Raw genomic sequence first — 256,305 nt, 5'->3', positions numbered from 1 at the left:
TAGCCACTCTGCCTCCTCTTTCTGTTCTTCTCCATGCTTACTTTGTTAGTTTGTTTGCCCTTCCCCCAGCTCACAGGTGTGTCCCATTTATCACTTTCCCCACCTTCCCTTCCTGGCAAGGTTGAAAAGGGCTAATCCGTACTTCTTCTTTTCACCCTGTCGACTGCAGCCGTCCACACAGGCCGTGTGACGGGTAACATTTTATTAAGGTTTACACACACAACTGTGGCCCAAAGCGTGTTATAGGCTTTGGGTCTATTTTCTTCAGTTTTTTTAATTGTGTAGTTGTCTCTGAGCACTGCCAAAATGCAGGTGACCTTCACTCAATACTGTGCCTGGATGCACCTTGTATTGAAGCTGATGCTGCTGTATGCTTCTGACATGTTGCTTTAAATGCAGGTACCAAGCTTCAGCACTCTTAGTTTTAACTAAATAAACTTAACTTTAACCTGCTACATATCTACATTCTACATGCTTGGACTGCAGGCCGTTCTCCACTTATAACTAAATAATAAGGAATACCATGTATCCTAATATGTCTTTAATACCACAGTGGATCCAGGACTGAGATATTTAACTTGGTACGTCAAAATCACAACATATCATCTCAGAAGCCATATAATATATCAGTTCGCTTAAATGAAAATGACTTTCTGGGGGTTGATTCACACATTACAAGATATAGAATATATTCTTTCGGTTGCCCACTTGGGTAGAGAATGCTTTATTGGAGGTTAAATCGGATTTCTTTGACTATATTCATTCATTCAGGTGATCCATTTGGGGTTTTTTTAAGCTTTTTTATCTCCGCCAAGGGTTAGCCTGGGTGGATGATGTTTTTGGTTGTGTGCATGTGTGTATCTTACTGTCATATTAAATATTTTTTGTCACTCCTGTCTCTCATGTCTTTTCTGATTCCAACAAAACAAGATGGCAGTGGCTAAATTGCCAAACTCGTGGCATCAAAACAGTAGAACTCGTGGCATCGTAACCCTAACCCTAACTTAATATGTGTCATCACGGTGACGTCCACTACTTTTATACAGCCTATGGTAATTTGTGTTGACTATTTAATTAGTCTTCAATTTGTTCACCTGAACAGTTCCTTGTGGTGCAGACCAATTATTGATGTAACTAGTTCTCAAGTACACATGTGAGTGTTGAGTGTCTTTTTCTTTGTCTTTTAAAAGTTAGTTTTAAATAATTAAAATATGTAAATAAAATAAAAAATAATACCCCCATGACCATACATTTGGAGTTTTATGTGGAATTAATCCACATATACGGTTTTATTCAGTATATGCAGAATAAAAAACCCTGTTGCTATTAATCATAGTAGTAGTAGTAGTAGTAGTAGTAGTAGGTCACTGATAATGGTCTAAGCATGTAGTCCTGTCTTACAAATAAGTAAAAGAAGCAACAAAAATGATGGAGTATTCAGTTATTCATCTAACAAAGACAACCTGCAAAACAACGGAACATATTTCTTTTCATTTGTTGTACTAAAATGATGTTTGTGTTAAAGCTGCGGAAAAAGAAAGTAAGTGGACAAAGAGTGTGTAATTATGTAAATTTGTTCAGTGAGAAAATGTATTTTGTGTTACGTTATGATCAATGACACTTCAGCCTCATCACAGAAAAGCTTTCAGAGTCAGTATATTTTCATAGCAATCTTGTGGTCGTCAGTGGAGAACTCTCTATACATTGGAAGAGTCTGGTGCCTATTGAAGACCCTGTGCTCTCCTTGTGTTTGGATGCTGGTGGTTTCAAGCAGGATGTCCTCATATTGTTGCAAGTAAGTTTGTGTAACTCCACCACTAAGACTTTCAGTGGATCACAGGAACCTATCTTTGTGATCAAACTATATCTGTAGAAGCAGCAGTTCAGGGATTTTCCACAACAAAATGTGTTTAATAACACAGCTTGTGGGTAATGTTGCGCTGCGGTTAGAAAATCTGAACAAAGTTTTAGGGTTAATAAGACAATAGATTCAAAGTACTATCACTGCTGCTGACATTTTGTATTGCCTTTTTGTTGATGTTCACAAATTCATTGAATGCTTCAACTAGAATAATTCACTCAGTAGAAAGCAGAACTCCGCCAAGTGTGTCTGCAAGTCGCCGCAACAGATACACTCTCACTTTAACTCATGCAGCTGTCTTCACAGGATCTGTGCATGTTGAGAGTAGTCAGAAGTCAGTAGTCAATGACGTTATAAACCATCAATAAAATATATTTTCAAAAAGTGTTACTCACCCCGACCACCAGAGGTCCTTGTGCATACAGTCAAAAATGAGCATAAAAAATATTAGGCTAATGGGTCCAGCAGTATGAAAGATTAGCCATGGACCGACAGAGAGATACGCACATGCATGAACATGACCGAATACATAATCTCCACAAACGAACAGTAGCTTTGTCAAAGGTGCCTTTATTGAGAAAATTGTAGTACAGTTAAACAACAAAATACTGTCTCATTTTTTATTTATTTTTATGATATCGTAACTGAATGATATATCCTGAGTAAATCTCTGCATTTAAGACTTCAACAGCTTTTACTGATATAAACCAGGAGACAAAAAGTTACAAAGAACACGAGAATCGCAGTTCTAATGATGGAGAGCCAGACTAAGGTTCTCATCTGTGCCCTTTGGTCTTCACCATCACCTTTGACAAGCAGCTTGCTTCCATTACCAAACATCACCTCCACACAGGAGGCCACAGCACAGTAGTAGGTTCCAGCATCTGAGGAGCTCAGGTTCTTCTTCTGCCAATGGTAGACGCAGCTCTGAGAAGGAGATCCTGGTGGTGTGGAGACATGTTTACACTGATCCCCGCGTGTGTGAAGGACACCTTGGCCAGATCCGTGTCGGAACCAGTAAACACTGTGTTCTCCATCACAGGTCCCAGAGTGTGCGGTACATTTGAAAGTCACAGTTCCTCCTGGCTGGATGGTCTCAGATACTGGCCACTGGACTATTTCTTCAAGGCTGGCTCCTACAATCCAGAGAAAATAAGGCTTTATTTGTATTGGATCTTTGGAGACATAAAGTGTTTGTAGGGTGTTTCATTTTTCTTGAAAAAAAATAGTTTACTATGAAAAATTCGCTTTTTTAGATTCATTTTCTGTGAAAATATATGAAAACCAATCACTCTAATAAACAGCATACTTCAGTTTTACAAGTGTTAATTGTAAAGTTCACATGACTATAAAAATCAAGTTTTTTATAATCTATGGTGCATATTTACTTTTTTTTAAACACTATAAGCAATTCAATATGGACAATTTTGCAAATACATAAGGTGATTAAAAAAAACTCAAGTCAAATGATTTGTTACCTCTGCATTTCATCTAAAGTCAAAGCCAATGAAAAATAATAACAAGATACCTTTGACGCTTAGAAAGATCCCCTCTCCAAATTCTGCCGTGTTGGAGTGAGTGCTTCCACAGAAGTATGTGGCTGAATCTGATAAATGGACGTCAGAGATGTTTAAATGATTCATCCCTTCCTTCCTTTGCACAGAGAAACGAGGGTTCTTCTCCAACCAGGGGAAGACTTTGGATGGGTTATCATACTTGTAAAAATTAGACAGGAGCTCAGGTTTGCCTCCTAAGGTTTGTCGATACCAGGAGAAGTGCATTGCCACTTGGGTATTGTAGAAACAATGTAAAGTCACATTGTCCCCAACATTGGTGGATATAATCCCAGTATCCTGTTTCACTGCGGCCGACTGGATCCCTGCCGACAGGTGACCTAGCTCAAAAAGAGACAATGTTATAGAAGCATAAGCTCACATTTCATTTTTTGGCCTTATTAGACACGCATACACTGAAAATATTGTATATGAAGAGACTTACATACTCCACAGATGATCATATACAGGTGCATGTCAGAGGTCTCAAGAACGAAAAGGTTTGATCGAAAGAGCAGACACCAGCTCAGAAATGGGGTTACGTTTGATTGGTTGCTAAGAGGGTCAAACTGTGTGACACTTAAAAACATCCGTTTTGCTGTCAGTGGAAATTAACTAACATTAGCATTGCAAAACATTTCAAATGCAGTTTATTCTAAACTTCTCTTCAACGCAGGTTTACAGTTTACAGAAAGTGAGATTAGAAATTATAACTTCTTCTGAAGCCACACTGGATTATATTGTAAATAAATAAGTTTATGCAATTTTGTATATTTTTAAATGTTTTTTTACAAAATCATTTGGTTCTACTGCTATATTTGATTTTGAGCCAGACACCATGGTGAGCACAAAGGAACTTCCCTCCTTCAGCAGAGGAATGTGAAAACAACCACAGACAGACAGACAGACAGACAGACAGACAGACAGACAGACAGACAGACAGACAGACAGACAGACAGACAGACAGACAGACAGACAGACAGACGTGTGCAAAGTGAAGCTCAAACATCTTACTGAGGTTACAATAACCAAAATGGAGCTCAGAGTGTTTATTGCAATGGTAAAGAAAGAGCAGGCCATGGTAGCTAGAGACCTGTAGTGCCACCTCGAGGGGACAAGTTGAATTTATGTGTTGAGGACAAGTCAACTGTTTACATAAGAAGAGGGAGAATGGCAGTGTGCACATGAGCAGTGGCTCCTCTGATCTGATAAAAGCAGCTGTGGGTACCTAACGTGCTGTCTGTAGCTGTTTGTTCTACACACATGGTCAACACCTCCATCGGCCACTTCTTACGCCGTGTAGGATCCACTCATTATACTATGTATTATCTTTTCAAAATAAACTTCTAATATAAGTTTAATAAATGTTTAAATTTACATGGTTAGGTTTAAGCAATAAAATGATGGTTGTCACGTAACTTACATGTGTGGCGTTAGTTAAGTGTGTAAGTAACGTAACAAAGTAGCATTGACACAAAAGGGTTTACATTGAAGCAGCCTCAGTAGGTACTGATATTGAATTATTCTGGGCAGGAAATATTTGATTCTCTATGTTATCAAGAGACCCATCTTTGTTTTTTTTTACCTGCATATTGGTGGTATTGATTTAGATGTTTTAATGTTTCATAGCTGAGGAGTAAAGCTTTAGGTTTCCATGCAAAACCAAAGAGAAGCTGCAGGCCTGCATGTGAGAGAGAGCTGGAGCCAAATGTTGTGTATGCTGCCACCAGATAGACTAAGGAGGCAACTGGAACTGATGCTTTGTCATATTATTCTGCTGGTGTGTTTTGTGTGGTTATTTGGTGGAAGGAGCCACTGGCAAGAAATACCTTATGAATCATTATTCTGTATTTATTCGCTTACGTTTCTTTGCTATTTGTCTTATTTGTGGAAGAGCAAAAAAGAGCGTTGTTAATGCCTGATGGAGGAGGAGTTAGAAATGTCATTGACTTCATTTGTGGAGGGAGGGACATATACATCACTTGTTTGACAGGAAGAAACAGCCAGTGTGGTTTGATACCACTGAGGTCATAATCCTCAGAAGTCACAGCTCTGTGGACACCATGAGAGGAAGCTGAGAAAACTGGCCAACTTGTATAAATAAAATGAAACAAGCTGCAGCATTTAGACTTTTATGAGAAATAGTGGAGGAAGAAAGATAATAATAAAATTAACCAGCTTTACATGCACAAAATAATCTGGTTTCTGCCATTATTCCTAAAGAAAATATATTCCTACTAAAGTGTTTTTCATGGCTAAAGAAAAATTAAAAGTCCACTTATACCCGAGTTTAAAATTCACCCATGCATACTCTGATTGACTTCCAGAAATGTAGGCTTTTCTGTCAGGCATGCATCTCTACCTCCACCCTGCAAACTGTTGGCTAGTTGGTTTGTGTACAACGCACAAAGCTAGCCTGGCGTAAACAAAAATTGTTTGCGCAATTGAGGAAGATCCTTGAATTCTGTTGTTTCAATCCAGCTTTTTTAATGTAATACCTCAAAATGTGCAAAGACATACAGGAATGGAAACATGGATTTGTCTGTATGAGTCAAAAATAAAATCTGCACCACAGGAAGAGTTCAGCAGTGACCACAAACATCAAAATAATACATTTCCACACAGACAATAATAACGTTCCTATAAAACATTATAGCCTCTTCTGACATTGGGAAATCACTTCACATATAATCAATTTACACAAACGCATTCAACCACTTTACCTTCACTCACACTACGTCAGCATCTGCATTCAAAACTGAATGAAGAGGCCTGATGCAACGGCTCCATTTTTGCCAGAGTACTCTGCTCTCAATATTGAATGTGCTCAGCCACAACAGAGTCGACAGTCTTGCTAGAAGCTCCTTGAGGCTGCACTTAGGCACAGCGTTGCTTTGAGCCAGGTACATCAGCATGCTAACCTGATGACACAGTGTCAATGTCCGGGGTTATACAATTTCATTGCATCATTTCATGGCAATCCATCCAACAGCTGCTGAGCCATTGGACTTCATCCACTGGGGACCATGAGAATAACAATTCTTTTAATAGTTGTTGAGATATTTCAGTCTGGACCAAAGTGCTGGGCCGATTGACCGACAGAACAATCTCCATTTCACAGTTAAAAAAAACACCATTCATTAAAAATTGTCAACAACAATTCCATCCCCTTGTCTTTTGTGAAACTTAAGGAGTTATTTATGCTGCCAGCAGATAGACTCAGGAAGACTCTGTAACTGTAGAGCTTATGCTTTATCATGTTAATCTACTTCCTGTAGTTATGGTCAGTTTGCAACTTCCTCCTTGTGTGTCTTTCTGTCTTGCTCTCTGCAAAAAGTCTCTGTCTTGATAAAATCAAACTTACTCATATGGAGAATGATTAACAAATCATCACTTCACAGGAAGAGACTCCATTGTGTGTGGTCTGAGCACAACTAACACAAATGTTAGGAGGTCAAAGCTTTGTAGCAAAGTATAAAAAGAAAAAACCTGCAAACTGACCTGAATGTTTTTAAATAAATCAGCCTCTGCATTGGTACAGATGGGAAATGAGTCAAAAACAACAAAAGTCACGGGCCTTAGTCATCAAATGACTTGCTGTTTTCAAAGATCATCAATACAAAAAGTTGTCATCACTTCCCTAGTGCCCATTTTACAAGCCATGTTGTACAGTATAGTTTGTGGTAAAGGTTGTGTAGCCTGCATTAGACTTAAGCTTAAAAGGATAGGTGCTGGTCATGTCATTACTTTCAGTCTAAAACTAGGCTTCCATACTGATTTATAGCCAGCGACCACAGCAATAGAAATGCTGTCTGCTGAAGAAGTGAGGCCTCAACAGCCACTGCATAAATGTCTGCTACAGTAGATATGCAGTGTTAACAGCGTAGGGAATCTAATTTAGTAAAAAAATACAATTGAAGTCACTGTATTATTTTCTTTTAAATGTGGCACACTGTATTTTTCTCTATTTGACTGTATGCTGACTTTTAAAGATCTCAACTCTATTGTTAACTGATAAAGTGGATGTGCATATGAAAAATACAAAGCGGAAGCTTTCTGCTCTGGCTGTGTTTTCATGCACATGTGGGAACCAACAAGTGTTGTGCCTCCTCCCCCCTGTCATTTTCCACTGTGGTGAACACTTTGTGTATCAGCAAAAGCAACAGGAAGACTGGCCTTCAGCTCTCTGCAATAAAACCACAAGCTAACAAACGCTTTAATAACTTGTCTAAAAATGTGAACAAACTATTAGAGTCCGGCAGCATCTTAATCTCTTCTCAAACTGTCCCTCTTTGCCAACGACACTGACCGATTTCCTCACACTCATTTGGCTCTTTCACCCATAAGCATCAGCATCTTGCAGCAAAGGTGCCTTGAGCAGCCTCATACTTGCACGGCCAGATGACAGTATCGTCCCCATTTAGCTGAAACACCTACAAGTGTACTGCACAGCTCAACAGAGACTAAATCTGAGTTTTATTGGGGTGCATTTTGTTTTCGGTCTCCACTTTAATGAATTAATAAAAATGTTGAGAGCAGTGTGTGACTACTTTGTAGTGATGTTGATTTGTTTTCTCTTGAGCCCCTGGTGATCCAGCAGTTGTAAAGGGTTAACTGGACGTCAGTCAAAGACACAACGTACACTTTGATGGCCTTGAAATGACTGCGTACCATTCTCCCATTCGCATGAGGGCTTCTCCCCTTCCATTTGGTGATTCCCAAACAGCTGAGTCTTTCTCAACAGGAACAGCTTTGTCTGGAAGACAGTGATACAGCAAGACAAACAGCAAATCAAAACATCAGCAAATCAAAACGACAGCAAACAAGGAGAAGTTAACAAAAATGTGATCAATTTTAAAGGTGATAAAGGGCAAATTAGGAAAAAAGTAATGACTATAAGCATGTTCCGAATAAATTCCTGGTTCTCTCGACAATTAATGATACTGTTACGAGTTCCCCTTCCTGATTTTTTGAAGCTTGACACTCAGTATTAAAATTAAGATCTATTTTAATTTAATCTGCATTCAGTGTAGAGTTTGGTCCACAACCTATGACGTTGCTCAAAAAATGGGTTTGCCTTTTCAAGGAAATATATAGCAAAAGGCACAATTTCTAAATAAACGTGTGACTTTCTTTAAACAATACTACTGGGTGGCATTCTGAATCACTAGCAAAAGCTGATTGCTCAATACATTGTCTCTATACAATTGCATTATGTTCCCTTGTGTTTAGGGCCATGGTGTAATTGATGGACTACAACAAAAAATGGCCGGTCCATAGAACAACAATAGAATACAACAATTTGGAATGCAGACTATTATATACTAACACATCACAATGCACCAAGTTCATTCATCCATGGCCAAATAAGCAGGGTACTTTAAACAATGTCATGGTTGCTGTAGCATCGCAAGAACCATCCATGAATGTTCCTATTAAATATCAGCATCCAAACACAGCATTTATAGAGAGCATCCACTACTAAAGCATGACGTGTGGCCACTATAGAATACTTGACAAATCCCAGCGACAACATGTGGCAGCTACTTTCAGGGCCTCAGGTGGATGTGCTTCCAATATATCATCTGGCTGACTACAGCACATACGTGTTCCCTTCAGAGGGAAACAATATCATCCATCTAAACACTGCCAGGCATTAACATGTTAACTTAGTTCTTGGTCGTTTCTTCCTCAATACATCTTTGTTAACCATGGTATTTTATGTACTTTGGTGTGAAGATATTCATGATGTCATGACATTCTGTGAAAGATAATTTTATCTCGTACTCTTGAGGCGGAGCGTTTGCATCAACACTATTTTCCTGGAAGCATTAATGTGGTCAGTTTGAGAAGCAGGATGGGAAACTAAAAACACGCCCCACCTCTTAACGTTGAAAGCAGACTTACTGAAGCACAGTTCAGTTGTGGACATTGCTGAGCTTCAGTCACACGCACCATGAAGAACTTTACCTTGATAACAGCTTTAAGTCTCTGCAGCTTCAGTGAGTACAACCGCATTCATGTCATTGGTAACTTTAACCCACCAGAATTTAAAACTATTTACATGTATTTAAAAGTTTATTTGAAGCAACTTTTCATGTTCCTTTTGTTTAAATGAGTGAAAATCTTCTGTTGTCTCTATCAGTTTCAGGCTTGATGTCGGTCTCAGTGTCAGAGTTTAAAACTGTGGAGGTCCAGGCTGGTGGAGAAGTCACACTGCAGTCTGCCAAAATGTCCAATTATGATTCTGTGATTTTCTGGTTCAGACTGGTGAACAGATCCAAGGCCAGCTGCATCTCTGTCATGATCAACTCTGGTCAAAATGTGTCATACTATGAGGGATTTCGAAATGAAAAATTTGAAATGAGAACCAACATCACCACTGTCTCTCTCAAAATCCAAAAAGTGGATTTATCTGACTCTGGAATATATTTCTGTGTATTTTACCAAAGTGGGCGTCCTCAGTTCAGTGTGATACATTTAAATGTTAAAGGTAAGGTCATTCTAAAGTCTTTAGCTTATTTTGTAGACGTTGTTCAGTTAAGTCTTTTTCTGCTTGCATTGCAACATATTTAATAATAAGTGAATATGTTGATGTTGTTGATAATGAGAATTTTCATGTATGCAACAAAATAAAAATGTTGATGTAAATCTGACAAGTTAAGGACTGATCTCTTCATTCCATTAAAAGGCAGCGGTGAACCAAATGATGACGGGGACAACAAGTGTAAAAGTAAGTTTCCCCTAAAGAGTTCTATCATTGTGCAGATTATCAAGTGTTTAAAGGTAAAACAGTTTAGTTAAATTCAGTTTGACTAAACTGTTTTACTTTAAAAGTTTATTTAAAGTAAATGTGCATGTTCCTTTTGTTTAATTGAGAGAAAATCTTCTGTTGTCTCTATCCGTTTCTGGCTTGATGTCTGTCTCAGTGTCAGAGTGTCAGACTGTGGAGGTCCAGGCTGGTGGAAAAGTCACACTGCAGTCTGCCAACATGTCCCATTATGATTCTACAACATTCTGGTTCAGACTGGTGAACACATCCAAGGCCAGCTGCATCTCTGTCATGTCCGACTCTGGTAAAGAAGCTTCATACTGTGAGGGATTTCCAAATGGAATTTTTGAAATGAGAACCAACATCACCACTCTCGCTCTCAAAATCCAAAAAGTGAATTCATCTGACTCTGGAATATATTTCTGTGGATTTTACCAAAGTGGGAGTCCTCAGTTCAGTGTGATACATTTAAATGTTGAAGGTAAGGTCATTCTAAAGTCTTTAGCTTCTTTTGGTTAAGTCTTTTTCTGCTTATATTGCAAAATATTTTATGTATTATATTTGATTATATGTTAATAATTATAGGATAATTTGGAATATCATGCATGCCATTTTTTACGTAAATCTGCCAAGTGAAGGACTGATCTCTTCATTCCATAAAAAGGCAGCAGTGAGCCAAATGATGACGGGGACAACAAGTGTCAAAGTAAGTTTCCCCTGAAGAGTTCTATCATTGTGCAGATTATCAAGTGTTTAAAGGTGAAGCAGTTTAGTTAAATTAAGTTTGGCTCATTTTCATTTGAAGCAGGTCTCACTCCTTTTAAGGGAAAATAGAGTCTAACTGAATGATCTTTCTTGTTGAAGCGTCTGACGGAATGACACATCTGTCGACTGTGATCCTGGCCGGTCTGACTGTTTTCCTTGTAATGGTCATCATCGGTCTGGCTGTCAGGAACAGGAAGCTTCAGACAGGTACTCTTTGTTAGGTTTTGTCGTAACTAGAAATTCACTTTAAGTTGTGTCATTACGCTGAAAAAAATTCTAAACTCCCCGTTTACCAAAGACAATGAACTGAGCAGATGTTTTGTTTCTGTCTCTTAGCTAATGAAGAAGAACAGAATCCAGAGCAGAGAGAGGTGAATATAATACTTTTTTATATATATTTTTTATATGTTTCAAATTAACCTGATTGAAAAACACCTGGGACTATATAGTATTGGCCAATATTAACTTATGAACAAATGTAGTTTTCAGCTGTGAAATGTCCTCATACATATCATTGTCACAATCTTTTAAAGAACAAATTTAATGGAGTCTTGGCAACAGCTTTTGTTAATCATATCTTTTTCTAAATTAATATTGTCCAAATATCAAAATGGGTATAGGCCTCAAAAATCCAGTATCTGTGATATATATTGTGGAAATTAAAATCTTGTGAAGTCACCATATTAAGACACATTAAATCCTCTGCTCACAGAACCCGGGCCCTGATGATCTGAGCTACGCAGCAGTGACTTTTCAACAAAACGCAAGAAGAAGAGCGCCGGAGCCAAATGTGATTTATGCTGCTACCAGATAAGACTCAGGAGGAGCTGGAACTGATGCTGGATCACATTAACATGCTTCAGAGCTTTTGTATGGCTTGTTGGTGAGAGGAATAACAACTCTCGCCAAAAGATTTGATTTTGCAATAAAGAGCTGGTGTTCATCCATTTGCAGAAGCATCTCTTTTTATGTTTGGTGTTACGATGTCATGTTACGACAATACCAAAACTAAATTAATAACTTGTTTCTTGTAATAACTAAGTAAATTAATCTGGAGTTTTGCCTACATCCTCTAACGCCAGCAAACTAGCTGTGATCACTAGCTGACTTTAATCTGTCTAAAAGACAGAAATTCTGCAATACGTTGACGTGGAAACAGAATATTTAAATTGTGATGTCACTGTTGCATATTTGATTTAAAAATATACATTCATTTTTAAAGATTGTTTTTTGTATGCATTTATGAATATACATATTGTTGTTGCAGTTTGCATTGTTGTGACAAACAGCACTGACTGTATCTGTGTCTTTACACTTCTGAGCGACTCACACCCTATTTCTTCTTCACATACTCAAGTATCAGCATGTATCAAACTTGTGAAAAGACGCCTGAAGCAGTGTGACATTCTCACATCCTCATATGGAACCATCCTCTCTACAGGCTACATGTTTAAGACACGACAGATCTAAATATGAAGCCCACTTTTTCACACATTCTCTTGTGAAAGAGATTCATAGTGTTAAACTCACATAAAGGTGACATAAATAAATGTTTAAAGAAAGAAAAAAAAGAGCTAATGAGAGTTCAGACCCTGCCAAATTTCTGAAGTGGGAGTGAATGTCGGACCGTCAGATTCAGACCGTTACAGAAATGAAGAGACAGTGATCCAACCAATCCGACGTCGGAAAGGTGTTTCACAACACAACAAATCACAACAGACTGCATGCATCTCAACCATTTTCTTGAGGGTTTTTTAATATCTAAAAACAGACTGTATATTAGAAGTGGACATAGTCACAGTGAAGTCAAAGGCCCAATCCCAATCTCCCGACTTGAGGACTCTCTTGCAGACATTTTGAGCCATTTATGGACACTTTCTATAAATTCACATTTCTGCAGACTATGCCTAACGGAATTACCCACAATTCAAAGCAATGTAACATTAAACACGGGGTTACCAGTGAAAGCCGTAAACTGTTAAACAGAGAGGACAGCACATTGGTGTTCAGTCAGTTTACACTGTAATATTAAGGATTAAAGATGGAACTTAAAAAACACATGAAAGAAGAAGAATGCAAACAGAGACTATATTACCCAACTTTATTGATCAAACTTTAAATTTCATTATTGAAGCTGTTTTGACAAAAAAGTGGAAATATATTATTTGACAATTACCTCTCATCTCATAAGGGAAAAGCATGGAAGACGTTCAAATAAAATCAGGGATTAAAAAATATTAAATAAATACCCACAACTGTATATAACATTTTCTGACGTTGTCGTGGTATTGTGACATGTTGCAGCAAACTGCTGTCCCATTCATATTTACGCTATGTCCAGCTCTTGCAGCTTCTCACACTCAACCATGCAAACATCCCTGAGGGTTCAGGGTTTAAGGAGGGTTTTGGAGCCAGAAGTGACACGAGAGGGTGGAGCTAAGTACAACACACTGAATAAGACATTTTTTGGCAACCAAAATGTTACAATTAACTTTCCTGAACTGAAAACACACTGAGAAAGGGACAACTCCCAGACCGGAAACAGCCGTGGTAGAGACCTGTCAATCACAAGGTAGCCACGCGCTAAAGCATACCCTGCTTCCTCACCTATAGGCCCTTACAGCAGCCATGTTGACATGTCATGACAGAGTAAACACAGGTGTAACTGATCAAATTAATTATGGTCCTGTTCTATTCAGCGTGTCCCAGCATGCACCATACCAGGCCCTGGCCCACCTAAAGCAGGGCCATAATTAATGTTCTTCATTACACCTGTGTTTACTCTGCAATGACATGTCAAAATGGCTGCTGTAAAAAGGCCCTGTTTTACTCTGAATTAGATCATAATTTTACAAAATGAACATCAAGCTGTATTGAACAAGACTTGAAACTAATGACTGAGACCATAAACTCATGTTTACAATGTTTACTGAGGGAATAAATCAAGTGAGAAATAGAGTTATTTCATCATTGACTTCTATACAATCAGACCTATTTCTGCATCAGAGGGGTCGCTCCATGATGGTCATCAGAAAGAAAGAAAGTTTAAGGATCATCTGTATTTTGAAGTGGAGGTTGCAGCCTTGTTAAAAACTTCCAAAATTGTTACAAACTAAAATGCTGAGAGTAAAAAAAGCATTTAAAAGCCCATTAAGTAATAACTTCTTCCCTCTCTTAAACACTACATCTAACAGAAAGAACAGAGAGACGTTCATTACTTACTTTTCTTGTAGACACACAATGGACCGCACATCAACAACATCAGCTGGCTGAAGTCCAGAAAGCCAAAGTATCCATCGTTACTTCTCTCTGCAGGCACAGGGTGCAGCAGCCTACCTTTCCTAACACTCTCTTAATCAACAATAATTAGAGCTGCACCTTGTGGCGTCACCTTAGCTGCACATGATTGGTGGAACAAGAGACAATCAGTAAAACAACCAATCAGAGCCTCAGAACACAGAACAGTCCTGACTCCCCATTCAGTGGCCTTTTTTACAATCACAGTGAATGTATTTGTTTTTAAGTCACTTGTGATGGACCCCATTGAAGACAGACTGGTGCTGAACCTGAACGCACCACGCTGTAACACAGATCCTGATGAAGCCTTGAGCCTTTCACTTCCTCTTAGCGTTAAGTTTAAGGCAGCATCTTTGTATCAGATTAATCTCTAGTGGAAATACGATGACTGAAATATAAATGTAGGTTGTCTGGTGTTTTATCTCAACCTGAGAGCACAAGTTTGTGTAAAAAGCAGCAGAAGGCCGGAATCAGACATCAAGCTGGAGACACATGTTGTGTGTGCTGACAACAGATGTGACAAACAGCTCAGAGTAGAACTGATGCTTTATCATAACTATTCAACATTATGTTTTTGTTATTATAAGAATAGGATCACATATGTAATGTAGAAAAGGTAATATTGTGAATTAAAAATATAATGTATTTAAAAATGATTATTTACTTTTTGATTGACTCTTATGTTTTTCAATGACTGTATTGTTTTTGTCCTCTACTGTTCATCACAGTTACACTGTGAAAGGAAATCAATCCGATCATCTTTTACAACTGCCTTTCATAAAATAACTTTCTTAATGTAAATCCACATGAACCTGAACCACCTCAGGTGGTTAAAGGCCCCTGCAGGTACAATGTTGTACCACATACTGTAAGTATATGTATAGTATATGTATAGTATAGTATAGTGTAGTATAGTGTAGTATAGTATAGTATATGATCATTCATATATCATTCCCCCAAACTTCTAACATTGCTGCTCAGTAATGATCATACGGTAGCCTGTATTAACAGAATATAGGAATCCAGTAGCATGAATTCATTTGAGGTGACCACATTGTTTCCAACTTACTCCCTAACTTCTTGGTTCCTTGAACCTACATGTCTGTATCAGTATTAACTCGACTGATACACAGTCAGCAATAATTAATATGAACTCAAGCTGGAAGAATCATGCTGAGGGACGTGATCTAAAGCCTTCGCCATTTTATTAATATCAGCATGTAATAGTATCGATAAGATAAGATAAGATAATCCTTTATTAGTCCTGCAGCGGGGAAATTTACAGGATTACAGCAGCATAGAGGATAGTGCAAACAAGAGACCAAAAAAACAAGATCAAAGTAAGTATTATAAATAAGCAAATGAGCAATAAAAAATAAAAAATAAAAAATACTACTAGATACTAAACAGTAATAACAGTAAAACCTTTGAGTCGAATGGAAATCGAAAACACACCAAATCTAAATTTGCAGAATATTTAATGTATATAAAGTGTCATACGTTGTCAGATTTTTTTTATTATTTAAGTAAATGTAAAGACATATTTTGAAATAAAAAAAAATTCATTGAACTTTTCAGTCGATAAACACTATACATACTGAACGTACAGTTTACATTAACATACTGTTTTCTATGTGACAAATTAAATACTTTAAAGCTTTTTGAAATATTATTTCTCATTCGGCCTGAACGGTCTGTCTCCTTCTTGATTTCTGAGCAGATGCAAAGAATTGCTGACAGCTTCCTGTGTGAGTGAGGAGCTTCCCAAACCCACCAGCACAGAAGAAGCAGATGGAGACAAACAACGTCCTCTGTGCTGGTGGGGACGGGACGCTCCTCGTCCACTCGGCTGGTGGGTGGGGCGGATGGTGTCGGGGTGGAGGGCCAGGGAGGGCCACTGGGTCTCGGACTCTCTGGGGTGCTGAGATGGTTCAGCGGTCTGCTGTGGGTCTGGGTCTTCCTGGGATGATAGGTTGGGATGTCCACTCTCAGCTGCTGAGATGAATACTTTGAACTCAACTATACAACCTTTACATTGTTGTGTTGAATCTGACCTTCAATGATGGAATCTTATTACTAATACTTCTGTAGTCCTAGAGAGGGATTACTTACTTAGCCCTCTGAAAGAAAGCCGTCCGCCGCTCTCCATCTGGTCATGTAGTCCTCCATCCCTCTCATCTGGTCCGGAGTAAACACATCTACTTTGTTGCTAAGGAGATCCTGGATGTTGAGTCTTCCTTGTTGCTTCTTGTGAGGAGGTTGGTGCAGTGTGTATAGTCCTGAAGGTCCGTTACAGCCATCGATACCTAATTTAAAGAGACTTGGAGACTTGTCTTAATGTTAGTAATTATTACTTCACCTCTGTCTGGTACACCTACCTACACCTAACTATGAAAAAAGATAGAGAGTGAGTTAAATGAACAATCTTTGAATTACTGTTCAGTGAGACTTTCAGAAGACTTGTGTTAATCGTGTCATTAAGTGCTGACTTACCTTTGTCTGTCGTAGATATCTAGACTTTATAAAGAAAAACACACAACAGAACAACAACCATTCATAATAAACTTACCTCTGGTATCTGCATCTAGCATCATCAACTGTTATTCAAAAGGCAAATCAATAAAAAAGAGATATCTAAAAGCTCTGCTTCAAGATGCTACCTATTGCCAACCTCGCCAGATGCGAGGGAAGCTGTCTGGGGCTTTATCAGTCCTGCCAGACGTAAAGGTTTTACAATCCTACAGCAAACAGGCTGTCGGTCTCAATCCGAGTCGCTGCCTTCATTCCACTGCCAGTATCTTCTGAATGTGGGGAAGCCAGGACCTGAAGTGGAGGGTGGTGACCATCTGTAGTCCTCTTCTCTGGTCCTCTTCGTGGAGGATCCGAGGCCTGAAGTGGAGGGCGCTGCGTCCTCTTGGTGGTCCTCACAGTTCCTCTGCCTCTTCAGACTTACCTGCACTGTGCAGTCCTCTTCCCTGCTCTTCTTGGTGGAGGAGCTAAAGCCGGAGGTTGAGGGTGCAGACTCTTCTGAACTTGGATGAACAGGAGGCGGAGCTTCTTCAGGACGTTCCACACCAAAAGGGAGGGAGAGAGGATGGCCAGCGGGAAAGAGAGAGGGAGTCATCACTCAACGCAGCGACTGCCAGAAACTCAGAGGAGGGAACCGCTGGGTGAGAGCGGAGCGAGGTCTGATGCCATCTTCATCGTCTTCAAAGTCCTCTTCTTCCTCCTCTTCCTCCTCTTCCTCCTCTTCCACCTCGTTATCGTAGAACATGGAGTCGTACCCGGAGTCTTCCCTCTCCCAGTCGGAAAAGACCTCTTCATCCTCTTCATCCTCTTCATCGTCATCCAACAGGTCCTCCTCCTCATCAGAGAAGAGCAGGGGAATCAACTCACCTGCACCTCCACCCACAACGCCAAACCTGACCTGACCTTCACCCACAACATCAACAATCTCAACCTCACCTTCCTCTTCCTCATCAGAAGAGATGTAGATCGGGAGATTACCTTCATCGATGTTGAGGATCCTGATAACTTCAGGGAGGCCATCTTGTGCAGGACGTTCCATGATGTAGTTCACACCAGCTGAGGGGGAAAAATTAAAACCGTGAGGATTTCTAAAGACATTGAATATTTCTGGATTACATTAAAGTTTAAATAAGAAAAAACAAGAGTTTACCGATAAACTAACTATGACTGCACTACAGGAGTCACAAAGTCACCAACACACAAGAGGCTGTGCCTTTTAACATTTTAACAATTATATCAAACATAGTGCAGTTCGGCCTGTTAGTTTGAACAGATGAGGGAATGAGAATCAATTAATGCTGCCTTCATGTGACGATTAATGATCAATGTTAATATTATCAATTTGTTAATGTTGAAAAAACGTTTTCACAAAGATGGACATTTTGAGGATATATATTATAAGTTCATTTAAATATGTAGGTAAAGAATTTGACTCAAACTGTAGAATACTTTTTCTTTTATAGTAACTAACCCTGATTGTAAATATAAACTGTTCTCTGGTTAATTATTTAGTTACTTTAGTAACATTAAACATGTAACAAAACAACGATAACAATAACAATAATTATATTAATAATAATATTATATTATACGTCCGGAACAACAGTGAAGGGTTCATAATAAAAAAGCCTTTTATATTAAGTTGCACATGAAGAGCGTTTCATAATTTTTGGATGAGGAGAGGCGAGCGCTCCGGCATTTACGCACTGCTCTTTTGGGTCAATGCACATACTGTTTAGTTCTCGTGAGCTCTGGTCAAAGATATTTATTCTGCACTAAACAATTGTAAGGAGTTCAGTGTTGAGTGTTGTGTGAACAAAAGAGCAATGGTTTGATAGAAACATCGTGAACATATTTAATATGCATTGCACTACGTGCGTTATGATGCACAGTCAAACATGGCTACATTAACTCAACTTGAACAGAGTAACCCCTTTAGTTTTTAACTAATTATTCTTCCAGTTTATGAGTTGCATATCACAGCGCGTGGAGGAGATGGTGTTACGCTGGACACAGCACGTGCAAATTCAGTCCTGTACAGTTACTTTACATATCACTCTCCTTAAACTCGAAAACAAAATACAACGTAGCAGCGAGCAAAGTGCATTTCAATGTTAAATGATAAATAAATAGTTCATGTAATATTCCAAAATAAAAGGAAAGGATGTTGGAACAATAAGCCAACTTTCAACAATCAAAACAAACCAGCTCAGGTTGGCATCGTGCCCTGGTTTGATTTCACCTATACGTCATGATGTTCGCCCCTAATCTTTCCATTTGGTTTCCATGGTGCACAACTTAAGCATATATTTAGCATTTTATGAAATATGGCCCAGGCGCCATCTTTTTTCACAAATTTCAATGTTAAATTTGGAAGATTTGATGCCTTCAAACCAAAATAACAGTGTTTTCAAAGCTCTACACTACTTGTTATTACATTCCACAGATGTCCCGCCATATTTAAGACATTATGTCCCTCAAATAATCAGTGTCTCTTTGCCCCAAATCTGTTTTTCCAGCAGGCCCAATAACTTAGTGTGAACTGTTCACCTTTAAACTCAAAAAGTTTCGCTGATTTCTAACCTGAGAACACTTTTAAGGATTTTAGGGGATGAAGCAAAAAGAAAAATGCTAAATGAAATCAAAAAGTTTTCTTACCTGCACGGTTATCGTCCAGCTCACAGCCCACTTCTCTCAGCAGGTGCTTCTCCTCGACAGTCAGATGACTCAGGGCCTTTTTCAGGCTCTTTTGTTGCCCAAGATAGTAGTGATCCAGAAGTTTTGTTCTCCAACAAGATACATATGCAGTAGATTTTGTCAAGCAGTTAAAAACTCAGTTTGGATTTGCAAGAGGTTTTCAGCTCGTGTTCAAGTCCAAGTGCAAAGTGAATGATCAGAATGTTCTGCAGGCTCACAGGTGACCTCAGTCGGGTCATCGTTCTGTTTCCATGGCGTTTACTGACGCGCGTGCGTGTGTGTTATTCAGCGAGACATGGAGAGAAATATTAATAATTTTCTCATATTTGTCATGTTATACTAGTATTCATATCTTAATTTTCAGTGATTTGTTGACATTCAGTACAGTTACAACGAGTTGTAAACATTACACAATCATTTATCATACACCAATTGAGCGAGAGAGACACACAGAGAGAGACAGACAGAGACAGAGAGAGGGAGAGAGAGAGAGAGAGAGAGATTAAGTAAACCATCAGACATTATCAATGATTCTGTGTTTCCATGTTGATGTGTAGATGAGTCTCCATGAACTTTACCTGATGCCTCCTGAATGATAAAACTGTAGAGCATCCTTGATCCAGGGAGCCTCGATCACTCTGTCAGTCAGTAGATAACAAAGGCTAAACACATCAAATCATGCAGTTGTCTCATGGGTACATGTGTTGTTAGAGGTGTCATGTGTTTAATAATAGTACATAACTATTGGACACAAAGAGCCAAACTGGATGGTAAATTGAAAAAAACGTTGATAACATGTGATGTCAATTCTATTTATGATCCCCTGTAATTAATCACACAGCAGGATCAGGCTTATGGTGTGCTTCAGTAATGTTGACCGAAGTAGTGCAAACCATTATAAACCACTCTTATTGGATTTGTTGGTGAACTCCATCACCACCAACATAATGGGTTTAAAAACTCATTTTTGTTTTATTTTTTTTCCCAAAACACTGATGCTGTCACAACTCATTAAAAGCAGAATGGGACCCAAACATAAACAAAGCAGGCAGACAGGTTCAGTATAGGGGCTTAATAAAAGTATGTATCCATAGGCTTACTGGGAGGTACAGAAATCCTGAGGGAGGAAAGCATCAAAACTTGGAAGCCAGTCCATACAGACAAACAAATAAAAAAAGAAAAAGAAAAGAAAGCACAGGGACATGAGATGATAAGCTCACAGTAATCAGAACGAACTCAGAGAGTTTGTGGAAAAAGAGACGGTCATAAACTGCAGGTCTGATGAGATAAAAGTGGGAACAGGTGTGTAACTGGGAGGGGATGTCATGTGACCAGGACTGGCAGCGGGTGTCTGAGGCCATCTAGTGGAGGTTCTGATGATGGCAGGTCTGGGGAGTGAGAGGAGAGTTCATGGTCTGGGAAGTGAGCAGGGACTGGAGACAGGGACAGAGAGCCAGGACGGGCGAAACCACCAACCCACTAGAAAGTCTCTGACCTCCCTCTAACTTCTCACATAGTTTAGGTGATATGTCCTCTTACACCATAAACTGAAGGATCTTGGGGTTAGGACACTGACTATACTACACTCTGTGTTGCCAGCGTTACCAGAGCAACTCTAACAGGTGTGTGTGTGACAGAGAGCTGCTGCTAAATGTTGAGCAGACTGCCACCAGAGAGACTCAGGACACAACTGGATCTGCAAGTCAGAGTGGAAGTGACACTTCTTCTGTATGATCATCAGCAAGATGTACTTTAAGTATAAAAGTTTTCATTGTCAAGAAGAATGCCCCACTAGTGTTAAATCATTAATTAAGAGAGTGACGTTGACGTATCATATGTAGTCCATAACAATACATCATATTTCATAATCTAGTTGTCAGCATGTCAGAGAAGTCTCATCCACAGGAGGACAGTGACTTCAGCCACAAAACACAAAGAATAATAATTAAAGCAGTAATACTTTTTCTCTATATCTCATGTCTGTTTTTGGCGACCGTCATATTGTAACATTTAAAGTGACTTTATAAAATTCAGCAAGAATGAGGATGGTTTTTCTCTCCGTCAACTTTGTCTGAATCATTGTCGGCCCTTTAAATGTCATTAATATATGTCGGCTGGAGCCAGACTGGCAGCCATTGGACGTCATGTTAGCAGCACCATGATGATCATCATCATCAGCTCAGTGATCCACTGGTGTGAGGATGTACAGATATGTAACAGCAACACACATCTTCACAGAGAAACAGCTGTTTTATTAGAAACTTAAAGCTACAGCGAGGAACTTTCATTTTGTGTTGATTTTGACAGTCCCTGTGGACGTAGGTGGTGGTGTTGTGTTTCATGCCGGTAGCAGATTTAATAAATAATAATTAGTTAATATCAGGATATGTAACGATTATAAATAATTCAATTATGATTCATAAACTCAAGAGTTAGTATAAAATCATAATGGTGATCAGCTCACGCCATAAGCCACCATTATTTTAACTGACAAATTTGACAAAGGATTTTATTTGGACGCCGCCCAATAAGGAAAAAAAGGAAAGAATTATCAAGTTCTTTATAACTGAAATATTTATTAGACAAACTACATAACTAAACTACTAAACATAAAATACATGTATAAATGATAAATTAAACAAAATAAAGGGAAAGAAGGGTGAAGACCATCCTTCAGCGTCAACAAGTCCACTTGTTACTTTATCTTCTTGTGAAAGGGGGTGCAGTTTTACAAAACACCCCAATCTTAACAAATATTTTGATTACTTCATTTAACCCTACTTTACCGAATTAATACTGGCTACTTACGTAGTCTATTTAATTCTTCCATATTTGAACTCGGTGCTATCTCAGCTGCAGAATGATACCAAATAGTTTGATATAAATCACTGAATAAAACCTGATCAGTTAAAGACAAACTGAATTAAACAATTACACAACATAGATAGACATTGTTATCAAGACACAGACAGATCTATGTAGATATACATGTATGTGTACCTACGTAAATGATTCTAAATTAATGGATGACATTAGTCTCAACATTTCAGCATGTCCTCTGACACAGCGTTGGCTATCAAGGAAATGAACTATACAGAACCTTTATAAACTCAGATGTTTTAATATACAGGGACTTACTAAGACTAGGTCTAGCATATTAAGGAAAGGTTTCTTTAAGTTGTTTATCAACAATTGGATGCATCGCTCTGTCCTAATGAATGTGGATTCTCATAAAACCCAGAAGGGTGGGGTCATAAAACATCTTATCTTAAGTTTGTCCAGGCACAGGGTAAATTCTGAGTCCAACCACTTTAGTTCCCCCTTATGGGTCATGAGAGCAGTTCTTGAAAATAATGTATTAGTTATACTTGTGTCATAGACATTTAAGTTTATAATGTCTTGGTGGATGTGTTATATATATATGTCAAAGCATCACAGACATCAGCAACATGTTATTCTCATCTTCTCTGTTCTGAGAAATACTGTATGCCTTAAGGCCTTTACACAGCCAGGCGTGAGTAATAAACAATTCTCAAATTCTCACAGTCCGAAAGCACAGAAAAAAAAAGATTGTTCCAAAAAAATATTACTTTGCTTTTTAAAGTTTCACTTCACAACCACAAAAACAACATTTCTACAAAAGAAAGTGCAGTGCAATCTTTCCCACAAAAAGCCAAGTCTTTACTTGTTTTTGTTCATGATGCAACAAACTCAGTGATGTATGAATCTTTGTGTAGTCTCCCTTGTGGTTTGCTGTCAACAGATGAGATCTGAGCTCTGTGAAGGGCCGGACATATGCATATCTACAAACCTATGCTCTCTTAGATTTTGTGTCTGTGTGGTTATAGGCAGGATGTCTTCACATTGTAACTTAGTTTTTCTTTCTTTCAACAATTTTTATTATTATTTTCCATTAAGAATGCTGAAAATCTGTAAAAATGTATCTAAGTAGAAAACAAACAGTCTAGTACCCATTTATATTCACATTGTATGAATAGCAGAATGCAGTGACTGTGCACAGCATAAAAAAACAAGATTAAAGAAATTACAAACAAAATAAATAAGGAAAAAAAGCTTTGAACCTTAGTTGTTGATTCCGACAACTAAAAATAAAGCCTGTGTGTTTATACCCTTGAAAAGCATGAGGATGTATTGGTTCACAATGCTTCTGTTTAGGTAACAATGAAGCCTGGCTACCTTCTTGGCTTATGTTTCACATACTATTTGAACAGTTGGCCTCTGCCAGCATCTTTAAGCATCTTCATGGTCCGTACATCCTAAACACCTTCTTATAAGGCTTGACTAGGACTGATGAACTTATGCTATGTAAATGTTTTAGTAGGTTTTTCCCCGCCAAGTTCTGCCCAAATCTTCAAACCAGAGCTCTCTTTCCACAGGTAGCAGATGTGTCTTGGTAGACACTCACAATCAATGTCATTGATGACAGTTATTACTGGATTGTTTTAAAAGGGCCACGATGTGTTCACCAATATGTGATCAACTTGGCTAGCTTTCTGGGTGGATGGATGGGTCAACACAATGTTGGAATTGTACACGGGAAATCGCTTTGTGTTTCCTTCTGACAGTCAACGCTCTTTGAAAGCATGTCTGCAACAGTTTCCTAACCTTGGTTATAATTGTAACCATGACAACAAAGGTCATTTTAACTCAAACTACGATATTTCCTTAACCTTAACAAATAACTTTGTTTAACACACTGAAGTTGTCACACTGCTAATACTGTGGGTGTGTCCGAGCAGAAAACGCCTTCATTTGTCGTTTTAAAAAGCCGGCCCCCTTCACTGTGTACCTACGTATTCCCACCATGACACCTCTGGTTGGTAGAGGACGAACAAGGAGTTGGCCTCGGCTTGATGAATAAAGCTTTACATTGAGACTGCTTAACCTACACCCCATTCTTCTTATCTCTGTCAGTGCAGCAGCTGTGGTTGTCAGCAGGATGTCGACAAGGTTACACTGTCACATAGATGCTCCTTTAGCCAAAGACCACTAAATATCCAAATTTACTTTAATAATTAGTTAAGTTAAGTTAGTTCATTTTTTTAAAGGTAAATAATCAGACCTAAATATGTCTGTATCAGATAATGTTGATTTTTTTTGCCTAATTAAACTCCACTGTAAGTCAATACTAGTACATATTTTTCCCTAAATGTATATATAATACCAAGATACAGAACCATCGTTTCTACATATACATCTCTCACCATTTTCATTTTTTCATGAACCAAACTTGACTCTATACATGGAAGTGAACTTGTGATCAGGTTTCCTAAGTAGGACGTACAGTGCTGTGTCACAACAGGTTGGCCAATCAAACACAGTCTTGTCTCTGAAGAGTGGAGAAAGTATCAAGATTCTCTTCATTCAACCCAAGAATTTGACCACGATGACATCTCCAAGGCTTTCCTCCTATGTGACATGGTTGTTCTTGTGGAAAATGGGTGAGTTTTGTTTTTCCGTCTCTATTTTTTCCATGTTTTTTAAGTAACTCTTAATAGAAATGCTTAACTTTTTTATATATCATGTAATGATTATGCTGACTTGCTTCAGATTTAATCAATTGTGTATTTGCTTTGTCTCTCATTTCACTTCAGCTCATGCGACTGATCAGAAATTTTCCTCATTGGTGCATCAAGACAGAGGTTTTGTTGGCTAATGTTGGAGACACAATGACTTTGCGGTGTTTCTATAATAATGATGACCCAGCATGGCTTTACTGGTATAAGCAACCGCTGGGACAGAACCTAAATCTGATCTCCACCGTCTATGCGTGTGATAAAACACACGTTTTTTATCATGAATTCCAGAACAATCCACGCTTCACACTGGATACTAAAAACAGATCAAAGCACTTGACAATTTTGGATTTGCACATTTCAGACTCAGCAATCTACTACTGCGCAATTAGCACTTAATTTATGTTTACTTTTGCCGAGGGCACTGTTCTCAGTGTACAGGGTTCAGGTTTTAAAGTCCCGGCTTTGGTCCACCAGTCAGCATCTGAGACCATCCAGCCAGGAGGCTCTGTGACTCTGAACTGTACAGTTCACACTGGGACCTGTGATGAACAACTCAATGTTAACTGGTTCAAAGACTCTGAAGAATCTCATCCAGGACTCATTTACACCCATGGAGGCAGGAATGATCAGTGTGAGAGGAAACCCAACACAAAATGACAGAAAATGTTTTATTGGAGGTTAATTAGGATATTCTGACTATATTCATTCATTCAGGAGATCCATTTGTTTATTTTTTAAGCTTTTTTATCTCCGCCAAGCGTTAGCCTGGGGGGGATCATGTATATGGTTGTGTGTATGTGTGTATCTTACTGTCAGCCTAATATTTTTTGTCTCTCATGTCTTTTCTGATTCCAAAAAAAGTTGGCAGCACCAGCAGCATGAACTTCTGGCATCAAAACCGTAGTCCACCACCAATATGTCTCATCACTGTGACTACGTCCACTACTTTTATACAGCCTATGGTAATTTGTGTTGACTTTATATTTAGTCTTTAATTTCTTCACCTGAACAGTTCTTTGTGGTGCAGACCAATTATTGATGTAACTAGTTCTCAAGTCCACATGTGAGTGTTGAGTGTCTTTTTCTTTGTCTTTTAAAAATTACATTTTTAAATAATTAAAATATGCAAATAAAGAAATAAACAATACCCCCAGACCATACATTTGCAGTTTATATGGAAATAATCCACATACAGTGGGTACAGAAAGTATTCAGACCGCTTTAAATTTTTCACCGTTTGTTTCATTGCAGCCATTTGCTAAAATCGAAAAAGTTTCGCATTAATGTACACTCAGCAACCCATCTTGACAGTAAAAAACAGAAATGTAGAAATTTTTGCAAATTTATTAAAAAAGAAAAACTGAAATATCACATGGTCATAAGTATTCAGACCCTTTGCTCAGTATTGAGTAGAAGCACCCTTTTGAGCTAGTACAGCCATGAGTCTTCTTGGGAATGATGCAACAAGTGTCTCACACCTGGATTTGGGGATCCTCTGCCATTCTTCCTTGCAGATCCTCTCCAGTTCTGTCAGGTTGGATGGTGAACGTTGGTGGACAGCCATTTTCAGGTCTCTCCAGAGATGCTCAATTGGGTTTAGGTCAGGGCTCTGGCTGGGCCAGTCAAGAATGGTCACAGACTTGTTCCGAAGCCACTCCTTTGTTATTTTAGCTGTGTGCTTCGGGTCATTGTCTTGTTGGAAGGTGAACCTTCGGCCCAGTCTGAGGTCCTGAGCACTCTGGAGGAGGTTTTCTTCCAGGATATCTCTGTACTTGGCCGCATTCATCTTTCCTTCAATTGCAACCAGTCGTCCTGTCCCTGCAGCTGAAAAACACCCCCATAGCATGATGCTGCCACCACCATGTTTCACTGTTGGGATTGTATTGGGCAGGTGATGAGCAGTGCCTGGTTTTCTCCACACATACCGCTTAGAATTAACGCCAAAAAGTTCAATCTTGGTCTCATCAGACCAGAGAATCTTATTTCTCATAGTTTGGGAGTCCTCCATGTGTTTTTTGGCAAACTCTATGCAGGCTTTCATATGTCTTGCACTGAGGAGAGGCTTCCGTCGGGCCACTCTGCCATAAAGCCCCGACTGGTGGAGGGCTGCAGTGATAGTTGACTTTGTGGAACTTTCTCCCATCTCCCTACTGCATCTCTGGAGCTCAGCCACAGTGATCTTTGGGTTCTTCTTTACCTCTCTCACCAAGGCTCTTCTCCCACGATTGCTCAGTTTGGCTGGACGGCCAGGTCTAGGAAGAGTTCTGGTCATCCCATACTTCTTCCATTTAAGGATTATGGAGGCCACTGTGCTCTTAGGAACCTTGAGTGCTGCAGAAATTCTTTTGTAACCTTGGCCAGATCTGTGCCTTGCCACAATTCTGTCTCTGAGCTCCTTGGGCAGTTCCTTCGACCTCTGATTCTCATTTGTTCTGACATGCACTGTGAGCTGTAAGGTCTTATATAGACAGGTGGGTGCCTTTCCTAATCAAGTCTAATCAGTTTAATTAAACACAGCTGGACTCCAATGAAGGAGTAGAACCATCTCAAGGAGGATCAGAAGAAATGGACAGCATGTGAGTTAAATATGAGTGTCACAGCAAAGGGTTCTGAATACTTATGACCATGTGATATTTCAGTTTTTCTTTTTTAATAGATTTGCAAAAATTTCTACATTTCTGTTTTTTTCTGTCAAGATGGGTTGCTGAGTGTACATTAATGCGAAAAAAAAATTTAGCAAATGGTTGCAATGAAACAAAGAGTGAAAAATTTAAAGGGGTCTGAATACTTTCCGTACCCACTGTATAGGGTTTTATTCAGTATATGCAGAATAAAAAACCCTGTTGCTATTAATCATAGTAGTAGTACTAGTAGTAGTAGGTCAATGAAAATGGTCTAAGCATGTAGTCCTGTCTTACAAATAAGTAAAAGAAGAAACAAAAATGAACAAGCTGGAGTATTCAGTTATTCATCTAACAAAGACAACCTGCAATACAACGGAACATATTTCTTTTCATTTGTTTTACTAAAATTATGTTTGTGTTAAAGCCACGGAAAAAAAAAGTAAGTGGACAAAGAGTGTGTAATTATGTAAATTTGCTAAGTGAGAAAAAAATTCAGCATATTTTTTGTGTTATGTTATGATCAATGACACTTCAGCCTCATCACAGAAAAGCTTTCAGAGTCAGTATCTTTTCATAGCAATCTTGTGGTCGTCAGTGGAGAACTCTCTATACATTGGAAGAGTCTGGTGCCTATTGAAGACCCTGTGCTCTCCTTGTGTTTGGATGCTGGTGGTTTCAAACAGGATGTCCTCAAAAGGGTGACTCACCCCGACCACGAGAGGTCCTTGCGCATACAGTCATAAATAAGCATAAAAAATATTTGGCTAATGGGTCCAGCAGTATGAAAGATTAGCCATGGACAGACAGAGAGATACGCACATGCACGAACATGACCGAATACATAATCTCCACAAACGAACAGTAGCTTTGTCAAAGTTACTTTTATTGAGAAAATTGTAATACAGTTAAACAACAACAAAAAAATAGTGAGAGTATAACTGTTACAAAGATCCTGCGTTGAATATTTTGAGTAAATCTCTGCATTTAAGACTTCACCAACTCTTACTAATATAAACCAGGAGACAAAAAGTTACAAAGAACACGAGAATTGCAGTTCTAATGATGGAGAGCCAGACTAAGGTTCTCATCTGTGCCATTTGGTCTTCACCATCACCTTTGACGAGCAGCTTGCTTCCATTACCAAACAGCACCTCCCCACAGGAGGCCACAGCACAGTAGTAGGTTCCAGCATCTGAGGAGCTCAGGTTCTTCTTCTGCCAATGGTAGACGCAACTCTGAGAAGGAGATCCTGGTGGTGTGGAGACGTGTTTACACTGATCCCTGAGTGTGTGAAGGACACCTTGGCCAGATCCGTGTCGGAACCAGTAAGCACTGTGTTCTCCATCACAGGTCCCAGAGTGTACGGTACATTTGAAAGCCACAGTGCCTCCTGGCTTGATGGTCTCAGATACTGGCCACTGGACTATTTCTTTGAGGCTGGCTCCTACAATCCACACAAAATAAGGCTTTATTTGTATTGGATCTTTGGAGACAGAGTGTTTGTAGGGCGTTTCATTTTTCTTAAAAAAAATAGTTTTCTATGAAAAATTTGCTTTTTAAATTAATTTTCTGTGAAAATATATGAAAACCAATCACTCTAATGAACAGCATACTTCAGTTTTACAAGTGTTAATTGGAAAGTTCACATGACTATAAAAATCAAGTGTTTTATAATCTATGATGCATATTTACATTTTTAAACACTATAAGCAATTCAATACGGACAATTTTGCAAATACATAAGGTGATTAAAAAAAACTCAAGTCAAATGATTTGTTACCTCTGCATTTCATCTAAAGTCAAAGCCAATGAAAATAAAATAACATCAAGATACCTTTGATGCTTAGAAAGATCCCCTCTCCAAATTCTGCCGTGTTGGAGTGAGTGCTTCCACAGAAGTATGTGGCTGAATCTGATAAATGGACGTCAGAGATGTTTAAATGATTCATCCCTTCCTTCCTTTGCACAGAGAAACGAGGGTTCTTCTCCAACCCGGGGAAGACTTTGGATGGGTTATCATACTTGTAAAAATTAGACAGGAGCTCAGGTCCGCCTCCTAAGGTTTGTCGATACCAGGAGAAGTGCATTGCCACTTGGGTATTGTAGAAACAATGTAAAGTCACATTGTCCCCAACATTGGCAGATATAACCCCAGTATCCTGTTTCACTGCGGCCGACTGGATCCCTGCCGACAGGTGACCTAGCTCAAAAAGAGACAAGGTTATAGAAGCATAAGCTCACATTTCATTTTTGGCCTTATTAGACACTCATACACTGAAAATATTGTATATGAAAAGACTTACATACTCCACAGATGATCATATACAGGTGCATGTCAGAGGTCTCAAGAACGAAAAGGTTTCATCGAAAGAGCAGACACCAGCTTAGAAATGGGGTTACGTTTGATTGGTTGCTAAGAGGGTCAAACTGTGTGACACTTAAAAACATCCGTCTTGGTGTCAGTGGAAATGAACTAACATATTAGGATTGCAAAACATTTCAAATGCAGTTTATTCTAAACTTCTCTTCAACGCAGGTTTACAGTTTACAGAAAGTGAGATTAGAAATTATAACTTCTTCTGGAGCCACACTGGATTATATTGTAAATAATATAGTAATATAGTCAAAATAGTTTATACAATTTTGTATATTTTTAAATGTTTTTTCCAAAAATCATTTAGTTCTACTGCTATATTTGATTTTGAGCCACGCACACACGAGCACACACACATACATACATACTTTCATACATACATATGTGTGCAAAGTGAAGCTCAAACATCTTACTGAGGTTACAATAACCAAAACGGAGCTCAGTGTTTATTGCAATGGTAAAGAAAGAGCAGGCCATGGTAGCTAGAGACCTGTAGTGCCACCTCGAGGGGACAAGTTGAATTTATGTGTTGAGGAAAAGTCAACTGTTTACATAAGAAGAGGGAGAATGGCAGTGTGCACATGAGCAGTGGCTCCTCTGATCTGATAAAAGCAGCTGTGGGTACCTAACGTGCTGTCTGTAGCTGTTTGTTCTACACGTGTGGTCAACACCTCCCTCGGCCACTTCTTAAATTTGACAAACACAAGCAATATGCTACATCTCTAGCTCCATCAAGCTGACCCTTGGTGCAACACATTCTCACTCCCAGCTCGTCATATACTGACTTGGTCAGTGGGGCTACACTTCAAACTATGACGCTCTAGGTATCCCTTTAGTGTCAGTTTTTGATGCGTCAGGGACGCCATGTAAGATTCCACTCATTATATATAGTCTAAACTTCTAATATAGGTTTCATCAATTTTCAAGTTTACATGGTTAGGTTTAGGCAACAAAATTATGGTTGTCAAGTGACTTACATGTGTGGCGTTAGTTTATGGCAATCCATCCAACAGCTGCTGAGCCATTGGACTTCATCCACTGGGGACCATGAGAATAACAATTATTTTAATAGTTGTTGAGATATATCAGTCTGGACCAAAGTGCTGGGCCGATTGACCATTTATTAAAAATTGTCGTCAACAATTCCATCCAAGTTTGTGAAATTTAAGGAGTTATTTATGCTGCCAGCAGATAGACTCAAGACTGTAACTGTCGAGCTGATGCTTTATCATGTTAATCTGCTTCCTGTAGTTATGGTCAGTTTGCAACTTCCTCCTTGTGTGTCTTTCTGTCTTGCTCTCTGCAAAAAGTCTCTGTCTTGATAAAATTAAACTTACTCATATGGAGAATGATTAACAAATCATCACTTCACAGGAAGAGACTCCATTGTGTGTGGTCTGAGCACAACTAACACAAATGTTAGGAGGTCAAAGCTTTGTAGCAAAGTATAAAAAGAGAAAACTGCAAACTGACCTGAATGTTTTAAAATAAAATCAGCCTCTGCATTGGTACAGACTGGAAATGAGTCAAAAACAACAAAAGTCACGGGCCTTAGTCATCAAATGACTTGCTGTTTTCAAAGATCATCAATACAAAAAGTTGTCATCACTTCCCTAGTGCCCATTTTACAAGCCATGTTGTACAGTATAGTGTTTGTGGTAAAGGTTGTGTAGCCTGCATTAGACTTAAGCTTAAAAGGATAGGTGCTGGTCATGTCATTACTTTCAGTCTAAAACTAGGCTTCCATACTGATTCATATCCAGCGACCACAGCAATAGAAATGCTGTCTGCTGAAGAAGTGAGGCCTCAACAGCCACTGCATACATTTCTGCTACAGTAGATATGCAGTGTTAACAGCGTAGGGAATCTAATTTAGTAAAAAATTACAATTGAAGTCACTGTATTATTTTCTTTTAAATGTGGCACACTGTACTTTTCTCTATTTGACTGTTTGCTGACTTTTAAAGATCTCGACTATTGTTAACTGACAAAGTGGATGTGCATATGAAAAATACAAAGTGGAAGCTTTCTGACCTGGCTGTGTTTTCATGCACATGTGGGAACCAACAAGTGTTGTGCCTCCTCCCCCTGTCATTTTCCACTGCGGTGAACACTTTGTGTAGCAGCAAAAGCCACAGGAAGACTGGCCTTCAGCTCTCTGCAATAAAACCACAAGCTAACAAACGCTTTAATAACTTCTCTAAAAATGTGAACAGACTATTAGTGACAGGCAGCAACCTAACCCAAAATTTGCAGACGACACTGACAAATTTCCTCACACTCATTTGGCTCTTTCACCCATAAGCATCAGCATCTTGCAGCAAAGGTGCCATCAGCAGCCTGAGTTTTATTGGGATGCACTTTTTGGTCTGACTCCACTTTAATGAATTAATAAAAATGTTGAGAGCAGTATGTCACTACTTTGTAGTGATGTTGATTTGTTTTCTCTTGAGCCCCTGGTGATCCAGCATGTGTAAAGGGTTAAATGGACGTTATTTAAAACACAACTTACACTTTGAGGGCCTTGAAATGACTGTGTACCATTCTCCCATTCGCATGGGGGCTTCTCCCCTTCCATTTGGTGATTCCCAAACAGCTGAGTCTTTCTCAACAGAAACAGCTTTGTTTGGAAGACGGTGATACAGCAAGATTTTTTGAGTATGCATGACAACAAACAGCGTCATCAGCAAATCAAAACGACAACAAACAAGGAGAAGTTAACAAAAATGTGATCAATTTAAAAGGTGATCCAGGGCAAATTAGGATTAAAAGTATGTCTCTATAAGCCTGTTCCGAATAAATTCCTGGTTCTCTCTACAATTTATGATACTGTGACTAGTTCCCTTTCCTGCTTTTTTTAATGCTTGACACTCAGTATTAAAATGAAGATCTATTTTAATTTAAACTGTGTTCAGTGTGGGCTGCACGGTGGTGTAGTGGTTAGCACTGTCACCTCACAGCAAGAGGGTCCTGGGTTCAATTCCTGGGCTTGACAACCTTCTGTGTGGAGTTTGCATGTTCTCCCCGTGTCAGCGTGGGTTCTCTCCGGGTTCTCCGGCTTCCTCCCACAGTCCAAAGACATGCAGGTTAGGTTAATTGAAGACTCTAAATTGCCCGTAAGTGTGAATGTGAGCGTGAGTGGTTGTCTGTCTCTATATGTCAGCCCTGTGATAGACTGGCGACCTGTCCAGGGTGTACCCTGCCTTCGCCCATTGACAGCTGGGATCGGCTCCAGCACCCCCGCGACCCTTAACTGGATAAGCGGTTACGGAAGATGGATGGATGGATGTGTTCAGTGTAAAGTTTGGTCCACAACCTATGACGTTCCTCCTTGATAAACTCTTGGTTCTTGGTTGTAACCCAGTAGCAACTGGTATCGGTTTGGGTCAATCCGCCTACAATTTCACCAACGAACTACCAAGCAGACAGGTGAAAAACACTGTCGTATCTTTCATGCGACAGTGCTGTTGAAGTGATGAGGAAGGATGCTCCGCGGACACTGTTCTTGCTGGTATAATAAAGTTTATTACAAACAAGCAACACATGTCATGACGGACGTCTATAGCGCCCGGAGGTCTCGAGTCGAATCTGTGAGTCCCTACCTTTCGGGCTCTTACACCTCCTTATATAGGGTACATGTTATTCACATTTGGGCTGAGGTCAAGACCTTGTATGGGGCTCCAACATTCTACACCTTTGACCTTCAGCCCCTGGTATCCTGCACATCTGCTTCTTATATAGGACAAAAACACTGGGGCCTTTGTTGTATCGTGCAAGACCTGAAAATATACCACAACACCTCAGGGTCAATTGTCATATTGCTGCTTGTGCTGAATTTAGTGCTGCCACTAAAACAGAGTGCTATTTGTGATTGGTATGGTAGGTTAATGTGAATGGCAAGATGATCATAGAAAAACCTGCCTTCCTCTTAAACCCTCCCTCCATGAGCTCAGCGATTTATTTTTTGGGGGATTTTTTTTAGCTCCATTGCAGTAAGACAATCATACGCACAATGATGAGCTTCACTATCATAACAGCTTCACTTCTCTGCAGCCTCAGTAAGAATTGGCATTGAATAGTTATCTTACAGGATACCTTGTGCTGAGTTTAATACTGAATGTAGCTGCTACCACAGTTGTTTAGGGGCATTTTTATCAGCTGAGAACAAAATCTCTCTGCTTTTTGTCCCAGGCTGGATCTCGATCTCAATCTCTGGGCTCTGTTTTTGTGGATTTAAACAGATACACAGTAATTGTCAGTGCGACATTTTTGAAGGTTCAAGGTAAGAATGTTGTTAAATGGTGTATAGCTACTAAGACAAAAGGAAACGTATGTATCTTGTCAAAATAAGATAAATAAAGTGAATAATATTACCATCATCATTTATAAAGGCAGAGGTGAATCCCATGACAACATGAAGGGCAGGCTAAGACATTCTCCCTGCCTCTTTCTCAGGTCACACACATTGGCAAAGGGCATTTTGCGACTAAACAAGTTACAGTATACCATATATCGTTGAAAAACATCCACATACATATTAGTCACCAATCATCATTGCATGTCAGTATATGACAAAAATACCAAAACAAGAAATTACTCATTTCATTTAATCTTTTATAGTTAATTTCTAGTTTTCTAGTTTATTTAGAATAAGCATATCATTTTGTAATAGAATGCTACTGACTATGTGATCCCAAAAATGGGTTTGCCTTTTCAAGGAAATATATAGCAAAAGGCACAATTTCTTAATGAACGTGTGACTTTCTTTAAACAATACTACTGGGTGGCATTCTGAATCACTAGCAAAAGCTGATTGCTCAATACATTGTCTCTATACAATTGCATTATGTTCCCTTGTCTTTAGGGCCATGGTGTAATTGATGGACTACAACAAGTAATGACCTGTCCATAGAACAACAATAGAATACAACAATTTGGAATGCAGACTATTATATACTAACACATCACAATGCACCAAGTTCATCCATCCATGGCCAAATAAGCAGGGTACTTTAAACAGTGTCATGGTTGCTGTAGCATCGCAAGAACCATCCATGAATGTTCCTATTAAATATCAGCATCCAAACACAGCATTTATAGAGAGCAGCATCCATAAGCATGACATGTGGCCACTATAGAATACTTGCCAAATCCCAGCGACAACATGTGGCAGCTACTTTCAGGGCCTCAGGTGGATGTGCTTCCAATATATCATCTGGCTGACTACAGCACAAACGTGTTCCCTTCAGAGGGAAACAATATCATCCATCTAAACACTGCCAGGCATTAACATGTTAATTTACTTCTTGGTCGTTATTTCCTCAAAAAGTGTCAAGATACTCTGAAGCAATACGTTTTCTGACATATGACAGATATCTGATAAGGTTGTGGTAATCATTTTGTTCCTCAATACATCTTTGTAAACCATGGTATGTTGTGTACTTTGGTGTGAATATATATATGATGTCAAGACATTCTGTGAAAGATAACTATCTCGTACTCTTGAAGCGGAGCGGTTGCATCAACACTATTTTCCTGGAAGCATTAATGAAAAAAAACACGCCCCACCTCTTAACGTTGAAAGCAGACTTACTAAAGCACAGTTCAGTTGTGGACATCGCTGAGCTTCAGTCACACGCACCATGAAGAACTTTACCTTGATAACAGCTTTAAGTCTCTGCAGCTTCAGTGAGTACAACCGCATTCATGTCGTTGGTAACTTTAACCCACCAGAATTTAAAACTATTACATGTATTTAAAAGTTTATGTAAAGCAACTTTTCATGTTCGTTTTGTTTAAATGAGTGAAAATCTTCTGTTGTCTCTATCAGTTTCAGGCTTGATGTCTGTCTCAGTGTCAGAGTTTCAGACTGTGGAGGTCCAGGCTGGTGAAGAAGTCACACTGCAGTCTGCCAACATGTCCAATTATGATTCTGTGATTTTCTGGTTCAGACTGGTGAACAGATCCAAGGCCAGCTGCATCTCTGTCATGATCAACTCTGGTCAAAATGTGTCATACTATGAGGGATTTGAAAATGGAGAATTTGAAATGAGAACCAACATCACCACTGTCTCTCTCAAAATCCAAAAAGTGAATTCATCTGACTCTGGAATATATCTCTGTGGATTTTACCAAAGTGGGCGTCCTCAGTTCAGTGTGATACATTTAAATGTTAAAGGTAAGGTCATTCTAAAGTCTTTAGCTTATTTTGTAGACGTTGTTTGGTTAAGTCTTTTTCTGCTTGCATTGCAACATATTTAATAATAAGTGAATATGTTGATGTTGTTGATAATAATGAGAATTTTCATGTATGCAACAAAATAAAAATGTTGATGTAAATCTGACAAGTTAAGGACTGATCTCTTCATTCCATTAAAAGGCAGCGGTGAACCAAATGATGACGGGGACAACAAGTGTAAAAGTAAGTTTCCCCTAAAGAGTTCTATCATTGTGCAGATTATCAAGTGTTTAAAGGTAAAGCAGTTTAGTTAAATTCAGTTTGGCTAAACTGTTTTACTTTAAAAGTTTATTTAAAGTAAATGTGCATGTTTCTTTTGTTTAATTGAGAGAAAATCTTCTGTTGTCTCTATCCGTTTCTGGCTTGATGTCTGTCTCAGTGTCAGAGTGTCAGACTGTGGAGGTCCAGGCTGGTGGAGAAGTCACACTGCAGTCTGCCAACATGTCCCAATATGATTCTACAACATTCTGGTTCAGACTGGTGAACACATCCAAGGCCAGCTGCATCTCTGTCATGTCCGACTCTGGTAAAGCAGCTTCATACTGTGAGGGAATTCCAAATGGAAGATTTGAAATGAGAACCAACATCACCACTCTCTCTCTCAAAATCCAAAGAGTGGATTTATCTGACTCTGGAATATATTTCTGTGGATTTTACGAAAGTGGGCATCTTCAGTTCAGTGTGATACATTTAAATGTTAAAGGTAAGGTCATTCTAAAGTCTTTAGCTTCTTTTGGTTAAGTCTTTTTCTGCTTATATTGCAAAATATTTTATGTATTATATTTGATTATATGTTAATAATTATAGGATAATTTGGAATATCATGCATGCCATTTTTTACGTAAATCTGCCAAGTTAAGGACTGATCTCTTCATTCCATTAAAAGGCAGATGTGGGCCAAATGATGACGGGGACAACAAGTGTCAAAGTAAGTTTCCCCTAAAGAGTTCTATCATTGTGCAGATTATCAAGTGTTTAAAGGTAAAGCAGTTTAGTTAAATTCAGTTTGGCCCATTTTCATTTGAAGCAGGTCTCAATCCTTTTGAGGGAAAATAGAGTCTAACTGAATGATCTTTCTTCTTGAAGCGTCTGACGGAATGACAAATCTGTCGACTGTGATCCTGGCCGGTCTGACTGTTTTCCTTGTAATGGTCATCATCGGTCTGGTTGTCAGGAACAGGAAGCTTCAGACAGGTACTCTTTGTTAGGTTTTGTCGTAACTAGAAATTCACTTTAAGTTGTGTCATTACACTGAAAAAATTCTAAACTCCCCGTTCACCAAAGACAATGAACTGAGCAGATGTTTTGTTTGTGTCTCTTAGCTAATGAAGAAGAACAGAATCCAGAGCAGAGAGAGGTGAATATAACACTTTTTTATATATATTTTTTATATGTTTCAAATTAACCTGATTGAAAAACACCTGGGACTATATAGTATTGGCCAATATTAACTTATGAACAAATGTAGTTTTCAGCTGTGAAATGTCCTCATACATATCATTGTCATAATCTTTTAAAGAACAAATTTAACGGAGTCTTGGCAACAGCTTTTGTTAATCATATCTTTTTCTAAATTAATATTGTCCAAATATGAAAATGGGTATAGGCCTCAAAAATCCAGTATCTGTGATATCCATCCATCCATCTTCCGTAACCGCTTAAGGGTCGCGGGGGTGCTGGAGCCGATCTCAGCTGTCAATGGGCGAAGGCAGGGTTCACCTGGACAGGTCGCCAGCCTATCACAGGGCTATCTGTGATATATATTGTGGAAATTAAAATCATGTGAAGTCACCATATTAAGACACATTAAATCCTCTGCTCACAGAACCCGGGCTCTGATGACCTGAGCTACGCAGCAGTGACTTTTCAACCAAACGCAAGAAGAAGAGCGCCGGAGCCAAATGTGATTTATGCTGCTACCAGATAAGACTCAGGAGGAGCTGGAACTGATGCTGTATCACATTAACATGCTTCAGAGCTTTTGTATGGCTTGTTGGTGAGAGGAATAACAACTCTCGCCAAAATATTTGATTTTGCAATAAAGAGCTGGTGTTCATCCATTTGCAGAAGCATCTCTTTATATGTTTGGTGTTACGATGTCATGTTACGACAATACCAAAACTAAATTAAAGTTCCTTGTAATAACTAAGTAAATTAATCTGGAGTTTTGCCTACATCCTCTAACGCCAGCAGACTAGCTGTGATCACTAGCTGACTTTCATCTGTCTAAAAGACAGAAATTCTGCAATACGTTGACGTGGAAACAGAATATTTAAATTGTGATGTCACTGTTGCATATTTGATTTAAAAATATACATTCATTTTTAAAGATTGTTTTTTGTATGCATTTATCAATATACATATTGTTGTTGCAGTTTGCATTGTTGGGACAAACAGCACTGACTGTATCTGTGTCTTGACACTTCTGAGCGACTCACACCCTATTTCTTCTTCCCATACTCAAGTATCAGCATTTATCAAACTTGTGAAAAGACGCCTGAAGCAGTGTGACATTCTCACATCCTCATATGAAACCATCCTCTCTACAGGCTACATGTTTAAGACACGACAGATCTAAATATGGAGCCCACTTTTTCACACATTCTCTTGTGAAAGAGATCCATAGTGTTGCACTCACATAAAAGTGACATAAATAAATGTTTAAAGAAAGAAAAAAAGAGCTAATGAGAGTTCAGACCCTGCCAACTTTCTCACCTCCACACAGCTCACAGTCACTGCAGGAAGTGGGAGTGAATGTCGGACCGTCAGATTCAGACCGTTACAGAAATGAACAGACAGTGATCCAACCAATCCGACGTCGGAAAGGTGTTTCACAACACAACAAATCACAACAGACCGCATGTATCTCAACCATTTTCTTGAGGGTTTTTCGATATCTAAAAACATAGACTGTATATTAGAAGGGGACATAGTCACCATGAAGTTAAAGGCCTATTCCCAATCTCCACACTTCAGGACTCTCTTGCAGACATTTTGAGCCATTTATGGACACTTTCTATAAATCCACATTTCTGCACACTTTATTGATCAAACTTTTCATTTCATTATCGAAGCTGTTTTGACAAAAAAGTGGAAATATATTCTTAGACAATTATCTCTCATCTCATCAGAGAAAAGCATGGAAGACGTTCAAATAAAATGAGGGATTCAAAAATATAAAATAAATTCCCACAATTGTACGTAACATTTTCTGACGTTGTTGTGGTATTGTGACATGTTGCAGAAAAGTGCTGTCCCATTCATATTTACGCTATTTCCAGCCCTCGCAGCCTCAGACACACCATTTAACAGGCAACGTGATTTAGGTCCCTGAGGGTTCAGGGTTTAAGGAGGGTTTTGGAGCCAGAAGTGACATGAGAGGGTGGAGCTAAGTACAACTAAATGCTGAATAAGACGTTTTTAGGCAACCAAAATGTTACAATTAACTTTCCTGAACTGAAAACACACTGAGAAAGGGACAACTCCCAGACCGGAAAGAGCCGTGGTAGAGACCTGTCAATCACAAGGTAGCCACGTGCTAAAGCATACCCTGCTTCCTCATCTATAGGCCCTTACAGCAGCCATGGTGACATGTCATAGCGGAGTAAACACAGGTGTAACTGATCAAATTAATTATGGTCCTGTTCTATTCAGCCTGTCCCAGCATGCACCATACCAGGCCCTGGCCCATCTAAAGCAGGGCCATAATTAATGTTATTCATTACACCTGTGTTTACTCTGCAATGACATGTCAAAATGGCTGCTGTAAAAAGGGCCTGTTTTACTCTGAATTAGATCATAATTTACTAAATGAACATCAAGCTGTATTGAAGAAGACTTGAAACTAGAGACCATACACTCATGTTTACAATGTTTACTAAGGGGATAAATCAAGAGAGAAGTAGAGTTATTTTCTCATTGACTTCTTTACAATCAGACCTTTTTTTTTTTTGCATCAGAGGGGTCGCTCCATGATGGTCATCAGAAAGAAAGAAAGGTTAAGGATCATCTGCATTTCGAAGTGGAGGTTGCAGCCTTGTTAAGAACTTCCAAAATTGTTAAACAAAAATGCTGAGAGTTGTTCTATTGTTTATCGGTACAATGATAAACCGTATTGGATGCATATAAACACACGACCACCAGGTCTGCCGTCACTTGGGCTACTGCCCGTTTATTATGTCCCCCCCCCCACAACCGACAACATCACATCGGTTCCTACCTGATATACCAGGGCATATCACTACATCCCCCTTTCCAGGTAAAAGTGCTGTCTTCACAGGGTGCATGAATAACCCTATCAGAAAGCTATGAAATTATATCCTGACATTAAATCTCAAACAATGCTTCTCTAAACAGCATGTACACATGTCAAATACACATCTGTAAAAACATTCAAGTATAACAGTAACAGCTCTTTCTTTTTATTTCTCAGTCCTTTAGTGTGTAAGGGAAGGGGTAGACCCAACCCTTTAAACTGAGTGAGGGGATTATTCTGCCCCAAAATTCACTCAGCTTCAGTGTTCACCTCACATAGTCCTTTAAGTATGCTGGAGTCTAGCAGGGTAACGACTCACACACACCGGAGTCTGTTGACTGGAGTCATGCTGAACTTCAGGTGTGACAGGTGTACTCTGCGTCCGGAGCGGAGTTTTCCAGAAATGTTTCAGGAACATTTGTGGGTGTTTCAGGTGCCACAGAGGTCGATGAGAGGTGGAATCTGTTCCTCCGCAGGGTACCTCTGGGCGTCTCAATGATGTAGGATCTTGGTGTGTTTGCAGAAGAGACAACAGTTCCTCTCTGATGCATATCTCTGACCCACACGTGATCCCCAGGTTGCAGGTGTGGCATGTCATGTGCTTTATGTCTTCTGTTGTAGTTTCGCTGCCGTTTTTGTCTGTAACTTTCCTCTTCAGGCTCTCCATGTCCGCACAGGCTGGGTTGAGCAGGGATGAGATGACAGGAATGGTCGTTCGGATCCTCCTGCCCATGAGTAGCTCAGCGGGACTATGGCCACTAGCCAAAGGGGCAGCACGGTAGGCCATGAGGGCTAGATAAGGATCACTGGACTTCTTGAGAAGGCTTTTGATTGTCCTTATAGCCCGCTCTGCCTCCCCGTTGCTCTGCGGGAAGTGTGGACTGGATGTCACATGGCTAAAACTCCAAGCATGTGCAAACTGTCTGAAGGACTCAGATGCAAACTGTTCATTATCCGAGCGAACTACTTCCCGGATCCCATGACATGCAAATATAGACTTGAAGTGCTCAATCACAGCTTCTGATGATGTGGATGTTAATTTGGCTATTTCAAAGAATCTTGAAAAATAGTCCACAACAACTAAGTACTGTTTGGTTTCCACCTGAAACAGGTCTGCTCCTACAGTAGACCATGGCCTAGATGGGAACTCAGTAGGCATCATAGTCTCTCTGAGGTTTGTTCTTTCGCGGGCACATGAGTCACATTTTTGGATCATTGTTGCCAGCTCTCTGCTGAGTCCTGGCCACCATACTGACTGTTTGGCTCTTTCCCTGCACTTAGTTATGCCGAGATGACCTTCGTGCAGCTTGGTCAGTATGTCTGCTCTTAGTGATGGTGGAATCACTAGTCTGCAGCCAAAGAGTAATAACCCATCTTGGACTGTGAGCTCACCTGAGAATGGCAGATAGGGCTGGAACACTCTTCCAATGGAAAACCTTCTGCACAGTACTGTTTAAGCTGCCGCAGTATGTCATCGTTGTCCAGGTGCGTGCGGATTTCTCTGAGTCTCGCCTATGTTGCTGGCAGGTTTAATATAACAGAGTCGGCATACAGGTTGATTTCCTCCTCCTGAAGGCCCGCTGTTGTGGTGCTTACTGGTGCTCTAGACAACACATCTGCAGTTGCGATCTCTTTGCCAGCCACATGAGAGATGGTGTATGAAAATCTCATGAGTCTCATACGTAGTCGTTGTATACGTGGTGGAAGTTCATCCAGGTTCTCAGCAAACTCAGCAAACCTCTCACAGGCCCATGTGGAGGCCAACGCCTCTTTCTCAATCTGGGCGTATCTGTTCTGTGCAGCTGAGGGCTCTTGAAGCATACGCCACTGGCTCTGGCGGCAAGGCGGGAACAGGAGCAGGGGGACGCTGCGACCCAACGGGAACAGGAGCAGGGGGACGCTGCGACCCAGCGGGAACAGGAGCAGGGGGACACTGCGACCCAGCGGGAACAGCAGCAGGGGGACACTGCGACCCAGCGGGTCAGTCAGGTGCGGGGAACAAGGCAGGGGACGGGACCCAGGGAAGGCTGCTGCCCAGCCGGGACTGGAGTCGGCCGGAGCGCCAAGGGACGGGCGGTGCAGGAGTGCCGACGGGTCAGTCGGTGCAGGAGTCAGTCAGAGCGGCGACAGGTCAGGAGGTGCAGGTGTCAACCGGAGCACCGGGATCAGGAGGTGCAGGGAGTCGCTGAGTGCCGCAGCCAGGAGGTGCAGGAGTCGGCCGGAGCGCCGACGGTCAAGAGTCGGCGGTACGGAGAGCCGACGGTTCTGGAGGTACAGGAGTCGGCAGGAAAGCCGACGGGTCAGTAGGTGAAGGAGTCGGCATGAAAGCCGAGGTTCAGTAGGTGAAGGAGTCGGCATGAAAGCCGACGGGTCAGGAGGTGAAGGAGTTAGCAGGAAAGCCGATGGGTCAGGAGTCGGCAGGAACACCAACGGGTCAGGGGTCGGCAGGAACGTTGACGGGTCAGGAGTCGCCGGATCGCCGATGGGTCAGGAGTCGGCCGGGGCGGAGTCCGGCCAGGGCGCCGAGGTGTCGGCCGGGCGCCGACCGGAGCGGCCGGCCGGAATGCCGACTGGTCAGGAGTCGGCCGGAGAGCCGACGGTTCTGGAGGGGCGCCGATGGGTCAGGAGTCAGGGTCAGGAGTCGGCAGGAAAGCCGACGGGTCAGGAGTCGGCCGGGACGCCGAAGGTGAAGGAGTCGGCATGGGAAGGAGCCGATGGTTCAGGAGTCGGCCGGAACGCCGACGGGACAGGAGCCGGCCGGAAAGCCGACGGGTCAGGAGTCTGCTGGAAGGAGGGACAGGAGTCTGCAGGAAAGCCGACGGGTCAGGAGTCGGCAGGAACACAGGAGTCAACGGGTCAGGAGTCGGCCGGAACGGCGACGGTTCAGGAGTCGGCCGGAACGCCGAACGGGTCAGGAGTCAGCAGGAACGCCGACGGGACAGGAATCGGCCGGAACGCCGAAGAGGTCAGGAGTCGGCCAGAATGTCTGTTGATTGTAGAGATCCCTGAGAAAGGTTATTGGAGTTTCCTTGGGGGTTGATAGGTAAGAAGAAAGAGGGGGTGAGGAATGTTTCAGGGGATCAAATGGAGGAGTCTCCATTTAAAGGTTATACAGGCTCGTCCAGCCTCGCAGTGACATAAATATCTTGAGGATTTTTTTATATCTAAAAACTAAAGACATTGTCAGAGAGGCAGGAGATGGACCCAAATGCAGACATAACAGGAGGAATTAAACAGGATTTTAATAAACAAAAGTCCAAAACAAAACTTACATGGGGGTGATGACAAAAGCAATAACAGAACGTCCAACGGAAAAAAAAAACGAGAAACAGGAACCAGGAATATCCAGGGGAACATAGCCGGGACAAGGCAGGAACAAGGCAGGAACACAGCATACATAACAGATGAACCAACAACTGGCAAACAAAAGACAGGACTATAAATACACAAGAAACTAATCAGACAACAAGACACTGGTAGGTACACATGAGGGCAGGCTGAAAGCTAATAGGTGGGAGAAACACAAGGGAATAGAACAAGGCTGACAAGACTAATACATTACAGGTGTCTACAATAGGGGACAATTTCAAACTTGGGAAAACATACAAGGGCAGGAAGTGAAATAAACACAAGACACAAGAGGCAGGAAACATACTAAAATAAAACCAAGACCATGAAACATATCGTTTAATAGAAGTGGACATAGTCACCATGTCACGGACTCAAGGACTTTGAGCCGCGCTCCCAAAAAGTCTGTGAGGGTTAAGGGCTGTCCCACTGTCAAATTGTCGAGAGTTTGAGGACTCTCTTGCAGACATTTTGAGCCATTTATGGACACTTTCTATAAATCCACATTTCTGCAGACTATGCCTAACGGAATTACCCACAATTCAAAGCAATACGACATTAAACACGACGTTACCAGTGAAAGCTGTAGCATTAAAAACTGTTAAACAAAGAGGACGGCACATTGGTGTTCAGCCTGGCATATTAAATTTACACTGTTAAATTAAGGATTAAAGATGGAACATAAAGACCTAGGAAAGCAGAAGAATGCAAGCAGAGACTATATTACCCAACTTCATTGATCAAACTTTTGATATTATTATTGAAGATGTTTTGACAAAAACGTGGAAATATATTCTTTGACAATTACCTCTCATCGCATAAGGGAAAAGCATGGAAGACGTTCAGATCAAATCAGGGATTAAAAATATTAAATAAATACCCACAATTGTACATAACATTTTCTGACGTTGTTGTGGTATTGTAACTTTAAGACATGAACATTTTTTTTTAATTCAGCTGTCATGGTTACCAACAGCTTAAGCAGAACAAACGATGTGACCAGCATTTATGGTAAACCACTCAATGCTCAGTTGATAACAGAGATAATATGACGTTTCTCCCTTATACGTATATCGTGACAATGATGAGCTCCAAATACAGACACTAACATGTATCTTTCATTCATCAGATGTCTTAGAAGTCTGAAGGTCTTTATGTTCACGCCTCCTCAAGTTGAAAGCAGCCTTACTGGAGAACAGTTCAGTTGTGGACATTGCTGAGCTTCAGTCACACGCACCATGAAGAACTTTACCTTGATAACAGCTTTAAGTCTCTGCAGCTTCAGTGAGTACAACCGCATTTATGACGTTGGTAACTTTAACCCACCTGGATTGAAACTATTTAGATTAATTTAAAGTAATTTATAGGAAATGTTCATGTTCCTTCTAATTGATTGAGTATAAATCTGTCGTTGTCTCTGTTCTCTGTTTCAGGCTGGATCTCTGTCTCAGGTTTTGACTTTGAGACTGTGGAGGTCCAGGCTGGTGGAGAAGTCGAACTGCAGTGCTCCAACTTTTCAAGTTCTCTTAGTCAGATAATCTGGTTCAGAGTGGTCAAGAGACACCCAACCCGCCAGATCGCCTACATCTACGAGCCTTTTGAGCCGACTAAATTCCCTGATGGATTTAAAAATGGAAAATTTGAAGTGAGATCCAACCTCTGTTCTGTTTTTCTCAACATCAAACAAGTGAATTCATCTGACTCCGGTCTGTATTTCTGTGGATACTACATCAGCAGAAACCCTGTTATTGTTGATTCAACATATTTAGAGGTTCAAGGTAAGACTGTTGTTAAGTTTGGTCTTTTTATTGATTGATGTGGTCTTTAAAGGAAAACTATCAACTTCACACTTCATTTTGGTGAAATAATGATGTGGGCTTAAGTTTAAGACTTAAGATTCATTAAATAGTTTAATTTTAAATTCTTTCTTCTTCATATAAAAAAATCTTGTCCATTTTAATTAATTAGATCTCAAGCACTTAAGGTTGAGTTAAATGTTCAGAGTGTAATTTTACAGTTTTTCTTATAGAAGCGTTTGATGGAATGACAAAGCTGCCGACTCTGATCCTGTCCGGTCTGACTGTTCTCCTTGTTATGGTCATCATGTGTCTGGCTGTTAAAGTCAAAAAGCTTCAGAAAAGTATAATTGTTCTTAACTTTAATGTATTTTCCTTTTTTTCAAAACTTCCTATTTCACAAAATGCATCAACAGCAATATTTTTGAACAGCTTCAGACAACTGACCAACAGATTGTTTCTGTCATTTAGCTCATGGTGAAGAACACAATCCACAACGGACAAAGGTGAGGCTTATTACGTTTCATTCTAAGATGTTTTTGTAAATCAACAGCTGCTAAAGTCACTTCAAATTATTTGTCAGATCATGATGCTGTTTTTTTCCTCACAACCTCTAATTCACAGAACCAGGACTCAGAGGAACTCCACTACGCAGCAGTGGCTTTTCAGCCAAAAACTAAACGAAACCAGCGGCCTGCATCAGAGAATGAAGCGGAGACAAATACTATTTATTCAGCAACCAGATAGACTCAGGAAGCACCTGGAACTGATGTTTTATTATTGAACCATCATCATACTGTCAACATTACTAAGACCTTAAAAGTCTTTAACTTTGTGTCAGAGATTCTTGTACAATATTCTCATTCATGCTGATTATTAATACTCATACACTTCTTTATTCGTTCCTTAAGTCTAGATTCTCCTATGGTGAGAGTTTGGTAGGAGTTAGATAGAGGTCTGCCAAAGTTAAGTTTAGCTATCATCTCAACCAGAAAAAATCCAGCTAAATAAGATATCATATTTCAAACGGGAACACATCATGTATTTGCCAGGAAGAGATAGCGCAGTGTGGTTTGAGCATCGTGAAGATAGAATCACACAAGACGCAGTGGACAGTGGTTTAGTGACATCAAGCAGCCAAAGATCAGCGTCTGCATATGTACTCACACACAGTACGTGACCATAATAATGGTGTCGGTATGAGAAGTTTGTATTTGGGTCATGAGAAACCTCTCAACCTCTGACCACAGTGAGAAGATGCTGCTCAGCCTCAAATGCAACCATTCACACTTCTCAATGGAAGCGACGGCCACACTATACTTCTAACTGTGTAATGCTCCGTAGAGCCCACTGCTGGCATTGATGCTCATTTTCATGTCCATGTTTCATCGTTGACTCTCAGTTTGGCACAGGGTCCCTTTTATTCAAGACAAACGCTTCGTCCTTGCTGTATGTAAGCATCCTGCCTTCATGAGCCACCAGCAGACGGTTATCTGTACCAGAATGTAAAGCTTGGTTTGCATAGCTCGGCTCTCCTGATTGGTGAAATGTTGCAACAGTGGCAAATGTTTTAGCATTTATATTAGCCCTGATCATGATACATGTTGGAATAGGTTGGGGAAATGAGGTGTAGCATTACGGTCGTTGGTTCAGTTGTTGAAATAAATAAACTTCAGGCAGGTATTTGACGAGTTTTGACTTGTTTTTTATTTCGTTTTGCCATTCCTATAAAGTCAGTGTGCTAAACAATTCCAAAATGTCCTGTTTACCAAAATGCATTACGAGTAAGAATAATGTAATAATTGTTGTCAATTAACTCTCTGTCGGATTAAGACGGATGATGGACTACCTGATTAAAAGTTATTTAGTTTCTCTTTTCATTTTTTTAAGGGGGGACAAAAATATAATTTTTCATGCTCATTTTTTAGATTTTGGGCTTCCATTACATGTCTTTTTTCAGACTGGTGGAAAGAAAATAGACAAAACACACATTATAGTTTTTATTTTACTGCTTTGTTTATACGTGTCTGTAGATTTCTCCTAAATTCCCCTGAAGTTAGCATTAGATAATCCATCATTTTAATTTTTAAACATACATTTTAAGAAAACTTTGAACACAGCAAATAATTGTCTTAATGTAAGAAATCAACAGGGGAAATGTTATGGTGATATTTATTAGTTAAATACATATATAAAATACAAAATCAGTTTTTTCATTTTCTTATATATTCCACAATCATTCCTTTCTATATTCTGAAGGTGTTTGCAGAGTTTTTTATTTGTCATAAATTATTCAGAGTCTGATTTAAAGGTCATTTTGTTGCTACATATATGGCAAAAAATAATTGTTTTTCCACTGTGTTGTATTTTCTGATATCCGAAGTTCTCTCTGTAAAAACCTTTGACTCTTATATGTCAACAAATGAAACTAGAATGTAGAACCTGGCTTTATGTTCATATATCTGTTTTGGAAGTTAATGTGAATCAGCACATATTTCATAAAATAATCCATAATTTGCATATCTTTTAACCCTATTCCCATAGGGTGTCTCCCGCTTAATTGTTGGAATTTCAGAATGTGTTTCAATCCATTCAAGTCCTGCATGAGCTCATTTCTTTTGAGTTTTCTCTCAGATTCAGACAGCTCACGGTGGAACTGAGGAATTGTAACGTTATGATGCTTTGTGTGGAAAGCTGGCACGAGTTAGTCTCTTCCCTTCTAAACTGTCTTCCTTTTTTTCTCTCTTACTTATTGTTGAGGTCAAACAGGAGAACAACAGAATATGATTGATGTTTGATGGGGTAAAGACATTCCACTGTCCAGGTGGTCTTATAGTGAGAGTTTGGATGGAGGGCTGCAGCAGTGGAGGAGTGTGACGGGGAACACAGCTGATATAGAGGTCATGCATCAGCATAGGGGTCATGCATAAGTACTGATGCTCTGCTTGTTTCTTTCATTGTCGTGATAAACCACATTATCAGTGACAGTTGCATTTAGAGTTTCAATCACAGGAAGACCGGTGTTATGTTGAAGTCTGTACCCTTATAGAACAGTGTCCCCCTCAAGGTTAGGGTTAGAGATAAGAGCTGGTTCAGGTTTAGGTTTAAGGGAAATACTTAACAAGGAAACAGTGTTCAACACAACGCTGGCCTTCAATTCTTCTTGTGGTTCATCATAACCAACAAAATGAAGACCTATTGATCTTTTGAGTAATATTCTCCAAATACATTCTTTAATAATGTAATCATTTTAAAACACCCTAACCCAATAAATGGAAGTATTTCTCTGGACTACACCCATCTTGGACAAACCTTCATCAGAACTCTACAAACTTCATGTAATCCAGTTTGTAGGGTGCTGGATAATCTCATGTGGTAAATGAATTAAGCAAACATGAATGCTCTGATCAAACTAGAATACATTTCTGTGATCATGTTCACTGAACCTGTATATTAAGAATAAAACCTTTTAAATGTAGACAAATCTCCACCCAGTCACAACACTATATTCATATAATTACAAAAAATAAATATATATTTATATAAAAGGCCAGCCTTCTGAAATAACAAAATGGTTTTGTAGAAAACATCTTTAGTAGGTTGCCCAAATGCCAGTAACAGCATGGTAACGCATACTCAAACGTCACCTGTAGAAAGTTTAGTGGCTCTTCCTTGTGCATCTATTTCAGAGTGGATAAGTGTCTCATACGTCTGTCTGAGTATTATGGGCCTGGGCTAGAACTAGGAAATCCTAACTTAGCATTTTTTAAAAAAAAGTTTATCTTAACTGTGAGATTCACCCTCTAGATCTACTGTGACCCTGCTTTCAAGTTAATATATCTATACTGAAATAACATTGTGAAAACAAACTCATGCAAAAAGTTTCTGGTCCAAATATTTAAATGTTTGGGTAAGACAAAAGAACACCTTTCTAGAAGGAAATCAGTCAGGAAAAGCAGTCACTAGATGCTCATTTGGAAAACACTACTTAGTTGTATTGGCAGTACATTAGTGGACAGGGACACTGTGTAGTGTTTGAAATAGTTTATTTCTACAGGTCAACGTCCAATACAGCAATACAATGCAAGGTACGGTATTATTTGTCAGCCATTGATTTTTTTTGTGAAAAATCAGTTTGTATAGTAATTTCATTGTATTAATGACTTCATGTTTTACAACAGCTTATAAATGTGTTTCTGCAAGACAGTTTAGAATTAACTTCTGCTTGTCTTTCATGTCTGTTGAGTCAAACCAAGCTTCTTTAATGGTCAAATTTGTAAAAAACAGTCTTCAAAGCCTCCTGGGTTCTAACACCGTAGTCTGCGTTCCACTTGCTGGCAATGCCTAAAAATGGACTATGTATGTAACTTGTGTGTTTTTCCAACAACCACTGGCTATAAAGAGACGTACAGCTGAGTGGATAGTTGTGTGTATCAACTATTAGCATTTACCTAGAAAAGTTAAATGTGAGCATGTGCTGTCTGTTGTACCTTCTGCTTCAGTCGTCCTTAAAGCCCACGACTTACCTGTTCACTGTGAAGGTCTCTCAGCCTTTGATGTCATCTCACCCCCGATTCAAGATAAACTAGTCCCAGTTATGCAATCTCACAAAAGGGGGAGTTAAGAAGGTATGCTGGGTCTAAAGACCAGGAGAGATATTTCTCAAATCAGCGGAACGATTTCATCAAGTTTGTTTTGCGTGATATCACAAATAAACGTATAATTTAATATAGGCAATTTTCCTTTCGAAGATTTTAGAGTGTTCGAACCAATGCAAGCGGTTACACTGATGAGGTATTTTAGCGCTGGGCATGAGTTTGGGTAAATCTGTGAACAACATTACTGCACATCCGTTTATTAAAAACAAGTTCGACAATGGACAGGTACATGTGAACGCTTTCCGGTAACTGTCCTATTAACAGTTACTTTCTACATTTGTCAAACCCATACGTCTTAGCAGTTAAATTTTTTTTTTTTTTTTTTTTTTAGCAATGGCGGTTTGGTTTTTCGATGGGAAAGCGTAACATAATGGAACCAACGTGCAGATTAGATTTAACACCAAACATGATTTAGTTCAGTTAAATCTACAGTCACAAATATCGCCAGGACTGCTGCTGAAATGATCAGCTTTCTAAGGTCACACACAACATAACACTAATTTTTCAAAACGTAAATGTACAAAATAAAAAACCGCCTAATTCAGACGTCAAGCATAAAAAAATACTATAGCACAATGACAAACTAAAACAATCAGGGGGGGGTAAACGAGTAAAAACTGTCCCAAATTAATAAAAACAAAAAACAGACGTGGACGTCGGCAAATCGGTTCCTCCTGTGAGCATCGCAGGGAAACGCAACGCGCTCAGCCACAGACAGGGAGAGGATAGTGTCACGTGCATCAGGAGGCGGCGAGCGGCGACGCAGTTGACGACGATCCTGAAAAAAGAGCAAATGACACAAATGACCGGTCTGTCTCTGTTGATACAAAGCACGTTGTTCCATCTAAATTATTTGCATGTGGAGTTCTGCATCGAGTCCCATTCAGTCTGAGATCCCAGACCGAACACTTGTATTTGTCGGATTTGTCGCACATTTAAATTTTAATGTTGTTTTAAAAGCTTAGCTGAATTCCAGGTGAGTGCACAGATGTGCATTGCCAACGCATTTATAACTTGTTGAATATAACTTCGTACGCATGCTTTTTCAAACCTCGTGTTCCCCCAGAAACAGCTGGAGCGTGCAAGACAAGTGACAAGCTGCCTCTGCCTTTACAGGGACGAATGGCTTCAGAGAAGATATGAACACCAGTCTATCTCAGACCTATTCTCACCTTCACATGCCCGGGCCTTAATAAGCGTAGCGTGCAGGTGGTGGCGGAGGCAGCCGTTCTGCGTAGGGGTCCCTGGCGCGTGGAACTCCGTATGCCGGGACCCGGGATACCGGAGAGAGTCGGGAGCGCTCGTAGGAGTAGCCATTATTTGCGGGGGGCATTGGAGCACTGGGCGCCCTCCTTAGGGGACTGCGATCTCGGGCGTAGTACGAGGACGGAGGTGGTGGGAGGGGACGACGCTCATAAGGGTCAAGCGACGAGGGCATAAGACGGTCTCGGACAACGGCTGACGGGGAGGGGGAGGAGGAGGGGCGCCAGCACGTTGGTCCTCGTAGGCGGCCATACCATACGGACGGGCTCTGTACTTCTCATAGTAATCTACCACGCCGTATCTGTCCCTCTCACCCTCGTAGGGACGTTCAGGGTAAACTGCTCGTCTAGGGGGAGGGGGTGGCAGAGGAGGGGCGGGGTAACCTGGGGGTATATGGCTGAGGCGGCCTCTCATGTAGCTGGGTGGGGGGGCTCATGCCTCTCTCCTGGGTAGCGTGGGGGCCAATAGCCACCCCTGTCTGGGGGAGGAGGGGGTAGTCATCCCGTTCATCGTGTCTGGGGCGGCTCTTAGAAATCTGCACATGGATGCGTTTGCCTAAATACAAAAACAAAAAAAAATACAGATAAATAAAAATTTGGTTTAATAAGTTACATAAACACAGTTTTACTTATTTTACTTCATGACCCTTTACCTTGAAATTCAGTATTGTCCAGTCCCTTGATGGCATCCATGGCCTCTTCAGAGTTGGACATGTGTACAAAAGCAAAATTCTTGACTACAGCACACTCAGTGACTGAGCCGTACTCTTCAAAGAGAGCCCGGAGCTCGTCATCAGCGCCCTTTTCTACGTTAGCTACATGCAGTTTGACTGAGCCCTGGTTCTTCCCGTGGCTGGCCTCCACATTGATAGGTGTGCCGTGAAGCTTGTAAAGGTGCAAATTCTTGATGGCTTTGGTGGCGGCCTTGCGGTCATCCATGTGGATGAAGGCGTAGTTCTTGATGATGGCACATTCTGTGACTGTGCCGTACTCAGTAAAGAGTGCCTTGATTTCATCTTGGTCTGCCTCTCGGGGCAGGTTTCCCACGAAAATCTTAACCATCGTTTAAAATCTGTTTCAGAGCAAATGAGAGAAAATTGAATATGTGAGGATGGGGAGAGAAAAAACAAACATCTACTTAAAAAGTAACGCTGAACATTCATATATATATATATATAGTTAGCTCTATACCTTAACACTTTTCTCTGATTCAATAGACCCGACTGTGAATCTAACGGGCCTGTTCAAAATGGCGGACGTCAGTTTAACTAACGATGCAGGTAACGAGCCTTAAATTGCTGATTTGTAAACAATTTATCTAACGTTAATATATTTTGATATCAAAACGTGTTTGCTATTTTTATTAATATAATGCTAACGTGTGGAATGCCAAGACTAAACAAAATCCCTGGTCTCGGTTAAGCAAATGTTCTCGTGCTAGCTGTTAGCCTCACAGTCAAGCCACGCTATCACACAAAGCACCGCTGTCCATACGAGCATAAACGTGTAGTGGTGAGCGGAACAACAACTATTCGAAGGTGAGTATATGTTACGAGATTTGTTTATTGCAGTGAATTGTATATATTAATACACAGACGTCTGCATTTAGGTTTACCTTTATATCGGGCGGCCCTCGACAAAGAATTCAAACTGTTTTCGAGAGCTTTCCTTCTACCGAGTCGACTTCCGCTTTCCGATGTCCTACCTGATCCCTATAAGGAAGGACCCGCCCCTCTCGGCCTCTGATTCGCTAGGAATCGTTCCCTTCGTCGGTTGGATTGTGTGGGTTTAATTTCGAGGAATGTGATTGGTTAGGTTCAGGGTAAATATATCAGGATAGACCAATCGTGGGGCAGAGGGGGCGGGAGATTCCTTCTTCTTCGTCTGTATCATCGAATATATGCGGATCACAACAAACCCATAACAACAGCGCCACCCACTGTCGTTTATGGATATTTTCAACGAAAGTACACAAACCTTGTTTTACGTCAAGGATAACATGCTTTGGATTTTAAAAACAAAGAATCTACCCTGTGATTAATGAATGACTATATGTCACATATATGTCTCCCTAATTCTCTATGCATCAGAAAGTTCAAAATGAGCCAACAAAACATGTTATATGTTGTCTTATTGTCCGAATTACGAAAACAAATTAATAATTCACTCTGTCTCGTTCTTTTTACTACTTCAGTTAGTTACATGGCACTAAAATAATGGAAGTTAGTAATAACTTCCGCGAATCAACCGCCCTGTGTTAATATGAAACACTGGTTTTATAGCAGAGCTTATGGTTTCCCGCTATGGTTGGTAATGTTGTAATGTTTTTTTCTTAAGATCTAGGTCGCAGAACAAAGGTCGACCGTGCATATGAACAGAAACTTCAGTGTCTTCCTTTCTCTTTTAAGTTGCAACATCGGGGAATTTTCTGTTGTAATGCTACGTTCAAGTACTGATCAGAAAATTATATGTTAGAGAACAGCAAAGTAAACTCAAAAAATGAACATTTTAAACTCCAGAGAATTATGAAATATGCCTAAATTCCCAGAAGTCAAGGCGGCATCTGCATAGTAGCTTACTCTTCTACTCCGAACAGCCTGAACTTCAATGTAATCAGTTTACAATGATATAAAACAGAGAAATAAGCTAATCCTCTTTTTTTTAAAGTGTGAAATACTTAGTTGTTGGTATTTAGCTTCATAAAAGAGGATTCATGTATAATCAAAGGAATCTTAGTTAATTGTCTGTTAATCAGTTAGCTGATTGATCGTATGTCTGCCCTAAAGTGTAGCTAATGGCCTATGGAGTAAATTGTTAAAACGTTTCATTGTTTAAAATTATTTGTGAATTAAGCTGGTGGTTCACATAACTTGCTGTTGCATGTTAGTGTTTCAGTGGCAAACTTCCTACTAGAGTGACGAAATGGCTATACATCCTTATTTTCTCTCCAAGTGTTGGACAGAACTTCCATCCTCTCACCTTTTTATAGCCCAACTACACAACTGCATTTCCTCTCCAACAATTTTCAACAATGATTTTTTCCCTGAATCGCACTTGAAAGCAGCATTGGGCTGAGTCTTGTGAGAGTGACGAAACTGAGAAGAGAAGACAGCAGCTTGAAAACAAAGAGCAGTAAGGGAAAGTCTCTCTCAGCTCCAGCACCGTTAGTTAGTCTCCTCTGAGTTACACGCTGTATATCTTATACTGCATATCTTATCTAGCTTCTCTGTGGACGGAGGCAGAGCATCTTCAAAATTAAAGTACAACCTCAACATTCAGGTAAGACACATGCATCTAACAGCAGCAGTTAGTGTGTTACTTTACTTTAGTTTTGACTGGTCGGATACATCATCTCACTGGATTCCTAATAAATTCTTCTTTTGCCTCAGCAGGCTTTCGTCACTGAAGGTCAATAGGTCAATCCGTCCTCCACTGATTTCATCAGGAGCTTTTTCTTTCACGATGAACGTGTCCCAGACGATGGAGACAGAGGAGGAGTTCCTAACTTGCCTCTACATCAAGCTTTACCACCCTCTCCAGAGTTGTAAGGGCCTTTACGGGCTGCTTCCTCTGGGGACCAAGATCAAACACTCAGGGGATGACCCTCTCAGGCTGGGACGTGACGCCCAGGCCTGCACCTTCGCCCTGGTCGACGTCCGGGTGTCCCGCAAACAGCTGGCCCTCCACGCCTACCGCACACCGCAGAGCCCAGACATGCTGTTCACCATCCAGAACTTGAGCCAGAAGGGGCGGCTGGCAGTGAACAGCTCCGCGCTGGGCTACCTGGAGAGGATGGACCTCCCAGACAAGGCCCTGATCCGGTTCGGGGAGTATGAGATGCTGATCATCCGTGAATCCGGCGAGGCCAAGGGGAGCTTCGAGGTGGAGTTTGAGGTGCTGACAGTGCCTCCGTCCAGAGAGACATGCACCAGTGTGCCCAGTATGACACCCGTCATGGAGACTGGCTCACGTGTGATTAACAGTTTCCCAGGAGAACTCAAGAGTTGGCCAACTTGGCCCTCTTGAGACTGATGAGACCGTCATGTGTCATTCATGATGTTGCGACTTTTTACTTTGCCATTGGCTTGAACTGAAGGGGATACAAAGTACTGTGTGGTTGTTCCTTTAGAGTTACAGCAGGCTTGGATAAATCCCTCTTTGTAAAGTGAAATCATAGTATTATTTAGCATTAAATATATTGTATATATATTTCTCCATGTCTATTGATCATAAAGCTGTGATCTTTATATATATCAGCTAGTTTTGAAAGTGTAAATGCTGTGACTTCTTAAAGCTGTTCATTTCTACATTATCTATTTGAGCACAATAAATTGTATTTTTTTTAAAAAATACTGTTTATCAGCCCAATATTTGACATCATGAGAAGTTAGCTTCTTTCCACAACTTATTTCAGAGCAGGCTGTGTAGACATGTTTATAGGACTCAGCACGACATGATACAGAGATGTGTGGGGAGTGTTAGTTTTCGGGAAGACCTGTTTGCTATCTTTTTAATCGTCTTAGAACAAAGTCCAGTCTTCCTGGAAAATCCTTTATCGCCTTGTATAAAATTTACAAGCAGGGCAACAATGGAAGCAGAGGAGCGTGGTTATTGTAGTTGATACGTGATGACTCCAAACACCACCCATGATTTACCCGAAACTCGAGTCCAGCAAGAAGGAAGGAAGCTTAAAAGAAGAAGCCTCATTTGAACTCAAATAACTTAAGTGAGCAATCACAATTTCACAAAAAATAAAGGGACACAGAAAATGACACTGCTCATTATTGCGCAGATCTGGGAGGACTTTATTTCAGTTTCACTTTGAGTTATTTATAAACTGCTTTGTCGTGTTTTAACTGTAATATATCCTTCCATGGCAGGTTCCTCTCCAGGATGGAAGATATCCAATTTGATCAAATTTGACATTTTCAAGTGATTTATCATAAGATTTTGCAAAGCCCGATTATGATAAAAACACTTTGTTAGCACAATGTAACAAAATTAAAAAACAAAATTGATTTCTTTCTGTCCCGCACACTCGCCTTAAGACCCGTGGTGACTGAGCTTTTGAGTAGTTCCAACGCTATGGAATGCTCTTCCTGCACACCTACGGCTTGCTGATTCTGCATGTAAATTGATGGCCCTTGTATGGCCACCTTGTGTTAATTATTTTTTATTCTTGTCTGAAATGCCGCTCCTGTTAAGCACTTTGTGACATATGTCTGTGAAAAGTTCTATATCAATACATTTTTTCCTTACTTTACTTACTTACAATGTAACAAAATTAAGACTGATTTTGAATATCACTTTGTCAGTATATCCAATACCTGAACATTGAGGGAAAGTCAGAGGTTTATCATGATTTTATACTGAATAATACAATGTAAAATTGTATATCTTTAAAAACTTTTTAAATGAAGACAATTCATAAGAAAAGGTTTACAAAAGTCAGGTGCTCCAAACATTTGGATGCAATTGGCTTTATACAGTAACCCAAAGTACATTTGTATGACAGATTTGTAGGATCATAAATAGTTTATAGACATGAATACAAAGATAATAGCAAAATAAAAGTATTTCCTGTAAAAAGTCCATGCAATGAATTCAAGTAAACTAATATGGCTTAGCCATATCTGAATTTCATTGGTTCGGTAGAGAGGGTTGGTTAGAGGACCCCTGTCAGTTTGAGATGTTTCAGGTCATTAAGAATCAATCCACATTGTGACCTGTAGGACTGATCTGAACTCATTGCTCTCTATCAAACCCATTATTTTGGTGTCATCAACTGCAAAGAAAGAATATGAGCCAGTTCAGGTTTTCAGAGGACTGGACATTCCCTCCAGATCCCCGACCGATACACCAAACGTTCACTGAGGACACATCCGCTTCCTGTTAAAAAAAAAGAAGACACCTTCACTTAGAGCTCATAGAAATGACAAGTCTGTTATGGACTTCAGAGTGAACTCGTACTGCTTTACCTCTAACTACAGGGACATCTGATCCCACTTTTTTCCCCAACTGGTAACGTTCAGAGAATTCATCCCCAGACTCGTTGCAGCTGGCAGAGCAGAGACAGGCCTGTAGACAGAGACAGAGTAAGCCGTCCCACTCATCACATATCCTCCATCTTATTTCTTCATTACATCATACCTAGGATTATTTATAAACAATGTAAAACTAAAGAATACATTTTACTTTTTTTCCTGTGCTGGAGGATTTTAAAATGTCATGGTTTCCTGATTTTGAAAATAAAAGTTAAGTTGTATGGAACACTGCAGTCAGTATGAATGCATAAACACAAGAGGGAGGCAGGAGACAGTTTATCGCATTAGTAAGTGGTGTTTAGCAATAAAAAGTTTAAATGACGCCTACCTCAGTTCTACTGGATGCTGCACATCTTCCAAGGAGGACTTACCATGAGCTGCCATCTCCTGCATTGAGTCTAACAACCTACAAAGAGCACAAATACTAAGAATACCAAGACTGCATGCAATTTGTGGTATAAATATATAGTTGAGAATAATGACAATAACACAAAGTGTGACCAACATGTAGTGTGAACTCAATGACAAATAAATGAAAGATCCAAATCAAGACTTGAGAACAATTGTCGCAAGACGACAGAAACATGAGCCGTCGCAAAGCTTAGTTGATTTTTGTTTTACTTCTAAGAAAACCACTGATTGGCTTGACACACGGTAGGCAACGGTTGAGAGACGCAGCTCCATGTGACCCGGGGACGACGCGCTGCAGCAGATGGACGCGATGTGGAAACGTCGCGGATAGAGCTCTATGAGGGTCACAGAGGGGACGTCAGAATCAAAATCTACTTTTAATGACTCGAGAAATAGAGATGAATTTGACCGTCGTCACGTCGGGTATCAGCCGCTCTGAAATGTGTTTTTTTTCCCCCCTCACTTTGCATCACAAGCTCGGGTGCTCAGGTGAACGTGAATCATTACCAGATTTTAGTGGAAAGCAGTTTGGGTTTGCAAACAAAGATCTAACGTCTCACGTGTTTTCCTGCATTTTCACAGGGCTGACAAAACATCACCCACCATGTGTCAAGAGGAGAACTCTGAAGGGTGTGAAGAATGAAGCTGAAGCGCGTTAGGAGTTCAACGCCTGGGTATTACTAAGTACAACTGATCTGATGAATGGCGGCTGCCTGCAGAGTCAGACTAAAAAGGCCTACCCCAACAAGGAATAATTTGACAGTTAAAACGGAGATTTTGGTTTGATTTTTTTTTATTAAAAAGCCTTCAAATGAAAAGCAACTTGTAAAGTAAATAAAATCATACATAATGGTGCTATAGATTCTATTTTCGCAAGAAAAGAGAACACAAAGTTTAAAAAGAACAAAACCACACTGGAACTTTTGTCATGCTTCTACACTGACTTATTTATAACTTTTTTTTGATTTTGTGATCAACCTCGGTCCGAGCACAATAATTTTGTTTACAAAGACTAAATCTTTTTTAATTAAAATGACTTCCCTTGTTATGAAATAATGTCACAGTTTCCCAGAGGTCATATCATTTTAGAAAAGTTGAAGAGCAGAGGGATTTTGGCCATTAACAGTACTGCGTCTCACTGAAATACACTAAGTACCTAAGCCAGAATCCTATTCTGCAAAACACTTGAAGGATTTGAACAGTAAAACAAGCAGAGGAACAGAAGAAGCATGAACAGCTCAGAAGAGTACGTGAACTGTAGACATGGAATCATATTTGTTAAAGTATGGGGCTGTCTGCAATACAGTATCTTCCAGTAAGTCTCAGGCGAACGCAACGCAATCCGCCATAGACGAGGGGGATGTAAAGCGCCACGTACATCAGCAGACGACGACGATCTTGTCATATTCTAAACCTGGAAAGAGAGCACACCACACATGTCAAGGAGGGTATTTTAGTCAGGATTCGCGCAAGACTCATCTTTGATGTTAAAGCAACAATAAATTAGGATTCTATCAGCAATGTTAAGTTGTTGTATATTGATCTCTTGGCTGGACTAGATCTGCAGCAATTTAGAGCTCTGGATGAAGGGGATGGTTTTAAACGTGATTCTATTTCAACTTACAAATTTAGCTCATCGAATTAATTTAGGTACATATTTAGATATGTCATTGTGCCTACTTCAAGTCGTGTTCTCACCTTGAATTACACTCTTGTGTGCCTAATAGCTTGCATATCGAGGTGGTGGTGGTGGTGGCGGCGCCCCCCCTGAGAAGGGGTCCCTGGGGCGGGGAGCTGCATACATCTGGGATGCATACATTGGAGCCCTGGACAGCGGGGAGAGCCTGGATCGCTCGTAGGGGTACCCATTACCAGCTGACATAGAAGGCGGAGGGGGGGCTCGTCTGATGGGGCTCCGGTCCCTGGCCATGTAGGAGGGCGGAGCAGGGGGGTGTCGATCGTATGGGCTAGGGGCCCCCATTCCGAGACGTTCCCTAACCAGTGCCGAGGGAGGAGGCGGAGGAGGGGGGTTGATACTGGAGCGCCTGTCATCGTAGCCCCCCGTGCTGTAAGGACGGGCTCTGTATTTCTCATAGTAATCGACCATCCCGTAGGCGTCTCGCTCACCGTAGCCACGGTCGGGATATGGTGCTCGTCTCGGGGGAGGGGGTGGTGGAGGCAGCGGCGGAGGAGCGTAAGCGGACATGCGCTCTCTGTAGGGAGGCTCGGGCCTCTCCCCTGGGAAGCGAGGAGGATAATAGCCTCCTCTGCTTGGCGGAGGCGGATAGTCCTCCTCCTCATCAGGTGCCCCTCTGGGTCTGCTCTTTGATACCTGGACATGTATTCGCTTTCCTGAGAGAGAGAAAAAAAACAACAACAATGTCCCTCAAAACTAAAAAGGCAGAATAAGAACAGTATGGACACCCCAAAAAACATCCAATTCTTTCATGCATGGACTATATCAAATGAACCTACCTTGAAAGTCTGTGTTATCCAGACCCTTTATGGCATCCATGGCCTCGTCAGAATTGGCCATGTGGACGAAGGCAAAGTTCTTGACAATGGCGCACTCTTTGACTGTGCCGTACTCTTCAAACAGCTCACGGAGCTCATCATCGAAGCCCTTTTCTACATTGGCTATGTGGAGCTTCACAGGGCCCTGGTTCTTCCCTCTGCTGGGCTCCACATTGATGGGTCTGCCATCCAGCTTGAAGAGATGGAGCTCACGGATGGCTTTGGTGGCTGACTTTCGGTCGTCCATATGGACAAAAGCATAGTTTTTGTACTTGGCACATTCTGTCACTGTGCCATATGGGGTAAACAGAGCTTCAACGTCCTCCTTTCCAGTGTCCTGAGACAGGTTCCCAATGAAAATCTTGACCATGGTTGCTCCAGTGTACTTCTCTAAAAGGAATAAACAGTATGAGCCAACACAGGCAACCAAGTAGCAGGAAAAAGAGACCAGTGAGAGAGCGAATGGGGAATCCATAACGTCATGATCAGGAAATAGACAGCTTGTAATAGAGACGACTGAGGGCTAAGGGCGACCCGGGTAAAACCATAAACTATAATAACCTCTGTCCTTATCAAATTTGTACCTTCGTCATAGAAGATTAACTGCTTTAATTATAGCAAACTTTCAAAAAAAAAAAAAAAAAAAAAAAGCTTTGAAGAAGTTACCGTGTTTACACTTCCTGGTCAGAAAGCTGCTAGCCAGGCTCGTTTCATTGAATGGTTTCTAATAGCAAGCTAGCAGCCATTAGCTTAGTTAGCCATTTTGTCTCTGGTGACTGTAACCAAATACAATTCTGTTCCGCCATTGATACTGTATGCAGATACTGTTAAAGATATGTGAAACCACAGTGGTAATGAAGGAAAAAGCAACGAATAGAGGGAGGCGTAAATGCGAAACTACTCACATCTTGCTCCTGCTCGTTTCCACAACGAAGTCGAAACTCTCCAGGATACGATTCAGTGGATTACGAGCAGGCAATAAACGCACAACTAGGGCTCTGATTGGTGGATTGACGTGTCTCTCAAAGCGTACGGACTGTGATTGGGTAAAGATATGAAGGGGTGTTTTTTGCGGAAAAGGCGTTTTATCATGGCGGCTTGCTCGAAAAGTTTGCTTTCAACTTTTTCAAACTTTAACTTTGATAACTACGAATGTGCACACGTTATTTTTTCTCTTTCCTCAATTTTTCTTGTTGTTATTCTGTCACACTACATGTTAATTTTTTACTGTGATTGACGCTTTATACTTATTTATATACGTTACACATGTTTGTCACATGTGTAACGTAACATCTACTGCATGTAGATAAATGTAAATATCTAAGATGAGCGAGCACTGAACCATCATGAAGTTATACATTCGAGAATGAATGACAACTTACCTTGTAAACTATATAATGAATAAAAAAACTCATGGTGGAAGGAAATGAATGACAAGTCTAATTTGAAGTCTGTGTATGTAAATGCGGGGTTTTTTGTTGAGTAGGTGTTGTGTAAATCCAGACTCCACCCTGTTTTATCAACATCTCAACTAGTAGTGAGTGAATGGCTCTTCATTAAAATGCAAAGCTGCATAAATCCTGAGGGGGCAGAACCCATCTTAATTCATTGCTCCTATCAAAATATTGTTTAGCCTGTTGTGTGACTTTAAATACCTTTATGGACTGGAGGATGCACAAGAGAATCAGTTCAAACTGAAATTAAAACACATAGAAAAGACAAAATGTCCTGCCAGTCACCATGCTCCGCACCTGAGTTCATCTGGACAGAAAAGAACAATCTTAATTTGGATGTCCCTGTTTGGTCCAAAAACTTACCAGAGAAGGAAAAGCTCATCTGAACTGGCATAGAAACAATGTAAACTGTGGCAAAACATAGTGATGGTGAAAATAATCTAGGTTGTAATGATCTATCTTTCAAGTTAGGTTTTTTGCAGCTTAATGCACTTTCATGAATGCCCTCTGTCACAACATACACTAGAACTATAGTATATTACTGCTCTACTGAACTCCAATAGGATGCTATTAAAACACAGCTGACTAAAAATACTATTTACCCAAAATCAAACAGTTATATTTAACATATACACATTCAATATAAACTGACAAAATAAATTTAGTAAGATGGTAAATTACAAACACAGTAAAATCAAAAACAGTGAAGATATATTTGAAAAATTCAGCAAACAAGACCGACATTGATTATGTATTGACAGTCAGTGAATTCTAGGAAGTTGATCGTTGCATCTTCTTAAACAGCATTTGCTGTCCGGGGCCTTTTGGAGGAAAAAGGCCTCTGGGATTTGTCACTTCTAATGAGGCTTTTCTGATTAATCCCAAAAGCAAAATTAAAAAATATTCCTTAAGGATGCGACATCCCTTTGTGAGTCCAAGCAAACAAGTTCACAACAAGTTGCTTACCATGCTGCCATAAAGCTGTGACTTGTGAAGCATCCAGCTGACAGTTGCTTTACATTGGCTTTTAGTGTCTCAACCATGCAGCCCTGGAGCTTCAGTGCTCACAGTCCTCTTACTGGGCTCCCTCACTGCTGCTCTTCTCATATTGTGTTCTAGTGTCACACTCCTGATCACATATGTTAAGAGAGTTCCTATTTTCATTTTTGATTGGAAAGAAGTCAATGTTTGAACTCCAGCATTGAAGTTTTTTTCATTCATCAACATTTTGTAAAAAATAAAGTAAAAGAAGGCAAAAATACTACCGACAGATACTGCATGTGCTTCTGATCGTCATTTACAGGATTGTACATTTACTTAAGAGTGAAAGATTTAGCACATCCATTGTCTCTGGATCCAGAAACAGTACAACCGTGATAATGTCTACAACAGCTGGACTTCACTCATGCTTCCATAAAATAAGGATGCTTAAAATAGCTTGAGACGCATGTAACACCAGAGAATAGATTAATGATTGCAGTATACTACTTACTAGTGAGTCTGTCAACTGCAAAAAAGTTTAAATTAACTTTATCTCTCGCTGCCGTGTCAGATTTTGGGCCTATATTAAAGAGAACAAACTATTCAGAAAAGATGTATACCAAACAATGAAAAGTCCTTTATTGCCATCAGAACATGAGTGAGAAAACCAGAGACAAAATCTGACAAGAGTGAGCAGTCGGCTGTACAACCAGCATACACACACACACACACACACACACACACACACACACACACACACACACACACACACAGCAGTCTGTCAACAGGACGCGAGGGGTACAGATACACAAGGATATACAGTACTCACACAATGAGGTATAAAGGTAAACACAAACACACCAGATAGGGGCTTCCTCCTCCACTCACACACATGCAACTGAACCAAGGTACAAATACTCAAGTGCTCGTTCATTCTTTAATAAAAACACAACATACAGGCGAGCAGAAATGTTCGACAGCAGCATCTGGGTCATCTCAACCACACTCCCATTCATCTGTCTCTCGAAACCTTTGGTCATGTGGACGCTTGCTTGTCATGCACAATGTTGCCCTCGTAAATGTAATACTTTGTGAGACTCCGACAACTTGTGAGCGAAGGAATGGGTGCCTTCCTGACTCGTATCCACATATAAAAACATGGGCGTTCTGGGCAGATGGGGGGGGGGCGAAGTGTTTTTGAAGTCACAAATAGTTCTCTTCAAGGTAGAGATTCTACGTTAGTTGGACATTCAATGTGTACATTAGCAGCAATTCTAGTGAATGAAACAATGGCTTTGTAAGTCAGATTAATAACACCCTTTCCTCATGCTCAGGACAGGCACCACCTACTACTCGTTAACTAAATGCCATGCACGTTAGAAAAATAGACTGCAAACTCACAAGACATAGAAATCAAAGTTCGTCTCCAGAGAAGAGGTTGATTTCACTTCAATTTTTTATTTCATGTTTTTCTAAGATGTGGAAATAGCAACAAAAGAAACTTGAGAGCGGTAACCAAGACAACAGTAACAACATGAGCAGAGAGCCACTGAGGTTTCCACTTCCTCTCGTACTCCCATTTGCCAACCCAAACCGTCAGGTACAAGGCCGACACCTCGCTCGTTTTGTTCGGTTTTTCCTGTTGCCGTCTTCTATACTTTGCGCCATGCGGGCGACCACGTCGACTTACACGCACCTGGTGTGTATGTATGTATCCTGCAAGTGTGGGCCTGTGTGTCTCGTGGCTCTCATGTCATTTGAAGCTGTCCCAATCCCTACAGTCCGCAGTGTCCAGGCCCTCCCCCGTCCCAGAAAGTTGGTCGCCCTCGTGTGCATCTGGAGCTGTGTGCTGCAGTGGTTTATCAAGACACTAGTGTGGCTGGAAGCTAGCACCGCCGCCCCCTCCGACACAGAGAAAGAGGCACGGTATAGTTCTCTTTAAGTCTACATCTATAGTTCAAGTCTGCCGACGGTCTGGTCTCAGCCTGTCCTGTTCTACAAGGCTGTATGGGAGCCACCCTGGACCCTCAAAAGACCTAAAACAGGTAGGAGGAGGACGACACCCCTCAGGCCTGTCGATAAGTAGAGATGCCTCACCGTGTGACCCGCCCAGGGCTGCCTTACGTTTTGTTACCTCACCCCTCCCAGTTTTGTTCTGTGGTTGCCAAATGTCTCAACTGTGCACACACAAACACACACATACGCGCCCACGTACGTAGGTGCACGCACGCACGCACTGACCCCTACGCCGTTAATTCTACTCGGAATGAGGACAAGCGCCTTGAATTTCGTGTTTGGCACCGGACTTGTTTTTGCCTCACGTTGGCTAGCCACTCCCTCCTTTCTGTATCCTCTATTCATTCATTTTACTCCTCACTCCCTCACAGGTCTGTTCTCTTCTCTTCTCAGAACCCCCCCCCCCCCCCCAAAAAAAAAAAAAAAAACCTCACCCTTTTTTCTTCCTCTTGGGAAACAAAAACAAACTTAAATGGAAAAACTCAAGTTTTTTTTTTATTATTATTTTTTTCAAATTCAAGGCACAATGTCTATCAGTATCCCAATCTGTCTGTCTCCACTCCCAGGTTCAGTGTGCGAACATCGCGTCACATAAGCTATTGGACTGTCTGCTTGTACGCCGCTCCCTACAGCTTACATCTCTCTAGTCTGCACTTTAACACTGTTAAGAGACGCGTCTGTTTTGGTTGAGAGAGCGACCGCCAAGTCCAAACCAGTGATAAACAATGAACGGAATTAACAAAACGAAAAATACACAAATAAAGACAACCGTTTCAAAAACAAACAAACAAAAAAAAAAAGTCTCATCCTGTTTCTCGTATTTCAGTATTTTTAAAAATCAAGTCATATCCACCAGCTCTTTTTTGGCAAGCTAGTTGTTTTTTTTAAATAAGCACTAAGTACTGATAGATAGGATAGCATACACCGTTAACGTGTGTTTTTAAGTAGATGCGTTTGTCGTTTTTTTGTACTTTTTCACTCTCATAGTATGAATTCAGGTATTTTGTCAGGTATTTTTCACTCATCTGTTTAAGGTTTAAGTTAATGCAAGCAGGGACAGAGTTTGCCATGGAGTCTTGCTCTAGACTTGGGTTCGCGAGGGGCAGGGCCGTCTCTTTACGAGACCCCGTTGACCAAGGTCAGGGTCTCGCTGGCCGAGGTCATGCCTTTGCTGGGGGAACCCTTTGAGGGCGTTATCTCATCCTTAGTGGCGCTGGTCCCGTTTTCCTGAGAGGGGGAAATAGGTAGGAAAAGGTGAGAATCTGTTTATGTCACTAAAACTGCGGCTGAATCCAATGTGTGTGTTCCGGTGTGTGTTCCTGCCTCTACCTTAGGCTCAGGGCCAGCGTGGTTTTCCTTCTGTGGCAGGTTCTGTCTGCTCTGGGAGTCAGCACGGGATATGTAGTCAGCAACACTCACTGGAAACATTGAGAGCTGTTAGCTAGAACAATTGCTGGGGGCGAGCTACACATGAACATATGTACACATGTACCTGGTAATGCTTTAAGAAAGGCTGTCAGCAACTCTGTAGCAATAAAGCCATCCAATAGAGATAATTGATGATTACATTGATACAGAGCATCCTGTTCTTTCTCAAGAGGAAATGTTAACTAGTAAAATCTGGTGACTCACCACTTTCAACTGGCTGTCTGTCACGGCTGGCTGAACCTCCCTCTGGGCGGTTGCCACGATTACGACGGCGGCGGCTTCTGTTGCGGCGCTGAGGTCGCGCCTCATCATCTAACAGTCAAATTAAAATAAGGGGTTACTGTCTCTGGTAAAGTCTCACTTCAAAATTTCTGCTTTCATCAACAAGCGTTCTGGTTGTAATTGCATGGAATTATGATGTGCATTTCTGTTTCAACAAATGATAATGCAACAGAGATGAAAGTACAACACTGAGGTTCTTCTCACCCAGTCCATTCTCGCTGGGGCCGGCCTGGCCGTCAGACTCCGTGGCAGCGTCCATCACGCTGGGCTCCTGGTCGTTGCGGCGACGTCGGGAGCGTCTGCGGCGGTCTCCTCCTGTGCCTTCACTGATGTCTGTCTCAGCCAGCTCTCCCTCACCCTCCAGCAGAGAGTATGGGTTACTGTCCGGGTCCCTCAGCACTGGATAGGACACAGAACATTTGTATTGCAACCAAACTTCTCTCATTTGTATTTATTTACTTTAGATTTAACACAAAGACCAAGTCTGATCAAAAGAAATATATTGTGAATCTCTTGCAGCCGCTTTTTACTGGCTTTTTCTTTTTTAACTTTTAACCAATGCACAACTTATCTCCCTCTGACTCTCAGGTAGAATCTCATAAAGTAAGAGAAACACACCTCATATATAAAAGGAACCTGCCAGCAGCTTCTTGGAAAAACTTCCAGATCTGTTTAGTAGCACCATACTCAGGTCATATCATATCACATCCTAAGTGGACAAAAGGTGAAATGTAAGGCCCTTATGTGTTGGTAATTTGAACACGGGCTTTTCCTACCTGAGCTTATGGAGTTGGAAGGCTTGGACCCCGGCCCTCCACGGCCTCGTCCTGAGTTATTGCCTCGGCCCCTGCCGCCCCGTCGGGAGCCTCTCTCATCCCCGCCAATGCCACGGGGCCGCTGCTCTCGCTCGCTAATGTCCTCCGACTCAGAAGCATTGGACAGTTCAGAGTTTGTGCCTGGATCAAGCAGAGACGGGGAATGTAAAAACAAACAAGAGCATATGACTTTTTACCTGACCAACTTGTCTTCCATTCTATATATAAACCCTTAAATATGTCTTCTTCATTCTCACCATATCCAGAGTACTGGCTGTTGGAGGGCCTACGCCCTCTGCCGCGGCCTCCATAGGTGCGAGAATTGTGAAGTGAGTTGCTGCTCTCATCTGTCAAATAGCCTTTCTCCCGTTCAACACCCGGGCCCCCGGTTCGACCAGGAGGTGCGCGGTACCCAACCCCGATCTGACGGAGCTGCTCGTCAATCTGGAGACGCTCTAGGCGCAGCTGCTCCACTTCCTACAGGACAGGGACGATGAGACAAATGGAGATGGTGTGAACTTCCTGGCCTGTTCATCAGCACATTGTTCATTAAAACGTTTCAACAAAATGCCCATTCCTCCCTGCATCTTGTTCTACTGTACACCTTAAAGCCCGCATGTTATTAAACACAAATGGTTGGGAAATAACTTTACAGTGATGAATAAATCAAAACTAAGCAAAATAAAAAGTTTCAAAGTGAGTCAACCAATCTCATGTATGATATATTGCAACATTAAGTCAAACATAAGATTCCTGAGCCACCTTGCATGACAAGGTAACCTGAGCCAGTTCCAGTTTGTCAAAATAATGCAGCTTGCCAAAAGTTTTGTATAGTGCTTCCATCATATGCAGCTCATCTGAACAACATCCATTATCAGGTGTAACTTCAAACACTGGACGTGTGCTGCTATTTAAATCGGGTGAGCCACATGTGTAAGAAACATGGACATAAAAAGGATTGCAACAACTTAATGCAATCAAGGATCATTTTAATATTAAAAGCAAGAATTTTTATAATGTTATTATAATCTACACAAAGTCAATTGCAGTATTACAGCAATGTAACAGATGTTATTGCTGACCTTTTACTTGGTTGACTGATTTATTGAGCTGGGACCAAGCCATGGTCTTAAAATCATCTGCTGTGGGCCTGGGCTGGCTTTGTGCTCGTTATTACGCCACTTTGCCACTAAGTGGCAGTAATGCTTCTAGTTCAGTGTTCCCAACAGATAAGACTGTGGGCAAATTCAACCCCCCAAAAACCCTGACCATAACCATCTCGACAAAACAACTAGAAATTTCTGACGGAGTAAAAGTATTGGTTTGTAGTGATCAAGGTTAGGAAAGGAAGTGTCTTATTGGTAGAAAACACCTGAAGTGTTTCTGGATGTGTCTTGAATGAAACAATGGAGGTGAAATCACAGTGTAAAGATGGACATTGTCCCCTCACGTTTTCATCTCTTTGGACAGAGACCAGATCTATAATACATGGATTAGCCCAATAGGTTGCTAAGATTTGCCTCAAGAACCATGGAAATGGGAAAAAACAGTTGACATGGCAAACTGATAATGAAGAGTGACCATTACACTTTGAATAGTCATTCACACAATTCTCCAGCTACTTGATTTAATGTTGCTGGGGTAAAGTTACAGCCAGGATAGTTAAAGGTGTCAGTTTATCATGTTTGCCGTCACTGACATGACATCTTTTAAAAGTATTAAAAAAATAAATTCCAGCACAGCCACATATGCCAACTTTATTGATGAGGGGTCTTGGCTTTGGCCTCTAATGGCAGCAGTGCAATGACAGCAGTTTCTATGGAGGTTTAGTGCTGGGTATTTTGGAGGAGGGGGGCTCACTTCACAGTGTGACAGCTGCCTCCACCAACGACAGCTGAGCCTCAAGGGAGGAGTGAAGGAAGTGAGGCAGGGCAGGGGGTCCGGGGTTATTTTGGAAGCTGAGGGTCCAGATAGCTGGTAATCTAAACTCATGTGTACCCTTCACGCCATCCCAGAGAGAGTGGCTATTTATAAAAGCACATGAGGTAAGGGCAAAACGAGGCGCTCTCAGCAGCTTTCCTCATGTGGTGGTGGGCAAGGGGGGAAACAGGTGAGTGACCAATATGAAATGACCCTACCCAAACGCCCACAGCACCCTGTCCTCACCGACCACATGTCACATAAAGGACATGTGCTTCTAAGAAACATGTTTCATCAACTAAGTGTCCAGATATTCTGAGCAAAAACACATTTCTGGATTTAAAAGTCTGCAATGTACAGAAGACAAATGCTGTAAATGTGCAGTTCTTTTTTTAAATCAGAAGTTTTTTGATTGACAGGAACAGAGAAAAAGGCTAGTGCCGCCATCTATTGGTGAACGTGGAGGATTTACTAACCTGGAGGTAGGACACATGGTACTCCAACAGAGCCTGAGCATTGCTGATATTCTCTTTAGTTCCCACAAACACGAAGGGAACCAGACCCTGGTAAAACACACAGAGTGGGGGATGAAGACTTGAGTTTCTCATTAATAAACAGATACACATCACTTTAAATGCCAAGGCCCATTATTGGGGAGAAAACATTGAGTAGGAAAAAAACAAGGAAATAACATTTTAAGTGGTGAATTACAAACCATTTCTGGAATGATTGGTATGCTTTAACATCACAGGAAGCAGACTCAACAGAAACGTATCAACCCATCAGAGACAACAGACAGCTGAGTGCCCACACAGCCACCATAACTGACATATGCTGTGCAGTGGGCTGTGTGTATTGAAAGCAATGAAAACATAAGTGCTAGTGACAAAACAAGAGAGACAAAGCAGCAGAATGGAACAGCAGACAGCACATGGGACTTCTACACTCTGCTGCAGTTAATAAGCATTGCTCTTGAGAGAGCGGGGGGGTATAGGGGACTGTGAGATCAGCCGCATGGTCCATTCACCTCTTTGCTGCTGGCAGTGTCGTCCCTGCCTGCCCCCTGCCTGCCTGCCTCATCCCGGGGAAGCTTTTTGTCGTTGTCTCCCTCAATCCGCACACGGACCACGCCTGACTTGTCCACAATCTCCTGAATGACTTTGCCACTCTTGCCGATGACTTTGCCTGTGAAAAGAGAGAAAGAAGAAGAAAAAGAAATGTCAGGATAATATGATAGTGCATATCTGTAGTGATATGGTGTGTGTCGAGTGGGACAAATTGAGCTCCCTCAGGAATGTAGCTCACTCACCTACAAGGTTCCTGGGTACCTGAAAGTAGTCTTCTTTGAATTCTAGAAACTCTCTAGCCTGCTTTACTGCCTCTGGGCTCTGTAACACAACACAACCATTAGACAACATTACACTACAGTATATCTACCCAAACATACGGACAAGAAACTGACACACACAAGCTCATTAAGCGGCGTACCTCTCCGTAGATCCTGAATGTGCAGCTCTCCTCCTCCAGTTCGATCGCTGTGACTCCGGCTACCTTCCTTGCTTGCTGGATGTTGGCACCATGGGAGCCAATGGCTAGGCCCATCAGGTCCTCTCTGACTTTTACCTCCTCTTGGTATGCTGATGCTAACTGCTTACTTGTCTGGGAGGGGAAACACATAGGTGGTTGATGTACAATTGTGTAAACCAACACAAAATGATCGGCTAATATTTCAATGACAAACATCCACGTATACAGGCAAAATGAAGTGTATTTGACATGACGGTTGCATTAAAAAAAAAAAGAAAAAAAAAAAGAAAAGAGTAGGTTTACCTCCAAATGTTTGGTGGCTTCTTCGTTGCGGGACATTAGCATAAGCTTGGTACGGATGCTGCGGAAATGCATGTCGCTCAGAAGAGATGCACGCTTTACTGTGGTTTCATTTGTAGACTGAAGACGACAAAAAAGGGGGTCAAGTTTAAATTCTTCAACAATTGTTTAATCAGTGTTTGTGAATACGAGTTCATTAGAGGTGTATTAAATAAGCACAGACTGTCAAAAATGTGGTATCAGAATTTTAACAATGCATTTATTTTGTCTAAAAAAATAGGAGAGGCAGGAAGAGGAGAACAAATATGTGACTTGAGCTTGATTTAAAATCTACATCCAACAGTGAGTATAAACAGAAAATCCTTTTCAGATAGAGCTGAAGTGTGTATTCTGACTACTAACCAGCACAATGAGTTCGTGTGTTTGGGCACTGTAGAAGATGCAGTTGGCTCCGATTGCTTTCCTGAACTCTTTGTGAATGTTGTCATTTTCACAGCTGTCGATAAAAAACAATCCACAGGAGAGTCAGCCTCGTTATTGAGCCTGGTCCAATGCTGACGTTAATTCAAATAAATTTATCTTCAGGGTGTAAACTTGACACTCACATGTCCCTCAGGTCTTCTGGGACAGGGATGGGGATCTTGTGGAAGGAGTTTCGGGAGGCCGGGCTGTTGGGGTTGAGGGGCCTGATGCGCTCCGCTGTGACAATCTCGTTGTATGTGGCGTCGCATGCCGCGTATTCAATCACATAGAACTGAAAACGGCACACAAGAGATAGAGATTTTTAATAATGTAGCCAGAAATGTCAAGACACATGAACGTTGGACAGCCCAGATAACCAACGTGAATTGGGGGAAAAAAACAAAAAAACACTCGCCAAGATATATAGAGAGAGCAGCACTGCTGTCTTCGATCCATATAAAAACTCTGAATCAGCTGTCAAGTTAATGAATCATGGACATCTGCTCCCAAATAAAAGATTCCTTGATGAAATTCTACTTCACCCTCAAAAATACATTAATTCTATAGCTTCATTCATCTATTAAATAACACTACACTCGTTTCCAGTTTCTTTTTTTTGGGAGAAAACAAGATGAAACAAAGAAGGTGTACCGGAGTGAGATGCAGAGAAAAAATGCAGAGAAAGAAAAAAGGGGAACCCGGAGAGAGTGAGGCAGTGAGATGAACATTGCTCACTCCATGCTCAAAAGGACAGAATTAAAGCCATCAGTCAATGCTAGACATTCCTGCATGCCCTTATCAGACTGCTCCAAATAACAGCACTACACCAGCAGCAACTCCCCCTGGCACCGTAGCACTACAACGCTGTCCTTGCCATATCCCACTGACCCACTATTCAACCTGCAGCTCTGGCTGGTGGTGACTAAGAATCGGTTACGGTTCTTGGTTATTAGAAACATCAAAAAAATACGTCAACTGTGCCTGCTAGACCCAGCCGGTTGCAAATCCATTTCGTCACGAGAAGTCGGTGTGAAGAAAAAGCACAGGGTGTATGGGAAATATTATTTGAAGGCACAATGTCAGACCTCATCAGGGCACACTGGCTCTTTAAGCTCATTACCCTACAGTTACTACAGTCCTGTATTCACTCTCCATACAGCAGTACTCATAGCTCAATAAAAAGTTACTGGCAAAAGAACAAAAACACTGATGGTAAAGTATAAATAATAGCCACGTATTAAATATTGAGTAACAGAGGAAGCTAGCCTAGCTGGATCTTATCACTGACAATATTAATATAAGTCATTTTCAGTTAAATAGCTCCAGGACTTTTTAAGCCCCAGGAACTAAAACTCAGGAACTAACAATTCCTTCAGTGCATTGGTGTTTCCACCGCATTCAAGGCACTGTGAAGATTAGGCAAATTAGACCGCATTAAAAAACCAACGACTGCTCTGCAAACATGTTGTTCTTTGTAATGGGCTGTTGTGTGACTACAGTACGTTGTTTGAATTAATGGAGACATACAGAGGTGGAAAGGGGATTTGAAAACACCATTACGGACAAAACCCATGTCTCCGAAGTAGAGTGTACAGTTTCAGTTTGTTTCCATTTCTCTTAACCCCCTTTTTAAAATCTATTTTTTTAAATGGTTATGTTTCTTGGGTCATGGAACCACTTACCTCTCCCTTCATCATACGGACTCGGGCCAGCCACCAGCCACATGGCTCCTGTTCGTTGGCCCTCGAGTAAACCTGTAAGGAGATACATGGTGAATGATTTAAAAAAAAAAAAAAAAAAAAAAAAAAAACTACATGGATGTCCTGGGAAAGTCAGTTGAAAGCCAATACGAGCCAATAATGATCCTTCTGGTGAGGTGCAAAGACACCGAGGCCTTGAGTCATGAGGTTAGTGAAAACTCAGGTGGATGAGCTGAGTCAGCCTTACCTCCACCTCCTCTCCTTCACCAATATCCTTGTTGTATTCAGCTGGAGGAGGCAACCGGACGTCGCTGAAGGGCAACTGTCTCTCTGGCTGCCAGCTACAGCAAGACGACACAGAGAAAAACAAAAACACTTGTCAGCTAATCAACAACCCCTGGTAACAAAACGTAATACTGCTAGCAGCCTAGCTCAAGCTCCTTTCACCTTGATGCCATATTGGGATTGTAATGACATGGGTGTTTTACCCACTCACTGCTGTGCATAACATGAACAGAAGTAATGAAAATAAAAATGTAACCGTGTTATTAAAAACTGTTTCTGGACATTAAGTGACTATGTTCATTGTATCATGAACTTTACATTATATAAGAACTTGAAAATAGCTCATAATAGGCTACTCCGACAACTCCATGTGCTCAGAGAAAGTAAAAGGAGAAAGGGGGAGGAGGGGAATCATCCCAAAAACGACACAGGCCACCATACTGCCTCCCCTCCCACCACGCATACCTTGGGTCACTATTTTTAGGGGCCCCCTGCTCTACAAGCTGAGATAAAGAGGGACCAGGGGGATGGGTGGGTTGGGAACGGGACAGTAGGTGGGGCTATGAGTACATGCTATCAGGATGGCAAGGGCAGGGGGGATCAGAGCAGGAGGTAAAAAAAAAAGAAGAAAAAAAGGTTAGAGATGTGTAGGGACAGCTGCATGCCAAGCACAGGTGCTGAAGAGGGCAACTTTGAATGCGTGGGTGAAGCCTGGAGCAGTCATCGTAACTCAATTAGTCCCGTTCAAGCTTCATTTCCCCATGTATTGACTATTTTTATAAAGCAGACGTACATGAGAGGTTAACAGAAAGAGGAAAACTTACTTGTTTTCAAAAACAATCGTGAGCGAGTCTTCGTGGACATCTTTGATGTAGCCCTAAGACAAAAGCAGAGACACAGAATGTTATTCCCATGGAGGCTCAAGACAGACAGCGATGAGGGGTGGGGCTGTGAGCGTTTGATTTTGCATGTAAACAACAAAGACAGCTGACTTGTAAGCCATGCTAGACCGATACTGTGACTGTTGCTGAAAAAGAGCATCTGAGGCCTTTTTGGAAGCAAAGACATTTCAGCACAGACAATTCTCTGGCTGTGAATTCTGTTTTGGATAAAGTGACGATGAACACTGACTCCTCCTGACAGCACAGGCAGCATGGAAATTTCTCTCACACACACAGTATTAAAATGCATGAGCTTTATCTTTGTGCTCAAAGTGGAAATACTGTAGTTTTTCAAGAGGCATGTTCATGAGGGTATTCACTCAGCCTAGCCTATTTGGACATACTATGTGACAGCTACTACTAGAGAGATAACTTTTACATGTTACTTGTCCATCATGAGGACCAACCACAAATCTGTCACAGCATGCCCTAAACTTTGACCGACAACCCCCCACCACCAAGCAACGACAAGACGGGAGGAAAGTGGTGGGTGTGGCATGTCTCTCAGTGTGACACTACCTTATATGGGACAGAGCAGTCGGGCGGTATCTCGAAAGCATGTGTGGCTGTGGGAGTGGGGGTGTGGATTCACCTGCTGGGAAGGTGCTGCCTTTGCACTGCAAGAGCTGGCTAGGGTTTCAGCCTGGATCATGGGGGAAAGTGTGTGTAGTCACATTGGGATTTTTTACACCCTTCAAGCACTTCACTCGTGACCACAACTCTGATTATGAATGGACACCGATTGCTGCCCTGAAATGGTCCCAGTTAATTCTCAAAACATTCCTCTGTAAGAAACGGTTCTTGAGGAGAAGCCAGCAATGACAACAGGTCTGACTGAAAAAAGGGCTTATCCTCCAATTTCCAGAGGTGACATTAGGAGACAGCTGAATGTGCATATTATGTCAGGTTGAGTATATCTTTGACCAAATACTACCAGGTCAAAGGGCAGGCAAGCCCTCTTTCTAACGTGACATGACAGTTGGAAAGGAGGGGGCAGAGAGGGGTCCCAGGAAGCTTCGTAATGATGTCCCCTCATCCTCAGGCCAGCAGCCACATGCAGGTCCACGTGGTGAGAAAGACCTTTCGGAGCAGAGGAGGCAGGTTTGCAACCTTCCTTTTCCACAAAAAAAAAAAAAAAAAAAAAAAAAAAAAAAGCCATTCTATTGTCCTGCGTATGATAAATTGTAAATAAATGTGCAAAACCTGAGATCTTTATTGATGCGAGATACCCAGCCCAAAAACAGTTAACTTAAAGGGACTTGCAATAACAGTACCCAAAAAATGTTTGCAACCTAATTTAGGCTTTTATCAGCCTGCCGGTCACGTGCTTGCTGCTGCAATAGATTCGGACTTCAGGGTATACAAGACAAAGTGCCAGTTTCCTTACAGGTGCTGTATTGCCCTGACAGGTTCATAAATATGATCCTTATCCATGGTTCAAAAGAAGAAAAAAAACAGATTCACACTGACGCCAAGGTGAATGAGGTGCCTTTTATCCCCATGTGTCAATCACAACAGGAAAAGGGCAACTAAGATTTGAATCGACTCTCTCCCATCAAAGAAAAATATATTTTTTTAATGGAATATGACGTGTAGAATGTCACTAACACAGTTAAGTCTCCAACTCATTGACATCAAAAAAATGAGAGCTGTGAGATAATGGAGGTAATAGAGGAGTGGGAGAGTTCATTCATGCCAGAGCCAAACTGTCACCCTGTAAAACAGAACGACAGGTGAAGCACCATGAGGGGAGTAAATATAGGCTCTCTAAACCACCATGTGGTCACTGGACCATCTGAACAGCCAAAGACAGAACAAGAGCACACGGAGAAATAAAAGTGTTAAAACTTAGAGCATTAAAATAAGGTTTGTCACAAAAGTTAAGACTAGAAACCAGGGAGAGGATAAATGGGGTTTACAAATCAAATCAAATCCCAAATTATATGAGAACCTGCAATGTTCCCCAAGTTCCCCAAAATCCATATGACTAACAAAAAAGTTGACACTTAAGGTGACTTTTAATAAAAATGAAAGGATAAAACTAAAGTTGCAGTCGCCGCATTGCCATCTTAATGTGATGTTTGAAAATATGCTGTGACAATAAAGACTTGAAGTCAAGTGTGATATGAAACTATAATTTCTTTTGAAAATGAGGCAGAATTGAAAGAGAAACTGAGACTCCAGTTCTTCTGGCAGAGCAATAAACATAAGATCCAAGATTCAGTTTTGTAGCTGGAACGTGGGTTAAGGGACAAAACAGATACGAGGTGGCCTATGTGAGCTTTAATATAGCATCTCTTCATACTTGTAAGCAGGAATTGCACAACTGCTGTCTGATTAGCAGCTCGCTTCATTTTTAAATGCTTGGATATCAAATTTCAAGACAAAGCAACATGCTATAAGAAATGCTGCATGCCATGTCAAAACCACAGGAATGTGGCAGCTATGTTATGGCCTCTATGCATATTGACATTTGTTAAAAACAACCAAACATAGGCCATACATGGTGATGTCAAGTGCACTAGCTTCACGGCTAGCTGGAGCTAGCTACCCAACCCACAATGGCCAACGTTAAGGGAACGCACAACCATCCCTGATTCTCAAACCTGGACACAAGCTCGCATCAGTCCACTAGTTCGTGTTTAGCATGGACCGGGCTCAGTGAGGCCAAAGCGGACAGATCTTCCTGAAACTAAACTTTCAACTGGGACAACTAGAAACTAGGAGTGTAACCAGGTTACCTTGTAGAAGGCCCCATTCGAGCCGCGAACTTCCACGGCCAGCCCGTCCATACTTGTCGGTAGTTCCCCACAGCTGAGCTTGTCTGTAGCCGTTACGACTCCCGGCGAGTCCGGTAACGTTACGACCCCCAGCTTGGCCGGCCCTTCGCCGCTCTCCGGCCGCTTGTGGATTTCCAGTGTTTCGGGTGGTGGGAGAGGGGCAGAGGTGAAGGGTTGGGGAGATGGGTGTGATGGTGCCAACTAATGCAACGCAGACGCTGTCTCCAGCAGCAGCGGGGTAGAGGGCTCCGGGGTCTGGGCTTGTCTGGAAGTGGGATTTGGTGCTCGGGACCTGAAAGGCACCGCCACGAGCGATGGGGAAGTCTCGACGTACGCGAGGAGGAGAAGAAGGCTAATGATGCTACGGCAGGAGGATGCTAGCTGATGGATAATTAGCTGGGAGGCTAGCTATCAACACCTTGATCCCGTCAGTTTTCAGGGATGCTAGCTGGCTAGCATTTGATAGCCTGGTTGCGTTTGTTGATTGTGCGTGTGGCGCAGTCGTTGCGTTGAATAATTTCACAGAAGTCGTCACCGGGGGTCGGTTCTTCAGTCCGTGGTGCAATTTTTCATTGGCGTTTCTTTCCCAAATAGCGTTTGAGCTGCACAGCCGCCCGGCAACTCCTACTCCAACTACCCGTCCCTACAAACACACGCCGATAGAGTGAATCAGAGTGGGACTGAATGACCTCGAACATCCCACCCCTCCACGGCAGAAACACGCCCCTTAGGGAACCCAGGGTCGTGATTGGTCAAAGAGCTCATCAATCAACACTAGCTCTCATTGATTGGCTTAGAAAATAAAGGCTGGGCCATAAACGTGGCCAATCAAATCGAGAGAGTTGCATCCTAACACAATGTATTGGTTTTACTCCTTGTCAATCACATTTTTATTCAAATTGACTGGCTCCCATATCTAATTTTGCCCACTCATTGATGAGTGAGGACCACCAGCCATTGTGTAAACAGCGTTACAGCGAAGTTACTACACATATAATGATCACATCATATGCTCGAAAAAAACATTTTCAGACTGCGAAAGGCAAAAAAAATGTTTCTTTTGCTTATATATCTTTATTTGATATATATTTACACCTATGTTTTCAGAGTGTACATAACAGTCATGTCTTCTTTATCTGTATCTTTGTTGCCCCTGTCCCTAGTTGTTATTTTCTATTTTTATATTTTTTTTAATTCCTTGTATGTGCACGACTCAAAAGTAGTAAAGTGAAGCATGAAACTGTGTGGGCAATGTTAGATAAAATAGGGTTCCAAAACACCAGGAATGCGGCACCAAGAAGACCAGATATGGACAAGGACCTTTGCAAGGAAACAGCTGAGAGAAGCACACAGGAGAGGCCAGAGGTCATGGGGGAAAGCCACACTGGACAGGAATAATCCCAATTTGGGAACCCCAGATTCAATATGGATGGAACAGAATGTGATGATGACCTGCTCAATTCTTTTATTTTATTTATAACCAGTCTTAAAAAACAGCTGGTAAAATTTGGCATAACAAAGGCTTAGAATAAGTCTTTGGACGAAGCAGCAGGAGACCCAATCAATGACCAGTCGCATCATGTAATCTCTTCGATTTCAACTTTCAAGTACTGATAATAATAAGTCATTATACGATTATTGAAATTATGAGTCCCAGTCATCCCCCTACCTCACCAACCCACTGGTTAGCTCCAAACATTTTCAGTTATTCTTCTACTGCCAACACCAACAGCAACAATTGGCCCTGCTGTTGGCAGCTGATGGCCAGAGCCAAGGGCAAGAAAAGATCAGCTCTAAAATGTTATTTAGGACAAGGAGAATCATAAACAGCATCAAAACATGATAGTAGACACCAAAAGACTGAAGGGTGGGATTCAGGGAACCTTTTATCACAAATGTTAGCCCACTTTACTGATGTCCCTAAAAATATACTACATCAAAAGCATTTTTTTGTAAATTCTTCAGTTTTATATTATTTTGGAGGAGTAATAAACTATCAGGACTCAGATGTGGTTGTTTGTTTGGATTAATACTCATTGTACTGAATTTACATAATCTGGATTTGAACAGCAGAGTGAGTTTTCACTATCAGAACTACCCGATCCCAGAAGTGGCATAAATCAAGAAATATAATTGTGATAATTAATTAAATGAATTCTCACCTTGAATAATATGTTAGAGATATGGCAGGTGTAACAGTTGTGCAGGAGTATCCTGCATGGTTGAGATGACGCCCTCACCAAACTGAACCAAAAGAGTTTAGATAACGGATCCAAAGGGAGAGAGCCAGGGAGCTGAACAATGCCAAAGGTTCAACACACCCTGGGAATTATCTTTACCTGAACTGCTGTGACATATAATAATATAATGCTTAACATATGATGTTGATTGACTGATTTTGACATGAAACTTTACTCTGAAGATGCAGTCTGATGATGACCTAGTATTTTGCCGAATGTAATGCCGAGTTTTGGTATTTTTTTGGAGAAAACTGCTAACCTAAAATGCATGGAATCGTTTTTTATTTAAATTCAATACAGACAACATGCCTATTTTATTACCAATAGTTACAAAGAAGAGTATATCGTTGTTAAACAGTACTTTTCCTTCAAAATCATTGAAATATAATTTTCGCTTCGCAGTGCGCGCTCCCGCGACTGGCATGCCGTTCTCGCATAGGGCAGAACTCGGTTGTATTGACCACGTGGCTCATTAAGCCAATAGGAACCCATCCTTCAAGCGCGCGCAACTTGATTCAGGAAGTACGCATTTAATGTTGCGTTTACAAGTTAGCGAAAACATTCTTCAGATATCCAAAAACCGATAAGTTGCTTTGTTAATAAAGACAGAGTTCAGCTGAAAATGTCCGCTGGTCCTGAGTCTACACATTTATCATCGCTTGGGAGGGGTGACGGCTTGCATCAACAGGGTAGGACAAATGTTTAGTTGCTAACTTAATTTAACGTCAGCTAATACTCTTAACTTACTCTGATAAAATGCAGATTTTGAGGCTTGTAACCTTATATTACAAGAATTAAGATCGTACTTCCATTTTGCTTATTCATACCCGAAAACCAAAATAATACGTGTTTCTAAATCTTTAAATATAAAAGTAGTTTGCATATACTGAGATGTCAGTGATTTGGTCTGTCCATTGATAACACGTTTGCTGTGTTTGTTGTCCTCCCACCCAGTTCTCGCCTCCTTCCCACTGTGTGACATTACAGAGGAGGATCTGACCCAGAACCCCCAGTTCTGTAAACTCCTGGCCACCCTGTCACAACATGTGGACCGAAATGGACTCACGGTCCCACTGAAAACAGAGCTGGAAAAGGTATCAGAAGAGACTGGAACAACACAACTCCAACAATGTTACCTTCCACATTTACTAACATACAAGCTTATTGCTTTGCAAGACGAATGTAAGACATGATGCAATTCAAACTAAACTTAAGACAGACCTAACAACTTGATGTTTACCACTTCATGAAGATAAGGTTTTCATATTCAAATACACATTAAGTAGTCTTTGACTTACCAACCTCCACTGGTAACCAGAAATAATTGCAATCACAGAGATGGAACTTGTTTCCTCCTGCTCTGGTCTGAGTGTGTTAGCTTTTGTGTATGTGTGAGCACTTACAGATGCTTTATTCCAGGCTGAGCAGAAGCTGCAGAGCCAGAGGCGTCACTGGCTGCGCTCCGAGAGCCTCCACAAAGGGCTGCAGGAGATGATCCAGGACCACTGTATCAGGAAGCACCACACCACGGTGCCCCCCGACCAGACCATGGTACATTTCATATACTTGTTTCCACAATGAGCTGTCAATTACTCATGGGCAACATATTTCTGGTCATTAAAGCTACCATGTAATATTATACTTTAAAAGCTGAACATTTGTGACAAAAGATCTCTCACTTTGTGTCTGTGTGTGTAGTTCTATGAGACAATGGAGAAGTGTCTGCTGGTGGCGCAGTGTGTCAGACAGCTGGATCCCAGTAGCACTACCAAACAGGACCAGCCCAATCTTCTGGGTCTGAACCCCCAACTGATTCTGGAGCTCATGCCATCGGAGAAGGTGAGTCTGCAAAACACAGAATATACACCTTCATACTTAAAGGATATCAGAGAGAGAGAGAGATACTTCAGTAACGAATGTAGCTTGTTTACCAACTATGCTGTATTTATCGTCACCAGAATGTTCAAAGAATGAAACAGGGTCTTCCCAGAGAGCTGGAGAAACATCTGAAGAAAAAGTGTCTGAGCCTGCTCTCTTACTATCAACCTGAATGGGGTACAGTATCTAGATAGTATCTGCTCAGTAAATATGCTCACTCTCACTACATGTACTTTTTATATCAATTTATTGTCCTGCATTGGAATTCTAGAGAATGAGAGTGAGGGTCTGAAGAACAGCAAGTTGTCCCATCTGTCAGCCCAGCTGGACAAAGAGAAGAAAAGAGCAGAGAGTCTGAAGGAGACCTGCCGGGAAAACACCGTTCTCCTGCAAAGACAGACTCAACTCTACCTCTCTGTAAGGGCATTCTCAAGTGCATGTACTAAACTGACACAAGCTAATACCTTTCTTCCGTCTTGTGGCAGTTTATCACATATATATGCATATTTGTTTTGCAGGTTCACTTGTAAAGCAAAATGTCTCAAGAAAAAAATATTTTAAAAGCCATTGAATATGCTGTGTTATGTATAATATTAAAATATTTTCCTCTCAGTTTTTTTTCTTTTTCTACTTGACTTGTGTCCAGGAAGTGATTAAGTGTATTCAGCTTCTCCAGTCTCTAATCTTGGACCACAGGCTGAGGATCCAGACAGATCTGGACCGGAAGAAGTTAGACTACTTTGAGGGAAAATGTGAATTAGTCTTGCAGAAGATCAAGTAAGGAGATTTCAATTATTTGCATGCTTCTCTATATTTTGATATCACATTTTATTTACCGGTGCCTTTATCTAGAAAGACATACTAAAGCATGTTTTTCTCTTCTTCCTTCATAGGACTGAGATGGTGGAGATTCAGCTGGACACATACACAGTGGACTCAATATCTGCTCATAGAAAAATAAGGCAAGAGGCCATCATTCATATAACTCCACTTTGTCAAAGGCAACACACTGATTGAAGTTGAGGGACCCCATACTGTTCCTCACTAGTGTTCATCGTAAAAATGGCCTTGAATTTGTACTGTAACTTCCTGATATCAAGAATGCCAAAAAGTTATTATAGAAACTACATTCTGGCTGATACTTCTCTGAAAACCTGACAGTCTGTTGTCGTTGTGTCTAAATTTCAGAGAGAAGCTGGAGTCTGAGCTGAAGGCCTCTCAGGTGGAGAAGCAGTCTGTTGAGTTGAAACTGGCCTCCTTTGAGATCTTGGGCAAGGAGTTTGAAGCCTTGGCTGAGGAATACTGCAGACTACGGCAGGAGATAGAAATGAATAACTGGGCTCTGAAGGAGTTCACCCAGTGCAAGGACAAGTGAAGTTCATATATGATTGCTGGGACAACAGCCAGCCGTTCCCTTTTCATAGTGGAGCATTGCTCACAATGACATGATGGCTTTTGGACACTTGACACACAAACTGTATGAACGTTTGACCTACAGGAACTATGTAGCATGTACAGTCGTGAGTGGGCTAACTCCCATTACAGCCCCTTATTTAAGAATAAATTCAGTTTTCTTAAAACGTCACCATGGTAATCAGCGTTTCTGCTGTCTTTGTCTCTACCACAACCCATTTGGAGTTCAAGAAATGTAGAATTTATTACTCTTTTAATAAGATTCAGCTTTACACTAAGCACTGGCTATCATCAATATGACTGCGTAACTACTTTTGAAGAAGTGAGAATCACTATAGATAGATAGATAGATAGATAGATAATTCAAAGTACCAATGCCCTACAATTGACGTCCTAGTCTGCAGCAGTAATGCACCTATTGGCTTCGATCTAACTGCCTGAACTTAAAGTGTTGAGATCTATATTGTAAAATTTTAATCTGCATTGAACACCTTACCTCAGGTATCAATACATAGTCAAAAGTGTCAAAAGTTTGATGATCATTCCTGTATATGTTGTGGTATAAACCTGGAAATAATCTACAAAAATGCATCAGCATGAGCCTGAATATGAGTATTGTCCTATTTTCATATAACTTGATTCTCTGAGCTGATATCTGTTCTCACTGACAAAAATGTACAAGACAGGGCCGAACATGTGGGCAGCATCCTCTCAGATATGACGGGAGTCATGCAACACTCATCTTATCCTTTTTTTTTTTCTTCTTGTGTCTTGGCCCACATTATATAGCCTAATTTGAATAAGTGTTACTTTGCTGCTATTACTTTGTCCATTATAAAACAATGCCATAAAGATGATATTTATAGTAGATTAGCACAGCCATTTGTCCTGTCCATGTTGCCTTCACTGTTCTGTCGACGTCTGGCAGTTTCCGTGTTTTCACAAAAATGCCTTCAGGGAGGAAATTAGTTACAATTTTAGAAAAAAAACTCGCAATTAAACTGCTGCCTTAAAGAAATTTTGTTGAGAAGAATAGCTGAAATAAATGCACAGGATAGTACCATTTTGCCGCAGTTTTCATCTTATTCCACAAGATGGCAGTATTCATTCATTGTTGACAGAGGTCATGTCATATTTCCTACAAGACATGAACTCTTAGCATACGTCCTTATTGCTTTTCTATCCATTGTCTTTATACAATATACAACTATCCAAAACCAAAATACACAGAATGAAGCACCTGAGCCACAGTTAAAAATGTTTTATTAACCCCCCTTATATTCTGCACAAGTAATTCTAGTTCAAACTTTCAAATTAGCTGACTTCCTTCACATGACACAACAGAAGTTTCTTAATTTGTTCCCTTATTTTGTCATGTTTATTTTGACTTTCTCACAGCTATCAGAAATTAAACTTATCTATGATCACAATACGTGCTTGTTTTTAATTGTATTTATCCATACAGTAAGCCTATGTATGAGGAATTGTGTTTTAACATTTCAATTTTAGTCTTAACTCTGTCATGTTAACGCCCACTCCGTTATATTCTCTACATTGCCTCTCTTTGGTTATGTCTGCCCCTCTGAGGAGAAGCGGAAGTAGGTGCGAGTGAAGCATCTCGCTCCGTTCGACCATCTCTGCTCTCCTCTCATCAGCAGCAGCAGCAGCAGCAGCCGCCCCGCCTCACGACGAGAACCGCTGGCTGGTCCACCTCCCGACCGACTCAACCCACATCTGTGCTGTCACACAACCGGTATCGCGGCATGCTCGTATTCACACCGGGACATACGAGGTGGATTTTAACCAACGGCGCGCAATGTCTGAAGTGCGAAAATTCACAAAGAGGTTAAGCAAACCCGGGACGGCCGCGGAAGTCAGACAGAGCGTGTCGGAGGCTGTGAAGAGCTCCGTGGACCTTGTGGTGAGCGGAGCTTTTTTTTTTCTGTCCAGATTTCATTCGCTGCAGCCTAAACGTAAACCTATAGCTAACGTTACGTCTCTTGAGTGCACTGTGACCGTGTCTCAGCGGTACTGGCACAGTACTACATTCTCTGCAAAGGACAGGTCATTACAGAGCGATCAAATACCGCGAGTTCGACTCCCATATGTGGACTCGGCTTTCTGAATTGCCGGCTTTCTGAATAGTATGACATTGTCCACAGGAACACATGTTTTCTCAGTCATGTGCGGCTCCTTTTGTGTGCTGGCGGATGAGGAGCAGTGCCAGTAGGACAGCTGCAGCATGGCTTCCCTGTTTTTGCTGCTGGAAATGGCCACATTGTACAAAAAGAAGGCAGTCCATGCATGTTCTTATAATTGATGCCTATTGCTAATGACATTTGTGCAATATATATATATATTTTTAATGCCTCGTTTTTTTCCCCTCCCATTTGAATCAATAGCAGTGCTGGTGGCTGATATAGTGCCTTGGAACAGACTGCAATAATGAGGGATTAGGCGCAGTGGTTTGAGATGAATAGCTCCAAGGATCCTGCTGATACAGCATGTGTGTGTTTGCATGCATGCCCGTGTGTATGTGTGTGAAAACTTACTTTCATGGCGTGACATTCGTCTTGAGACTTCCACTGATGTCAGTGCAGATTCACTTATTTTTGTTTTATCTGAACACATCTGGTAACACCTCCACTTTTCTCATTGTGTGACACTGACACACATGAACCTAAAATAAGGCAGTGGAGCTGGATACGTTTGTATGTTCCCTTTCGATTAGGCTGTAGTCTTATGATGATCATCTTGAGGATTGTGACACAAAGAGGTCACAAGTGTAATAACCATGTGATATGGTTTTGATTCCTGCAACAGAGGTGGTGTGTGTGTGTGTGTGAGTGTCTTGTTTCTGTTTGTTGCCACCTGTGATGTTTGTGCTCTGATGTGTGTTTTCTTAGTAGCAGGTTTTGGCTGCACGTTTTATGGAATAAACAGTTGGCTTGGTAACTGAGAACAAACATTGTTTTGTGTGTGTGTGTATGTGAGGATTCCCTCAGGCATGCTGTGACTGTGCTTCCTGTGTGACTGTGTTTGAGTGTTCATTCTGAACATCTGTATAAAGTCAGTCATACTTCCTGTCTTCCTGGTTTTACGTTTCCAAGCAGAGAGTCAAATAAAACTTTATAGAAGGAGACGGCAGGTTGAGCACAGGACTAAAGGTGAAAATGTGGAGTGACATTACAGTACAGTCATTTTAGCAGACGCTTTTATCCAAAGCAACTTACAATCAGTAGTATATTACATATCATTCACCCATTCACACACTGATGACAGGCTACCATGCAAGGTGCCACCATCAGACTCTAACTAACATTCATGCAACATCCAGTCCACACCGATGGCAAGCCTTCGGGAGCAACTTGGGGTTAAGTGTCTTGCCCAAGGACACATCGACTGCCGAAGCTGGGTATCGAACCACCGACCCTCTGATTGGAGAACTACCTTGCTCTCCACTACGCCACAGCCGCTCATGCCGTGACATTTTGGCTAGTCAAACACAGGAGTGACTGATAACCTCTCCTCTTAATTGCTGCCTTGCGTTGCAGTGATTCCTGGACAGGGCCATTGGTAATGTCTTAAATTCCACATGAGCTTTAACTTCTCAGATAAGTTTAAATATCTGCTGGAAAAAGGTTTCTGATTTATTTGGTAAAAACAAGAGTGCTCTGATGCCAACTGGACTATCAACTATGGAGTCTTATTGCTTCCAATTCTAGTGGGGAAATGACACATTTGGGAACCATTTTAGAGGAATGCACTGTTGCCATATAGGGTGTAGAGGACACAGAAACAACATCTTCCTTATGAATGTACACTGGACTACACGCAGTCTGGCAAGTCTGTGGTCGGTAGAAATGTCACACTATGTGGATTAATAAAGTCTCCTTGACATTTGTCTCTGCTATACAAGCCTCACTGTCACATCACTATGCAAGTAAACCGCATATACCAATCTATGTGGGTATAGAGAAATATCCAAAATATCCACAGTTTTTCTTGTTTTTATGAAAAAAGTTTTGGGGGGTATTTCATTGGACAGCAACACACTTCTAGTCAGTTGTGTACTTGTAACCACATCATATTAATGTGAAGTTAAACCAGTGAATTACAAACTTAATAGAAAAAAACACTGTAATTTGTTGCTGTACATGTGTTGGATTACTAAAACTTAATCCAAATAATTAGCTTTAACTCCGGTTTTAAAAATCCCTTATTTATCCATACGTTCAATGTGAGTGCAACAAGAAGATTGGAGCACTTAGTGGGGTCAGCTGTGGGACAGTGGAGCTGCTTCACACTGTGTGGGACTTCCGTGTGTCTCTCTCTGTGTGTGTGTGTGTGTGTGTGTGTGTGTGTGTGTGTGTGTGTGTGTGTGTGTGTGTGTGTGTGTGTGTGTGTGTGTGTGTGTGTGTGTGTGTGTGTGTGTGTGTGTGTGTGTGTGTGTGTGTGTGTGTGTGTGTGTGTGTGTGCGTGCGCTCATCCGTTATGTTTAAGTGTAAACTTCCTTGGCCAACGTGATAAAATCCACCTGGTCACGTTGGATTCGTGGCTCCCTTCCATCTGCTCAACTGTAACGGGACAGCAGGCATCTGGAAATGCACCATTACTTGCCACCATCATCATCATCATCATCATTGTTTTCGTCCCCTGGAGGCATCACTGGGAGTCATGCTTTGCACTCAGTGATTGGTGTGAGAGTGTCCTCCGGCCTGGTTGATGCTTGCGTCACGCAGTTACACCCAAATGTTAGGCCATGTCCTTTCATGTTTTAGCATCTCTCCTGTTACTCAATCAGTGAGAGTGTTGCTTCACAGCTGCCTGTTGTGATTCTTCAGCTTCTTTCCTCTTCTATGAAAGCAGAACTCTCTCCTTCTCTCTCTCTTTCCTTCTGTCTTTGCCTGCCTCCCCTCCCTCTCTCTCTGTAACATGATCAGCGTTGCAGTGGAGCCACTGTGCGCTGATGGTTGCCTCTGACTTATAGCGCTTGCGGTTCAGCTTGTTGCACATGACAGGAAGCAGAGCGGCCGCTTCGGGTGCAGGGCCGGCACAGTCACGTGTAATGCTTTCAACAGTCTCACAGGGTTTGTGTTTTACTGCTGCTCAGGTTGCTGGTTGTCTATTCAGTGGTTGGCCTCGATGTAAAAACATAAAAGTAAAGCTATGTAATGTAGAGAGGATTCTGCAGATACTAAATTTCGCTTTTCCAAAGTTTCATTGGGGTTGGGAAGTTTTTAGGTTAGTGGTTCAAAAAAGAAAAAGCTAATGGCAGGTTTCATGCAGACAACAGAGAAAGTTGGGGTCTGGTGGAAAAATCTGCAGAGAACACGTACTTGTAACCAGCTTATTTCACGAGCCAAATTATTGGTTAGAGAACATCTAAAGGGAGGACTTTTCTTTCCTTTTAGATACAAGGATATTCAAGGGGGGGTTAACCCCTTTAAAGCCTTACTGAACTCTACTGTATAGCCAAACGGTGTTCAAAACCACAGAGCTTTATTTTCCAAATTCTAGTGGAGATCCAAAGTTTCCAAAGATACCAAACATGCCCGGATCAAGTCTCAGGAAGTGTGGAGTCTTGGATTGGAAGATTTGACTCAGTGTAAACATCATATAGCTTCACTGAGGTGTTGGAACGAACTGATCCACAACATGTAAAACTGTCATATGGTGTGGAATTCAATTGTTTTTCCAACTTTTAATGCTGCTTAAAGCCTTTGAATTAAACCCAGGCAAACTCAGCTCCTACATTTGGAAGCGTCCTTGAGGGAGACACCGAACCCCAAGTTGCTTCCCGGGTGCTTCACAGCAACCCACTGCTCCTAATGATTAGGTTTAATGCAGAGGTTTAATTTCATGTTTGTACCTGTATGCAAACAAGTTGTTTAAGTTTTCGTTTGTTTTTAAATCTAATAAAACATATTTAAAAGTATGTGTTTTTTGTTTTTTTTGGTTTAAATTTTAAGTTAAGTTGTAGTGAGAGTGGAATAGAAAATATGTGGTCAGGGCCTTTAAGTGGTAAAAATGGGGGAACACCGTGTAAGTGTGCATGTTATCCAGATGAACTGAATAATATGCACAGCAAAGCACATTCACATGCCCAGTGATAGTTTTAGAGGGAAGGTAGTAGGAAATCTAAGCAGTAGGAAAAAAAAAAAGCAGCAGCCAAGCTACAGCATTTACTTTATTGCTGGCTCTCTCTCAATCTGCCCACTCCTACAGTGGTACAGAAAAAAAGCTCTGCATCTCAGCTGCACGGCTCTTAAATGGAAATATGACAAGGTGGAACATGACTCAACAATCCCCCTCCACTGTCTGGGTTTTTAGAGTCCCTCTCCCCACTGCCATGCCTGAATGGCCTGCAGCTCCTCTGCCTGGTGTCGCTCAGCAGAGGCTTATTGCCTAAGCTATTCATCACCACCGCCGCTGCTTAGCTCGAGCTTAAAGGGGAACTTACTTGGAATTAATTCAGAATCTTTCCAAGTGGTTTAGGTTTGTACTTGTGATCACATCCTGACCTAGTTGTTGAATGCTAGGTTTAAGCTTGTAGGCCCCTTTAAGACATAAAGCAGAGATGCTGATTTCATATCTTCCACTTCTCTATGAAACTCAAAACAGGAAGTTATGATGTTAAGCTATGGCATGTGATATATTTCTTGTTTTTCGTTATTATATATGCCTCTCTCAAGCACACACACTGTATCTGACCGCTCATAACTGTCAAGTCAAATATCATAATTTGTCCATTCCACTGTTGCTTTGTCTCACCCTTCTTGCTCCCTTCTGTCTTTGACTTTGTCTTCTCTTTTGCCTTTTTTTCCCCCCCACCCACCCACAACTCTGAGCAACTGTTTCCCCCCACACCGTGACACTCCTCTGAACTTGTGTGGTTGTTTGCCTGATTTCTTGTGGCTCGGCTTTTGCGCGGGCGATGAAAGGTTCTGGGGGTGAGCCCTTGTTAACTTCTTTCAAATAACAAGGTCATGTGAAGCTCGCCAGAGCCACAGTAAAGGAATGGAGGCAATGATCTGAGCATGAGACCAGAAATAAATAGTTTGTTTTCTTGAAGTCACGCGTATTTGTGTTCTGTCCGTCTTCCCCCCTCTCAGGAGCAGCCACAGATTATTGAACCGCTGGACTATGAAGCTGTGGTGTTTCAGAGAAAGGCCCAGATCCACAGTGACCCCCACCGAGACCTGCTGCTCTGCCCCGTGGACGATGTCTCGGTGAGTCCTCTCTTCTCTGTCCATTTCCCGCTGCGTCCTCTGGTTGTCTTCCTCCCCAGGATGAAATCATAACTCAGGATGCCTGGGCTTAGATCAGCAGCTTTTTTTCTTGTAAAACTGTCTGAGTCAAACGGGAACAAAGAGTTGTAAATAATCCTTTCTAACAAAAGGTTTCCCATCATCAATCACTTTTCATCCCCAACACACCTGGCTCAATTATTTACGAGTCAAACTCACTCCAGCCAGGTACCTCTGCTCTGTACTTACTGATTGCAACATGTGCTTTTGTTTAGAGGCACGGCTCACTCTGTGTCTAGTTTTTTTGTTCTTCTGTTTCTTTGTATCTGCGCCTCCTGCCTCCTCTCATTCACTTTCTCTTTGCCTGTTGTTTGTGGTTCCCTTGCTGTGTTACTTCTTGATGGGAAGATAAAAAAAAAAAGAACTGTCACTATAACGCTGTTTGTTTTTGCCCCGATGCGTCTCACTGTGTGTGCGTTCAGGAGTCCCAGATCTCACGGCAGAGGAGGACCGTCGTTCCCTCGGTGCCTCAGAACGCTGAGCGGGAGGCCCTGAGTCTGTTTGCCAAAGAGGTACTTAAACCCAGCTGTCCCATGTGGATGACTATGCTACCCCTGGTGTCAAACGGCATATTTGTTCCAGTTTCTGAAAATGAAAAAAATGGAGCTTTTGGTGCAAAAACAATGCCGGGATTCATAGCTGACATTAAATCTTCTAAGTAATATGACTTTTATTCCTTTTAGTAATTACAGTCTGCTCAATAAAAAGCAGACATAATATGCAAAGAGTACAAATAAAAAATCTAAACAAACATAAAGGATGATTTCTTGAAGACTTCAAACAAGCTTTCGTGACATCCAGCCTAAAGTGGTCACTCGAAGCTCATAAAGAAACGCAGAATGCTCAGACCAGTAGTAAACACACGCTGTACGGATGATATATTGTATTAGCAATGAAAAACAGACTCCTCTGGCATGATGTGTGGATAAACTTTGCTGCTCTGCCAGGCTCTGAATCTGTGTTCCTCGGCCAGCCCTCATGACTGTGATATGGCATAGGGATCCTGAAAACAGACTCAGAATCTGATGAACAAAGATCCTTTCAGCTGACTTAATCTAGAATTTCTGCGTGCAGTTTCACACTGAATAAAAAAATCAGTTCTCCTGCTGCTTTGCAGACTTCTTTTGAGTTGATGAATGTTATGGAGCTGGAATTGTAGGAAAGTGCTCGGTTAGACCCCTTTGCTGTTATAGCATGCTTGTCATATTTGAGTGGATCTGCTGCCCCTAATCCAGCTCTCTGCGTTCATCTGTTTGGCAGTGCATCAAGATGTACAACACTGACTGGCACGTAATCAACTACAAGTATGAGGCTTACTCCGGGGACTTCCGCATGTTGCCGAGGTAAGGAAGATATGAAGGGAGAAAAACATTTCAGGGCAACAACAACATCAAAGTTCTTTGCTGCCAAATCTGTAACATGTACAAGAGATTTACTCCGCTGGCTCATGTGGGTCTGCCGGGTGACATCATGCAACAAATCGTTTCTGCATATTACTGCAGCTCTGATGCTTCAGCAGAGTGGAGCCAATACTGCATACAAAATTAAATAACTGCACAGAGTTCACCCAGATTTTTCCTCTACAACACAACAGGTGCAGCCCAGATGTTTTGAAGTCATAGTTAAATGGTGATAAAGCTGCCTAAGGACATGATTTTTATCACTGCAACCTGCACTTGAACCATAAATTGAAGTGACAGACACATGTGCTTACAACATTTTCCAAATTCCCTCATTACATTACAGTCATTTAGCAGACGCTTTTATCCAAAGCGACTTACAATAAGTGTATTCAACATAGGTATTCAAGAGAACTACTAGTCACCAGAAGTCATAAGTGCATCTCCTTTCTTAAACAAGCATCTAAGAGCATAAACCAGAGCAAAAGTGCAGAAGCAAACTAATACGAATACAATAAGTGCTAAGCGGAAGGCTCAGGGTAGTACTTCATGAAGAGGTGAGTTTTCAGCCTGCCCCTAAAGATGGGCAGCGACTCTGCTGTCCTGACGTCGGTGGGGAGTTCATTCCACCACTGAGGGGCCAGGACAGAGAAAAGCTGTGACCGGGTGGATCGGCCGCAGGGACCTCTGAGTGACGGGGCAACCAATCGCCCCGAGGCAGCAGAGCGAAGTGGTCGGGCGGGGGTGTAGGGCTTGACCATGGCCTGGAGATAGGAAGGAGCTGTTCCTTTCACTGCCCTGTAGGCTAGCACCAGAATCTTAAACTGGATGCGAGCTCTTACAGGCAGCCAGTGTAGAGAACGGAGAAGGGAAGTTGTGTGGGAGAACTTGGGGCGATTGAACACCAGACGAGCTGCAGCTTTCTGGACAAGCTCCAGAGGTCTGATGGCCCGATGACGCCGGGGCTCCGGCAAGTAGTGAGTTGCAGTAGTCCAGGCGGGAGATGACCAGAGCCTGGATGAGCACCTGCGCCGTCTCGTCAGTGAGGAAGGGGCGAATCCTCCCTCAAAATTCAAGAGAAAAAAACAAACGATAATACAATAACAGACAAGATGGGGCAAGATTTACTGGCAAACACAGGACATACAAAGCAAGCAGAGTACAGACGTAGCAAGATCAGATCACCTGTGGTGAGGCAGATCTCACCACAGGGGAATTACAGTACAGAGGGGGCTGATTTATTGAAGACACTCACTGTTTTTTTTTCAAAAGCAAAGGCCTGAAGACAGACAAGCTGCCAGCTCATGTGTTCGAGATCGATGAAGACGCAAAAGACGAGGTGAGTAGTGGGTTCTGAGCGCCGTTAGATCTCGGACATTGATCACTGTAGCGGTGATGAGTGGTCTGCTATTGAATCACTGCCTTTATGGACAGATTACACCGATGCATACATGCACAGCTTTTAGTGATGTGCTATAAACCCTGTTTTGAAATTAAAATGATCCCTTTAATCTTTTTAAATCACGGAGATGTGACACAAATTTGGCTGCGTATTCTAAAGGTATGAGCAGCCATTCCCAGCAGTGTGGCCCCTTGGAGACTGAGTGCCAGGCAGTGAGACCAGTAGCTTTATTTGTCCTATAAATAGCCCTCATCGATCCCCCTCCTCCCTCTACCCTCGGGCCGGATGTGGATAATCTTAGATGGAGAACGGGTTTAATAGAAGGAAAATAAATGTTGCTGCCAGCCAGGATGGGGAGGGCAGGGGGGAGATGGCTCTATTACATCTCGACACAGGCCATTCTTCTGTCACAGTATCTCTGCATTCTGCTTTCTGGCTGTGATGTCTTGGCAGGCTAGTAGCAAGACGATTTAAGTACAAAAAGAGAAGACACACATGCACATGATACACTTAAGATATGCTTCTCTGTGTCTTTTATACAACCTTTTATATCCATCCAGGGGCCACAACATTAAATCAGTATGAATGCAGTCTGGAACATTAGGCATCAGGGGACAATGCTAAGTACACCACCGTTGTTGGTATGAGTTAGGGTGCGGCATGAATGCATGGTGGTCTGATGGCAGTATGGACTTAAGCAAGCTGTGGGAGGAAAACAGCCAGCCAATTAGATTACAGGACAAAGCTGGGGAGAAAGACGGAGTGGTGATGCTTGGTTGAAGGACAAAACGCCACTTCAGTGTGATTAAGCTCATCACAGACGGGCACACACACAAACACACCTTAACCTCAACCCTCTTCACTCAATGTCATGATGTATGTGTGTGAAAGTTAATTAACCCCCTTGTAATGTGAATTCCTTTAAGTGACCGGATGCATTACTCCGGGGAATGTGTGTGTGTTTGTATATGAGCGAGACCGTTCCCTTGTGATGGATGTTTGTGTTTTCTCTGGTGCTGATGAACAGTCCCATGATAGTTATGAGAGGGAAAGGCTGCAGGGACAGGACTGAGGCTGAGTTATGATCCTTTATGGGAAACCAAAGAAATTCTCCTGATGAATAGATTTGGCTGGACAATGTGATTAGAAATTGATATTTTTTTCACTGACTGAAATATGTTATAATGATTGCTGGGATTAGTGAATATCTCTCACTACCAGGTTTTATACACAAATCATTAGGCTGCTGAGACAGTATACTGTCTATAAGCACAGTGACTATTGTTGTTCTTAAAGGGATAGTGTTTTTTATGAGGTACTTATCTACAGTCAGTGTACTACCTGCAGTAGATGGAGTTTGAAGAAACAGACAGGAGTACAAGCACGGGAGCAAAGCAATGTACTGCTGTCCCCCGTCCCCGGGACAGCAGCAAAACTTATTTCAGACACTAAAAAAAATCATTATCAGTTTAAGTGTACGCTATATTTAGAATGATTTCACCTCTTTACGTTGCTGTCAGATAGTCATTTCTGTCAAGGAACTAAAGAGTTATCTTTGCTCTCTTTACAGCTACCAGACTCCATTGACAAAAACCTAACTTTACCTTGCAGAACACTGAAGTTTCTGGTCTACCACTGCCTTTAACGGTTTAGTTTGTGCTATCTTGTGGCTTTGGTGTATTAAATGGTTAGTTCAGATTCACCAAACACAAACACACTTACCGAACGAGGCAGCAGCAGACCAGCAACTCCACCACCGTGTACTTAAGCTAGTACACTGACTATGGATAAGTACCTCACACAAGTCCACTTAAAACAATCTCTTTAATATGTATGAACCCTAAACCCAAATTAACCTGCAGGGAAAAGTCTGTCTAGATGGATTTCCAGTGTTTGTGTTTATCTCTGTCAGGACACATCATCGCTGTGCTCCCAGAGGGGAGGCATCATGAAGCAGGGCTGGCTTCAGAAAGCCAACATCAATAGCAGCCTGTCTGTCTCCATGAGGGTGAGTCAACACCAGACGTCCTGTCTGTTATTCATACAACACAACAGCAACAAATAAAACTACAACAGCAAAACGTAGGGTTCACCACAGAGACATGGCAACTCTTCAGTCTACTTTGTGGCTTATACACTTATATAAAACCGCACATTTCTCTGTCATCTTCTGCATTATTCCATACCATCATATTGTAGTATATTTTATAATCAAGATTTGTTCCATCGACTACACCAATGGTTTTTAATCATGTTAGCAGAGCAATTTAAATGTCGGCAAAAACAGATGAAACCACAGTTAATGCTGCGTTTCTCTGTTATAAGCTGTTTAGAATCTGACCTGCTCTCTACTGCTGTGAATTGCAGGTGTTCAAAAGGAGGTTCTTCTACTTGTCTCAGCTCCCCGACGGCTCCTACATCCTCAACTCCTACAAGGATGAGAAGAACTGCAAGGACACCAAAGGATCCATCTACCTGGACTCCTGTATAGATGTTGTTCAGGTATAAAGGGCTGAAAAAAATACAGACAAACATAAAATGCACACACAACAACAATCCTTTTTTTCAGTTTGACAAGCTCTTAAAGGGATAGTCAGATTTTTTGTGTGATGTATGAGGTTTATATACATATTCAGGAGTACCAAAGTAATGTACTGCTGTGGACGAGGAAGCTTTGTATTTTTTTATGTAAAAAAAAAAATACAAAGTATACGTTTAAGTTTGTGTCATATATAGAATAAGTACATTGCTTTGATCCAGTGCAGGAACTCCTGTTTGTTTCTCTAAACAGGGGGCGAGCTGACAACCATCTTCAACCCAAATTAAAAAAATCGGAACTATCCCTTTAAGATTTGCTGCTTGTTTAATTGAACGCCTCTTGGTCTCTCTTCATCTGTGCCGGCTGTGAGTTTTCAGTTTTTGGCACAAGCTCTCATCCTCGTGAAAGTCAGTGTGTTTCCTTGTCTCGTAACTCTCAAGGGGCTTTTAGTCGCTTTGATTGGATGGATTTACTGCATTCCAATGACTTGGGCAGAAAAGTCCTGTTCCATCAGATTATAAAGGGCTGCTGCTGTTGGCTCATGGCACAGGCTGGTACCTCATTCAGGTCTGCACTGACCAGAGAGGCTGCTATGAAGCTTTCTGCTTGATGAACACACTCAGAAGTTGATGAATGGGAAGAGTGAGGAGACTCATTCTGGCTAGTGAAGCTTGTGGAGCTGTGTTTTTTGGTCAGAAAAAAAATACAATAATTGTATAAATGCTTTTTAACCTTCAGGGAAAATCCTGTAGCGTTTCCCAAACTATAGCACTCCTCCAATTATCAGAATTTCGTATGTTCTTTTTTTTCAATTGTAAGTGTTTGAAAAAGAAGGTGAAACCAAAAAACAAAAAGCAAATATTTCCTCCCCCCTCAGAGCCCTAAAATGCGCCGCAATGGTTTCGAGCTGAAGATGCAAGACCGCTACAGCCACTTCCTGGCTGCAGACAGCGAAGCAGAGATGGAGGAGTGGGTGATCACGCTGAAACAGGCTCTGCAGAGCACCACCGAGGCCAGCCAGGACAGGAGGAATGGTGGAGAGACACTGGACTGCTCCCTGGGTGAGTTATACTGTACATTCATCTGAAAACTAACACAGTCTACATGTATATAATAGTCCAGTTCATGTTTCAGCCAACCTATTATTTACAGCTTATTAGAAAGTTGCTCTATTGTTATGGTCCAGTTAGCTATGATAATAATAATAGCATGTTTGCACATAACCTCTGAGCCTGTTTTAGTGGTAGCCAGGGTTAAAGTAATTCCTCTCCCTGGCAGTGGAGGGAATCCAAAACTCCCCTAAGAGTAAGAAGTCTGATCCTTCTGTTATGACATTTTAATGGCTTCCATATTACAATGATACATTGGCAATAAATAGGTTTAATAGTACACATAGTATCTACCAGTAGAGAGATAAAAGCTTCCTCATCAGTTAAAATTCTCAAATATATTCAGCCTTGTAGGTACAAGTTAATCAAAACTTTCAGCTGTTTTTTTTCTCACTCTTTAGTTTCTCTTCCAAACTCTCTTGTGTGTGTTTTTTTGGGGGGGACAGTTTATGGTGAATTGTGGAACTAGCTGCTTGTCCTGAGCTCTGGAAGAATACCAGCAGCTTTATGCAGTTTGCCTTTGTCTTTCCAGCATCCACTGGCCCTTTTTTCTTACATAATAATATACTCTCTCCACAGAATGTTTGAGTGAAACCCAATAGGCCTAGCTTGGTCAGAAATCCTGATGAAGGACCTGGAGGCCGTCCAGGACGATGGAGGGCCTCTCTGGGTTCACTCAGTCCATCATGTGTCAGCTGGGAGTCAGCAGAATAGGGAATAGCCTCGTTTTAATTTGGCCAGTAGAATGTAACACACAAGTTTGTCCATCTGGGAAACACAACTTGCAGACAGCCTCATAGGAAGCCATTAGGGGAACAATGTGTCAGCATTGTACTATTTGTAGTCAGACTGAGTCTCTGTACATTCTGATGTCTCATCATTACTCATGTGTAATCAATGTCCCATTCAATCAGATGACGACACTACCAGCCAAGGTAAAGGAGAGAGCCTGCTGGAGAGCCTGGGGAGGAGCTTACAGCCTGAACTTATGAAGGTATGAACAAAGGATGGATGGATGGTTTATGAATTAATTCAGACAGAGGGGCTGAGTTAGTGAGATACAGATATACAGAAACATGTAAGGTAATCACACTTCAATCTCATCACTTTTTTAGGGCTGTACAGAATAGTTCCAAACTTCAGAGCTTCATTCATAACGTGGACATTCAAAATGTAAATCAACATTTGAATGCTTAAATCCGGCTCTGCACAGTGCCAGGTTTGTTGGATGGTCATCAAATCCAGTGTCTCCTTTAATGACAGCAAGAGAAGACAGATCTAATCCCAAACATGAGTCTGAGTTTTATACCAGACCACATTTACAATCTCTTGTTCATAAATGTCTTCATGATGGAAGAGCTGTAGCAGAGCAGCTCTTTTGTTGGCCTCTCTGTGTTTGAGTCCGTTTTCTAAGCCTGAGAGCAGCAGCGTGTATTCTACAGAGAGCATGCGGTTTTAATGTCTACAAACCCAGATCTACACACAGACAACAAAGCCCTCTGTTTCTCTGTGCTGCCGTTTCACTGCTGTTTGCTCTGGGCCACTCCAGCGCAGCTTTTCCCTCTCCACGCACAAGATCACTGGAGTCTGTCTGCAGGCTGGTCGCAGAGAGAACAGGAAGAAAGGGGGAGGAGAAGCTGGGGAAGGAGATGGATTAGGGCTCTTACCGTGACCTGAGGGGTTTGATATGGTTGTCTCCATTAGATGCCCTTCTTATCCTTTTGTCTGGGTCTGTTGATGCTCGTCTTCTGTCTCACTCTGTGTCTGTATTTCTGTTGGTTTACCAGCAGAGACAACAATATTGGGCCCAAATAATGAGAACAACAAAAATTGGCAAATAATAATAAGAAACTTGGCCCTGTATTTCTACAATCCTGCCAACAATGTGTTATATAAAGCACCAGCCAACATTAATACCGAATACAAAATAATTTAGTCATTCTATTTTTATTTTACGTCCATTCTTCCTCTCTGTGTGTCTGCAGTATGCCAGGGAGACCGACCAGCTCAATAAGATCAACAGGAATGAAAGCAGACAAAAGCTTTTCTCTCTGGATCCTGAGACACAGGTATACAAGACGCTCCTTTTAACACCTGCTTATCCTATGATTGATTTGTTTCACTATGGATTCAGACTATTTGATCTCTCCTCCCCTTTCCACCATGTTTCCTTCGCCCTTGTCCTCCTCCTTCTCTCTTCTCAACTGGATCAATCTTTCTCCTCTTGATGTTTTCTCTCCTGCCTTCATGCTTCCCTCCTCTCCCCTTCTCCTGTCCGATATCCAGAGGCTGGACTTCTCAGGCATCGAGCCAGACGTGAAGCCATTTGAGGAGCGTTTTGGTCGTCGCATCGTGGTCAGCTGCCACGACCTGACCTTCAGCCTCCAGGGCTGCGTTAGTGAGAAGGGAGACGGCGTCCTCACCAATGTATGTTGTCGCCTTACTTCCACATGAAAGATTCATTTAATATTCTGCTAATATGATTCTGCTAATACCTGGCTCTACTAGTTTCTATGTTTTGCCATGTACTACTACCACTTATAAACTTTAAAAGGATATTTTAGTTTGAATATTTTGAGGTAGGGTTGTATGAGGTACTTATCCATACAGACAGACAGGAGTACCAGCATTTAGAATACTTCTAATTTAAAAAATCCAAACTATCCATTTAACCTAGAACTTTTTATAGTCAAGTAGATGACCATAAGACCTTATGATCATAGAATAATTTAAAACATCATTAGAATTTATAGATAAATTGAATAAATATATAAATAAATAGGCACGCTAAGCCTTAAAATACCTTATTGCTTAGAAATAAAAAGAATGTGAAAATACAGATCTTGTGATTTTGTCTGTATGCACTTGAGCCTTACTAATTCCTACACACAAACATCCTTTTCGTGCTACACGACGCTCACCCTCTGCAGTGCTGCCCCAGAAAGCAGACCTTCATAATTCATGTTGGCCTGTCTGGAAGCAATGGCATAAACCAAAATACAACACAACTACATATTGTTGTAATACATTGAGTTAATAGTACAATCAGTTTGCATCAAGCAATTCCACTCACTGATGTTGCTACATTGTTTCCCCTTTTTGTTCTTCTGAACCTGAGCCACCTTACATTTTCTTGCTCCAAATAAACTTAGGAATGATGCAAAAAGTCAGTCTGATGAGTGGTGAAAATGTCTTTAATGTGTTTTTTACGTGAAGAGCTCCTGGCAGCATGAGACAGCAGTTTAGAGAGTGTGTGAGCACCAGCTTTTATCAGAGGGGCTCCCTGTAGTCATAAAACATTGAGTTGCTTGCTGGTGCATTAGAGAGGCTGTTAGGAGAATAGAACTGACTCATATTTGTGGTTTGGAAGCAGCGCGCTCTCTCTTTCCCTCCCCCTATCCCTTCCCTCCATTCCTTCCACAGCCTCTGATAGGGTTAATGTTTAGTGGCTGGAGTTGTGCAGGAACCATCTATCCTGTTATAAGTGCACAGTCATTTAAAAGTGTGTGGGTGGCACCACTAAACGTTGCCTCCAACATTTCTCCAAACTAGGGATGAACTAATATTTGTTTTAAGAGTCCGATATATAGAAATGCAATGTTTTTATCAGGATTATATGATATTAATCCTCACATATTTTCTGTCACATGTTACATACACATTAGTGCATGTAATATAACCCATACTGAAACAGGTCAATGCATCCAAATATTAGGTAATGGATGAAGTTAGCGTGAAATGTGATGTACAGTAAATGAATCCAGGGATATAATAGAGGAAAATCCCTTAACCCTCTCTGTGCTGGACCCCAGGTGGAACCGTTCTTCATCAGCCTCGCCCTCTTCGACGTCTCCAAGAGCTGTAAGATCTCGGCCGACTTCCACGTTGACCTCAACCCCCCCTGCGTCAGGGAGATGCTGACTGACGCCTCGGGCCAGCTCTCTCCTTCATCCGATTCTGAGGGCGGAGGTGGAGGAGGAGGAGGAGGAGGAGTCAGTGAGGGTGGAGGGGGAGGTGGAGTCATGGTGAACGGAGACTCAGCGAAAGGGAACGGCCTGCCGATTCTCCAGAGGGTGTCGGAGGCTCTGCTGCGCTTCCCCACACAGGTAGAAACTTGGCTGTGATTACAGAGCTGAATGATTGAGGAAATGACTCACTGATAGTGAGCGGCCAGTCAGAAGTCACTGTTGTGTCAGTCATACAGATCAAAGTGTGAATAACGCAATGTGCCGTCCCTTTTGTGAAACATATTTTGACATTAGTGTCTTTTAAAAAAGTTAGATTGTTTATCAGTGTTTTATATCTAGCATAAAACTTTCAAATAAGAATATAGCAAATACAAATACACCAAGAGTCAAACTGGTTATTATATTAAAAGATTATAAAGTGATGTAAAACATCATGGTAATTTTGCATATAGAATTTTTTTCAATAACAACCTCGAAGATCTCAGTTCAGTTTCCTTTAGCGGCTCTTATCTGCCACAGGCTCCGCCTCAGTTGTGTTACCTCATTCGGCAATAGATAGTGACATTTATTTAAATGAAAATCTTCAGGATTATTACTTGAAGGCGAGCTACTTAATGTTATCTGTGGTCTAAAATTTTGACTAAAGACAACATTAAGTAGCTCGCCTTCAAGTAATAATAATTAGACTCTATTCTCTGTCTTGATAAAAATCAAAGTTGCTCATATGGAGAATGATTAACAAATCATCACTTCACAGGAAGAGACTCCATTGTGTGTGGTCTGAGCACAACTAACACAAATGTTAGGAGGTCAAAGCTTTGTAGCAAAGTATAAAAAGAGAAAACTGCAAACTGACCTGCATGTTTTTAAATAAAATCAGCCTCTGCATTGGTACAGACTGGAAATGAGTCAAAAACAACAAAAGTCACGGGCCTTAGTCATCTACTGACTTGCTTTTTTCAAAGATCATCAATACAAAAAGTTGTCATCACTTCCCTAGTGCCCATTTTACAAGCCATGTTGTACAGTATAGTTTGTGGTAAAGGTTGTGTAGCCTGCATTAGACTTAAGCTTAAAAGGATAGGTGCTGGTCATGTCATTACTTTCAGTCTCAAACTAGGCTTCCATACTGATTTATATCCAGCGACCACAACAATAGAAATGCTGTCTGCTGAAGAAGTAAGGCCTCCATTATAATACCAGAGAAGTTTCCTGTGTTTTATTTCTTGGATTGGTTCGTAGAATTACAAACCAAAGTCGCATGGACTCGCATGAGCTTTATTTCCGACTTTTCTTAATGTTCACTCCTTCTGTGTTGTTCTGGTCGAGCTGCTGAATAAGATGTTTATGACTTTGTTTTTGAAGCTATTAATCTCAGTTTTGTTTCTTGTGGTTTGTTCAGATTGTGTTCTTACTTATGACAAACCTCTCTGAAAGTTGCTTCAGAAACAGTGACTTAAACAACAACACCTAGCAAGAATACCCTTCCACATAAGAAAGGCAGCTGATGGTACTTTATAATATAAAAGTATATGAATTTAATACCTCTTTGTCCATCCAAAGACACCGATAAACTGACAACCTGAGACACCAGAGAAAACCTCGATGTACTGTGGTTCCAAGGGTTATATCTACAGGAACCCCTTCTGTGTGGTGTGTCCTTAGAAGACCTTTCAGTACCTCTTCTGAAACAGAAACACACTAAGGATTAACAAACTGAATTATCACCAGTGGAACATTATTCACACCCTACATTTTCTAAGCCAGGTCAGGTTGTGATTGAAGGCTGTCCTCAGTCTTGCCTTGCTTTGAAAAAGTCCTCACACAGCTCAGTGAGGGGACAGACTGCTGGATCTCTGTTACAGCGCTCAGCGTTCTCATGCTGACTGCAGCTGGCCTGAGTGGGACAAGAGATTCATGACCGTTTGACGGATTCCCTGTCCCCCTCTTGCGTCCTGACACTGTGATGATGGGGCTCTTCATCCAAATATACGATGACAGTGTTTTTCATAGTGACTTCTACCTTTAACGTGCTGTGCTTTAATTTTTCAATGCTGTTGTAGCATTTCCAGATGGTGAGTGTGTCTCCAGACGGCGCTTGGTTCATGTCCAGCCTGTAAAAACGTTCAAAGGATCCAAAGGGGCCTCAGTTTAGCTCATTCAGCTAACACTTTCCAGTGATTTCAGAATTCCTTAGGTCTGCCAGTTTTATATCAGCCCAGTGCTTGATGTAAGTTTTATGTTGCGTCACTTTCTCTTTGCTGTATTTTTAGTCGAGAGAGTGTTTTGTAAATGATAATGGCCATGAGTGAGTGTTACTCTTGGCTCAGGCTAACTCCTGCAGGTGCTGTGAGACCAGCACGCACACACACACACACACACACACACACACACACACACACACACACACACACACACACACACACACACACACACACACACACACACACACAGTCTGTTCATCACCTCTCAGCAAGACTTGTGCCTGTTGTAAATTAGCAGCAGCTAGCTTATAAAACGTACTGAGATACTCACTTTCTATTTCGGTGATAAGAGACGTCACTGGGCTGTCACGGCAACAACATGAAAAGACAAACAACACGGAGGTGAGAAGATGAACAGGGGAGAGTCAAACAAGTATTTAGAGCAGAAACTGTATCTGTTTTGCTCTTTTCTTATTTCATATATTTTATTGAGCATAGAATGATTACAGTATATTGTTGTGTCAGTGCTCATTTCCATTGATATGAAATTATAGAATTATATTCATCTATATATTCACTGATACAAAACAGATGATATAAAAGATCTGACAATTTTGAACAATATCAAGAATAAGAAAATTAAAAAGAGAAAGGAAACATTTTTAAAATAAAGAAAACATTTTTGAATTAAATAAAGACAAAGATTAAATACATGTATATATACTGTGACCAATCTAAGAAGGTAACTGGAAACACTGATTTCTACCTTTGTTCCCCCCTTAGTCTTCTTTATCTTCCTAAACCTCTCCTGTCTCTCTGTCCCCCACCCTCCTCTCACTCAGAAACAGTATTTGTAACAGAGACTGAAGCAGACAGCAACAGGCCAGACACAGCTGGAAAGCTGCAGACACAAAATATAAAGTCTAACTTATGGACGTAATGTTACATTCTGCCATCTGTGAAAGTACCACACCAGCAGAACATACACATACAAACACATGCATACAAACGGAGCGGCCTCCACCTCTGTGATTAGTGTGCTGTTATAGCTCAGCAGACCACAGTTTAATTTAGGTGCATTGGGTGTGGTCCAAGGAAAGAGCCTCCACCTCTTACGTCTCTGCTCTACATCAGCAGCTCTGGGGACCCACAGCCTCCGTTCCAGTTCATTACGTTATTCACAAATCAAATGCATTTGTCTAAGTGCAAATGTTGGGGAGTTTCTCCCAGCTACAAACTGGGTCGGTTGTTGAGCTGTGACACTCTTCGCGAGCTATTCTAGGAAGTATGATGTTGAATTTAGGAGCTCTGTTTCCTCCTCACATTGTGCAAAAAGTGCAGCAACAAATGAGAGAAAGATTGAAACTAGAAGCAGCTGCGTGTGGTTGTGTTAAAACCATGATGATCAGTGATTGAGGCTGGGTGGACAGGGTTATGGCTTAGAGCGTAACCAGGAAGTGTGTCTGTCTGAGCGGCACCCTGCTACTCTCCCTCCAAGATGTGTATTATTGATGTGCAGTTTGTGATGTCTACATCTATTTTGATTTAAAGCTGCATTAGCCGCTCACATGGTGCAATGGCTCCCTCGGTAGTGTCGCTCAGTTTTATGCTGAAACTTTTATGATTTCCAAAATGACTTCCTGCTGATTCTGTCTAGATTTTTTTGTTCCTGTTCCCAGAAGCCTCGGTGGAGGTTATATAAGCATAATCACACTTATATGAGCTCATGTCATAATATGAGCAGCATGGTTTTGTTTGAACCTGGAGATTGTTTGTGTGAACTGACACTGCAAGCTTAAAGACGGCCACATCTCAGCAGACCAGAAATAGATATGAGCCCAATGTGGTTTTCCTGTGGAACCGGCAGCCACTTCCCCTGCACTTGTAGAGAAGCAGTGGATGGATTTACGACTGAAAAGTCATTTTCTGTTTGAATTGCTGATGATGATTGCCTGTCTGCTGATACAAGCACAGATTGCGTTGTGCATTATGTCATGGAGTCCCTGCCCTAATTAGCCTCCTCACTCCATTTCTCCCTCTCTCTCCTCCAGGGTATCTTTTCTGTGACCAACCCCCATGCAGATATCTTCCTGGTGGCCCGCGTGGAGAAGGTGTTGCAGAACGGCATCACGCACTGTGCCGAGCCGTACATCAAGACCTCGGACATCAACAAGGTCCACTGCCCCCCAAAGTTTTTCACCTATTTAAAATCATACACAAGACGAAAGCGAACCTAGCTTTCCAGTTCACCACTGTGTCTTTGCCTTTTCTGCTCCGTTTTGACTTTGCGTCCTCTGTTTGTCTTCTCATTGTGTCTCTGCAGACGGCTCAGAAGGTGCTCAAAGCTGCCAAGCAGACATGCCAACGCTTGGGCCAGTACAGGATGCCGTTTGCCTGGGCTGCCAAGTAAGACCGGATTAAGCCACGAGTCCAAATATTACACAGTGATAAATCTGCTTGGATTCATCTTTGGAACGGCCTAATACAAAAGCATAAAAGACATCATAAATTAGATAATGCATTGGATTCTTAAACCTTAAGGTCCATTCATTTGTTATGTAAATACGCTGTATAATGGGTTTTCAGGCAGGTGTTCAAAGACGCCCAGGGCAGCCTGGACATGGACGGGAAGTTTTCTCCTCTCTACCGCCAGGACAGCAGCAAAGTCTCCACTGATGACATCATCAAGCTGCTGGCTGACATCAGGAAGTGAGTCATCACCACTCTTCTGCTATTTTAGCCAGCGCTTAGGTGCTATACCTTGCACATTTATACCTTCTTAAGTCTGTTTCAAATGGCATTGCTCTGCTTTAGAATACAAATTTGGAGGTCATCCTGTAAATAAATAACACATTGTAAATGTAGAAAGCTCCTTTAGGTCAGACTTAACTGCGTCTTGTTCTTGCTTTGAATCTCTTTTTCCTCGCCAGACCTGAAAAGAGCAAGCTTCAGACCATCCCAGGACAGCTGAATGTCACCATTGAGTGTGTCCCACCTGACTTCTCAAGTATGTTGTCACTTCTAAACGCTCCCCTTATCCTAACATTTGTCTAGTCGAGTGCCGGACTTAAAACACCAGCAGCACTGCACAATGTACGGTAGACCCTTAAAAAACTAAAATATCTCCATTGAAACACATTTAAACCACAATCTTTGATCCCACAGGCTTTTCCACCAGATTGAGCCTTTTCTTTGTTTGCGTTTTGGGGCCTATACATACTATTTTTCTGGTTTCCCGCACAACAACTACAAATTCATCAAAATTAATGTTATTTCTATTTCATAGCAACTCATCTATCTATTTAAGGAAGGGGGCACTTTTGTCTTTTTGTTTTTTGTCTAACATAGCACAAAAAAAGAAATGTTGTTACTTATCATTGACAAATCCCAGACTAAGAAAACAACCTAGCATTAAGAAAATAATTTAATTTATGTTTTGGCAACAAATAAACAAACGAGTAAAGAGTTAAAATTCAGTGAATGAATATGTGGTAGTTATGATCATGACTGAAGTTGGTTGCAGTTTGGGCATTTGCAGTGTACTTTACTCTACTTAATGTCACAATTATAAGCAATGGCATTGAGTTTAATGTTGCCCTGAGAAACGGTAACACAGTGATGGAGGTTTTGTCCCCCAACTCGTTCACTCTCTCTCCACCAGATACGGTGACTTCCTCTTACGTTCCCGTCAAGCCCTTCGAGGACGGCTGTGAGCGTGTGTCGGTGGAGGTGGAGGAGTTTCTCCCGGACGAGGCCAAGTACAACTACCCCTTCACCACCTACAAGAACCAGCTCTACATCCGCCCCCTGCAGCTCAAATACGACAACCAGAAGACCTTCACCAAGGTGTGTGACTCAGAATGAAGCTGGATAAAAAGTTAATATTAATGATGAAAATCTCTCAGCAACCATTGTTTTCTGTGTAATTAATGCTCTACATTCACTCTCACTGATTATTTGCTCTGCTATGTGCATTGACTGACTGATGTCATGTTACCTCCACACCAGGCGAGAAACATTGCAGTCTGCATCCAGTTCAGAGATTCAGATGAAGAAGGGGCACCCCCTTTAAAGGTGAGTTGTATGAACTGTATTTATTGTAATATGTAGTGATACTCACACTTGACTTTGTGATGTAGGAATTTATTCAAAGGTTTATTGCTTGAAGTTGTATCTAATCTCCTAATCTGATACAGCTTTAGGGTCACGAAGGCTGATCTGAGTTTTTGAGCATACAGTTGAATTATTTTTAAAGAAAAGGTGTAATATTTCACCTTTTTATGAGATTTAAGAATTTTGAAATGAAATTCAACTCTTTGCATTATGTCATGTTGATGTTTTTCTTGAAATCCGATTATCTTCTTTAAGGAATAATAATACTGCATCGTATATATAGGGATCTATGGAAGCTTTAAGCATTTACTTGAGAAAAACAATATTATGTTTCTCTGAATTTAAGAGATACCTCAAAACTGTGTTAGAAGCTCTCTCCCATGGATTGTCATCCAAGTCGATTTTAAATAAATACATTAATTGATAAATATGCATTTTGAGGTATCCTGTTAAATTGCAAAAAAAAGCAGAATCATTTTTTCACCATGAAAACTTTCTGAAGAATTCATGATAATAATCAAATTAATTTTCTCAAGTGAATGCATTACGCTTCCGTAGGGATCTGTCACATGTCAGACAACTTGTCAAAGAAACTGAAAATGAAAGCTGTGACATTCTTCATTCAATCGACTGCATCACACAGTGTAATGGATTTATGTGATAAAAGTATTAAAGACTGTCAGGAAGAGGGAGGCGTGTCTCATATAAGTTTATGATATTCTTTTCAAAAAACATCCTCAGGGCAATATACATGCACAAATAGCAGAACATATAAAATCAGAAAATACAGTCCAGATAAAGTTTAGACTGAACAAAGGATGATTATGCAAAAGATAGATGAATAACATATAAAATCAGAAAATACAGTCCAGATAAAGTTTAGACTGAACAAAGGATGATTATGCAAAAGATAGATGAATAGATAGATGGTTGGGGAGGATGAAAACACAATCTATTTTCATCAGACAGGCAGGAGCCTCGTGCAAAGGTCATGATCATTTGCAGAATGTCCTACGTGAGATTTGATCGATAGCACCGGCCTGAAACACAATTTGTTTTATTCCTTTCACAAAGTGGGAGTCAGAGAGCAGCTGAGAGGCCATAATAGGAGAGAGGAAACGCTTACAGAAGCTGGTTATTATAGCTGGCAGGAGAAGATAATGAATGGTCACTCTTTTTTCTCCCTCCTCTTCCTCTCCATGTCTCTCTGGCCACACATGTCAAATATTTGTGGGTGGAAACAGTCATCAAAGCACCGTGGATTGTTTCTCTTTTCACTTTTCCAGAAAATCCATTTTGACTTCTACAGTCAAAACATTTGCACTTGATGTCCATGATTGAGTCGTTCCAGACGGGCAGATCAGCACCCAGTCATGCGTGTCATACCTCAGATACTGTTCAGTCTGGTCTCAAACAATGGCTGAAGTTCAGCGAGGACGTACAATGAGCGGGAGCCAGCAGCACACCTCTCAGGAGATTTTAATCAGAGGCTCTGGGTTTTACATCTGACTGGGAGGAAATTATTTTGGAGCTTTGTGGAGCAGGAACGTGGAAGTTCAAGAAGATTGGGGTTCCCCAGAGGCGGTGAAATATTAATATACTGCTGCCTCTAAACTGTCATAAATAGTCACCTGTTGACCAATCATAATCTTGGGTTTGATTCATTTGTTGGCCTTCCTGAAGCTCTATCAGTGCAGCCTGTTAGAAAATGTTTGTGTTTTGGTCCTGGTTGGTACAGTACATGTATGAACAGGACAGCTTTTTCGACGGGTAAGATCCGAGGCACCCTCATCCTGACTCTCATAATCAGGTCTCCCATCAGCCCCCTGAACTTTCTGCTGCTGTAAGGGGCCCCTGAATGTGTTCCATCCACCGCGCGCCGCTTGCAGCCCTACAGTACCTTGTGACTGCAACAACAGATCTTTGCAGAAATCTGTGTAATCCTGCGCCCCCCTCCCTCCCTCACTCCTTCCTCCTTCACCTCCAACTTCTTCCCATACCGAGCTGAGAATTCAAACCATGTCCTCTCTCTCTGAGCCTCTCCCATCCTCCCCGCTCCAATCAGTCTCAATATGAATCTGTTGGCTCCAGAACTCTATCCTTCCTCTGGCCAGGACTGCTCATTATTGTTCATTAGAGATGACTACTACTGTTAGGATCCTCATTACCGTATCAAAACCAGCCATCAGAACAGGTCTGGGGTTCTTTCTTCCCTTCTGTCGCCCCTCGTTAGAAATATCCTGACCCGCTCAAGCATGACCTGGACACACAGGTTTATATTTCTCACAGAACTTTTCCTGCAGCAGCTGCTGCTCTGATACAAAACAGAGCTTTTGGTTGTGCAATGTCCTTCACCGAGAGTTTGAGGGTGCATTCAAAAATAAAATGTAAAAAAAAATCCCATATTTCCATCTGCTAATGGCTCTAGTTGCCATTTGGAGAGGAAAATTTATATTTATGTGATCACATGTGGAGTCAAAGCGCTGTTATTGTTCTGTTGGTTGGTTTTCTGTCATCATCAAGCAGGGCGCTGTCGCTTCATTAAAATCAGGTAAACAATGCTTTGAAAGACCAGAAAATGTGTATAGTTTCTCTTGTCTACTCAGAGGCCATGCTTTTGATAATTTCAGGTTCTCTCCTCTGGTTTCTCAGCTCTTTGTTTAATCTGTTGTCACTTCAAACATGCATACAATGAGGGGCTCGCACGCTCCCCCCATCTTTTCTCCAAATATTGTCAGTAATCACAGATTTCTGAGCACTAACAACGCCATGTGGCCACAGTTTGAAGACTGATTTGTCAATGCTTGCCTTCCAGTGCATCTACGGCAAGCCAGGAGACTCACTCTTCACCAGCAGCGCCTACGCCGCCGTCCTGCACCACAACCAGAGCCCGGAGTTCTACGACGAGGTGAGAGCATTTCCTCATTACCCTGACCGGCTCAAATGCAATATCATATTGGGTACATTGAGCAGAAAACTTATAACAGAAACAGACATAATCATTCATCAGGTTATCATTACTAAATTAGATATAAAGAGGAAATAAGAAGTGGAAAAAAGAAACGCAAGCATGAAGAATCTCTAGAACCAGATTATGTTTTCAGAAGCAGTCGCTGTGCTCAGTCAAATTCCTTAGTCAGCACTGAGATAATCCCATAAATCAGTCTCAGGGTAGAGCTGTGATCTCACACTAGACTGGTCAAACAGTCACAGACCCCTCTACACACATGAAGCCATGAGCTCAGCGATGGAGGTACGGTCAGGGTACCATTAGAGAGGTGGAGCAGAGGGGGTCTATATGGTCCCGATATCAAACTGATTAGGATCTTAAGAGTCCCGCATGCATACACTGAGGCAAGCTCACTGGGATTTACCTCCACATGCTTGAGCCTCCAGTCAAATCATGCAGAATTTCTGCTTAAACAGGACAACAGTGATCTTTTTCTTTTCACATGTTTAGCCTTGATCTTTTTATCCTCCAAAGTCTCTTTAAATAGGCTCACAAGCGCTATATTAAATGGATTATTGTTATTTGTATAACTATAGTCAGGACGCAGATGGCCTTAAAGGCTGTCACTATCTCATGGCGGTCTCTGACTTTCCAAAGAGAGACAATTTAACGCACAAACTGAATCATTCATACTCCTGTCATATTATGTTTAGTGAAGAGTCATAATATTCAAGACATTCTCAAGCAGATTGTTGCTTACTAGATGTGTATTAGTGGAAAATGCATGTGTCACTTCCTGTGAGAAAATTTCAAAGAGCAGGACATACATTTCCTTGCTGGTGTTGCCTCCTGGTGGATATGGTGTTTTTTGTTTTTTTTCAGGGATTCATAAATACTGTATCACATGTGTGCAATATGATTATAGTCGGTAAAAATAAATAAATAAATAATGGAGCGATTAAAATGGGGGTAGGCTAAAAATTCAAGAAAAAACTTCATGATTAAAGTCATAAATTTAAGAGAATAACTTCTGATATTCTCTGAGATTAACATGGTTAACTTACATTTAATGCTGTGGTGTGGTGAGGTTGATCCAAATCTTGCAAAGTGAAGAGATGTGGTTTCTTGACAATAAAAAATACAGTTTCTCAGATTTGTTTTAACTCAAATCTCAGGAATCTGAGTGTAAGTATTACCCCCCTCCCCTGGCTTTGTAATTTTTTTTACCTACGGTGGCCCTAATACGCCGTCGTACCTGTCAGCGTCGTACCTGTCAGCGGCGTTTGACACGGTGAACCACCAGATCCTCCTCTCCACCCTCGAGGGGATGGGCGTCTCAGGCTCTGCACTCTCCCTGTTTGCATCCTACCTGACAGGTCGATCCTACCAGGTGACATGGAGGGGGGCCGTGTCGGAACCACGCATGCTGACTACGGGGGTTCCACAAGGTTCAGTTCTGGGCCCCCTTCTCTTCTCGCTCTACACAACATCCCTGGGTTCTGTTATTCGCTCGCATGACTTCTCTTACCATTGTTATGCCGATGACACCCAGCTGGTCTTGTCATTTCCTCCCGGTGACACCCAAGTGGAGGCACGCATTGCTGCGTGCTTGGCTGACATCTCGAAGTGGATGGCGACACACCACCTGAAGCTCAACCTGGACAAAACCGAGCTACTGTTCCTCCCGGGGAAGGGTTGCCCGCACCGAGACCTGTCCATCACCATTGATGATGCCGTGGTGACGCCAACTCGGACTGTGAGGAATCTGGGTGTGACCCTGGACGACCAACTGTCGTTCTCAGCAAACATTGCATCGGTCACACGCTCCTGCAGATTCCTCCTCTACAACATCAGGAGGATTCGCCCCTTCCTCACTGACGAGACGGCGTAGGTGCTCATCCAGGCTCTTGTCATCTCCCGCCTGGACTACTGCAACTCACTACTTGCCGGAGCCCCGGCGTCGGCCATCAGACCTCTGGAGCTTGTCCAGAAAGCTGCAGCACGTCTGGTGTTCAATCGCCCCAAGTTCTCCCACACAACTTCCCTTCTCCGTTCTCTACACTGGCTCCCTGTAAGAGCTCGCATCCAGTTTAAGACTCTGGTGCTAGCCTACAGGGCAGTGAAAGGAACAGCTCCTTCCTATCTCCAGGCCATGGTCAAGCCCTACACCCTCGCCCGACCACTTCGCTCTGCTGCCTCGGGCGATTGGTTGCCCCGTCGCTCAGAGGTCCCTGCGGCCGATCGACCCGGTCACAGCTTTTTTCTGTCCTGGCCCCACAGTGGTGGAATGAACTCCCCACTGACGTCAGGACAGCAGAGTCGCTGCCCATCTTTTGGCGCAGACTGAAAACTCACCTCTTCATGAAGTACTACCCTGAGCCTTCCTCGTAGCACTTATTGCATTCGTATTAGTTTGTTGCACTTATTGTATTCGTATCAGTTCGTTGCGCTTATTGTATTCGTATTAGTTTATTGCACTTATCCTATTCGTATTAGTTTGTAGCACTTATTGTATTCGTATTAGTCTGTTGCAATTATTGTTTTCGTAGTAATTTGCCTCTGCACTATACTTTTGCTCTGGTTTATGCTTTTAGATGCTTGTTTAAGAAAGGAGATGCACTTTTGACTTCTGGTGACTAGTAGTTCTCTTGAATACCTATGTTGAATACACTTCCTGTAAGTCGCTTTGGATAAAAGCGTCTGCTAAATGACTGTAATGTAATGTAATGTACATGTGTCCTCTGGGTGTTAGTGGTAAAATGCACTACAGTTTACTATGAAAATGAACAACAACAAAATAAACATTGTCAAAGTATGAGTGTATGAGTGTGAAAATATAAGGATACAGTTTTCTAAAGATCAAGGCACTGTATATGGAACATAAGTGAAAATGTTTTTTTATTCCGAGGTAGAGTGAAGTCAGAAGAAACTATCATAACTGTATTAAATGTATTATTTGTATCAGTATGTTCCTATTGTGACGTCTGTAAAAGGAATGAAATATTGCTGATTTATTAAACTTTAAAAAGTGTGCTGTCCCACTGTGTCCAGGTAAAGATTGAGCTGCCGGTCCACGTTCATGAGAAACACCACATCCTCTTCACCTTCTACCATATCAGCTGTGAGTCCAGTAGCAAAGCCAGCAGCAAGAGGCGAGAGGGAGTAGAGTCACTGGGTGAGCATGCTGGGAAATTGTCTCTCTTACTTAGATTACAATATGTTTGGCTGTGCTATGTTATGTTATGTATCCTGATGAATGAGGCACAGTAAGCCTAACACTGCTGCTTTCCTGTGTTCCAGTGGGTTACTCTTGGATGCCTTTGCTAAAAGATGGGAGGATGCAGTCGGTGGAGATCCAGCTGCCTGTAGCAGCCACCTTGCCTGCTGGATACCTGTGTCAGGACACCAGGAAGGTACCGTCCTTTTCCCTTAAACCAGGACTCAAGTTACCACACTAATGTTCAATAATCAAAATACTTTCCTGAAGAAAAAAAAAGCCCCTAAATGCTTTTTGTGTGTACCTCAACAGTCCCAGCCAGATATCAAGTGGGTGGAAAATGCCAAGACACTGTTCAAAGTGAGGAGCCACGTGGCATCAACAATATATGCTCAGGTACAACACTTCAATCTTCAATCCTTCTTTGAATACCCACATATATATACAGCATGCATTAATATAGTTCAGGTCATATGAGTTACTTATCCGTAGTCGGTTTATTACATACAATAGATGGCGGTTGGCACACCCCAAGTTTGGAGAAACAGACAGGAGTACCAGCTCAGCAGCACAGTAATGTACTGCTGTGGACGGGGACAGAGGCAAAACATATGTAGGACACCTTCAAAAGGACAGCACCAGTTTAAGTGTTAACTATTTTAACTGGACTCCTTTGACAAAGTCATTAATTTTACATTGCAGAACACAGGAGTTAATGCTGCCTCGATCGGTTAGATAGTTTTTGATATTTTGTGACTTTGGTGAATCCAAACTAACCCTTTAAAACCCCAAAGTCAAACAAAAACGATTTTAGCAGTGGTAGACCAGCAAGCTCCGTGTTCTGGGAGTACAAATTATTGTTTTCAGCAGTACATTGCTTTGCTCCTATGCTGGTACTCCCGTCGGTTTCTCCAAACTCCTTCTACTACAGGTAATACACGAACTAGGGGGTTTACAATCTCAATTCAAAAAATCCAAACTATGCCTTTAAGGTAGCTGGAATAAAGACAGTATGTGAGGATGACGGTTATATTGTGCTGTTACCCCCACAGGACCTGCATCTACACAAATTCTTCCAACACTGCCAGCTGATGAGGACAACATCGGAGGGCAACCCAGCAGAACTTATCAAATACCTGAAGGTGAGTTAACACAATCAGTCATTTTAGAGCAGGGGTCGGATTACAGGCTCAATAAAAGATTTCATCTTCAGATAACGAAGTGGTTGAGCTTTCCTTACTTTACTTTTGTTTCTAGATGAAATAAACGTGATCAATGTGAGATTTGAATCTAAGTTACGATTCAAGCCATAAAAATCTAAATACTTGGTTGCTATGATAAACAGATGATATTTCTATAAATGTAAAAATAAAAGTAGGTAGTAGACCCCCCCCCCCCCCAGCCCTCAACATGACCCTCCCCTACTTCAAAGCCACTCACTCTCATCTTTCAGTTCAATCACTGAAACGGACCTCTCCTCCATAGTCTCCAGCATGAAGACCTCCACCTGTGCCCTTGACCCCCTCCCCTCTTCTTTAGTCAAGGCCTGCCTCCCCTCACTCTCCCCTCTCATCACCAACATCATCAACTCCTCACTGTCCTCTGGTCTCGTACCCCCCCCACTCAAGCTCGCTGCTGTCACCCCCGTACTGAAAAAACCTGGTCTTGACCCCGACATCCCCAACAACTACTGGCCCATCTCCAACCTCCCCTACCTGTCCAAAGTCCTTGAGAGAGCTGTTGCATCACAACTCAAGTCCCACCTCAATCTCCATAATCTCTACGAACCCTTCCAATCCGGCTTCCGTTCAAAACACAGCACAGAAACCGCCCTACTGAAAATCACAAATGACATACTTCTCTCTGCTGACTCTGGCTTCCTCACCATCCTCATCCTCCTTGACCTCAGCGCCGCCTTCGACACCATCAACCACTCCATCCTCCTCTCACGTCTCCAGCACTCCCTTGGTATAACTGGCACTGCCCTCTCCTGGTTCACCTCATATCTCTCAGACCGACATCAATTCATTGCCATAAACAACTGTAAATCCTCCACCTCCCCAGTCACCCACGGTGTCCCCCAAGGTTCCGTGCTTGGTCCCCTCCTCTTCATCATTTACATCCTTCCCCTTGGACAAATCATCCGTCGTCATGGTCTCCATTTCCACTGCTACGCTGACGACACCCAACTCTACTTCTCCTCCAAGACCATCACCTCAGTCACCCACTCCACTCTCACCACCTGTCTCACTGATATAAAATCATGGATGCAACAGAACTTTCTCAAACTCAACTGCAATAAATCTGAAATACTCATCATCGGCCCTAACTCCCTCACCCGCTCAGCCCAGACCTTCTCTCTCAACATTGATGGCTCCATCGTCACCCCCTCCACCCAGGTCCGCAACCTCGGAATCATCCTCGACCCCACCCTCTCTTTCCTACCCCACGCCAACCACATCACCAAAACTGCCTTCTTTCACCTCAGGAACATTGCACGCCTCCGGCCCTCCCTGTCCTCTGCCACCACCGACATTCTCATCCATGCCCTCATAACCTCCAGACTCCACTACTGCAACAGCATCCTCTATGGCTCTCCCAACAAAATCCTCAATAAACTCCAATATGTTCAGAACTCTGCCGCTCGACTGCTCACCTCCACCCGCCGCTATGAACACATCACCCCGGTCCTACGCAACCTCCACTGGCTCCCGGTCAAATACAGGATAGACTTTAAAATATTACTCACCACCTACAAAGCCCTAAACAACCTGGCCCCTCCCTACCTTTCAGACCTCCTCCCCCTCCACTCCCCAACCCGTTGCCTCAGGTCCGCCGGCGCAAACACTCTGAAGACCATCAGGACGAAGCGCCGGACCTGGGGTGACAGGGCCTTCTCAGTTGCTGCACCCTCCCTCTGGAACGCCCTCCCCATCCACATCCGTCAGGCTCCCACCCTATCATCATTCAAACAAGCCCTCAAAACCCACCTCTTCAAACTCGCCTTCACCTGCTAACCCCTGCTCCCTTTCCCTCCCTACCCTCCACTACATGACTCATTCCGCACAGCTTCTCCAGTTTTCTTTTTTACTAAAATGTTCTGTTTGTTTGTTTTGTTTGCTCCTTTGTGTTCTTTTTTGTTTTGTTTGTCTTCGCCCTATGTAAAGCGTCTTTGAGTACCTAGAAAAGCGCTATATAAAATTAAAGTATTATTATTAGAAGAAAAATGAATAAAACTGCTAGACATATGCCACCATATCTTGGTGTAAACATTTGTATACAGTCATAGAGGCTATTTCACAGTCTGGGTTCTATAACTTAATAGAATTTCCTCCAGTGCCTTGGACACTGAAGAGAGGTGATGTCTAATAATGAGAGAATCCACTGGGAAATCTTATTTATAGGGAGGCTTCCACCTTAATTCGCACAACTCTACAAGTCGTTTGTAGCATCAATTAATGAATCATACAGGTTTTTCTCACATGTAGACTTAATATACTCTCTTTGTTTGAGGATCAAGTCCCTCACATATTTTACCTCTAGTTTAACTTGAGTCTTGGCTAAAAAGCAAACTGCTCTTACTCAGCGTCACACACCTTAATGATCATACTAAGGTCCTGGTTCCTCCAAACCTTCATCAGATCTGTTCTTACTGCCTGAGGTGACCAGAGTTTTTTTTTTCGGAAAACCTTCGTGAAGACCCCAACTAGCAGAATCAGTATCTTCTGTAAACGTTTTGACATCGTCGCTTATTGAAATCCATGACTCTTCTGTATATCTATTGCTCCCTTCCTTCAGTGCCTGCATGCGATGGAGACTCATGTAATCATCAACTTCCTGCCAACGGTGCTGATGCAGCTGTTTGGGGTGCTCACATCAGCAACCAAAGAAACTCATGAGATTGCTGTCAACTCTCTCCGGTCAGTTGCTCACCTTCGTGATGTGTGGCTGCAGTTTGTGCTATTTGAAACTGATGATAGACGCTCACAGTGTAACACTGCCCTGCCTCTGTTCCTTCAGTGTGATCATACATATAGTCTCCAGATGTCACGAGGAGGGCCTGGAACAATACCTGCGCTCTTTTGTTAAGGTAACCCACCAACACAACCACTTCTACAGGGGTAATACAATTCTAAAGATTTCCATTATGATATATGTTTTTTCTCCTTTTTCTTAGTATGTGTTTGTGACCAACAACCCTGCGTCAGGAAACTCAGCAACCACCCATGAAAAGCTGGCCACAGCTGTTACAGCCACCCTCAAGCAAACTGCCGATTTCAACACCAGCAACAAACTGCTCAAGGTGTGTGCTCTGCTATTGTGGTGGTGCAGATCAGTTGTAGTACCACTACTGAACAGCAGGTGGCATACCTGCCTTTACAAGGGCTCCCCATGTCCTCTAGACAGAAAGTTAAGACATCCTGAAGCATGTAGCTGCTTGTCCTGTAAGGTCTTCTTTGTGATATTTATTCAATCATATTTTCCTAGTCATTGCTTGGAAGGCTTAGCAGCATATTGGGAAATACCCATAGTATTTACACCCCATTCCGCTTGTATCCCTTTTTTAGTACTCCTGGTTCTTCTTTGAAACCATTGCCAAATCCATGGCCCACTACCTGCAAGAGGGCAACCGCATCAAGGTTGGTAATGAGTGATTTCTTCTTCGTTTAGACAACTAAGTTGAGCAGCTCAGACTTCACATTGCGTGTGTTTAACAGTGCAGGTATTTGCTTGAGACACTACCCCAAAGTTCTATATCTGGCACAACCTCACAAGCTAACTCATACCATGTGATGTCACAGACCACGTCAACACATTTAAACTAGCCTCACACCCACTCAAAGAAAGCACAGGAGGCTCAAAGTGAATGACTGAGCCGTGTGTGTAGTCCAGATGATTCTGGGCTGTAATCAGCAAAGCCAGATGTTCAGCAGTAAGCAAAGTGAGTGCTGAAGCTGTTGAGAAGAAATTAAACTGAAATCTGTTGAGAGAAAAAGGATACCCCTAAGTTTATCGACACACTGCTCATCTGTCTTCATACTGTTCCTGCCTGTTTGTCATTTTGACTCCTTGATGCCCTTTAAAGCAAGCAATCTGCTGTTAAATGTTTGTCCCCGACCGTCTCATCAGATGCCGCGGGCCCAGCGCTTCCCCGACAGTTTCCACCAGGCCCTCCAGTCACTGGTGCTGTCCATCATGCCACACATCACCATCCGCCACATGGAAATCCTAGAGGAAGCTCGCTGCATCAACCTGAGCCTGGCCAGTTTCATCAAGGTCTGAACCAACCTGATTTAACTCACTGAAGGCTGTTTGGTGGGGACTTGCTTACAAACAGTCATGGTGTATTCCTGCCATTATTGCACAGTTTTTATTTTTACCTCCCCTCAAGAACACGACAGCTGTGATTCCAATCTCAGTCTAAGAAATGTGTTTGTTGTGTCTGTTCCCTCTGAAGCATATATAATGTGCTAACCAGGTTTTCTCCCCCTCAGAGGTGCCTGACCGTCATGAACAGGGGCTTTGCCTTCGGCCTGGTCAACCACTACATGTGTCATTTCGGTCTCAGAGATCCCAAGGTACATGCTCAGTGTACATATACATCAGTGCATGCTGCAAATATGGGTGCTGATTTTAATATCTTTAAAATACTATCTTCTTTTATTGGAAGCCCTTTTGCATTTATTGTGTGAAAAGTGCTCTACGAATAAAGTTTACTATTATATTGTTATTATGCTGTTATGATAAGAGGACACTATTAAACTAAAAGTATTTTTTATTTTGCTGGTAAGGTACTTTGGACAACTTTACTTAGATACTGTATACATAACTGACAAACACATGCTGTTTTTCCTGCCCTAACCCGGAGGCTCATTTGACTAACAAATGAAACAAGCAGACACCTGGCAGACTTTGTTTGATAAGCGATGTCTGCAAGCTTCGAGGATTATCCCTGAACAATGACGAGAATTATATTCATACTCTGATGCCGTTGAAAGAAATTTGCATCATGTCGTGTTAGCGGCACTCACTCATGCGTGTCCTCTTTTGGCCACAGGTGCTGACCGAAATGAAATTTGATTTCCTGATGACAGTGTGTAACCACGAACACTTCATCCCTCTCAACCTGCCCATGGCTTTTGGGCGCACGAAGATGCAGCGGGTACAAGGTGAGAGAGTCAGACATCACATCCTGCCCTCCATTTGAGCGCATTATGCTTCCTACCACACATGTAAGCACTGACTGGCTCTCACATGAACCCCAAACCCCTCAACAACCTCCCTCTGACCCACATCCAACCACACTGATCCACTCTATTAACCTACCTGATTGTTTGGCCCATGCATCATACACAGGTCTATTATTGAGCAGGTGGCAAGTCACACCTGCTATACCTGCTGAACATGTTTATCCAACACTAATTGATACACACAACCGAAAGTTACAAGCAAACAACTGTGTGCTGTGGAAATGCTGCATGGATTGTTTACAGTTCCACCTCCCATTTCTTTATTTTCACCCACCCCCCTCCTCTGTTTTTTTGTGTTTTGCTTGTGGTCAGATTTTATACCGTATGCGACGGAGCTTTTTGGCCCTGTAGGTAGGTGAAGCTCACCGCACCATACTGTACATCAACGCCACCTAAGTTTACTGCTGTATGCAAACGACCTGCACCTCCTTGCTCTGACCTGCACTAATCCCGCCATCCTGTCAGCATCCCCCTTTTTTTCTCATAGGACACCCATTCACTCTCACTCACTCATTCACGCACTCACTCACTCAGCACAATGCTAACGCTAGGCTAATGCCTTCACATGCCTGAGCCTGTGTGTTGTAATGGGGAGGAGCTTGGCTGGCCGTGATACTTCTAAACATCTTCTCATGACAACTGCGGTTCTCTCTCTCTCGCTGTTTGTGACTGTTCTTTCTCTCTGCCTCTCCTTCTCTCTCGGACCGCCTGTCTGTTACCGTCATTAGAGAAGATAATTGCTGCAGATGGGAGCTCATTTCCCAGGCTGCATTGCCTGCTTTGATATGAACACAGTGCTATTATGAAACTGTTGACTGTGGGGAAACAGACAACTTCTCATTTCCAGTGGCACAATAATTTACATTATATGTTTCCCAATGTTGGCATTGAGAAATAAATGATCTTAAAAGGACAGTTCATTCCTAATTTGAAAAATACATGTTTTTCTTCTCACCTTTAGCTCTATTTATCAATCTAGATTGTTTTGCTTTAAGTTTCTACTGTTGCAATTATCGGCAAAAGAGATGCCTGCCTTCTCTTCAATATAATGGAACTGGATAACACTCGGCAAACAATCTAAAGTTGATAGATAGCAGAACGAGAGGGAAAATATATATTTTGGATTTTGGTATGAACTGTCCCTTTAATTCCTCCCTTTTTGGTGGGATGTGGAAACGTTAATGTCTGAATGAATGTGTTTTGTGGTTTTGTTGAGATTCTGTCGCATATTGCAATGTTGCACTTTGAATGATTGAAAGTCTGCCACAGTATAAAAATACGGCTTACTGAACAATACTGAGTATATTGCATGTACTGAGTAATATACAATCATAATTATTATAGAGATCTTCTGTATAGGAAGATGCAGTTAGATTTCTAACTACATCTCTTAGTTACATCTTCAACAAAAAACACATTTCACAAGACTGGTTATCAGATTTTAGAATGAGGAGATTTCCGCAGTCATGACCTCAATGTTAGCCTAACAAACGGTGTCCCAATCAACCTTATTTTATCAGCATCAGTTCAGACCATACTCATGTACTGACGCTTCCTGTCTGGCCCAACCACAGAGCAGAGTCTGGAGTTCAGCCTGACGGAAGAGTACTGCCGTAACCACTTCCTGGTGGGTCTGCTGCTGAGGGAAGTGGCTGAGGCCATGCAGCAGGGGCCCGAGGTCCGACAGCTGGCCGTGAGCACTCTCAAGAACCTTCTTATTAAACACGCCATGGATGACCGCTACACAGCATACAAGGTGAGGGAGGGAAAGCAGGTCCAGAATTTAATAACCACCTTTCTCTGAAGACAAAGAGAACAGTGATGTTTTCCATAACATAAATGTATTTAATCTACTGTATTATAGGGGGTTCAGGAAGTAACTAGCGCCCTGTGACTTTACAAGCTGGTATTAAAATACCAAACATATATTCACCGGCCTGACAACAAATATTTCCCAAAAAGTAATGTGGTAAAATACGAAAAGGTTAATCAGTGTTAAGTATGCTTTTTGGTGCTTTGTGAAACTTGGCTTCTCGAAACCCACACTCCAAGCAAAATGTGCTCTCTGCTTCGGTTTAATAAAGAAACAAATAAAACACTTACAACCAAAATCCTGCTACACGTGACAGTTGCTACATCTCCACTGGAATTTTACACACATCCAGCCAGTCCTCATTTGATATTGGGATTTTTTTTTTGTCATAAGGCCTTTAGAAAATCTAGAGATAGAACCCTATTTGAAGGGCTGGTAGTCAGTATTAGATCATTAAAGTCTGTTTTATTTCTAATGTTCAAAATTACTGGGTTCCTGGAGATGTCTTTAAAATCTGATTTGTCAAGACAATAATTGTCTTGAAAGTCCAAAATACATTTTGCACTCAATCTTGACCCAAACAACAGAAATTCCCTCATCCTGTTTGCAGCTGTTTGGTTTAAATAACAATGAATAGAAATGCTTAATATGAGACTAAATGACCTGCTAAGTCATGAGTGTGTAGATTGTTTCTGTAATTGACAGAAGTTTAAGATATTCCCCCAAAAACTATAACTAGATCCAATTCATCAGACTAGTTCAAATGTTAACGTGATTAACTAAAAGTCCAAAGGTCATGCTGTTCCGGAGCAGCATGACAAATGCTGTTCAGGAGAAGCATGACAAATGCAAACACTGGGCCTCATGCATGAGGCACTTGTAAGAACAGATTAACTCTTAAGTGGCATGTGCTAGTGATTTAGTAGAACTTGCCGCATTCACAGATTCTCTCTTTTTTTAATTTTCACTTAGGTATGAACGCAATGTTTGAGTGGTCATGCAGAGTCATGCAATTAGTGGGCTGCTTTTCAAAATTAGTTTTTCACAATAATTATGTGGACATTCTCCTGCAATTTGAATTATAATGTAATTCAAAATTGGCTATTGATGCTATTGTATACCATATACAATACCAATCTAAATGTCTCAAGCTGCAAAATGACTTAATGATGTGTGCACTTATTGAGGGTAAATTTGTCTTTGTGCATTATAAGGTCATTGAGAATGTTTCTTCACATGCAGGTTTATGCATGTCACTGTCAAGGGGAATGTCCTCCTTTGCGTGACTGACGTATTCTTTCAGCCATTTCTCTAATCAAACCATTTGTTTATTCCAGGGATATTATTACCTCAGGTGACACGGCATTTACAGCCCTCGTTTTTTAATAATCCTCTGCTGACGCTGTCAAAAAGTATAGACTTTGCTTTATGGATCTCCAAAAGCAGGAGTAAAATCTCCAAAGTTTTGTTCTTTGGTGCCATGTTCATGATTGAAAACTTCCTTACATATGGGGCAGGACACGTCGCCTTATATGGTATCATTAGGGTGTTAATTATGCAAATTCCCAATTCTCATTAAGGCACAGGTAGCATTCATCATGTTTACGCTGGTCATTTACACAGTCGTCTGAAATAGTTAGTTCGCTGATTCTGACATGACTCACTCATATGAGCCCATCGTATGAACAAAAAAATGGGACAGATTTAGGACAGGAATATGAAAATGTTCTTGCATGAGGCCCATTGTCGCCTCTCCCCACAGTGCAACCTATTTCAATCAGAACCTCAATGTTTGCACGCGAAAAGTTAATGTTTGACACAGGTCACCCTCTGTACATAGGATAGACTGATGTTTAACTGTGTGTTCATTTCCCAACAAGATATTAATGTCTGTTGTGCAAACAAGCCAGTGTTTAGAGTGCAGGATCTATTGGTAGAAGCTGGGAGCAGTTGGCTTTTGGGTAGTTTAAGGGCAGACAGCAGATATGTATTTAACTTGAACCTGCAATAGTGTTCATTAAAGGTGTAGCCATTGTGTCCGCCTCTATAACTTCACTCATCAGTATTTTATCAGTTTAATCAGAGCATTTGTTATTAAAAAAACTCATCACGTCATACTTAATGTTTCAGAATCAGCAGGCCAGGATCTGTCTGCTCTACCTGCCACTCCTTGAGCTGCTCTACCAGAACTTGAAGCAGCTGTCTGCCCAGCCACACACCTCCAGCCCGGGGCTCGGCCTCAATGTGAGTCCCCTCTGAACCCCGGATTTCTGCAGTAGGGTAACAGAGTGCTTTAGTACATGAAGAAAAATAAAAAGATTCAAGCTTAAATAGGCTCTTTATCAGGGGAAGGGGAGCCTTGATTCAAATACAGAGGAGACTCGAATCATCTGCTCATAATTTTGGTCTTGAAAAATGTAATGTAATAAAGAAGATATTTTAACAGGAGCATATGACTTCGTTGGAAGTCATTTGGGAGGATTCACAGATACAGTCTCTTGGTTTCTGTGTGTTTGCATACGGACTGTTTAGTTGTGATGCAAACTTTAAATGGTATCAGGTGTCAGAGGGTTAGAATGAAACCTGGAGCAGGTGCTCCATAACTAACGGCATACATAAAACATTTTTCTATATATTATCTATTGTGTCTTCAAAGCCACCAGATTCTATTGACAAAGGTAAGGTAAGGTAAGTTCATTTATACAGCACATTTTAGCAACAAGGCCATTCAAAGCATTGCAAAAGAGGGCAAAAGAAACACATTCATGTAAATACAATTTAAAAATTGTCATTTAAGAACCAAGACTTCTTTAATGATGAAAAAAAAAAAAAGCTAAAAGTGCTGTGCAACCCTCACTTCGTTTTAATCAGCCTTGATTTAAACAAAGTGAGGGTTTCAGCTGAAATGCAGGTTTATTTTAGTTTTTTTCATACATATAGTGCAAAAAAACTGAATGCTGCCTCTTCATGTTTAGTTTTGACTCTGGGGACAGAAAGCAGACCTGTCCAAGACCACTTGAGAGGTCTGGATGGTTCGTAGCATAGCAGAAGATCACAAATGTATGTTGGCCCTAAACCATTAAGTGCTTGATAAACCAGCAGTAGTTCCGGACTTGAGCAGCAGCAGCGCTCTGAATCAGCTGCATCTGTGTAATTCTTTCTTTTTCTTTTAGGAAGACCCTGCAAAGACACTGTTACAGTAGACGAGTCTGCTTTAAGTGGTCCTATTATGCTTCTCCACTTTCTCCCTCTTCTTTAGTGTGTTATATATATTTTTGTACATGTAAAATGTCCGTAGAGTGTAAAACCTGAAGTCCACGCCTAAAAGGAGTTACCCTCCCCCTCAGAAGCTCCTGAGCTCCTGAAACGGCTCCATTCAATTCTCTCCTTCACTTCCGTAACTTTATGCGGTCACAAGTGATGTAAAACTCCTTCCTGCTAGTTTGGCCCTCAAACAACAAAAGGAGGAAGAGTTTTTTGAAATGTGAAACGTTGAACAATCACAACAGAGCGGGCTAGCTGACCAATCAGAGCAGACTTTGCTTTCTGGAGGGAGGAGCAAGCGCTACAATGGAGCATTTCAGAGAGAGGGTGAGAAGAGGTGCTGCAGGACAGGATGAGAAAAACAAGGAGGTTTATGTAAACATGTTGTAAGTGTAATTTGAGATAAAAATATACACCCGGAAAATAGCATAATGGGGCCTTTTTAAGATAAATGCTTTTCCAAATCCTGTTGGGACATAACTCCTTTAATCCTTGAGATGTTCTTAAGGTGGTAGTAGGCTGACTTTGTTAATGTCTTAATATTGCTATTGAAATTTAGGTCTGAGTCCATGACTACACCAACATTTCTGGCTTGTGTTGTGTTTTTTATGATTGCTGACTGAAGTTGAGCGCTGACCTTTAAACGTTCCTCATTAATAATAATAGTAATAATACATTTTATTTATAGAGCGCTTTTCAGAGTACTCAAAGACGCTTTACACACACTTAAAATCAGCATTAAAAGCTACACACTAAAAACTTAAAACTCAAAAACAAACAGCATTAGCCAGACATTAAAAGCAGTTTTGAACTTGACTCATTGGCTCCAAAAACAACCACCTTAACTTTGTATTAATTACAAAAACATGAGTAACCTCTGAGAACATGGAAGTTGCTAGTCTACCGCTGCCTCCATCGGTTAGGTTTGTGGGCTACAGATACCAATCAGAGTTGGTTTGTAGGTACAACACTCACTATGGGAAAATACCTCATACAAAACCAATTCAAAAATCTGAACTATCCCATTAACAGTAACCCAGATTTCTTCCTCCATCTTGTGGTTGTCCAGGGCTCCAGAGATGACCTGATATCAACGGGGTCCACAGACAGCAGGAGAATCAGCACTGCAATTGAGAGAGACCATGGTGAGTTCAGAACCTCGCAGACACGCCCCAGCATATACGGCATCTGGTCTCTTCCTGTTTATGAATCATCCATTATCATCACCACACAGGCAACACACAAAATGTATGGTACACAGGACTCGGTCCATTAGCAGCGCTCTCTCTACATCGTTGTACTTACGCGAGGCTGGCTCATTCTGTGATGATGGAGACATTTAGGTTTGCATACTGTACCATTAACTAGTGACTTGAAGTGATGTTGTCAAGATGAAAGTAGCAACCAAGTAAATCCAAAGTGAAAAGTTTCTGTGTGGAAGGTTGAAAAGAGTTCTCCAGCAATTCGGTATGGCATTACCATTAAGTCACAAGACACGGATTGGGGATAAAGAAGATATCCTGACCTTTAGTGTCTTGTATGAGTCCTTCACACACTTCCCAAAATGCATTTCAGTAGATTATTTTCCCTGGTGATAGAGCCAGGCTATGTTCTGTGACTTCTCAGAGCTTCTTCAGCACCACAGAAGACTTTAAATCCCCCTTAATGGATGGTTTATTAAGATCTGTTTATCTGAGAGATATGTTATCCCTAGGAGGCCAATTACCCCAATTCCTCACTGAGCTTCAGAGAGTATCAGTACCTCCCCTGATTTTGCTTATACTCACTGCCAGTGAGCTTGTAAGAATTGAGTCAATGTGTTAACGTTATTGTGCTGCTTCTTTTTGGCATTAAAACTGAACTGTGTCGGCTTCAGGTCTGCCAGCTCAGAATGGCCATGTTGTGAGGAGAGAGGACTCCCGATGCTCTCTATTCATGGACTCAGGCACACCAGACAACACTGAGGTGAGAACATTTCACACCAGCAGGACCCCGGCTAAACACAAAGCCCGTCCCAGTTCATACCAGGACCCCCTGACCTGGGAGACACCATAAAACATGCTGGAGGACCCACATTAAACGGTTTATACTGAAAACACACAGGCTGATTCATGTTCTCTGGTCTGATTCCAGAGCTCAGTGTGCGCCTGCTGTTTTGTCATGCATCCAGATGTTGAGTGTAGACGGACTGGAGTGGAACATTTATCGTCTGTGTAAATACATACTTTTCAGCACACCATCTTTGGTTTATGGTTGCTGGTTATTTGACCCATCACATGACCTCACTTGTGTGTTCCAAACTCCAGATAGCTTCATGATGTAAACAGTTCGACGCAATTACTAGCTAGTCTGACAAAAAATTTTTTCAAAAAGTTTCATCTAAAATGAGTAGTACAGCAATCATTTTTATTAATATGCGTAGTAAATCTTGTGAACGGCTACAAATCTTATTTGTCATTGTCATTTTTTTTTGGGCTCTTTAACTATATAATTTCTTTAAATGAAAATTAAGAAATATTTGATGCATAGGGCAATGTGTTCTTTTAATTATGACAGTTTTTCATAAAATTTGATTAAAAAAATTGAAAAATATTTGACTTTGCCTCCAGTATTGCAATTTATCGCAATTTATTGAATTGTAACCAGGCTTGTATCATTCTTGCCAATCCACAGCCCTAGTGTAGACCATGTATGGACATGAGAATATCTACATGCATTTTTTTCTCTGCTGGAATAGTATATATATATATATATATATATATATATATATATATATATATATATATATATATATATATATATATAACATCCTTAACAATACTCTTTGTTAAAGGATAACTGGGGATATTCTACTGTATATTTTTATTGAAAATGATGGCCAGATGTTACCAATGATGGCCAGATGATGGCCAGATGTTACCAAAATGATGGCCAGATGTTACCAAATACCAAATATTTTTTTTACACCCCATGTATTTAAATGTCTCATCATTGAGTGTGTTTGTGTTGTTCCAGCTGCAGAGACGTGGCTCCACCATGAGCAGCAGCCCCGCGCCTCCCATCGGCAGACTGGGACGGTATGAGATCAAAGGCCTCCTGCTCTCCTTCCTGCACATTGTCAAGACCTTGTCAGAAGGTCAGTGATGATCTGTAACCGCACCGCCCAGTCACTCACCATACACAGGAAATGACTGCTATTTTGGGATAGAGTCTACGCAGAAGCTTGGCTCAAGCTGTCCACAGGAACTATTTATTCGAATCTGACTGCACATTGATTAATGTTTGCTAAAAAAAACCATGCATTAAAAGGGTTTGACTCTGTTCTTGTTCACAGACACTCTCATGGCCTACTGGAACAAAGTCAGCCCTCAAGACATCATGACCTTCCTCAGTTTGCTAGAGTGAGTAGTGGTCAAAAAAAACAAAACATTTCTTCACCACACAATGGCCTCTGTTGTAATGCAGTAAAGACCCGTGTTTTCTCATGACTAAAATTGTCAAAGGCAACAGTCTTTTGTTGCTGTCATGTTGTCGCCTTGGTGACTTGGAAAATGGAAAACAAAGTCAGCTATCCTGAACTGAATCATTTTTCAGCTAGTGCTAGTGACCTTGATTGGAAAAGAGTTGGCAACACTTCATAGGAGACACTGCTTTTTATTTTTTCAAGGCTTTGTGCCAAAAATTTTGCCTTCATTTTCCCGGGAGATGGCAGACAGAATTGTATAATGAAAGCCAGACTAAAAATCTAAATGCTGATGGTGTCATCTCATGTCATTGTTTAATTCATAATGATAAGTCAAAGCTATCAACTTGTCTGTTGCCCCCTTAAAAGTAACAAAAAAATTAATTGATTTACTTTTCACTTTACTTTTTTAATGGCACAAATTACACAATAGTCCATAGTCCAGACGATGTAGTCCTACCTTATAATGAGACAAAAAGTTCGGTGAATAATTTCCAGGACAGAAAAATAAAATAAAATTGAGCAAGTTGTTCCCTTTCTCCTGCTGATATTTTCTATTATTTTCCCTGACCTTGCAGGACCTGTGTGGTTCAGCTCCGTTACGTTGGGAAAAGGAACATTGGGCGGTAAGGCTGGAAAATCAGCAGCACTGTTGTGTTACCTGTCATATGAATCTGAAACCAAGCTACATTTAGTTTAGAGAAGGCATAATTCCATGTTGTTTGGTAGATTTCATAGAACTGTTGGTGTGGTTTGGTTAATCATTACATCACTCATTGTTTCTGACTAGTGATGGGTTTGGTCATCAACTCTATTATGTTATGTTCATATGATAGATAAGATAACTGTATCTCCCTCTCCATCCTCTCTATATTTCAAGCAAATAAAAGCTATCCCTCTCGTGTTTTATTCATACAGGAGTCAGGATATATGTGTGCCGAAGCTGTTCTCCTCAGACAGGAAGTCTCAGACGATGCCGGCTATGCGCTGCAACCGAGCCAGCCTCATGCAGACTAAGTTACACCAGTTCAGCACCATGGAAGCCTCCTTCACTCTCAATATAGGTGACCACACACACCAGTTGGCCTGCAAAACTTGAGGGCACACATTTTTCAGGTATCTAAAATAGGTTTTGCTGCTGCTCCCGTCCACAGCAGTACATTACCTTGCTCCAGAGCTGGTACTCCTGTGTGTTTCTCCAAACTCAATCTACTGTAGGTTGTACCCAGAAGATGGAAAGGAACCTCATACAACCCCACTCCAAAAACATGTACAATCCCTTCAATATTTACAAATGTCCTGGTTCTTTGAAAAAAAACTCAAATATATCAGTTGGTACTGTACAAATGATGTATACTGTCTCTTTGGATTAGTGGTTAATTGTATAATTCTTGCCAGGAAATGTTCTAAGACATTATTCTAAAATAACTGGACAAGTAAAAACAAAGACAAGCCTAACAGTAAGTAGTCCCCAGTAACCACACAAAAAAAGTGCAAAAACTGAAGACCTTTTGAATCAACTTATTTTGTATCTCTTTCTAGTAATCTTACAGTCAAACACACTTTGAAACGGGAGCTTTTGGGCATAGCAGCAGTTTCCCCAACCACATTTTTCTACAAGTAAACAAGTCTAATAGTTTAGCTCGAACCGACCACAATCTCAGTATTGAAACCTGGAGGACAGCCTTGTTTAAACATGATACGAAATCTGCACTTGACAGTTGGATTATGAGAACTTTAGTGAAGAGACAGCCTGACAAATTGTAAATGCAAATTTAATCTCACATAGCCAGATGTGAGCTTTAATGAGGTCTGGAGAAAATCAAGCACCAATGTTGTTAGAGACACACACACACATACATTGAGCTGTTGTTAGACCCAGAACAAACAAACTCACACCAAGTTACAGTATCATGTTTGTGCCTGAATGGAATTCAGCCAAAAGGCACTTCCTGAACACACTTGTTGTAAGACTCACATTCAATGGAGTTTTCCTTAAACCTATTAAATGTCACGACCACTTTTTGTCAAGTTAAAAGGCCTTTGTGAGCTAAATGTTACGGATAATGGATGAGGCCAACCCAGATTAATGCATCAATGCGTAAAATCCCCACTGAAACCTGATGAGAGATGTGTTTTCTATTGCACAGGTAAATGGGCAGGATCAACTGCATGTTGACCAATTCTAAAACCGAAACCACCCATGGGTCCCCAATAGTTTGTGGTATAACATGCTATTTTTTTTACCTTGCTGGACTGGACTAGTCATTTTTATGTCCCTGACAAGCTACATGCTACTGATGGCAGTTTTGGGTGACATTTTATCCCCTTTAAGAGCATATTAAACCAGTTATTGTACTTTTATCAGTGTAATCAAATCAGCAAATTAAAGACAGTGCTGATGACTAAACACAATGTGGTGATCTGCAGCCTTTTATACACAAAAGTGAGTAATGGATGTGTTCTTAATAGCAATGCGAACCCTTAGCGTACACTGTGTCATGATATTATCTTTTGTGTGTGTGTGTGTGTGTGTGTGTGTGTGTGTGTGTGTGTGTGTGTGTGTGTGTGTGTGTGTGTGTGTGTGTGTGTGTCTGTGGGGTCTGTGTGTGTTCTAGGCACAGGGCCATCAGAAGCAGAGATCCACCATCAGGCTCTGCTGGAGGGCAACATCTCCACGGAGGTCTCTCTGAGTGTCCTAGATGTCCTCTCTCTTTTCACTCAGTGTTTCAAGGTCAGTGCGCGCACACACGTTAACTTAGGTCACTTTTTGAGTTCATTTCATGGACCCTAACCATAACCACTACCCTCCTTACCCTTAAGCTTAACCACTTAATCAGCTTTTTAGATTTTAATTATTTTCAATTGCACAAGCCGTTCCCAATGAACTTGTCTTTAGTATAAGATGTGTGTTTCTGTGTGTGTCAGACCCAGCTGCTGGACAGCGACGGTCACAACCCCCTGATGAAGAAGGTGTTTGACGTTTACCTAACCTTCCTTAAAGTCGGCCAATCAGAAGCTGCCCTCAGACACGTCTTCGCCGCGCTCCGGGCTTTCATCAACAAGGTACGTCGTCACACTGCGATATTAAAATGGGCACGACTGAGATAGGCTCTGCTGAGGAAAGGATGCTGTGGTGCTTTTTGTTGTTGAGAAAAATCAGTTTCCTCCACTAAAGAACAACCAGGAGTTATGAATGTTGTCACTTCTCCATCCTAAGTGTGATTGCGGCAGTTGTTCTCTCTCATTGTACTATTTATAAGATCCAGAACATGGACTTACTGTACTGCGCTGTTTGAACCGTTGACATAAAAAGCGGATGCATGGAATAAACATTAGTTTCCTGTGTTTGTCGTTGTTGCTCTTGCCTTGTTCCCACATTCACATATATCCTTATTACTTTTATGTAAAGTATTTCCTATGTATTTTTAGATTTGTTTTTCACACAATTCATTAATGTGACATGATTTCAGACTCGTGAGGGAACATGTCGTGTAGCTTCAAAGGGAAGGGAACACCCACTTCCCTCGTACTATCCTTTGATAGCATCAGCAGTATCACTGTTGGCTGCTTGTGTGATGAATCAGAGGCGAGCAGCAGGAGAGACTCTGTTCTGGCATGTTTTTGTTTCGGTTACAGTAAGACTGGGAGACATTCAGAGTCATTATGAACGTGAACCAATATTGACTTATAGGAAAACATGCGCATTTGTTCACTAAAATACTAAAGTCCAAGGTGTACTAATTCATTAAAATTATGAATATGGCTCACAATATTTTACCCTTTTTTTATTCCTAACAAATACCATAAAAAAAATAATAAAAAAAAGTATTGTGTGTAGTAAAATACTGGTCCATTGATTTTATACCTCTGTGCCACGGAGCTTAAAAAAATCTAAATCAATGAGCCGTATCGTTGCACTGGGCTACATGTTCCTTCATTACTATGAACACACACACACACACACACACACACACACTTGAGTTTATTTGGACTCAATCCCACACACTGAAAATAGTCCCAAACAAATGCTGCTGCCCTCTCTACAATTTACAGTATCTTTCCAATCCCATCTTCTGCCTTTTAACGCACTTACTCGTTGTCCCATCAGTTCCCGTCCGTGCTGTTTAAGGGCCGCGTTACGCTGTGCGAGGCTCTGTGCTGTGAGGTGCTCAAGTGCTGCGTCTCCAAGCTGGGATCTCTGAGGGCCGAGGTGTCAGCGCTGCTCTACCTGCTGATGAGAAATAACTTTGAGTACACCAAGAGGAAGACCTTCCTACGCACGCACCTGCAGGTAGAGTGAAGTGTCGGGTGTTGAAATAGACAAAGACACAAAGGTCACATGTCATCCTCCAAACTGGTTTGACTAGTTTGTTGTGCATACATACTCAGTGAGCAATGGCCGTCTAGTCAACAGTCAACACAGTTGGTGGTCTGCAACAAGATCTCTCATGATCTCTCTTATATTGACCCATGACCTTCAACCTTTTGTCCACACACACTCCTCAGAGTACTTCAGATGGAAAATGTTAAGAGAGTGTTTAAACAGTTTATACACAGACTGCGTGCTGAGTTTCCGGCTCCACTGCTAACACAGTAGCAGATGGCCATCCAGCTTTCCATTAGCTCTCACTGGACTCTGTCAATACATACGTATACGCTGTGTTTACCCTCCTTCTATTTTCTTCTCCTCCTCGTCCACTCTGTTTCTACCTCCTCGGTCTCCTCTCTAACCATCCCCTCACTTTGCTCCTTATTCTTTTTGTCCAGATCATCATTGCTGTAAGTCAGCTGATCTCCGACGTGGCGCTGACCGGCAGCTCTCGCTTCCAGGAGTCTCTCTCCATCATCAACAACTTTGCTAATAGTGACAAGGCCATGAAGGTACAGTAGAAGTCAACAAGACGAGCGTAGGGAAAACCAGAAACTCTTACAGCTCTGAACCAAATATCTGAGAGAAACATTTAAAAAAGTCCCATAAAGGGAAAAGAATGGCTGATATGTTACAATATAAGCTTTTGCTGCGCTATCCAAGCCAAGAGGGGATTCAACCAAAAAACTGCAGGAAGCCTATCTGTGATCCAACTCTGTGTTTGTGTTTCTTCTCTATTTAGACCAGCCACTGCGGTCCCATTTGTAAAAACAGTCTCCCATTGTAAGATTAATTTTGTAGCGTGGCAATACGACTGATGTGGTTTGTTTAGACTGAAAATATGTAAATATGTTTGAGGTGGAGATGATGGATGACAGGTTCTTTTACAAAGAGCCATGTAGAGGTTCAGTGTTCTAACTGTGCAGAGGTTTGACTGATGTGGGTTTTTGTCATAATGTATCAAATGTGTGGAAACAGTATATACATCTTGGATCACAATATGAAACAACACGACCAACAATGCATATAATGAGACTTCTGCATGGGAGTTTGTTGCCCCCATGCATGCTGGGAGGCTTCCCTACACGGCCACTTCAAGTGGATGCAATCACTTGATTAGCACTGCAGTGATTTGAGTGATGATTACGGTTTCACTTCTTTCTTTGTGTTGAGCGCGCTGTGATTAAAGATAACCTCCTCTAAGACTAAAAGATCAGTTAGCCAAACTGCACTTGAAGAATTCAAATTAGCGTGAGAATGAGCTGGAAACAACATGTTAGCGCGGATTTGAAGCACAGGGCTCTGCATGTATTTTTCTAATAGATTTGGTCATGTTTTCACAAGTCTTTGTGTGTGTGTGTGTGTGTGTGTGTGTGTGTGTGTGTGTGTGTGTGTGTGTGTGTGTGTGTGTGTGTGTTTATCTGCCAACTGCATGATGCAGTCCACAGCCTTCCCCAATGAAGTAAAGAGTCTGACCAAGCGGATCCGCACAGTGCTGATGGCCACGGCCCAGATGAGGGAGCACGAGAGAGACCCAGAGATGCTGCTGGACCTCCAGTACAGCCTGGCCCGGTCCTACGCCAGCACACCCGAGCTGAGACGAACCTGGCTGGACAGCATGGCCCGAGCACACCTCAAGAACGGAGATCTCTCTGAGGTATCAGCAGGATGACTGTGGATGTTGGCTTAGTGTCATATGTTCATCTGTCCGTCTCTTTTTTATCTTGTGTTTGATACCTGTGTCCGGATATCTCTCTATGGAATTGATGCGCCCCAATAGGACCAGGTTTCTGTTATTGCTTTTAGACATATTTGCATACAATCTTACCTCCTTTCTCCATCACTTACACCAATACGTTGGTGACATGCACACTCCCATGCTCAGAGGCAACACCAAAGCAAACACCTGAAAGAGTGCATGACCTATGGTTAACTTCAGTTGTACACAGTGAGTCAGTCCACCTCAGGTTTCAAATAAGCTTTACTCAACACCCAATCACTCCTGGTGCCTCAAGAAATGTATTAAACATTAATCAGAAAAAGTCAGGTTAAGGTTTGTCATTTTGTTTTGATGACACTGTGATTAAAAAGTTCTGGTTGCTTAGAAATAAACGTTATGCTATTTCACAGTAAACAAGGGAGAGTCACATAACAAAAGAAACGTAATGCACCACTCAACTGCTACTTTACTTGAATAGGGTTGTTATAACAATGTGATGTTTTACTGAAGGAAGATTATGTTGTTCCTCTCCAGAGGAAGGTCAGAGGTCAGTGTTGACACAGAGGTTGAACCTGGGTTGTCCAGCTGTTAGCTTGAGTTGAAGTGTGTTGATTTCTTTTAACGGTTTTATACGCACAAGGCTAAGAGGACAGACAAGATCACAGCGCAGCAACTTGCAAATCTATCCTTAAGCATTAAGTTAAATTTGGTATGCTTTTATTTTATTTGTTGTTTTTATCTGTTTAACTCTATATTTTTACTATATATTTAGTTTTTATACTGTTTTTATTTTATATTCTGTTATTTTTGTTTGACATTCTTTTTTAATTTTGTTTTTATTTTCTGCATTGTTTTCATTTCTATAATTTTTTCTTCATTAAATCTATTTATTATTCTGTTTGTTTATGTTAGTTTTAATTATGTTTAATTTCGCTGATTTTATTTTATTTTTTATTTGAGTATGTTGGTTTTTTTGTACCCACTTATTTATTAGCGCCTCTACTCAAAAAGATATTTTCGCTATTACTCATTATAAGTAATGAGTTAAGCATGTCTCAGAATAGGATTAGTGATACTTAGTTTACCGTTTCTATTCATGACTGCATGAATAGAAACGTAAACTTTTTACCTGGCAGCTGTCAGGCCTTTGTATGTGTTGTTTTTGCACAGGTGATAAGCTGCCAGTATAGATACAAGGTGTGGCTACTTAGAAGTGAGTCACAGGTGAACACAATAAACCAGTCACCGTAGTGATATGAATTACATTAGATCTGCTGACTGCAACCTCACATTGGTCTCTCTCAATCTGTGGCAGGGTTTTTCCTTTCCTTTTCATATAGAGCCGCATGTGTCCACTCTTGATCTGCTATAGAAATATTCTCTAAATCTGCTGGTGTTTGTTGTTGTCTCCACAGGCAGCCATGTGCTACGTTCATGTGGCTGCACTGGTTGCAGAATACCTCTACAGGAAAAGTAAGGCCCTCCGCACATCTACTGTACACACACACACACACACACATACACAAACAATGCTTTTACCTCCAATTGTGGCTTACACTTATACTGTAAGTGAACACCAAGCAATGTGTGTCGCATTGATCAAAGTCCCAGTGGGTTGAACCATCAAGCAAAATACTGACTTGCTGAGAAAGCACCTAAGAATAATATTTGCCTATGTCAAACAGCCAACACAATGAAATTACAGTCCTTTAAGCAACAGTTCACACCCAAAAATCCATATCTTTCCTCTTGCCTATAGTGCTATTTATGAATCTAGTTTCATAGATTTTGTAGATTTTTGATTATGGAGTAAACTATCTCTTTAGTCGTCACCATGAGGACTTGACTAACATCAGTACACTGACCTAACGTTCACCAGGAAACACGCTCACTTTTTATAGAGCATTGTGGTCCTCCAGGAAGATTTGCCTGCACAGTTGATAAAAGACAGTCTGTTCACTGACTGTTGTTAGATACAGCATGCAAAAAATTCCACAGGCCGTTGCTGTCGCACCAGCAGTGACATGTAGAAAAACATTTTTTTAATCTTTGAGGAATGTCAACGGACAAAGATAATTTGTCGGGTGTACGGCAACAGTTGGTTGCCAGCTTCTCTCTCAAAAATATGTTTGGCGTCTCGACCAGAGGCTCTACTGTGTAAGATGGGATTTATTATAAGGTAGTCTCAAACTACCAAGTTATATTGTACATTTTTCTATGAGGCATGTCTCTACAAACCATTCCCCCAATAATAGGTCATTGTGACGGTATATTTTGCCATGACTAATACAGATTCCCATTTGGATTTTCATCGTTTTAGTGCCAGTTGCTGTGATGTTGCAACCTCAGAACATACATTAAATACTGTGTGTGGCAGATCATTTTCCTGAGGACATCTCTGTGAACCATTTTTTTTGCCTTGTCTTTACTGTTCATTAGAGTTGTTTCCCAGTGGCCTGGCAGCTTTTAAGAAGATTACATTGAATATTGAAGAGGAAGCTGCCATGAGGGAAGACACCGGAATGCAAGATGTCTATTACACTGAGGTGGGGGCCGTCTTAACAGGAATTGGGTTCTTGCACATGACATTGTTGAGTGACTTTGGCAATAGTTAGTCAATCCAGATTACCTCACAGACTGGCCACAACTCAACTCAGCACTTTAATGTGGCAGTGATCAAAACATATGTTCGTGGCACCGAGCTGGCCTTGAATGTCTGGTCAGATCCTGAAAGTAGAGTAAAAGAAAATTAATCAATTTTGTATCGGCACTCTAACTTGGGTATTGTTTTAAAATCATATTTCATTTATATTTAATTAGTTTGATCTGATGCTACTGTTAATGTGGATAATAACAGATCTGTTATTCCTTTTCTACCCCTTTTTAGGAAGTCCTGGTGGAACACCTTGAGGTCTGTGTGGAGGCACTGTGGAAAGCCGAACGCTATGAGCTCATAACGCACATTGCCAAACTCATCATCCCCATCTACGAGAAGCGAAATGAGTATGAGGTACCGTTGCAACATCGCCACACTCTAAAACAGATATTGTGAGGAACATAAACATGCAGCCACTGTTTCTTGCCTGTCTTTGCAAAGTGATTCATCATGTCCTCATGCTTTTGAAAGCCACGTTTCCACACCTATGTAAGGACTTTGGTTTGTAGAAAAAAATTCTTGATACAAATACGTGTGTGTAAAGTTTACCTTATTCATTTTCCACTCATTAAACTCCTGAGCTTTTTAGACTTGTTGACCTGCACTCACAGGATTGTTAGCATCTCTTTATCACAAGTAAAGTTACCTCTTACGCAACATGAAACCAGTCTGACCATTCTAACTACATTTAATGGGACTTTCTCACTCTTTGATAAGGCAACTTGGTTATTATCAAGTGCTTTAAATTCCTTGCTGCTCTTGTAAACAACATCCGGGTGGAGAAAGGTTAGAGTCACAGGGTCTTTAACCCTCCCTACACCCGCCCTGGAGGAGAGTATATAGGGCTTATAGACGTAAACTTGTCTAATGTGAACGTAGAAAATTCATTATTGTTTTTACATTTGTTGGGATGTTACATTACTGAAATGCTTGTGCGTGTCCCTGCAGGCACTGCCCAGTTGTTTCAGGAAAACAAGCAATCAGAAAATAGACCCAACTCTGATGCCATCTGTCTTATTTTTTTATCCAGAAACTAAGTCGACTGTACGACACTCTGCACAGAGCCTACAACAAGATAATGGAGGTGATACAATCAGGACGCAGGCTGCTCGGGACGTACTTCAGGGTGGCTTTTTACGGACAGGTGAGGCCGGCAAGCAGCGCCAAGTAACCTTTATTTAAAGCTCAATTGCAATATCAAGCAGAAGGTGCACCTGAAGCACACAGTGCACCTGAAGCACACAGCACTGAGCTTCAGAAAATTGGAATGTAGATCAAATAAGTGTGGGGATGAGTCCCTCTCCTTTCAGTTTTTTTAGGATTGTATCCAAAATATTAATAATTTCAAGTGTTTCACATTATATCACAGCAAAAAAAACAAAAAAAACATTTCAAGAAGTAAAAATGAACTCCCACCTTTTTGCCAGAATGCTTTAAAATACAGTGTAGAGGATACAGTCAGAAGTAGAAATGGACATTATGTGGCTCTGTTTCAATTTGTTTTGGTGGAGTCAGGCAAGAAATTCCAGTTAGGCTGTTGGAGCTGTGCAAATACAAAGCAGGATGTTCAGTATGCCTTTAATCTGTTTGTTGTTATTGTATAGGCATGTTTAGGAAATATAGGAAATATTCCATAAATATAAGTGTAGAGAGAAAAAAACTGTGATTAGAAAACATAGTTGTAAAATGCAGCTGGGTGCAACACAGTAACGCACCATGCGAAGGTTGCATTTAGAGCTTTGTGATATCACAGCAGCCAGAAGGTTCAAGACTGTGGATGTCATAAAGTTATGTAACAAATAGCTGCAATGACTTTAATCGTAAGCAGACACTTTCAGGAAATGTTGTGGCATGCAAATGTATTATGCAAGTCAACCAAAATGTGGTGAATGTGTTTCATTGCTCTTGTCTACAAGTCCTATCACGCTTACTTTTGAATGGTTTTGGCACTTTAGGTTCATTTGTATTGAAAACACAGAGGAAAAAAAACATTGTAAGACTCATTGCTGAACTAAACGTGTTGTTTTTCTTCCAGAACGCTTCAGACAGACTGTCTGTCGTTATATATTTTTGAGTGAACATGTGTGTTTTGTGCAGGGCTTCTTCGAGGAGGAGGACGGGAAGGAGTACATTTACAAAGAGCCCAAACTCACCGGCCTGTCCGAAATCTCTCAGCGTCTGCTGACACTCTACGGGGAAAAGTTTGGGCCAGAAAACGTCAAGATCATTCAGGACTCAAACAAGGTGCAGCAAATAAATGGAGGAAGGAGACGTTTGGATTAAACAGTCTGAGAGTCTGAGAATGATTGAAATGCTGTCAGACATGAAAATAAGTCAATTTGGCACTGCAGCTCCGATCTTGGGTTTATTTAGAAAATATAATTTGTCCAAAAGTAATGTTGGAAATGTTTCCTCTCCATGGAATCATCGTGAAGACTCGGTAGACAAGCTGAAAATAAATGTATTTGACTGCTTCAGTTGTGAGTCAGTGGAGGCTGATGAGGCATCATGTGTTGTAGCCCTCAATTGTTTCAAAATAGGGGAAGTTTTATTGCCATGGTGAGAGGATTTATTTTTTGGGCTTTTGCATCACATTTACATGATTACTCAACAATTCACTTCCATCAAGAGCCTTAAGTATCTCATCCTGCTCCGCCATGTAGTCCTTTGGTAACTCTATTTCATTAAAGATGATTTCTTTCACACAGGTAAACCCCAAAGACCTGGACACCAAGTTCGCCTACATCCAGGTGACCTTCGTCAAGGCTTACTTTGAGGAGAAGGAGGCACCCGAGAAGAAGACCGACTTTGAGAAGTGCCACAACATCAACCGCTTCGTGTTCGAGACGCCGTACACGCTGTCGGGCAAAAAACACGGCGGTGTGGAGGAGCAGTGCAAGAGGAGGAGTGTGCTCACAAGTACGTGGCTTCCCCCATCCATTTCCTTGCAGTTTGTTACATTGGCATGCTAGTGCTAACCAGTTTTTCCTGCCCTCTTTACCTCTTTACCTCCAGCTGTAAACACCTTCCCGTATGTGAAGAAGCGCGTGGAGGTGCTGGGGGAGAAGCAAGTGGAGCTCAAGCCGGTGGAGGTGGCCATAGATGAGATGAAGGCGCGAACGGCAGAGTTGACCAAACTCTGCTCCAGCCAGGAGGTGGACATGATCCAACTGCAGCTCAAACTGCAGGGCTGCGTCTCTGTGCAGGTAAAAGTCCCCGTCACTCAGAGACACAGCGAGGTGAAAGATAAAATATAATAGTAAAAATGATAATAACTGCTGCATGGCAAATGTACGGAAGCCCTGAGGAATTCTGGTGATCCACTTTCCTAGTCTAAATTGTTTTTTCCCCTGTGTTTATGATGAGATCAGGTGGTAAGAAAAAAAATTTAACATTTTTTTATAAAGATCATTATCCTTTGAAAAAGTATTTTTTGTCATGGCAAAACTTTTTTCCGACCTGTTGTTACGTCATAAAGAAGGTAGAGAAATCTTTTTCGATCAGACTTAGAAAACAGATCAACAGATTTTTTTTCTCCCGTCTTTCAGGTCTTCCAGGTCTTCCAGGTCTTCCGTACAAATCACCCACTTTTATTTTTTATTAGTCAAACTTGGCCAGACATGGCATCATGTGACCTCTGAGTGACATTCAAAAGCACAAATGTTAACGTGCCGATGGTAATCTGTGCACAGATCAGAGTAAAGGAATGCTTAACACTTTCGGACGTGTTTTGTTGCAGGTGAATGCAGGTCCCATGGCCTATGCCAGGGCATTCTTGGATGACAGTAAATCCAACCAGTCTGGCATCAAGAAAGTGAAAGACCTTAAGGACATTTTCAGGTGCCGTTTGTTCTTGTTGATTCTCATTTGCATTTATTCTGTGGATTACCTTGATGTTCCTTCTTTCTCATTTCTGGTGAACAAGGGAAAAGATAAGTGTTAATTTAAATTTGTTATTAAGTTTTTCCTTTTAATTTCTGATAATTGCAGGCGTTTTGTCCAGGCTTGCAGTATAGCTCTGGACATAAATGAGCGTCTTATCAAAGAGGACCAGTTTGAGTACCATGAGGGCCTGAAGGCCAACTTCAAGGACATGGTAAAGGAGCTATCTGACATCATCCACGAGCAGGTACTTAAACCTTTTCTGGGGAACTTCAGTGTACCATTACACCCCTGTAACACAAACGTTTAGTTCTGCTTTGATGTGCAGTTGGTCACAAAGGTTGCTGCAGTGGCCTGGAAGATGCAACATGACAAAATGAAAGTTCAATGAAATTAAGCCAATGTAAAAATAATTTCTCACTTAGTAGTATCTCGCCCAGCAGAAGGTTTTGATTTTATGTGTCTTGACCCAAGTACAGCAGAGGTTGATAAAATGTTGTTTCTGGGGCCCTCAGGATTAGAAAAATGACATTTAGAAAATTCAACAGCAATATAAATGTTCCTGTTGCTCTGGGTAATCATCAGACCTCACAGTAATAAAGTTATCATTGGATCTACTTATATATTTCAAAGTCACTTTAGATATCTCAAAAACTGGACACATACAACCAGAACCATTTGTATGGCTAGATACTACAAGCAGTAAGTGACGAAATCTTTGGGTTTTTTTTGTAATTTGGATGGTGTGAGCCTTTATAGGTGCTGAATTCCAAAATCAGAGCATTTTGAGGGATTGTCTCCACACAGCTCTCAACATGGCCAGACTGAGCCGGCGTAATCATCGTAGCCAATGTAACACCTTCAAGATGATGTTTAAGGTCACTTTAGTGACAATTAGCTCGTTTAAAACTATTACTGTTGCATTCCACTCATCCACGCTCCATTTAAAAAGGCATGTTAAAGGGATTCTCATCCACTGAGCCATGTGTGAAATCAGTAAGATAAGATAAGATAATCCTTTATTAGTCCCACAGCGGGAAAATTTGCAAACAATGAAAAAACGTGACAAGTCAAACTTTGAATACATACGAATCATCATTAACTCTTTGAATTCTTGTGTACATCGCCATGTTTCCTCCATCAACAACTACATACACAAAGCAAAATTGTGAAAACATTTTTGTTTCATGTATTTATTTCACTGTACCCATAATTCCTTTATTGCTCTGTGAGACATCCTAATGAATAGGTAACAGAGCAACAAGCAGTAAACTTTTATCTAGAGCCATTATCTCCACATCAACCCTGCTGGCTCCATTTCATAAAAGTAAGCCTGATTTCATAAAGACTTTGGCCTAATGTTTCTAGAAGCTTTCAGAGCCGTTAATGTAGTTGTGGCTCTCAAAAATAGAACAACTCACTGATTCTTCTTGATGATGTGACTTGGGAGTGAGTCATAATGAGTTGCGGGAGCTGTTTGACATCCTGGAATGAATAAAAAACTGATTTCCTCTTCAACATTTCCTGGAAAAATTGTTTCCATCACCACGCACTCATCTGCTCTTAAAATCTTTGTCAATAGAATTGAGCTGATTCTCCCGAGGGGAACCATGTCTGTATGTGCTGTAATATTATGCTGCAATAATTTTACAGAGAGGAACTACTTCACTGTTCCTCAATGATAATGTATACTTTGTTCTCCTCCCATCAGTAGAATGTGTTATGGCTGTGTTGCAGCAGGATTATTCCACATGCTGACACTTGATATCACTTTAGCTGCTCTGATTTTAACCAAACTAACTGGTCTGCCTCTTTCCTTCCATTGTGCTGGCCTTAAGCTTTAAGGAAAAACAGGTAATGTGTTCACGAAGTGTGTTAAAGTGACATTTGTATTTTTTGTCCTTTTTGAAACCCATTCATTCTCAATAAGCACCTTAGTAGTTCATTTCTTTCAGACAGTTTATGTTAAATGCAAATCATAATCTTAAGACATAAACAAAAAATAAAGCATCAATCAAAAATGGGGAGTCTGCAGAAATAGGTGATTCATTACTTTTTGAATGAAAAGAGAATGAATCTAGCAAATTCAGCAAGTTAAAATGCATTCAAAAAGAACAAGACATTCAGAGGATGAAAGTCCTTTTCGACAAAAAGCTCTGAGACATGATTGTGGCCGACACTGGCACCAAAAAACAATGCAAATGACAGAAGCCATAATCAAATTATGTTTACATACACAGTAGTGCCTGGAACATTTGCATGGCCCCACATGTAAAAACTACATCCTGGTGATAGATCTACTGCTACCTCACTTGTTCCAAAACAAACGAAGACGGCTGCCTTGTGTCGAGTCTAGTAGTAGTTGTCGTAGTGGCCAAATCCCTCTCCTCTGGAGCATAGAAGACGAAGAATTCTGTCTTCTGGAACTGAAAGAAACTAAATGTTCTGCATGGACCGGAGGTTAAATGTATTGATCCGTTTAAATCGGCAGCAGATTAATTGCAGGATGTTGCCGTCCCACCAAAAGTCAGCCATAAACAGAAGTTGTCTTATCAACTGCTGACAGAGGCGATAGAGAAATTATGAAAACAAGGCCGTTGAACTAGCACAAATGACTAGAATGAGAACCGATGAAACTAAAGCAACAATAAGTCGTATAAAAATAACTTCATTGCGAGACGGTCGCATTTCAGATTGTGGCCTTCATCAGACGAAGGATACAATACGATATAACTTATTGTCAGTTTATGCTGAAATTCATATTATTCAATCCTTATGTAGTTCCTTTCAAGAAATGGAGATACAAGTTACACAGATGACACTTCCCAGTCGTACAAAATACATTCAAACAGTCATGAAAAATAAACACATCACATGATATCCTCTGGATTCTCATCTCATTAAGCATCTCGCTCATTTCTGAAGGACCACTTTATAACTTATAACCATTTATTTTTATTATGTATCTTTTTAAATGTTGCCTTTGATGTGAGAAGAGGAGGAAGTGCTGACGTCACCAAGATCAAATAGTTCTCTCCTTGCTTTGTACTTTCAACCTACTGTACATAGTTTTAATAGCTGTCTCAGGTGAAAGTGCTAACTTCTTAAACAAGTGGGACAACATGAATCCAATAATAACAATGTTTAATGATTCACTTTGTAGAACTTTACATGTACTGCTGTAAACACAGTGTCCTGAAATATGATCACATTGGACGCCTGGTGCCCAGATTTATTCAGTGATTCAAACAGAACGATGATCAAAAGAATGAATTGAAGCAACATGCAAAGAAAGAATGTGTGCAAACCACCCAGACATCAGAGGAATACTTTCCAGTTCCAAAAACAAAGTGACTCGAGGGCAACATGAGTTTACATGCAGCGACTAGGACTACTTTGTGGACACGCTCATGTTTGTTGAGAGTTCATTTTAAAATATTTATTTGCATTTCATTGTACAAACAACAGTCACTCACTGTACATTCAGCTTCTGTATTATGTTGATCCATATCTCACAGTGTGAGGAGTTTTCTACACGCGTGTGTGCGTGTGCGTGCGTGCGTGTGTGTGTGTGTGTGACACCCTCTGCATTTATGCGTGAACTGTGTTTTGCTTTGACTCCAGATCTACCAGGAGGATATGATGCGCTCGCTGTTGCAAAACTCCCTCCATGTGTTTCGTGCCATCAGCGGGACGTCCACCAACCTGGGTTGACCTCTGTCCCACATGTGCACCCTCTCACCTCTCCCCTAAGGACCTGAACTGGGTGAGGGGGGGCTCCCAGCTTCACGTCCGCCCAGCTTCGCTTGCCAAAAACCAGCCCGTGGTGAGGATGCCATCAGGCCATCTTCAGTTCCTCTGCTGTACGCGCAGTACTGTGGATGGTCGGGCTGAAAGATTGAAGGAGTTGGATCATATTCAAACCACAGCAGCAGTATTTCAGAGAATGTATCACAGCAGCAACACCAACTAAATGTCATTATGTTAGGTTTAGGCTTTCTGATGAGTCATGCCAGGTTGCACTTTGTTATTTCTAACTTTGTGACAAACTGCAGGAATGACTTTTGTTTTTTCAAAGGTAGACACTGTACTAAAGCAATTATTTTTTTCTGTCCACTCCCTCTACCACGTTGCCCTTCAGATCTATGCAGAACATCACACTCTCTCCATAATTTGTTTTTACTACTCAAGTCGACTTTAAGAAGACAGCAGCATCTTCTCGTTGTCCCGCAGTGTTTCGTTTGGCCAGGTTTTTGCGTCATGCCAGCAGGCTGAGCAATATCCAGACCCAACAGCAAAGCATTGAGATACTCAGTCAAGCCAAGAAGGTTTTATAGGCAGGCCGCACATTCCAGTCAGGCTGTGATAAACAGATAAGTGACGCCTAAAGAGCAGCAGCTTAAAGTGAGCGTCAGTCCAAAGTTACTGCCCGGTTTGTTTTAATGACAAATGCCTTCTCAGTGAGTTCCACAGTTAAAGAAAGGACAGACCTCAGGGTTGCATCGGAGCTCTGTGATAAAGCTCTTAAGAAGGGTTTGCTTAGTTCAAAAGTAGCTCAATTACATTGTGAATGTAAAAAAAAAAACCTGAATCTTTCGGTGATAACAATGTCCTGTTAGAGGTAATAAATAATGTCGTACCAGAGAAGAAAAGATCATTTTTACAAATTCTGTCAGCTTTAGAACAATCAGTGAAAGGAAGTTCTCTATATAGGCTCATCATGTGAAAGCGGGACAGGCTGATCCCAGCGCTGTATGAGGAAGTGAAGAGCTCCTCACATGTGGGTTAAGATCCAGTGCCTTTGTGCTTCACCTTCTGAAAAGACTCCCCCATCTCAAGTAATAAGACCGTCATCACACGCTGGTTATTTACAGTATTTCACAAGTGCTACACTGTAATTAGCAGATAGATGAATAATATTTAAGCAAATTGTACATATTTGGTTGCCATGCTGTAAAGTGAATTCTGCATCCTTGTATGTTTGTACGTACTGTATTTATATTTGTAACATTTTGGACTTCTGTCCAATCTGTCCTAGCAGAGAGATTTTTTTTTTTTTTAGCATTTTTAATTGCATTGTGTACTGAGCTGCGGCTGCTTGTCAAACTAACTTTGTAAAGTCATTTTCCAATAAAACCTGGAGAAAAGAAACTATCGAGACTGATCAATTGGTTCTTGACCTCGGAGAGAGCAGATGATCAATCTCACCACAAGGTCCATTCAGTCCGTCATTGCTTAGACCAGTGGTTCTCAACCTTTTTTCAGTGATGTACCCCCTGTGAAATACTTTTTTAGCCATGTACCCCCTAACCAGCGCAAAGCATTTTTGGTTGAAAAAAAGATGTAATACTAAGCGCTCTGCCATCAGTGTCTGATTTATTAAACTGTCAACACTGACGATTGCATTGTTGCATTAAATTCAGTTTATGAAGTTACACTTATATTTTATTGAATATTTATTAAATAACAATTTTTAAAGGATTTTTGAATGGATGCTAATTTTAAATATATTTTTAAAAAATCTCACGTACCCCCTGGAGTGCCTTCACGTACCCCCAGGGGTACACGTACCCCCATTTGAGAACCACTGGCTTAGACCTTTCACCAAATCTTCCTCTGTACATGTTGCCAGGTTGCCATGGAATTCAATCTCAACTTTGAAGCCAACATAAACGAGGAATCCTTAAAATGCCATTTTCAATGACATCTGTACAAATCCATCTGTCTCCCGATAGCTTTTTCCCAAAACAAAAAAAAATATTTTGTCAAGGGAACCAGTGCAACGCTGACTTCCAGAGTTGCCCTTAAAAATATATGTCATCCCTGCAGCACTCTATGTATGAAAAACAGGATGCATTTTGGGTAGTGTAGGATCTAGCATTTGTGGAACTGTACGGATACTACAGGGCTAAAAGGCAGGACATCTTAGCCTCTGCTTAGTTGATTTCAACCGCTCTTCTCTTTAATCCCGTGTGAGGCCCCCCCCCCCCAACTTTATGACTAACTTTATACAAAATCACTGGAGAACCCCTTTAAGATTTTCAGGTGTTTGGAACTAAACCAAACTATGAAAAGCTGCCTCGGACCGCAATGAATGTCATCTTGTAAGACAGTGGTTCTCAAATGGGGGTACGTGTACCCCTGGGGGCAGGGGCGCCGCTAGGGATTTTGGGCCCCATGAAAAGAGTCTTTACAGGGCCCCCAACACAGCGGCAAAATTTTTTGATGCTATTTTACATACAATTATGCATTTTAATGGTATTTTTGACTATCATTACCATATTTGTGAAAGAAGAACATGACAGTTGACATGTACAGTAGGGGAAGAACTGAGCACTCTGAATACAATGGAATTCATTTTGAGTCATTTATTTGCTGCACCACTGATTCTTAAATTGGAAATAAACTCTTCCATGAAAAAATAGCAATTATAATCAGTGGAGAGAAAAAAATCTCAGCAAAAACAAAAACGCCATCAGAATACAAAATGGCCATATATGTGATTATATGTTAGTTAATAACTTAGTGTCATTATTTTTTCTGTATTATAATTTCATCATCATTAGGGGCCTCTCTGGGCCCCCCTCCATCATGGGCCCCTAGAATCCGTCTCCTTTACCCCCCCTTTTCGGCGCCCCTGCCTGGGGGTACGTGAAGGCACTCCAGGGGGTACTTGAGATTTTTAAAGAATATATTTAAAATTAGCATCCATTCAAAAATCCTTTCAAAATAGTTATTTAATAAATATTCAATAAAATATAAGTGTAAGTTCATGAACTGAATTCAATGCCACAATGCAATCGTCAGTGTTGACAGTTTAATAAATCAGACACTGATGGCACAGCGCTTAGTATTACATCTTTTTTTCAACCAAACATTCTTTGCGCTGGTTAGGGGGTACATCACTGAAAAAAGGTTGAGAACCACTGTTGTAAGAGGTATTGGTACGTGAAAACGTGCCCAGTCATTTGTACAGTGGATCAAGCTTGTCGTTCAACTTAAAAGTGTAGCAGAAAATAATACAGATCAAATATGTTTCCTAGTATGTTTCCTCTGTATGTTTCCTAGTATGTTTCCTCTGTATGTTTCCTAGTATGTTTCCTCTGTATGTTTCCTAGTATGTTTCCTCTGTATGTTTCCTAGTATGTTTCCTCTGTATGTTTCCTAGTATGTTTCCTAGTATGTTTCCTAGTATGTTTCCTCTGTATGTTTCCTAGTATGTTTCCTCTGTATGTTTCCTCTGTATGTTTCCTAGTATGTTTCCTCTGTATGTTTCCTAGTATGTTTCCTCTGTATGTTTCCTCTGTATGTTTCCTAGTATGTTTCCTCTGTATGTTTCCTAGTATGTTTCCTCTGTATGTTTCCTAGTATGTTTCCTCTGTATGTTTCCTAGTATGTTTCCTCTGTATGTTTCCTAGTATGTTTCCTCTGTATGTTTCCTAGTATGTTTCCTCTGTATGTTTCCTAGTATGTTTCCTCTGTATGTTTCCTCTGTATGTTTCCTAGTATGTTTCCTCTGTATGTTTCCTAGTATGTTTCCTCTGTATGTTTCCTAGTATGTTTCCTCTGTATGTTTCCTAGTATGTTTCCTAGTATGTTTCCTCTGTATGTTTCCTAGTATGTTTCCTCTGTATGTTTCCTAGTATGTTTCCTAGTATGTTTCCTCTGTATGTTTCCTAGTATGTTTCCTCTGGCCTCGTGTCCTCAGTTTGTACATTCTGTGCTGTGTGCTGCTGCATGAACCCATTAGCATACAGTTAATCAGCTTATTGATTCACAGACTCATTTGGAGCCTGACGACTTCCTGGAGACTCGGATGGACACTTGTGGTTTTCTGACATTTAACACTTTAGATCTGCCTTCCTTAAGAGGGCCACGCGTTTAACCCTTCACCGCTGGGTGTTGTGGGACGGTTGGACGATGACACTGCTACTGTTGGGAAGAGGTTTGGCATTCCCACTGGGTTACCGCCCACTCTCAGAGGCTCCGCCCCCTGTTCCCGGTAGACACCGCGAAGCCACACAGCGAGATAATCAAAGTGCTGGCGGACGCTCTCTCTCTCTTCCTTCCCCTTTCCCTTGGTGTTTTCCCCTCTTTTTTTTGTTCGTCATAGACTAAAGGACGTCTGTATTTTTTTGTCTATGTTGTGACATTAACTGTCACAAGATATTTTATTTTTGGACTCTGCTACGTGAGGATCAGGGAGCTGAAGCTGAGGACAACATGACTTTTACTGCGGACTTTTTGACGTTCCTGACATTTACCTCCGTCGTAATGGTGTGCCATTGCACAACAGGTAATTATCCCTCCATTACCCGGCACCTTCGTTATAATCAGACCGTATTTGAGCGCGATAAATAAGGGTTTTCGTTTACAACACAGCTGATCTCAAAGTTCAATTAGCAGGCGCACTTTAAACCCTTTGGATCTGCATTTATTGTCAACTTTTTAAAGAGCTATAAACCCTCAGACTTGTCATTCTGGATGTTTTCCCATTTTTTTCTATGCTGCTATGTTTATGATCTAACAAATAAGCCTCGGGGTTTTGGGCTACCTAGTCAGTAATAAGCGTTTGTACGTATGAATATGTAACCGTGATCAATACTTCAAAATCACGAATCAGACACACCTTTTCCGCGATGTTGAAAGATGAGGTTATTTTAAAAAAATAAAAAAGTCATACCATTACAAACACTATTTAAACGACATCTCCACACTCTCATAAAAAACTTTCTTGTTGAGCTTTAATGAAAATATAAATTCTGGTGCTCAAACACGGATTGTCGGCCTTGTTTTACAATCAGCGTTTAGCATGTTTAGATGTGATTGCGCCCCTATTTAAACATTACGGTGGCGGTGAAACCACACAAACGAAAGCTGAAGTTTGAGGTTTAAACCTATTATAGAATATATCTAACATGGGACTATTGTGACAAAACAGACAGATTTGACAAGTTTGTGAAAGTGGTTTCACAAAAGTGAACTCACATGGGATCTCTTTCGAGGATAAAAAAACAAAAACATTTGCGTTTCTTTTTTTTTGTTGGGAAATCTAGACAGTGGAGGCACCTGCAAACTTAGTTGGCGCTGGAGCTCAGACATTTCCATTAAATGAAATAACTTTCGAAGAAGTTAGTTGAAAATACCTTCAGCATATTTACTCACTTTATCACACTAATTTGAGAGAGATCAAGATACATTCACCTTTATTGTAAAAAACCTTTTCATCATTAGAAATGATAATGACTTCCTACTCTGATCCTCTCTATATCCATATGAAATAAACTCATTGTTTAAATTATTATGAGGGCGGTGTTTATGTTCCAAAACTCATTGTGTTTACATGGGATTTTATCTGGATTTTCAAAACATCATTACACTGACATTGTTTTTTTTTTTTGAATGTGGTCAAAGGAACTGACTATAATAGGAATCCATGATGGTTTTATTTAAGCTTCAAAGAGATAATTCTCATGACAGATGAAGAGCCATATTTCCTCTTGGAGACGGCTCACCAATCAAGTACCGTGCTTGTAAAATAGACGCGCAACAAAACCAAAAAATGTGCGTCAGTTTGGCCTGATTTTCGGCCCTATTAGTCTGTAGCGACTCAAGTTCAGATGAGAACGGAAGTGAATTGTAAAAAAGGAATTCATTGATTATTGGAGATATTATAAGATTATATATTTTATGATATATTATTTTAACAGTGTCATTTAATCAATCCTCAGGTGACACTGGTGGTGCAGCGCGCCGTCCTCCACCACCGACAGGTCTGTCATATGAATGGATCGACCCGTTCACTGTGAACGTGTCCTGGCAGAAGCCCAGCGGTCTGTCGGGGGGGAACGTCTCCTACCAATACAACCTGCTAGGAAACAAGGTTAAACTGGGTCTCTTGGGTTGGTTTGTTTGTTTGTTTGTTTGTTTGTTTGGCTGTTTGGCTGTGTGTGTGTGTGTGTTTTGACATTGGTTTCACATTGTGCAATTTTTTATTTTTTATTGTCTATTTATTTAATTGTTATGATTATGTATGCATTACTCTGTTCAATCATTGCTTTATTTATTTACTCACTGAGAAGAAAACAGTTTGGGCTGTTGAATGTAGATTATTACTAGGCCATAGGTTTTCTCTTTCTTCTGACACAAAAGCACTCACTTAAATACATCTTCTAAATACAGTATTATATACTCAATGGGCCTCATGCAAGACTCTCACTCAGACAGCTGCCTCAGGGTCTTTCTGCAGGTCTCTGTCAAGAATCATCCTCTGTAAAAACACCTGACAGCGTAATATCACCTGCTTTAAAGCTGTAGTATTCTCCCAACTTGTATCTCTGTGACTGCCACGTCTCCTTGAATTCTTCTCATGCTCATCATGGAGCTTTCGTAAGAGTTTTGGGATAAGACTACAAAAATGTTCTTGCACAAGGCCCATTGTCTAAATGCTAAAAAGGTAGTCACACATATAAACAAACAAACCTTGAATTACTGTGAAATCACAGTGATATATGTTGTTTAGATATGATCAACAAATGAATCAATGTTGTGCAAGCAGACCTCAATCCTCACTGGTTGGAGTGTTTCAGTATGTGGTATTATAACCGTCATTAGAGCCTGTGTTGTTTTTTTCCTCCAGAATGATCAGTGCACCCGCGGGACAAACCTTAAAGTGAACCTCCTCACTGAAGAGAGTGTCTCTGGTAGTTGGAACTATTCCATTCGTACAATTGTTGGCGGTAAATGCGATGGCAAACCAATTAGTAGCACCTTCGCTAACATCACCATTAAAACCGGGCCAAGAGGTAAGAAGCAGAAAGCTGTCAAGTGCGTCCAGGACGATGCCCTACAGTTATTTTTTTAATATGCTGCTTATGTGACGTCTTTGTTCTTGAACTCCACAGCTGAGGTAAAGGACATCAAATGTTTAATCTCCCCGAACATGAGCAAAATCAAGTGTTCCTGGACCCCAGTGAATCAGAAGTTGAAGCTCTTCTATAGGTGAGAATTACAGCAATAGGGAATAGAGGTGATCCTGTATGCCTCCAGTGCTGTGCAGTAAAGTTTTTAATGGTGTTCTGAAGGAAGAATTGTTTTAACCTGCCCCGTAAAGCTCTGTTAACACGAGGAACATCAGGGAAATCATAGAGAGCTGATGTTAGTAGGTAGGAGGTAATCTGTGGGCTTTATGAACATCTTGTGGCGACTGAAGGAATTGCAGAAGCATGTGTGTTTTCAGCAGCCAGCCTTCCCTTAATCCCAATTTCTCTGATCACCTGTCCATCATGTCATTGCAGGATTTGTGGAATATCTGAGGAACATATGAAAGATTTAAGAGAGTGCAATCTCTATTACGTCGATGCAATGAGGCGTGGCTGCTGGCTGGAAGCTGATGCCATAAAAGATATCTGCTTGCTTTTCAAGACTGACACTGGATCTAGCACCTTTAAACTTGCACCCAGTCAGTGTTACCTCCAATAGTTCATTATGCATTGTGAAAATAAATGTCACACATTTGCTATTAAAATATTTTTTCTGCAAAGTGCAAGTAAGAAAGACTTTTATATATATATATATATATATATATATATATGTTTTTCTCATTTGACACTTCCTCAGTGATAGAGCCCCCAGCGTTGAGCGTCAAAGAAGAAGGAGATAAGCTCAAACTGAGCTGGAGGCATCCAAAGTTCGGTTGCATCTGGAACTACAGTGTCTGCACCAAGAAATGCGGTTACTCTGAGGTAAGTAGTTATATTTTACTGTTTAGCCTAGAATTCGGAAGTCAAAAAGTTTCTCTACACCTGACAGAGTGCAACACTGTGCTTTTGTGTGCTTACTATTTTAGGAGTGCCAGAACTTCATTACAAAAAATGATTCTATGTTCATACCCTACGATAAAAGCTGCCGTTATGAGTTCTGGTCCAGCGTCAGGACTGACGATTATTGCCCGTCATTTTCCAGCGATCGTGGCCAAGTTGTAATTCATGGTAAGTGTCTAACCAATTATACTATCACTGATTTCTCAGTTTATTAAGTGCACTAAGACAAGATCGACATCAAGTCTGTCAATACTAAATGACCTATGGAGGTGGACATTTTTTTGCAGAGTATATTTGTCTTAGGATCCCTTGATTTGAATGCTTCAGTGCTCTACATTATTTTCTTCACCGGGTACTTTTCACTTTATTAAAAACAATGGAATAGATGTCAACTCATTCAGGATTTAAATTCCCCTTGTTCTTGTCAGAAAATTTGACAAAATAGATCCTGATGCAAAAACTGTGTGTTTGGCTGGTAAGAGTGTGTCAGATATCAGAAGGACTTTGTCCCACAGGAACAGCTAGAAAGGGAGGAAGTGAGTAACAGTATCGGTTGCCATCAGTTGTTACCCATCATAAATAACTGCACTTAAATATTGTGTTATTGTTTGGTACAGGCCATCTCTGCTTTTCCTATTCTGTTAGAGCCAGGTTTGGCATAGGTGAAAAAAGTATTCACATCCTTTATTTAACAAAAGTCCTAAAGCCACACTGTGAAAAGAAACTGTTAGTCCTGTATTCAAAGTATGTATCAGCAAAATGCACTTACAATGGAAAAGTAAAAGTATTCACAGTGCAGTAAAATGTTCCCTTTCAGTGTATTACTGTTACATGTGATGGTTCTGGATTAATATTACTGCTGCATTAACACTTAATCCTTCAATTAGTCTGAAAAAAATCAAGTGCAAAATCAGCCCATCTGGAGCTGCGTGGTTTTCACTAGACAGGAAGGGTATGAGAATCTGACACATCTAGTTAATTAAAAAGTAAGATATTTCCTCTGAGGTGTAGCGGAGTAAAGGTATCAAGTTGCATAAAATAGACATACTCAAGTACATTTAAAGTACCTTTTAATTAGTTTTCAAGTACTGTACTTGAATAAATGTACTTAGTTACATTCCACCACTAATGCTTGGAGTCTTTTCCGCACATACAAATTATTAACCGTTGCTTTTTATGAGAAAAAAAGAAGTTGACTTTGAATGTAACTATTGCCTTAACACTTTGTATTGCTTACGTGTATGCTGCAACACTTTTCCATGATTTTGCATCACTGCAGGTACTAATAAGCCTGCTGACGAGTCGCTGACCGTGGTTGCCATCGTCCTCCCGATCATCCTGTCCGTCTGCATCTTTCTGTCCTGCTACTGCTTCAGCAGGTATGTTTTGCACACAGCACGACAGGCCGACGGTACAAAGTACATTTCTTGGTGCCCAACTTTCTTTACACAAACATATCGCAATATATTTTAAGAGTAGATACCGTAAAGCTTACCTCTGTGCAATGCAATTGGAGATGTGCAATGATGAAAACATGAGATCATTGCAACACAGGAAGTTGCCTTGCACTTTTAACTGCCCTTGACTTCTTTGGAGCGCTGCACCCTAAGGCACAGGTGGGTAGTGTTTTAGGTGGAGCTGCTATAAAAAGTAAAGTGTCATAAAAGAATGTCAGTGGTGCTCCAAGTCATTTAGGGTTTTTAAATATCCCTGCAGAAATGTTTTAATAACCATGTAAATGCTCTACTTTAATTAATAATTTGCATCTGATATGGTTTTTAAATGTAAAATTCCCCCCAAAATTCTGCATTTTTGTTTTTGTTTTTTTGAGAGTAAAAAAAACACCTGCCTGTTGCCATATTCTAGATATTGCGTTGTGTTGTTAGAAACATTGTGTGCTGGTTGTGCTGATTTATGCCATTGTGTCCGTTTGCAGGCACAGCGCCATAATTTGCCCCGTCATTCCAGATCCTTCAGCGATATTCAAGGAAATGATGATGAACGGAAACAAAGAAATTACGGTATGTTTTCGGGGGGGAAACACAACAAAGAAATGTGTATGCTCTGCCCACAATCACTCATCACACTGTTCTGTTTTTCCAGCCCACAACAGGGGGACTGTACACGCCGGTGCCAGAGCCTGTTGAATCCTGCAAAGTGGACCCTGTAACAGATATCATTGTCCCGCTGAACTTGTGACATGTATGTGTACTCTGCAAAGCCTGCAGTGCAGCTTGACGGGCATTATGTGCAAATTCATCAAGGAATGTTTTTTATAAAGCCTCTTGCACGTCTGACTGGTGGTGGTGAGGAGTGACCTGAGCTGCACCTCATGTGCTGGAAACAAGGGAGCAGCTACTCTTCATCACTATTCCTGGAAACATACAAACTACCACAACAGTTTCCAGTACCGCGAGTGATTCATCTGCTATTCAGTAACTCTCTAAGCTGGTGCACATATACTGGATAAGGAAATTAACTGAATCCTTGGAGCGGCCTTCAGCCACCAGGTTGTGGACCCGGAAATACAAACAGGGCAAGAAGGTTTGCCATGCCCTGACTGCCGGTATGACTGCCGACATGGCAGCTAGACAATGGGCAGAAAGCAATAAGTGGGAAGCACATACTTCTATAATCTAGGGATCCCTAAACAGTTCATACAATAGTCAAATCTGTATTTTGAAAGTCTGGCCCATGGTGTTAAGGCTTTCCAACCTTTTTCCACAACTTGTTTTGGCAAGAGAATACAGTTGAGGCACCGGAGTACAAGTTAGATGGGTAACAACTTGACTTTCCTGTTGGTTTTGGTGTCTGCTTACTCATTGACGCACCCAAATCCAAAATACCTTATCACCGTTAGTCACACACACTCTTCTTACACTTTTCAGTCGGGTGTTTGTTGATGATTCTTGCTGCCTTCAAACAGAGAATAAAGGAAGAGAAAGTGAAACATGTTTTTGTTGCTTGGTTGTGATTGCCTGTAACTACCAAGGGAGCAGCTACTCTTCATCACTATTCCTGGAAACATACAAACTACCACAACAGTTTCCAGATAATGTTGGTGTATTTTATTGTCAGTGGGCTGGTCTGCTTCTGGATATGTTATTGTTTATCATTTCTAATAAAGTAGCCTGCAAAAATATCAACCCAAGTCCTAGTGTCCATGGCTTTATTAATGTGACTGCTTCATATTTATATCATGATACTATATAGATCTGTTTTAAACTGTGTATAATAATAATAATAATAATATTGAACAATCCATTTGGCTTCCATCCATTTTCCTTCCGCTTATCCGGGGCCGGGTCGCGGGGGCAGCAAGCTAAGGAGGGTCCTCCAGACGTCCTTCTCCCCAGCAACACTTTGCAGCTCCTCCTGGGGAACCCCGAGGCGTTCCCAGGCCAGACGAGATATATAATCTCTCCAGCGTGTTCTGGGTCTACCCCGGGGCCTCTCACCAGTTGGACGTGCCTGGAAAACCTCTAAAGGGAGGCGTCCAGGAGGCATCCTGATCAGATGCCCGAGCCACCTCAGCTGGCCCCTTTCGACGCGAAGGAGCAGCGGCTCTACTCCGAGCTCCCTCCGGATGTCTGAGCTCCTCACCCTATCTCTAAGGCTGAGCCCAGCCACCCTACGAAGGAAGCTCATTTCGGCCGCTTGTATTCGCAATCTCATTCTTTCGGTCACTACCCAAAGCTCATGACCATAGGTGAGGGTTGGAACGTAGATGGACTGGTAAATCGAGAGCTTTGCCTTTCGGCTCAGCTCCTTCTTCACCAAAACGGTCCGGTACAACGCCCGCATCACTGCTGACGCTGCACCGAACCGCCTGTCCATCTCCCGCTCCATTTTACTCGTGAATAAGAGTAAAATGGAGCGGCAAAAGAGTGCACCATGCATTTGACAGTATATCTCTTTAAACTCAGATCAAAATACAGTGAAATTGGGGGTACATTTTGTTATTTGACATATCATTTACTATATTTAATAAATAACTTTACCATGAATGTTAGATTTTTACAATACATTTTAATATAAAAAAATATATTTATTGCAAAAAATAAGTGAATGTAAAAAAGACTGTTGTCTTTATATATCTTATACAGAATGCAAACTGTAATAGCCATGCTCTTTACCAATCAGTACCTTTAAGACATTTGTCCCAAGTTAGCTTTTCCTCTAGGAGTAATGTTCCACCTTTCATAGAATGTATTACATATACAGCGGGTAAAATAAGTATTGAACACGTCACCATTTTTCTCAGTAAATATATTTCTAAAGGTGCTATTCACATGAAATGTTCACCAGATGTCAGTAACAACCCAAGTAATCCATACATACAAAGAAAACCAAACAAATAAGGTCAGAAATTAAGTTATGTGTAATAAAATGGAATGACACGGAAAAAGTATTGAACACATGAAGAAAGGGAGGTGCAAAAAGGCATGGAAAGCCAAGACACCAGCTGAAATCTATCAGTAATTAGAAAGCAATCCTGCCCCTTGTCAGTGCAAATTAATATCAGCTGGTTCAGTCCCAACTGATGGCCTATAAAAAGGTGTCTCATTACCAAGGTGTCACACAAGAAACATCTCATGATGGGAAAAAGCAAAGAGCTCTCTCAAGACCTTCGCAACCTTAGATAAGATAAGATAAGATAATCCTTTATTAGTCCCGCAGCGGGGAAATTTGCAGGCAAGAGACATAGTAGAAGAAGACAAGCTAAAAAATAAAAAATGAAAAATAAAATAAAACAGTATTATAAATAAGCAATAAAAAAAACAACAGTAACTGAAATATTATATTTACAACCTTATTGTTGCAAACATACTGATGGCATTGGTTACAGAAGGATTTCTAAACTTCTGAATGTTCCAGTGAGCACTGTTGGGGCCATAATCCGGAAGTGGAAAGAACATCATTTCACCATAAACCGGCCACGACCAGGTGCTCCTCGCAAGATTTATGACAGAGTGAAAATAATTATCAGAAGAGTTGTCCAAGAGCCAAGGACCACTTGTGGAGAGCTTCAGAAAGACCTGGAATTAGCAGGTACAATTGTTTCAAAGAAAACAATAAGTAATGCACTCAACCGCCGTGGCCTGTATGCACGCTCACCACGCAAGACTCCATTGCTGAAGAAAAAGCATGTTGAAGCTTGTTTAAAGTTTGATGCACAACATTTAGACAAGCCTGTGAAATACTGGGAGATTATAGTCTGGTCAGATGAGACCAAAATTGTTTGTGTGGAAGAATGGGCCAAAATCACACCTGAGCAATGCATGCGACTAGTGTCTCCATACAGGAGGCGTCTTGAAGCTGTCATTACCAACAAAGGCTTTTGTAGGAAGTATTAAATACATTTCAGTAAGCGTGTTCAATACTTTTTCCCTGTGTCATTCCATTTTATTACACATAACTTAATTTCTGAACTTATTTGTTTGGTTTTCTTGTATGTATGGATTACTTGGGTTGCTACTGACATCTGGTGAACATTTCATGTCAATAGCACCTTTAGAAATATATTTACTGAGATAAATGGTGATGTGTTCAATACTTATTTTACCCGCAGTATGTGTATTAAGCATTCATGATGTCAATACAATAAATCCTCAGAAGGGGTTCTATCCTCAGTGCGTCTTGAAATTGTACATGGCTTTTATTAGATAGGACAGCCCATTAGAAATAACTTTCATTACATAGTTAATACATGTTACATCTAAGGATTTAATAAGAAGAAATCCCTCATAGCTACGCAATCATTTACATAAATAATACCTTTATCAACACAATTTTGCTTAAAGATATATATATATATATATATATATATATATATATATATATATATATATACAGCACTGGAAAAAATTAAGAGACCACTCCAAATTTTTCTTAAATCAGTATCTCTCCGTGTATGGCAGCCATTCCATTCCAGTGTCTGTTGAATTCCAATACAGGCACACTTGATTCTACTTTATGAGGTACTGATTAGGTGATCACCTGAACCGAATCATATTTAATGAAGAAAAGTATAAAAACCAGTGCTGTGGTCATCACTATCCTCTTGCAGAGAGATACAGTGAGCGTCAGGTTGCTTCCATCCTTTAAATTTCAAAGACGGCGGTTTATAAGAACAAGGTCAAGCAGCAGACATTAGGGACAACAAAGCTACAGACCGGCAGAGGACGAAAACGACTCTCCACTCACCGGGATGACCGCCAACTCATTCGAATATCACTCAACAACCGTAGGATGACATCAAGTGACCTCCGAAAAGAATGGCAAACGGCAGCTGGGGTGAAGTGCAGGGCGAGGACGGTTAGAAACAGCCTCCTAGGGGCAACGAGAAGCAAAGAAGAGCCAGGCTGAGGTTTGCAAAAGACCATATGGATTGGACCATAGAGGACTGGAGTAAGGTCATCTTCTCTGATGAGTCCAATTTTCAGCTTTGCCCAACATCTGGTCGTAATGGTTAGACGGGGACCTGGAGAGGCCTACAAGCCACAGTGTCTCGCACCTACTGTGACATTTGGTGGAGGATCGGTGATGATCTGGGGGTGCTTCAGCAAGGCTGAAATCGGGCAGATTTGTCTTTGTGAAGGACGCATGAATCAAGCCAAGTACAAAGTTGTCCTGGAAGAAAACTTGCTTCTTTCTGCTCTGACAATGTTCCCCAACTCTGAGGAGTGGTTTTTCCAGCAGGACATTGCTCCATGCCACACAGCCAGGTCAGTGAAGGTGTGGATGAAGGACCACCAGATCAGGACCCTGTCATGGCCAGACCTGAATCCCATTGAAAACCTCTGGAATGTGATTAATAGGAAGATGGATGGTCACAAGCCATCAAACAAAGCCGAGCTGCTTGAATGTTTGCGCCAAGAGTGGCATAAAGTCACCCAACAGCAATGTGAAAGACTGGTGGAGAGTATGCCAAGACGCATGAAAGCATGAAAGTTATTCCACCAAATATTGATTTCTGAACTCTTCCTATGTTAAAATATTAGTATTGTGTTGTTTAAAAATGAATATGAACTTGTTTTCTTTGCATTATTCAAGATCTGAAAACACTGCATCTTTTTTGTTATTTTGACCAGTTGTCATTTTCTGCAAATAAATGCTCTAAATGACAATATTTTTATTTGAATTTTCAGAGAAATGTTGTCAGTAGTTTATAGAATAAAGCAAAAAACACATACCGATAAATAGTAAAACCAGAGAAACTGATCAATTTGAAGTGGTCTCTTAATTTTCCAGAGCTGTATATATATATATATATATATATATATATATATATATGCCTTCACAGCTGAGATCGGCTCCAGCACCCCTGCGACCCTTAACTGGATAAGCAGGTTACGGAAAATGGATGGATATATATATATATATATATATATATATATATATATATATATATATATAGTTATATAGTAGGCAACTTGGTTATGTTAAAATGATAAGTTAGTAGGAAGTAGAAAAAACAGCCATTTTTCGAAAAAATATTGTTTATAGTGCACATGAGTAGGTTTTTGGCTCATGCTTGTCTGGGCGTGCGTGCGTGCGTGCGTGCGCGCTTGCACTGATGTGCGCGCAAAAGGGGAAGCACTCCGCCCAATTCCAACCCCCCGACACTTCTCACTCCTTCCGTCAAAGAAGCTTTAAAGTTGACTCACGGACATTTACCGTCTCCAGTTGAAAGAACCGGGACAGCGGACGGCCCGTCGGTAGGAGCGGGAAAGACGACGTGTCCTCACACCGCCGGTGGAAAAATAAACCTCAGGAAAAGGGACTCCAGAAATGATGACCAGGATGTCTCCAAGTTTCCCCTTGTTCGTTATGAGCTGCCTCTTTCTAACGGCTGAATCCCACCAAGGTCAGAAAAGATTGGTTACTTTGTGTGTTTGCGTTTCATTTCGTACCGCCGACCGCTTCCGTTACCAGTTTTCCAACTTTGCCATTACATACGAAGCCGTGTTTCCCAGTCGTGACGTCACGTCTGCCTGGAATTCACTGGTGAGCAAGACAACACGTAAAACATGTAAACTTAGGAGAGAGGATGGAAACGTGTTTTAATACAGTACAACTAAATAAATGTCTTATAAAAGGCATGTATGGAAATAATACTGACAGTAATTTGTGTGTATTCTTTACTTCTGGGAAAACTGATCCGTTGAAGTTCAGGACAACTTAAAATAAACTTAAAAACAATCTTTACTGTATCAACTCAGGGACTTTCCATAATCAATGTCCTTCATGTATTCCCGGGAGAGCCTTAGCTGTTGTATTAGGTGGGGTTCACAGACCAAGAGGTGAATTAAAAGCACACTTAAATCATATGTTTTCAAATTTCTATCTTTTCTCTTTGTACACCTCAGGCTCCATCTCACCTCCACAAAATCTGTCCCTGCTGTGGATTGCTCCTTTTGAGGCACAGTTTTCCTGGGAACCACCCCCACATTCAGTGGAAAACTGCACATACACCGGGATTGTTAAAACCAATGACCATAAAGGACCAATCAGAAGTGTGAGTACGCATATATTTTTCTATTTCGCAAAATGCAATTCTATTTAATAGTTACGCTTGTTATTAAAGGTTTTATGAATGCAACCCCATAACACCCTTTAAATATTATTAGAGGATTCCCGTAGCCCCACCAGTTATAGATATTTAAATATTTAAGCAGTGCAAATATTTCCCAGAAACACAGCGGCTCTGGAGGCACAAATCACCTCAAGGCACTCCAGTAGGCATAGCCAATTACAATTTACAAGAGTCACCATTCATACACTGTTGGGCAATTTCCTCAGAAACCTGTCTGAATAATTACTTTCATTTCTAGCCTTTCCAAAGACATCCACCATGTTTAAAGGATGCCACTGGCTTTATTATTTTATATCTATGTTTTATATATGTTTACATTCTTATTAAAGCCTGTGTTTGTAATCGTATTCTGCAGAGTCATTAATAACTGTATGGAGTGAAAAGTTCAATGTTAAACTTAAAACACAAATACCTCATAATTGTGCCAGATCTTGTGTAAATGTACTTTGTCGCGTTCAACCACCGATTTCATTCTTAAAATGTATAGATAATTATCATAGACCAACTGCATGTGTTGCCCTACTATTAATGCTTGCTTGACCTATATGACTAAAATTACAATGTGCCAGAGTCCACTGTAATTGATCCAATTTTAGTCTCCTCTGCTCTCTGCACTTACATTATATAAGATTTTCACATCTGATTAACAACACAAAGGTGCTGTATCAGTGTTAGTAGTGATGGTTAGGTTGTTTCTTTGTTCTTGGTGGATCCAGCAAAATATAAGTTCACCCTGGCAGCTCATAATTTCTATGGAAGGAGGATTTCTGGAATTTTCTTTAAAAATCGACTGTGGCGTAAACCACTGCCAGACGGCTGTGAAGAACTTCACCTACCCAGGTAGCGCATTTTGCTCACCGCTGATTTGTATTAACACCTGATTTGCTCCCAAAGCTTAGATGGGACAAAGAAATGTGCTTTTTTAACAAAATATAGATTGCATTAATATCTGTGTATCCATCTGTTTATTAAGATGTGTGTCTCATTTCCTCCCAGATTTGGTGAAGAATTTGACGTGCTACATCTACGGCGCCAAAAAAAGTCACTGCTCCTGGCACCCAGCCAGCCAAGCTCCAGATCTCAGGTTCTTTTACGGGTGTGTGTTGTTGTTTTTTTACATTTTGTACTTACACAATCATTGGGAAGCAGTACTGTACATGAAACTTTCACACCGTCAGTGAGGAAGCTATATTGTAAGACTGTTACACGATATTTGGCTTCATCTGGACCATTTGGGAGTAATAAACTGTGGTTCAACTGAGGCTAAATTCTTCATGTTTTATGTCTCATCAGTCCAGGCCTCAGTTTAGGAATTGTTTGTTTACTAAGTGGCATATATTCTTCAGGACCCAGGCCATGTTTGGTAATGTCACTGTTAATCAAGAGGCCTGTCTGTAACCTCCAGCCAACAACCAGTAGCTTAACCATTTATCAGCAAATGCTAACATTTTTATATCACTATCTTGTTTGTTAAACTGCAGGTCTGAAAATATCACCAGCTATATTTTCTTCGTAATGTTCAATATGTTCAAATTCACGAGGTCAAATGAATGCATTCAATTTGAGGAAATTAAAAGATAAGCTCCTGTGGAAAGGCCAAAACCAACATTGACTGAATCCTACTAACGAGTATTGTGTGTGTGTGTGTGTGTGTGTGTGTGTGTGTGTGTGTGTGTGTGTGTGTGTGTGTGTGTGTGTGTGTGTGTGTGTGTGTGTGTCCAAAGCCTTGTCATTACGAGAACACGGCCACTAAACTCAGTCCAGCATTAAATGTGTATTATTCAGCATCAAAACATAGTCCCGAACAAAAGAACAATTTGCACCTTTCCGTGTGACGTTTGTTAGCAACCACAGGTGCTGCTGCATCACCTAGCATGTGACGAGCTCAGACGGAGTTCACCTTAAGTTTGACCCCATCGCTGCTTAGTCAAAACAAGCACAGGTTGATTCTGCTGGACTGAAGCTAAACTGGATGTGTGATGAAGATAACCTTCGCTACACACTGGTGATTCTGAGGACCGTCGCATAACAGTGCCGTACATTCATTTAACTGGTGTCAGCTTGCTCATTTTACAGTACAGCTGGTTACAACACTAGAAAATGCTGTTTGTCAGACTAATGCAACTGTAATTCATTCTTCAAAAATGTCCATTCGGCCCCTTTTATAATAAGGCACTTAGTCTCAAGGTTACTCAACTTTCTGACTTCATTTTTCCTAATAATTTACTAAAAGGTATGTCAGGTTTCAGTCCCTCATTCTGTGGTACTTGCTGTCTTTTCCCTTTACCAAATTGTGTCTTGGGACCGGCTCCTAGTTAAGAAAAGTCCCTTATCTCGGAATCTGTTGTGAACATTCTGATCCTTCCTTGACTTAACACAGACCTCATTTCAGTAGATATTGTCAGCCTTTGACTTTTGAGTCCGTTTTAAGATTTGTGTCTGATTGAGGGTGATTTTGAGCTTTCTGAAATCGGGTTTAAGCTAATATTGAGCAGCACCTTTCCATTAGGTTACCTGGATCAGGTCAGATCTTAGTGCTATCCGTGCAAGAGCTTGCGCACAGGCTTTAGTTTATTATTTTGTTTACAGGTGTATTGAACAAAAACTCCCGCACACTGGCTTCTTCACTTGCATATAAATGTATTTTAGTCACGACGTTTCGGTGCATAGACCTGCATCAGGTTTGTTTACAGGTTTATTGTCATTGATACCAGAGTAATTCTATGATAATTGAAGAAGGATATTTTCGTTATTGTTAAGGAAGCCTTTTTTCACTGTGAAGGCAGTTGTGAGATTCGTTTCTCCAAATAACTATTTCTGTATTATGTCATTGAGAGCTGGTTATCAAACTTCTCCCTGATTAGCGAAAATCTGTGGAATACAAACCACATGATTGGCAACCACGAGATGAAGCTTCTGACTGAATCAGGGCCAAGTGGACTCTTCTAAGAACTTCACCCAGGGGAGAGTGTTGTTAGCCTGACGTTCTCATCGGCTCGCGTTGGGTTGTCTCATCTCAAGCTGGCAAAACCGTGACCTAAAAAGTTGTTCATGAACCTACCTTTTCCTTAATCCCAAGATTAAACCTACAGTAGACCTCACGCTGATGATTTTCTTTATTTTTCCTGATCAACAAGACCGATTTTTGCTCCTTGTACTACAGGCGCGTGTGCAACCACCACTTCACTGCAGCTATTATATATAGACTTTTACATGTCTGCTGATAAATTCTCAACTAAACCATCGTAATGTTATACCAGAAAATGTGTTCAAATAAATAGTGCTAAAATATACTGACACTTAAACGCTTCACTACAAATAATTGGGCTTATTTTAATTTATTTCAATCATTTACTTCGTTTAGAATTTCAGGAATAGTATGCAGCATGAGAGTAAATTACTTTTTTCCCTATCTTTCCAAGGTTAGTGAATGAGACTTTCGGGCACACCGAAAAATTACCCTTAAAAGAGTGCTCATCTTTCCCAGACGGTGTCCGGAATTCTTGTGACCTGGAGGCAGACATATACCAGTCCATCTTCATCTTTTTCAATGGAACGGTGAACAACAAGGTTGCTAGGAACACCTTCAAGCCCTCGAATCATGGTATGTAGCCAGTGAAATACCACAACTAATTTAGTAAAGAGTCCTATGGAGGAAACGTTCTGATGAAATACCTCACACTTCCCCATTTTATTCTAAGAGAAGTTGCTCTCTGTCCTTTCTTGAAAGTACTAACAGTTATCAGCTTGTGTGTGTGTGTGTGTGTGTGTGTGTGTGTGTGTGTGTGTGTGTGTGTGTGTGTGTGTGTGTGTGTGTGTGTGTGTGTGTGTGTGTGTGTGTGTGTGTGTGTGTGTGTGTCCGTCTCTGTGTACAGTATGTTCTTGTGTAATGAATCCCAAACTTACAACTTTGGACAACATCCAGCCATTTTTGGGGAGAGGGACTTTTTAAAGAGACCTCAGTTGCTTTACAGTATTGTATGATGTGTATGACTGGATCGTTCTTACTATATCTCTGTAATTACTGTCTTCATGCAGTGCAACCTCCTCCCCTGAACTGGACAGTCGTTAAAAATGGGGATAAGTTCCATATTAGCTGGACCCCTCCTGATATAGGTGTTTGGAAGTTTACAATTAGATACACTGAGTGTAATGAACAAAAGGTAAGAGAGATGACTGTACGATATTTAGATGTTTGTCTCCAATGTCTTTGGATTGAAGCTGTGTCCTGCTTAGACTCATTTTCTTGTATGGGAATCCAAAGGACACAGTAATAGGTGTGCCAATTTGGACTTTAGGATGAACTGAATACCTGATTGTAGTTCTAGCATTGAGATGTTTTATTTCTATACTTACCTCTAACCCATCTACATGAATTTATGTGGTTTGATTCTCTCTTTTCACAAGGTTACTTAAAGCTACTACCAGGAACTTTCATTTTGTGTTGAAAATAGGACCCAAAAAAACATTGCTCAATGGCGTTATTAGTGGTCAAAGACTCCACAAAGAGTGGTGACCCTTAAGCAAAAACAAATCAAAAATCCAATTGACCAATATTCAGTATGGCAATGTCAGTCAATGGGTCCACCACTTTGTTCCAGACTGAAATAGCTCAACAACTATTAGATGGATTGAGACTCATGGTTCCCAGAGGATGAAGCTTCCTGACTTTGATGGACCCTTGACTAATGTCATGAATTTCGGTACACATATCCATGGTTCCCAGAGGATGAATGCTACCGACTTTTGGCCACCATGAAGTTAACATTTGTGGTTTTTCAACAAATACCTGCAAAACTAAAGACAACATCAGCCTCATCTGTAGTTTTCTATCGTCATTTGTACCCTAAAAAACTTCAATCAAGTTTTTGAATTAATACCACTTTTGCCCGTAAAATTCAAAGAAGGGGGGGAAACCATAATTCCAAAATACGTAAATTCATATAGATGGTTTTCAATGTGAGATATTTCAAAGCTTTAAATTCAGTCTCATGTAGACTGTAGTAGTTCAATTCACAATCTTTTGGCTGTAGTTTACTGTAGTTTATTCATGTTGTCAGATTAAGTATTGTGTTGAAACAATTATTCAAATCATTGAGTAGTCGCTGTAACAATTGTGCCTTCATTTTTTCACAGATCCAAGACGTTGAAAAAGGAAACAAATTTGTGTTGCCCCTGGTCCCTCACTGTCAGTACAAAATCAGTATTATGGCAAAACAAAGCGAAACCAATGGAGGAAGCACACTATTGACTGCCGAAAAGCGTTTTGGTATGGTCATTGCCTCTCAGTCTATATTCTTATCTTGTTGAAGTGCTGCGTCAGAAATGAACAGCTCGAAGCCACTATGTGCAAAATTTACTCACTTTTCTGCCGTCTACTGGTTGTTTTTAAGAATAAAACTGGCAGACAAATGTATTCTATCCCCCTTAAGATTGTTTTTTAACAGTGGGGCGGGGGTACTTTTACTCAAGTACCATTTATAAGTTTTAGGTACCTGTACTTTACTTGAGTACTTCAAATTCATGACTGGTTATATTTTACTCCATTATGTTTGGATGGGAGTATTTCACTTTTAACTTCACCACACTGGATGTAAATTGTAGCTTTAAAAACCACTGCAGCTGTTTGAGTCCCGCTCAGACGATCATAATGTTGCTGATGTTTTTGCATGCAGATGCAGACACAGATCCTAAGGCATGGCTGTATGCTGCCGTTATCATCCCATTGATGCTGGCCTGCCTGGTAGCCCTACTCTTTGTGTGTTGCAGGAAGTATGTGAGGTTTTCATCTTGTTTGCTTTTGCTCCTATTGATTTAAGTTGGTTGGCTCTGATATTTAACTATTCCTCTTCAGGAATAAGGAATATATTTTCCCCAAAATACCAGAACCTCGGGACCTCCTCAGCGATATTTCAGAAAACAACAACAAGGTGAATAAATCTGGTGTTACTCCCTGGGAAACACCCATATAGAATAGGGTAAACAAAGTAACTAATAGATTTCACCGTGAAACTCTAAGTTTTCTAAAAATGCATGTTTAAATAGGAAAATGAGGCAGTAAAAAAAAGAAAATGTTTCTCTAGTAATAAAATGTTCTGTAAATCTGACTATGAATGATATATGAACAAACCCCTCTGTAGCAACCTTCAGAATATAGATAGGAAATACATTTGAAAGTTTGGTATATGTAAGTGCTACTTATGTGGAGATTTCTGGCTCAGTGTCTGGAAAAAAAACTAATTTAGAGAAAACAGCATTTAAAAACATGTATCTTAAAATGACATACATTTTGAAGACACTACAGGTGAATGGAGTAAAAAGTTAACGAATAGGTATCACCATGAAACTTCACCAGTAGATAACTTAAATTAAGAAATGTATATTTTGTATTACAACTTTTATGAAATGTTATGTTTAAATATGCAAGTGAGGCGTTGATATAATTTTTTTTTCTTCTCTTTTCTCCTTCCTTTTCCTCAGAGCACTGTTCTTAACCTGTACATCCCAGCACAGGAAGAAGGCAACTGTAAAATCACACTTGTGGTAGATCCCCTTATCAACAAACTGGACTTCTGACAGATCATCTGCAGTTGCAACATCTAGAATCTGCAAAGTCCTCCGCATGCTTGTTTGCCAATACTGGCTCAAAAAAGACAAAACAGTTTTACAGATGAATCCAGGATATGTTATTAATAAGGACTTTTCAGTGACAGGGAGCTTCCCTATGTGATCTCACTGATATAGTTTACAGTGCTGGGTATAGACTCTTTTTAGAATAAGTTCTAAAGCCGAGACAAAGCTTTGAGTTACCTGTTTTAACCCTTTAAGTGACACCTAAGCCCTCAAGACAGTAGCTGCACATTGAAGCCTGCAGATCTGCTTATTGTCGCTGGTCTTGCTGGATCTGAGATGATTGTGGGGAACAAGTTACGCTTTACTTCTCCAGTGAATTGTTTATATTTATGGCAGCTCTGACATGTTTGTAGAGCTGACAATCACATGAAGGGAATTATATTTGCTGTCTGGAGATTGTGCACATTGCAGGATAAAGCTCCCATCTACTGTGAGTATTACCCCCATCTTTTTTTTATTTTCTTTAAATGTCTGCAACTGTAAAAATGTATGAAGCACTCGTGAAAAAATACTGATATGTCAATAATGGTGTTGTGCCCAGACTGGCTATTGCTGGGTGCTACTTTTTAATAGTTTATCATTTGTTTTATTCCATTTCCTTTCATAGTTTTTCAATAAAACAAACATAAGATATCAGGCTTTCAGACTTGCAGATTTAAAGGAGCAGTTTGACATTTTAAGAAAATACTCATTCTTGTCAAGAGTTAGATGATAAAATTGATACCACTTTAACATCTATATGCTAAATATGTAGCTGGATCTATCTTAGCTTAGCACAGAGACTGGAAACGGGGGGGGGAAACTGCTAGCTTTGATCAATCCAATGGTGAAAATCTACCTACCAGCACCTCTCAAGTTCACTTCAGGATTTAGAAACATTTTAATTGTATAATTAACTTCACATTTAACAAGTTATATCCAATTTGTGAACTGTTTTTAATTTTTTTGTTAAAGCATCATATTATGGTTTGTTAAACAGAATACACTGTGTCCTTAATGTAATTTATGAAAAATATATATAAAGTTGGTCCTAAGGCAGACCCAAATATCGCCCTGCAGAGCATATTTGGGCAAGAACACCTGGACTTTCTGATATAATCAAACCTTCAGTATCAAACCAACTAATTTAAGGCCGATCAAGTCTTTATAATTAGTGTGAATTTTAGCTAAATGTAAAGCAAAACTGACTTCTAAGAAAAGTAACACTGATGGTGATTCATTGCCCAGACAGAGAAGTTTCAGTTCTGCACAGTTTTAGAGTTGCAGTGAATTTCTTCAGTTACTGAAAAAAGCCACACGGATGTGTCGAAATTTGGTTTGAAATTGCTTAATTTTTCAGAGCTCGTAGCTTTTTTTTAAGAGCAGTTGAACAATTGCATTTCTGAAAATGACTGAGATGCTATCAAAGAGCTCCTGCCTGTTGTGTTGATGATATTGCAGATTTAGATAAGGGTGCATGTTGCTTCGTGTGATATATAGGATGAGTGGACTGGCAGACTACAATGCGAGAGTCTGTCAGGTCCAAAGTCAGTATTAGCCCTATGCATTATGGATTTTACTGAAACTGGGGAAGAGAAGTTCAGGAACTCATTGTGGTTTTCTTCTCATCTACGCTAACAAAATTCTCCACAAATCCTGCTACACGGGGCAAAACCTGACTCTACTTGGGTGTCCTTGACATGACAAATGTACAAAGACAGCGGAGATGACAAAATGAATTATGGTGTCACACTGTGGTGAAGGGCATGTGGAGGGAGGTGCATAATTGGTTATCTGATGCAATCCTGGTGTAACCCCAATAGTCTCATTCTAAAGCACTGTTGCCATACAACGCACCAACACTGGGTGGACCTGCATGTGAGAGTAAATGATAAGTCCAAGACTATGAAGTGTCAAATGGCCGTAAAATGCCCATTTCCCATAAATTAACCCCCCCCCCCCCCCCCCCCCCCGCTGTTATTGCATTGATATTTAGGAAACGCTCTGTGCATTGTTTCAGAATGGCTGGAGCACTGGCTGTGTTGTTTCGCTTTTGTTCCTAAACCTGTCAAATCACCCGACATTTAGCCGAAACAATATAACATTTGTCTGTGTTAAAACGGGGGAAACAAAGCTCCGATAGGAACCATTTTGGCTCTGTTTAGGATTTTTTAGAGACGAGCGTTAAGCTATCTTGAGTTAAACAAGAATACTGTTGTTGCAGTTTCAAAATCAAAGCCCCGAAGACCTTTTTTTTTTTTTTTTTTTTTTTTTTTTTTAAATTAAAACAAACGTTGCTGTGTTTACACGGTTCTCACTTTTTTATCTGTATACACTGCATATATCTTTGAATGCAATCTTTACTTATTTATATATTGTATTACAATGTTTACTCAAACCTCTGTTCATCCAACCGCAATCTATTAGATATTTACTTATTTTATGTACATTTATTTATTTTTTCATTGTTGCTTTCGGTAATGTAAACGCATGTTTCCAATGCCAATGAAGCCCATTTAAATTGAATTGAACTTTATTTCAAAAATGATGGTGACTTTTATTTGTTGAAACGCGAGCTCTAGACTTCCGGTTGTACGCCAGCTAACTTGATTCATCTCTGAGGGACTTCCCACCTCAGAGTGAGCAACATCGCCCTCTGGTGGTGAGTCGGGGCAGAGCCAACATGTCGGCTCAGACTGGTCCTGATGCTGCGAGGATGCAGAGAGCAACGATGTGAGAGAATATATCTATGAAAACCGTGCCAGGCCCGTATTATCCGGGCGCAGTCTCTGTGGCGCAATGGAATAGCGCGCTGGACTTCTAATCCAGAGGCTCCGGGTTCGAGTCCCGGCAGAGATGAGTCACTCTGTGTGCCACACGGCAGACCTGCGGTCATTTTTATCAGTTAGAAACGATGATGATGTTTTTGTTGCAGATTACTGTGCTGTAATAGTCGTTCCTCACTGTACAAGCAATACTTTGGCTTAGAGTTAATAGATAGCCACACTAGCTCATCATTTTCCTTCTTTCATGCAGCTACGAATCTTTTGTTCTCTTCTGGTAAATTCACACTAGCAGAGAAAAAATCTCGAGTATAGATTAATTCCATATTGAATTATGTTTGCTCATATGAGCCTGCTTGTTCTTTACTTATACCATTGTCCTACTGGGACACACATCTATTTTCGCTTTATTTGTATTATAGGCTACATTTTATTTAACCTACCTAGTGTTAAATTGAAAAATAATGCTTGATCTTCAATAATGTTTTTTAAGCTACATCTCTCCCGAATAAAGAGTTTTAACATTTTAATGGAGTAACGTGGTTAATGTGTTAAAATAATCTTGCACAGGATCTCTTGTACAAAAACCTTGACATTTGACAGTGTGTACTTTTAAGTAGCCTGTGGCCATAATCAAAATTATAATTATAGTATTACAAAAAATATGAAATCATAAAAACATTATAGACTATACATTATATTTTTCCTGAGTTATCCATGAACCATTTGTCACGCGTTCACATATGAATTATTACTATAAATCGTATTTTTATTTACAGCCCCTACAGGCATTTAACAGGCAGTAAAGATGAATATTCTCAAAATATTCTGTGATTTAAAAGGTGAATAGCTCTGGTGTGTGCGCATGCGCAGATCTTTTTTTTGGACACTTGTTCCAGTTGTGCTTGGGGCACACGCAGGGGTCGTCCTGGGTCGATGACGCAAGGGGGCGCTCCAGTACCAGCGTAAGTCACTGTCCCCTAAACTGAGACGGGAGGAGACCGGCTCACTGCTCAGACCTGTGACAGCATCAGTCTCCTGGAGGACCATCACCAAAATCTGTAGCCTACATTATGTGACAGGAATGAGGACATGGTCCTTTTATTCATTATGTGTTCGGGCAATTGCTTCACAGAGACATCACTGCCTTTTCCCACTAAATAGTACTAATATAATTCTAGGAAGGAATAGTGTCTGTGAATATCCCCACAGTACTTTTGTCCTCCTATACCTCTCTGCGTACATTTTCTCATTTTAATATTAATTTGACCTTAAAGCTCCCTGTGACATAATGATACTATGACATGCTCAGTTATGTACAGTAACAACTGACGTCAGATATTTCATATCTCTATAGATTTATCCTTTAAGTGTAACATCTGCATCATCAAATAAAAATGATACATTTATGTGGATACAGATGTGGAGGTAAGTTAAGGTATCTAGAATGACTTCATCTCCTAATGAAACACTGTGAACAACAGAAACCAAGCAGTCCCGACTACAGCAAATGTGTCAAAATGATTATGCCCCTCTAAACTGGTTTATTTGTCTTTTTTTTCATAATGTATTTTTTGCCGGTGTTGGCCTGTGCAAGATCCAGAGGGAGAGAAAAAAGGGGGCAGTGCTGTGGTGCTGCTGACGTGAGAGAGAGAGGAGAGAGAGAGAGAGAGGAGAGAGAGAGAGAGAGAGGAGGAGAGAGAGAGAGGGAGGGAGAGAGAGAGGAGGAATGCCCCGTTAATGAGAATATGACGTCAAGTCAGAGAGATTACAGTGAGCATAACACCGGAAGTGGAGCATTGTCAGATAGGGTGAACTTTTATTTTATTCTATTTGTCAGGGGATGTCAAATGTTTAATGAAGTTTCTTGTTGTTTAAAAAGACCTTGCCGGAGAACTGTTTGGTTTCTTAAATAATCTGCCCTCCCAATCCATATGTTTAAAGGTCTTAAATGAGAGTATAATGATTGGGTGTATAATTATTGTATTATTAACATTCTTTCTTTCCCACCATACTCTTAGAAGCATAAAAACCTGTTACCTGCTATGAAGAAAAGAAAAAAAATGCTCAGGCAAAAACCGTAGGTTTATTTTAAAATATTCTGTTATTATTATGTTTGAGAAGAAATAAAAATCCATATGAAAGTGCCACTCAGAAGAGGTATCACCTTGCATATGATGTCTCAAACACAAAACACACTGTGAATATGATCTACAACAAATGTATCATGTATTTATTATATGAATAATACTTTTATTGATAGTATGTTCTATATATTATTAACTGATTAGAATTTCTCAAAATTCTCTAAAAATGTATAGTGTAATCTTCTTGTTCAAGGTGGATTTTATTTTGAAGGAAATGACCGCAGGTTTCCGGTGTCACCGCTGCCAGCTTACCGCCTGAGCGTAGAGTAGAAAACGGACTGTCGCTGGAGAGCAAAGAAGAGGAGAGAGGCGAAAAAAAGCAGTGAAATGGTGTAAAACCTGAGCAAGTCCAAGCCGAGTCAGCGGACAACTGAGGAGGGACGACGCAGGAGGATTATTTTTCACAGCATAATTACTATTAAAGTCAGTAAACTCCCGCTTTTTGATGCTGTCCTCACGGAGGTTTGAGCCAATAACGGACTTATTGGTCGGCTGAACCATGCAGAGGCTGCTGCTCCTGAGTTTGGTGTTGAGTTTTCAAACTGGTAAGGCTGCATTTCTCTCTTTCTAGCGGTCGAGACACGGCGCATAATGTTTAAATGTGATTCTGTGTGAAACTACAGAGGCTTTGACACAGAAAGAGCCCTCCGCTGGTATTTCTTCAGAAGTGTGTCTTTTGCAGGGGGACATGAAAAGCACAGGCACATAACGTGATTTCATAGCATTTCCCACATGAGCCGCAGCGATGGATCACCTTAGGCGTGTGCGCGTGTTCGTGCACGTGCAGCTACGTGTGAGCGCGCTCGCGCGTGTGTCAGCGTGTCCGCACCGCAGCAATGGATCACCACACTTATTATTATTATTTTTTTTATAATAATGATCATTGTCGCGCTCCGAACACACGCGTACGGCTGTGCGCGCGTCCAACTTGAACATGACTGGTGCGTGCGTGCGTGCGTGCGCGCCCACCGGCACGAGTGACCTTTTGCATATGACCAACCCTCAGAGCCGTTGTTCAGACGGGCCGCGGAGAGGCGCGGAGGACGTGAGGGGAATGACAGTGATTGAGCAGCGCTGCTCTTCATGCCAGCAGCACTTCCACTCTGCTATCACATCTGAATGGCTTGTCAGTCAATGAGACCAACGCTACCAGCCCCTGTAGTGATCCTGTAGTGAAAGACAGCTTATATAGCTATACCCCCCCCCACCCCAACCACCAACACACACACACACACACACACACACACACCCCACTTTGATGCTCCTGTCCTCGTGTCCTACCTGTGTGCCGCCTGACACAAAGCCCATTTTCAGCCTCTCTGCTGCCTTCACAATGGCACAATGAGGCGTGTGCAGCAGCATCAGCACCCATGCATCTGCCCCCCCCCCCCCCCCTACCATACCTGTGGGGTGCCAGGTAGGCTATTGGCTTATGATAATCACAGCTGTAGCCGAGTTGCTGGGAGACAGGAGGCTGAAGGAGAAAGGAGGCTGCAGGAGGAGGAGGAGGAGGAGGATGGTTGTCATTTCTATAAGCTACCTGTTTGATCGAGGCATATCTGTGTGTCGTCGTGGACGCGCTTCCACAGAAACCCCCCCCCCCCCCACCCATTGTCTACCTTGGCTGACCGGGAGCGTGCACGGCTGGCTGGCTGCTAGCTGGCCAGTCGACCACTTCATCATCATAGGTAGGGGGCGTGTTCGGGGAAGGGAAGGTATGGAAAGGGATGATGTCACCGTGTCTGCCAGGCTTTGTATCGCTCAGCCAGGCTCGCCGTGCTCAGCATCCACCCATAGTGTGTCGTCGAGGGTTCACGCAAGCACACCGCAATCTCTATACAGTGAGGAGCAGGCTCCTTTTCATCGACCGACCAGGCGCTCCTTCGAACCCACGTATGACACAATCTGGTAAAATGTCGCCAAAGCACACAAAGCACACAAACACACAGACCCCCCCCCCCCCCCCTGCTCTGTCCATGGAGACCCCTTGCTACTGTCACATGCTGTTGCCCTGTTTGTCCGCTCATAAACCGTTCAGTACACATGACTAGCTCAGTAACACTTGCGGACGGGCATAAACAGACACACACACACACACACACACACACACATAAACACAGCGTATTTACATGTGTGACGCCATGTGCCCTATTGTCTGTTTTTGCACCGTTACAGCTTAAAGTCCATTATTTCTCCATTTTGGGCTCTCAAGCACAAAGACATCTGCTCTCAAAGGCTTTCCCGAAGACAAGATCAGCAAGGCTGCAAGTGGAGCTGCATTTCTGTTCAGTAAGATGTAAAATGGTGTAGTAAATGTACGCTCTCAAATGTTGCACCGCGCTTTTAAAAACAAAAACAAAAGAGGAGTCAACATAACCCAGAGAGATCTGAAGTTAATATCACCTCAAAAGAGATAATACTTGTCTTAGGTTTTAGGAGCTTTTTTCTTAAGAGCAACCAGACTCTTATCTTTTCATTAGACAAGTAAAACAGTATTCCATGGCCTGCAATTTGCACACTTGTAATTGCCTACTAGTGCTAATGATTGGATGGTTATTAGTCAAGCGGCTAATTAAAGCTTTGGTGAATCAGAATGTTTCTAGCTACACCACTGGTGTGATTGATTTAGTATTCCAGCCTTGTGTCTCCATACCAACCTGGTAATACGCTCACCATTAATGCAGCTGTTAAACGTTACTGCATAATCAATCATCACAAACACACGCCTTTAACTTCCTAATGAGCAAGGGAGCCTTGAGGTTGGACTTGCAGCACTGCACCTACAGCGGTACAGGCTCTCATATGCTGACTCGGACAAAGGCTCCAGTGCAGGTGTGCCATCCGTCAGCCTCTGTCCTTTTGTGTGGACGGAGGCCGCGCTGCCCGAGCCGTGCACTCCGGCCCTGAATCACACAGCCGAGCCGTGAATCATAGACCTCAGACGGATTCCTGTGTTGTGCGCAGCGGAGAAAATATTCAGCTATTGGAGGAGTCAGACACATTAGCGGGGGCTTTTACACCCGCAGAAAAAAAAAAAAAAAGGCTTGCTCAAGGGTGGTTTGATCAGCAACTCATGTTAATGTCTCAAAGTGGGCTGTAACAGTTCAAATAACAATGAAGAATTAGGAAAGCCTCATAAAGAATCCAGCACTATACTAAAACTCTCTGTTAAAACTGCTGATTTACAACATTTGATGCATTGCTGCCAGGAATTCTCTGTGACATTTTCATCTAAATAAATCCCAATTTTTTTCCACTCTCGATATCTGATTCATATACAGTGACTTTATTTTTCCATTTGCTGGGCAAAGAAATCCTCTATCACACAGCAAGTGATGTGTTTTACATATTCACAATGAATAAAATAACTGAGTCGTTAGCTTGGGCTAATCTCACTATAACCAGACCCCTGTTTCATTAAGCTCATGCAGGTCTGGAGAAATGAACACTAATGTTGGTTCCAAAAGGATGGGGGTTGTAGTGGGCTGTAATAACCACTAAAACTGCACTTGGGAGGACTGGTTCCTGCTCATTTTAATGGCTGTGAGAGATTTACCATGAGCAGTAGTAGCTGCTACTGTGGCTGATGAAGAAAAAAAGTACCACCTACAGAAACTCCAATTTGTCAACATCCTCCATTGAGGATTTCGTGGATTATCACTTATAGAATTATTTATAGCTCCAAGAACCTTTCTGAAAGCATTCTGCCATGGTTTCAAGGCTAACCAACCATTTTGTGGCGCTATAGTGAACTCTCTCCGGCTCAGAGTGTAGATGTGGAGTGACATATGTAGCGAGGCAGAAGTCTGTTTTTAATTTTGATCCCAGTGTGAGCTAGATGTGGCTCTGGAGCATCCTACCGTTAATATGGGAATTCGGGTCATGGTTTTTACGGGATCTGAATGAAGCCTATTTACCCAAAAGCCTCTCTAATTGACATCAGCCACTGAAAGCAATCACTGAACCAGTTGGAGAGCTCAGTCTGGGAATGGAGCCTGTGATGTTACAATGTACATCCACGCCTATTGTTCCCCATTGGGTTCCATTCAATCAACAAATTCTTTGCATTTCTGTTGCGGCGGCTGTTTGTCAATGTGTGACATGGGGACGGCTGCTCCCGGCTGATACGTTTGTTTAAGGGCATTCCTCTGGACACGAGTGTCCCATAATGCTTGTTGAAGTGGCACTTGGAGAAAACAAATCAGCTTGCATGCCTGCTTTCAGACGACTGAGTAAATTCCTGATAGGGCACGGGAGAATGCAGTCAGATAACTCTATCAAACTTATGGTCAGAGATAAATTAAATCAAAAACTCAGCAGCTACATGAACGTTTTTTCTTAAAGTGAAGCCCCAGGATTTAAAGGCCCCATAACCTGATTGTGTTTGACAGGCCGGGGGCATCCGAGTTATAAAAAGACCAAGGAAAAAAAATAATACATCCCCTTAAAATGTTCCTTTATGCAGAGTCCCCCGAGCAAGAGAGGAACACTTCATCACATCTGACTGAATCTATTGGCCTTGTTTTCACAAACGGCACGGCCACATTCTGCAGCGAGGACCAATTTGGGGTGATGGCGAGGGGGTGGGGCGGGTTACAGGGGGAAAAAAAAAAAAGTTGTTTGGGGGAGAAGTAGGAGAGAAGGAGGGGGACAAAGAAGGGGATAGTCTTGCGGGCAGGTGGGTGAAGCCTGATGGAGAGAGTTATTAGACTTTTTGGGGGGTTTGTTTAAAAGGTGGTGAGGTGGGGGGGGGGGAGACGGTATTGTAGTGCGGGAGGAGGGTGTGCTGGATGAAAAGAAAAGCGAGCCGGGAGAGAGGAGAGGGGGACGAGGACGGAGGAGGAGGGGGAGTGGTCGGGAGGCCAGCGGCAGAGAGAAAGGGACCATTACTCAGGCCTGACTGCTCCCTCGGTGGGGACAGGGCAGCTGCTCATTCAGACAGAATATGGTCGAGGCCGGTTCAAAGGCTACATTTGAGCTGGAATCTGGAGTGATTGAACCCACATCTGAGCTGCGGGGCCGAGCTCTCCCCCTGCCCCGTCCCCGCCGAGGTTAATTGGCATTAATCGGCATCGCTGTTAACTTTCTTTTTTGCCTCCTTGCCTTTCTCTCCTAAAAAACGAGCCCTTTTCTGCTTACCAAAGTTCATTCTTTCTCCCTCCATGTCCCCTCCTGGACTTTTTTTTCCAATTTTTTTTCAATCTTCCTCCACCTCCTCCCCCTACCATTACTTTTCCTTCTCTTTCCATCTCCCCCTTCTCTCTCTCTCTCTTTGCTCTCTAATAAGTTCCAGATGTGGTTCTTGCATTCCTCCGGTCGGTGGAGAGAGAAAGAGAAGAAGGGGAGGGGGTGGTATGAGTGGTGGGGAGGCGGTGGGGGAGGGGACAGGAGGAGAGGCACATGAATTAAAACAGGGAGCGCATGATGAGGAAGAGGAGCCCATGTACTGTAACACGTACACACACACACGAACGTGCACCTTAAAAACATGCGCACACACAAGCGAAGGAAGGGAGAATGGGTGCATTTTTGTTGTGTGTGTGTGTGTGTGAGAGATCGTGTGTTTAAGGGGATGGGGGAGGGGGGATGTCGGTCCTGTAACCTCAAAAGTTTTGGGACATTCTCCTCCTCCTCCTCCTCCTCCTCTGTCTCCCCCCCTCCCTCCTCCTCGCCCCCTCCCTCCGCAGGAATGTGGCTGACGCTGATGATGTCACTTCATTTCTCTGCTCTCCCGGTTTCTGCTCCTCTACAGGGACAGGGCCGCGAGAGGGAGGGATTCGGCTCGCTCCAATCCATCTTCCCTTTACAATAACAACATTAGGGTCAGCCGTCCAACTAAATCGGTGACCACAGTACGGCAAACGCTCGCCGTCCCCTCGCCGTGTAATAAAACAGCCTTCAGGCTAAATTGTTGCAGACTGCAAATAATGAGTGAGCCATATCTTTGCGGTAATAATAGTCAATGGCCTTGAAATCAAGTCATTAAAACCAATTTGTTCAGATGCATTATTTTGTCAAAGACTGCCATTGTCAACCTAATTCTATTCCCCTCGAGGCTTACCTTAACTCCACATTAGGCTTTACCCAGTTTACATCTTTTCATTTCAAGTTGATGGAAGATGTTCTACATGGCTGGAAATATGTGGACCATGGGCATGACTGATCTGCTGTAACAGGCTCCACTCCTCTTCTCTCCTTTGGAACCTGGCTGCATGGATTAGCTCCCATTCAGCCACAGGAGCATTAGTTAGCTCCAACACTGGTGTTGGGTGATAGGACCTGGCTCGTAGCTGGCGTTCCAGTTCATCCCAAAGCTGAATGACGTGGTTGAGGTCAGCGCTCTGTGCGGGCCAGTCAAGTTCTTCCACACCAAACTGGGGAAAACCAATTTCTTTATGGACCGAACTCTTTGTGCTTAAGGGTCATTGTCGAGTGGAAACAGGAAAGGGACAAACGCACAAAGTGTCGCCACAAAGTTGGAAGCACACTGTTGTCTAAGATATAACCGTATATTAACTCATGATCATGATATGTCATTATAGAGTATTTCAAGCTGAAAAAGTAGAAATCATTGCTTTTTTCGAAAAGATGTAAGTCCATATTTGACTCATGAGACGATGCTCTTTGTTTATTACACCATAGGTTCTCAACCTTGGGGTTGGGACCCTCAAGGGGGTTGCGTGTTAAGTGCAGGGAGTGGCCAGATGTTTGTGGAGGAAACATATTTTAGACTCGAGAAGGATTTTTGCATTATATTGAGTGCCTGGAGTACATTAAGGTGCTATCTGTTCAAACTAAAGAAAACTCGCACACACCAACCTGAATATTCTGGGGGATTGCGACTTGAAAAGGTTGAGAGCCACTGCATTAGACAAACTGAATTTTTCTAATGTTTTCCCAAGGCTTTAAAATTTAAAATTCTACAATGCTCAACCCATTTACTATCACCCTACTCTCTTATCTCTACCGGCTTTGAGTGTGTTTGCTATCATTAAAGAAGCCTCCTCTTCAAAGCCATAGAATGCAGTAGCGGCGATGTTGGCGAGTGGCTCCGTATGAATATTACTTCCTGCTAGGAGGTCAAGGCCCCAGGCTTTTATTGGATGGTTTGTGACAGATGACGTTGCAAGAAGCTACAGCACATACCAATAAAATTAGATTACACTGTATTGAATTAAAGCAGACCATGGAGGAGGTGATTTATCGATGGGACGCTGCTTGTAAAATAGTCCTGCTGCTGGATTCCATTACTGCGCCGTGGAATCGGCCGACCATCTGAAAGCTGTCACAGCTGATGCCGTGGATGTTTACGTGCTAGATCACGTGGCATTTGGAGGCAGAGTGGCTTTAGGAATGGGTCGCTGCCCAAAATCAATGGGGAACCACTGCCTTGAATCATTGATTCATTATGATATCGATTGTGCCAGTTGAATTCTGCGGCGACCCCTGCGCTACAAGCTGCCCAGCGTGCTGCTGCAGAATAGCAGCTTGAGATGTATGTATCGCCTTGTTCAAGCTTATCCAGAGGACAGCTATTGTTAGTTCTGGTCACCCTTGGTTACAGCAGAGTATTCTTTGTCAGCCGCTTGGCATGTTAGACCGCACAAAGGCTCGTGGATTATCAGCGACGGGCCAGCTTTCCAGCGCTTGAGCATATTCATGTGCCCGTAATGTGTCAGATGCCTCGTCCACGAATTATCATATTACCCACCACTGATCCTGGGGTTGCCATGCCCACCGTGTCATTGTGTCAGTGGTCCTCACTGGCTGTAGCTATGGTAACAATGTCTGTAACAGGGGTTTGGTACAAATAAAGCTCTTCAGATGTGAAAAGCGTGTATGAGAGGAGCCTCACACACACACACACACACACACACACACACACACACACACACACACACACACACTGCCTTCACAAACACACACTCATAGAAAACAAGCATGCACACCTTGACAGGAGCATGTGCGCTCTCGTGCACACGGCAGTATCAAAATGGACAGACAAAGCTCCAGCATAATTTCCCTCCCCGCCATTTCAAAATAAACTGTTTCCACAGCAACCATTTTGATAGTAATGGAGAGAAGGAACGAGAAGGAGGAGTGATGGAGGGAAAGAGAGGCAGCTTGCAGGTGGAAAGGTAGCCCAGGGAGGGAATAGGTCTCTAAGTGGAGGGAAGAAGGAGGATTGATCACTTCTAAGTAGATGCCTGCCCGACAAAGGGAAGTGAATAGGGAATGAGAAGGGGGCAAGGCCACAAAAGAGACGAAGAAAGAGAAAGGTCGCTGACTGCTAGTAAGGGGGAGGACGGCAAGGTAAGGTGACAGAGGAAGGGAGCGAGCAGGCAGACAATGCGGCAAACAAAGGAAGGAGTCTGTGTCTTTCTCTTTCTGGATCTTTCGCCCCTCTCTGCCCTGATCTTCCCTCTGCCCCGTCCCCACCTCCAGGAGTCACCTTTGTGTGTGAGTGACACGGTGTCAGTGGACTCAGTGGGACGCCTCCTTTCACTCCCTGCTCCACTACATCTACGTCTCTCGATCGTTCCTATAGGGCCATCGCCATGGCAACGGGTTATTATGGCCGTCCTGCCAGGCAGCCATGTTGTTGAGCGAAGGCACAGGTGGTAGAATTCCCACAGCCAGATGAATAGAGGGAGAAACAGAATACCCCCATGTACTGAAGTTATAGACTTCAGAACAATGATTAACAATAATGATTGAGGGTGGAACACTTTTCTCTGTTTTCTATCATAGCAAACTAAAAAAACTTTGGGCTTTGGGTTGTTAGTTGGACCAAACCAGGCTATAACCTTCGGTTCTGAAAAGTGAAGCCAATGCGGAAGTGCCTTAATATTGCATTCTTTCTGATGGCCAGCAGGGGGCGACTCCTCTGGTTTCAAAACGTAAGTCTGATTGTATCAAAGGCTATGAGAAAATGACCCTACCTCTCACATGATTGATTCCCTCAATAACCCTGGTAAACATGAGTTTATGGTCTCAATCTATAGTTTCAAGTCTTCTTTAGTACAGCATGATGTTCATTTAGTAAATTAATTACCACAGTGTTGTCCGATCTGGGAGTTGACAGTGTTTTTGTCTTACAACTTTAACCCTTTCACAGTGTGTTTTCAGTTTACGAAAGTTAATTGTCACATTTTGGTTGCCTTAAAATTTCTTATTCGGCAATCAATTGTACTTAGCTCCAGCTTCTCGTGCCACTTCTGGTTGCCAACTAAGAAGGCGATGGCCAAAATGCCTAACTCTAGGCTTCAGACTGTAGTTCACTAACCAATGAGTAACATCTCAGTAACTACATCCACTTCTTATATACAGTCTATAGACAAAACAAACGATTTGAAGATGTCATCATTTTGTAGACTGGAGGTGAATCAATAATTCAGTTGTGAAAATAATAACTGTAAAAAAAGGCCACTGCAAAATGAAGTAAAAAGGCAATTAATACAAGGTGTTTTTGATTGTAATAATGAAAAAAAAGTCTGTTAATGGAACAAGTGAAAATTCGCTTGGTAAGATTTCTTGAAATAAGTTTTAATACTTAGCCTTAAAAGAAATAAGCAGGGGAAGCTAATTTTGAGCCATTCTTTAAAAGCATTAGGCTTGTTGTTTGTCATTATAAGCCTGTAATTCTCATTAGTGGTAAGAAGTATTTTTTACTTTACAAGATATTCAAGATACATTGTCTAAAAACAAGTCCCAATGAGATACTTTGACAATATCTAGAAAAAAATATACTGTATTTACTTACTGGCATTTTTGCAGTGCATTACCTGCACGTCAAGATAAGTCACAGACTAATGCCAACGTCATGCACACAGTCATAAAAATGTATGTAGGCTACAATGCACATTCAAATCTGCAGGTCTGCTTTTTAGGAAAACAAACACTGGTGATTTGAATACGTTTTCTGAATTAAAAAGGAACTAAAAAAGGGAGAACTCCAGTAGTAAAATCTTTCTTGCACACACAGATCTGTCTGTGCACGGACTGACTGACTGACGGACTGACACCTCGATGTATGTACAGTCATATGCAGAAAACAGGGAGGGCGAAGTCAGTGCCGCATGACTCCTGTGGCTGCAACTTCGTCCTGAAACAATGATGTCATCCTCCCCGTTACACTTCACCGCTCTGTGTCTGTGGTCCTAGCCGTCTCTTTGTTCCCCTATTCCTGCATCTCATTTCCCAGCAGCCCCTCTGTAACACCAACACATCGGCCTCACGCAGCGGCGATATGGAATTAGACAGATAACAAAATCAATTTGGAGCGGATTGACTAACAGTGGAGAGAGTGGGGTTGGGGGGTGGTGAAAGAGAGAAATAATGAGAGAACAGTACGGCCGCCTGACTATTAATTGGATAGGTGGAGGGAGGATGAGGTCATTGAAAAATGTTTTTTCAGAAAAATGGGTGTACAGAGCGCTGGGGAGGATTTCATCAGACACACAGATGCACATACGCGTGCGCTCACAGACACGCTCGTACAGAAAACTTTTTTTCTGGGCAGTTACTTTCCACGTCAGCTGTTGCTATGGCGACGCAAGTCTGTGATCCAGCCGAAGCGCTGGATTGGCTGTGGAAGAGCGAGGTAGAGGAAGGCAGGGGGACTCTGTTGGAGGGGTACTGAGGGGTACGGGGAGGGCGCCAGACACAAAGATAATTACATCGATGCATAACAATCCATACAAAATGCCATTTGCTTTAATAGCATCTGATTTAATGAGACTGAATGCCATCAGTGAACCTTTCCCAGAACCCTCCACTGCATGGCATCACTTCCAACCTCGTCTCCTGTCCCGTAGACAGAGGCGAGGCAAGCCTGTGTTTAAATGCTGTAAAGCAAGCTTTGACATTCACCACCTAACAGCTGGGTGTGTGCCAAATCATGAAATGCAGGGTACAAGAGCAGAACACTTACTAAAAATAGCTGCAAACATCTTTGCATGCATATACCCTTTCAGTCATTTTCAGCAACACATTGACGGTTCATTACCTTGCTATTAAATCAGCATCGCATGGTGCGAGAGGTGCTCCTGGGCTAAATTGCTGTGGTGGTTCACACTATGGCGGCGTGTGGCCGTGCTTTTGGTGAGTCACCCAGCCAAGCTGTGCGGGCTCGCCTTTGGCTTTGTGTCGGCTTTGACAAGCCGAGGTTGGTGTCACAGTGTCTGCAGGGGTTGTTGTCCTAGGCCCCAGCTTAATCCTAATCCCTTTCCAAACTTTGACTAGGGCTGTGTTTAATCCTAGACTAAACTGAGACCCATTCCCAACAGAGATGGGGATGCTCCGCTGTGACGGTTCAGTCCGAGTCGTGGTGTAATCCATGTTCAGGAAACCGCCTCTACGTGTCGATTATATGTTTGGGGTTGTGGTTGTGTTTGTGTGTGTGTGTGTGTTGGTTAGCCCATGTGGTAAAGGGTTAGGTCATCTGCGTTGCCTGTTTTTGTTTGTATGTGTGTGTGTGTGTGTGTGTATTCATGTGCATGTGGCCATGGTCGCAGCTCCCTGTGACCGTGGTCTTTGTGTGGACAGGGTGCTCGGAGTCTCCTGGTGGTGTCTTGGGGATCAGTGACTCAAGGAAATCAGGACAAACTCTAAATTTGTCACTGCAGCATAACCCACATAATGAAAGAATACAAGCTGCCTTACACACACTCTCTTGCCTCTCCTTTGCTCTGACTGCTCTCCGCGCAAAGACTTCCTTCTTTAAACACAAACACACACACACACACACACATACACACAAGCACATACACTCATGTTGACAAGTGTTAAATGGGTAATATGGAAATCAGAAGGCGATGAGCACATGTTTAAATGAGTCAGTGTTTTCCATCCTCAGCCTTTGCATGGGTGTTTTTTCTCTGCAGATTGTGTAGCCTACACTCAGGAGTGTTCAGTTTGGATTATGTTTGTGGTTTACTGAGGCAGTTGAGGGAATACCTCCAGCTAGCATATCTGAGGTGGTGGAGGAGAGGATTTGCTTGCCCTCGGGCTATTGTCAAGGTTGCGTGGTAGTTTAAACCCAGCTAAACTCTCTTTACACCCATGTATCTCTGAGAAAAGGCTTTTCTTGCTTTTTAAAATCCTCACTTTACATTCCAGTAATTAGTGTTAGACGGATGAGTTTTGTCAGATTAGAGTGCATACGGTAAATTAAAGCAAAAAAAATTGTACTGTCTAGAATAACCTTTTGTTTAAGTCTTTTGTAATACCCTACTGATTAAACATTCTCCACCTTAATTAAATAACGGATACATCACTGCCATACGTGCTTGCTACAATGGGGACATATCTGATATTTACATACCATATTTCTCAGAAAATCTTAAAATAAGCATGTGAGATGAGCAGCATCCCTTTTGATTTGTCTGGAGGAAATGGAGCAGTACACACATCCCTAAGATGTTTTATATATTTACAGTGGATCCCATGACTACTTTTATGTGAGAGGGGTCAAACATAAAAAAGAGTATTATCATCTGACTCTGCGGTCCCTCACAGATTTATGGAGCGCTGTTTTTTAAAGCCTGCAACTGGTTTTCAGCAGCACCAGGCAGCTGTTCTCAGTGAAAAAGCTCCAACAAACCCACCATACACTTCCTCCCCATCACCAAATGGCAGAAACTCAAAGTTAGCAACTATCCAGTGAGCATATTGAAGCATTTTAACAGATAAAGCGCCAGAAAATGTCAAGAAAGAAAATATTTTTACAGCTATTTACTTTAATAAACCGAAAAATACAGCTGTGCACTTGTGAATTCAAGTTTCTGTCTTTCACCCAACTAGGACTAGCTTATTTGCCTCGTTAGCTCATCATTAAACACACTTAATTAAAACTTAACAGAATCAAATAATATTCTCCGAAACTATATTAGTTGGTCTTTATACTTTTTTGATAAAAAAACAACTCTGCTTCAGTTGAAATAAACCCTTAGTTCATCAAGTTAGATGTGAAAAGACCTTGCTGGCCTTTTTGTGCTATAAGGTAAAAAAAAAAAAAAAAAAAAAGACAACAACTGGCGATGTACTCAGCAAATCACTGAAAGCAAATATATTCGTCATATTGCCAAACCTGGTATTTTTCAAACAAGCCTTTGTAAATTAAAATGTTTTGAGGCATCACCTTGGTCTCTGAGAACTTTACTGCTGACTTTTGTTGAAGCCAGAAAATGCAGTTTTAGGCCAGCTGAATATGGGCGAGCAGCAACCAGAGTAATAGTTGAGCCCTGACTGAATTCAAACACAGCCATCTTGATAGCTTCTGAAAACTTAGTTTGAAATCTTAAGTGTTTCTCTATGATATCAAATATTCATGACAGATGAGCAACAATACAATTTCAAGTTTGGAAAAAAACAGCCTGAAAGGGATAGTTTGTCATTTTTGAAGTGGGGTTGTATGAGGTACTTATACATAGTCAGTGTTTTTCCGACAGTAGATGGAGTTTGGAGAAACAGAGAGGAATAGAAGCACTTGATCAAAGCAATGTACTGCAAAACGTATTTCAGACACGTAAAAAAAATCAATATTAGTTTAAGTGTACGCTATATTTAGAATGTTTTCACAATTTACGTTACTGTCAAACAGCCCTTTCCGACAGGGAACGAAGGTCGGTTTATCTATATGCGCTCTTTAAAGCTACCAGACTTTGAGCAGTGGTGGTTGCTGGCTGGTGAAAACACGCATTCTTGTGGTGCCTTGTGAGTGTTTACGGTAAAAGTCTTTGTGAAATATATAACATGATTTCCCCAACTTTTCAAAGCCAATTGTTGTTGCTATGTTCGCTTTGTTTATCTTATTTATCCAGTTCATTTGGGTGATCCCCAGGGAGCAAATTAAGGGCCGCTATTATTATTATTTTTGGTTCAGTGCTAAATAATTCTAGGTATGCATGCTGCAAAGCCCCATCTGCATCTGATTCCCTTTTCACTGTGTATCCTCGCACATCTCCTTTATCTTCAGAATATTAATGTGCTGCACTGTCAGAAGCCATTGTTATGATTGGTAAGGAAATCTTTTTGCATGACTGGGTTCCTTTGTATTGTAAAGCATATTTTACCTCTGCAAATCGCACCAAATCTGACATGATAGGGCGAGAGTGCATGTCTGTGTATCCCAAAGAGAGGGGAAACGTGAGAGATAGGGACCGAGGGTCATGATGGGGGAGGCGGGAGGTGGGGTGCAGGAGAGGCATATGGCAGTTGTTAAAAAATAGTGAGAGAGATGGGAACCTTCAGTAAAGCGCTGGAGGGCTCAGGGGGAGAAGTGTGAGGGAATGGGAGAGGGAGTGTACGGAAAGGGGAGGGGGGAAGTGATAAAAAAGTGGAGAGGAGAGGACAAGTGAGAAGGAGAGATGTAAAATGGTAGGAGGTGAAGAAAAGGGAGTGAGGGAAAAAAGTGAGAGAAGAGAGAGACGGGTGAACAGGGGGGATTGAGAAAGAAAGGGAGAGAGAAAGTGCTGGAGGGCTGATATTTAATGTGATAAATGAGTTGTGACAGTCCGCCTCTAACCCCCTTCCAACCAGCGACGAGGAAGAACACAGAAATAGAAAGCATTATGGGTAAAAGGACATATACAGCATTATGTATGGATATAGAAAGAAGGAGGCGTATACAGTTCACACTGTGGTGAAGGAACGGTAGAGGAAAATCAGTGCAGGCAAAAGGACATTCATAGACAGCATTATGGATGTACAAAGTGAAGGAGGCGAGTGGGGATGCATACATATGGAGGGAAAAGCAGAGAGTGGAGCAAAGCAATTTGGGTAAAGGACATACAACATTATAGAGAGAGAATAGAAGGAGAGAGGTAATGGCTGAGGAGGAGGTGGTGGTGGTGGGGGGGGGGGTTGTATGCAGCATTGGGTTCATGATCTACTGTACGAGATTCTTTGAAATAACAAGTGGGAGAGGGGAGAGAAAAATGAAAGCCAGGGACAGAACGGAGAGAGAGAGAAAAAAAAATGTCAAGCGAGATGCAAATCCTCCACGGTGACTGCCTCTCCTCTATTATGCGGGTGTCATGTCTTCAAGGGACAGCTAATTACAACTTGTCATCGCACAGCATGGAACAATAGCAGAGGGGCTTTTTTTCTCGTCCCCCCCCCCCCCCCCCCATATGAGACCGTCGGTCCGAGGGCCAGCACGGCGCTGGTCTGTCCGCTGTGGTAGTGGACTACGGACTACAGGGGGAGAGTCTAGTAGACAATGACAGCCACTGTAGTTTTGGTTGTGGAGTGGAAGCCTGTGAGATGACTCATAGGGAGGAATGAAGAAGGGAGAAACAGAAAGAGAGAGAGAGACGGGGGAGGGAGGGCCAGAGAGTTTTGAAGAAATTAAAGTCAGGAGCTAGAAGAAAAGGGGTGATAGAGAGCCTATGGCTGAAGTTGCCCGTTTGATCTCCCAGCTCTTCTCTCCTGAGTCAGCGTTAACCACCTCTTCGTTTTCTCTCTTTCTCTTTCTTCTTCTTCTCTAACTCTTTTCTGATTTCCTCTTGTTTGACACATCCGTCTTCCCGCGCCGCTCCTTACTCCGCGGCGCTCGGTTAATGGCCGCAAGCCAACGTGTGATCAAAGATGGCATTCCATTTCTGCCGGGGGAATGCAGGTTTCAATCAATTAACCATAAAAGCACAGATACAATAATATGCTATACATGCGGTTGAGGTGATTTCACAGACGCAAGTTGCAAATTTGAAAAAAGTCCCTAACTTATCCCACCCTTTCTCCCATTCCCTATCCTCTCTCTGTCTCTCCAGTGTGGACAGCGAGGTTCTCTCAGGAGCCGGCAGACCAGTCGGTGGTGCGGGGCCAGAGGGTGATCCTGTCCTGTGTTGTCTTCAACTACTCAGGCATTGTTCAGTGGACCAAAGATGGCCTGGCTCTGGGCATCGGAGAAGACCTCCGGGGTGAGACATCATACTCAGGCTCCCTTCACTCTGTTCAGCATGTGACTAAGATGCCCTTTTTTTCAAAGCTGATGCTGATACTTTTGGATTGGAGCTGCTGATGGGCAAACATTCTATTCTGCATGTCTGAAGCTGTAGAATGATTTTTGAATGTCTTGAGTTCTCTCTGGTTTTCTTTAAACTACATCAGCGGAGACGGCTCACCACGTGTTTGTTACGCCACATTTCAGAGTGCAGAGGGGCGACGTATGTCTTATGTGTGAAGTTAGTGCTAACAGAGGCATCTGTGGCAACATTAGCAGTGCAGTTCTCTGGAATTGTTCTCAAATCGAAACTCTGTGGAGGCCACCGAAGTGGCAAACGCAAAATTGATGAACTTTTAGACCAATCAAAAACTACAAATGAACAAGCAAGGCTGTTATAGCATGCATGCGAACTATACTGTCCATACCTGGGGATTTTCAACCAGGGGCATTTGTTTCCCAATTTGTACTCAGCAGTGCTTTAGCTTAAGGCTCATCAGCCTGTCTGTTAATTGTCACAATAACCATTAAACTACCAACTATGAACCACTGCACAGGGCACGCTCCCATGTCCATGCCCTTACCTAATATTTCACCTATGACAAAAATATATATTTACTACTGAATAATTTGGTAAAATATGTTTAGACTAAGCCAACTATGCTGTTTCATGTCTCACCGATGTGAAATTAGATTTTTATTAAATGCACAACCCTCCAACAGCACTTTGAATGGTACACGCTCGCCCACCGTGACATGCGTGAATGTCAACGCGATGGGGAAATGTCTGCTGACTAAATATTTTTGTAGTTACAGCTAGATTGAGCCAGCCGAGCAGCTCCATCACACCATGATGTGACAAACTGTGCATTTATTCAGGCTGTTAACTTTGGCCACCTTCTTCTGCACATATCATCCAATGTTAGATGGGAAACTCTAAGCTCCCTGCGGCACATTTTACAGATTGACACCCTTCAACTCGGTCGAGGAGCATCACATCATCACCTCTGTCACCTCAGCAGTGGGCGACATCGACTATCTAATATCTGTTATGTATATATATATATATATATATATATATGTATACCTATTTTTATTGAGAGGCCGATACATCAACTGATATGTATGTAGCCCTCATTCTATCATGCAGCTGCCCTTACTGTTCACTCCAGTTTGTCTTTGCAATTTTGTCCCCACGGATGAAATTTCCAGTTTGATTTATTAAGTCTCCCGCTTGTCTGTGTGTCAACAACAATTTAAGACACAGCTTGTGTGACTTTGACAAAAACTTGGGGGAATGATGCTTCTCATCGCTGCGTTGCAGTGTTTCTGGATTGCACTGATTAGCCCAAAGGGGACTGTGCAATTACTGGTCAAAGCAAGTGGGCACATTTTGAACTGATTGGTCCGGAGGGAGACTGCATCGTTCTTGACATGCTGTTGCCTTGTGTTTTGTTGATGTTGCTGTTGTTTTCCCGGGACTTTCTGCTTTAATATTCTGTCTGCTTATGAATAAATTCTCCTCCCCTTTCCTTTCCTTTGCTTACCACCGTTAATTTTCCTTTCCTTTCCTTTCGTTTCCTTTCTTTTTCTTCTATTCTCCTTCTCCTCTACTGTATATTATGATTTTGGCCTTTGTTATTACCCTCTCCTCTCCTCTCCTCTCCTCTCCTCTCCTCTCCTCTCTCGTCTGTCATGCTATTTCTCTGCCACATCCTCCTTAAAGCTCCCTTGGTCCTTTCTCTCCCTCTTGTTCTCCTTCTTTCTGCCACCTCTGTTGCACTGAGCTATTCTCCAATTAACTTCTCTACCATGTCTCTCTGTCTCTCTCCTCACCTTCATCTTGCTTGACAAACTCTCAGTTCATGCTCTCCACTTTCTTTCTGTCGACCTTTCTGTCCCTACTTTCTCCCCTCCTCCCCGTCCTCCTCTGTCCCTTCTCCATTCTTCACCATCCCTCCCTCCCTTTCTTCTCCCTCCCTTTCTTTGAATCATATTGTCACTGTAATGGTCCAGTGCTTCAAGCCAAAGCTTTTAAATAAAAACGTGAATGAACACTGGCCACTTGGTGCACACGTACACATACACACAGGCGTGTGTGTGTTTGTGTATGAGGCTCTGTCCCTCTGTGTGTCGTCGTCGTCCCCCCCCTTCTCTGGGCTTTTCATACGCTTTCTCGCTCTCAACATTTCACATGCAAATGCACGTATATACAAAGCGCTCACACACATGCATGCAAGGACACACAAGGTTAGGCGAGCAGCCAGCTCAGTTTGCGGGCTGCACATGGACACGACATAGCCAATTTCACATGCGATCTACGTCTGGGCAGCAAACATGAATTCTGCACCATGGACCGGAGTCGATTTGAGTCCTCTAAAACGTTGCTGTCATAATGCATTCATCTTTTCCCCCTGCTGGTGAGAGAGAGCATGGATGCCACCTAACGGTGAGAATGTACAGCAGTGACACAGCTGGGCTGGGTGGCGGATGGGGGAAGGGAGAGGAAGGACCGGAGAGACTGGTCGGCGTGTGTCTGATTGTGTGTGCGTAGTGCAATTGTGTGGATGTGTATGTTTTGACGTGCAAGTGTGTTCGTGAATGTCTATCACATCATGTGGCCATGCATCTCTCTGTCACTTTAATGTAAAAAAAAAAAAAAGAACTTTGAATAGATATAAAAAGCTACTCAAGTCAGATAAATATTATGTGTGTCCCCCATAAAAGTAATGTTGTGTTATGTTACTTAATCTGCCATGGTGTCTGTGTCCCAGCCTGGCCCAGGTACCGTGTGCTGCGCGTGCAGGAGTTGGGCCAGTACAACCTGGAGATCCTGTCAGCTGATCTGTCTGATGACTCCCTGTACGAGTGCCAGGCCCCTGATGCTGCCCTGAGGTCCAGGAGGGCCAAACTCACCGTCCTCAGTAAGTTTGTGTGCATGTGTGTCCATTGAAGCTATGTGAGATGTAGTGTGTGTTTGTAACACTCTCTTCTCCCGCTCCAGTCCCCCCAGACATCCCAGTGATCGATGGGGGTCCGGAGGTTTTGCTGAATGCGGGGGAGTCCTACAACCTGAGCTGCGTGTCTCGAGGGGCTAAACCGCCTTCTATGATCGAGTGGCTTAAAGATGGTCTGCCTGTGGATGGGGCTGCCAGTACCACTGTAAGTCTGAGACAGAGACCACATTTACACTGAGCACACATTCATGAAACATTTGTACAGTTTTTTATCTATATGTAAATGTTTGATCAATGCCTCTCTGCCCTCCATCATCAGGAGGTGCTTCCAGACAGGAAGAGGGTGACCACACGGAGCTACCTGCCCATCCAGCCTGTCGACTCCGACACTGGGAGGAACTACAGCTGTGTGGCCACCAACCTGGCTGTTCCCACCGGAAAAATCACAACTGTCACCCTGAACGTTCACCGTAAGCAATGAAATTATAAAGACTCAGAGTCTGATTCTAAATGAAGAAGTATCTTTGCATTTGCATAAACACAAGATACATTAAGTTTCCATTGAAAGAAGAATGCCATTTGATTACAATATATAGTTACACCCTGCTAATTACTACGCACATTAGTATTTTTTTTTACATTTCGTACTAATTTAAAGCAACATGGTGTCATATTTTGAAACATAAAACATCTGCCAGCCACTGAATGTTTTATAGCTATTACTAAGTAATGCATGGCAGCCATTTTGCATCAGATTGTAGCATATATTAGATGCAGTAAGGCTGCTGTTATGTGAGTCTCTCTCTCTCTTTTCCTTCCAGATCCACCGACAGTGACCTTGTCCATTGAGCCTCGCTCTGTCCTGGAGGGGGACAGAGTCACCTTCACCTGCCAGGCTCATGCCAACCCTCCTATTATGGGCTACAGGTCTGCATCTACATAGAAGCACACTGTCATTTTCACTGGTCCTTGTATGACAGAAATGGTGTATTTCTTTTCGGTTTAAAAGGTTCTATTTACAGGATTCAGAGCATTGATATAACAGCAAACAACTATTTACAATATTCAGATTTGTGGAGTAATGTCTACTTGAGCAGAGAAGGAAGTCATTCTCCCTCTGTCCCTCTGAATCTTGTATAAAGAATCTTTGATATGATTTATGTTTAAAATATCTGTGGCTTGTGTTTCTTTATTTTTAAAGGAGTGTGTAGTCTTCAATCAATATTTGTGGTTTCCATTTGTGTTGTTCCAGGGTGCGTACATGTTTTCATTGTGTATAACTTTTTAACCCCAGTTGGGCTAAAGGCGGCGTGGTGCTGCAGGGTGCCAGGGAGAGTGTGTTCACCACCAAGGCCGACCACTCCTTCTTCACCGAGCCTGTCTCCTGTCTGGTTTTCAACGCTGTGGGAAAGACCAACGTCAGCATCCTGGTGGACGTTCACTGTGAGTCACACAATACTCATCTCACCTTGTTCACTCGCTTGTGGCCCACTTCACTCGCTACAGTCTGGAGTCTGAGGGATCAAACACACCGTCTATGTGTTTATTCTTCCTCTGAGCAGCTTCTCCCCTTTAGTCCTACTGCATTATTACCCATTGCTCAACAAAGAACACCTCTCTCTGTTTCTGTGTCTACAGTCGGTCCAATTCTGTTGGTGGAGCCGCAGCCAAAAACAGTAGATGTTGACTCTGATGTCACCCTCAACTGCAAATGGGCTGGAAACCCTCCGCTCACACTCACCTGGTTCAAAAAGGGTTCCAACATGGTAAGAAGCTAAGAGCCCACGCTTTCCTCTGCTCTTGTATTCACACTATTTTTACAGTTCACTCAGAAGTATCTTCTCCTGTGTTTACAAATGCAGCCAGCCATTATGTGGCAATATCTTGTCTGTACGCCTAGATGTCTTTCTTCTTTTCTGCCCTGTGATTGCCTCTTTTTCTCATTTTCTTTTGTTTTATACTCCTTTTATAACTTAAACTCAGATTACATTTAATAAATTCAATGTCTGTAGCATATATAGATATAGATAAAGTTGTGGTTGTACGGGGTTTATGCATTGATTAGCTCTGGCTGGATTTTGTTACCTTTGGACAGAGCCAGGCCCACCCGTTTACCAGTCTGTATGCTAAGCTAAGCTAATTGTCTACTGGCTCTGGTCCCATGTTTACAGTGGAGAGTGCTTTAAGTGTCTCATTTAACTCACATCAAGGAAAAACAAATGAAAGCGTATTTCCCAAAACTTTTCCTTTATCCTCTAAGCCACCAAAACACCCTATTCTATTTATGCGTACAATTTAATTTGGGTTTTGTAAAATGACTGAATAAGTTAACAAACACTGTTTTCTTTGGAACATCTACTGTGTACACCAGCCAGAAGCTAAAGACATGGCTAATAGATGTATCATAAACTACAGTTCAGAGGGTTTTGGACGAGAGATCATAACTTAATACAAAACAGTTACAGTGCATTAGATGAAACCTGCCTCATACACCTACATCTGTGTAATCAGTCTGGTTCAGGTATCTATTTCTCTCTAGGTGGTTTCATATTTAGCCGTAATTTCCCCACAGCTAATTTTTCCAATGGATGTGGTCGCTAGGCAACTGCAAAATCTTTGTGATGGGTTAAAAGCGGATGTGCAGGTTTATATTGTGAACCAGTTAGGGTCAGAGTAGTAGAACAAATATAGTCAAATAAGGCCAGTCATGCAAATATGCAACATGATCTGTTACAATAATAAGGTATACAGGGGGAGGTACAACACATTAGCCTCTCTTCTACTTATGTCCATGTGGGCTTTTATTCTGTTTATCCCTGTGTTTAGACGATTTGTCTTGTTTATATTTGTGCTTTTTTTCACTCCCCCACAGGTTCTGAGTAACAGCAACCAGCTGTATCTGAAGTCGGTGAGCCAAGCGGATGCCGGCCAGTATGTATGTAAGGCCATCGTCCCACGGATTGGAGTAGGAGAGACTGAGGTCACACTCACCGTCAACGGTCAGAAAACATCCACACAATTTCATGTTTCACTGACTGTAGATAGAAATCATGTACTTTCTAAAAGGGCAGCTTTGCAGTAATTGAATAAAGAAATGTTGTATGTCCAAAGTGGTGGCCATTTAATAAAAACACCAGGTTTGAATATGATGTTTGCAGTTTCTTGTAATTAAGTGTAATTTATTTTATTTCTATCTTTTACATACACTCACATGTCATCTCATTTTTGACCAATACAGGTCCCCCCATCATCTCCAGTGATCCAGTCCAGTATGCAGTGAAAGGGGAGAGAGGAGAGGTGAAATGCTACATTGCCAGTACACCTCCTCCAGATAAGATTGTAAGTGAAAACATAAGAAAATGTGAAAAAACAAAACATTTCTAGCATCAAACCCACAATAAAATGTCCACATTATAGCCCAGAATCAAATATTCAGACAAAAGAAACTGACAAACAAGTAAAAGCTTGGATGACATAGAGCATAAGGTCGTACCTTTTAGTCTGACAGCGATTTGTCTTTCGCTGTTACTGTACAGTCCTGTTCCTAAATGGCTCCACTCCTGCACGGTAAATGCTTTTAGGCACTGTCCCCTTTTCTTTTTGAGTGGTGACTCACCCTTAACTCTCACAGAATTTCCCTCCATCCCATCACATAAACAAACCAACACTAACACTAAGCCGCTCCGATTTTAGCTCCTGCGTCAGAAATCAGCCCAGATGCTTTCTCCACTCGGCCGTATCACAGAGACTCAGTAGTAGTAGTTCCTCTGTGACTGATCTATCCTGACTCACAGGGCGCACTCCTAATGCAAGCGGCGGAGGTTGGGACAGAAAAAGATTTATAAAATATAAAGGAGTGGAGAGGAACAGTTGTCCCAGTAAACGCCACAGCCAGGAGATTATCCTTCTCTGGAATAAGTGGGCAGATTATGGGAACATGTGGGTTTATGCATAATTAACTTCGCCTTAGTACAGTACTTCAATGCTGAATAATACAGCTGCTTTTAGTGGCTTTAAAATTGGAGAATGTTCAAGATTCGCACCAGCTCTGTCGACCCCACCCACCTCCACTTCAGTCTGCAGAAACATACAGACTATTGCCGGTTTTAGCAAGTCACGCACAATGTGTGTTTTCATGTGAGTGGTTTAAATTGAAGTGGTCTTATTTCTGTCATTCCGTCCTCCTTATTCATGAATTGATCCATATTTGTGTTTTTTTTGTCAGTTGTTATTCTGAATCTGAAATATTGTCAAATCGTCTTCATATGAATATCTGTAAAGGCTAGAGACGTTGCTTTCTCTGAAAATTTCAAACAAAGGATAAAAAATTTAAAAAAAGACAATTTGCTTTACAGGTTTCATATATTTCATCAAATCAGAGTTATAATGGTTGATGTGATATCTAGAACAGACTGCTTATTGTCCACATATATCTGTCTAACTCAAACACTGTTTAGCTTTAAAATGAGAAAGTTTGCTCAGGCCGTAGGGCAGGGCTTGGCTTTGGCTGGGCTGTTTTCAACATGGCGGCCGGTCACAGGCTCTCTCACTTTACAGCGAAACAGTTAACTAAAATATGTTTCTAAACACTCTTGAGAAGAGAAATAGGCAATGCAGTAATGGAATCTTGATTTGATCAGCTGCGTTTCAGACTACTTGCAGAGGGATCTTGCAAATGCCATTAGGAGCACTAAGAGAAGGCAGAGGAACTTGATTTTTTCACAGATTATCAGTCTTATATACTACCGTCAGGATATAGTGACAGTTTGAGAAAATATAACAAAAGGTTGTTTTTATTAAAGTTACCAGCTGTATCTTTAAACAACAACCAATTAGCCTTGCTTAGCACAATGACTGGAACCAGGGAGAAACCCTGGCTCTGCAGAGGTTATATATAATTTGTTTTTAGTTCTATTTTTCTAAAATAATTCAAATAATGAATTTAATAACCCCTCTGCATGTGCACAGTACCCATATCAGTCTGACTTATGATGACTCATCCATCAGGGTTTGAGTAGCAACATATCGTGTCATATGATGTGTTAATGCTGTTTCTGTTGCTTTTACACCCTGACAAAAATAACTATAACTGTAGACACATTTAAAATGGCAGCTAATGTGTTCATTTGTGTATACGCATGAGTGCAACACTGCATGTATGTGACATTTACTGTGTAATTGTGCAGCAGTTGAAACAAGTGTTACTATAGCTCTGTTTGAAGTAGATTGGTTTTTCTGGTAGATGGCCTTTTATAGAAACGATTCATTGAGTGATTTAAATCAATCAAACCAAAAATATCTATTCAGTGAATAGAATTTTATCACACAACTTACTCAAAAATAAGTCAACCCTCCCAAATAGCACTAAACTCATTGTAATATCATCTAATATGGCCTCCTGTGTGTGTTTGTGTGTGTGTGCGTGCTGCAGGTGTGGGCGTGGAAGGAGAACGTGTGGGAGAAGGAGAAGGGGACGCTGCTGGAGAGGTACACGGTGGAGCAGAGCAAACCATCAGCCGAGGGCGGCGGCGTCCTCTCCACCCTCACCATCAACAACGTGATGGAGTCGGACTTCCTGTCCACCTACAACTGCACGGCCTGGAACTCTTTCGGCCCGGGCACCATGATCATCACATTGGAGGAGACCGGTGTGTTTTATGAATTCATTTCTTTTTAAGGTTTACAAGATATAGACAAGACAGCTTGTAGGGGTTCCATAAAGAAAATAGCAAAGGAGAAAACGACTGATTTTAGTTGGTAAAATATTGAAGTTACCAATGTTACAATTTATAGCAAGACATGCACAGCTTCAAATTAGTTATCACACCATTTCATTGTATAAAACTCCTAACAAAAATATCTGCTAAATGCAAAAGCAAGGACATAGTGTGAAGGCAATACCTCCATCATAGATATGCTCTGAATTTGGAATTTAGCACCGTTTAATCTAAAAAAAAAATGCATTGTTAATGTGTTTTTTACTTTATTTGTGTATCATATGTGATTTAGGTTAAAAATATCTGGATTTTGCAGCTATTGACAGACAGACATTTGCGTCCTTAACTCAATCCATCTCTCCATCCATCTCTCTTTTTCTCTCTCACCCCCTCATTTCAGAGGAAGTCCCGGTGGGGATAATAGCTGGTGGGACGGTGGTCTCTACCATCTTCCTATTCATCTTTCTGCTGGTCCTCGTTCTGATCTTCTACCGGCAGCGCAAAGGCAGTGAGTCATACTCTCCATGTGCTTCACAATAACAGTATAGACCAGATCTGCATGTACAGTAGAAGTTTTCATGTTTGTGGTTTAAATGCTTGTCATCACTGGACCAAATAACCTGCAGCAAACCAAAGAAAATCAAACCGCTACAGCTTCCACTCCACCATATGGGTGTAGTTCCCCTCTGAACTTTCTCCTCCAGCTCGTGAAAACACTCTGGCCATGATGCGTGTGTCCAGCTGTATTCAACTTTGCCATGTTTTGCTTCCAGGTCGGCGCGGGGTCACGCTGGGTAAGCCCGACATCAAGGTGGAGACGATAAACAAGGAGACCCACAGCTTAGATGAGGACTCCGGCAGCGTGTCCACGGCTTCGCGCATGGTCAAGGCCATGTACTCGGTGAGCAGCAGCGGGATATGTGTGCTTGGGCCGGACACTGTTTACACAGCCTGTAGTTGTAGAAAAAAACTCACATTAACTCAGTAACCTCTCCCTACGCCACACTGCACCTTTTGACTAAAAACAAACTGTGTTTTCCCCTGTAATCGCTCCTTTTAACTCTTTGAATTCCATTTTCTCTTTTCCTGTCATACTCTGTTGCCTCCTTCCCTCTTCCGTTTTGTTATGGCACCTTCTCTCCTCCTTTTTGTTTTTGTTTTGTTGTTTGACGGTTTAGTTTCTTCCCTCTGTGTCCTTCTCTCCTTCCAATCAGCCCTTTAAAGATGACATAGAGCTCAAGTCTGACCTCCGCAGCGACACCCTGGACACCCGCCAAGAGTATGACCTAAAGGTGAGCTCATTAAACACTCGTTTGCATTAAATCAGGAGGCAGATTGACTACAAAATCTAAACAAACTTTTGTGCTAAAACACCCCAAATTCACAAAGTGGTGGTATAATATGAGGTACAGAAATAGGTAGAAAAACACACATGTTCAACAAAAAGTCAAAATAAAAAAACGTGTACACTAAAATGATGCCAAAGTCAAAGTTAGTTCTTGTGGAGTTCATTTTGGTGCAAGGTTTCATTCTATTTATACCTTAAAGTGCTGCAAATATCCTACTCATTAATGACATGGTGACTCTGAGTGATGACTTTCATCCAATGAGGAACAGCATTTGTGTTCTGGTGGAAGTGTCTACCTGACATAAATGATAACCAGATGAACATAACAGTATTTTATAGATTTTATACTATGAATCAAGCCTCATTTATTAATATATAATCACAACTGGCAATTGATTTGATCTCATAAATCCAGGCGCATTGACATGTATTGATTTTTCCTAACAAGTGTGTTGGTGATAGTTCATTGCAACTTCACAGCTACTGCAAAATATTGGATTTGATGTTTTATACATGTTAGTGTTATACTTTTAAAAGGTTTTATTCCATAGAAAAAAAAAAATGTATTTTAAAATGTATTGTTTTACCCTCTAGAGGGTGCACATGTTCATCTGAAGCAGCCAGGAGAAGACAAAGACGAGACAGCTCCTGTCTGGGTTTTGACAGTGGACAGCACAAGTCAAAATTCAATTCAAGGTTTAATCCAAAAAGGCAGATTCAGATTAGCAACTAAATGTCAGTTAATTTTAACTGGATAACAAACTTGCTGCTTAGAATAACATATTTAAGTATTATGTGCCATGAAATATTAAAGGTATTCAATGTTTTGTACCTTGATAAACACATGAAACATCCACAGGCATTAGCATTAAGTGATTTCCATAGTTGTTGCTCATTCTTTTGACTCTCATGGTCTTATATAAAGTGACTGCTTTCTTCCATACAGTGAATAAGAGCATAACCAAAGGGGCTGCCGTTTATCCAACTGTTGTTGGCCAGAACATATGACTTATTACTTATGACTACAGTCCAGTTAAAACAATTCCGTCTCCAGTAAGAAAATCCCCTCAGCTGTCTCAAGCCTCAAGAGTATTTAGACATCTTTCTGTCCTCTAAACTAGTGACCTTTAAATGTAGTGTTATTATTGCACTCAATATCTGTGAGAATATTACAGTAGGATATTTTAGACAAACATATTTTTGAAGTGCAGTTGGCTTTTCCTTTATCGCTGGAGCTCCCAGTCTTATCTGCCCCTCACTCTCAGTCCAGCTGTGAGGCAACGATTGCTTAAAAGGTTGTCACACTAATTTTGAAGATATTTATAGACAAACAAAAACAATTAGAACTAAATGGGGGAAAAAAGATGAATGCTGTTTAGCATACTCTGCCCATCCAGCTGGCATGAATCATTTATACATTTTGACGCTGTAGGGCTGGGCTTAGGTGATACATTTATTTTTCACGCGTGAAGCTGCCAAAATGTTCTGTTGAAACCCTCCCCCTCCCCCATGAATATTTTGTGAGGGCAAACACAGCAGCCCTCTAGCTGGAGTGCTGCCTTGGATCACTTTGAAGAAACACAGACACGAATCCACCCCAGGTGATGGTTAGATCACCCTCAGACAACAGCCTCAGCCAGATTTTTTTTTTTTTTTTTTTTCTCTCTCTCTCTGCCGCCTGAAGCACCAAAGCAGTGAGACAAAGTTGTTTGGGGGTGAAGTCGGGTACATGAGAGACAACAAGGTTGCAGAATCATGTCAGAAATAATAGTAGAGCAACATGATGTGGGTGTAGTGAGCAGGGAGAGCGTCCTTCCTTCAACCAGACAATCTGGGATCAACGTGCATGTTGGCAGGGCTCCACCCTGCTGGAGAGGCCTGGAGGAAAACGTGGATGCTTAAACTCATGAAAGCTCTGGACAAAAATGATCACTTCAGAATTTTTTTTCTTGTTAATCTGATCAATAAAGGAATCCCCTGATTAGAGTATTTTTGATTCTATAAATCCAAACCATATAGAAAATATAGTTCCCCTAATCATACCTTTTCTTAATGTCCACTCTGTGCTTTTGTCCCTTGCTGTTTGTCTCTATCTGTCTTCAGGACCCCACCAATGGCTACTACAACGTGCGAGCCTCAACTCATGATGAAGGTCGCCCCGCCTCCCGCTCCACCTTGCACTATTCTGACTACCGCTCCCCTACAGGAACACCAGGGGGAGCTGCATCTATCAGCAGTAGTGCCGGAGGTTCCGGAGCAACGGCCAGCGGAGGGGCCCCTGGTCCCCCTGGCCCCCTCACCTCCCCTGGCCGCCCCCAGGCCTGCTATGACCCCCGGCCCCCTCCAGACTCTCCCACATCAGCTACGCCCAGTTCAACACCTTCACCCGCGGGGCCAGAGCCAGCAGCCCCCGCCTAACCCCGCCCCCGTTGCCAGCGACTTCCCAGGAGAATGCAGCCTCCTGGACTCCACTTCCCAGCTGGCCTACGACAACTACGGATACCCCTCGCATTACCAGACCTACCGCATGGGTTTCGCCCCGTCCAGCCTGGCCACGCTGGAGGCCTGCCCATCCTATGAGATGTACGGGGTGGGATCCGGGGTGGGACCCGGGGTGGGACCCGGAGTGGGACCTGGAGTGGGACCTGGAGTGGGACCTGGGGTGGGGGCCCTGGGGTGGGGGGCCCTGGGGTCGGCTTGGGTCCCGGTGGTCCTGCTCCCTCAGGATCAGAGACTGGACTAGGAAAGTACGGCAGCTCCACCCGCTTCTCCTACACCTCGCAACACTCTGACTACTCCCACAGCCGACACACACAGAGGATGCAGACTCATGTGTGAGACAGAGAGACGCATAACCACCTCACAGTCTTAGCAGAGCATGAGGAAGCATCTTATAAATAGCGTCACATCCAAAAACACACACAATCATAGATTTACACGCACACATTTTCACACACCAACACAAACTACAGAACTCAGAAAAACATAACACACAGACACACCCATGCACAGAGTCAGGAGTCCATGCCCATGAGACAGGGAGCGTATGAGGAAAAACGAGGAAAAAAAAGAGACGAGTGGTGAAGAAGGAGTTTTAGTGAGACAGGGAAGGGAAATTCCACACAATTTTGAATTCCCTCACTCCCGATGTGTTTGTATATCTGAGCTCTGAAAGAGCGGACGGCGAAAGTCACAATCAAGACTGGGACAGAGAGCAAGAACCAGTGAGAGGACGAGAGTACACAGATCTTTTGCTATGAACTGACTTTGTAAATGATGAGCGAGAACGTCTTAAGGCAAAGCCGACTGACTGTCAAATATGGTACACGCTGAACCAGTGGAAGTCATTTCTGGCCGCCATCTTTTTTTTATTTTATCGCTGGTTGTCTTATTCAATCATCATAGAGCACATATATATAGTATCCCAGATTGCCCTTCTGTACAGTGGTACATGCTATCACACCTGTTCCGCAGCGTGTGGGAGTGTGTTAGGGCTGGGATGGGGTTGGGAGGGTTGTCATCATTTTGCACTGCATCTACAGTATTCATGCTTAGACGTCCCTTATCTATATCTGTGTAATGTCTTCTTTTTATTTGCACACCAGACTAGAGCTTTGTATTCTATTTTTTAACATTACAGAATTATTTTTTTGTCAATGTAAAACATGTAATGTGTATGTATGGACCAAATGTTTTCACGTCAGCCCGCTTAACTCGGGTCGTCTGCCTGGGTGATTCCTCTAAGACAGAGTGACGAGTCGTGTCAATAGCAGAGCCTGAATTCAGGAAGGGTATAACAGTGCATAAAAGAAACCTAGTGCCAAGTGTTCATGTTGTTCTTCACCTTAGACCATGTATATGCAGTAGAAGCTCCTTCTATTGGTGACAGTTGCTTTACAAAGCAGGCTTGGGGCCTTGAGTCATTCCCAGACATTTTCGTAGGCTGGAGCCCTTTTTTCTCTGAGCTCCTAACTACAGACGTGCAGAGACAGAGAGAAAAACACAGATGTTGGGTTTAGAACTGAGTGGCCTTATAGGGGAACATGTCGTACATTTCCATTTTGAATCATTCCTCATCGTCTGTCTGCCAAACACGGCCGGAGGAGAATGTGTATGGAGAGGTTCATTGAAGGCTTGTCCACAATATTGACATGTAGTAATGTATGACTGCGAGTGTGTGGGTGTGCGAGTGTGAGAGAGAGATCAAGAAGGAGTGTGTGGGCATTGGCACGCACATCGATTTGTACAGTGTGTTTGTATAGATGTGTGAATGACTGCGTGTGAACGGGAAGCATACTGTAAACACGCAGCGCCCGACTCGAGTGTGTGCGCGGCTATTGTATGCATGCCCGTGTGTATACAGTATGTGTGTGCATGTCTGTGTCTTAAGTGTGCGGGTGTGTGTTCCAGTATATGTCCATATCATTTTCTCTCACAATCCTGTTACAGTACTTTTATACCTCTGGTAGGACTGTATCCTGTATTATTGTGTCTTTGAATTTAGAAAAATCCAATGTTTATCTTATTGTACTGTTCTTCGTAGCAGAGACAACTGTTCAAAAGATGTACAACGAACGTTATCAAACTCTCATTTTTTAATTTCATTATCTTCAATATTTTTTAAAAATGGTATGTAATTATTTTTCCACAGTATTACATAAATAAAAGCACTGTTTTTTATATAAAGCAGAGTTTGTCGTCTTTGGGAAGATGGGGATGAGCAACTTCACTATTTTGTGTTGGCAACACCTGTTGGCATTGGAACCCAATTTCAGGGGAAATTGACACTACATTTTAAATCAGTGTTAAATGCTTAGGCACTGCAGTATGGGTTTTAATAAAAGAATAATTTAAAATTTCATTTTTTCAACCATTAATATCTTCTGTTCTGATTACCGATGTTAGTCTTTATGACAATTTCACAGCATGGGCTCCAAATAGCAAGCAATAAAAACTGGTGAAAGGTATATGAGTGTAAGTTCTTTTACGATAAAAGTGATGATTCATTTTTTAATAAAAATCATAATAATATATATAATAATATGTGTGTTGTGCAGTCATCCTATATAAATGGAAGATGATGTTGCTTGGAACTGGAAGTTGAAGAAGCAGGTTGATAGGCAGTAATAATTGCAGAAAAGTGGAATTTATTAACAAACTTTACTGACACAGGCAAAAATGAGGAACAAAAGACTAATGAAAGCGAGGGCCTCACCTCAAGCTGCAACTTCCTTTCCCCTATTTCCAGTGAATGGCATGTGACCGCCTCAGCCACACCTTACTGGAACCTACCACCAAAAATAGGGTGAGCTAAACCTAGAGCAACCATCAAAGTCTTACAAAATTGTTAACAAAACATTAATGTATGAATAATCAGTTACTTCTAACATCCCACTTTATCTATGGGCACACATGCATACGGACGAGTGCACCAAATGTAATAGAATGTAATTTACTGCATAGCTATTTTACCTATCCTCCTACATCTCGACAGTATTCTTATCATAAAGTATTCCCGTATTTATTGTATACCTTTACATACTTACAGTACCAGTGAAAAGTTTGGACACACCTTCTCATTCAACTACTTTGAAGAATCTAAAATATAAAACATATTCTGGTTTGTTGAGCATTTGTTTGTTTACCACATAGCTCTATATGTGTTCCTTCATAGTTTGGATGCCTTCAATATTAATCTACAATGTAGAAAAAAATAAAAATATAGAAAAAACATTGAATGAGAAGATGTGTCCAAACGTTTTGCTGGTACTGTACATTATAGTCAACTTAAAACGGAATGATTAGAAAAAAAACTGCACTTTACAATATCAAAAAGTAGGTTACTTTGAATACAGGTTACTTTGAGCTGCTGCAACACCCGAATTTCCCCCATGGGGATCAATAAAAGAATATCTATCTATACATCATACCGATAGATGGCAGACACACGCGTTATACATGTAGTGCGCCTGTAAAACAACCAACGAAGAAGACACTCCTCTACGTCATACGCCAGGGCTTGTGTAGCAGCGAAGATGGCGGGCACGATGCTAAGGTCGCTTACCAAACTAGGACGTCCTTCAACAAAACTGATATTAAATAATAATAATTTGCTGAGTCCTGGCTGCACTGTCTTGCAAAGCAGGTAAGAAAACAAAAACACAAACCCAACGCTCCGTGTGGCCATTGTACTGCCAGCCGTCCTAGCTTGAGGTCCACATACATATATATGCACGCCAAAGGCAAATGTTAGCATCATGCTAAATAAGCCGACTTGGTCACTCTCTTCTATCTAATTTGAGACGCCTGCTACAATGCTTTACTTTCTTTTCTGAATGGAATACGTCTAAACAAAGCATGCATACAAGTATTATCGCAATGTCACCCTTGAAGCTTGTGTACGTTGCATGATAAATGAGCTTTCCTGCTAACTAGTGGTTACCTAAGCTTTAAGTTTACTGTTAGCCGTCGTGTGTCACTGTTTACCACACTGTTAGGCGTCTCTTATATCTTGTGTAAGGTCAAACTATAGCCTGTATTTTGCAAGAATGATAAACTATACTGATGACTTTCTGGTTAGGAGGCTGTTGATCAAACAATAGATCAACGTTAGCTGGCAATTGGTGAAGAGTAAACCGTGTCTGTGTGCCACCATTCCAGCTAAATTGAAGACCTTTAATGCAAGTTGCATAAAAGTGAAAAAACTACCAGTCACTAAAACCAGTGTAGGCGTCTCTGACATGTATTTGTTCTTGCATGTGTTGATTATGTAGCACCAAAGTCAAGGGAACCTGAACATACAGGTTTGTTATTGATGCATTCTGACACCATAAGAGGTCAGCAGATGCAAGACTTGTCAGCAAGACTTGTATACTTATGTAGCCGTGTATTGATGGTCCAATAATTAGCATTGATAAACCCATTTTGCTATACTAGCATGACCCATATCTCTACTTTCTTCCTCTTCATCCAACAGTAACTATTATCACATGTCATGTTGGCAAGCCCAGTGTAGCCCAGGTCATCACCCTTTCTAACTGACAGGCTGAACAAAATAAGACTGAAGCCTCTCTGGCAACACGCAAGAAGCCTGCAAGGATGTGATTTTTAGCATCTCTTCAATTGTCTGTTTAGGCTCAAAACTAAAGACTTTCTAACACAACTTTACCTCATATTAAGAATATTTTTTCAATGTTTTCCGCAGGCAGAAACAATGGCAGCCAGATGTGGAATGGACCGAACAGTTTTCTGGGGCAGTTATGTACCCCACTGCCATTAATGAGAAATGGACCCCACCCCCTGGAATGGTACCACCCCACACTGACACACATTTTAGGGCTACTAGTTAAAGGATTTATGTTCCTAACTACTAGTGTTTTTTAAAACCTTTTATTTAAAAAAAAAAAGTGTAAAATGTTGGGTTGCCAAAAAAGTGTGAATGCTAACAACATTCTAATATAATTATAAATAAACAACCCACCAGACCTTGTCAGGGATAGAAAGCCCAGTGTTTTTTCCTGGTGTTGAGAGTCCACCAAACTTTATTAAGATGGAGACAGGTCTTAATTATCTGATTTAATATGTGACAAAACAGTTTAGATTTAAAGAGTGCACTGGTTTGAATACTTGGGTGTTTGCTAATAGATTGGGCAGCTTATTCTCTGGGCTACAGGTTTGACAATAAGAAAATGAAGTCTACTTTGTTCTGAATGATTTGTTGGGTTTTGACCGGCATTGCCAGAATAGAACCCAAAAGAGCGTCACAAATGATTTGGCTTTGCAGTTGAATGTCCCCCCCGATGACATAAACGCATAGTTTCAATTGTTAGCTTTAAAAAGCTGCTTTTTAAGTTCTTATTTGGATTAGAAAATCATATCATGAAGCAATACACAGTTTTTTTACTATCAATGATTTAATTTGTCTTACCCTGCCCTTTGTTGTTTTGTTTTCTTCTTACAGACAAAGATCCTCCAGCAGAGAAGGATGTGTCCAACCTGACCATCAACTTTGGTCCCCAGCATCCTGCTGCTCACGGTGTGCTGCGTCTCGTCCTAGAGCTCAGCGGAGAGTCCGTCAAGAAATGTGACCCTCACATCGGCCTGCTTCACCGTGGCACTGAGAAGCTCATAGAGTACAAGACCTACCTGCAGGTACTGAGCCACTTATGTTAAGAGTATATTCTGTAACTCATATTTTGAGGAAGTGGTTTAAATACTACATGTATAAAAGGTTGTAAAATCAACCTTTTAAACATGTAGTATCTTAGCTTGGTTGCTCCTTTTGTTTCAACCAAGCTAAGAAACCACATTTTGGATGGTTTCAAAGGATTGAACAGTAAATGGCAACACAATTTATTGCCAAATCACCTTTTGTTACCTTCAACACAACAACATACTGTGGAGAATGAGCTGGATCTACTGTGAAAAAGTAGACTGCGCGAGAGCAGGGAAAAAAGACAGAATTAAACTCTTGATGTAAACAGAATAAATCAAAGATTAAAAGGACCTTTATCATGTGTCATGTGTTGCATTCTTGGAAATCCCTTACCCAGTTCCACTTCTTTTAATGCTGCAGGCTCTGCCCTACTTTGACCGTCTGGACTATGTTTCCATGATGTGTAATGAGCAGGCCTACTCTCTGGCTGTGGAGAAGCTGCTCAACATCCAAGCTCCACCCCGTGCTCAGTGGATCAGAGGTACAGTATAGGAATGGTTGGGTGTGTCTGCGGATTCTGCAAAGGCTTAATATTTTAAATCAAATGATTTAAAGAAAAAATGTTGTTTTGAGGTAGATATGGATTTCTGCAGAGCTGCTATTTTCAATATAATTCTGAATATTTAGGTGGATGCCCTTATCTATTCCCAGTGTGCAAAGTGAAATATAATTAACTGTTTTATCAAACACATAAACACTTAAAGATATTCACTTTTCCCCAAATAGAATTGTAAATCTTCACATTTAAGCAGCTAGAACCAGTGAAATGTTGAACATTGCTTAAAATTAAACTATTAACGTGACTTATTGTTTTCAAAAATATTGTTGCCACTGTTTTTGTCAACAGACTCATCAACTTTAAACGGTTGGGTGTGTTCTGTGTTGTGTTTGCAGTTCTGTACGGAGAGATGACTCGCATCCTGAACCACATCATGGCCATCACTACTCACGCCCTTGACATTGGTGCCATGACCCCCTTCTTCTGGCTGTTCGAGGAGAGAGAGAAGGTCCAAGTCATTCTGTCTTGTATTGTTATTATTAATTTGTTTACCTGGGGAAGGTGCTGTTTTCATGCCCGTTAGTCATACATAACCTTAAAGTACCTCAAAAAAAGTAATCGAGTTTTTGAAAATCATGCAACTCTATGGGAGTAAACAGAAATTTGTGAGCCCATGACTTTACTAACTAGCTCAGTGATTTACAGTTTATTTACTCATTTATTTGTTTGTTCCACAGTTACAGTGCACAGTTCCTTAGCTGTATCAGAGTTAGCTATAAGCTTCTTTCAATCTGAAGTCCAGAGCATACCGTCTCTCTTAAGACAATTATCACTAACTCTTAACTCTAAAACAGTTTCAACCCAAATTGAACATCATAACCTTCATGAAAGATGGATTTATTTTATGAATGTTTTATTAGACTACATAAGTTATAGCTAGCTATATACATTTACTTAAGCCTCAGGAAATATTAACTTAAAATTGTTCTGTTGTAAGTTGTCATTGAGCTTGCTCTGCCCCAAACATTTTCTTTACATGGCTACTTTGATACCCAGTCGGGTCAAAACGTCTTCCACAATCAGTTTGCTCTCAGACCAAAAGCCCAGTCAGATACCCTGATGGTTTAAAGAACAGAGTATCCGATATAGAGTATCCATTGAGTAGATCAACTTTGTAAATATCCACTACTTAAACCCAACTGTATGTCACTTGTTTTCTTATAGATGTTTGAGTTTTATGAGCGAGTGTCTGGAGCCAGGATGCACGCTGCATACGTCAGACCTGGTGGTGTGCATCAGGTAGGAGAGTTCAATGAATAATGCCTGTGGTTCATTTTTATGACAACATAAAAAAAATGATCTCTTTGGGACACAAATCAGATTCATCAATCGGATGTTTAAATCAGCATGATCACTGACTTTCTTACGATGTTAAATGTGTTCCAGGATTTGCCCCTTGGCCTGATGGACGACATCTATGAGTGGTGCAAGAATTTCTCCATTAGAATTGATGAAGTAGAAGAGGTGAATGACTGAAATCTCCACAAGTCCTTAACATGATAAGGATGTGTTGAAGATCTGTCGGTGAAAATTAAAATCTGTCGGTTGTCCTCTATGCAGATGTTGACCAACAATCGTATCTGGAAGAATCGTACTGTGGACATCGGGGTGGTTACTTCTGAGGAGGCCCTCAACTATGGCTTCAGGTAACCCACCAATGAAAGTGACAAGACCCCTTTCCTTCCCCTTAATGGCCTTTCATTGAAAAGTTTGCATATTTTAATCAGATTGACCAGCATTATTGTGTATAAACTGTGATATTCATCATCACTCTCCTTGCCCCTCCACCAGTGGAGTGATGCTTCGAGGATCAGGCATCAAGTGGGACTTGAGAAAGTCTCAGCCTTACGACAAGTATGACGAGGTGGAGTTTGACGTCCCCATTGGAATTAAAGGAGACTGCTACGACAGGTAAAAGATTAACAGATGGCTGTAGTTATTTTTCAGTTACATTTTCTTGCCCACTTTTTTATCTCAAGACGGGCCGGTTTCACCAAATATGTAACATGCAATCTGTCTTCTAACATTAGATAATTTCCTCGTCATCACCAAAATGATCGGCTAACCACTACTCATTTATGAGTATCAAACACATTTAGAAATTGAAGACTCATTTGAAAAGGAAGATATTTGTCAGACATTTGAATTGCAGTGGTATGTCATTGCTGTTTTTATAAAAGCTGCATTGGACCAGCATATCAAATTCTGCAGCAAGCATGCTTTACTGGAAAACCATGTGTAAATAAATCATAGTTCATACGTAGACTAAAAAGAATTACTGAGCCGGGAGCGAGCATAATATGATGTAAGTGTTACATTTACGACAAAACTCAAAAATTTCGTCTGTATAGGCCCAACTCACAGCAGTGTCTCATCAAAGTCTGGATGCTTATGATAATCTGATGATTCTGGGCTAAAATCACAAGTATCTTTCTTTTAAATCATCCACTGTAGGCATAATATTCTGCAAGCAGAGGCGTCTGTGGTGTGATGAGGTTGATCCAATCCTGCAAAGTGAAACAATCTGATCCTTGATAAAAAAAAAACATATTTTTCTCGTTACTTTGTGAATTTAAAGTTATAATATGTAGTCACATTGTTGGTTGCTGTTTGTAAACACAGCATTCAAATAAGCAGAGGGCAGGGTCTCTGCAGATACAGACATCACCTCGCACTTCTAGAGGGTCATAACTGATGATTGAGTGGGATTATTTTTGTTTCGGTCTATGTATTGTTTATAAGGAATTTGATGCTTATACCTTTAATTTCAGAGAATATTTAAAAAAAAAAACTCATAAATGTATTACTTCAATCTCAAAGAGGTTTTTTTCCTCCAAATATAACCCCCCCCTTCCCTGGCTCAGTCTTTTTTTTTTAAAAATGTATAACTACAATGGCCCTGCGTATACACTGTCATGGTGAGCTTAATGCAGTGCCTTTTTTACAGCACAGTTCACTGGCTCTAATCACAGAAGCAGTGACGTTTATCAAACAATCTGAAAAATGAATCAAAGTGAGCTGTTGGGCGAGATTTAAAAGAAATGGCCTTATCTGTTTGAAAGGACCGACACACTGTTTGGTCTGTTTTCTGTTTGTGTGATCAACTCCTCACCATGGATCTTTATAGAAAGACTACAAGCTGATCAGGCTCTGTGGCTGATTTAATGATGTACAGTATTATGGGCATCTGTAGCTTACCGCTGTATTCTGTGTGTGCGTTTGTGGTCCAGGTATCTGTGCAGAGTGGAGGAGATGAGGCAGTCCCTGAGGATCATGCTCCAGTCGCTCAACAAGATGCCAGAAGGAGAGATTAAGGTGGATGATGCCAAGGTTGCCCCACCCAAGAGGTCTGAGATGAAGGTGAGCTGAGTGGGGAAGCTTCATCCTCCCTCACAGTAGTTTTCCTCTTTTCTTTTCATTCTGTGAGATGGTTTCTTTACGCCTGCAGGCTGTTGAATCTTCAAAAAGATGTACCTTTTTTCCTTTCTGGATTTTCCCCTGTGTTTAATCACTTCTGTGTGTTAATTAAATTTCAGTGGTGTCACTAATTTGTCTTCACAATACCCACTTTACAGAATTAGGCCAGCTCTGCTGTAAAGTGCTCTTTAGCTTGGCTGCCCTCAAGGCTGGAGATCACCTCTAGTTCACCTCAGTGTTGGAATGCTCAGTGTTTCTATTTTACATTTCAGTCAAGATGCACAATATTCAACCTCCTAATAAGTGTGTGTGCGCATCATTTTCAAAACAGCTACTGAGACATAACATGTTTTATGTGCTCCTTGTCCTAGACGTCCATGGAGTCTCTGATCCACCACTTCAAACTGTACACAGAGGGCTACCAGGTCCCCCCAGGGGCCACATACACAGCTGTTGAGGCACCTAAGGTGAGACCACTCAAAAAATAGATAATATTTCTGGATAAAATTGCCTTTTTCACTTTTTTGTTCTGACTTAACCGCACAAGTAAAGTAATTTGCAGATGCCCTAATAGATTTTAACCTAGCAAACAATAAAGTGTACGTCTCTGTAGATCCTCTGTATACACAAGGTTTTTTGAGTCTTAATTAATTGGGAAGCCTTTAAGGACTTGTGTGATGTAATATGCTTACTAAAGTGTATTTGTGTGTGTCCCCATGTGTCGCTTGCAGGGAGAGTTTGGTGTTTATTTGGTTTCAGACGGCTCCAGCAGACCCTATCGCTGCAAGATCAAAGCTCCTGGATTCGCTCACTTGGTGCGCACTTACAACTTCACAAGACACTGTGAAATATTAAACACACCGGGTATCAATTATTCAGCACGTTTAACAGCTTGTCCTTAAGGCTACTTTTTATTCATTAAGTAGATTTTATAAAGCACTAAAGAGCCATTTTTAAACACGTACAGACCCCCTTCCTCCTCCTCCTCCTCCTCCACTACTCCCTCCTTCCTGCTCATCTCTTAGCTCATGGACATGAACCGCTGTTTAACATCATCGTTTGATTTTTGGTCTTCAAGGCGAAAAATGTCTTTTAAAGTTGCATAAACAAACTATTAGAGTAGTTAGTGCATTAACTTCAGGCTATAATCTCATGAATTTTTATTATTTCATTTTCTAAGAGCTCATCTGCCCTGAATTGCTGGTCTTCAGTTATTCTGAGTTAATAAATGTTTTCTTCTTTTAGGCTGGTCTGGATAAAATGGCCAAAGGACACATGCTGGCTGATGTGGTGGCCATTATTGGTAAGAAAATGATTGTTGTTAAATAATTCATCCTCAGAAGGGCAATACAAAAATATAAGCTTTGGTATAAAGTGGTACTGATCCTTTTCTTCTTTTTCTTCTTTTTTTTCTGACAGGTACACAGGACATAGTGTTTGGAGAAGTTGACCGTTAACGTGACGCTGCTGTTAACGTGTTGGTTCTCTGAGGGGGAAAGTTCATCTTCACACATCTGTTAGTCAGGTCCTCTTCCTGTTCACTATTCGCCGTAGTGAGGCTTTTGATGGATGATTCTACTTCTAATCAGTGATGTACAATGCCCAAATAATCCCAATAAATATTTTATGACCGAACACAAAAGTCATAAGTTGTATCTTTTCACCGTCACATTGCATAAGGGTGATTTTGGAGGGATTTTACAAGATTTTAAACGTTGTTCTTTTTCAAATGCTCCATTTCCTTAACTTCTGTCTGAAAATCACTTATTAAACATGACAGCAGAGACCAAAGCCTCGATGTATGTCCTTCCTCTGGTTGGTGTTAAAGGGGGAGTGGCGTGATGAGATCTGAGACAAATGGACGTAGAGCTCAGACCACAACTTCCCCTGTTGGCAGTGAAGTATGCAGCGCTTGAGTGCTCTCTAGAACTCGGACGGAAAAAAAAACCCACCCACAAGTCGCTGTGTTTGCTGTGTGTTGGCCACTTAACAGAGCCAAGTCGTCCGTGTTGAGCCTGCGTTACCATGGCCGTGTTGGGCAGGAACCCGTTACTGGTGGTCCTTCCTCTGTGGATGAGTTTTGGGAGAGCAGCTGGTGAGTTGAGACATCAGATTGGGTCTGTAACCTAAAGTTTGTAGATTGCTTTTGGTGGTTTGATGATTAAAGACTTCACAGTGATGACTTCTTAATTTATGATGAGAACAAGCCTTTGAGGAAACTTTGAACGGTGATAGCAAACTCAACATTGTAAAGCTATGATGTTGAGTGGTTAACAAGGTGAAAATACGTTGGCTTTTTTCTGATGAAATAACCCAGTGCAGGCAGCAGAAATGTATTTAGCACATAACGGTTCCTGTGGAAGAAAAGCTGACCCTGTTGGTTATTCTCATTTGTGGCACTGAGGCTGGTGTGCATTATCACTTTTTTTAACTGCCGCACTTGTTAAACCAGTTCTCAGACACACCCTTCTCTGGACAAAAACGCTCAGTTTCTAATCCTCATTTCTAATCCTTTCGAAAGGATTATACTGAATTTATTAGAATTTTTGTGACTATGTTAATATTGGAGGTTTAATAGGCCACGAAGCTAATAAAGTAGGGGAAACTTTACACTTAAAAAACTTTTAAACTTATTGAGAGAAAATTGGCGACTGACGACTGGGAAATAGTGATTTATATTTTTCAATACATTCTGCAGTTTTATACCAAATTACTTTTTTTATTTTGGAACTTTTAATTTTGTGTTTATTTTTCAACAGAACAGGACATTCTCTGACGCAGGAAAAAAATCATAATTATAAATAAACAAAGACAGAAAGAAGCAGATGTTTCATAGACCAAATTATTAGTTGATTAATCAAGGAAATAAATGGAGGGTTAATCGATTCTGAAAATAAAGTTAAGTTGCAGTTGACTACAGCTTACTCTTCGTATCTGCGGTGTTTAGGTCACAGTCAGCGGATGTGTCGATTTTTAAAACGAGAAAAGATCTCACTTTTGAAAATATGTATCCAATTTGTGAACTGAGCAGTCAAGAAGATTAAGGTTGTAATTGCATGTCCGCACTGATACTTCATCTGACACTTTGTTAGTTGTCTCTCTTAGACCTTTAACTTCTAGCGCAATACATAGAACTGCACATAGACCCAGTGAACAATCTGTTGCAGGGGTCTTGAGTCGCGATATATAAGTGCATTGTATCCAAAAAAAAGTCTCCTAAGTTATCTATCGAATATAGTGTGGTGCTAATTGGGTAATATGTTGGGCCACAAACTGAAAAATGTGTCAAACTTTGTTATCACCCTATCATTTATTTCAAGGGGCTTACTCGGTGCACGCTGTTTCCTTTCAACCCAAGCTACACGAGAGCTGCGGAAACTAAAACATGTAGATAACACACCACCTATCTGACTCACAGTTAAGGCATCAGATAAAGCTGAACAGAGGCATTCAAAACGGGTATATGATTGGCAATCCAAAACTTACATGCCAAATATGTCCAACAATATCAGTCATAAAGTGGAACAGATAGCAAGTAGATGTGAATATTATATTTAAAATGTTTTTTCTAATTTTACTGTTACTCTGAAAAGGGGTAATTATTTTGAGGTGTGGAAATAACCATGCGTCACCAACTTTAGAGAAGTGGTTAATTTGACTGAATTTGTGATGGAGGAGAAGGATAGTGGGAAGGAAGAGACATAAAATTACATGTGTTGTCTGTGGATTTCATCATAGAGAAGTCGTCAAGGTTCTTTTTTCTAAATGTCAGAAATACATTTTCAGCCATAAGGAACACTGAGGTCAAACATGAGTGTTGAATATGTTCCAATAACATTTAAATTATATTAAAATGTAAAAAAAAAAATATATATATATATAACACACCAAACCTATGGAGTGTGAACTGTGCCACATGAATCCTTCCCAGTGGTTAATTAGAATGAGTCAATTAAACGATACATTGAAAAGTACTAGTAATGTGATTAATTAAATGTCAATGTAAATTATAAAAGTCATTAAATGTCAGTTCTATAATTCTGTTTTAATTACTAAGTGATGATTTTGAGAGGCTTTTTAATTTAACATTGTGTCTTTCTGTCATACATTTTTTCATCTCACATCTCAACTTTTTTAAAACAGTTTTCATGATCTCATCTTTGTTTTAATTTTAGGGAATTTAAAATAGTCCAACCCACAGCAGCAAGAGCTCTGATTGGCCAATGCTGTTGCTGTGTTATGTTCAGCAGCTTATTGTGAGATACAGCCTCTCTTTTCTCTGCCCAATCAGAGCTTGTGTCTTTAAATTAAACTAGTAACTCTAAAGTTGTTCGATCATTTAATGAAAACAGTGAATTTTAAAGCAATGGATTGGGAGATAACATGGCAGCCAGACACATTAGCAAATGAAATAACAAAATAATGGTCCAAGGACTGAAACATAAATAATGGTCAATAAAAGTAAACTACATGCACATTACAGTTAAGGTGCATAATATGAGATTGGGAGCATTTTGATTGCCTCTAAATGGCTCTTAAAATGTCAAAGCCTGAGCCAGCTGCTCGTAGCTAACAGTGCTAACAGTACAAACTACTGCAGTCTTGCTAACAGTGTTTATGCTATGCTCCCATGACATAAAGCAGAGCGGCGGCTTTAAGCTAGCCAGCAGGCACGCTAACATGCACTACTATGCACTAAAAAGCACCCATGGCCAGCTCGGCTTTGTCAACAAAGCATGTAAAACCTTTCTAACAACACACTCAGAGGGAGAGCGACTCGCTCTACTCAGGTAGACATTACTACGCTATAAGTTTACATAGCAAATAGTTGTTTTCTGCTATATTAATGCTCTGAATGTGGGCAATTGCTCCTTTAATTACTTCTAATCACTAACGTTTACTCATCAATTTGTTAACAAATTATTAAAGGGAGGGGTTGAGGAGTTAATTAAAAGAATATGTGTGACATTCTCATACAATCATGGAGTATTGCAGTGTTTTTTTGTTGATTGACTGCTAACCTAGAACCAATGTATTCCAAAAGTGTGGCCATATTCAGAAATACATTACATGTTGAGCCTGGTGTCAGATATTTGTAAGAGAAAATATGACCCCATGTCACTGTGCTTTTATAGTGAGCTTGCTTGTAATTTCTGCATCATATTTTTCAGACTCATAAAAGCCTTCTGCGGTGGGGGTCTTTGATGTGTGCACTAGGCACTTTTTAAAGCTGGTTTATTTATTCCAGTAGCCTTTAATATAACGTATATGTCTTCACACAGATAGTACATTTTAAAGTGTTACACTTCGTACATGCTGTGCAGTGAGAAGTGGTCGCTGTGCACTGCAGTTTAAAATCAAATTGTCATTGTTTTTATGGTGGTGCTCATCATGATGTTAGATAAAGTGTTACATTATGTAGAGTTTATTTTAAAGTTCCTCTGCCTAAAAGTGAATCAAAAAGAACATATTTGCCTCAACAATATTCCCGTCTTTTCTGGTCGTTAATAATAATCTGTTAAGCATGGGTATAAAGCTACACTTTTATAACTGTTGTGGTTGCATGTACAATAAAACTGACCATTTAAACAACAGCAATAGAAAAACAATAATCTGTAAAAGTTTGTACACCTCCACATGCTCCTACAATCAGTGTACAAGTTTTTTCAATTAATAGTAATTAATCCTCAAATGCACCATATTACATTATTCATTGTGAAGCTCCACCTCTGTCTCATTGTTGGCTGGAAGTCATATTCCTCTCTGTGCATGTGTAAAATTAGAGTGATTTCTCAGTGAGAGACTAGAAGTGAGGATTATTCTTCATACATCATCCCCCTTAGTGATTCCGTTCATACTTATTTTATACATTTTTAGAAAGTCTTTATATATTTATTTCAATGTTTGCCACAGAGTTAAGTGGCAAACCACACAATAATGATCTATGCCTGTTATTTTGTCTGACAAATGCTGTGTGTTTTAAGTTTTTAGTGTGTAGCGCTTAATGATGATTTTAAATGTCTGTAAAGCTTTGAAAAGCGCTCTATAAATAAAATGTATTATTATTATTATTATTATTATTATTATTATTATTATTATTTTGCTGAATTGGTTATATTAATTGTTACCAGACTTAAGTTTGTACCAAAGTCTGAATATAGGGATATAGTTTGACTCTGCATGCAACAAATATACACCGCTTTGTCAGAAACCATGCTTAATAGTCACCAACAACATAGCCACATGTGTGCATGCTTTGTGTTGCATGTCAAGAAAAAACAGTCTATAAACTCAATATTTCTCCATAGACAATATTGAAGCACCATTTAAGATAATGCATATGGTTTATTATGTAATGGCTGCTGTTGCTGCTTGTTTCACAAATGGAGACACCCCGGTTACTCAATAATCCTGTTTTGTAAAGTGCAACGAAACCCATCGTCACGGAGCAGTAATCATCACATGACAACCGACAGCTAAATCAGCAGATACATGTATGCAATGAAAAGGCAAACTTTAAGGACGAATGACTGATGAGGATGTCACTCCCATGCCAAGAGTCTTATTTAATTGACATTATCAACATATCAAAGAACTGTCATAATGGCTTTGCTCCTAATAAAGTGTCCTCCTGTGTTTCCTCAGCAGCTCTAACAGAGCCACAGATCTGTTACGTGCTGGATGGTATCCTGTTTTTGTACGGTATCATCCTGACGGCTCTCTACTGCAGAATTAAGGTTTGCATGCTACATATTTGCCTTTACAGAAACATATATGCATTAAACGTACAACTCAAATTATGCATATGCTATAAAACTGAATAATTTAGAACAGGAAAGAACATCGAATTTTTCATTGTCTGACCAAAGACAAGATTGAGTATCATAGAAGGTAATCTGGTACATTATTAAGGTTAAATTGGAATAGGGTGTCGTCAGCAAAATAAAAATTGCAATGAAATAAAACCTTTTGCTAGAATATATGAGATATAGACTGTGCAGGGCAGACTGTCAGACCATGCTAGAGTAAAATGAGAGGTTTTCTTTGGGTTTCTGGTGCCCAGAAACACCACCCATTTTGTCCACAGGGACCACCAAAATCAACACAAATTTAATGTTCCTTGTGATAACTTTAATGAAAATACTGCATAAAGAATAACTATAAATGGTTGGATAAACTACAGTTTGACACATATTGCTACTTTCAATTATCACTTATTTATCACTGTCTTCTACAGATCATCAATGCTAAAGAGGATGCAGCCAACAACGGAAAGGGCAAGCAGGTAAGAATAAAACACTAACTAAAATAGACATAAAGACATGACTGGGTGTCTAAAATGGATGCAGAGGGTTAGAACAAACACGGTAGCAGAGAATACAATTGACCACAGCATAGACTGGAGTTTCAGTGAGCAGAGCTTCTGTGGTAGAGGCAGGTCAAACCTCAATGGGCAAACGGAGCGCTTAACCTGCTGTTTTACTGCTTTACTTATTTTATCATTTTAATTTTACTTTATTTTAGTCTATTATTTCCTTTTACCAGCCACAAACTGCACACAGCCTAACCCACTTTAACAAACCCCAAGCTCACACTCTAAAGAGTACAGCCCATGCTGACTTCCAGCTTGCAATCTCATGTAGCTTGTTCTTCCTCTTTATGCAGAGTTCATACAAACTGTATGTTCATCTGCATCTTATTACAGCCTATTACCAAGGAAGGCACAATGTCCCAGTGTGTGTGTTACCCTATTTTTTACTGTATCTAATATTGTTGTTTTCTCCCCCTGACAGGTTGCTGAAGAGGACCTCTATACGGTGGGTTTTGCTCCTTTTAATGACGTTTAAGGAAATAGGGGACAGCTGATTGCTTAAACGTTGAAATAGATTGTTAAATTTAATTGAAGAAAGTGAGATTTTTACATCTTTTTTTATTATAAAGCAAGTCCAGGTGCCAGTTAAATACTGCAACCGTATCATAACACTCTATGTGTAGTTGACCCACACAGTGGGTCCCCGGCTGCAGTTGATTGTGAAGACAGCGGCAGTGCAGATAGGGAAAACTCCTACCAATCAGAGCAGACTGTGCTCTTTTGGGAGGGGGCCTTAAAGAGACAGGGGCTAAAAAGGAGAATTTCAGACAGAAGGTGAATACAGGTATCCAGTTTTGGGAAAATAATGGGTTTTTTAAACTTAAAGCATGAAAACATGTTCTAACAGAAACCTGAACCTGAAAATGGGCATGATATATCCCCTTTAAATGATAGTGTACACTGATTGTCTCATTTTCCCTCTTTGTTTTCCCTTCAGGGTTTGAAACCTCATGCCCAGGACACTTATGAAACTATTGGAATGAAGAAGTGACACGATGAGCGAAAGTCCAAGATGTGCATGCACCACTGTTTTCTTGTTGCTTTTTTAGAATTAATAGGAAGTTAAGAAGGACGGCACTGTAAAAGGGAAGTTGAGCCCAATAAAGGCATTCTCAGAAATGCTTACCTATGCTGTTATAAGTTGATGTTTTTTGCAGCTGTTGCACATATTTAATTTTCATGCAAACATGTTTTTAAAACTTTAATGCTTCAGACATCCTGTATTGTACTGCTTATAAACAAGAAATGAAATGGCTGTTATATATTTCCTGTGTATAGACCGTCCAACTAACTTCCTCTTTTAGACCATTTGCAAGATGTCTGCCTTTTTTTGGCTCCAAAAGCATTCTAGTTTTTTGCAAGATGGTAGATGGTGAATATAGTTAAAGCTCAAGCCTTATATCGATACTGAGCAGTGTTTCCTGCACACCACAGGATGGCAGTGATGGTGTCTTTGGTGAGGTCCTTACCTGTCCATACTCTCACACACACACACACACACACACACACACACACACACACACACACACACACACACACACACACACACACACACACACACACACACACACACACACACACACACACACACACACACTTCTCTCTCCTAGCAGGAAGAGCCTGAAATAAATCAAGGAAATAACACAGACTACTGTAAAGTTGTGAATGTAAAAAACTGCTACCTGTAGGATGCATCGAGCTGTTATACATACGGAAACCTATTAAAGGTTGAACTTGCTTACTAAATAACGTTGTCCCTCTTTTAATTGGAATGTTAAATTAGAGAAAACCTGTGTCCTATTTATTAAGTTTATATAGGGAGTGGTAAACCTCCGTTCGTCATAAGCAGTGGTTTGGCTAATAACAGTTTGTATAAAGCTCCTAAAGACTTTTGCAGTCTGAGAAGATTTGCTCTGTTACATTTAGCCCGGTCAGACTGATGAGAGACGTGTTTAGCATGTAAGAAAATACAGGAGAAAAAATGTCCAATGTGATCATGTGGGGGAAAACAATGAAGGAAAACATGATGTACTTTTCATTTATGAGGTGTTGTAGATTATGATATTTACTTTAGAGTTTAAATGGACCAAAAGTGGGCCGATTTCTGTTGATTTAGATTAGGAAATTCTTCAGTGTCTCAATAATGCTCACCTTAATATTTGTAATTAAAGGATTAATTTGTTTTCCTCCTATGGGAGGAGGCACTTCTTGTTTTGGCATCAGCCTAGTGTATAGCAGTCTATTATGATATCCAGCCTGCGTCACTTGGACGCAGTTTTAACTGGCTCCTAATGTCTGCTTTTCACCTGCCTCTCCTCTGAGCAGAGCATGTAAAGACGAGAAAATAACTGTCATGTTGCCTCAACCAAACCGGAATGGTGACTTTTAGTGCATAAGTGTGTGTGTGTGTGTGTGTGTGTGTGTGTGTGTGTGTGTGTGTGTGTGTGTGTGTGTGTGTGTGTGTGTGTGTGTGTGTGTGTGTGTGTGTGTGTGTGTGTGTTTGTGTTGTGTTGTGTGTTGGTCTGTGAGAAAGAGAGAAAGAGAGAGAGAGAGGTGTAGCTCAAACAGGTGCATCCCAAACAGGTAGAGCTGCTCCTTCTTTTTTCTAAAGGGCAAACATGATGTTGCGTGCTTGACAAACCAACACGCAACCAAACTGAATGGACTTACACTTTCCTCAAGGATTGAGTTTTTACAACTTGTTGCTTTTTTAGAATTAATGGGAAGTTAAGAAGGACGGCACTGTAAAAGGGAAGTTGAGCCCAATAAAGGCATTCTCAGAAATGCTTACCTAGAGCTGCTCCTTCTTTTTTCTAAAGGGCAAACATGATGTCGCGTGCTTGACAAACCAACACGCAACCAAACTGAAAGGACTTACACTTTCCTCAAGGACTGAGTTTTTACAACTATAACATATTTCTTGCTCAGGACGGGAAGAGATCAAGTATGGAGACATTAGTCTGCCTCAGTGCTGCCTGCATGCCTGCCCTTTAGGAAACCATTACCTGGACTAATGAGCTTTATTTCAGTGCTGAAATTGTCCCAGCTTCTGCACAGTTAACAGTAACTGCCGAGGAGAATGACACCTCTGCCGACCAGACTGTTTGTGTGTCTCTGCGTCCTCTGGATCTTGGGTAAGAAGGCTTTCCATGCAGTGATATCATGTATAAATAGTGTTATTTCTAGAGGTTAGAGCATGTCTGTATCCTTAGCCTGTCTGGTGTCAGATGTTATATTCCTTCAGTGCCATGGCTTGCAAGCACTCAACAATGAGTATGTAATAACACTATTGTAGGCTGTTTCATATATCCCTATAATACTCCTATACCCTATATTAGGCCTTTTCATGATACCATGTCATCAGACTGAATGGCAATGTTTAGAAGAACATTACAAATTAAGAAAAAATTGGTATTTCAAATGTGACCTTTAGTTTTCTTGCTTAAGAAATTTGTCATGCATATTCACAGGCTGTGTTCTGTACAATATAGGCAGTGGACCCGCTTGTCTTAGTGATAGACTTAGCTGGAGCAGTGCTCCTAAGAAGAAACCACATCTGATATTTCTGGAAAAACAGGTTGCTGTTGATCAGTTCCCCTCCTGTCCGATTCAGGGGAACTGTGAGTGTGTGTGGGCCCTTCTAGTAAGATTGTGTGTGTGTGTGTTGTGAATTCAGTAGGTCTGTCTACTGTTTTACGGTATTCCACAATGTATGAGAATGCATTAATCAGTCTATGAGCCTTTTAGTATCAACTAGTTGAGGTTGATACAAATATGCCAAAAATGCAAATACTTACACAATGTTAGAGAATGACAGTTAAGAAAAATAACTTTTTCAATCCCATACATAAATGCAGATATAGGCGGAGTGTTACTACAGTAATGCAGCACAGGCAGATTCCACAGTTTGGCTTAAACCTCAGGGTGACAAACACACCACACATATTCATGGGAAAACACACTTGTCTGCAGGGCACACTCATCAGGTCTGCTGGTAAATGCATGAATCACATACCCACTGACATATCCGAACAGATTCTCCTAAAGGTACTGAATCAACCCCTATAAGAACTGCTCAGTATAAGACATGCAAACCCCCAAACCTGGTACAAGTTATCTTGGCTGTTTTGGAATGTCTGACAATGTTTCCATTGGAAATCCATGTGGATCAACAAAATCAAGTGTGTGATGGACAGTATAATAGTCTGACTCATAAATTCTGTTTACACATGAGCTCTTCTTCATAACAGTTTTACCAAAACTTGATTAACACTTTGTGGTACCTTACTGTGCCAGAATGTTTTTAAATTAATTCATGTTATGGCTTTGACTAACTTGACTCTCTACTATCAGCCAAGCTGGCAATGTCAGATTGCAATTGCATAACAACCATTGTATGAATTGCCTTTTTTTGCTATTAATGGTCCATAGTGGATGAATCCTTATTATTTTTATGATCCCCTGACATTTTGTCTTACGTCACCATGAGGTTCGCATGTGTGGTTTTTAGGGTCTCAGCAACTATTAAACATTCATATCCCCCTCAGGATGAACTGCTTTAGTTATCACTTTTCATTTTTTATCCAGCCACTATTACACCTGTTTGCCGCCTTTTTTAAAACATGCAAAACCTTCAGATTCCCAGGATATTTACTGACGTAATTTATGTTTCAGAACAAAACATTAAAACCTCTTAAGCTTGTGTTGAGCACATACCTTGTTTCAGGCAAAAACTCATTCAAAACATCTATTAACTTCGACAAAAGGTACCATTTCTGCAACTTATATTTGCAACTGAATAGTGACTTGCATACTTTCAAAACTAGATCTTCGTCAAACAATAGTGAAACTGAAAATGTAGACTTGTGAAAACAGATCCTGTAAGTGATCAGTAGAGAACAAAGTACAACTGCTGTCTGCACAATAACTATATTGTTTTTTGATGGCAAACATAACAGTGATCAGAGATAAATGTTTCAAGAGGCACATTTTTACTGATTAGCTCATCTTAGAGGCGACTGATGAAAAGTCCAGCCGCATTGTAGTCCAGCTTGCATACAGATGGTCTGTCATGTTGTGAATTGATTTATCATAAGTGTTTGGGTGTAATCCACCTGCAGTGTCAACAGTGTCATGGTCATAAGAAAATCACACTCTCTGAAAGAGAATCAATCACCAGCAACAACACAAGCTTCTGTGATGATGAATCACCTGTCCAGGCTTTTAGGTGGCAAGCATTCCACTTATTTGCATTAGCAGAACTTTCACGACACAGAATTATATTTTAGCAGCATGCCAAGAGAAATATCCCCCTGAGAGATGCAAACAAACTCTTGCAATTTCTTATAAACCATTCCATGCAGGTTGCAGGAATCAGCATCTCGTGACTGCCTATTCTCTAAGTGTGTGTGCACTTTATGAGATTGCTAGAGGACAGCAAAAGATATAATCTGATTCACTGTAGTAAGTCTATATCAAACAGAGGGAGAGAGGGGCAGATAAACTTTACAAAATTAGAGATGCATGCTAGCGTTTGTGGTTTATAGTGTTGCAGTGTGAAACACACAGTACACACTGTGTGTGTTTTGTGCCTTGTGTGTTTCCTGAGGCCTTGAAAGGCTCACTCTGTCCAGACACTGCGGTAAACCTCTTTTAGTTTGCTGTGAAAGCTTATCTCGAACAACGAGTTAAGTGACATATCTTCCCTTGTGCTTCTTCTGATAGACAACTTGTTTTCTCTCTCCTCCCTCTTGTCTGTCTTCACTCTGTGTGGACTCTTTAAGCCCCATCTGTGCTCTTCTTGGCTTGAATTTAAATTCTTATAGTCTGAATATGTATTGTCATACATTGAGGGAATTTCGACATATATCGGGAAGCTTCTTTGCTCTCCTGCTGAGAGAATGAGAGGAGGCCCTTTATGCTAAGTTAAGCTGATTGGCTGCTGGCTGTAGCTTCATATTTAACGGACAGATTTGAGAGTGGTATCTATCTTCTCATCTTAAACTCAACAAGAAAGCAAGCATCATTTTAAACTTTTCCTTTAAAGTAAATCCTTAAAAGTGATCAATACAAAATTCAGAGCATATCTAGCGCCTCCACATGGCTCTTAACATGGAGACGGCTGAGATGGCGGCTAGAAGCTAACAGTACAAACAGTGCAAACAAAAGCAACAGTGCTGACAGAGCCGAGAAGGTTGGGGAAAGCAGAGGGTGAGCATTAAGCTTCTTAGACGAATAAGCTGTGAACGCCGAGGGCAGTGCAGAGCGGCGGCCATGAGCTAGCTAATGGAACACGCTCACATGCACTAACATGCACTAAAAGGCATGCACCGCCGGCCTGGCTAAGTAAACAAAGCAGAAAGAAACTCTGATAAAAACACACACAGAGGGAGACCGATTTCATTCTCTGCTCAGGTAGACATTACCTAACTATATCTTTACAGAGGTAATAGTTGTTTACTATAATTATGCTCTGAATGTTGTAGAAAACCGTTAATTAACTTCAATGACAAAGAAGAAGCTTGGAAAATGAATGTAATTTTTTTTATTCACTCTACCCAGCCTAGGTAGCTTGAATGTAAAAGGTCAGCAAAGATAAAGGCGAGACCACATTCTTCAGTGAGTCCACATGCTTTTGTAATATTAGCTTCTTCCTCATATAGCTACTCTCTTTTAAAGTTGGCAAATTAGCAACATGTTTTCCTGTGTAGTAAGTGTCTAAATTAGCAAACAGGGTCATTTCCTGACCTGCTCTTTTCCCTAGAGCTATTGTACTTGTAAGTAACTACAGGTTCAGGTTGAAGGTCAAAGGTCACTGTCAGTGATCTGGTAGAGCTGGAGATCCTTTGGTGTTGAGTTCTGCGTCACTGTAACTGTAAAAAGCAAATTTCAGGATCTCTCAAATGACTGATTTCAGATTTATTTACTCCTCTCTTCTTAAAGTTACAGTGATATGGGGAGACTTTGTGGATCTCCCTCCAAACAATCCCTTACTCTCCCTGGCAGAGGATGAGACCGTCCTGCCCTGTCGCTACCAGCCAACTGGTGGCACTGTGGTGCAGGTCACCTGGTATAAGGAGAAACCTGATGCCACCAAGGATCAGATCATCACTGCACACCATATTAATGGACAGACAGGTCAGTTGGTACCGCGGCCCAGCTCTTGTGGCATTCTCTCTGCTGCAAGCTCGAAAAAGTTTATTTAAGAACATCTTCACACTAAATGACTTCCCCTATCTTTATAATAGCACATTCTCATATATGCTCATTCCAGCTAGCAAATATTCTAATGGTATTAGAATTTGATTTGTTACTTTCAATTCACAACTGCTCATAAAACAAACAGAGCTTAAAGACAGGGGTTAATAACCATGTAAACGAGCGGGGATTCAGTCATTAAAGCTTACACCCATTGTGAGTGAGATACATGGGGGATAAGACAGTGAGCTAAACACCCAGAATGTAAATGTTATTTTCAGCAAGAGTGCAGGCATGTGTATGGAACTGAAACTGACAATTGAAACCCTGAGGTCTGTTTTGAACTTGCTGGGCCAAATTTGTTTTGTCACATCCGATCCGTCCACACATTGTCTTTAAACTCTCTCCCTTCATCACTCTCTGTCTCTCTCTCCATCTTTTCTGCCTCTCTGCAGCGTTTGGGACATGGTCACGACGTGTGCACTTTAAAAGCAGCGAGCCCACCGTGGACTCCTCCCTGGTCATCATGAGCACAGAGATCTCTGATGAGGGGAAATACGTCTGCCGCATCAGCACCTTCCCAACCGGAAACTTTGACAGAGAGATGTCACTCATCGTGTGGAGTGAGTCCATTCCTCGTGAGCATAGAGTAGAAAAAGATTTGCTCCAGTGAAGTTTGTCACTGCAGATGCTGGAGTGCTAATATGTCGCTCTAGGATGAAATGTGATAGTAATTGCAAAAGACTTTCCACTGAAAGGGGGAACTAATATGACTGTTTGCACCACGTGATCCACATATTCGAAGACATAATGAGTTTTACTACAGGCCTAATAATATAATAACATAATCACATATACATGCATAACATACTTACTTATCACCTTATTCGTCAGTAGGTTTTCACACACAAGTTCAGCATTTGTTACACTCCATATAAGCTTATAATCACTAGTGTAGGAAACATAATGTGATTTCATATGATCAGGATTTTCAATCTGATGGCATTTAAGAGACACTTTGTTCTAATTTTCCAACATTTCTACATTATCATCTTTGTATATGTTTAATATGTTCATTATTCTATTATAATGTCTTTATTAGACTAGACCGAGGGTACTCAAATACAAGTTGTAGTAGTCCACTTGCCAAATTTATTTACAGGCTGTCAAAGGGTCCTTGAAGACTTGATTAAGCAAATTATGTTAAAATTCTAATAACTATTATTATTTTTATAAAGTTATTATTTAATACCTTAATTTAACACTCACAAACAGGAAACACTCGACATCACCTGTCTCTTACTGAGCCCCGCCCACTTCAAATAAATAGAAAAAAGAAGATCACATGAGATCCCTCATGTGAAAAAACTAAAACAGTTCTTAATTCTGCCGAAGACTGTGTGTTCATGTACGGCCAATCATTCTTTGTAAGCCACTGATTTAGAAAATATGTTTCCAGTTCACTCTAAGTCTATGTGTGCATTTAACACTAACTGCTAAGTGTGTTGACTTATCATCATTATCTTCATTCTGACCAAACATTTTAACAATCCCCCCTCCAGCCGTTCCTATCTCCTCCCTGGACCCAGTGATTCTGGTGGAGGGACAGTCCTACCGACAGGCCGGTTCCTGTCGCTCTGTTGCCCGCCCGCCCCCCCGCCTCTCCTGGGACACCGACCTGAATGGCCAGTCCATCAATCGTTCCTCTGACAATGGGGCGGTCTCCTCGAGCTACGCCCTGCACCCCCTGAGGAGCATGAACGGCAAGAAGCTGGACTGTCTGGTGTGGCATCCGACTATGAAGGTCCCCCGCAGGCTCAGAAACAAGCTGGTGGTGCACTGTGAGTATTCATCAGGATTATACAGAGGAAGTGTTGCATTACAAAAAACGTTCCACATTCCTCTGTTTATTACATAAAGTTCAAGGTGAAACACTCTTAAAAGACCCCTTATAATGGCCGCTCCATGCTTACAGGATATTTTCAGGGCCCTGTGACTATGAACTTACAATACTTGATTTATTTTAAAATGTTGATAAGCTTGACCGTTCAGCCTTAGCCACATTCGCTCCTGGTCTTTCCTTTTTTTGTTTTACCTCCACGTGCCTCAGATAAACAAAGCTGATAAATGATTGTTCTATCTCCTAGTCCCTCCACACGCAGAGGTGTCTGGCTACAATGGAGACTGGTCTGTGGGTTTGGAGAATGCTGCTCTGAGGTGTGTGAGTGGAGGAAACCCTAAACCACAGAGTTTCAGCTGGATCAGGTACAGTAGGACCCGCCTCCCTCTCTGGCTGTCTGGTACTTGTGTGACTAACTCTGATCACACGTCTGGTCACTGTAACTTTTCTCGTAACTTATGACAGTAATTAGACCAATTATTTGTCTGTAACTCCACCATTTAAGAGTACAAATGGGGTGTTCAGTGCACTAAGGTCATTCTCGTGGGCAAAAGTCAAATGCCAAACAAAGTAAAAAACAATTCACGTGCCTAAGGTGTTTTTATTATTTCTCCAATCCTGCTCTTCTTATATGTAACTGTGTGCTCCAAACTAGACAATGTGACTATCTCAAAAACCATGTCATTTAAAGCAATATTGACATGCAATGTAAATTGTCATAACCGGTTTAGGGAAATAAACCCGTAGCAAGTAGAGATGGATGTAAATACTGCACAATTTGAAATAATCAAAAAGGTCGGCTATGCAAATGTATACAAATGTGCTGTATCATTACAAAGTTCATATCTACAGATGGGGACCAATTTCTTCAATGAAACAAGCACAATGTGTCCATTGCTCCACCTACGTTAACTTTTGGCCAATAGGAACTTTAAGCAATAAGTTTAAAATGTTAGAATGGTTGCACTTACTGAAAGTCAGCTTTAGACTAGTTTTAAATATCTGAATATATTAGGACTTTGCCAGTCTCACAACTGTTCATTTTAAGATCAGTTACTTATAATGTAAGCTATAAATTAGATCACCCTCTGTTTAAAGGTATATTACATTGTGGATTTCCCCACTGTGGGACTAATAAAGGATTATCTAATCTTATCTTGACATGATTCAAATTGAAATGTGTTTTTGTTTATCACAATAATAATAATGTTGTTTCGAAAAGTTGAAAATATTAAGAATACAAATAGTTCCAATAATGCAAATAGTTATAAGCATATGCTTAATTGGTGCTATGATTGAGAGGGAGTCCATGGAAAAAGTTCTCCTCTTTAAGGGGTCCCTCGCCCCAGAAAGTTGAGAAACCCTGCTTTAAACGACATATTCAGAATCAATTACTTGTTATCGTATCCTCATCATTTACAGATTATACTTTATGTTAAAGTAACTTAACAGTGTTTTGTTGATGGTTCTCCACCCATTCCTCGTGACTTTGCCAAACAAGTCCTGGCATTGTCACCTCCCAATTCTGCCTCCTCAATGGAATCTGACAGATTCAGATGTTGTGTGTCATGTAAAAATGCGGCACATTGCTGCCCAGCTTTACACCCAGACGAGGGTTTGACTCTGATGCCTGACTTCTTCTGCTTGAGTCACCTTGTGTCATTTTTAAGCCGTTTCCTTTTGCTCTATTAAGATATTCTCAGGGTGTGGCGTAGAGTTTAGCGAGAAATATGTGAGCCACAAAAAGTGACTTGAAGTCTCTCATGGAATCATGAGAAGTGACAGTTAGGCCCCAAGGGATGAAATCCTTAAATGTAAAGACAATAAAATGCTTGGCGAGGTTTCTTCTGATTTGAGTTGGGGGTTTTTGCCAGGTGATGATGTAGATAATACAGTTAGTCATAGGAACACACCTTGATAAAACAAGTTCTTTGTGAGAAAAACACACGTCATACGCACAAGCATACATTCTCATGAATTAGCATGTAAGTACACACACACACACATACATACGGAGAACCAAGTCAGCACTCAAAATCCCGAGTTATAAGCTACCTCTCTAATGCAGGCCATTCACATGAAAACACACACAGATACAAATGTTAGGTGGCTGCTGCAGCGGGCGAACCTGTTGGCTTTGTCAATAAAAGGCGGCGGGTGAAGTAATAGCAGGTGTCACAGTGTCGTGTTGCGGCTTGTGCCGAGAGCAGACAGATGAGACAGTTTCGCACGAAGGAGGGAGCTGAGAAGAAAAAAACGAAAGGGATGAGCAACACCGATGACAGAGGTGAACTAGTGGGAGCAGCTTGAAAGAATGGTTGGGGTGAGCCAAGAGGCGGAGAGACGAGGAAGAGGAAGCACAATGTGAAGATTTGTACAAGATGTTATCATGGGGCTGTCATGTGTAACACATAGTTCCTCTTCTTCTGCTAGTGGTAGGTGTTAGTGAAGCCTCTGTGAATAGACACTTAGGTTACAGTGAATCCTAGAAAAGTGGAAATACAGCCGGTATTTCTGGGGCAATCAGGTTGATAGTGTTAATAGGCAGAGATTAAGATCAAGTCATGCCCTCTAAACAACACTGAGGCAACACCCAGGACGGTGTTGCTCATCGAAGTTTCTAAAACAACTTCCCTGAGTCACTCTGCCAGGAATTTTACAGTGGTTTCAAAAAATTAAGGGGCATTGTTGGAATATTACTAAACATAGAATTGAAAAGAAAATGTTTTTAATTGTAAATAAATAAATGCACAGTTTGCTACGGTCTATCTTTAATTATTCCTGTGTAACAGTAAAGAACCAGAAAAGAATAAAAAGCAGAAATGGTGGTGCGGTCATGTCATAGGCGACATGGCTGAACGAAAGGAAACTGCACCACCTACAGAAATGTCAGCTTCATATGCGACTCTTTGGGGATTATGATGGGCGTCATGTAATTCTTGTTTTTGTCGAATTAAGCGTTTCCCTCTTTGAGTGTGTTTGTGTGTGTGTGTGTGTGTGTCTGGTATATGTCAATAATTCCCACTTGTTACCTTACAGGATAAAAATGTCCCCTCCCCAAAACTGCTTAAATACTACTTATCAATATTATTTTCCACTTTCACTTTTTTATTTATTTTTTGTGAAGGAAAACCAAGAAAACAGCATTTATTTGCCCCATAGTACAAACATGAGAAAATGGCTCAATCTGGTGGAAAATACTATATTTCTTTAAGGACAGGGCTCTAGATAAGACATCTGATATAAAAAAAGATTTTTAATTTGGTTTAATTGGTTCCAATTGGGACATTTAGTCGTTAAGAATCTGAGTGTCTGTGTTTTATTATAAAAGCTGAGGGTGAACCTCCAAAATAAAAATAAAAAACAACTCAATCCTTGACTAAATGTATGCCACATGTATAAACGCAGCCACAAATTAAAAGGATAACTCTTGTTTTGTTTCTGTATGCAGAATGGGGGGAGAGCTGCCGGAAGGTGTCATCCCCCACCCTAATGGAACACTAGTTTTTGGGCGACCACTAAGCTTGTCAGATGGAGGCATCTACCAGTGTGTGGCGAAGAATGACGTAGGAGTAGGGAAGGCGGAGGTGGATATTGGTGTGGCAGGTACACAACAGAAATGTCAACACCACATACTGCGACGTAACTCTGAGAATACATGTGTGCATCCATCTTATCCTGCCAACTTTCCTACCGACTCTCCATTTGACAGAATCTCCCGAGGAGCCGAGCATGATGGAGAACATGCTGATGATCATCGTGGGGGGCGTGGCTGGGGGGTTGCTGATCTTGATGATCATCGTCATCATCACCGTCACTTGTCATCACAAACGCAAGAACAACAAGCTGGAGAAGGAGCTCACTGTGAGGAAGTATGTGGATTTTATTTTTTTATCAAGATGAGATAAGACGAGATGAAACCTTAATGATCGCCGCAGGGAAGATCGAGCCAATAATAACAACTAAGAATGGAGCAAATCAGAGCTATTAAGCACATTACATCTGACAGTTACCACCGTAGAGCGTGTTCAGTTGGATTAGAGGAACACAAAGTGTCAAATTCAGTTGATAAATTACTGTGTGTGCTGGATGTGCAAAATAACAGCAAAAAATATGCATGAACACTAAATAAAAAATGAAAAAATATGCAGTATGAACTACATAAAAACGTCCACAGTGAACAATTCACGGTAAATAATTTAAATAACTTTGATCTCTGTCTATCATTTTTCACAGGGAGGAAATAAGCACTCTCACCAGACAAGCTTCTTTCAGGATAGTGAACTCTGTCAGCACAGATGCCAGAGGAACGGTACTATACTGAATTATTCTTTTCACACTGAGCATACTGTCCTACTGCAGAATCCTCCTGTGTTTTCTCCTGTGTGTCTGCACGACCTGATTCAGGCTGCCGGTCCCATATGTTTCTCACAATGGTTTTTGTCAAGGATCCTTATTTAGAATTTGTGCTGTGATGAATAACTTATACCATGGCAGTCAAATGATAATATCTTGTCTGTCATCAGTCACTGCTTTGCCTACAAGTGAGTTGGTTTGGAAGTTTTGAAAGGACAGGCACTTTTTTCCAGTTCAACATCTTATCTAGCCCTGTTTCTTTTCATTGCAGACAGAGGAAAACATCCCTCTGAGGGTGGAGGGAACCATAAGGACCAGCATGTCATCCCTCGGGGTCAGTCTACATATCAATCTAACTCTGCATGCAGGGCCAGGGCCTGGGACTGAGGCTTATTATTATTTTATGTAAACAATGAGCTCAATTCATACCCATTTAATGTTTTCTTTTATTATTGTAAACTTGATTTTTCATATATGTATGTACATATATATACATTTTAAAGTGTTACATAATGTTGCTCTGAATTATTTTGTAGTAAAGGGGCCCTTTTGATCTTAGCTAGAGAGAATATTTATTAAATGGCCCGTAGAGTTGCTACCACCATTAGAGCTGGGCTAGCAGTCTCAAAATGTTTCTGACTAGCTGTAGCTTTTTTTTCCAGCATGCAGATACAAAAGTGATACAAATTCTCTCATCTTATTCTAGCCAAGAAAGTGGGTGCAAAAGACCATACAATCTGTGCATCTAATCAGAGAATGAGTGAATGCTGATCAGTCTTTTCCTGCACTGACAGGACCATGCTCACTGCCGTGACAGCCGATCTACTATCTCAGGTGGACGGGGAGGAGGGGGAGCGTTTGACTACCTGGGCCGGCCAGTCCTGCACAACAACTCGCGACGGGGAAGAGACCGGCCTCTGGACAGAGACGAGGAGAACCGACTCAGAGTGGAGACATACGTGAGAAACAGCGCTATTTCTTTAGTAAGTGTGTCTTTGTGGATGCGTATTTCTGGTGCAAGTCAAAGCCTGATGGCCCTAAAATTTGGAATGCATTGTTAACCTCTGCATACTTACCTAATGTTGATCCAATTATGAGTTGTGTGTGCTCCGTGTCTTTGCAGCAGGAGACTCGTTTCCACCCTCCTCTCATGCCATCGGCCTTCCCAATGGTACAGTCCACTGATATTGTAAGACAGCTGAACGGCAGCGCCATTATCCCAACGGATGGGGGTTCACGGCCAGGAAGCGTCACCAAGACTCACCAGCACCCTCCTATGAGCTGCAACTACCCACCGGTAACAGATGACGAGGATGAAGTAGATGAAGGTTTGGGGGGTCCCGCCAGTCAGGAGCATCCTGATGACCAGGACAGCGAGACCAACAGCTCCCAGGTGTCCGAGGTTCACAGTACACGCTACCGGCAGACTAATGGCACACTCAGACCCAAACCCCGGCCAAGCCCCACTGTGGTCAGTCCCCATGCCTCCCTGATCCACAAGGCCCAGATAGTTTAGAGGGCAGCTGGGAAATAACACATGAAACTGCAAGATTGGCCAGCTCTGGACTTGGAGGTGGTTCAAATGCGGATAAACAGGCACAATTCCACAAGAAAACCAGTGTTTGGTCAGGTATAAACAATCTGCACCTTGACTGCAATGCTGAATCTTCTTTATTGTGTGGGAACATGGTGCAATAGAATAAAATCTAAAAGGGAAATAAATGACTCTGAAGCATCTACTGGACATTTCTGGATGTCTGCCGGGTGTTCTGTGATCAACAGTTTGCTGTGAATTCCCTCAGGATTACTGGCACAAACAAAGACGATGTCGCAATATTTCCAGTGCAGCTACTACAGCGTTAAATCACACACAATATTCCTTGCCTGTCTTTCGCAATGCAGTATCTGTTGCTCTGGTACGAATAGGTGAATGCAGCTGACATACCTTTTGTGGGGGATGTTGAAATGTATAGTAGGAAATCAAAATATTCTGGAGAATTGGTAGAGACTGTGGGAAAATTGGTACATCAGGAATGAACATTGCAACACCTCTGTAAGGAGGGAGGATTCATGTTGGAGTGAAGTTCAGTGTATCAGTAACTGTGCCTGTGTTAAGTTCCCTTACACAACAAGCCTTGGGATCTGATCCAAACCATGGGGTTGTTCCTGTCTTGCCACACCTGCAACATGCATACCTCCATATTGTCTTGCTGTCCTTGTGCCTTTGACTTCAAGCAGTAAGACATTTTGGATCAGATAAAGGCTTCGTACAGACAAAACAAGACTAATGTGTCCTACACATGTAGTGATTTTGCGATCTGGAAATATCTACAAATATGCAAATGATTTATTTCAAAAAATAGTTTTATATCTTTTTTTTTAAACTCAAATCATCAGTACAGTAAATAGTAAAGCATACACATATAACAGCTAAATAATGAATATACCCTGTTCCGGCTCCTATGCGTGGATGGTATTTTTAACATATTAAACAAGCACACACACTAAATAAATAGAAGTGTATATATGTTGTGTACCTCCGTGTTTGAACACACATACAGAGTGGATGAAAGCTGGAAAAAGCTACCACATGTTTAGAATGTACATTTTAATTTTACTTATTTGTTTTCTACTGATTGCGTGCTATTTTTGTGAATACATAGGGACTTTAACACTAAAGTCCACAGAGACAAACAAAGGCTGCCAAGAACGTGGACGTAGCTTACTGTATCTGTATGTTGCAACCATTATTCTGCCAGCTGGATTTTTATTTGAACATCAAAGACAAGACGATGCCTTGCCAAGAATAATTTGACATAAACCATTACAGATTTTTTAGTATTGTGGCGAAACCAAACATGTAGTATACATCTGTAGATGAATAATATTGGATGAGTTTTGTATATATGAGTATTGGGTTCTGTTACAGCCCTGATATGGGAAGCAAAATGCCAAAGGGAAAATGAAAAAAAATCACTTTTGCTTTTTTGGCAAATATGAAGTATTATTTTGTTCTCCACACATGTATTACCCTTGATATTTTGATTTCATAAATCATATATTTATGATAAATGTGATCTTCTGAAAATACAACACGAATATGAGTTATTGGAAAAGTTATTGTGCCATAAATGATTTACTGGCACCTAACAGACAAAAGCAACAGATAAGTGGTATTATGTGTGAATGTGGGTTGTATTTGCTGTAGACAGTGCCCCCTGGTGTTTACTGCTTGAAAGTGCAGGGACCTGAATGAGCCTAACGCAAAACTACAGAACTATGAATGACTCTGCATTCCCCTGTGATTTTGTAAAATGATCACTTGCCCGGTTTTTCATTTATTTTAAGGGATATGTATGGGTATCAGCTTATGTTGATGGGTTGGAAATAAATGTGCATGATTTTGTAAGACTTTGATTCCAAACTTACCTTAACTTTTTCTGGATCATCTAAATAGGGAAAATTACACTGAAATTGATTCTGGTTTGCCAGTGAATTGTCTGTTGAGACTCCTGTTCAAATTTTCTTGCAGCCGTTAATGTGCCCTGAGCCGGGCCATATTAAAGGACCAAACGAGCTGTGGGCCTGACTAACCATTCCTCAAACTCTAGGTGCCTGGTCTATGTGTCCTGTTACATTATGCTCGGTGCACAGTTTATTAGTTAGCTTGTGAAACTTATTAATTTAAGAATAACCACCATTTATGCATAACATCAACTAAAAAGTAAAAAGGTATTTGAAATACATTTTGACACAGGGCCATACGAGGCAAGAACATAATTGGTAATAATGTATAAACCACCACATGGCTGTTATAATTTTAGTTTTGCCAGACAAACCCTTACCAAGCAAATTTGCAGTTCATCAAAATTACAACAAACCAATTTATCACACAATCAGCGTGGCCCCTTAGGGTCTGGGAGCCTTGGGGCAGGTGCTCACTTTGAGTGGCTGTTATTCCAGCCCTGGCCCTGTGCCTCGGCACCTCCTAAGAAACTGAGGTAGTGTCAAGAAGTACTACCCTGAGCCTTCCGCTTAGCACTTATTGTATTAGTTTGTTTCTGTACTTTTGCTCTGGTTTATGCTCTTAGGTGCTTGTTTAAGAAAGGAGATGCACTTCTGACTTCTGGTGACTAGTAGTTCTCTTGAATACCTATGTTGAATACACTTATTGTAAGTCTGCTAAATGACTGTAATGTAATGTAATGTGTTTGGATGTCTCTAGCAACAACAGTTCAATTCTATTCTATTATGGGTTGCTGTATGTCCTATCACAATGGGATAGTGTACAGTATACAGCCTAGACAACACTCTTTAGTTCGGTTCAAACCCAATTTTGTTCATAGGGCCCCTTGACATGAAAGGCTGTTCCACTGTTAAAAAATCAAACAAACAAACACACAAATAAGATTCGCCCGGAAGTGTGTAGTGAATGAGGTCATGCAGAAGGAGGAAACAGATCTCGATAGCTAAGATGGCGGAGGAGCAGCAGGAATCATCACAGGGAGAGGTGGAGGGTGAGAGAAACAGTTCCAACATAAACTAGGAAACTCACAGCGCGGCCATTTCTCTCGCACGAGAAGCCCACGTCCCCACGAGGGCTCGCTCGGGGCTGCGGCCGTCTTCTTCTCCGGGATGAAGGCGGCTGACATGCAGCGATGAGGGGGAGACAGAGGCCAGAGCTGGTTGGCTAATGTTAGCTAGCTACCATTGCTACACAAAGAGAAAACGCTTGTTTAGTCACTGACAGGGCAACAGTAAGTGACATTGCCAGCGTTGTTTACCTAAGGAAATGGTTAAGCTGTAGGTTTAATATCAACTCTAGGACTCCCTCTTTTTGGTCACTAAAACCATTATATTCGTCGTGACGAGATTGTGTTTTGTTTTCGCACAGGTCGAGCTAGCCGTGCTGCGCTGACTGCCGCTAGCTGGTGTTGTGGATTAAGTTGTTTTCATGTTAACTGCTGACTACGGCTGATTGAGTCTGTGGTCGCTCGTGGTGGCAGCATATGATGAATACAGGAAGAGAAAATGTAGTTGTCTATGTGGATGCTTCATTATTGTCTTCATTATATTACGTGTATTAATACATAACATCAGCCAGCTTATTGTTTTTGTTATTTACGTGAGTGCAGTGTTGGTTTCCCCTGTATTTAATGTCAAGAAATGATCAGATGAATAAACATTGACACGTCAATGTACAGGATATTAAATGATGAAATAAAGTGTTTCTTTGGAAGCTGCATCATGTGTGTAAAGGTTGTCCCTTCACCTGAAACAATACAGCCATGTATTTGTGCATACATGAAGAAATACACGATTCAAGAGACTTCCGATCTGTGTTAAAATTGTGGTTTGTCTTTGATAAACAATCCCCTTTGCACATGTTTTGCAGGTGCATTGATACTGTCATGGGTAATCAGCTGTATTATTTAGGTTTCATGGGTTCAGGCCTTATTTAATAGTGTACTTTTCTGCTATTTGCTACTGAATTTGCAAATCTCTATTGTATATCAGCAGCACTGATCTTATTTCATTCCAACACTATAGCGATGGTTCCACTGAAATTTGAACCTGACCAATTTTCCTTTCTGATATACTTCATAAACACTGGCATAAACCTGAAGTGAAATTAATCTTTCTATTACAGGAGTGAACTGCCTCGCATATGATGAGGCCATAATTGCTCAACAGGACAGAATTCAGCAGGAGGTAAGAAATCACTTTTTTATTGTTGAGCAGAATCAAAAAGTTCTCAGATTCCAGTTAAGTTCTGTTTAATGAAATGTATAAATGCATTTTGGTCAATATTGTAACCATTGATCAGACTACAAGAACAGCCTGGTGAGGTGCAGATGCACACATAAATTAAGTTTCTTACTGTGCATGCCCCAATTATTCTTATATTTTTTTTGTGTGGGTATCTAGATAGCCAACAGTAGCCCCTTAGTGTCGGACAGACAGGAACTGGCTGTGCTGCAGAGGGAGTACGCTGAGGATGACACAGTTTATCAGCTCAAGATCAAGGTCAGTCAATCCACATCACCTGGTCTAAGGTTCCTGCACCCACATCAGGGTGCATTTCCTATCCAGAGCAACAAAACAAAAACAGTATGTTGCTTGCATACTCAAATACTGTTTTTGATTTTGATTTTGTATCATTCTTTTCTTGTTTTGCTGCAGGACCTACACAAAAAATACTCGTACATTCGCAAGACACGACCAGATGGGAACTGTTTCTACAGAGCCTTTGGTTTCGCACATCTCGAGTCGCTGCTAGATGACAGCAAAGAACTTCAGAAGTGAGTGTCGCAGTAGTTGCAGTTTGTCCTATAGTAGCTATCAGCCTCTTAAGCTTTTGTCATTTAGGCCTATTTAATATGTTTTGGCACAGTTTTGTCTTCCCATGGCTGCACTAATTTATATATTTATATATTTTTTTTGGTTCTATACAAATCTGTCACAGTACCAGCTATGTATGTAGTCACCCAACAATTAGGTGTTGTGTAGTAATCTGTTATGATTAAAAAAATACGTGTGTGCACAGTGCTCTTTGTCAGTTTGTCCTGTCTTCACTGTTCTCCATTATAATTAAAATCTAACAAACACTATGGTGGCTCTCATAATCTCAGAATTATTGAATTTGTCTCTACAGGTTCAAAGCAGTTGCAACTAAAAGTAAACTGGACCTGGTTAATGAGGGCTTCACCGAGTTTACCATTGAAGACTTTCACAACACTGTAAGTTTTTTGTACAAGAAAAAATACATTCATTGTTTATTGCTAACTGACAAACCTCAATACAGACTTTTTCCCCTTTAAAATAAATAAATATATATATATATATATTATTATATTTTTTTTTTAAGTGAACAGTAGCATTCAGCAGCAAGTAGCTTTCAAAAATGACTTAATTGATGTCTTTTTCTGATTGCAAATCTCACAGGTAGGGCTTGGCGATAAGGCCAAAATCCTTTATCATGGATTAGGTCATTTCATATCTCTATAGCAATATATATCACGACGCAGTATATTTATTGGCAGCTCAATATTTGATATAACCACATGGTAAAACCTATTTTATATTGCTGTTAACTGTAATTGACCTGCCAACTCTGAATGGTCATCTGCCAAAGAACATGATGCATTTGGTCTGCTGGAGTAGACAGGCAGACTAGAATTAACCAGTTGGACAGTAATTGGGAAAGCTGGACACGTACTTATCAATCTAAATTATGTAAATAATGTATTTTCCTTTCAAGTTCATGGACCTGATCGAACTGTGTGAGAAACAGCCGAGCCTGCAGGAGTTGCTGAACTCCTTCAACGACCAGAACATGTCAGACTATGTGGTCGTGTACCTGCGGCTCCTCACGTCAGGCTACCTGCAGCGAGAGTATGGCTTCTTTCAGCACTTCATAGAGGGAGGACGCTCTGTCAAGGAGTTCTGTCAGCAGGTGCAGTTTTTAGGTTTTCACTTTGAACTTTAAATGAACTTCTAGATCCCGAGAAACATATGTGGGTCACTATTCTAGAGTCGGGTTGGTTTAAGGGTCATGTACCCACATATTGAATTGTTGGATCAATATGTTACACAGCTTGTGAAGCTTTGTGTTGCATAAAAAGAGTACAGTCAGCTACCCTTGGGTGAATTACAATATCAAAACTTATGATTTCAATGTTCAATATCTAACTAGTGAAGTTCTGTGAATACATGCTCACACTCACACTTAATTTTTTTTTCTTTTTCAAGGAGGTAGAGCCTATGTCTAAAGAGAGTGACCACATTCACATCATCGCCTTAGCCCAGGCCCTAAACGTATCCATCCTGGTGGAGTACATGGATAGAGGAGAGGGAGGAACAGTCAATCACCACGTTTTCCCTGAAGGCGGCGACCCACGCATTTTCCTCCTCTATAGACCCGGCCATTATGACATCTTGTACAAATAACACTCCTAACCACAGCCCACCTCATTCTCCTCCTGCTGTACGATACAGCAGTGGGTAAAAAAAAACTTCAGCAGCCACGTTGATGAAGCATACATTGTGTATGAGATTACACTCATGTATTTGGAAAGAAAAAAATCACATTACATGCCTCCCTTACCCCTCTCGCCCCAAACTCCCAAGTCTATCCTCAGTCATCACAAAATGGTTAATTAAAAAAATCTTTGGAAAAAATAGAAGTGACTCCAGGCATTTAGAGTTGTACAGGTTTTTTTTTTTTTGTGGTTGTAAATGTTATCTACTTGCTTTGTGTTGGATTCTTTTCCTTTGTTACACTGCGTTTCATTGAGTTTTATTAAAGGGATTTACATCTTATTTCTTGTCTTTTTTTCCCTAAGGAGTCAGATTGAAGTTCCATTATCAATTAATCACTTACATTTTTTTGAGAAGCAGTGGAAAAATAGTTAATCTGTTGGACAATCAAACATATAAAACAATGGCATTGTTAAGCAAAATGAAAGAATAAAAACATAAATTATTTATATTTTATATTTTGACAGTAATAGTGTAAATGAAAAGTTCGAAATACACCTTTAAAACTGTATTGGCTACTTGCTCACATTGCGCATATATTCAATGGAATGCATAGTTTCGGGATGGTGGATTTATACAGCAATGGTGTACATTGTGTACTGAGGAGAACCGTTATTTGCCTAACAGGTGCGTACACTTTGTTTACAACTGGACTTAAACATGGCGGGACGCGTCATAGCAGCTTGCGTAACCCCATTCAAAGATGCTCCTCTGATACAACAGAGGATGCTTTCTCGTTACCGTTTTCGTGGGCGCAAATACTCGTTGCTGCTACCAAGAAATGTGGGCAGAGTGAGAGCTCTTTAGCTGGACGAGAGTGAAGACGAGCAAAGCCGCTGAGGGAAAATGTCTCCGTTTACAAAGTCGCTGACTTTGTCAGTCGGGAGAATAGTTTCAGCATGTGCAGTACGGCATCACTCCTCTCTTACAAGTGGGTTCAAACCAAAACGTTTTATCTATAATTTTAGCTCGCTACATTGACGGTGTTGTAACACATGGCAAAGCACTGCGGTCAACTAGCTAGCTTCAGTGGTTAAGCTAGCCATAATGTTATATAGGTTATATATGACTAATGACACATTTCAAGTTTAGTGGCTTCTAAGGACCCAAGAAAATGTCTTAAATCATATGTTATATGAAAATATATATTTTTATATATATAAGCAGGGACATATTACATTGACATTAAAATTCATTCTAGCATAAATGACCTTTTAAAATATGAAAGAAGCATGGAGGTACAAAGGTGAGTTGTATCTGTGTTTTACTGCTATTGTTAACTTACTTACTCCCATCTGTGTTTCTTCCCAGCTGAACTGATTGAAAACATGGATAAGAAAGCAACCTGGGACCGCTTCTACACTGAGAGCAGCAGCAGGACGACCACCTTTAAAAACTTTGAGTGGTTCTTCGGCTTCGATGCTGTCCGGGACTTCATTATGCCCCTCTTGCAGACCAAGCCCCACCCAGATGGTCTGCTCCAAGTCCTGGATATGGGCTGTGGCACTTCTGCTTTAGGACCATGTATTTACAGACACTCTCCTCTCCCAGTCCGGGTCACTTGTGCAGACATTTCCCCCATAGCTGTGCGACTGATGCAGGAACAAGTCCAAGCTAAAACCATTCAACCTCACAATCTTTCCTCTCAGCTTGAGTTCATAGAGCTGGACTGCACACAGCTCCACAACCACTATGGTTGTCACAGTGTGGACCTTATAGTTGATAAGGGCACCACCGACGCCTTGTTGAGGTCTAAGGAAGGGAAATTGAAGGCCAGACTGATGCTGAAGCAGTGTTTGAAGGTGTTGCAGAGCTCAGGATCTCTGCTCCAGTTCTCTGATGAAGACCCTGATGCCAGGCTACTGTGGCTAGAAACTGAGGCCCAGGAGCCGGGTGTGATGGCGGCAGATGTTGGGGTGCAGGAGGTTGGGGAGCTAAGGGGAATGTCTTACTACTGCTACCAAGTGACTCCTCGCACTATTGTATAGCAACATTCTTCATCTGGATTGTCATAACATTAAATAATTCAATTACTGAACGTGATTATAAAACAGTCATTCATAAGGCACACAGAGAGACAGTTGTGATTCACTTACAATCCAGTTTTAAAAGTTGGAAGTGCCAAGATGTGGCAGTCCCTTCGTCTAGCAGACTGTCTCATCTAAGGTAGTTCACCCATATATTCTTGCCTCTTCATAAAATATTCAAGGAAGCTGTTCAATGGGCCGCTACTTAAGAAAACACTAGCAAGTAGACACATTTAATGCATATAAAGTACACATCACTACTCGGACAACACATGCAGTATGTCATATTTAAAAATGCTTTAAGTAGCATATTTAGAAACATACATAAACTTGCTCACATATGCAGTATACAGAACCAACCTGCAAATATAAAAAATCACAAGCAATATATTAGATAAATATAAAGATATAGGAAATACAGCTGGGGTGGGATCTCGATCACTGAACCAGATTATCTGATCAGGAGAAAAAAGGTGGAGCACAGTATTGTGCCTTTGTCACCTAACTGGACCCCCAAAGTCCAAGATTCCAAAATTGAGAGAGTGAACCAATCTGAAACAGACCGCAGAGACAACAAGAGATTCACTAGTTATGAAGTAACCTGAAGGGGGAAAAAAATCGCCTCTTTATAAAAAAGAATAAAAATGATAAAAGCTCCAGTTTGGGTGGGTTGGAATAACTTTTGCAAAGCCGGTTACACAGAGAAAGTATAGTATAGTTATTGTCATAACCTTAAGATCCTTCAGTTTTTTGTGTAGGATGACATTACAGTAAAAAGTTAGAGGGAGGTCAGAGACTTTCTAGTGGGTTGGTGGTTTCGCCCGTCCTGGCTCTCTGTCCCTGTCTCCAGTCCCTGCTCACTTCCCAGACCATGAACTCTCCTCTCACTCCCCAGACCTGCCATCATCAGAACCTCCACTAGATGGCCTCAGACACCCGCTGCCAGTCCTGGTCACATGACATCCCCTCCCAGTTACACACCTGTTCCCACTTTTATCTCATCAGACCTGCAGTTTATGACCGTCTCTTTTTCCACACACTCTCTCACAGTTTGTCCTGAGATGTCATGTCCCTGTGCTTTCTTTTATCTGTCTTGTTAGATTTGTTTGTCTGTATGGACTGGCTTCCAAGTTTTGATGCTTTCCTCCCTCGTGATTCCTGTACCTCTCAGTAAGCCTATAGAAACATACTTGTATTAAACCCCTGCACTGATCCTGTTACCTGCTTTGTCTATGTTTGGGTCCAATTCTGCTGACAGCATCAGTGTTTTGGGGAAAAAATACAACACAAACTGAGCTTTTAAACTCATTATGTAGGTGGTGATGGAGTTCACAAAGAAATCCAATTAGTGTGATATTTTATGGTTTGCACAACTATGCACTGCTACAGACATTTAAGAAGAATAAAAACACAAGGCACACCATAGGGCTGAAAATGCTGTGTAAATAATTACATGGAAAACATAATTAAATAACTATTAGATTTACTTAATACATTGAACGGTCCTTTAAAAAAACACATGTTGCCATGTGACAAATGCATGCCATTTCATGTTATTTCTTTGTAAAGTTGTATGTTTATCCTAAACTAACTCATTTTTATCAAGGAACTCAAAACTTGACCTCCTGGACTTCAAACATTCCATGCACTTACTGTGTTAGTTGGTCTTCTCTGGGTTCTGTTACACAACATCTCTGGGTTCTGTTATTCGCTCGCATGACTTCTCTTACCATTGTTATGCCGATGACACCCAGCTGGTCTTGTCATTTCCCCCCGGTGACACCCAAGTGGAGGCACGCATTGCTGCGTGCTGGGCTGACATCTCGAAGCTCAACCTGGACAAAACCGAGCTACTGTTCCTCCCGGGGAAGGGTTGCCCGCACCGAGACCTGTCCATCACCATTGATGATACCGTGGTGACGCCAAGTCGGACTGTGAGGAATCTGGGTGTGACCCTGGACGACCAACTGTCGTTCTCAGCATCGGTTACACGCTCCTGCAGAATCCTCCTCTACAACATCAGGAGGATTCGCCCCTTCCTCACTGAGGAGACGGCGTGGGTGCTCATCCAGGCTCTTGTCATCTCCCGCCTGGACTACTGCAGTGAAAAGGAACAGCTCCTTCCTATCTCCAGGCCTTGGTCAAGCCCTACACCCCCAGTTTAAGCCCTGGTGCTAGCCACTTCGCTCTGCTGCCTCGGGCGATTGGTTGCCCCGTCGCTCAGAGGTCCCTGCGGCCGATCCACCCGGTCACAGCTTTTTTCTGTCCTGGCCCCACAGTGGTGGAATGAACTCCCCACTGACGTCAGGACAGCAGAGTCGCTGCCCATCTTTCGGCGCAGGCGGAAAACTCACCTCTTCAAGAAGTACTACCCTGAGCCTTCCTCGTAGCACTTATTGTATTCGTATCAGTTCGTTGCACTTATTGTTTTCGTAGTAATTTGCCTCTGCACTATACTTTTGCTCTGGTTTATGCTTTTAGATGCTTGTTTAAGAAAGGAGATGCACTTATGACTTCTGGTGACTAGTAGTTCTCTTGAATACCTATGTTGAATACACTTATTGTAAGTCACTTTGGATAAAAGCGTCTGCTAAATGACTGTAATGTAATGTCTTTTTATGTCATTCACTGACTGACAGGGTAACTGAGGCTCAGTGGAATAAAGACACTAAACAGTGTGTTTTATCATTATGGACACATCTTGTGCTAAATGAGACATTTCTGTTAGATCTGATCACAGAAAGATCACATCTACATGTAGACACAGAAGTTGGACAATTGATATCATGTGTTGGTTTACTTAGTCTCTCCTACCTCTTCACTCAAGAGGTTGATTTAAGTTTTAATTTTTGGGGAAATCATTCATTGTGTGTGTAACTCAGCAGGCTCAGCCGTCCTTGTCCTTTACGAACAACTGGGAAAACTGAAGTTCCTTGTAAACTATGAGGTCAGTAAGAGGCTGAACATCCACACAAACAAACGCAAAAACGCATGGTCGCTGTGTCCATGGCTAGCTAGCTTACAGCTAACTAATGCTAACGTCTTTGGCTGTTTGGGGTGTGTACCAAACGACCCAGTGGTCAAATTCACCCTGAATAATGCAAGTTGAAAATTCTAAGATTGTTGTGAGAAGGACCATTGCGTTTTATGTCGCTTTGAGTGTTAATGCCATATCAATTTCCTCAGTGATTTAAAGAGTTATTGATGTATATTGATAGTGAATACAGAGACTAATTAACCCCTATTTGTTTTTTAACCCATTTCATCATAGCATTGTGATAACTGGTATAGTCCTGGACCATATTAGACACAATGTGCCATGTTAGTAGACATAGCTTAAATAATATGACACACTTCTCTGACCAGGTGTTCATTGTTAATGAGAAATAGATATACTGAAAGCTTTGAGGAGTTGGTGGGCAGGATTCGATCGCTCAGTTTCGCATCCATGTCACGTTCCTGGATTGAGTTACTGAGTGTGCTACATTTAGCAATAATGAGAGACAGAGAACCTTTTTTTTAATTTAACATTATTTAATGAGTCAAGGTGCAGTCAGGACAGAGGAGTTTTCAGTCTGCAACGCAAGACGTGTTGAGTTGTAAATGTAGAGCTCACGTTGCACCAGTGTCCAGAGCACCACCGTGGGGGATGACAGGGGTATGAGACATGTGTCTCCTCCCGGTGTTTGGGGAAATGGAGGGAGGGGGTTATAAAAGAAAAAATACTATTTAGTTAGTTTTTTTTCTAGCAAATCCAGCAGAAATTATAACTCCTAACCCTTATTCAGCACATTCATGGAGTAGACGACAAATCATTTTTTGAACATACTATACTGTCACCTTTTTTTAAAGACTTTTCGATTTACTATAATATCTGACTTTCTTCTGACTTTTTCGACATACTATACTATGACTTTTTTCGACAAACTATACTATGACTTTTTTTGACATACTATACAACATCGGAAAAGGTGCAGCAGCCCTTAACCGAACTGCTGCAGGGAGGGGAGCCTAAGTTGACCCAGCTAGGAACTATGGATACTGCTCTACCAAGCTTACTTCTGGCAGTTTGTTTTTCTGTTGCAGGATAATAAGATGGATGAAATAAGATTTCAGCCGAACCAAGTGATGGGAGGTCTCGACTAATGAGCCCACATCTTTACAGAGACCTGGCTTCATATTGGCATCTGGAATTAAGCTGCACTTGATGGGGAACAGCAGGACAGAGCACAGGACTCCTGTGGGACAAGAGGAGATTGACTCTGTGTTTACATTAATGCTGCTTGGTGCTCAAACATATTGTAAAGTTGATGAACAACGTTTTCCTAATGTCAAGTTTCAAATGTTAAGATGTCAGCCATATTATCATCCAGGACATTGTTTTTGTTGCTTTTGTTTAAATTCCTACTGCTAATTAAAAAAATGCACTAAAGGAATGGACTTCTGTTTTTGTTTTGTTTGAGATGTTTCTGTTGTGTTGAAAATAGACTACAACTGCATTTCTTTGTGCATCTGTGTTACATAATGACAATAAATTATCCTTGAATCATTGAATGAATTTTTGGGACAAAGTATACTATGAGTTTGTTTATGAAACCTTTTTCAAATTTTTTTCGACATACTATTCTTTGACTTTTTTGTTACTTTCATCCACATCCCATTATATGACTTTTTTAGACAGGCCATACTATGACTTATTTATGACTTTTTCGACCGGCTATACTGACTTATTTCAACATACTATACTATGACTTTTTTCGACAGGCCATACTATGACTTTTTTGTGACTTTTTTCGACATAGTATACTTTGACTTTTTTCAACATACTATAATAAGAGTTTTTTTAACATAATATACTATATCTTTTTGGTTATTTTTTTCGACATACTATACTGTGACTTTTTTCGACATACTATACTGTGACTTTTTTCGACATACTATACTATGACTTTTTCCGACATACTATACTATGACTTTTTTGTGACTTTTTCGAAATGCTATACTATGACTTTTTCGACACAGTATACTATGAATTTTTCAACATACTATTCCATCACTTTTTTATGACTTTTTTCGACACACTACACTATGACTTTTTGGTTACTTTTTTCGACATACTATACTATGACTTTTTGGTTACTTTTTTTGACATACGATACTAGGACTTTTTGGTTACTTTTTCGACATACTGTACTATCACTTTTTGGTGACGTTTTCGACATACTATACTATGACTTTTTTTGACATACTATACTATGACTTTTTTTGACATACTATACTATGACTTTTTTTGACATACTATACTATGACTTTTTTTCGACATACTATACTATGACTTTTTTCGACATACTATACTATGACTTTTTTCGACAGGCCATACTATGACTATTTTTCGAAATACTGTACTATGACTTTTTTGTGACTTTTTCGACATACTATACTGTGACTTTTTTCGAAATACTATACTATGACCTTTTTTCAATATACTATACTATGACTTTTTTCAATATACTATACTATGACTTTTTCCGACATACTATACTATGACTTTTTGTTGACGTTTTCGTCTTAATATACTATGACTTTTGACAGGTCCACCTCTCACCTTGAAGTCTTTGTCTCCGTCCAGTCTGCTGCTCCTCCCCCAAGACCTTGTGTCTTTTCTCTGAGAACCAACAGAGAAGACAAATGAGTTCCTTAAATGGGCTGTAATGTAATTTTTAGGTATTCTGAAGTTCCTGACATCAGAGTCAATTATATTTTGGGGAAGTGTTAATCACACTGAATAATGTCTAAATGTTCATGTCTATTACAGACAATATCTTATAATTTCATGATTTTTTAAAAAAGTCTATGAAAAAGCTAAAGAAGAGTTGTCAGACAACGTAACTGGTAATGAGAAAAAAATGCCAAACTCAGAGCTTCAGCACAGAGAAGATATTCTCTGAGTTGATCTGTACAATGTTCCTCTTCTTACCAGATGTCATCCATTGAGGACACATATCCAAAATTGTGTGTAGTATAATAGCACATTTCTTAATATGCAACACAACTGAAAAAAATAAAACAATAATATACTTTTCCAGAATCTATAGTTATAAAGTTTGCGTTAACAATGTAAAGCAGAGAATTGTATAATGTTCAAGAATAAAATGACAAAGATATTCAGGATTTTGACAAACCTGATGACTCTTTAAATTGTTCCCTCTGACTGTATAAACACCAGGCCACTAGCAACCTTATTTATAATGAAACACAAAATAAAGTAATGTCATGAGAACTTTGAGTTGCATTCATTTTAAGTTGACACATGCTGCACATATTCAGGCCAAACTTGATGTATAAATAAAAACTGGATATTTGCTTTGATAAGTTATCTTTATTTAATTTAATTTCCAGATCACTTTTTTTTTGATCATTTTAGTAGGCTTGTTTTGTTTGTTTTTTAGTCTTTGTGCCATGTGCTGTAAATTAGAACTAGGTCAAAACCAATAAATCTGATTCTGAACAAGTTACACATGCAGAGCTTAATGACCTTAACTAACAATATTTAATCAAAGAAAATACATCAACGGAATAATTTATGAAGTTTGTACAGAAACATTATCACACAACAAGGGAAACAAATGACAATTATTAGCGCCACACTCTACCCATTTAACTGCAACTATACTCACAATAATCTCTAGTCTTGTCTTGCATCATAATGGATAAACAAAATAATTTATGGAGTAGCCCTGTACATCCCCAGAATGATAATGTAATGGCTAGCAGCCATAACCTGTATAGAGAGCGGAGCATCTTCGATTGGTATAAATGAATGTTTGACACTATCACACTTCATGTCCTTTACTCTACTGCTATCCTTAGTTATTATAACCAATTATATAATAATCAGTGAGAATATGTGGACTTCACAATTTACATGCAGTTGATTCACAATAAGAAAGTTTTTTTTTTAATTGATCATTATTATATAATTATATTATGTCTGAATCCTGTCCTGTAAAATGCAATTAATCAGCTGTTTTTGATTCATTTTACATTTGCTGTCCTCTTGGCCTGTTTATCTTTTCTTCTATGATTTCACTGTTCAGTTGTTTATTAATGTATGATATGCAATCAAAGTACTAGAATCACTTCTTTTCAGATTTCAGAATATCTGTGGAACCCTGTGGTCTATAAAGACTCACTTAAAGGTGCCTCGGCCCTATAACAAGCTTTGTAATCCAGCAATGAACAACAAGGTTTTCTTATATAGTTCATAAAAACGAAAAATCCACAAATTGGTGTCTCCAGTGATTTATTAAAATGTTGTTGTTGTTGTTGAGCGAAGGATGTTTGCAATTATGTTTTGATTGGGTCTTCTTCTTCTGTTTGTTTATTGGTGGATTGCAAACCAAAGTTTATACCGCCACCTACTGTATCAGAGTGTGTAGAGTCATGGCATTCTATGATCTGAATACAGAATACAGACTGACAGACAGAGAGAAATAAAGAAAGAGAGAAAGAAAGCTAAAACCTTTTTTTCCCTTATTTTTCCTATTATCTGTGCTGTTGGGGCAGCAACCAAAATAATGAGTAGGATACTGTGAGTGTACATCATCATGTGTAGATTATATTTTATGCATTTGATTGTATTGTGAGACGTGCGCCCAGGGTGTACTGAGAAATCCATGGATATAAAGTTATTTATATGTGTTATTTGAATATGAAAATATCTGAAATTCTATTTCTGTTCTGCTTTTCTATTTGTAGAAATAAGCCGTGCGTAAAAGCGTGTAGCCAGCGCCTCTTTGTCCCGGAAAAAAACTTACTTTGAACCTTTAAATGTGTTGCACTGACAATTGCTGACTTTGACTAAAATCCAAATAATTACAGTTGCTGTCGTGTTGTTCAAACTCAGTGCTGCATCTCTCAGCTCAGCAGAGTCCAGATTCTGTTAAGAGTGCACACGCCAACACATGTCAAATAGCTGCATCTGTGACAAAAACAAACCACCACCTCTAAAGTGTTAAAGCACACCACAGTAAACATTAAAACGGGATTCACCTCATGCTGTTGTGGGTTCTGTTCTTCATTGGCAGCTGAATGAAAGAGACAATATGTTTGATCTCAATTAACAATCCTTTCCTTAAACTTTTAACGCAATGCTGTAGTTCTTCATCATACTGACACACACTAATGCAGAATATATACAAGCAATCAACCAGAAATAAGAGATCCAGTAGCTCTCATGAAGTACCTGTCTGAAGTTTCCTGACTGTAACAACCAGACCGATGATGACATTAACAAGGAGAACAGTCAGACCGGTCAGGATCACAGTCGACAGCTTTGCTATTTGCTATTCCATTCATCAAACATTTAACCTCTAAATGTTTGAGATCTGATAAATACTTATGGCCAAAAGTGCATGCAACAATTAACGACAGAATTATTTATATGAAGAAGGAAGAATTTATCTGATAACGATCAAGTCTAAAACGTAGAGATCCAGCCTGAAACAGACAGCAGAGACAACTACAGATTTACACTCAATCTATCAAAAGGAACATGAACATTTCCTTGAAATTAGCTTTTAAATCTATTTGAATAGTTTCAATTCTGGTGGGTTAAAGATACCAACACAATTATACTTATTCATTTAAAAAAAAAAAACTATCTGAAACCAACCCACACATGAACCCAAGTAAACCCTCCGTCATCCTTGTCCTTGTGGCTCCTCTTCCATCAAATAAGACAAACTTTGTCAGAAAGAGAAAATGTACTGCAATCATCAAAAATGTTGCCAATTTTGCATGAATATACGATATTATTGATCTGCTGGCAGTATACATAACACGTGTTTACGCTGTGTGACCAATTGTGGTTAGAATCAACGTTGCAAGATAACGAAGTCTTTTTAATTTTCCATTCAGTTTGGCTCTCTATGTTCAACAGACCTGTCCTATTATAAAACACATGAACCCATGTAAAAACGTTTATGTAAAGTTGCAGAAACAGATGTTTACAACTCAGCTGTATTAAATGGAAAGAAATCACTGAAAAATAAAAGAGATAAATTCATATAAAATGTATTTGACAAATATGAGAAAATATTGTATATTTCTCTCTTTATGTCTTGCCCAATAGCACGCACGCACGCACGCGCGTCAGTAAACGCCATGGAAACAGAGCGATGACCCGACCGAGGTCACCTGTGACCTGCAGAACATTCTGACCTCACTTTGCATTTGGACTTGAACACGAGCTGCAAACCTCTTGTGAACCCAAACTGTGGAGAACGAACTCTTTGAGTTTTTAACTGCGAGACAAAATCTACTGCAACGAATCTTGTTGGAGAACAAAACTACTGGATCACTACTATCTTGGGCAACAGAAGAGCCTGAAAAAGGCCCTGAGTCGTCTGACTAGCACCTGCTGAGAGAAGTGGGCTGTGAGCTGGACGATAACCGTGCAGGTAAGAAAACTTTTTGATTTAATTTAGCATTTTTCTTCTTGATTCATCCCCTAAAATCCTTAAAAGTGTTCTCAGGTTAGAAATCAGTGAAACTTTTTGAGTTTAAAGGTGAAAAATTCACATTAAGTTATTGGGCCTGTTGGAAAATTTACAGATTTGGTGAAAAGAGACACTCAGTCGACGTTTTCGTCGTGTAAAATGATTATTTGAGGGACAAAATGTCATAAATATGGCGGGACATCTGTGGAATGTAATAACAAGTAGTGTAGAGCTTTGAAAACACTGTTATTTTGGTTTGAAGGCATCAAAACTTCCAAATTTAACATTGAAATTTGTGAAAAAAGATGGCGCCTGGGCCATATTTCATAAAATGCTAAATATGTGCTTAAATGGAACGATGAGGAGGAACGTCATGACGCACAGGTGGAATCACACCTGGGCACGAGGCCACCCTGAGCTGGTTTTAATGTTGAAAGTTGACTTATTGTACAAACATCTGCTCCTTTATTTAATAATATTACATAAACTACTTCTTTAATATTTAACATTGAAATGCACTCGTTGTTGAGGTATTTTGATATGTAAAGTAACTGTATGGGGCTGCATGTGCGCGTGCTGTCCAGCATGACACCATCTCCTCCACGCGCTGTGATATGAAACTCATAAACTTTTAAAATGTAAATCCTTGAGTTATGAACTAAAGATGTAACTGTGTTCATGTTGGATTCATGTCGCCATGTTTCACTGTGCGTCATGAGGCACGTAGTGCAATGCTTATTAAATACGTTCACGCTGTTTACTGCAAACTACTGATCGTTTTTTTAACACAAACACTGGAGTCCTTACAATTGTTTGGTGCAGAATAAATGTCTTTGACTCACGAGAAACGCAACTGTCTGTAAAAAGCCGTGCGCATCTACTCCCAGTACAACAATTATGAAGCGCTCTTTGTGGGCAACTAATGATGAAAACCTTTTTTATTCAGAACCCTACACAGTTGCTTCTGACGTATACAAATAAAAGTAGTAATACTGAAAGAATAATAATATGTATTGTGACTGTTATTATTATTACTATCGACAACATTATTGTCGTTATATTTAATCTGCAGTGTGAGTTACAGTCTTCAACCAAATATTTGAATATACTTATGATATATATCGTCAAAATATCCATCTTTGTGAAATAAAATTCCCCAACATGAACAAATAATAATGATTATGTTTATCATTAAGTGTCTCATGAAAGCAGGATTAATTGATTATCATTCCCGTATCTGTTCAAACATACAGAGGCCGAACTGCACTGTGTTTTATATTACTGTTAAAAGGCCTCTTGTGTGTTGGTGACTTTTAGACTCGTGTTGTGCAGTCATAGTTAGTTTATCAATAAGGTGTCGTTTTTTTTAAAATTAAACTTTATTGTAATCCAGAAATATTTAATGTCTTGAGAAATCCTTACAGTTTAAATGATTCCCCCTCAGCTGGTGTGAACTACATCATGGAACGTCCTGCACAAGATGGTCTCCCTGTAGTCATCAGGATCCTCAACATCGATGAAGGTAATCTCCCGATCTACATCTCTTCTGATGAGGAAGAGGAAGGTGAGGTTGAGATTGTTGATGTTGTGGGTGTAGGTCAGGTCAGGTTTGTCGTTATGGGTGGAGGTGCAGGTGAGTTGATTCCCCCACTCTTGGATGATGATGAAGAGGGTGAAGAGGTCTTTTCCGACTGGGAGAGCGAAGATTCCGGGTACGACACCATGTCCTCCGATGAAGAGGTGGAAGAGGAGGAAGAGGATGAAGAGGAGGAAGAAGAGGAAGAGGAGGAAGAAGAGGACTTTGAAGACGATGAAGATGGCTTCAGACCTCGCTCCCCTCTCACCCAGCGGTTCCCTCCTCTGAGTTTCTGGCAGGATCTGCGACGAGGGTTTACTCCTCCTCGCCCAGCTGGCCTTCCTCTCTACCTCCCTTTTGGTGTGGAATGTCCTCATGAAGCTCCGCCCCATGTTCATCCAAGGTCAGAAGAGTCTGCACCCTCAACCTCCGGCTTCAGCTCCTCCACCAAGAAGAGCAGGGAAGAGGACTGCACAGTGCAGGTAAGTCTGAAGAGGCAGAGGAACTGTGAGGACCACCAAGAGGACGCAGCGCCCTCCACTTCAGGCCTCGAATCCTCCACGAAGAGGACCAGAGAAGAGGACTACATTTCGTTAGCGCCCTCCACTTCAGGCCTCGGATCCTCCACAAAGAGGACCAGAGAAGAAGACTACAGGGAGTCAGCGCCCTCCACTTCAGGCCTCGGCCCCTCCGCAAAGAAGAGCCGGGATGAGGACTACAGATGGTCACCACCCTCCACTTCAGGCCCCGTCATCCCCACAGTCAGAAGATACTGGCAGTGGAATGAAGACAGCGACTCGGATTGAGACCGACAGCCTGTTTGCTGCAGGATTGTAAAACCTTTACGTCTGGCAGGACTGATAAAGCCCCAGACAGCCTCCCTCGCATCTGGCGAGGTTGGCGAAAGGTAGCATCTTGAAGCAGAGCTTTAAATATTTCTTTTTTTTATGGATTATCCTTTTGAATAACAGTTGATGATGCTAGATGCAGATACCAGAGGTAAGTTTATTATGAATGGTGGTTGTTCTGTTGTGTTTTTTTCTTTATAAAGTCTAGATATCTACACCAGACAAAGGTAAGTCAGCACTTAATGACAGCATTAACACAAGTCTCCTGAAAGTCTCACTGAACAGTAATTCAAAGATTGTTCATTTAACTCACTCTGTCTTTTTTCATAGTTAGGTGTAGGTAGCTGTACCAGACAGAAGTGAAGTAATAATTACTAACATTAAGACAAGTCTCCAAGTCTCTTTAACTTAGGTATCGATGGCTATAACAGACCTTCAGGATTATACACACTGCACCAACCTCTACATCCAGGATCTCCTTAACAACAAAGTAGATGTGTTTACTCCGGACCAGATGAGAAGGATGGAGGACTACAGGACCAGATGAAGAGCGGCGGACGCCTTTCTTTCAGAGGGCTAAGTAAGTAATCCCTCTCTAGGACTACAGTGTCAGTAATACGATTCCATCATTGAAGGCCAGATTCAACACAAAAATGTAAAGGTTGAATAGTTGAGTTCAAAGTATTCATCTCTTGTGTTTGTGTCTCACAGGGCAGGACTCCTCTGTGCTTTGGTCTCAGTCCTGGGGCAGCTGAGAGTGGACGTCAACCAACCCATCATCCCAGGAAGACCCAGACCCACAGCAGACCACTGAACCATCTCAGCACCCCAGAGAGTCTGAGACCCAGTGAGTACGGTAACGTCCTACCTGGCCCTCCACCCCGACACCACCCGCCCCACCCACCAGCCGAGTGGACGAGGAGCGTCCTGTCCCCACCAGCACAGAGGACGTTGTTTGTCTCCATCTGCTTCTTCTGTGCTGGTGGGTTTGGGAAGCTCCTCACTCACACAGGAAGCTGTCAGCAGCTCTTTGTATCTGCTCAGAAATCAAGAAGGAGACAGACCGTTCAGGCCGAATGAGAAATAATATTTCTAAAAGCTTTAAAGTATTTAATTTGTCACATAGAATACAGTATGTTAATGTAAACTGTACGTACAGTATGTATACTGTTTATCTACTGAAAAGTTCAATGAAATAAATGAACATCCACATTCTAAATATTTCTTTGTGTTATTATTTTTTATGTTGTGTTAAAAATCAAACCTAAAAGGGTGGTTACTTTTATCTGGAATAATGTTATTTTTCATATTTCTTTTGGGTTATTGACCCCTACTAACTGGTTATTTTGACCTTTTAAAATCATCTTTATATTTCTACTGCTTTCAGCAATTATTTTTCCCAAGTGCTCCTATTTTTCAGTAATCAATAAATTAAAAAAATATGTATTCTTGTTAAACTTTTTTAGTGTTTTGTTTTTACGCAACAAGCCCAAGTTTTACCTTAAAATTGCCACAAATTTATTTTGTTGTACTAAACAATGTACAACAAAATCCAAAATGGCAAAAAGAAAACGTGTCATGTCAGTAGGCAGCAATCAGTAACAGATACTAAAAAAATATGTCTTCACTCTGACAAAAAAGCAATGCATTATATTCATATCTATAATATTCTCAATTACAAAAATCGAAAAGAGGGCACTGTCTGACAAACCGACCAAGGCAGCAAATTAAATGAGTTTATGAATGTGCTTTCACTACCAAACTCGTAACTGGAGGAAGAATATTGTAACAGTAAAAATAAATAATAATAATTAAAAAAAAAAAAGAACAAAGAAACATTGAGGAGGACATCTACAGAACCTTTCAAACTCAAACTGCAGGATTTGCCTTAATGGATGTCTTCAGGAATCTGATGACAAGAGACTATGAGGCCCGCTTCTCATACACCACCACCTGCAAGAATTCCCAGACTGTAGAACACTGCTGGGGTATTTTATGTCAAAGACATAAAAACTCTTGAAGCATGCATCAACTACTGCGAGCACTCTGTGTCTCCCAGCAGCAGGACGAAGGGCTCAACCTTCTGGACTTTTTGTAGATAATGTGGCATGTTTGTTCCAACCTGTAGAATGAATCAAATATTTACTTTAATAGTCCCTTTCAACTTTATTCAACAGTACACCATTCATAGGACTCTTGTTATCAGCTTACATTTCAGGACTGAAGATATTAAGATTGATTTGCTAACTTACAGGTTGAACATGAACAAAGCTAGCGCTGGCCTATGTTGTGTTGGACAAACCGTCTTCCTTCACACTCAGTAGAAGGGTGTCACAAGCAAAACTATGAGGACCTGCAAGGCCAACTCCCCTCTAACATCTAAAAAAACACAAATATAAAAGGGAGCATGATGATTACAATGATGCTGTTTATTTTACATTAAAAAAAGTAACAGTCTTGTATTAAAGGTTATCATAAACTATGTAACATTCGAGCTACAATAGCAATGAGCACTAAGAGATCAGATTGGGAGTGATCAATCATCAAACAGCAAAGACTAACCATCAACACAGTTAAGTAAATGACAATGTAGCAAAGCTAAAAGGGACAGGTATAAGAGTAGCAGATGGTCACATGATCATATCCTGTAGTTCTACTTGGATGTGATGCTATTGATAGCTTTGTAATAAGAATAACTGTGGATAATGACAGTGAGAGGATATGAGCTTTGTTGTCCTTATATATAATATATATTGAAGTTACTAAATGAGATG

General features: G+C 41.1%; 19 protein-coding genes, 1 long non-coding RNA gene, 1 other non-coding gene and 1 gene segment (V, D, J or C); 17 read left to right on the top strand and 5 right to left on the bottom strand.

Annotated features, from left to right (window-relative positions):
- Window positions 1-2,432: 2,432 nt before the first annotated feature.
- Window positions 2,433-6,329, bottom strand: LOC129093160 (V-set and immunoglobulin domain-containing protein 2-like). Its single transcript, XM_054601077.1, has 3 exons — window positions 6,219-6,329; window positions 3,390-3,759; window positions 2,433-2,997 (listed from the first exon to the last, which is right to left on the bottom strand). The coding sequence occupies exons 1-3, from the start codon at window positions 6,327-6,329 to the stop codon at window positions 2,546-2,548; spliced, it is 933 nt and encodes a 310-aa protein (XP_054457052.1). The 3' UTR covers window positions 2,433-2,545.
- Window positions 6,330-9,343: 3,014 nt separating this feature from the next.
- LOC129093159 (uncharacterized) lies at window positions 9,344-12,421 on the top strand. The gene is made up of 6 exons (XM_054601076.1): window positions 9,344-9,416; window positions 9,560-9,907; window positions 10,106-10,147; window positions 10,344-10,490; window positions 11,051-11,158; window positions 12,393-12,421. The coding sequence occupies exons 1-6, from the start codon at window positions 9,371-9,373 to the stop codon at window positions 12,419-12,421; spliced, it is 720 nt and encodes a 239-aa protein (XP_054457051.1). The 5' UTR covers window positions 9,344-9,370.
- A 12,460-nt stretch (window positions 12,422-24,881) lies between these two features.
- Window positions 24,882-25,671, top strand: LOC129093235 (T-cell receptor alpha chain V region PHDS58-like). The segment is given in 2 exon segments: window positions 24,882-24,936; window positions 25,090-25,671. Coding segments are annotated over 2 exon segments (637 nt in total).
- Window positions 25,672-28,198: 2,527 nt separating this feature from the next.
- On the bottom strand, window positions 28,199-29,971 carry LOC129093158 (uncharacterized). The gene is made up of 5 exons (XM_054601075.1): window positions 29,942-29,971; window positions 29,473-29,838; window positions 28,764-29,082; window positions 28,495-28,517; window positions 28,199-28,362 (listed from the first exon to the last, which is right to left on the bottom strand). Exons 1-5 carry the CDS (start codon window positions 29,958-29,960, stop codon window positions 28,199-28,201), a joined length of 891 nt encoding a protein of 296 aa, XP_054457050.1. The 5' UTR covers window positions 29,961-29,971.
- Window positions 29,972-35,638: 5,667 nt separating this feature from the next.
- LOC129093234 (uncharacterized) lies at window positions 35,639-38,428 on the top strand. Its single transcript, XM_054601182.1, has 8 exons — window positions 35,639-35,700; window positions 35,843-36,190; window positions 36,392-36,433; window positions 36,630-36,953; window positions 37,137-37,178; window positions 37,337-37,444; window positions 37,573-37,607; window positions 38,076-38,428. Exons 1-8 carry the CDS (start codon window positions 35,655-35,657, stop codon window positions 38,175-38,177), a joined length of 1,047 nt encoding a protein of 348 aa, XP_054457157.1. The 5' UTR covers window positions 35,639-35,654; the 3' UTR covers window positions 38,178-38,428.
- A 6,663-nt stretch (window positions 38,429-45,091) lies between these two features.
- LOC129093157 (uncharacterized) lies at window positions 45,092-46,396 on the top strand. The gene is made up of 5 exons (XM_054601074.1): window positions 45,092-45,137; window positions 45,287-45,631; window positions 45,883-45,993; window positions 46,121-46,155; window positions 46,274-46,396. Exons 1-5 carry the CDS (start codon window positions 45,092-45,094, stop codon window positions 46,394-46,396), a joined length of 660 nt encoding a protein of 219 aa, XP_054457049.1.
- A 3,292-nt stretch (window positions 46,397-49,688) lies between these two features.
- rbm4.3 (RNA binding motif protein 4.3) lies at window positions 49,689-53,289 on the bottom strand. The gene is given in 7 exon segments (XM_054601362.1): window positions 49,689-51,085; window positions 51,480-51,771; window positions 51,774-51,999; window positions 52,002-52,061; window positions 52,064-52,125; window positions 52,223-52,641; window positions 53,185-53,289. Coding segments are annotated over 5 exon segments (1,032 nt in total). The 5' UTR covers window positions 52,632-52,641; window positions 53,185-53,289; the 3' UTR covers window positions 49,689-51,085; window positions 51,480-51,496.
- Window positions 53,290-54,622: 1,333 nt separating this feature from the next.
- On the top strand, window positions 54,623-55,884 carry tifa (TRAF interacting protein with forkhead associated domain). The gene is made up of 2 exons (XM_054601654.1): window positions 54,623-54,848; window positions 54,962-55,884. Exon 2 carries the CDS (start codon window positions 55,032-55,034, stop codon window positions 55,593-55,595), a length of 564 nt encoding a protein of 187 aa, XP_054457629.1. The 5' UTR covers window positions 54,623-54,848; window positions 54,962-55,031; the 3' UTR covers window positions 55,596-55,884.
- A 1,342-nt stretch (window positions 55,885-57,226) lies between these two features.
- LOC129093589 (RNA-binding protein 4.1-like) lies at window positions 57,227-61,521 on the bottom strand. Of its 2 annotated transcripts, XM_054601652.1 has the most exons (6): window positions 61,444-61,521; window positions 60,500-60,928; window positions 59,723-60,376; window positions 57,942-59,438; window positions 57,548-57,647; window positions 57,227-57,458 (listed from the first exon to the last, which is right to left on the bottom strand). In XM_054601652.1, exons 2-3 carry the CDS (start codon window positions 60,906-60,908, stop codon window positions 59,745-59,747), a joined length of 1,041 nt encoding a protein of 346 aa, XP_054457627.1. In that variant the 5' UTR covers window positions 60,909-60,928; window positions 61,444-61,521; the 3' UTR covers window positions 57,227-57,458; window positions 57,548-57,647; window positions 57,942-59,438; window positions 59,723-59,744. The 2 variants fall into 2 exon arrangements, with proteins under 2 accessions (XP_054457627.1, XP_054457628.1); XM_054601653.1 differs by having other exon boundaries at window positions 57,548-59,438; window positions 60,500-60,926; window positions 61,444-61,481.
- Window positions 61,522-65,471: 3,950 nt separating this feature from the next.
- fxr2 (FMR1 autosomal homolog 2) lies at window positions 65,472-78,098 on the bottom strand. Its single transcript, XM_054601405.1, has 17 exons — window positions 77,391-78,098; window positions 74,533-74,585; window positions 73,671-73,764; window positions 73,406-73,477; window positions 71,867-72,015; window positions 71,664-71,757; window positions 71,265-71,381; window positions 70,923-71,093; window positions 70,744-70,822; window positions 70,462-70,619; window positions 69,911-69,997; window positions 67,772-67,991; window positions 67,476-67,655; window positions 66,904-67,098; window positions 66,622-66,729; window positions 66,319-66,407; window positions 65,472-66,216 (listed from the first exon to the last, which is right to left on the bottom strand). The coding sequence occupies exons 1-17, from the start codon at window positions 77,439-77,441 to the stop codon at window positions 66,106-66,108; spliced, it is 2,028 nt and encodes a 675-aa protein (XP_054457380.1). The 5' UTR covers window positions 77,442-78,098; the 3' UTR covers window positions 65,472-66,105.
- Window positions 78,099-80,174: 2,076 nt separating this feature from the next.
- On the top strand, window positions 80,175-83,936 carry haus4 (HAUS augmin-like complex, subunit 4). Its single transcript, XM_054601675.1, has 9 exons — window positions 80,175-80,358; window positions 80,624-80,763; window positions 81,089-81,220; window positions 81,368-81,508; window positions 81,628-81,724; window positions 81,819-81,964; window positions 82,194-82,324; window positions 82,441-82,509; window positions 82,736-83,936. Exons 1-9 carry the CDS (start codon window positions 80,292-80,294, stop codon window positions 82,920-82,922), a joined length of 1,110 nt encoding a protein of 369 aa, XP_054457650.1. The 5' UTR covers window positions 80,175-80,291; the 3' UTR covers window positions 82,923-83,936.
- Window positions 83,937-84,620: 684 nt separating this feature from the next.
- dock11 (dedicator of cytokinesis 11) lies at window positions 84,621-145,734 on the top strand. 2 transcript variants are annotated; one of them, XM_054601488.1, is made up of 54 exons: window positions 84,621-84,881; window positions 90,076-90,192; window positions 90,693-90,782; window positions 91,531-91,613; window positions 92,943-93,009; window positions 94,985-95,080; window positions 95,440-95,574; window positions 96,489-96,672; window positions 97,635-97,714; window positions 98,706-98,789; window positions 99,007-99,147; window positions 100,533-100,826; window positions 104,944-105,066; window positions 105,216-105,298; window positions 105,479-105,601; window positions 105,823-105,899; window positions 106,554-106,738; window positions 106,901-106,966; window positions 109,821-109,913; window positions 113,007-113,130; window positions 113,256-113,368; window positions 113,485-113,568; window positions 114,225-114,314; window positions 116,971-117,092; window positions 117,193-117,262; window positions 117,350-117,475; window positions 117,741-117,812; window positions 118,303-118,449; window positions 118,668-118,751; window positions 119,231-119,342; window positions 119,736-119,774; window positions 120,998-121,179; window positions 123,367-123,480; window positions 125,570-125,645; window positions 126,377-126,465; window positions 127,516-127,636; window positions 127,835-127,901; window positions 128,542-128,589; window positions 128,882-129,027; window positions 130,582-130,697; window positions 130,892-131,029; window positions 132,075-132,257; window positions 132,734-132,847; window positions 133,777-133,992; window positions 135,471-135,528; window positions 136,495-136,601; window positions 136,943-137,065; window positions 137,742-137,855; window positions 138,809-138,955; window positions 139,420-139,630; window positions 139,727-139,917; window positions 140,451-140,551; window positions 140,702-140,840; window positions 144,218-145,734. In XM_054601488.1, the coding sequence occupies exons 1-54, from the start codon at window positions 84,777-84,779 to the stop codon at window positions 144,305-144,307; spliced, it is 6,300 nt and encodes a 2,099-aa protein (XP_054457463.1). In that variant the 5' UTR covers window positions 84,621-84,776; the 3' UTR covers window positions 144,308-145,734. The 2 variants fall into 2 exon arrangements, with proteins under 2 accessions (XP_054457463.1, XP_054457464.1); XM_054601489.1 differs by lacking the exon at window positions 119,736-119,774.
- A 2,859-nt stretch (window positions 145,735-148,593) lies between these two features.
- Window positions 148,594-155,559, top strand: LOC129093469 (uncharacterized). Its single transcript, XM_054601496.1, has 10 exons — window positions 148,594-148,889; window positions 150,325-150,476; window positions 151,233-151,398; window positions 151,498-151,594; window positions 151,891-152,054; window positions 152,213-152,337; window positions 152,442-152,583; window positions 153,695-153,794; window positions 154,352-154,436; window positions 154,519-155,559. The coding sequence occupies exons 1-10, from the start codon at window positions 148,817-148,819 to the stop codon at window positions 154,612-154,614; spliced, it is 1,200 nt and encodes a 399-aa protein (XP_054457471.1). The 5' UTR covers window positions 148,594-148,816; the 3' UTR covers window positions 154,615-155,559.
- Window positions 155,560-160,069: 4,510 nt separating this feature from the next.
- On the top strand, window positions 160,070-165,900 carry LOC129093356 (uncharacterized). Of its 3 annotated transcripts, none has more exons than XR_008531285.1 (6): window positions 160,070-160,285; window positions 160,788-160,936; window positions 161,731-161,854; window positions 162,011-162,110; window positions 164,502-164,618; window positions 165,053-165,900. XR_008531285.1 is itself a non-coding variant. In XM_054601358.1 (6 exons), the coding sequence occupies exons 1-6, from the start codon at window positions 160,210-160,212 to the stop codon at window positions 165,286-165,288; spliced, it is 867 nt and encodes a 288-aa protein (XP_054457333.1). In that variant the 5' UTR covers window positions 160,070-160,209; the 3' UTR covers window positions 165,289-165,900. The 3 variants fall into 3 exon arrangements, 1 of the variants encoding a protein (XP_054457333.1); XM_054601358.1 differs by having other exon boundaries at window positions 164,437-164,618; XR_008531286.1 differs by lacking the exon at window positions 161,731-161,854 and having other exon boundaries at window positions 164,437-164,618.
- A 687-nt stretch (window positions 165,901-166,587) lies between these two features.
- Window positions 166,588-169,090, top strand: LOC129093355 (uncharacterized). The gene is made up of 3 exons (XR_008531284.1): window positions 166,588-166,786; window positions 166,869-166,944; window positions 167,495-169,090. It is a non-coding gene; the product is annotated as an uncharacterized LOC129093355 (long non-coding RNA).
- Window positions 169,091-170,411: 1,321 nt separating this feature from the next.
- trnar-ucu (transfer RNA arginine (anticodon UCU)) lies at window positions 170,412-170,485 on the top strand. The gene has a single exon. It is a non-coding gene; the product is annotated as a tRNA-Arg (tRNA).
- A 2,352-nt stretch (window positions 170,486-172,837) lies between these two features.
- On the top strand, window positions 172,838-203,201 carry kirrel1a (kirre like nephrin family adhesion molecule 1a). The gene is given in 18 exon segments (XM_054601177.1): window positions 172,838-173,101; window positions 188,330-188,479; window positions 191,277-191,426; window positions 191,507-191,664; window positions 191,779-191,929; window positions 192,281-192,386; window positions 192,754-192,902; window positions 193,098-193,225; window positions 194,332-194,458; window positions 194,698-194,798; window positions 196,891-197,107; window positions 197,577-197,684; window positions 197,950-198,077; window positions 198,391-198,468; window positions 200,628-200,865; window positions 200,868-200,912; window positions 200,915-201,207; window positions 201,210-203,201. Coding segments are annotated over 18 exon segments (2,526 nt in total). The 5' UTR covers window positions 172,838-173,055; the 3' UTR covers window positions 201,363-203,201.
- Window positions 203,202-204,523: 1,322 nt separating this feature from the next.
- Window positions 204,524-212,469, top strand: ndufs2 (NADH:ubiquinone oxidoreductase core subunit S2). The gene is given in 15 exon segments (XM_054601209.1): window positions 204,524-204,669; window positions 205,729-205,811; window positions 205,814-205,831; window positions 206,485-206,675; window positions 207,100-207,220; window positions 207,634-207,746; window positions 208,463-208,537; window positions 208,685-208,762; window positions 208,859-208,944; window positions 209,090-209,209; window positions 210,529-210,658; window positions 211,087-211,182; window positions 211,447-211,530; window positions 211,961-212,018; window positions 212,135-212,469. Coding segments are annotated over 15 exon segments (1,401 nt in total). The 5' UTR covers window positions 204,524-204,559; the 3' UTR covers window positions 212,173-212,469.
- Window positions 212,470-212,586: 117 nt separating this feature from the next.
- fcer1g (Fc epsilon receptor IgFc epsilon receptor Ig) lies at window positions 212,587-219,659 on the top strand. Of its 2 annotated transcripts, none has more exons than XM_054601531.1 (5): window positions 212,587-212,810; window positions 217,364-217,452; window positions 217,953-218,000; window positions 218,509-218,532; window positions 219,025-219,659. In XM_054601531.1, exons 1-5 carry the CDS (start codon window positions 212,741-212,743, stop codon window positions 219,076-219,078), a joined length of 285 nt encoding a protein of 94 aa, XP_054457506.1. In that variant the 5' UTR covers window positions 212,587-212,740; the 3' UTR covers window positions 219,079-219,659. The 2 variants fall into 2 exon arrangements, with proteins under 2 accessions (XP_054457506.1, XP_054457505.1); XM_054601530.1 differs by having other exon boundaries at window positions 217,361-217,452.
- Window positions 219,660-221,166: 1,507 nt separating this feature from the next.
- On the top strand, window positions 221,167-234,883 carry nectin4a (nectin cell adhesion molecule 4a). The gene is made up of 11 exons (XM_054601707.1): window positions 221,167-221,221; window positions 225,030-225,224; window positions 225,740-225,907; window positions 226,847-227,125; window positions 227,432-227,549; window positions 230,636-230,790; window positions 230,897-231,056; window positions 231,421-231,496; window positions 231,812-231,874; window positions 232,335-232,523; window positions 232,664-234,883. Exons 1-11 carry the CDS (start codon window positions 221,167-221,169, stop codon window positions 233,054-233,056), a joined length of 1,851 nt encoding a protein of 616 aa, XP_054457682.1. The 3' UTR covers window positions 233,057-234,883.
- Window positions 234,884-235,972: 1,089 nt separating this feature from the next.
- otub1b (OTU deubiquitinase, ubiquitin aldehyde binding 1b) lies at window positions 235,973-239,856 on the top strand. The gene is made up of 7 exons (XM_054601319.1): window positions 235,973-236,057; window positions 237,191-237,252; window positions 237,469-237,567; window positions 237,724-237,842; window positions 238,196-238,280; window positions 238,802-238,996; window positions 239,293-239,856. Exons 1-7 carry the CDS (start codon window positions 235,973-235,975, stop codon window positions 239,488-239,490), a joined length of 843 nt encoding a protein of 280 aa, XP_054457294.1. The 3' UTR covers window positions 239,491-239,856.
- A 541-nt stretch (window positions 239,857-240,397) lies between these two features.
- On the top strand, window positions 240,398-246,080 carry cskmt (citrate synthase lysine methyltransferase). 3 transcript variants are annotated; one of them, XR_008531294.1, is made up of 3 exons: window positions 240,398-240,511; window positions 240,892-242,777; window positions 245,694-246,080. XR_008531294.1 is itself a non-coding variant. In XM_054601656.1 (2 exons), exons 1-2 carry the CDS (start codon window positions 240,427-240,429, stop codon window positions 241,566-241,568), a joined length of 762 nt encoding a protein of 253 aa, XP_054457631.1. In that variant the 5' UTR covers window positions 240,398-240,426; the 3' UTR covers window positions 241,569-242,970. The 3 variants fall into 3 exon arrangements, 1 of the variants encoding a protein (XP_054457631.1); XR_008531293.1 differs by having other exon boundaries at window positions 245,676-246,080; XM_054601656.1 differs by lacking the exon at window positions 245,694-246,080 and having other exon boundaries at window positions 240,892-242,970.
- The last annotated feature ends 10,225 nt before the right edge of the window (window positions 246,081-256,305 follow it).

Source organism: Anoplopoma fimbria, chromosome 7 (assembly GCF_027596085.1).
Source record: "Anoplopoma fimbria isolate UVic2021 breed Golden Eagle Sablefish chromosome 7, Afim_UVic_2022, whole genome shotgun sequence".
NCBI lineage: Eukaryota > Metazoa > Chordata > Actinopteri > Perciformes > Anoplopomatidae > Anoplopoma > Anoplopoma fimbria.
The sequence above is the reverse complement of the archived record's forward strand: the minus strand, read 5'-3'. Positions and strand labels throughout refer to the sequence as shown.

Bases quoted from the DNA above. Each gene is read 5' to 3' on its own strand.
- nectin4a (XM_054601707.1), top strand. From the start codon at position 221,167: ATGACACCTCTGCCGACCAGACTGTTTGTGTGTCTCTGCGTCCTCTGG. The intron at 225,908-226,846 runs GTGAGTCCATTC...TCCCCCCTCCAG, and splicing joins GATGTCACTCATCGTGTGGA to CCGTTCCTATCTCCTCCCTG. The intron at 231,875-232,334 runs GTCAGTCTACAT...CTGCACTGACAG, and splicing joins CCAGCATGTCATCCCTCGGG to GACCATGCTCACTGCCGTGA.
- LOC129093160 (XM_054601077.1), bottom strand. From the start codon at position 6,329: ATGCTGATGTACCTGGCTCAAAGCAACGCTGTGCCTAAGTGCAGCCTC. The intron at 3,760-6,218 runs GTACTCTGGCAA...TCTCTTTTTGAG, and splicing joins CATTCAATATTGAGAGCAGA to CTAGGTCACCTGTCGGCAGG. The intron at 2,998-3,389 runs GTATCTTGTTAT...TCTGGATTGTAG, and splicing joins GATCTTTCTAAGCGTCAAAG to GAGCCAGCCTTGAAGAAATA.
- dock11 (XM_054601488.1), top strand. From the start codon at position 84,777: ATGTCTGAAGTGCGAAAATTCACAAAGAGGTTAAGCAAACCCGGGACG. The intron at 106,739-106,900 runs GTGTGTGACTCA...CCTCCACACCAG, and splicing joins ACCAGAAGACCTTCACCAAG to GCGAGAAACATTGCAGTCTG. The intron at 130,698-130,891 runs GTCAGTGCGCGC...TGTGTGTGTCAG, and splicing joins TTTTCACTCAGTGTTTCAAG to ACCCAGCTGCTGGACAGCGA.
- LOC129093157 (XM_054601074.1), top strand. From the start codon at position 45,092: ATGAAGAACTTTACCTTGATAACAGCTTTAAGTCTCTGCAGCTTCA. The intron at 45,138-45,286 runs GTGAGTACAACC...TCTCTGTTTCAG, and splicing joins TTTAAGTCTCTGCAGCTTCA to GCTGGATCTCTGTCTCAGGT. The intron at 46,156-46,273 runs GTGAGGCTTATT...TCTAATTCACAG, and splicing joins ACAATCCACAACGGACAAAG to AACCAGGACTCAGAGGAACT.
- LOC129093234 (XM_054601182.1), top strand. From the start codon at position 35,655: ATGAAGAACTTTACCTTGATAACAGCTTTAAGTCTCTGCAGCTTCA. The intron at 37,445-37,572 runs GTACTCTTTGTT...TGTGTCTCTTAG, and splicing joins GAACAGGAAGCTTCAGACAG to CTAATGAAGAAGAACAGAAT. The intron at 37,608-38,075 runs GTGAATATAACA...CTCTGCTCACAG, and splicing joins AGAATCCAGAGCAGAGAGAG to AACCCGGGCTCTGATGACCT.
- fcer1g (XM_054601530.1), top strand. From the start codon at position 212,741: ATGGCCGTGTTGGGCAGGAACCCGTTACTGGTGGTCCTTCCTCTGTGG. The intron at 217,453-217,952 runs GTTTGCATGCTA...TGTCTTCTACAG, and splicing joins CTCTCTACTGCAGAATTAAG to ATCATCAATGCTAAAGAGGA. The intron at 218,001-218,508 runs GTAAGAATAAAA...TCCCCCTGACAG, and splicing joins ACAACGGAAAGGGCAAGCAG to GTTGCTGAAGAGGACCTCTA.
- haus4 (XM_054601675.1), top strand. From the start codon at position 80,292: ATGTCCGCTGGTCCTGAGTCTACACATTTATCATCGCTTGGGAGGGGT. The intron at 81,221-81,367 runs GTACATTTCATA...CTGTGTGTGTAG, and splicing joins TGCCCCCCGACCAGACCATG to TTCTATGAGACAATGGAGAA. The intron at 82,510-82,735 runs GCAAGAGGCCAT...TCTAAATTTCAG, and splicing joins TCTGCTCATAGAAAAATAAG to AGAGAAGCTGGAGTCTGAGC.
- LOC129093158 (XM_054601075.1), bottom strand. The intron at 28,518-28,763 runs GCTCGTCAAAGG...TCTCAATAAAAG, and splicing joins TTTGGTAATGGAAGCAAGCT to TAACTTTGACAAAGCTACTG. The intron at 28,363-28,494 runs GTTTGTGGAGAT...TGTATGCGCAAG, and splicing joins CTTTGACAAAGCTACTGTTC to GACCTCTCGTGGTCGGGGTG.
- LOC129093356 (XM_054601358.1), top strand. From the start codon at position 160,210: ATGATGACCAGGATGTCTCCAAGTTTCCCCTTGTTCGTTATGAGCTGC. The intron at 160,937-161,730 runs GTGAGTACGCAT...TGGTGGATCCAG, and splicing joins ATAAAGGACCAATCAGAAGT to CAAAATATAAGTTCACCCTG. The intron at 161,855-162,010 runs GTAGCGCATTTT...ATTTCCTCCCAG, and splicing joins GAAGAACTTCACCTACCCAG to ATTTGGTGAAGAATTTGACG.
- fxr2 (XM_054601405.1), bottom strand. From the start codon at position 77,441: ATGGACGGGCTGGCCGTGGAAGTTCGCGGCTCGAATGGGGCCTTCTAC. The intron at 74,586-77,390 runs GTAACCTGGTTA...CTTTTGTCTTAG, and splicing joins CGAATGGGGCCTTCTACAAG to GGCTACATCAAAGATGTCCA. The intron at 70,620-70,743 runs GTGAGTGAGCTA...CTCTTTTCACAG, and splicing joins GGTACCCAGGAACCTTGTAG to GCAAAGTCATCGGCAAGAGT.
- LOC129093469 (XM_054601496.1), top strand. From the start codon at position 148,817: ATGACTTTTACTGCGGACTTTTTGACGTTCCTGACATTTACCTCCGTC. The intron at 152,584-153,694 runs GTAAGTGTCTAA...GCATCACTGCAG, and splicing joins TGGCCAAGTTGTAATTCATG to GTACTAATAAGCCTGCTGAC. The intron at 154,437-154,518 runs GTATGTTTTCGG...CTGTTTTTCCAG, and splicing joins ACGGAAACAAAGAAATTACG to CCCACAACAGGGGGACTGTA.
- cskmt (XM_054601656.1), top strand. From the start codon at position 240,427: ATGTCTCCGTTTACAAAGTCGCTGACTTTGTCAGTCGGGAGAATAGTT. The intron at 240,512-240,891 runs GTGGGTTCAAAC...GTTTCTTCCCAG, and splicing joins GCATCACTCCTCTCTTACAA to CTGAACTGATTGAAAACATG.
- LOC129093589 (XM_054601652.1), bottom strand. From the start codon at position 60,908: ATGGTCAAGATTTTCATTGGGAACCTGTCTCAGGACACTGGAAAGGAG. The intron at 60,377-60,499 runs GTAGGTTCATTT...TCTCTCTCTCAG, and splicing joins GGATAACACAGACTTTCAAG to GAAAGCGAATACATGTCCAG.
- LOC129093159 (XM_054601076.1), top strand. From the start codon at position 9,371: ATGAAGAACTTTACCTTGATAACAGCTTTAAGTCTCTGCAGCTTCA. The intron at 9,417-9,559 runs GTGAGTACAACC...TGTCTCTATCAG, and splicing joins TTTAAGTCTCTGCAGCTTCA to TTTCAGGCTTGATGTCGGTC. The intron at 10,491-11,050 runs GTAAAGAAGCTT...TTCTTGTTGAAG, and splicing joins CTCTGTCATGTCCGACTCTG to CGTCTGACGGAATGACACAT.
- otub1b (XM_054601319.1), top strand. From the start codon at position 235,973: ATGAGGTCATGCAGAAGGAGGAAACAGATCTCGATAGCTAAGATGGCG. The intron at 237,253-237,468 runs GTAAGAAATCAC...GTGGGTATCTAG, and splicing joins AGGACAGAATTCAGCAGGAG to ATAGCCAACAGTAGCCCCTT. The intron at 237,843-238,195 runs GTGAGTGTCGCA...TTGTCTCTACAG, and splicing joins GACAGCAAAGAACTTCAGAA to GTTCAAAGCAGTTGCAACTA.
- tifa (XM_054601654.1), top strand. From the start codon at position 55,032: ATGAACGTGTCCCAGACGATGGAGACAGAGGAGGAGTTCCTAACTTGC.